This window comes from Stegostoma tigrinum, chromosome 6 (assembly GCF_030684315.1).
Source record: "Stegostoma tigrinum isolate sSteTig4 chromosome 6, sSteTig4.hap1, whole genome shotgun sequence".
Taxonomy (NCBI): Eukaryota; Metazoa; Chordata; class Chondrichthyes; order Orectolobiformes; family Stegostomatidae; genus Stegostoma; species Stegostoma tigrinum.
In genome coordinates this window covers 93,685,179-93,973,536 of record NC_081359.1, presented here as the reverse complement: position 1 = coordinate 93,973,536, position 288,358 = coordinate 93,685,179, and the positions used below count along the sequence as shown (strand labels likewise).

Here is a 288,358-nt window from a genome sequence, read left to right as displayed (position 1 = left end):
GGTAACAGCGCACCCAGGATTACTGTTTCTTTGTTTTTCTTTATCTTACTCTAACAGCATGTACTGAAGAATCTGTACCCGGGTACCCTCGCACCTAAGATGGTGCCGTAGGTGGTGACTTGTAAACTTGTCTCTGTACTCATTACAGCACATGTGACAATAACGTTAATTCAATTCAATTAGATGGGGGCAATTATCATCTTCATGAGATTTAAAGCTCAAACAAAAAACAGATGAATTAAGACGGGAGGTGTATTAAAGTTGGCAAATTCTGTGCTAAAGCAGGTCCAAAACAAAAAGAGGAAAGAAAGATTGAACTAAGGAAGACAAATAAAGAGACAGAATGGAGAAGTAAGACATATGTTTCATTTTAAAGGTGAAATTAATAACTCCAAACACAACTCACTGCATGAAGGAATGAAACTTTGCATTTCTAATTGATCCGTGTTTGAGATACAGAGGATTGATTGGCAGTGATAAACAATTGCCATGCTGTTTTAAGGTTAACGTATTAATTACTAGATTTAACTTTGTGTGGTGGTTTTATTGGCCCACCAGAATGCAAGTACAGCAACTTTATGAAATTCATGGGCAGATTAAACATAAAATTATATTCATATGAAGTTAACAAAAATATTTGATCAATTGGGGAACTAAAGGTAATGGGGAGAGCACAGAAAAAGTGGATAGAGGAATATTGCCGAATCAGCCATGATCCTATTGAATGGTAGAGCAAGCTCAAGGGGCCAAATGAACTACTTCTTCCTATATCTTATGGGCTTATTAGAAGAATATTGATTGTTCAGCAGATTCTGACAATTGACAATCGTGGCCAGCTCTTCCTCACCCAAAGGTGTAAACTATAAGCCATTCCTGATAACCTAGTTGTTGACTTCAGGATCATAACTATTATGTATAGCCTTGAGTGATAATGGGAACTGCAGATGCTGGAGAATCCAAGATAATAAAATATGAGGCTGGATGAACACAGCAGGCCCAGTAGCATCTCAGGAGCACAAAAGCTGACGTTTCGGGCCGAGACCCTTCATCAGATGATGAAGGGTCTTGGCCTGAAACATCAGCTTTTGTGCTCCTGAGATGCTGCTGGGCCTGCTGTGTTCATCCAGCCTCACATTTTATTATCTTGTATAGCCTTGAGTCTGTGTTGTGAATGAAAATAAAACTTGATGGTGTTCCAAATTTCGTGAAATCCATGAACCACTCAAAGATTAGTGAAGACTTAATTCTTCTTGATACTGGAGCCTACTTCATATCTACTGTTTCGGAGACAGAACAGTTGCATCCTTTGGCGACTATGTTTACCACAGCGACATGACACAGATTACAAAGTTTCCCTATGTCAGAGATCAGATGACAAAGCGTCACTGGTGGACTTTTCCAGCGCAGCAGGTGGCACTGTCATTCTTCTGGGAAGGAAACTTTGGCCCACCATCTGGAATTTTCTATGAAAAGTTTAATCTTTCATATGTATCTAAAACTGCAAACAAAATTCTTTCTCAAATGAAACCTGTAATGCACATGTGATTTTATTTTGCACTTTGGAATTGCTTATGCAGTATTTTCTACCTCATGTTTTGGTGTGGTATTTAGCATACGGATAAGTGAGCAGATTTCTGGGTCTCAGCCATTTTGGACTGTAACTGGGCTTTTATATGCCACATGAAATACCTATGAAAACACGTGGGGACAGTATGTTTTCCCTCAGCAGCTGTGTGTCACCAGGCTATTAATAAAGTTTTGGGAGAATCAGTCGCAGCCAATGAATAGTTATCATTTATTATTGTTAAGAAGTAGTAAATGAGCCTTTGACCTCAATAGTAAATGCGGCCTTCATAAGAGATGAACTCTTCACTTATCCAAATGTGAAGATTGGAAACTTCAAAAACATAGGTCAAAAAAGAAAGTCATGTTTAACCGACAGTGAATAGTTTTAAAAGAATTGGTGACCAGAAAGGGAGCAATCATGGAACTCTAAAGCAGTGATGAAGACCATGAGAAACACAAACAGCAGTTGCTGGAAAAGCTCAACCGGTCTGGCAGCATCTGTGGAGAAAAATCACTGTTAACATTTCGTGTCAAATGACCCTTCCTCAGAACAGACCTTTCTGAGTAAGGGTTACTTGACCCAAAACATTAATTCTGATTTTCTCCACAGATGCTGCCAGACCTGTTGAGCTTTTCCAGCAATTTCTGTTTTGTTTCTGACTTACAGCATCCACAGTTTTTGTTTACGTTTATGAATACTATTAGAATCATTGTGCTTATACTGGTGCTTGAAAGTGTTCTCTGATAAGTCAAACTTACCTTCTCTTTTCATGTATACATCCAATTTCCTCTTTTTAAAGAAATTAGTGAGAATTTGCTTCCATTGGTTTATCAAGCAGATTATAACCAGTGATTACCTCAGACACGAAGTTCCAGTATAGGCATGGAGAAGATAATAAGATGCTTTGATGTAATTACTACAATTAGAACATGCTAAAAAAATTAATCAGTGGCAATATTTAATGGAGACAATGGGGGCTCAATGTTGCCCCTTTTTAGGAATAACCTATGTATTAAGTCACAATCTAGTACCTAACTGGGCAGTATCAGGCTTCCCCTGGATAGAGGACTCCAGAGACAAAAGTCTCATCCTCCTGAGCACTGCTTGTCAGGAGCCTGCTGGATCAGTGGCTGCTGACAGCAATACATCCATCAGTTCCCTAGGATAGACAATTGATGGTAGGATGGGGCACTGGAACAGGGATTCACGGGGGTGGGAGGGAGGTATTCATCAACAAGCCCAAGAGTGTGGCTCTCAGCAGCCTTCCCCTTCCTGCTGTATCAGACATTGAGGACTTTTAACAAGGGACATTCCCAGAAGCTCACAAGCAGCACCAACAGGGCGTCTTTCTCAGTCTCCCCCCTTGGCTGATCATCAGCCCACCATTGGGTGAGTATCAGTGACAGCAGGATGAGGTCCCTCAGTGAGCAGCAGGGTGGGAACCCCTTCTGTTCCTGGACTTAATCATGGAGAGGCGAGACATGGCAACACCTCCACTTACCAACTTCACACATGATTCACTGCCATACTCCACTACCAAACCCACCTCGCAGTAGGCCGTGAGCAATAATACAACTCTTACACTTTACATTGATGAATAAGAATATTGCAAAGGTCATTGATGAAGTAGCTGGACATGATTAGGCATGGGACACAATCCTGAGGAACTCCTGAAGAGATGTCCTGGAGCTGAGATGATTGACATCCAACTTGACCTCCAACAATGCCAGCCATCTTCCTTTGTACTAGGTATTGGTCCAATCTGCAGAGTGATTTCCATTGATTTCAATTTTGCTAGATCCAGTTGACTCTTACCCAGTCAAATACAGTCTTGAATACAATGGTAGTTGATCTCACCTCACCTCAAGTGCTCAGCTCTTTTGTCTGCACAAGGACCAAGGCTGCAAGGAGGTCAGAAATTGAGTGGTCCTAGCAGAACACACACTATGCTTCACTCAGTAGGTGCTTCCTTTTCAAGTGCTGCAGGGCAGCACACTGGCCCTTTCAATCTCTTTGCTGATCATCAAAATAGAATGATGGGATAATAATTAGTCGCATTGAATTTGTCCTGCTTTTCAGGTACAAGACATACCTGGGCAATTTTCCACATTATCAGATAAATGTCAGTGTTGCACCTGTATCAGAAAATCTTCGTTAGAAGCACAGCTGGTTCTATAGCCCGAATCTTAAGTCCTGTTGCTAGAATGTTGTCATACCCCAAAGCCTTTGTACAATTCAATGTTTTCAGTTACTTCTTGGTATCAAGAGAATAAATTGAATTAGCAGAAGACTGGGGTATTTGTGATGCTGGGTCCACCAAAGGAAGATGAGATGTACCATCCGCTCAACATTTCTGAATGAAGATAAATTCAAATACCTCATCTTTTATCTTGATTTGCTGGAAACTGCACCATTAATGATCAGGGTATTTGTAGATCCTGCTGTTAGTTGTTTAATTGTGTGCCACCATTCACGACTGGATATAACAAATCTGCAGAGCTTAGATCTGATCTATTGATGGAGGGATTGCTTAGGTAACTTGAACTCTTCATTGAATGAGAAGTAATTTCTGGCTTGGTGGTGATGCTAGACCTAGAGATATGCCAGTCTTTGAAGTTACAGTCTGTGGTTGAATACAGTTCTTCTGCTGATGATGCAGTGGTGCCTTATGGATGCCCAGCATTGGGTTACTAGTTCTGTTTGTAGTTTGCCCCACTTAGCATGGTGGTACTGCCACACAACACAACGCAGGGTGTCCTGAGTGTGAAGATGAGACTTTGATTCCACAAGGGCTGTGTGGTGTTCTTTCCTGGCAATACTGTCATGGACACACACATTTGCAACAGGTAGATCGGTGAGAACGAGCTTAAGTAGATTTATGGCTTCCCTAATGGGCATTAATGAATCAGATGAATTTTGTAGCAATCAATAATCATCATCATTAAACTGTCTTTTTTATAATTCCAGATAGCTACTAAATTAATATTTCACATACCAGTTGATAGTCAAACTCGTGTCCCCAGAAAATCAGCCTGTGATTCAGGATTATTAGTCTAGTGGCATTATCATTGTGTCATTGCTTTTTCTTTCCTCTTGACATGATAAAACTGATGTTTACACCAATGTTACACATCAAATTACAGAATCATGCAGAAACCACAACTGAACAATATGTTTTTTATTTGACTATGTTACCAACAAGTGAGCATTGAGATGACATACAAGTGATACCCATTACTCGTGCCTTCCTTTTTAACTCATCAACACAAAGCAGTTCACCATATCTGGATTCCAAATTAGCCACGTGTCGCTACCATAGAGGCAAATATCCCCCTTCAGACTTTTGTCATAACTCTGTTCTTGGATATGAAGGGTCAATCACCGTATATTTTTCACGATGCTTTCTGTGCTGAATGAAACACTATGCAAGATACCAGTTGACCTGAGTATTATCCAACTTCTATATAACACGTCTGATTCGAATATGGCTGGGTTTGGTAACATACTCACAATTCTGTTTGCTTTGTTAACTGTTGTCCTGGATTGATTGTACTTGGTTAGCACCATGGTTACTATCACTCCTAGATTGTTTTTAGCATCTTCCTCCACTAATACATTGCTATTAATTCAGTAGAGAGTACTCCACACCCATTCCTCCTTTCCTCCAATGTACAAGAAGTTGCATTTATCTGTGTCACATTCCAACAGCTTTTGGTTTTTTGACTTGAAAATATTTTCAAGATTACTCTGTGATTCTTTGACTGATTCATCAGACTACTCTCCTTTCCTTCACAGTTCAGTGCTTACTGTGAGTTTGATGAAATGTAATGTTTGATTAAATCAGATCAATTATATGGATCTGAAACAACAGTTGACCCAGCATTCTACGTTATTGAAATCCCTAGGCCATTTGCAATTGGTACTTGTTTCTCCTTTCTTTCAGCTATTGTTTAACCTAGTCTTGGATTTTATCTAGAATACTTACTGTCTCACCTTCTTTAGATGTGGGAGAACCAGTGGATGTTGTTCATTTGGAACATTCAGGCAACAGAGGTTAGGAATAAATAGTTTTTTTTTCTGACTGGCAGGTAGTGACTTGTGGGATGCCATAGGGATCAGTGCTCGGACACTGGCCATTTACAATATATATGAAGGAACTAAATGTAATATCTCTAAACTTGCAGATAAAACAGAGCTGGTCAGGAGGGTAGGCTGTGAGGAGGATACAGAGATGCTTCCATCTGTTTTGGGTAAACTGAATGAGTGGGCAAATGCATGGCAGATGCAGTTTAATGTGGATAAATGTCAGGTTATGTAGCAATGTAGCAAAAAACAGGAAGATGGATTATTATCTGGGTGCCTATAAATTGAGAGAGGGGAAGAAACAACAAAACCTGGGTGTCCTCATGCTGCATCAGCCGCTGAAGATAAGCATGCAGGTACAGCAGGCAGTAATGAAAGCAAACTGTATATTGACCTTCATTGCAACAGGATTTGCTATGAACAGGATCAAGGATGTCTTGCAGCAATTACTCAGGGCCTTGGTGACACCACACCTATAGCATTATGTGCAGGTTTAGTCTCCTTATCTGAAAAAAGATGTTGTTGCTTTGGAAGAAGGTATACCAGACTGATTCCTAGATGATGGGACTGATGTACGAGGAGATATTGAGTCAGTTAGGGTATTTCTCACTGGAGTTCAGAAGAATGAAGGGGGTCTTATGGAAGCCTATAAAAATCTAACAGAACTGAATAGAGTAGCTGCAAGAAGGATGTTCCTGATGACAGAGAACTCCAGAACCAGGGGTCACAGTATAAAGACATGGCATGAACCATTTTGGACTTGATTTGTTTTTGTTTTGTCGATTTGCTTGAAATAATGATCAGACTGGCTTGTTTCCCAGTCCATTTGACATCCCCTTTATTCATTTCTCTCAAGATAATTGACACTCCTGAAAGACTGTAGGATTCACCAGGAAAATGGACTGGACTGCAAGGACCATAAGGTAAATAGAACATAGAACATAGAACAGTACAGCACAGTACAGGCCCTTTGGCCCACGTTGTTGTGTCGACCTATTATCCTATTAAGATCAATCTACCCTGCATACCCCACATTTCACTATCCTCCATGTGCCATACCAGAAGTTGCTTAACAGTCTCTAAAGTATCTGACTCCACTACCACTGCTGACAGCACATTCCACACGCCCACCACAAATGGCAGAACCCTTAGGAGAATTGATATACAGAAGGATATTGATTTGCAAATCTATATCTCCTTGAAAGCATCAACACAAGTGGATAAGGCAGTTAAGGAGGCACATGGCACATTTGCCTTTATGTATCAGGGCATTGAGTATAAAGTTGGCAAGACACGTTGCATCTATATAAAATGTTAGGTCGGCCACATCTGAAGTATTGTGTGCAGTTATGGTTGCCACACTATAAGAAGAAGGTGGAGGCTTTGGAGAGAATGCAAAACCAGCTTACCAGGAAATTGCCTGGACAGGAATGTATTAGCTATAAGGAGAGGTTGGACAAACCTGGATTGTTTTCAACCACAGCGTCAGGAACTGAGGGGCAACCTGTTAGAAGTGTATAAAATTATGACAGACATGGATAAAGTGGATAGTCAGAGTCTTTTTCCCAGGGTGGAAATGTCAGACATGAGCAGGCATAGGTTTAAAGTGTTTAAACAGGAAAGTTTAAAGAGATGTGCAAGCCAAGATTTTTTACCCAGTGGGTGGCAGGTGCCATAAGCAGAACAATAGCATTGTTTAAGAGGTATTTAGACAGACACATGAACAGTCAAAGGATAGAAAGCTACAGACCATATGCAGACAAATGGGAATAGTTTAAACAGCATCGTGGTTGGTGCAGATATTGTGGGCCAAAGGGCCTGTTCCTGTGCTGTACTGTTCCATGTTCTATGTAAAGGAAAGACTGATCAATATACGAACATAGGAGTACCACAGAATTCCCATTTCCCAGGGGTTACATTCCATCCCTGTTGCTGAGCTTGAGATCAAAAGGAGAAAGTATATATCAAGTTTCATGTCAAACAGAATACTTGCTACAATTTAAAAAATGCATATTCTTCCACATGGGTATTGCCGACTAGGTTGCTATTTGTCACCCATTCCTAATTGCCCTAGAGAAGGTGGCAGTGAGTTTTCTTTGTGGACCCCTGTAGTCCATGTCAATGCACTTCAGATATGTTCCATTTGCAATACTGAAGGAGGTTCTGAAAGAATGAATTGCCCAGAGCATTCCACTCTCCAGATAATATACAGAAATTCACATATGCTGTATCAAAGGAATTTAAAATAGCTGCCTGCACAACTTCCACTGGTAACAGTCAGTGTTTTCAGGGATTTTTTTTGTAATGCCTGGGTTACAGGTTAATTTGAAAGAACAGCGCTGACCTTGTAAATTTCCCACTGACATGACTTTTAAAATGTGCAGACGCGCAATGCAATGATGTAATTTGAATTGTAACAAGATCATTTGCCTTGAAAATTCATCACATTATCCTCCATTACATAATCAGCACAGAAAGTTCTTCTAGTTAAGATTTCCACACCAAGTACATTCTTTGAAATGTAGCGATGTTTTGGCCATATATTGCCTTAACTAACAGAATGGTCTTCATATTTCACCTTTCTTTCACCTCACTACATCCCCTACGTAACAGTCCCCATTTGACTGATCTATGGATTATTGAGCTAGTCTGATTTTCAGCTTCAGTCAGAGATATTCTTGAACCTGTTGTCAATAAAAGGTTTGCCAATCTGATATACCCCCTTCCTTGTACAGGGATCACCTTACCACCATTCTGCACCTTTACCTGGCACCACATTTCAGTGGGAATAATTTGAATGTATTTTCAGAATACGCAGTATTGCAGCTTTCAGATGATTTTGTACAGTCAATACGGGAGTCTTCACTACTGCTGTTACAAAGGTATAGCAGTAGCAGCAGCAAAACAGAGTAAACAAAAGGGAATCAGCAGACGAACACCACTTGTGATGTGTTCGACACTGTTTTACTGCATCGGGAGCTGAATAATTGCATGTGTGCCTGTTCAAAAACTATACAAAACTCTGGTGCAGCCGCACTTGGAGTATTGCGTACAGTTCTGGTCGCCGCATTATAGGAAGAATGTGGAAGCATTGGAAAGGGTGCAGAGGAGATTTACCAGGGTGTTGCCTGGTATGGAGGGAAGGTCTTATGAGGAAAGGCTGAGGGACTTGGGGCTGTTTTCGTTAGAGAGAAGAAGGTTAAGAGGTGGCTTAATAGAGACATACAAGATGATCAGAGGATTAGATAGGGTGGACAGTGAGAGCCTTTTTCCTCAGATGGTGATGGCTAGCACAAAGGGGCAAAGGTTTAAATTGAGGGGAGATAGATATAGGACAGATGTCAGAGGTAGGTTCTTTACTCAGAGAGTAGTAAGGGCGTGGAATGTCTTGCCTGCAAAAGTAGTAGACTCGACAACTTTAAGGGCATTTAAACGGTCATTGGATTAATATATGAATGATAACAGAATAGTGCAGGTTAGATGGGCTTCAGATTGGTTTCACAGGTCGGCGCAACATCAAGGGCCAAAGGGCCTGTACTGTGCTGTAATGGTCCATGTTCTATGTTCTATGCTGTATGCCTGGTTGGAAATAAAACGTAGTTCAGGTGTACAAAGCAGATTATCTGTCTCCTAAGCAATTTAAAATACCCTATTGTAAATTGTAAAAACTGAGTTCCAATGTGTATCTCAACATAGCACAATTAAACTTAAGTAATGCAATTAAGATTCAATCAGTCTGCAGACAGCTGATAACAAGAGGCAGCAGTTTTCATTGATCGGTGAGGCACTGTTAATGGACTAAGCAAGCTGGCCTTTCAATATGACGCATCATACAGCTTCTTTTTTGCTTCAGTGTTAAGCAAAACAACAGGTGGATATCCTTGTGGCAGGAGCATCTGAGACACAAAGGGAGACATTCAAGTGCAGGAAGAAGCGTAGATGTGGAACCGTAAAGCTAACTTTATAAGGTGAGTTTTCGCCTCAGGTTGGCTGGAAGAAGGTGAGATGTAACAATCTTTTACATCTCAAACCTGACCCAAAATCTTCACCAAGTTCAACGGAAGCAGAACAAAGAGCAGGCAGACCTTTCTGCATGCGTTTGACTGAAAGAGTGACGTGTTGCCAAAATGTTTTTTGTGCACGTATCAGGGAAATCACAAGACATCCAAATTTCAAACTATCGCAACAATTTATATTTCTGGAAAAATGGATGCTGATTGATTGGCAGGTTGATTCTGAATGGCTAGAGGGCTATCATATCTGCTAGAAGGAGTCGGCTTATGGATATATGTTACTTCTAGCCAGCGTAAGTGAGGCACATTGCAAGCTCAATTGATTCTCCTAACATGAATGTTCATATGGCAGTTAGCACAGTCATGATCATACACAGGGACTCTTTGTCTGCAAAAAAAAGGAATATGTTCAAGCCTTACATGTTTGTTGAATAATCCAGGCATTTGTGTAGCTTGGTATTCTTACATTTGTCTTTATGAGAGAAAATTTTAGCAACATGTCTCTCTTTTCAGTGATATTCAAGTTCAGTACCACCAAGCAACTGTTCGTATTTTAATTACTGAGGTTATGAATACACAAGTGAAAGAAATTGATTCCTGAAGTAGAGTCAAAGACTGTACAGCATGGAAACAGATCCTTTGGTCCAACTCTTCCATGCCAACCAGATATCCTAAATTAATCTAGTCCCATTTGCCAGCATTTGGCACATACCCCTCTAAACCCTTTCTATTCATATACCCATCCAGATGCCTTTTAAATGTTGTAATTGTACCAGCCTCCATGACTTCCGCTGACAGTTCATTCCATATATGCGCCACCCTCTGCATGAACAGGTCCTTTTTAAATCTTTTATCTCTCACGTAAAACGTATGCCCGCTATACACTCCCTTCCATTGGGAAAAGACCATGACTCTCCATGTCTCTCATGATTTTATAAATCTTGATAAGGTCATCCCTCAGCCTCCAACTTTCCTGGGAAAATAGCCCCAGGCTATTCAACCTCCCCCTATAGCTCAGACATTTCAATCACAGCAACAGCCTTGTTTATCTTCTCTGGACCCTTTCAAGTTTAACAGCATCATTCCAATAGTAGGGAGACCAGAACTGAATGCAGTATTCCAAAACTGGCCGAACCATTATCTTGTACAGCAATAACATGACCTCCCAACTCCTGTACTCAATGCACTGATCAGTAAAGGCAAAAGTACCAAATGCCTTCCTCCCCACCCTGTCTACCTGCAACTCCACTTTCAAGCAACTACGAACCTGCACCCAAGGTCTCTTTGTTTGGTAACACTCCTCAGGGCCCTACCATTGACAGTGTAAGTCCTGCTCTGATTTGCCTTACCAAGATGCAACATCTCACATTTACCTAAATTAAACTCCACCTGCCACTCCTCAGCCCATCAGCCCATCTGATTGAGGCACTTTGAGCTTCTGGTACACTAGGTGTTAGCAGGCTCCAGAACAGAAGGGTCATCAATGTCTAATAACCAGTGCCCAGGGCTCTAAGGGCCAGCAATGCTAAGACCACTGTGCCCAGATTAGGGGCTAAGGGTGGAGCTAGGCCCAAGACCAGGAGTGGCACCAGGGATGTTGTTTTCTGTTCCTGACCTGGGCATTGGTCAGGGAGGAGGTTGACATTTGCAATTAAATTGCTTTATTGTAAAAGGTAACTTTACAGTTTCCTACTGCAGCATTTGGCTTCACCGTGAATTATCCATTTCAATGTTATAAAAGGGATGGGTTTAATCCTGCTTAGTAGTGTTTCTCAGGTTCTGGGAAACCTGGCAGCTAAAGAGAGACATTGGTATCTTTGAAGAGAGCAAGTGCCTTTACAGCACCATATGTGAACTGGGAGTAGGATTATAATGGCCAGTTCTCCAAGCTCACCAGCTTCCTTGTGATTAGGTAAACACTGTATCTAAAAGTCTTCTCGTTTGTGGGTTCGGATCCATATTCCAGGCTCAAAAATCAGACTCTCTTCATAAACTAAGGTTGCTGTAGGCTCCTTACATGAAGCTGAAGTTTGTTTAAGAGGCCTTCCCCTCCAATTGGAGGCCATACTTGTCAAGCAGCCTAACTTCCAACTAGGAAATAGCAAGAACTTCAGATGCTGGAGTCAGAGTTGACTCATTGTGGAGCTGAAAGAACACAGCAGGCCAGGCAGCTTCAGAGGAGCAGGAGAGTTGATGCTTCGGGCCTAGATCCTTTATCAGGATACTTCCAGCTAGGAATCCTTTCAAAATAAAGCTCCATGACATATGAGAATACCAGGGTTTCTAGACAAAAATCTGCACTCTCCACTCCAATTCACCCTGCCCCACCATTCCTGCTTTCCACCGTCAATATCTGTCAAAATCAGGGCCCTCGTGCCAAAGATCAAATTATGAGACAAAACTGTAAGAGCTAGGCCATTAGAAGCTGGAAAGAAGTGGAGACATATGAACAATATGTTAACAATAATTAACTACCTTACATGCTGGAATGCTGGAGAAACTCAGCAGATTTGGCAGTAGCTGTGGAGAGTGAAACAAAGTTAATATTTCGAGTCCAGTATGTCTCTTCCTCAGAAAGTATATTTAGGGCTAATGGCATGGTGTTTTCTGAACATTGTCAGTAGGACGTTATTCACGAATTCCTCCTCAAAATGATGCTTTTTACAGCAATGCTGGCAGGAAACCAACAATAAACATCATTAAAGATGATTAAACTTGCACTCGACAGCTCTTGTGGAAAACCAAATTCACCTGAGAATCCAAACATACATCTCAGTGCTTCGTCAAACAAAACGTGCACATCCTGTTTTATAATTTTTTTCCAATTCGTCTATGTTTCAGTTTCATAGTCCTAAAGTGCTTATCTAACAGAGTACATAGCAACTGAAAGCTGTACTGAGTCCTATTGATCATCTTCCAAAAGGGGTTTGCTTATTTCAGTGGAAAGAAGGATTAAAGTCTTTTTTTTTCTGAAAGCACACCCACCATTAGGATACACAGCACCACCACAACATTCCACCCGCAGTTTGTGCCAATCATTGTTATTATATATATCACAATAATGAAAATTGTACTATTTCTGGGATTTAGAAATGGGATTGATATGCTGGGGAAGCTAAAGTGACTGAAAGATCAGCTGCACAATACCTGCACCTGCGTCTTCGTAGTTGTTTCTCAAACAAGAATTTAGGGTGAGGAAAGGAGAGACGAAAAGGAAAGCTTTCTCAGAAGGACTCAAGGAAACTCATAGCAACAAGTGACACCCAGGGCAGGGAGATAAATCATGTGTCATGGAGCTGCTCCTGGCCTGGGTACCAAGGCCTCAAGCCATCACTCACCTAACAACAACTCACCCTACCCCCCTCGCCCCTCCAGAGTCCCAGAGCCCACTGATTGGCCACTGGTTTAAACCTCTGTTCCACATCTTGGCAACATCTACAGGGAGAGAGAGTGGCAGGCATTTAGGGTATCATTTTGATCAGGTTCACTCAATGGATTCCTGATTAACTCAACTCCTATTTCACACCTTGTCCCCTTCGACTGTAGAGAAGAGAAATTGTGTGTGTGTGTGTGTGTGTGTGTGTGTGTGTGTGTGTGTGTGTGTGTGTGTGTGTGTGTTTGGGGGTGTGTGTGTGTGTGTGTGTGTGTGTGTGTGTGTGTGTGTTAATTCCTCAAAATGAGGATGACATGTTCTCATGGCAGAAAACTGTCCTTTCGGGGTCGGCTGTCTAGTGGCTACAACACAGTCCGGACTCGCCAGGAAACTTTCCTGCCTTCAGCTTATCAGAAGGATTTAAAGGTTGGTAGTTAAGCTGCTTGACCGTGTTATGGCTAACATTCCCTCCCAGGTGGTGGTGAAGCAAATGGCAGGTTCCGTGCAACTGATACATTGGCTTTTAATTCTGGACACTGCTGGCTCAGATGAATTGCAGGGGTTAAATATTAAAGAGAACATTGCTTAGACAATGGGCCACAAGGCTTTCTGAAGTGCAAGTGACCCAGGCTGAGTATAAAATAGGCCGCCAATCTCACCCCATTAGGTCCAGCCAGGCGTGTTCATTTCAAATTACTTCCCTGAGATTGTTGATGGCATCTCAAAAACAGGATAATATGATGTCTTGCCCAATTATATTAAGTCAGCTGAATGGGATAATTTTATCAAGGCCTGAGTATAATTTGGAACCTCTGACAGATATTCTTTGTATTTTTGTTAAACTTTGTTTGTCCTTGATACTTATGTGACAGGTACCCTTGGAACATGTACTGTGTATTATTACTCGTGTGGAGTTTTATTTCCTATTTATACAATGGGAACAGTGGCACGATTGCACTGTGGCACCAGCCAAATACAAAACAAGAGAAACATTCAACTCCAAGAAGCATTGAAGAGTGTCATGATGTAAATCCTCAGCATCAGATTAATGCCTGTCACCCACTTCCCAGCCTTTAGCTGGGTGTATCCCCAACTGTGACTGGTCGAAGCAGGCAACTGATATAGAACAAGTACCTGGACAGTGTGCAGATTGTACCTGTGACTGATGGTACCAGGACCCCTGACCAATAGATAGTGTCTTCCATGTGCCTGCACTGAAGACCGGTCCTCACTCACTTTCCAACAAGGTAATTGGTTGAACTACTGTGCAGTGTGTTTGCCATGCACGCTGTAGATGATGTCTCAGCGTGCTGTACAGCAAGGTGCTCACCCCACCTTTTTCTTTCTGACCTTTTGATGGAGGGAAGGTATTGATGAAGCGACTGAAGATGGTTGGACTGAGGACACTACACTGATGAACTCCTGCAGAGGTGTCCTGGAGCTGAGATGACTGACAACCACAACCATCTTCCTATGTATCAGGTGTGACTCCAACCACTGGAGAGTTTGCCCCCAATACCCATTGATGCCAGTTTTGTTAGGGCTCCTTGATGTCACACTCAGTTGGATGCAGCCTTGATATCAAGGGCTGTCACTCTCTCCTCACCTCTGGCATTCACCTCTTCTTTTGTCCATGGTTTGAGCCAAGGCTGTAATGAGGCCGAGAGCTGAGTGACCCAGGTGGAACCCAAACTGGGCATCACTGAGCAGGTTACTTCTGAGTAGGTGCTGCTTGCTAGCACTGTTGATGACATCTTTCATCATTTTACCGATGATCGAGACGAGGCTGATGGAGCAGTAATTGACCGGATTGGATATGCGCTGCTTTTTGTGAACAAGACATATTTGGGCAATTTTCCACATTGCTGGGTAGATACCTGCCGGTGGGACAGGACATATCCAGGGATGGTGATGGTCATGTCTGGGACATTGTCTGTAAGGTATGATTCTGTATGTATGACTATGTCAGGCTATTGCTGTTATGAGACAGCTCTCCCAATTTTGGCACTAACCCTCAGACTTTAGTCAGGAGGACTTTGCAGGGTCGACGGGGCTGTTTCTGCTGTTATCTTTTCTGGTGCAGGGGGCAATGCCAGGTGATCCAGCCGGTTTCATTTCTCTGAGATTTTGTAACGATTGGTACAACTGAATGGCTCGCTAGGCCATTTCAGAGGGCAATTGAGAGTCAACCACATTTCTGTGGGCCTGGAGTCACATACAGGCCAGACCAAGTGTTGTAACTGTAATGGAACAGCTTGGCTAGGGGAGCGGTGAGTTTTGGAGCACAGGTCTTCAGTATTATTACCAGAATGTTGTTAGAGCCTGCAGCCTTTGCAGTACACAGTGCCTCCAACCATTTCTTGATATCATGTGGAGTGAATCAAATTGTCTGAAGACTGGTATCTGTAATGTTGGAGCCCACTGGAGGAGGCCAAGATGATCATCCATGCAGCGCTTCTGGCTGCAGATTGCTACGAATGCTTCAGCCTTATCTTTTATACTGATGTGCTGGGCTCTTCCATCATTGAGGATGGGGATATTTGTGGAGCGTCCTCCTCCAGTGAGTTGTTTAATTGTCCACCATCATTCATGACTGGATGTAGCAGGGCTGCAGAGCTTAGATCTGATCCATTGGTTGTGGGATCACTTAGCTCTGCCCATCCCTTGCTGCTTTTGCTCTTTGGCATGCAAGTAGTCCTGTTTGGTGTCTTCACCAGGTTGATACCTCATCTTCAGGTATGCCTGGTGCTGTTCCTGGCATGCCTTCCTGCACTCTTCATTGAGCCAGGGTTGATCCCTTGGCTTGATGGTAATGGTTGAAGGGGGATATGTCAGGCCATGAGATTACAGATTGTGCTAAAGTACAATTCTGCTGCTGTTGATGGCCCACAGTACCTCATGAATGCCCAGTTTTGATTTGTTAGATCTGTGTGAAGTCTGTCCCATTTATCACAGTGATAGTGCCACATGACACGAAGGAAGTTATTCTCAACCTGAAGGCAAGACTTCATCTCCACAAGGACTGTGCGATGGTCATTCAGACCAAGTAAGGGTGACAGATTTCCTTCCCTGATTAGTGAACCAGATGGGCTTTTCTGGCAATCGGCAATGATTTCATGGTGGTCAGTAGATTCCAGACTTTTTTTTATTTATTGAATTCAAATTTGACCGTCTGCTGTGGTGGGATTTGAACCCGGGTCCCCAGAACATTGGCAGGGTTTCTGGATTGGTTTATTTCCCCCTAGCGATAATACCACCTGGTAATCACCCACTGCTAGGTAGGCCACTTCCTCTGACAGAACTCTAATGAAGCAGCCTGTTGCACTAAAAAGCATGTCATTATGGCATTAATGATAGTCTCTAAGCTTTGGATGAAATGCCATCACACTCACAGATATGACACTGCAAGTTATGGACACTGTGAGCTTGCCCTTAGGCACTACATAAATGAGTGTTAAGACACCAAGTGAGAAGCCCCAAGATGCAGCCTGGTGCAATGCATGAGCTGTGTGCCAGTCCATGTATTCAAAGTGTTCTTGCACCAGCCTTTCAATGCTCGTTGCTCGTGTGGACCATGTGCTGGACTTCTTAACATTCCTGTCGATGGATTATACAGGTGCAATGATGATCTTGAGGGAGATGGCAATTATTGGACGTTAATGTCCATGGACTGCTGGCTATGAATCATGTCCTGAGATGCTGTTGCAAGGTGTGAGGAGCTTGGAAGCTGGGTGCAGGCAGTCGTAAGCTGAAGTCACTAGGCACCTGCTCTAACTTCCATGTAGAAAATTCTCAGCAACTAATTTGCTTGTAGCAGGCAGTAGAATAGGAAGTTGCATATTAATGACGGTCGATGTGCAGTTGACAAGGTCATGAGATGAGTAAAAGGGCATTGAAGTATTTGATCACCAATAATCATTTTGAATAGTGGGACAGGTTAGAGCACCGGAAGGACTATTCTTGAGCCAATTTTTCAATGAAACCATGAGCAGAATCCAATGCTCTGCGAAAAATAACCTCAAGTATGGGGACCATCTCCGTGCCCAAATTCCACACCAAGCTAGAAATGTGGTGCCAGGTGGAATCTTCCAGAATGCTGCCCATAAAGAAGCTGCATCTCTGCTTGCAGTTCCAATTGAAGTGGGTGGATTCCTGAGGTTATGGTCCAACAACAGTGTCCTCCACCTGGAAACAGGTTGGCAAATGTGGAGGCATCCTGGGAAGCCTGCTGGAGGCTCACGGCTCTTCAGCGAGATATTAGTATGGTAGGAAAACCAAACTGTCCAGGGGAATGGCCCTTTAGAATCACTAGCAAAGGGCTGGTGAGATAAGACACCACTGCTTCTCTGAGCAGTGCTCAGGAGGCTGCTGTTGGCTTGGGGAACTCAGCAAGAGTGGGTGTGACGTGATATCTGTATTGCACCTGTTGATATTTTCCAAGCAGCCTACTTGAAGATGTTATTGCAACTTTGGAGCAGATAGTGACAGAGATCATGTGACAGTGTTGCTCTGACGCTTGGTGGATTCCCTGCAGGAGCCAAGAGCCATCCCCTCAGGGGATCCATCTGTCCTATTCCATTGCCAGGGTTGGCACCTGGGAGTGCCTAATGAGTCATGACGATTCCCATTGTATAGTCATGCGCTATCCTATGTGGGTGGCCACAAACTCAACCAGCATTGAAGAAGTGGAACACCTTGCAGGTTTTGATTAGGGCAGCACGGTGGCTTAGTGGTTAGCACTGCAGCCTCACAGCGCCAGGGACACGGGTTCGATTCCAGCCTCCGGCAACTGTCTGTGCGGAGTTTGCCCATTCTCCCCGTGTCTGCGTGTGTTTCCTCCAGGTGCTCCAGTTTCCTCCCACAGTCCAAAGATGTGCAGGCTAGGTGGATTGGCCATGCTGAATTGCCTGTAGTGTTCATGGGTGTGTGGGTTATAGGAGGATGGGTCTGGGTGGAATGCCCCAAGGGGCGGTGTGGACTTGTTGAGTTGAAGGGCCTGTTTCCACACTGTAGGGAATCTAATCTAGTAGGAGCTAGTTGGCCCCATAATTGCCTTAATTGCTATATGGATACAGTCTAGGATCCTTGGACCCTGAAAGAACACATGAGGGGACCAAAACTACTTCCTCCATCCATGAAAACTCAAAGAAGAGGCATTGAGTGGCCCAAAACACTGTCGAAACATATCTCCCCCTTTACAACAAATTACACAGAGCTGTCACTGTCTGCCAGGATAAACATAGTCTTCACAGACTCCGCCACTCTGCCAGCTACAGGCAGACAGCCATTGCCTTGACACTTGTCCGCGACATTTGGTTTGGAGATAATGTTGAACCTGTACATGACTCTTGGTAGACCTCAGCCAGCCTAGGAGTATATTTAAGAGGGAAGTCAGAGGGACAAAAAGGGGACATGAGATAGCCTTGGTAAGTAAGGCTAAGGATAATCAAAAGGAATTTTATAAACACATTAACAGCAATAGGGTAACTAGGGAGAGAATAGGGCCGCTTAATGATCAGCAAGGCTGCATATGTGTAAAACCACGCAAGATGGTGGAAATACTAAATGAGTAGATAGCAGCATTTTGAAAAATGTCCATATGACAGAGGAGGAGGTGCTAGACAGCTTAAAATACAAAGAACTTTGTGGGAAGATAGGGAAGTGATTGCTGGTCCCCTTGCTGAGATATTTGCATCATCAATAGCCAGAGGTGAGGTGCTGGAATACTGGAGGTTAGCTAATGTTGTGCCATTAAGAAACGTGGTGAGGAAAATCCAGAGAACTTTAGATTGGTGAGCCTGACATTGGTGGAGAGAACCCTGAGGGACAGAATGTACATGTATTTGGAAAGGCAAGGACTGATTAGGGATAGTCAGCATGACTTTGTGTGTGGGAAATCTTGACCGAGTTTTTTGAAGAAGCAACCAAGAGTATCGATGAGGGCAGTGCTGTGGACATGATTTATATGGACTTCCGTAAGGTGTTTGACGAGGTTCCTCATAGCAACTTGGTTAACAAGGTTAGATCAGACTGAATACAGGAAGAACTAGCCATTTGGATACAGAACTGGCTTGAATGTAGAATGTAGAAGACAGGCTAGCGGTGGAGGGTCGCTTTTCAGACTGGAGGCTAGTGACCAGTAGAATGCCACAAGAACTAGCAGTGGGTCCATTGCTGTTTGTCACTTACACTGAGGAGTGGTAGATGGAGTAAATTTAGATAAATGTGAGCTGCTGCATTTTCATAGGGCATATTAAGGCAGGACTTATGCACTAAATGTTAAGGGCCTGGGGAGTGTTGCTGAGCAACGGGACCTTGGAAATAGTTCTGGGGAAAGGTCAGCAGACCCGAAACATTAACTCTGATTTTTTTCTTCACAGATGCTACCAGACCTGCTGAGCTTCACCGGCAATTCAGTTTTTGTTCCTTGGAATGCAGATTCATGGTTCCTTGAATATGGAATTAAAGGTAGATGGAATAGTGGAGTATAGGAGCTGGGAGATCATACTGAGGCTGTACATTAGTTAGGCCACTTCTGGAGCACTGTGTGCAATTCTGGTTTGCCCCACTATAGGAAGGATGTTGCGTAAGTTGACAGGGTTTGGAAAAGATTTACAAGGATATTGCCAAGGTTGGAAGGTTTGAGCTATCTAGGATATCTGGTTGGCATAGATAAGTTGAACAGAAGAGTCTGTTTCTGTGTTGTACATCTCTGTGACCATATGACTCTTCAGCAATAATGTGAGTTCAACACTATTGGAAAGATGTATTTATTTTTGATTCACTTGTGAGACATGGGCATCACTGGCTGGCCAGCATTTATTGTCCAACCTCAGTTGCCCTTTAGAATGTGGCGTTGAGCTGCTTTCTTGAATCACTGCATTGGAGAGAGTGTAGAAGCAATTTATAAATGTGGATTCAGGAGTGAGAACATTCAGCTAGATAGATTGAAGAAGTGGGACTGATCTCCTTGGTGTTAAGAAAACTAAGAGGAGATTTCAAAGCCAATATCACACTGGTCAGAGTAGATGGAGAGAATCTGTTTCCACTCACTAAAGAAAAAGGAATGGGACAGCATAGATTTATAGAGAAGATGAAACAGTGATGATGATAAGAAAGGCTTTTTTCACATGAGTCGTTAGTGTATGGAAAGTATGACCACAACATGTGGTGGATGAAGGTTCAACTGAGGCATTCAAAAGGGCATTGGATGATTATTTGGAAAGAAATAGTGTGGAGGGATATGAGGTAAAAGCAGGAGATTGGCACTACTTGACAGAACTGCTGCTGGCACAATGGACTGAATGGCCTTCTTCTGTGCTGTTTTCCTTCTGTGATTCTGCGAAGTCTTCCCTGTCCTCACACCTGTGGCTTAGACATTTTCTGGACCCACACCATCATCTAATCTGTAAGTTACAGTAGTCCCTGGCCAGCTTCCCTCATTTCCCTACTTCTCCTCATGTCATCTTTATTGCAGTTGCCTCCTTCCGAGTAAACAATCCATTGGGCTCCTTCATCTCCGACTTATTAGATGAAACCTTGCTTGACAAGCCTCTGTTATGAATGGTGTCTGTTATGAAGGCATTTCCTTGCTGCAGTATGATGTAAGACACACAATGGTAAAGGTTAATGCTTATGTCCATCTCTGAATGTTTGTAAAGCCTAATTGAAAGTGAAACTTGGTGTTTGTTCTTCATGGACCTATCCTAGAAAAGAAGCAATGTCCAAAATGACGTTAATATTTGTGTATTCAGGGGAATAGGTTTGTATTTGAACCAGGACCCCACAACCTAGAGTCATGCATGTAGTCAGAAATTATCAGTAATGAAATCTTGTAATTTAAAGCAAAGAGATGGAGAAGGACGGATTGTGAAAATGTGATTTTTTCAATATTTCTCCTGCTGTGTGGGATATCAGAAAGTTCACTCTTCAAAGTTTAGTGTTGAATCAGTCTTTGCTAATTGGAAAAATTATGCGCTTTAGTTCACAGGCCAAAAAGCTTGGAGAAATTAAACCATTCATGACAAACAGGAGTACAATTTTCTGTCCTTTTTTTCCCCTCCAAAACTGTGGCTATATAATTGTAGCATTAATGTAAAGTCAAATATTTTAAACCAGAATTACAGCTTCAGTTTGTAATCGGACTCTAGGTTCACTTAAACACAAGTTACTTTCAATATTACACGATACAAGGAAAGATAGAATCTTTAATGTGGAAGCATTCCAAATTAAATTGTTTTTAAAATAGGTCTGCAAAGGATAAGTAAGGAATGCAATCATTTGTCAATTAATCAAGTTTATTCAAACATGCAAATATTGGGAAGTCCCTATTCAGATTCATTGGCAGAGACATCATAATGTTGAAATTGCTGCAAAACTAAACTGACAACTCTGCGGATGCTTTTCATCTGCCAGAATCATCCCTTCCTCTGTCTTTTATTTATGTTTGTTCATAGGATGTAGATATCACTTGGGCCAGCACTTATTATCCACCCTTAATATTCCTTGGGAGGTGGTAATGAGTTGCCTTCTTGAACTGCTACAGTCCATGTCATGTAGCAACTCCACAGTGCTGATAGGAACAGGTTCCAGGATTTTGACTCAGTGACAGTGCCTGTCTAGACCTTCCTCTACAGACGTCTCACATTATAATGCTTCCATCCTGTTGCATCATTTCCAGCAGACATCAATAGTATGAGGAACACTGTAAAGAAGGAGGATAAGAATGCTATGGGAGCAAATGTATAAACTAATAATAAACAATGATGAGAAAAAAGTAAATTTTCAGGAAATATTTAAAGAAATCTGTGTCAAAATGCCCTTGTCTCCAAATCAATAAATGTTGTTCTTGAAAGCTAAGCTAACATAAAATGATTGAATTTCTTCTCTGTTAAGATGTGCAAAACAATGCAGGGAAAGTTAGGGAAATTCCTGTAAGAACAAGTAACAGAATACCATGGCAACTGTGGGGAACAGCTCGATTTCAGGAATTAGGTTTCAGACAAAGGTGTACAACAATCGCAGAACTGATTTTGAAGAGGGATCGATCTGTGTTAAATGAAGATGTTCTTTATGAGCTGCTTATAGAGTTATGGTCATCGTGTCGTAAGCATGGAAACAGACTCTTCAGTCTAACTCATCCGCACCAACCAGATAGTTCAATCTGACCTAGCCCCTTTTCTCAGACTAAGTTAGGAAGTCATGTTGAGGTTGTACAGGACATTGGTGAGGCCTCTTCTGGAGTACTGTGTGCAGTTCTGGTTGCCTTGATATAGAAGGGATATTATTAAACTGGAGAGGATTCAGAAAAGATTTATCAGGTTGTTGCTTAGGAATGGAGGGTTTTAGATATAAAAATAGCCTGGAAAGGCTGGGACATTTTTTCACTAGAGCGTAGGAGTATGAGACATGACCTCATTGACATTTATAAAATCATGAGGGGCATAGGTAAGGTGAATGAAAAGGGTCATTCACTTCTTGTTTATTCTTTCCTGGGACCTAGGCATCACTAGTCAGACCAGCAAGGATACATTTCATGTCTCTAGCTGCCTTGAGAAGATGGTAGTAAGCTACCTCTTGAACCATAGCAGTCCTTATGTTGTTGTATGACTCACAATGGCCTTAGGGAGAGGATTCCAAGATGTTGATCCAGCAACAGTGAAGGAATAAGGATACTAACAGGTGGTGGTGTCCCCCTGTATCCTTGTCTTTCGAGATGGAAGTGTTCATTAGCCTGGAATGTGCTGTCTGAGGATATTGGGGTAATTTCTCCAGTGTATCTTGCAGATGCTACATACTGCTGCTACTGAGCATTGGTGGTAGAGTGAGTGGATGCTTGTGAATATGGGACCAATCAAGGGGCTGCAGTGTTCTGGATGGTGTCAAGCTTCTTGAGTGTTGTTGAGGTTGAACTCATCCAGGCAAGCGGGGAGTACTCTGTCATAGTCCTTGTACCTTGCAGATGGTAGACATGCTTTGGGGAGTCAGGAAGTGAGTTACTTGGTGCAGGATTCTTAGCCTTTGACATGATGTTGCAATCATTTTTAGTAACCCCCAAGATGTTGATAGTGGGGAACTCAATGATGGTAACATGATTGAATATGAAGAAGCGGTCATTAGATCGTCTCTTTTTGGAGATGGTCACAGTCTGGCATTTGTGAGGCCTCAATAAAACTTGTTACTTGTCAGTTCAACCTGGATATTGTCCGGATCTTGCTACTTTTAAACACAGGCTGCTTTAATATCTGTGTCATCATGAATGATGCTGAACATTGTGAAATCGCCAGTGAACATCCCCACTTTTGACATTATGATGTAAGGAAGGTCACAAATGAAGCAACTGAAGGTGGTTAGGCAAGGACACTACCCCGAGGAACTCCTGCAGAGATATCCTGGAGCTGAGATGCCTGGCATCCAAAAGCACTAACCATTATACTAAGCATGCAGTTGAGGTTTACTAGATTGGTTCATGCGATGCCAGGACTGGACTCCCCGAGGATGTCATGGTTATGGGTACAATTACAACATTTAAAAGACATTTGGCTAAGTACGAATATAAAATGTTTGGAGAGAAATGGGCCAGGAGCAGGCATTCTGCTCAGCATTGAATTGTTTAGACTGAAGGAACGGTTTCTGTGCATATGACTCTATGTATGAGAAGAGGTGGAATTGGTTAGGATTATATCTGCTGGACTTCAGAAGAATCGGGGAGATCTCATAGAAACCTGTAAAATTCTAAAAGGACGAGACAAGATAGATGCAGGAAGGATGTTCCTGCTGGCAGGGAGTCCAGTACCAAGCATCAGAGTCTAATGTTACAGAGTAAATGATATAGAACTGACATAAGAAATTCCTTCAGCTAGACGCCACTGAGCCTGTCAAATTTACAACTATAGAAAGTCCAAAGACCAAAACATTGTATGATTTAAATAAGGAGTTGGATATAGCAGTGATAATGGGAACTGCAGATGTTGGAGAATCCAAGGTAACAAAGTGTGGAGCTGGATGAACACAGCAGGCCAAGCAGCATCTCAGGAGCACAAAAGCTGACGTTTCGGGCCTAGACCCTTCATCAGAGAGGGGGATGGGGAGAGGGAACTGGAATAAATAGGGAGAGAGGGGGAGGCGGACCGAAGATGGAGAGAAAAGAAGATAAGTAGAGAGGAGAGTGTAGGTGAGGAGGTAGGGAGGGGATAGGTCAGTCCAGGGAAGACGGACAGGTCAAGGAGGCGGGATGAGGTCGTAGGTAGGAAATGGAGTTGCGGCTTGAGGTGGGAGGAAGGGATGGATGAGAGGAAGAACAGGTTAGGGAAGCGGAGACAGGCTGGGCTGGTTTTGGGATGCAGTGGAGGGGAGGGGACGAGCTAGGCTGGTTTTGTGATGCAGTGGGGGGAGAGGAAGAACTGGGCTGGTTTTGGGATGCAGTGGTGGAAGGGGAGATTTTGAAGCTTGTGAAGTCCACATTGATGCCATTGGGATGCAGGGTTCCCAAGCGGAATATGAGTTGCTGTTCCTGCAACCTTCGGGTGGCATCACTGTGGCACTGCAGGAGGCCCATGATGGACATGTCATCTGAGGAATGGGAGGGGGAGTTAAAATGGTTCACGACTGGGAGGTGCAGTTGTTTGTTGCGAACCGAGCGGAGGTGTTCTGCAAAGCGGTCCTCAAGCCTCCGCTTGGCTTCCCCAATTAGTTGGATATAGCACTTGTGTCTAAAGGACTGATGGACATGGGGAAAAAGCAGGAACAGGTTATTGAGTTGGATCAGCCATACCTCAAAGTGGAGTGGCCTATTCCTGCACCTATTTTCTATGTTTCTATGTATTTTCACCTAAAACAAACTAGACAATGGTGTTAACCAAGAATACAACTCAAGGGAAGTCTCCTTTGCTTCTCTGCCATTTGTACATCCTTTATATAAAAGGAGAAAATTAAATTTATCAACCACAAGAAACAACATGTACAAATACCATTTATCAATCAACTGAAATGTACTCAAAATGAGAGGAACTATGTAAAATTCCAGGGCCTTATGCAGATAACAACGTATCACACATTGTGTTTGGCCTTTGGAGTTTGACTTTACTACAATCTTTCATCTGTTTTTACTGTAACACAGGAGGCAGAGATGGCCCCTCCCCCTAAATCACTAGATCCATGTAAGAGCGCAAGATATAATTTAAGCACAACCATTCTAATAGCTTACATTGCAAGCTATAATAACCTGCCAGATTGAGTTTGTGGACATGTATTTTATCTTCAGACGATATTTATTATTTAGAAGAGTCAGGTTTCCATCAACCATGCACCACGGAATAAATAAGCTCCCAATTACCAATAAGTGAAAGATAAAATTCTGTTTCCCTCTCCACAAATGAAGTCAGACCTGCCAGGTTTCCCGGTGTTTGTTTCAGATTTCCAATGCCCACATTATTTTGCCTACATTTTCAAACTGTGGTGAGGATTAATCTTACAACAGACAAATAAGGCTTTGCTCCTCAAGTTGTGCTTGAGCCTTCACAAACTTGTTTCTTTAATGTAGCATGGAGATAATCAGCCAATCTACTTCCCCTGCACAATAGCAGTATGCCATTCCTTGGAACAATGATACCTCCAGCCTCAATTTGTTTTTTCTTTTGCTGGCCCTGATGTTACGCATCAGTTCTGGGAATTAGAGGCCGTCCTGTTATAATTAAGAAAGGAACCTCTGTTAAAATGGTGCTGACCTCAGCTGAGCTTCCTGTCAGAGGTGTCCCTGTAGCCCCTCTCCTCAATCCAACCCAATTAAAATTGCACTCTATAACTCACAAAGAGGCAAAATCCCTACAGTGTGGAAGTAGGCTATTTGGTCCATTGAGTCTCCAAAGTGCATCCCACCCAGACCAACCGTGCCCCTGTACTTCCCACGGCTAATCCCCAACTAACCTGCACACCTCTAGACATTAAGAGCAATTTACCATAGCTGATCCACCTAACCTTCATGTCTTTGGACACACAGACAAGTGCAAACTCGACACAGTTAGACTGCCAAGGGTGGAACTGGACCCAGGTTGTTGGTGCTGTGAGGCAGCTGTGCTATCCAATGAGTCAGCAGGCCAACCACTGAACAACATTGACAATTACTGAGTATGAAAATTGGGAGGAGAAATAGGAATGGATAAAATAACAAAAGGTGAGGTAACCACCACCAGAAATAACTTTATTGTGAATTTAAAATAGGCTTTTATTCACCTGCTGTAGATTGAATTCACAAAGCTTCCAAACTGAAATATCATATAAAAAAAACACTGAATGCAAGTTCAAAGAGATTCCTTTAGGAAGACAGTTAATATGAACAATTTAGAATGCCCACATGCAACATGAATTGTTTTCAAATAAAATAGGTTAGCAAGCAGGTGAAGAACTGATTCACAAAATAAACAAATATTAAAAGCAATTAAAGCAAAATTCACTAAAAGCAGATGGTAAGTTTTCTACAAGCATTGCTCGTGTCAATGAGAATATCTTGTGAACATCTTACCATGTTTATATAGACAAATACAACCAATAGTGCAGGATTTATACACTTAATGGTAAGGTTCTGGGGAGCTTTGCTGAACAAAGAAACTTTGGAATGCAGTTCATAGTTCCTTGAAAAGTGAAGTCCCGAGTGGACAGGGTAGTGAAGGTGTTTGGTATGCTTGCCTTTATTGGTCAGTGCATTGGCTATAGGATTTGGAAGGGCATGTTGTAATTGTACAGGAAATTGGTTAGACTATTTTTGAAATACTGCATGCAATTCTGGTGTCCCTGCTAATAGGAAGGATGTTGAGAAACCTGAAAGGGTTCAGAAAAGATGTACAAGGATGTTGCCAGGGTTGGAGGGTTTGAGCTATAGGGAGATGCTGAATAGGCTGGGGCTATTTTCCCAGGGGCGTCTGTGGTTGAAGGGTGAACTTAAAGGCTTGATAAAATTATGAGTGACATGGATAGGGTAAATAGACAAGGTCTTTTCCTAGGTTGGGGAGGGGGGTGGTGGGGAGTAAAAAGCCAGAGGGCATAGGTTTAAGGTGAGAGGGAAAAGAATTAAAAGGGACCTAAGGGGAAACTTTTTCACACAGAGGGTTGTGCATGTATGGAATGAGCTGCCAGAGGAAGGGATGGAGGCTGATACAATTACAACGTTTTAGAGGTATCTGGATGGGTATGTTAATAGGAAAGGTTTAGAGGGATATGGGCCAAATGCTGGTAAATGGGAGAAGATTAATTTAGGATATCTGGTCGGCTTGGATGACTTGGACTGAAGGATCTGTTTACATACTGCACATCTCTATGACTCTAAGTTCACCCTGATTTTCCTCAGTCTTTATCTTTTTCCATCTTAGACAGTCCCTCAGAGTGGAGCATGACTTGCTTCCATCTGGTTGGCTGGGTTTGGAGATGCCAGATACATCACTCCATTATTTGCAGACTCTGCTTGGTGCAGGATCAGGTGGGGCTTGAAGAGTCAGGTGGCTGGGTTGTATGGAGGTTCGTGCATTTCCTCTGAGACCTCAGCTTTACCCATACGAGAAGATTTTTCATGTGTCTTCCTGAATAAACCTTCTTATTTTGGTCAGGGAACCTTCCAAGTTGTGGGGATGTCCATCCTCTTGCGGTTACTTTGAAGACATCTTTGATACCTTACCAGTGTCCTTCTAGGAGTCTCTGGTTGCTACCAAATTTTGAGTTGAGCGGTTAGCTGAGCCTTATACTTTGGCTGTATCAACTTCAACAAGTTTCGTTAAGGGTTTTTCTCATTCTATAGCACGGAAACAGACCCTTCGGTTCAACTTGTCCATGCTGAAGAAATCTCCCAAATTAAACTAGTCCCATTTGCCTGCATTATGCCCACATCCCTCTGAACTTTTCATTGTCATATAACTTTTCAATTTTTTTAAATGTTGTGACTGTACCTGCATCTATCACTTCCTCTGGTAGGTCATTCCACACGCGAGCCATCCCATAGCAGGGAAGGTGATGGCCTAGTGGTATTATTGCTGGGCTGTTAATCCAGAGACCCAGCTAACATTCTGGGACCTGGGTTTGAATCCTGCCATGGCAGATGGTGAAATTTGAATTTAATAAAGGTATCTGGAATTAGGAATCTAATGATGACCTTGAATCCATTGTTGATTGTCAGGAAAGAAACCATCTGGTTTACTAGTGCCTTTTAGGGAAAGAAACTGCCATCTTTACATGGTCTGGCCTACATGTGACTCCAGACACACAGCAATGTGGTTGACTCTCAACTGCTGGGTAACCAGGGATGGACAGTAAATGCATGCCTAGCCAGCAGCATTCTCATCCCGTTAATGAAATAAAGGGGGAAAAAAACCCTCTGTATGAAAGAGTTGCCTCTCAGGGTCCTTTTTAAAACTTTCTCCTCTCACATTAAAAATATGCCCTCTTGTTTTAAACTCCCCTATTCCAGGGAAAAGACCTTTGCTGTTCATCTTATCTATGCATGATTTTATAAACTTCTGTAATATCTCCCCTCAACCTCGTATGCTTCAGGGAAAAAAGTCCCAGCGTATCCAGCCTCTCCTTATAGCTCAAACCTTCTGAACTTGAAACCTGCACCCTCTGCAATTTAATAATATCCTTCCCATAGCAAGGACCAGAATTATGTGCAGTAAGCTGAGAGACAAACACATAACAGTGTAGTGGGAGTGTTCTATGTGCCCTGAAGCCTTTCTTTCGCAGCCCCACATGAAAAATGAAAGTTATCATTGCGTATAATAATATGTATTATAATAATTACAGTGTGGGCAAAGGGGGATTCAATTCTGTACTCCACAGCAACTTTAGAAATGTCGGTTTTGGCCCATATCTGGCTTTTTTAAAGTTGATTATAAAAGCTTCTTCTATGAGAGGTCTATTTGCATTTTACAAATACCAGCATTTGCACACTAAAATCTCTGAAACTGTATGCATGTCACATGCTTTCTGAAATGATGGCAAATGATATGAAGGTTTCAGTTTTCAGGTCCATGATTATTGCAATGACTCCTTCAATAGCCTTCTGTTGAGCAGAAGTGAAGTCCAAACTGTATTGGGAGCTGTAGCTAGTCACTCCCAACATCAAGTTAGCCGTCACTCAGCTTCTCATGCAAAGTCTCTCAGATTTCTCACCCATGCCCAGATTGTTTAGGGCCTAGGATTCCGCCAGTTGTTTCTGGAGTCTGATATCAAGCATTCGAATAACATAACTCAGTTGGTTTTGACTGATTGGAGCTTCGATGGTAGGCAAGGTGGCTTGAGAGACAATCAAGGGTTTATAGGGAAAAGGCAGAAAAGTGGTATTGAGCATTATCAAATCGGTCATGATCCATTGAATGGCAGAACACTCTTGGCCTTGTTCTGTTCCTTCATCTTATGGTCTTGTTATGGCAAGAGAATTGTCTTTCTTTCGATGGTTGTTTGAAAAATTTAGAAGATATTGCAAAGGCACCTCAGAACACTGGAAAAGTATAACAAGTGGGTTTCATTCTGCTGACCCAGATGTAGATGAGTCTAAAATAATAAATTACATTTTAAACCATGTGAATTTGGGGAATGCAATTTCCCTTAGGCAATAGCACTAAATGGCTTAAGCTGAATGCTTAGACATGAATCTATTACTTCTTAGATTTTGACTCTATCAACATTGGTTAAATCTGCATTTGGAGCCAACCAAAAGCATGACATGGAATAGGTCTTGTGTAAATAAAATGCAAACAACTCATTGCAGTGTCCGTGTAAAACCAGTTTCGAACTATTCAAATGTAAAGTGCATAGAAATGTACAGTATTTATTACAATGACTGAAATGGCCTTTACAGACTATTTCAAAGCATTCATCACAAGTCTGATGCTATTATAAAAATTGTCTTTGACTGAGGAAGCCAATGTAACAAATTGCATTGCTTCCCAATTATGTTAAAAGAAAATTTTGATTTCTTCGCATTGCCAGTAATTTATGTAACATCTTGACGACACTGCTTTACCAGTTGATTTCTATTAAATTGAAAATTGCCTACCATGGAACAACCTTGAGATGAATTGAAGAGCACTGTTGCATATGCATAACGTAATTCATAAATAAAATAATATACTGAGCCAAGATGACTTCATCTATACTAAGGTCAGGTATCCATCAATACCAACCCTGTTTCTCCACCTCTGGAAAAGAATTCACACTAAACTGTGCAAAGCCATTAACTTAGTTGCAAGAAAACATTATGCTCACAGATACTGGAAGGAGATAAAGAATTAAATAATCAATATTTGGACATTGCTTTAAAGAGAGACAAGTTGCCAAAGCTTTTCACTTCATCAGAATAAACAAAAAATTCCCAAATTTCAAATGACCTTATTTTGTAATGCAGAGGACAGGCTAATTGGTAAATTGACCCTGACTGGTAATGCATTTTTGAACATGCTTTTTGACTTATTTCATTATGACGTAGAGGCCATGTTCTTGGCATCACATTGGCACTTACATGTTACTGCTCACTTGTAAGGTAGACAGAATGTCTTTATGAAATGACGACAACAACTTGTTGGTTAAAAAAAATACTATTCCCATAGCCACTGCCTAGTGAAAGCATTAAACAGCTTTCTTAACCTGCCATTCACCGGTTGAGAATTGGCTCAACTGCCAATTGGAAGACTGTACTGTCTTTAATAGACTCATTAAGAAGGTTAATTGGCTTTCTTCACCTGCTGGAAAGGGCTCATTCTTCCTATTTATCCTTCACCCAAGCACCTACCCTCCTTCCCAACTCCCCAAACAGGCTTTTCTAAACTGGCCTGCAGCAGGGATATGGTGGCAAACAAACATGCCAATTGGGTGCAGGAAGTTGTGTATTCCCCTGCTTCCAATTCTGCCTGAACAGCCATTGAAAAAATTTGGCCAACTTACTCTGGTTTTATTTCAGATTTCCCGCATCCATAGTATTTTGCTTTTGACACTGATAGCACTAATTTTCCATCACCTTTTCAAAGGAATAGTTTTCTATCAACTTTTTGAAGGCACAGTTTATCAACCACAGTATTCTGATGTGAGCAGAGATAATGGGAACTGCAGATGCTGGAGAATCCAAGATAACAAAGTGTGGGTCTGGATGAACACAGCAGGCCAAGCAGCATCTCAGGAGCACAAAAGCTGATGTTTCAGGCCTAGACCCTTCATCAGAAAATGTGATAGGTTTAGAGGTTTAGTGGAGAAGTAAGGAAAGGCTTTTTACACACAGTGTGGTGGGAATCTATAACTGCCAGCTTGTATTATGTGTGGTGTATTTAGATGTGCATTTGTGATGCCAAGGAATCTAAGGCTATGGGCCAAGGGCTGGAAAATGGAATTAGAACAGAGTCGTAGAGATGTAAAGCATAGAAACAGACACATCGGCCCAACTCGTCCACGCTGACCAGATATCCTAAATCAATCTAGTCCCATTTGCCAGCACTTGGCCCACATCCTTCAAACCCTTCCCATTCATATACTCCTCCAGATGCCTTTTAAATGTTGTAGTTGTACCAGCCTGCACCACTTCTTCTGGCAGGAGTTGTTATTTCTGACTAATGCAGATACAGTGGGTCAAAAGGCCTTTATCTATGCTGTAGGTGTCTATGACTCCATGGTAATATGAACCATATCTGTATGAGTTAAAACATATTGTGGAATTTAAAATTGCAAGAAGCTCTCACAAGGTGAACAGATGCATGTGAACGGGGGTGGTGACTAAAATGCTGAGGTCCATTAACTAAGATATGCTTATATTCCAGAGAGGCTGATGAACAAGTTATTTGGTATGCCTCAGTAGAGTCACCTTTAAGCAAGCACGCATTACCTTCAAAGAAAACTAAGCCGTTGTTGAAAGCCCAGAAAAGATTAAGCAGAACCTGTCTCCATCTTCCCCCAATCTAGACTTGCATATTTCATTTGGTCATTTAAATAAGTAAGTCACTAACATATTATATAACCTGACTATCCATTGTGCAATTTTCAAATTTGATTGTGGAATGTGGGTGTACTGGTTACACCATCATTTATTGCCTTTCCAATTAAAGCATTTATTTTACAGCTTAATAGAAGGCTGTCTTCAAGTGAAAGCACCTGGTGTCAAGAAAAAAGAATTTATCTGATGGAATCAATTTATTGTTTTGATAAGAGATTCCATAGTGATCACACCCAGCTGTCACCTTGAAAATATAGTCAGACTAACAGTAGGAAGCCAGACAGAAAGAAACTATTGTAAACACTAGAAATAGCCTGAAGCATCCAGGACATGCATCCAATACTCCCCAGAAACTGACTCTCAAGGATTATGAGATAATAAAGTGCGGAGCTGGATGAGCGCAGCAGGACAGGCAGCATCTTAGGAGCTGCTTGGCCTGCGGTGCTCATCCAGCTCCACACTTTGTTTTCTCGGATTCTCCAGCATCTGCAGTTCCCATTATCTCTTGAGGATTATTAGCATGTTTATTGGAAGCCGGATAAAATACATGTCCAATTGGAATGGAGACTTGTGTTTGACACAATGTCCTTTCAAAAAACCCAGTAGAAATTAGAGCATACTACTGTTCAAACGGTTAATAAAGCGTACTGGTATAACATCTCTAACACAGAACATTTCCCATGGCACTTGACCAGAGCATTAACAAACAAAAATTGACATCAAGTGATATAGGACAGATAACCAAAAGCTTGGCTGAAAATATAGACTTTAAAAAACAGTTGGAAGGAATAGTGAGGGAATTCTAGAACTGAGGCATATGCAGACATGGCCACTCATGGTTGAGTAATTAAAATTTGGGATACGCACTCGGACAGGATTCGAGGAGTACATGGATCTCAGAGGGATATGTGCTTGGGGGAGATTACAATGAGGAACAAGGCTATGGAAGAATTTGCAAACGCGGATGATAATTTTTAAATTTAGACATTGCCAGCTCCTGAGCCACTGTAGATTTTTGATTATTGGGATATGGGGCAGAACCAGGTGAAATTCAGGATATGAGCAGCACAGTTTCATGTGACCCTGAGCCTCCAGAGCATGGAAGCTGTGTTGCCTGACAAGAAGTGGAGGTGCTGGTGTTGGGCTGGAGTGGACAAGGTAAGAAATCACACGACACCAGGTTATAGTCCAACAGGTATATTTGAAAATGCAAGCTTTCGGAGTCTCACTCATTCTTCAGGTATTAGTGAGAGAGGGGACATCAGACACCGAATTTATAAGTTAAAGGTCAAAGGGTCACACAACTGATGAGGATTTACTAAACAAACCTAGGATGATGTTAAATCTTTAATCAGTTAGAAGATTTTAATTGATTAATATGTATATGTAAGCCCCTGAATTTCTTCCAAGTCACCACCCTGAGAGAACTAAATGTTTAATTGGTGTAAAGAGGAGGTGACATTTTAGGTCAGACAATGCATTCTAGGTGTGAGACCTTGTTTAAAATCTGTTTGCGTTTTAGTTTGGAGTCTTTATTTCTTTATTTCTAAAGTAAGGATTTTTTTTAATCACCACATTGACTGACTGTCAATGAATTGTGTGCTTTTGAACAAAATAGAATGTACCTGCAAATACAAATTCACCCCATGGATTTACATGTGGGTGTACATGCTCTCCCTCTCACATACACACACGTGCGCACACACACATGCATATACATCTTAATCAATGAAAGCCTTCTAACTGATTAAAGATTTAACAGCATCTTAGGTTTGTTTGGCACATCCTCATCAATAGTGTGACCTTTGATTTTTTAGTTATAAATTCTGTGTCTGATACTACCTCTCTCACTAATACCTGAAGAAGGACTGAGGCTCCAAAGTCTTGTGTTTTCAAATAAACCTGTTGGACTATAACCTGATGTTTGTGTGATTTCTGACTTAATTTGAAAGAGTCAACTTGTGGTGGTTTAACCTGAGGGTCACCATATGTCAGATGAGAGGCAAGGTTGAGAACGAGAGTCGTTCATGGTAACCTCAGCTGATGCTGGAATTGAACTAATAATGTTGGTGTCTCTGTGCATCACAAAGCAATTGTCCACTAATGAGATTAGATACATTTATATTGTCATACAACAAATGACCTTATTAGCCTGTTTGTTACATTTAACATGTCTCATGTATAGTAAGTTTAAAGTATTTGGTATTGGAAGAAGCCGGGAACAGGGAATGGTGACAGAGGCAGGGTAGGGCTCTGGTTGGCATGCAATATAATACTTTCCACTGAATCTCAGTACGTGTGACAATAATAATCAAATCAAATAAGGTAAAATGACTCCTAACGTGAGGAACAGGTAACCTCTTTATATCGCTCATATTCTCGCGTCAGATTACCATCCTACAAGTTGTTACTTGCAATTTGCCTGTAATGCATCTCTATAGACACAACCTTGACATGATTCAATAGTATCAACATTGTCTATGTGATCTGGAGAAATCAACAAAACTAAGACTTGGCCAAGAAATAATTAATTACTGTAGATTATTTACAGAAATGTATTTGTTGTCCTATCAGTTCATGGTTAGTTTCGGAATTCGAAACAACAAATTTTGTTCCATAATTGACTTTCAATGTTGTATCAAATGTGTGAAATAGGGTATTAGAGTTTGCAAGGAAACAGTTATACTTTCTTCCAACCAAACAAATGGTTATGTCTTGCCCTACATTACAACTGTTGCTGTTCCTATTATTGATTTACTTCATTTTCTGAACAGTGCAATCCTAAACAAAGTTTACAGAACCCAAAAAAATTGCCAAGTTACTGTAAGCATCCGTGAATTAAAAGCCCCCAGTAAAAATTGCACTTGTTGAAATACAGAATAAATTCAAAGATATTTGTTATGATCTCTGATGGGAACTGCCAATCTTACTTTGTAATGTGGTAGGGGCAAGTAATTATTTTGTTTAAAGTAGACAAAGTTTGAGGCCACAGTAAAAACCCAAAAGGATTGCAGATGCTATAAACCAGAAACAAAAACAAAGTTGCTGGAAAAGCTCAGCAGGGCTGGCAGCATCTGTGAAGGAGAAAACAGTGTTAACGTTTCCGGTCCAGTGACCCTTTCTCAGAACCTTCCCTTGTTGTTTGAGATCACGGTACTTAATATGAAAATAACACCACTACATTCCATAGTTTTGAACAAACAAATAAGAATTACAACACAACATTAGAAAAGTAAAACAATCTACGATATACACCAAAAGGTTACAGCAACAAGTGGGATAAGAAGAATGGTGAAATCAGAGGGAACGAGAGGGGCAAGAACTGAGAAGGGGCATCTGTACTTACCAGTAGTTGGAGCTTGCACTCCTAAACACCTGAAAGGAACTGAAAAACAAATTCTAAATATGATATGCCTCTTCTTTGGAATTCAGAATAAGGATCCTATCAGATTGAAACATTAACTTTGTTTTTCTCTCCAGAGTGCTACCTGCTGGGTTTCTCCAGCACTTCTTCTTTTCTTTCTCTTTCACGGACAGCTGAATATAATAAGCTGGGATAACAAAGTGTGGAGCTGGATGAACACAGCAGGCCAAGCAGCATCTTAGGAGCACAAAAGCTGACGTTTCGGGCCTAGACCCTTCATCAGAGAGGGGGATGGGGTAGGGTTCTGGAATAAATAGGGAGAGAGGGGGAGGTGGATCGAGGATGGATAGAGGAGAAGATAGGTAGAGAGGAGAGCCTCTACACCTATCTTGTTTTCTCTCCATCTTCAGTCCACCTCCCCCTCTCTCCCTATTTATTCCAGAACCCTCTCCCCATACCCCTCTCTGATGAAGGGTCTAGGCCCGAAACGTCAGCTTTTGTGGTCCTAAGATGCTGCTTGGCCTGCTGTGTTCATCCAGCTCCACACTTTGTTATCTTGGATTCTCCAGCATCTGCAGTTCCCATTATCACTGATATAATTAGCTGGTGCTGCCTTTGGGTAACTCTGAACTTAATCTTTCCCAGTGTACCCAGCAGATACTGTTTGTAGGTGTCCTGCCCCTCTATTTTCAACTACCACATGCTTCCTGGGACTTCAGTAAATCATCAGATTCAGCCACAGTACTTCAGGTGTGTGGAGACACCTTCTTTTGCTGTCTCTTCTCTCTCCCACACAGGCCCACCGACATAACACATTCTTTTCAGTTCTTCACAATTTCTCCTGAGCCATGATCTCCTGAAGAATGCTAACAACAGCACCTTTTCCATACTGTTAAGTGCTTCAATAATCAGCAGACTATACGTAGCTGTGATTATAATGAGGTCAGACATCTAGACATCCTAGAATATGAGACAGTAGGAACTGCAGATGCTGGAGAATCTGAGATACCAAGTTGTAGAGCTGGATGAACACAGCAGGCCAAGCAGCATCAGAAGAGCAGGAAGACTGACGTTTCAGGACTAGACCCTTTGATTTAGGGTCTAGGCCCGAAACGTCAGCCTTCCTGCTCCTCTAATGCTGCTTGGCCTGCTGTGTTCATCCAGCTCTACACCTTGTTTTCGTGGAATATGAATTCCCTGACTGGGGCTCTTAATCTGGTCCAATTAGAGAGACCTGGCTGACATAAAAGAATGAATGTCAGGGACATTTAGCTGCTACAACAAAAGCAGAAGTTGTTGGCAGCATCTGTGGAGAAAAATCAGAGCAAATGTTTCAGATCCGGTCTATTCTGAGGAAGGGTCACTGGATCGAAAATACTAACTCTGATTTTTCTTCACTGATGCTGCCAGACTTGCTGAGCTTTTCAAGCAACATCTGTTTTTGTTCCTGATTTACAGCATCGCAGTTATTTCTGTTTTTATTTGTATTCAGCTGCTGAATGCCTGACTCGATGAGTGGCAGTGCTATTGTCAAAGGCTATGCATTTGTAAATAAAGGGTGTTTGGTGATGGGATGTTGGCCTCTGAAGAGTTATTTCAGTAGCAACCTTCCACGTTGACCGCCTCCACTAACAGACTGCATACTTTATGTTCTCATTGCAAGAGCTTTCTGGCCCTGCGATCTCCTTCTTGCTCCAGCTTCCACAACACAGGTAGACAATTTCCTTTAAATGGTTAGGTCAAGTTTTTAGAAATGGCACAGAATAAGCACACTTTTGCATACTGTTGAGATGCACATGTGCTAGATGTGCAGTTCAAGAAGGTAGCTCAGCACCACCTTCTCCAGCTCATCTATGGATGAGCAATAAATGCTGGCTTAGTCAGCAATGCTGACATGCCACAAATTAATTTAAAATGTGAAGTTCTCACCAGAGCTTGGAACAAGGATTGCTTACATTTCATAACATAACATAACAAGCAAATTAACATACAACCATTCATGGCATTTGATTGATAACTCTGACAAGCTTCAGTCCTGCCATCCAACTTCAATCTTTGATCAGTAGAGACTGCACCAAAATTAATGGAAATTTTACTTACTAAACCTTTTAACGTGTTCTGGAGCAAACTGTGAACTCTTAAAAGCATTTAAAATGGTGTAGCAAATTATTCTAGAAACTGGAATTGGACCAATACAATCCACTCATTTGCACAGTTAATACGATCATTAAGACGTAACAGTAGGAAGAAGCCATTCACCCTTTTAAGTGTGACACACTATATAAGATCATGAGTAATCTTTTCTGCCCATCCCCTGTAACATTGAACTCCCTTATTGATCATAATCAAAAATATTCAATGATCCAGTCTCTACTGCTTTCTAAGAAATTAAGACTAATAAACCTCTTAAGCACAACAAAGCACATGGGATTATTATTACCCTGAGTTGCTAATATAGTTAACCATCAATCAATGTTATTGCAAAGGAACAAACTGTTAAAGTAAACAGACTTCAAGAATGGCAGATTTAGCGATGACTAAACTAAAACAAAGAACTGAGGATGCTGGAGATCTGAAACAAAAACAGAAATGGTTGGATTGCTGTCTTCCCACAGATGCTCCCAGACATTTTGAGTTTCTTCACCAATTTCTGTTTTTATGAGCAATGACTAAAGTGGGTAAAGGTCAAGTATATGCAATTAGGGGAAATTTGGACTGGCATCTCAATGGATGCATTTTTTCATATTTTGGAATATAGGAATTGGATTTGATCAGTGATAATGGGAACTGCAGATGCTGGAGAATCCAAGATAATAAAATGTGAGGCTGGATGAACACAGCAGGCCCAGCAGCATCTCAGGAGCTTTGACCGTTCACTTCAACCCATTCCACCATTCAATCATTTTGTGAATGATCTGTAACTCAACTGTATTAACCTACACTGATTCTCTGTTAACCTTACCATAACACAATCAATCTCAATCTTAAAGTTTTCAACTGAATCAGCCTCCTCAATCTTTAGGGGAAGAGATTTTAGGTTACATTTCTTTTATTTACAAAATTGCCACCAGAAGGAGAAAGATAAAACCTACAAAACTGAAGTACAGCTATTACTTTGCAGGCAACCTCAGAGACCAATTTCACCCACAAGAAGCAAAAACATACATGTCCAAATAACCTGTTTTGTTTTCAATTAGTTGAGGATAAATGTTGACTATGACACTGGGAAATATTCACTTCTCTTTTAAAAAGGCCCCCATAATCTTATAAATCAACTTGGGCGTTCAGATGGGGCCTTGTTTTCATGTTCTAGTGGGAAGAGAATATCTTTGATAGTGCTGGTGAAGTTCAAAATTAGCATGCCTTATAATGCTGTGCTAATATTTAATGCAATGACATTCCCCTTTTTGCTCTTTCGATAGAGGAATTAACATACAACTATTCATGACCTTTGATTAATAACTCTGACAAGCTTCAGTCCTGCCATCCAACTTAAATCTTTGATCAGTAGAGGCTGCACCAAAATTAATGGAAATTTTACTTTTCTTGTGTAACAATAGCAATGAGTAGTGGAGCAGGAATGCCTTGCTGTAATTGTACAAGACCTTGGCGAGACCATATTTGGAGTGTTGTGTGCAGTTTTTGTCTCCTTATCTGAGGAGGGATGCTCTGGCTATGGAGAGAATGCAACGAAGGTTTACCAGACTGATTCCTGGAATGGTAGGACTGATGTATGAAAAGAAACTGGATTGGTTAGGACTCGATATACTCGAGTCTGGAAGAATGAGGAGGGATCTCACAAAAACTCATAAAATTCTAACTGGACAGGCCAGGGTAAATGCAGGACAGATTTTCCTGATGACTGGGGAGGCTAAAACCAGGGTTCACAGTTTAAGGATATGGGGTAGGCCATTTAGGATTGAGGTGACGAGAAATTTTTTCATCCAGAGAGTGGTGAGCCTGTGAAAATCTCTGCTGCAGAAAATGGTTGAGGCCATTACATTGAATGTTTCCAAGTAGGAGTTAGATGTAGTTCCTAGGGCTATAGGGATCAAAGAGGATGAGGAGAGAGCAGGAACAGGGGATGAGTTGGATAACTAGCAGTGATCATATGGAAGCACGGAGCAGGCTCAAAGGGCTGAATGGCCTACTCCTGCTCCTATTTTCTATGCTTCTATAATGTGAACACAAAGGTTGAAAACAAAGCAACGAACTAGCAAGCATTAGTGATGACTAGATATAGCACTTGGGGTGAATGGGATCAAAGGTTAAGGGAGAAAGCAAGATTAGACATTGAGTTGGATGATCAGCCATGATTGTGAAGAATGGCAGAGCAGGCTTGAAGGGTCAAATGGCCTCCTCCTGCTCCTATCTTCTATGTTTCCATGTTTCTATCTTGTTGTATGTCCTGTTGAGTATGTTTTATTGGCATGCAGCTTCTGTTTCAGTCCTGATCCAAGATTCCTTACAAGACTACAAATAAGGCTTCCTTGTAATTGCTTAGAAAGTCTGTAACCAAAAGCATGGTTTCTGATGACTCTGCAGCCAAATAGCAATGGCAGTGAATTTCCTATTCCTGTAACTTAGCAAATTTGCTGAAGCAATATAATCATTGACCAGCCTTACAGTAAATGTATGACACGTTGTTGTTATTGAAAGATACAGGCATTGTATATATTCCATTTACCCAATATCTTAGAAAACTTGTTTAGAAACTTTTTATTGTTCTTCATTTTGCAAAATCTCATGGGTTTACCTATAAAACTTGCATATTTTCTGTATATTCCAAAGTGTAGTTTGAGAGCTTGTCTAAAATGCAAATGTTTATTTTCACCAATTTGCAAAAGGTGCTAAAAGATTGGAATTCTCTTTCACAAAAGGCAATTAATAATAAGTCAATTGTTAACATTTAAAACTGAGGTTCATGGATTTTTGTTCACATAAGATATTAAAGAATATGGGGCAAAGACTGAAACATCAAATAGATCACAAACTAGCCACAGGAACAGGTTGAAGGAACTAAATAATCATTATAGCCAGAGAATATTGATGAAGTGGCCGAGGTGAATATGTCTAGGTGAGCAGATGGAATGGATAGACCAAAAATGCAGAGGATATTGGAAGCCCATTCTAATGTCTATTGCAGTGCAGGTATTATTTCTGACGTCTTATTCAAGTGAGGTCTGACAATTACTGGTGCTGTGCTGATGTGGACATTTTTGGACTGTGTCTTGAGGATAATTAATTTTTCCTTACTTCTGTGAGTGGAATTGATAGCATGTTATTAGTAAATTACACCTTATTTGGACAATGCATTGCCATATACAATCCCTGTATGCAGTGAATGGTGTTGAAACAGCCAAAGAAGAAATTCAGTATTGGTGAATTCAACACTTGACATTACCAATCAAATCAGAGCAGCAATCAACAAAGGCATGGGAACACTGCAATACAAGACAAAATATTAACATAGATGTCGAGATCACTCTGGTCAGAACAAACTTGGGTTTTGTACTTAGTTTTAACATTTTAAATTCATTCATGGGATGTGGATATCATTGGCTGGGCCAGCATTTATTACCCATCCCCAGTTGCCCTTGAAAACGTGACAGTGATCAGCCTTCTTGAACTGTTGCAGTCCACTTGGTGCAAATAATTCCAAATGCCCTGAGGAAGAAGTTCCAGGATATTAATTAAGTGACATTGAAGGAAAGTTGATATATTTCAAAGTCAGCATGGTGTGTGGCTTGGAGGGGAACTTGCAGATGGTGGCATTCCCATTTTACCTTCTAGATGGTAGAGGTCGTAGATTTGGCGAGTGCTATCTAAGGAGTCTTGGTGAATTTCTGTAATGCATCTTACAGATGGTATGCATTGCTGCTACTAAACATCTGCAGTGGAAGGAGTGGATGGTTGTGGATGTGGTGCCAATCAAGCATGTTACTGTGTTCTGGATGTTGTCAAGCTTCTTGACTGCTATTGGAGCTGCTCTCATCCAGTCAAGTGGGGCCTATTCCGTCACACTCCTGACTTGTGCCTTGTAGATGGTAGACATTTGTTGAGGGTCAGGAAGTGAATTGCTCATTGCAGGACTCCAAACTTCTGATCTGCTCTTGTGGCCATTGTATTTATATGACTGGTCAGTTTCTGTTCAATGATAAAGCCCAGAACAGTGGGGGCTTCAGTGAAGATGTTTAAATGTCAAGGGACAAGAGTTAAATTCTCTCTTGTTGGCTATGGTCATTTCCTGGCACTTGTTATGTGTGAATATTACTTGCCAACCATCAGACTAAACTAGGATATTGTACAACTACCATACTTTTTATCATTCACCCATGGGTTGTGGGTGTCTCTGGCTAGTCCAGCATTTATTGTTCATCTCTATTGTCGAAGAGCAATTAAGAGCCAACTACATTGCTGTGGATCTGGAATCACATGTAGGTCAAACCAGGTAAGGATGCTCCTGAGAAGGATGATAGGTTTCCTTTCCTAAAGGATATTAGTGAACCATCAACACTTGACAATGGTTCCATGGGCATCATTAGAACCATAATTTCATACTCTTTACGAAATTCAAATTCCACCATCAGCCACGGAAGGATTTGAACCCAGGCTCCCAAAACATTAGCTGACTTTCTGGATTAATACTCAAGCAATAATACTACTTGGATATGGTACATAGGAAGCTGAGACACACCAGGCTCTAATCTTACTGTTAGAGCACACTCTAGATACGCTTTTCCCTACACACATAATTTCAATCAAATCTGCCCATTTGGGGATTATCCCTGACATCATTGCAAGGTTGCTCCAGGGATGGAAAGCCCTTACAAAACAGTAGAAAACTGATGGAGACAGCTGACATGATGAGTGGCGGTAAATTGGCATACTTCTTTTCAACATTCTAAGTTGGCCACAAGAACGATTTATGTTTTTTGTTTAACACCCCAATTAAAAGTGGTTCATCATTTTCATCAGAAATTATAAGAGCCAATTACAAGGTGTAAACTTATCAGGGTCTGAGCAACATGGGCTATGGTAAGATTTGTGGCAAAATTGGACAAGCCCAACTAGGCCCATTTCAAGGTCAGAAGCATCTCACATGGAGCAAGTGGTGAGCTGAAGTTACTAGTTACCATTTTGACTCCTATCTCTCGATTTCTATCATACTTGATAAGCTGGGAAGCTGAATATTAATGAAGTGAGTCTGGCATTAATAGGGCATTTAACAAGCTACAATGTCCCTTAATTGGTTAATCATCGCTGGATAGCAAGATACGCAATTCACTAGTCTTCAAAAACCTAAAGATGCAGGATTCATGGTATCAGCAGTTGTGGCCGATGATATCAAGTGAAAATGTTGCAGGCAGTAGTGGGAATGGTAGAGCTGAAGCCTTGGTGGGAAGTGGGTATAGTAGAAGAGATTGAGTGAGTGTAATTTATTGGAGCGAAGATGGTAGCACTTATGCTGGCAGAATGGAAAAAGACCTAATATCCTACATTACTGGGCATTCCACCAGGTGAGGTTGCTCTAACCCAGCTGTCAAACAAAGGGCTGGCATTGTCTGGTGTCATGGTCTCCACTGCTGATCGTGGGGAAGAGAACGTCCTGAATTCACACCACCAGCAGGACATCTAGATCACTGTTCACTAAATGGAGTGCTCACTTACCCATGGCTGCAACATCTGGGCCAAATGTCTGGAACAGTGCAGGCAGCTCCAGAGCTAGAGTGCTTGACTGGGTGCACAATGGACTTTTCAAGATGGCATGGTGGCAAGGAATGCCAGACTTTCAACAGGGTGGCAATTTGTTCTGGGTACAGTATGTACTAAGATAGGCCTAGGATTGGCCATGAGGTAGGGTAGGTAGTTAATGAGCTGTGTTTTGTAAGATTTGATGAGAAGTCTCATTGGGCCTTATGGTGAGAATTCCTCCAAAAATCTCAATGCAACGTGCACTTAGCCAAAAAAATGTAAGATTAAGCATAAGATTTAGTTGAATGAAAGAAAGAGCAAATTTATTAACTGATAACCCCAAACAATGAAAGTACAGATACCATGCATACCTTACAGTTACACTGCTGAAAAGAGATGTCCAGTTCAAATGGAAGATCAGAGGAATACACACGTTAAAGTCCTGAAGGTGTTGTTGAGGTGTAAGATTTTAACTGGAGACCATGGTTGTTTAATTGATGCTTTTGATCATCAGGAGTAGCAAATATACCTTTTGCATTCTTATCGTGGAAACCTTCTTGGATTGCCCTATAGGGAAAGGCTAGGCAGGCAGGCTTGTATTCTTTGGAGTTTCGATGAGTCAGAGTCAGCGACTTAATTGAAATATGTTAGACACTAAGGGGATTTGACTGGGTCAATGTTGAAAAGATATTTCCACTTCTGAGAGTGGATGAAAGCTTATTGGGGGTATGCAGGAATGTGGGATTGAAGTTAAAATCAGATCAACCGTGAACTTAATGAATCGGCATGCAATCTCAAACATTAAGTATATTCAAGGCAGAAATCAATAAACATGAAAGGTTATGGAAATAATGTGGGAAAGTAACATTGAGGTAGATGATCAATCATTGTCTGTTTGAACGGTGGTTCGTGCTCAACGGGCTGCAAGTTCGGAACCTGTTTCTATTTTCTCATGACTCTTTATAACTCAGCGTTTTTCTTTCTTAAGATGCAGAAAAAGCACTTTCTTCAGATAGACATGCTTGCTTTGTCTATTACATCCTAGGATAGGGGAGTCCAAAACTAGAAGGTATAGGTTTAAGATTGTGGGGGGGGAAAAATTTAAAAAGGACCTCAGGGGTAATATTTTCACTTAGAGATTTTTATGTGTACGGAACACACTGCTTGAGGAAGTGGTAGAGATAGGTACAGTTACAACATTTAAAAGGCACCTGGATGGGTTCATGAATAGGAGGAGTTTAGAAAGATATGGGTCAAATGCTGGCAAATGGGACGAGGTCAGATTGAGATGTCTGGTTAACGCAGATGAGGTCAGACCAAAGCGTGTGTTTCCATGCTATCTGGCTGTATGTCTCTATCTGCAGAAGTTACATGGCTGCTTAAAGGATTAAAGGACACCCTCAGCAAAGGACTTTAGGATTATTAAATGTTGATGCTTTGTGGTTACTTTTCATCCCTACTAACAAAAATTGACCTCATGAAAATTCTTAACAGCACATGTGCATAATAATAGTTTGTAATTTAAAAATCACTGAATTGTTGCAACATAGAAAACCATTTGGTGCATCTGATCAGCACCTGTTCTCTAAACTCACATGATCACAATTCAGTTATTCCCTGGCCCTTGTTCTTGTAATGTTGCACATTCTTATTTTTCAGACAAATCTATTTTCTTTTTGAATGCTTTAACTGAGCCTGCCTCTACCACATTCTCCATTTGTGCATTCTAGACCTTAACCACTCATTGTGTGAAGAGATTTTTCTTTGTCTCACTTTTGCTTCTTCTACAAATTATCTTTGTCTTCTTGTTATCCCATCTCCACTGCCCAGACACCTTGTGATTCTCACTGCATCTTTGCAATGTCCTGTAAGCCTTCCTTTCTCAAAGCAAAACAATTTTTACTTCTCCAATCCATCTTCATAATTGAAGTTCCTCATCTCTGAGACCAGGCTCTTGAATCTTTTCTACCCAGAACTACATATAACACTGTGGCTGGGGCTGAACTACTCACATAAACAATTTCAACGTAACCTTCTTGGTCTTATCAAATCCCCTATCAATAATTTGCAGGATATTGTGTGTTTTATTAACTGCTCTCTCATCAGTCCTGACAGTTTTAATTACTTATCCATATTACTTATCCCAGGTCCACCTGGTCTTGCACCACCTTTCGAACTGTACCCTTTATCTTATGTTGTGTCTCTCTGGTTTTCCAACCAAAACGGATCACTTCTCATTTCTCTACATTGAATCTCATTTGTCACCTATCTACCCATTCTGTCAAGTTATCCGTATCCTTTTGAAGTTCTTTATTATCCTCATTGCAGATCACAATGCTTCTAAAGTTTTATTCTGAACACTTTGAAATTAAATTAAAACTGTGAGCAAAATCTTATCAGGATCTGATTGTCTTGTGGTATGGCAGGATTGGGCCACAAGTACCAACATCTCAACATGAGGAGCAATTTGTGCCATCTTTTATGATGTTCATCAAATGGTAGTGAGATGCTAAGTGATATCATTTATGGTTGTTTAACTTCGTGTTAACAGCACAACTCCCCTCATTAATATTCAGGCTCCCACCTTGCCAAACTTGCTGAACAAGCTCAACATCGACAAAACTCCACATGATATCCAAACCCCGATGAAGGGTTTCGACTCGAAACATTGACTTACTTGCTCCTTGGATGCTGCCTAATCTGCTGTGCTTTTTCTGCCTCACACTTATAGACTAAAGCATTTACCTGATGGATTCAACTCATTACTTGTTCTGAGCAACATATATATTGCCTTGAGAGGTGGCTTCTCGGAAACTGGGTCTTTCTTCGAAGAGGCGGTCGGGAGGCTAGCAGTACATGCAGGACCCAAGAGAGTGAGGGTGTTGCAGGCAGTGGTTAAAAGTGGTGTGCAATAATTGAGATTGACAGCGTGGTGAATGGGAGCGTAGCAGTGAAAAGAAGAGTGACTCTTTTGGCATGACATGAATGTTTCTGCAGCCTTGCAGGAGTGGTTGCAGATTTTTTGTGCGATGTTAAGGATTCTCTCCTTGCAAGCATTTGAATGAGGAGCACCTCTCATCCATATGGTGTGGAGCCGGAGGAGCACTGCAGGCCAGGCAGCATCAGAGGCGCAGGAAAGCTAATGTTTCAGGTCAGGGCCCTTCTTCAGAAAATGTTCCTCTAATGCTCCCTGGCCTGCTGTGTTCCTCCAGCTCCACATTGTGTTCCTCAGACTTCAGCTTCTGCAGTTCTTAGTATCTCCAACCCATGCAGGTTCTCTTTGCCCTGGAATGCACTAGTTTCTCCTGCAATTAAAGAAATGAGAGGAATAAGTGGGATAACAGTGGCTTGTACAGCTATTAGTGCTGGTACACATGGAGGAAGGGTAGTGAAGTATTTCAAGGGTTTGTAGAGGCCTTGTGGAGGACGTGCAGAGTTATTTGTTTGGAAGGTTGGGGTGGAACGAGAGTGAGAGAAGGAAGTACGTGCAGTTGTTAAAGTGGTAGAGAGAGAAGAATATGGCATGTACCCCGGCAGTAATGGAGAAGCTTATTAGCATTCTTTTGCTGCTGGCCTTTCCTCCTCACCACTGAGACAGCACTGGCACAGCTGGTGATACAAAAAAAGCCTGCCAGGTTCTGGTGGCACAACATTGACTGGTGATCCTCCAGGGAGAGGATACCCCTTCACTGGATCGTTCTGACCATCGCCACAGTCGTCAGAGCATCAGAGTGCAATCTTCTCCTTCCCTGTCATTTTTTGACACTACTCGCCAATGAGTAGGGTAGCATTGGAATGCTCATCCAGTGGTCTTTCAAAGATGGTGCTAGCACAAGAGATTCGAGTCTTTTATTAGATTAGATTAGACCAGATTCCCTACAGTGTGGAAACAGGCCCTTCGGCCCAACAGGTCTGCACTGCCCCTTGAAGCATCCCACCCAGACCCATCCCCCTATAACCCACCCCTGAACACTACGGGCAATTTAGCATGGACAGTCCATCTAACCTGCACATCTTTGGACTGTGGGAGGAAACCAGAGCACCCGGAGGGAACCCACGCAGACACAGGGAGAGCGTGCAAACTCCACACAGACAGTCGCCCCAGACGGGAATCGAACCTGGGTCCTTGGTGCTGTGAGGCTGCAATGCTAACCACTGAGCCACCATGCCGCCCCAACAGCTTTTGGTTGATATCCACTAAGTATTGTGTTGCTGTAGGAATAGCTCAGGCTAAAGTGGGGCAGAAATTGGATGTGAGAGACACCATAGGGCAGGTAAGTAATTAACAAGGTGAGTTTGCCAAGATTTGCCTCAAGAACCTGGGAAATGCCGTACCAGAAAAATTCAATACAGTTCAGACTTGAACAAAAAAACTGTAAAAAATAATTGTATTTCTCTACCATCTATCAGATGTAAAATTATATATAAATGAGAGCAAATATGAAGTAGGAAAATTAAATATGATTTCAAAGCAGTACTTTTTATAAGTCTCCAAATAACTGTTATGGATTGCTTTGTTCTTATTGTGATGCAGTTATGACACAGTTCCAACTTTGGTCCCTGAGTCAGAAGATTCCAGGTTAAAACTGCAGCCCAGAGTTTTGATCATGTAATCTAGACTGACTGATCAAGAAATGCATGGTTAGATTAGATTCCCTACAGTGTGGAAACAGGCCCTTTGGCCCAACAAGTCCACACTGCCCCTTGAAGCTTCCCACCCAGGCTCATCCCCCTATAGCCCACTCACCCCTGAACACTATGGGCAATTTAGCATGGCCAATCCGCCTAGCCTGCGCATCTTTCGACTGTGGGAGGAAACTGGAGCACTTGGAGGAAACCCATGCAGACACAGGAAGAATGTGCAAACTCCACACAGACAGTTGCCTGAGGCTAGAATTGAACCAGGGTCCCTGGTGCTGTGAGGCTGCAGTGCTAACCGCTGAGCCACTGTGCTGCCCCTAAACTGCTGTTTCTCAAATGCGACATTAAATTGAGGGCCCCTCTGCCCTCTGCCATTGAAAACCAAAAATTCAGAGCAGAAATAGGCCATTCAGCCCATCAAGTCTGCTCCACCATTCAATAAGATCTTGGCTGCGTTCTGAATTCCACATTACAACACCCAATAACCTTTGATTCCCTGACCTAACACGAATCTATATACAATAAAACAAAGAGCTGTGGATGCTGGAAATTTGAAACAAATACAGAAAGTGCTGGAAAAATCTGACAGGTCTGGCAGCATCTGTAGAGAGACAAGCAAAGTTGACGTTTCGAGTCCACTGACACTTCAACAGAACTCTACACTAGTTACTGGACTCGAAACATCAACTGTGTTTGTCTCTCTACAGATGCTGCCAGACCTGTGTTTTTACAGCACTTCCTCTCCACAGATTTTGCCAGAGCTGCCGAATTTCTTCCTGAACTTTCTGTTTTTGTTTAAGAATCTGTCCACCTCGGCCTTAAAAGTGTTCAGTGAGCCATCTCCACTGCTTTCTGAGACAGTCACAAAGTCACACAGCCCTCTGAGAGAAAAAATGTAAAAGATCCCAGGAAGTGGAAAAGAAGAATTTTTCTAGATTCCTGGCCAACTTTAACCCTCAACTGACATCTCAAAACTGTTTATGGGATATTTCTTTGTTATTATTGACTGGCATATTTCCCTGTATTACAACAGCGACAGTTCTTCAAAGGACTGCAAAGCATTTTAGGTTATCCCAGGGTAATGTAAGATAGTGCACAACTGTCAGATTGCGTTATGATTAAAACATAGTATACACCCAAATAAGGGGTAGCTTATCTTATAGCTAACCCTTCCGGGACATATTTTGTTCTCTACATTCAAGTCATGTTTTGACGCTAGATTTAAATATTCCTCAAGCCCTTAAAAGGTTGAAGTATTGTTTCCTTTCTCGAATTCTTGGTGTACTTAGGTACTTTTTTCAGGGATTGGGGGAAACGAAGAAAGACAAGCAGTCAATTAGGGTGGCTGATATTTGTCACAGCTTCTCTGGGCGGAGCTTTATGTCCTTTCTTCTTTCCCAGCTCGCTAAGAGTGAGGTGACTTTATGAAGCAAGTGGCGTGGTGTGTTTCCCCTTTCTCAGAGCTTGCCTGATGCCATTTCTTTGTCCTGGTATTGTTTGCAAGGGAGGTGTGGAGAGTGAGGGAGGGAGGGAGAGATAGACAGAGGATCCTGGTAGCGTGGATTTTATTGTTTGGAAGGCAGGTGTGAGATAGACGAGAGAGTGTGGAAGGAAGCTATTACCTCTGTTGTTGTTGTGAGATTAATGTATTTCCTCTCATTATCAGTGTGGCTAGTTGTATTTTGTGAGTGGTGCAGTATGTGTGTGTAATGGGGACATGATTTGAGTTTGAGGCAGCCGGCCCACATTTCGCAAGTGAATGAGAGCGTGAGAGAGGACGGAGTGAGTCAGCCTGTGTATATAACACATTGACTGAGGGGTCGCTGTCTGTCTCTCCTCCAGCTCCAGCCTGTCAATCACAGGGGAAGCAGCAGCATGGCGAAGTGGAAAGGAGCAGGCTCCCTGAGCCCGGGACACCAACAATTGCCACGGTGGAGCCTCAGTACTTCAGCAGGGCGGCGAGGGCCAGTTGTGGGAGTCCTCCATCTATTTATTATGGTCTGTTCCCACGTAGCGGAGGGGACGACAGAAGGTTAGTGGGGGGAGAAAATAGCGGAGGGGTGTGGAGGGGGAGAGGCAAAGAAATGTAATAAATAATTTTCACTTCTCTCTGTGTATGTTGGTCCCACGCCGTTTTAGTTAATAAAAGAGCCCGTGAAAACTCTGTTTAAAATTTTGATTGAATTCGGTGTGTTTTTTTTCTAGAGGGGAATCTGAATTTTTATTTTATAAACGTGTCTGTTTTCCCCGCTGCCCTCCCTCTTTTTCTTGTTAGTCAGACTAACGTTTTTTTAAATATATGTAAAGGAAAACAAGCCTTGTCTTCTAAACTCTGATAATGGGGTTGTTTTGTTTTGGGAAGGGGCTGAAGGTCGAGGGGAGGGAGGCTCAGGTTTGCTGTGGCAGGCCGCCCGGTGAGAGCTCTAGGCCGCCCCTCTTCTCTACACCAGCTCCAGGCTTCACTCGGCCTAGAAGGGGAGAGAAGGACGAAATAAAATCTCCAAGGGTTTGACTCGTCGATTTTTCTTCCCACCCCCCAACCTTCACAAGGAATGCAGGTTTTTCCTTTGTTTTGTTTACAAAAATGCATAAAATAATATACCCATAAATAGCCTGGCTGGAACCAAGTTGCTTTAAATCGGAAGTATTTAATTTGCTCACTCTTGAAAGCGTGTCACGCTTTCTTAATGAAAAACCAGTAGGTAAGCGGTTATAAAGGAACACGCCAGCGCAAAAAGGGATAACACAGTGATACAAAAACTTTTTAAAATATTTTAATAAGTCTCTCTCTTCTCCGATTGAGACTTAACACCTGGGTATTTCCAGTGGCTTGTCACTCAGAACTTAACTATCCAAACCATGTATTTGTTGTAATTTGTCGTGCTTGTTCACTCATGCGAACAATTGAGCGCTTTCTCAGCAAGGTGACCACAATGTGAAGGGAGAAAGTACTAAATGTGAAGGGAGAAAGTACTAAATGTGAGGAAATGGGGATGGTGTAAATATTTTTGTCTTCAGACGCTTCTCGTTTTTGGTGCCATTTTACGCTCTGCTGCTTTGCAGATGTAGTTGGTGCTGGAGTTTGCTAAAATGTGATGGGAAGTAGGGTGGTAAGCATACTGAGTCCTGGTAAAGTTATTCATTTGCATCAACTGGTAAAGTAACTAATAACATGTATTTTTGGGATTGCTACTGATCAATAATTGTTAACCTTAGTTGAGGTTAAGGACTTTTTTAGAAGCCTTTTATTATTATGACTTGTGTGTTGCCTGTCTCCTTTCATTAGGAGCATTTTTTTTGTCCGACGCCGATGACTTCGTATTTCACACTGAACAAAACTAGTACATCTGTTTTGGGATGGACGAAACGAGTTTATGTGGACTTTTTTTAACTTGAATTTAAAATACCTGATAATGGAATCCTGTCAGCAGATACAGATCTGGGCAAGCGAAAACAGTTGTTCACGCTTCCATTTATGTGCATGTTTTGACAAATTTGGTTCTTGGTTTGGGAAAGTTAAACAGTGTTTATACTTCACTAGGATGTTGTCCGATTTAGGATGTTGTTGGATTTACTTGTCGTACGTCGGAAGGAACCTTGGTAGGCGGTTCACCCTATTGGGCTGACATAGTCACTTAAATCATGGTTGATCGCGTACCTTCAATGCTACTTTCTCATACCATATCTTGATGTCATTAGATTTCTGGAGGCATCATTTTCTTTTAACTTTTTTTAAACCCTGATCAATGATTGAAGTTCTGCAGCTCTCTAGAGCAGGGAATTAAAAACAAAACATGCACCACCTTGAGTGAGGAAATTCCTCTTTATCTGACCTCTTGAGTGTGATCACATCTTGTTCATTGAAATTCTCGATTACAAAGTGTCCACGAGAGAATTCTGCCATCCAAGGAATAAATCTTGCGAACACCTGTTGCACTGGCTTTGGTAGGTACGTTTTTGGCATAAGGTGGCTAGTACTGTCCACAGTACTCCAAATGTGCTCTCGACAAGGCTCTCGCAGCAAGTCATCTTTACTTCTGTACTTGAATGCATTTGTGATGACAGCAAAAGATATTGTCCATCTTACTGATTTGCTGCACCTGCATGCTAGCTTTTAGTAACTTAAGAGGACACCTGTATATCTCTTCGGACACAGATTTACCAAGCTGTCATTGTTGAAGAAATATTGTTTGACTTTTTCCCCCTAACAAATAGCTAAAGCATAATTTGAAGTAGCGAAGTTATCAGCCCAGCTCTTGCCTATTTGCATAGTCTGTCAATATTCTCTTCAAATCTTCCTCGTGTTAGAATTCCCACCCAGTTTAGTCATCAGCAGATTTGGGAAATATTACAACTGGTCCTTGCATACAAATCATTTATGTAGATTGTGAACAGCTGTGGCATTAGCATGATGCTTGCACTACCCCATTATAACCTGCCCCAGAGAATCAACCTGTTTATTCCTGTTCTCTGTTTGTTTTTATCTGTTTAACCAGTTATTAATCCTTACTAGTATATTACCCCAATTCCAGATCTTCTGACTTTCTGTACAAAAAAATGCTGAATATCTGTGGTTTGTCATTTTGGAATGTTTTCTCCTCCAATCCAGTGAACTCTGATTAGAGTGAAAGCTGCACCTGAGTTTTTGAGGAAGTTACTTAATGTTTCTGTGACATACTTTGGTACTTAGCTGTTTGTTTACAAACACAGACCAAGCATTAGCCAAAAAAAATTCTAAGATAGCTTTTTGTTTTAAATTTCACCTTGGGTCCAGCTCAGTCTTGAAAACCCAAACACTTTTTTTAAGTCCAGAAGTGAGCCATTTGCTACAATATTTTCTCAACTTGAATTTTTAAAAATATGACACCTTCTTAGTGTATGAAAAGTATAGAATCCGTACAGTGTGGAATGTGGCTGTTTGACCCATCAAGTTTGCACCAACCCTCCATACAGCATCTCCTTATCCCTACAGCCCCTCACTGACCATGACTAAACCACCTTGCCAGCACATCTAAAGGTTCGGGAGGAAATAGGAACTCCTGGTGGAAACCCATGCAGACGTGGGAGGTTTGCACGGACTCCACGTGGACAGTCGCTCAAGGCTGGAATTGAACCTGGGTCCCTGCTACTGTGAAGCAGCAGTGGTAACCACTGATCCACCATGCAGCAATCAATTAGTAGTACCAGCATTTCACATAGTAGGCAGACCAAGTAGTAGAGAATTTAAAGGTAGTCTTTTTGAAGAGGTTCTGGTGAGCAGAGAAGTTGCAATGTCAGAATGTTTCTGGGGTGGGGTGGGAGCTGTACTCTGGGCCACAAAGCAATATTTGGAATGGAAGAATGCATGCAACCTTAAACATAATCACCATGGCACATGGATGGGGAAATTTTGATACATTAAGATAGTGAGATGTGACTGGGCAAAGTATTTTATTTAGGAGTCTGTTAAAGTTTTTGAAAACCAGATCAATTGGGGGGGATTTAAAAAAAACTCTGGGGATTCTCTTTTTAAGTCACGTTTATTATGCTCTGCCTTTCTAAAATGATTTGACAAATTAATAAAGTGTTAGTCAGTTTCTAGTGCAATTGCTTAATGTGCACGGTGAGGTTCCACGAGCCATGTTAAGTAACTAATTAATGTCTAGTGTTGGTTTGCACATATGTCCAGGCATTGGAACAACTTCTCGTTTTAAATAGTTTTGTATCTTTTTTAATATTCACATGACCAGACATTGTTTTATTATTCTAGCTGAGAAGTGGCATCGTCACTTGGTAATATGTAAGAAAAAGGAGTAGGCCATTCAGCATTCTTCACCATTCTGTTAAGAAACATCTGCAATTCAAGAAATCCGCTCGGCCAGCCAACCAACTTCAAGTTTAGATTATATTTGATCATCTGTCACAGTTTTCCTGGACTATCCCTGCGTCCCTTGTATGACCAAGGCTCCCCAGCACTAAATTTGAACATACCCTAGATGCAAATTCAAGATCCTAGGCTGAGCATGTTGCCACTGGCAGGAAGCATAATGAAAATTTTGGCAAACTGAAGTTTGTATACAACAAAAACTTACTTACATATAAATGTCCTGGAATTGGAATTTGATTGACTTAGTCTCTGAACTACCGATACCAAAGGGTGTATTGATGTGGTATAAGGAAGCTTTAGTCCCTACTTGGGAGAACTGGAGAGAACTAAACTTTTAAGTACGTGTTGTTTCCTTAATATTATTTGAAGTAAATTGATTTGGGCTAATGAGAAAGAAATTTCTATGAACAGGATTCTGAACAATTGGCTGTCTTGGCTAATTGTTTTGTAACATGAGCCTGTTCTCGAATTATTGGCTTAGTTAAGTGGAATGGTGTTTTCTTACCATCCCAATTCATTCAAATTTTCAAGTCAGGTCGGGGTGGGAACGCGGTGGTCTGCTTCAAAATCATTTTCCATTACTCTCAACGTGGGTAAGTCCTACTTGGGTTGATATTCTTTGACTTTAAGTCAGAAGTAGTTGGGTCAGGTCCCATTTGAGGCTGGAGTGCATAACTCGAGTGCCACAAGAGAATGAGGGAGGGTTTGAATGAGGTGTTGAAGTGAGACTCTTTCTGTTCTCTTGCATGCAGAAAAGATTTTCTTTTGAAGAGTGGGAAAGTTAGCCCTGTGTCCTGGCCAGTCAGCTTCAAATTGCTGATTAATTTCCACTGTTTGTGGGAACTTGCTGTGCACATAATTTCTTACACCCATAATAGTATTTCTACTTCGTTTTTCTTTAGGACTTAGAAGGAAATGCACACTTATTTCCTGGTATTAGTATGACTTAAACCAGAATTGTTCTTGCTGCAATGATTTGAGTTACCACAATCTTGTATTAATAAGTAGACAGATTTGGAGGAATCAAACTGGAAATGAGACTCTCTCTCTTCTTTTGGGGAAACAAAAATCTGCTTGGTTAAAGTGGTTAAACAGTGAAAGCAAAAACCCAGCAAAGGGCAGTGATGAAGCTAATGTATTTGAGTTAGGAAGAACTGGAATCTAGAAAGTGGGAAAAATTTAGTTCCAGAAGTTCCTTTTATAAGACTGATATATCAAGCAAGTTTTATTAAAACTTGTATCCTACTCAATGTAATATCAAAATACTGCAGCTAAATGGTGATGTATACAAGGTAACCTTTTTTGTAATTTTATTTTTCTGAAAAATAGTCTGAATTTTACATAGTGAAGTTTGACCACTTAAAGCCTGGGAGCTTTGCCACAGAAGGAAGAATGATTGATTGAGCAGGCAAATTAGGGTTTTTTTAAGTTTGCATTTTATCTCTATATCGTATGGCATCTTATCCCAAGTTGTGACAGGCCGGGTTATATTCCAGTTAGATTCTGGAATACTTATTGGAGTGATTATTTCACAGTTACGGTAAAAGTAGTCTCTCTTGTAGGAGTGAGGGGTGACTTGATTGAAGTGTGTAAGATCCAGGATAGTCTTGATGAGATGGATGTGAAAAAGATGTTTCCTGTTGTGGGCATGTCAAACTTTTTTGAAATAAAATTATGTTGAAACTCTGGAAAAAGTGTAAGGGAAGGCTACAAAGTTAGAACACCTTTAATCCTGTTCTTGATATTTATCTGCATTTATACTTTTAAGAAAAAGATAGCTGTGGAATTTTTGATCATGTTTGAGACTGATGGAAGGCCTAGACTGTGTATTTTGCTCAGAAGCCTACCAACAGCATAGGTCTACGAGGCACAAAGCAAAATACTGCAGCTGCTGGAAATCTGAAATTAAAAATCTTGGAAAGATAGAACTGGCCAGGTGGCATCTGTGGAGAGACAGTTAACAACTTGGATTAACTTTTTATCAGAAAATCAAGGTTTTTGGGGGAAAATTGGATGCCCTGTGCAGCAATAGCAGAATTAGATTGAACATCAGCTGGTTAATACCCCAGAGAATAACGAACATGTGGCATGGTTGCTAGCTCATGAGGTCTGAGCGCTTGTGAAATTTTGTTTCTACCTGGTGCAAAGATGGCCTTGTAACAGAGATATCTTTTTAGAATGTAAATGGGGCCTAGAGGAGTTTTGATCACCAAAAGGAGTTGAAGAGAAATTGAGGTAAATGTGGAGCTGGAGGAACACAGCAGGCCAGGCAGCAGAGGAGTAGAAAAGTTGACATTTCGAAACAACAACTTTTCCTGCTTCTTTGCTGCCTGGCCTGCTGTTTGCTTCCAGCTCCACACTGTCATTTCTGACTCCAGCATCTGTAGCACTTACTATCTCAGAAATTTGATTTCTTGTCCCCAGTTGGTCTCAAACTTATTTTTTTTTTGTGTTTCCAGGAGATGGCATGGCTCTTGGTGGGTAAAAGTATCTGCGTGTGATACGTGAGGCATCAAAACTATGTTTGACTTGCTAAATGAAGCACGTTGTTGTTGTACCACTTTGAGGGCCAATTTCCTGAGGCTTGTCAGTCAAAACGAGACAGTACTTTGCATGGGACTCTGACCAAAGCACTATTTAAATTCTTTTTTCAACTTGAATTCCCCTGAACTGAAATCAAATGTTTCATTAGCTTTTCTTTTTAATTTGGCTTGTATCTGTGTACTAGCATTAGGATGTAGGGGAACGGTGTTCGAGAAAGTAAGCCTGGAACAGGCAAGTGCAGAGAAAACAAAAACTAGTTTGCTGGAAGCTCAGCAGGTCTGGCAGTATCCGTGAAGAAAAGAAAAAAATTGGAGTTAATGTTTTGGGTCTGGAAACCTTTCCTCAGAACTCCTCTTGTTTGTATTTGAGTGCTTTGGAGTAAGATCAGATTTGAAGTGTTGTAGATGTAACGATAAGTTGCCTTAAAATGGTACTGTTGAATTTCTTTACCATTAAGATTAAAACCACTGTCCTGTCAAATCCTTCCCTTTCACTCACCAGCTAAGCCACTACCATTGCTCCAATCTTGCATCTTTCTCATTCCCTGTCAAAGCTTATCTCGTCTGCTGTATCCTGAGGTGCTAGTGCCACAGTGATGATGTCACTGGATGAGTAGTTCAGAAATCCAGGCTAATGTTCTGTGATCAAGAGTCAGCATTGATGTGCAGGCTAGGTGGATTGGCCCTGCTAAATTGCCCACAGTTTTCAGGAATGTGTAGTTCAGAGGGTAATAGGGGGAATGGGTCTAGGTGGGATGCATTGAAGTTTGGTGTGGATTTGTTGGGCCAAAGGGCCTGTTCCCACACAATAGGGATTCCATGATCTAAAAATTGGCAGTGTATAGGATGAAAAGCTCCAAAGACCTGTGAATGTTGGAAATTCAAAACAAAAGCAGAAATTGCTAGAAAGGCTGATCAGGTCTGATGGCACCTGTAGAGAGAAATCAGAAACATTGACTGTGCTTTCTATCCTTGGATGCTGCCAGATTTGAGGATTCTTTTTCCCACCCCCCCCGCCTCCCCCAGCAATTTTTATCAGGGTTTATAGTAAAAATCCATAGCAAACAAATTGAGCATCTTTTTTTAATTTGTGGCCAGGGTGAAAGTGGAACCCTGCAAAAGCCATTAAAGCTGATGATGAGGACTGCATATGATGCTTTTGATCTTGACAGTTGTGGTTTGCAGAAAATAATTAAGAAAATGAGTGGATTGCTAGCCTTTATCTCCAGAGGACTGGAGTACAAGGATGGGGAATTTGTTACTGTCAAACAAAATTCTTCTGAGTAGATCTGGTCATCAAACCTTAGGATGTATATATTGATCTTTGGAGGAACATAGAACATTACAGCACAGTACAGGCCCTTGTGGCCCTCGATGTTGTGCTGACCTGTCATACCAATCTCAAGCCCATCTAACCTACACTATTCCATGTACGTCCATATGCTTATCCAATGACGACTTAAATGTACCTACAGTTGGCAAATCTACTACTGTTGCAGGCAAAGCATTCCATTCCCTTACTACTCCTGAGTAAAGAAACCACCTCTGACACCTGTCCTATATCTTTCACCCCACAATTTAAAGCTATGCCCCCTCGTGCTCGCCGTCACCATCCTACGAAAAAGGCTCTCCCTATCTAACCCTCTGATTACTTTATATGTTTCAATTAAGCCACCTCAACCTTCTTCTCTCTAATGAAAACAGCCTCAAGTCCCTCAGCCTTTCCTCGTAAGACCTTCCCTCCATACCATGCAACATCCTAGTAAACCTCTGCACCCTTTCCAAAGCTTCCACATTCTTCTTATAATGTGGTGACCAGAACTGTACACTGCACAACAAGTGCAGCTGCAGCATAACCTCTTGGTTCTGGAACTCGATCCCTCTATTAATAAAAGCTAAAACACTGTATGCCTTCTTAAGAGCCCTGTCAACCAGGGTGGCAACTTTCAAGGATCTGTGTACATGCACACCGAGATCTCTCTGCTCATCTACACTGCTAAGAATCTTACCATTAGCCCAGTACTTTGCCATCCGGTTACTCCTACCAAAGTGCATCACCTCACACTTGTCTGCATTAAACTCCATTTGCCACCTCTCAGCCCAGCTCTGCAGCTTATCTATGTCTCTCTGCAACCTACAGCATCCTTCGTTACTATCCATAACTCCACCGACCTTAGTGTCGTCTGCAAATTTACTAACCCATCCTTCTATGCCCTCATCCAGGTCACTTATAAAAATGACAAATAGCAGTGGACCCAATACCGACCCTTGCGGTACACCACTAGTAACTGGTCTCCCACAATCCCATTCCTCTGCATTTTGTCCAATACCCTATTGTGGGGAACCTTATCGAATGCCTTGCTGAAATCCATATACACCGCATCAACCGGTTTACTCTCCTCTACTTGTTTGGTCACCTTCTCAAAGAATTCAATAAGGTTTGTGAGGCACAACCTTCCCTTCACAAAACCGTGCTGATTATCCCTAATCAATTTATTTTTTTTCTAGATGATTATAAATCCTATCCCTTATAACCTTTTCCAACACTTTACCAACAACTGAGGGAAGGCTCACTGGTCTATAATTACCAGGGTTGTCTCTACTCCCCTTCTTGAACAGGGGAACCACATTTGCTATCCTCTAGTCGTCTGGCACTAGTCCTTTAGACAATGATGAGTTAAAGATCAATGCCAAAGGCTCGGCAATCTCCTCCCTGGCTTCCCAGAGGATCTGAGGATAAATCCCATCTGGCCCAGGGGACTTATCTATCTTCACCCTCTGAAGGATTTCTAATACCTCTTCCTTGTGAACCTCAATCCCACCTAGTCTAGTAGCCTGTATCTCAGTATTCTCCTCGACAACCTTGTCGTTTTCTAGAGTGAATACTGTTGAAAAATATTCATTTAGTGCTTCCCCTATCTCCTCTGACTCCACACACAACTTACCACTACTATCCCTGATTGACGAAAGTAAGTTTAGGTCCATTCTTTTATTCCTTAAATACCTATAGAAAGCCTTAGGGTTTACCCTGATCCTATCCGCCAACAACTTCTCGTGTCTCCTCCTGGCTCTTCTGAGCTCTCTCTCTTTAGGTCTTTCCTGGCTACCTCGTAGCCCTCAAGTGCCCTAACTGAGCCTTCACATCTCATCCTAACATAAGCCGCCTTCTTCCTCTTGACCAGAGATTCCACCTCCTTTGTAAACCACGGCTCCCGCGCTCTACAGCTTCCTCTCTGCCTGACAGGTACTTACTTATCTAGGACACAGGAGCTTTTCCTTGAAATAAGCTCCATATTTCTAATTTGCCCATCTCCTGCAGTTTCCTTCCCCATCCTATGCTCCCTAAATCTTGCCTAATCTCATTGTAATTGCCTTTCCCCCAGCTATAACTCTTGCCCAGTGGTATACACCTATCCCTTTCCATCACTAAAGTAAACATAACAGAATTGTGATCGTTATCACCAAAGTGCGCACTACCTCCAAATCTAACACCTGACCAGGCTCATTACCCAGTATTAAATCTAACGTGGCTTCGCCCCTTGTTGGCCTGTCTACATTCTGTGTCAGGAAGCCCTCTTGCACACACTGGACAAAAACTGACCCATCTATAGTACTCGAACTATAGTGTTCCCAGTCAATATTTGGCAAGTTGTTGTCCCCCATGACAACTACCTGTCTCTCTCACTCCTATCGAGAATCATCTTTGCTATCTTTTCCTCTACATCTCTGGAACTATTCGGAGGCCTATAGAAAAATCCCAACAGGGTGACCTCTCCTTTCCTGTTTCTAACCTCAGCCCATACTACCTCAGTTGACGAGTCCCCAAACATCCTTTCTGCAACTGTAATACTGTCCTTGACCAACAATGCCATACCTCCCCCTGCCTTTTACCATCTTCTCTGTTCTCACTGAAACATCTAAATCCTGGAACCTGCAACAACCATTCCTGCCCCTGTTCTAGCCATGTCTCTGAAATAGCCACAACATCGAAGTCCCAGGTACTAACCCATGCTGCAAGTTCACCCACCTTATTCCGGACACTCCTGGCATTGAAGTCGACACACTTCAAACCAACTTCTTGCTTGCCAGAGCCACGTTGTGTCTCCGAAACTTTTATTTCGGACCTCCCCTACTCCTCAACCTTTTCTGTACTCGTACTACAATTTTTGGTTCCCATCCCCCTGCTGAATTAGTTTAAACCCACCCGAATAGCCTTAGCAAATTCCCTCCCCTCCCCCTCCCCCCTTCTCCCCACCCCAGGGACATCAGTACCCCTCTGGTTCAGGTGAAGACCATCTTGCTTGTAGAGGTCCCAACTCCCCCAGAAAGAGCCCCAATTATCCAAGAATCCAAAACCCTCCCTCCTGCACCATCCCTGTAGCCACATGTTCAACTCCTCTCTCTCCCTATTCCTTGCCTCACTAGCACGTGGCATGAGCAACAAACCAGAGACGACATCTCTGTTCGTCCTAGCTCTCAGCTTCCATCCTAGCTCCCTGAATTTCTGCCTTAAATCCCCATCTCTCTTCCTACCTATGTTATTGGTGCCAGTGTGGACCACGACTTGGGGCTGATCACAAAAACACAATCAGAGACATCATGCACCCTGGCACCTGGGAGGCAACACACCAACCGTGAGTGTCTCTCGTCCCCACAGAACCTCCAATCTGTCCCCCTAACTATGGAGTCCCCAATGACTACTGCTCTGCTCCTCTTTTCCCACCCCCTTCCCTTCTGAGCAGCAGGGACAGACTCTGCCAGAGACCTGTGCCCCACTGCTTTCCAGGAAGTGCAGGGTAGGTTTGTAAGAATGATACCTGGACTTTGGGGATTAAATTTCGTAGAGAGATTATACAAACTAAGTTTATTTTGTCTAGAATTTAGAAGATTTAAGGGGCGATCTGATTTTCATTCTTCAAGATATTGAAAGGTAAGGCCGGAGAGATAGAGAGAAATTCTTTCCGCTGGTTTGAGATTCTGCAACTCAGAATTGTAGGCTGAGAATTAGGCTGGACTAATCGGGAGAGATGTGATGAGCCATGTTGGACAAGTAAGGCTGCTAATGTGAAGTTGAGACAACCTCATAGAGAAAGGAAGGTTGGAAATAAATCTTAGGCTGGTAGATATGTTCTGCATATAGTGGATGCTGAATCAGTTGTTAATTTCACCTTTTGTAAATTTGTTACACGGGTGTTGAGGGATAGAGACCGAGGGCAGCTATAAGTTGTCCTGCAGTCCAGCCACAAAATAATTTGAATGGTAGAATGACTTGAGAGGCTGATTGGCTTACTCCTGTCCCTGTGAAGGAAATTTTGACTGATCAAGTGGGTGTTTAATTGTATGTATTGTAAGAAGTAGTAGAACTGGGTATTATTGGCATAATCTGGAAGCTCTAACAAATTAGAAGCCTTTCCACATGAGGTGCCACAGAACAGGCTTTCTAAAAAGGTATGCACAAGCTTTTAGACAAGGAGAAAGATTAGCAAAACCCTGCTGATTTTTTGACAGTACAGAAGGGTTACACCATTGACCAATATTGTATGCTTGTGGAGAGGGCAGGGAGTAATGATATTCCACGCTCATGTTAGTTATGACTTTGACTGAGGAAACGCATTGTTAGTCAGTATGGAAAGCTGAGTGGTCAGGATAAATAGTGGAAGGGATTGAGAGGCTCAAAATAGAAGGAAATATGTGAATATGAATTTGAAATAGAATGGAGAGAGAAGTCAGAACCTGGAATGATAAAGAGAAGGGAAAAGATTCTAACAAATGATGTTGGAAAAAGTCTCCATCTATTGAAGATGAAGGCTACATTAATTGACTTATTGTATAGAAGATTCTCAAACTCTTAATGTTATCTTAATAAATATTTTTGCCAAAATTCTGCAGAAATCTGCATACTTATAAGTTACCTATTATGATTTTTGCATTTCACAAAAACAAGTTTGTGAAGCTTGTTTGCAATGGATCATATTTAATTATGTACATTGTACAAAAGTTGGAATTTTGGATGTGCCCATATTTTAACAATTATGATGCTACACTGGATGATAGTTTGCTCTAATTTTTTAAATGCTCTGATTTTATCTGAAGCTTATAGTTTTCTATTTTGAGAAATCTAAGCCTGTCCAGCGTGCTGTTTTATTTGAATAGTTTGGCCAGTATTTCTATTATTTTAGATCATACATTCATTCCTTTTTTGTATTGAGCTGATGTTTATTTTATCTGTGAAGAATTTGAAGGATCCCCTTGGTTTGGTTAGCTCCTCCAATTTAGTGAGCATTTGTTTAATAATAGTTTTACAAAAAGGTATGAAACACAGTGCGTATACATAGCACTAACTTGCATCTATTTTTTTTAAAAAAAGAAAATCCCAAAATGCCTCACAGGAAAATAATTTGGACTTTAGATTTTGGCCATGTTCTGTATGGAAATGTGGAGAGGCTAATGAAGAAGAAGAATAGGGTGAGCAAGTAGGAAGGAGTTACTGTTTTGGGGGGAGGGGAGGGGGTAAATATGGCTAGTAATCTAATAACAACCAAAACAGAATCTCTTTGCCGTCTGCTTTCCGGAGGGACCACACTCTCTGTAACACCCTTGTCTGCTCCACACTCCCCACCACCTTGCAGCAGGAGGAAGTGCCACACCTGCCCTTATGCCTCTTTTGTCTTTGACCCCCCCCACCCCAATCCCAGGAATACTGTCTCCGCTGTTCCCGATGTGGCCTTCTCTACATTGGGGAAACCAAGAGGAGGCTTGGACTGCTTTGCAGAACGCCTACGACTGGTTCATGACACACAACTGCACCTCCCAATTGCGAAACATTTCAACACCGCCACGCCCACCCCCCCCCATTTATTTCAGAATCCCCTTCCCCCTCCCCCACTTCTGAAGAAGGGTCTAGACCCGAAACATCAGCTTTCCCGCTGTAATACCTGGCCTGCTGTGTTCATCCAGCACTACACCTGGTGATCTAGTAATCTAATAGCATGGTTTGAGCCTGTTTTGGTTCTTTTTAATCTTTGAGTGCCAGATGCTGTACTGTGTGCTTGGTGGGAACTCCATGCTTGGAATGCTAACAGGAAAATAAAGTGGAATAATAAGAATTGGGTAAGAAATGCCAATGTTATTAACGCCAGGGGACAAGACACAGAAGGAATGGGTCCATGTTTGGAGTGACAGCTAAAATGGATACTGGAATTGATAGACTGTTCTGGGTTTTGCCAACAGGTGTTAAGATTTATGTTGGTTGAGATAAGACTTTCAATATGTCTTTGTGGTATTTTCATATTTGTTTTCTTATAAACTGGGTATGTTGGAAACTGTAAGCATCAGCCACTGCAGTATTTGAATTGTAGCTTGTCATTTTATATAGTGATAATGGGAACTGCAGATGCTGGAGAATCCAAGATAATAAAATGTGAGGCTGGATGAACACAGCAGGCCCAGCAGCATCTCAGGAGCACATGAGATGCTGCTGGGCCTGCTGTGTTCATCCAGCCTCTCATTTTATTATCTGTCATTTTCTACAGATGTGTAACCTTGAAGTGATAGAAATTTTGCTGATTCTTGCATTTTTTTGAACAAAGACTCTTCTCCAATCATGTGAATGAAACACCAGCTTACGGCAACTTCAGTAAAATGCCACAACAGTCATTTTCTTTGAAACAATTTTCAACACAATTAGTATTATTTCTGGGAAAAGTACAAGAACTGTTAAAAAGCTCATGAGTATTTGAAATAACTTCAAGCCTGTTAAACCACTGAAGGGTTCAGTGAAAATTGTATAAAAGGAGTAGATGGCTAACATGAGGCTGCAAGGCATACAAGGCACTTTATTTTTGTCGGTAACTTGAACAGGGCACAAGTCTGTTTGTTATGTCTTTACAATTGGTATTGATTCTGATCCACTGTCAGACTTATGGAACTTTTTAATCCAGTTTGTAGCACTGCTTGGATCGTTTGAAGGGAGGAAAATTGTTTTTTTTTTACTAATTATCATCATATTTGTACTTTTGTCCTGGGTGGTGAAATCTTGTTCAAGCTTTGAAGCACTTGTAAGTGTCATTTTTCCAATGGGATTTGTGACAGCTGTGCAACCAATTTTATTTGCAACAAGCTCATGGTGGCAGCAATCTGTAACTTTTTTTAATGCCAGAGATGAATATTGGCCAGGATGTCAGATTAACTTTTCTGCTGATTTGAAATTGCGCCATGCAATCTCCTTCATTTCCTGAAGGAAAGGCCTTTTTCTGCTCCTTAACATCTCCTCCCAAAGGCAGCAAGTTTCACAAAAAAAAGTGTTCGGCCTCTAACTTTGTGACAGAGTCCTCAGGTGTGCACTTTAAACCCATTCCATAACCTGGTCTGTTGGGGACAATGCTATCAACTGAAAATTTGACAAATTAATTGTTACCAGAAAGTTGTATTTTTTTTTGTTTGGTTTTTTGTCATGACATCCCTGGATCGTTAGTGGTGTTAAGAGTTTTACTACTCTTAGTAGGTACAGAAACCTGACTGGAAGGAGTTTAAACATGGGAGTTCTTGGGAAGGTGGGCATAGGTTTGAGAGCTGCCCTTAATGATGAGGTCATTGGAGGAAGTAGTTGAAGCTGGTGGTTTTGTAGGACTGTGAATGGGCCAGAAGTTGTTATTAACCTGTTGACTTGAGAAGTATAAGGAAGCAGAAAATGAGCCTCATGGGCAAACCAAGTTTGGATCATAATGGTAGAAAATTTTTGGAAGGGATGAATGTGCTAAGGTGGTCACCAGCAAGTCTAAGCTTCTCACACTTAGTCCTAGAGGTGTTGGAGAAATTAATTGATTCGCAGTTAAGAAATACTGGGAGATAAGTGCTTTCCTGAGTCCTAAATCAGAGATGGTAAGCTGTTATGAGTGTGCATTGCACTGATCAGTGTTCGGTTTGCAACCGCTCATACCCAAGCTAATTTGGGTGTGAGAATCAGTTAACACTGCCAAATGAGGCAAGAAAGGGAGTTGTCAGGGGTCATGCAGTTTTGCGCACCTTTCCTAATGAAAGGATAGATTTGCCATAGAAGGACTGTAATGAAGTTCACCAGATTAATGGATGACTGGAATATTTTATTGTGGAAACTGGGCTGTATTCGTCATAGTCTCGCAGAATAAGAGGAGATCTCATTGAAACTTTCAAAGTTCTTCCTATGAATGTGACAGTGGATGTAGATGAGATATTTTTGTTTTGCTATTCACTGTAGAACCAGGGGTATTATCTCAGAATAAGTGACAGTTCACTTTAAAATTGAGATATGGAGAAATTTCTTTGAGGTTGTTGTGTCTTTGGAATTCTGTACCCTAGAAGGCTATAGAAACTCCATTGAGTGGGTCTGAGTCAACAACTAATCTTAGGCTTCTGGAGACGTGATGTTAAGGGGTGTGCTTTGTGGTCCAGCCAGCCTTAGTGTCAAAACCATTCAAATGCCATTGACCTTTAAAATCTGTAACCCTTTTTAAGAGAGTGATATTGAGCAGTACTAGGGGAAACAGCCCATTGTGATGGTTTTGATACGATTAAAACTGATCCAGCCATCACATTGGCCCATGAAGCTAAACACAGTGAATGCCCAAAGAGTTGGGGGTGTGGGTGCATAAATCGTTACAATATCAAAACAGGTGCAGAACATAATCCAAGAAAGTTAATGGAACTCTGGTCTTTTTATATATGGAGGTTTGGAGTACAAGGATGCAGATGTTGTTGTGCTACAGTTAGACAAAACCTCAGTTCTCATTTGAAGTACTGTGAGCAAATCTAGGCACTGCACCTTTTTGGAGAAATGATGACCTAACTCCTGACGTTCAGGTATAAAGACTGATTATACAACTTTTAGAGGATAGGTTTAAGTGCAAGGGGAAAGACTTAAAGGGACCCAAGGGGCAACGTGCTCTCTGAGGGTGGTGCGCATATGGAATAAGCCGCCTGAGGAAGTAGCGTAGGCTAGTACAGTTAAACTCTTTTGGATGGGTACGTGATTAGGAAAGGTCCAGAGCAATTATGGGCCAAATGCTGGCAAATGGGACTAGATTAATTTGGGATACCTGGTCGACATGGGCAAGTTGGATCGAAGAGTCTGTTTCCATGCTGTCCGCCTAATTCTAAATTAGACTTGTTCTCTAAACTTAGATTTGTAGTGATCTGATTGACATCTTCAAGATATTGTCAGAGGAGAGATAAAGAAACTATTTCCACTAGTTTGGGATTCTAGAACTGAGCAGCATATTCAGAATTAGGGCCAGACTATCCAGGGGAGAAGTTTAGGATGCACTTCTATATGCACGGGCTGGTAGGTATTTGGAACTGCACAAACAGCAGTTGATGCCAGATCAGTTAATTACAAAACTAAGACAGATTAAATTTAAATAAAGCAAAGTTATGAAGGCATACAGGGCCAATGGCAGTTTGTGAAGTTAGGCCAGAGGTCATCCATGATCTGATTGGAACTGACCTGAGGATCTGAATGGCCTACTCCTGCACCTGTGAGTTTCCCACAAGCACACCAAATTTGAAATGACTCGAATATGCTTTTCTGATTCTTGGCCATAACCTGTTTTTCATCCTTTGTTTAAAAAACAGTTTGCTCCAAAAATGAAGTCCAACCAAAGCACTTCCTTTATAAGAAAGGACAGGATATTGAGGGGGGGGGGAGGGGGGAAGAGGAGGAGGAATGTGGACTCGAATAGCTAGTGAAGCTGATCCTATACTAGCTTGCATCCTCGAGCTGTTTAATTCTAAAGGTTATTATTTTGCCTTTACTTGGATAGTTGAAAGACTATCTTCAAAGTGATATTTCCACATTAGAAGAGGGATTAAGATGATTCCAGGTCTTAAAGTTGTGAGGACCTTTAAGTATTTTAACTTAAATTGAAGAGAAGCATAATCCAGTTGCTCAGAGTTGAGGCATATGATGATGAGGATGCACACCAGTCATTTTAACTTGTATGTGTGTGCACTTTTTAAGAGATTTAAAATCCCTTAGCATAGTGAAACCAGATAATAGACCACCTCAGAAAGGAACTGAATGTTTGTTTGGAGTGGGATGAGGTTTTCTTCTAATGAAGAATAAGCTTATGGTAGAATTGTTTTGTGAATAAAGTCAAGGTGGACAAAACTTCCTTAAACTTGGGATTAAGGAGGAAGAATTAGTCACGATCGTGAATGTTGTTCCAGTTTGAGGTATAATTTTTGACAACACTTGAGGAATTGGTAAATGCTGCTTGGCCTGCTGTGTTCATCCAGCTCCACACCTTGTTATCTCGGATTCGCCGGCATCTGCAGTTCCTATTATCTCTCTGGTAAATGGATTTGTAATGTTTTGCAGCTTGATTTTAAGCATTGAGTGACCCATCTTTTCAGCTTGGTACAGCCAGAATGTTTGCCCTTATGCCTTTTATTGTTCGAATAGCTCCCAGATGAAGGAAGATCAACCCTTTTATTTAACAAAGGCAGTTTTATTTCTTTGTTGGAAAGTTTTGGAGCAGATGTTCCCTATTTATTAGAAGTTGGTGTTGAGGAACCAAAAAAAAGTCATCTTGACATCCTCTTCAATTTACCTGTCACAGATTTTAGTCCATGTCTGAATTGGTGGGAGTGACTACCACGTTGTTCTTTTGAGTGTAATCTCATGTGACTCAATTTGTGTTACGTGACACTATCACTGCAAAAAATAGACAGACCTAAAACAGATCTAGCAACTTAACTGGGCATCTGAGATGCCGTGGGCCAGCATCTCACCCCACCCTAGCTTTTTTTTTGTTGAGCCACAGTTAATCTTGGTTTAATGAAGGGTGCAGGAGGGCATGCCAGGAGCAGCATCTGGCATCACTAAATGAAGTGTCAGTCTGGTGAATCTCTATCAAAGGACTTTCTGCGTGCCACATAGCAGAAGCAGCATGCAATAGTCCGGGCTAACTAATGGATCAGTTCTAAGCTCTGCACTCTTGCTGTATCCAGTCTTAATGGTGGCCTTTAGGAGGTGCAATCTCCAAATATCTCCATCTTTAACAATGGGAACACGCTGCTTGTCAATGCAGCAAATAAGGCCAAAGAATTTGCATTGTCAACCAGAGGTGTTGAGTGGATGATCCATTTCTGCTGCTTTCTGAGGTCTTCTGTATCACCAATGCCTGTCTTCAATTAGTTTGACCCTCTTCGGATCACTAGTAGAGGGCAGTGAGGTCATCCCAGTTGTTGAATGCACATCCAGCTGTTCAAAGTTTGACTTGTCACGTACTGAGATCGTGAAATGTAATGTTTTTGTGCTATCCAGGCAAATTGTACCATACGTATGCACACTAGTGTAATTATTTGGAGTGCAGAACATAGTATTACAGGTTCAAAGGAAGATCATCTCTAAAATGAGATCCATTCATAAATCTGATAAGTGAGGAGGAAGCTGTTCTTTAAATCTGTTAGCACATGTTTTCAAACTCTTGTATCCTCTGCCTGATGGAAGAGTGTATAGTGGTGGTGAAAGGGGTCTCTGTCGACTAATTTCTGAGGTAATGAGAAGTATAGACAGTTAATGTAAGAGGCTGCTTTTCATGATGGACTGAGCTGTGTTCCAAGACACTAATTTCTTGCAGTTTTGGACAGAGTAGTTGCCATTTCAAGCTGTGATCTATCTAGATGCACCATAGCATCCTATTCTTAAAACATTGGTCAGCCATTGTGGTCATACTGAGTTTCCTTCCTCAAAGTGCAAGTAGAGGTGTTGGTGAGCTTTCTTTGATTTTGTTATTTTTTTTTCTCACTGTACCTAAGCGACAATAATGTTGTGCCCATTGATTGAAGATGGGGGAATGTCCTCCACCTTGCTTCTCTTTTCTTCTGACTTTGAAGGAGAGATTGTTGTCTTTACATCATGCCACCAAGCGCACACTATCCCTTTTCGCGTATTCCATCTCATCATTATTTGAGATTTCGGTCCACAACAGTGGTGTCATTAACAAACTTTGTAGATAGAGTTGGGATGAAATTTCGCCCCACAGCCCTGACGACTGTACAGGCAGCGTAGTAAGGGATTGAGTATAAAGCCTTGCACAGAGCTGGTGTAGAGGAAGTGTTGTGCCTGCTGTCACTGGTCTGTGGGTCGGGAAGCTGAGGATGGAGTTGCAGAGGGTGCAACAGAGACTCGGGTATTTGAGTTTGGAGATGAGTTTGGTTGGAATTGGTGTTGTTGACTACAGATCTGCTTTCATTGAGTAGAACCCTGGCATAAGTATCCTTTTGTTAGCTAAGTGCTGAAGGGATGAGTGTATGGCCAGGAAGATTGCACCTGCCATACACCGATTTTGTGACCGTGTGCAAGTTGCAAGGGATCAAGGCAGGCTGGGAGGGGAGTGTTGATTATAAGCCACGATTAACCTCTCAGCACTCCATAATTATGGAGGTCAGTGCCCCTCGGCATTAGCCACTGAAGTATGCTGCATGAGCTTTCTTTGGCACCAGGAGAGTGATGGATGTCTTGAAGCAGGTGGGGACTTTAGCTTCTCCTTCTTACAATCTAAAAGATGTCAACCAATACTCTTCCTGCAAGATAATAAAATGTGAGGCTGGATGAACACAGCAGGCCAAGCAGCATCCCAGGAGCACAAAAGCCGATGTTTCGGGCCTGGACCCTTCATCAGAGAGGGGGATGGGGAGAGGGAACTGGAATAAATAGGGAGAGGTGGACCGAAGATGGAGAGTAAAGAAGATAGGTGGGGAGGTAGGGGATAGGTCAGTCCAGGGAAGACGGACAGGTCAAGGAGGTGGGATGAGGTTAGTAGGTAGATGGGGGTGCGGCTTGGGGTGGGAGGAAGGACCGGTTAGGGAGGCAGAGACAGGTTGGACTGGTTTTGGGATGTAGTGGGGGGGGGGGGGGGGGGGGGGGGGAGGGGGTAGGAGGAGGAGAAGAGCTGGGCTGTTTGTGTGGTGCGGGGGGGGGGGAGGGGGTAGGAGGAGGAGAAGAGCTGGGCTGTTTGTGTGGTGCAGTGGGGGGAGGGGACGAACTAGGCTGGTTTAGGGATGCAGTAGGGGAAGGGGAGATTTTGAAACTGGTGAAGTCCACATTGATACCATTAGGCTGCAGGGTTCCCAGGCGGAATATGAGTTGCTGTTCCTGCAACCTTCGGGTGGCATCATTGTGGCAGTGCAGGAGGCCCATGATGGACATGTCATCTAGAGAATGGGAGGGGGAGTGGAAATGGTTTGCGACTGGGAGGTGCAGTTGTTTGTTGCGAACTGAGCGGAGGTGTTCCGCAAAGCGGTCTCCAAGCCTCCGCTTGGTTTCCCCAATGTAGAGGAAGCCGCACTGGGTACAGTGGATGCAGTATACCACGTTGGCAGATGTGCCCCACTCACCTGCACATCTGCCAATGTGGTATACTGTACCCGGTGCGGCTTCCTCTACATTGGGGAAACCAAGCGGAGGCTTGGAGACTGCTTTGCAGAACACCTCCGCTCAGTTCGCAACAAACAACTGCACCTCCCAGTCGCAAACCATTTCCACTCCCCCTCCCATTCTCTAGATGACATGTCCATCATGGGCCTCCTGCACTGCCACAATGATGCCACCCGAAGGTTGCAGGAACAGCAACTCATATTCCGCCTGGGAACCCTGCAGCCATATGGTATCAATGTGGACTTCACCAGTTTCAAAATCTCCCCTTCCCCTACTGCATCCCTAAACCAGCCCAGCTCTTCCCCCACCCACAGCATGCCAAAACCAGTTCAGCCTGTCTCTGCCTCCCTAACCGGTTCCTCCTCTCACCCATCCCTTCCTCCCACCCCCAAGCCACACCCCCATCTACCTACTAACCTCATCCCACCTCCTTGACCTGCCCGTCTTCCCTGGACTGACCTATCCCCTCCCTACCTCCCCACCTACACTCTCTCCACCTATCTTCTTTACTCTCCATCTTTGGTCCGCCTCCCCCTCTCTCCCTATTTATTCCAGTTCCTTCTCCCCATCCCCCTCTCTGATGAAGGGTCTAGGCCCGAAACGTCGGCTTTTGTGCTCCTGGGATGCTGCTTAGCCTGCTGTGTTCGTCCAGCCTCACATTTTATTATCTTGGAGTTCTCCAGCATCTGCAGTTCCCATTATCTCTGATACTGTTCCTGCAAGTTAGTATGCACAGGCTGAGTGAATGGCCAGGTACTCCATCTGGGCCAGTCACTTGCAAAAAGGCTGATCTGACCTCTGCAGTAGTGACCTGAGGAGGAAACGGGTGCACCCGAGGCTGTTGGGGGCAGGTGATGCTGTTTTGCTGACTTGCTATTCAAAATGAGCATAAAAAAAAAACATTTGAGCACCGCCGGGGAGGGATGTATTCTTGTTTACCTGTCATGCTCTGCTTCAGTTCGAAGCCTGTAGGCCCCTCTAGATATGTGGGGTGTCTATGTAGGTAGTTTTAGGTCTCAACTTAGCCCACTGTTGCAAGGCCATCAAATGATGCCAAGAGGCAGAAGTCACTTCTGGATTTCTTGTTTTAAAAAGTCAGTGTAATCTGATGTGATCGCTGTATACTTGGGCTCTGGTAGGCAATTGATTTTCATCGATTGGTTTCAGATTAGATTTAGTTTCCCGAAGGTGTGGAAACAGCCCCTTGGGCCCAACAAGCCCACACCGCCCCTTGCAGCATCCCACCCAGACCCAGACCCATCCCCTATAATCCACACATCTTTGAACACTACGGGCCATTTAGCATGGCTAATCCACCTAGCCTGCACATCTTTGGACTGTGAGAGGAAACTGGAGCACCTGGAGGAAACCCACGCAGACACGGGGAGAACATGTAAACTCTACACAGTTGCCCGAGACTGGAATCGAACCCAGATCCCTGAGGCTGTAGTGCTAACCACTGAGCCACCGCGCTGTTCCAGTTGGGGAATGTTCAGATTGCCTTAATTGTAAAAGGCTGTGTGGCCACACTTGTTAATGAAGTTTGTAACAGTCGTGGCATACTTGTCTCAAGTGGCTGCTTGAATATGGACCAGCTTGGAGCTAGAGGAAGAAACGTGTGATAAGCCTTGTAGTGAAAATGAACACTAAGCTTGGAGGAGATAGTGATGGACAGGGAGTCTACTGGGAACTGTCAGTCCATATCAAAAATGAGGAGCGTGGATAGTGGAAATTGCCTGAGCACAAATGCAGTGAGGTCCAGGCCTAAACTAAAGTCTGCAGTTGAGATCTTACAATCCAGTTAGAGGTCAGCTTAGCTAACGGAAGCATCCCCATTCAAGATTTTAAAATTTAAACCTTTAAGCTGGAATACTGAGGAAAAGTAGGGATTTACAGAAGTCTGTGGTACAGTTGGCATGAATTTCAAAAATCCTAAATGAACAAATCCTCTTAAACTTTATCCTATGTGAAGGGGCATTTGAGTGATAGCAGAAAGTAATTCTAAAGAAAATTACAAGTAGTTTGTACTTCTCCCAACTAAAGTTTATGTAATTTTTTTTCTTCAAATACCAAACCTTGTGTAACTTGGTGTCTGAATTTCTCTTTTGATTTGTTAACTGTCTCTAGGGGATTTGTCTAGAATAACTGTAATTTAAGATGATGCATTAATGTAATTTTACCCCACAGTGTTTCCCCTGGCATTGTGTTACTGGTAAGTATGCTACCTCTGAGCAACATTGCCAAATATCATCATGTGAAATTTCACTTGTTCTGCCCCTAAATAACATGGTTTAGTTTGACTTTTTTAATCTTTGTAAGGCATATTTTTCAATAGTTTTTTCTGGAAGTGAGGAACAGTCTGTATGATAGCAGAAGAAAAATTCAAAGGCCGTCTTCTAGAGACACTTCTTTTTTCAGTGCTTGGGTATATCAGTTTTTTTGTCACTTCCTGTAATACCCTTCCACTTTTTTCTTGCTTTCTTTCTATTATGAAACTTTTATGTCTTCCGATTTTGTTGACTGCATGAGATTTCTAATTTTGTAAAAATTTTCAACTGTTTAGAATATGGAAAACTTATTTTAGTTAGACAAATGGCATGGAAACAGATCCTTTGGTCCAGCTTTGCCAAGCCCACCAGGTTTCCCCAAACAGAATGGATCCCATTTGCCTGCATTTGACTCTCATCCTTCTAAACCTTTCCTATTCATGTACTAATCATATGTCTTCTAACCATTTATAACTGTACCTGCATCTATCACTTCCTCTCGAGTGCCCCAGATTACATGTCAGGAATGGAAAGTGTGATAGATGAATATCATTTTTGTCTATCTGTGTCTCAGTTGCTGCTGCTTTTTTTTTTGCATTTGAATTAGAGTCAGAATTCAAGACCAATTCCAGAAACTATAAAGCAATGAGGATTGTTTGTTTTTTTTGCACCAGAGGAATACTGAGGGAATGTTAATGTATAAAATGTTACTTGGGGCACAAAGGGGGGGAGAAGAGAAAATGTGGAGCATGAATTTTGATAAACAAGGGAGTGATTGAGATGATAAACCACCAATTTTTGGGGCCTTGCTGTATGCAAAATGACAACTGCATTTCAAGAGTGCTATTGGCTGCGAAACTTCAGGTTGCCTTGAGGCCACGTGAGTTCCTACATAATTGCAATTCTTTCTATTCTAAATGCCTGTCCTCCCACCTCTTTACAAGACACCAATTAATGTGTTTGGAATATTCTTGGCCTGAATGGGTAAAGTTCAGAACACTTTGAAGCTGGCATCATCTGGGACAAAATGCTCTGTTTTAACTGGCAACCCACTTTCAATAATCAATCACTCCATTTTTGGCACACAGTGGGCATCAAGTACATCATCTACATGCAGACATTCATCAAGATGCTTTTGGCTTCACCTTTTTCAAACTTGATTGCTACCAAATAGAATGACAAGGACTGAAGATGTATGGAAACGCTGCTACCTTCAATTTCCTCTTCAGGTCGCACACAGTTTAGGACTTTATTGCCATTGTCACTGACTTGAAATCCTGGAACTTTCTTTCTCTATTCATTTTGCGGGATGCAGGCATTCCCGGGCTGGCCAACATTTCTCGTCTGTACCTGGTTACCCTGGAGATGGTGAGCTGCCTTTTTGAACTGCTGCAGTTCACCTGCGGTAGGTTGATTCACAATCCCATTAGGGAGGGAAATCCAGGATTTTGACCCAGTGGCAGTGAAGGAATGGCTGATGTATTTCCACGTCAGGATGGTGAGTGGCTTGGAGGGGAGCTTGGAGGTTGTGTCCCCATATATCTGCTGCCCCTGTCCTCCTAGGTGGGAGTGTCAGGGTTTGGAAGTTGCTGTTTGATCTTTGAATTTCTGCATTGCATCGCATACATAGTAAATGCTACTGAGCGTCAACAGTGGAGGGAGTGGATGCTTGTGAAAGTAATGCCAATCAAACAGGCTGCTTTGTCATGAATGTCAAACTTCTTGTGTTGAGGCTGCATGCATCTAGGCACATGGGGATTATTTCCACCACACTGCTGATTTGTGCCTTGTCAATGATGGGGAGGCTTTGGGGAGTCAGATGACTTACACTCATCTGTATTCTAAGCTTCTGGCCTGCCCTTGTAGCCACTGTTTGTGGACAGTCCAATTGAGTTCCTGGTCAATGATAACTCTCAATGTTGATAGTGGGAGATTCAGTGGATATAGCCAGGCATGTGTGTGATGCGAATGTCATTTGCCACTTGTCAGCCCAAGTCTAGACATTGTACAGATCTTGTTGCATTTGAACACAGACTGCTTTAATATCTGAAGTCATGAATGGTGCTGAATATCGTGCAATCATCCCACTTCTGACATTGTGATGGAGGGCAGGTTGTTGAAGCAGCTGAAGATGGTTGGCGTGAGAACACTACCATGAAGAACTCCTCCTGCTGAGATTATTGACCTCCGAGCAACTACAACCATCTTCCTATGTGTCAGGTATGACTCCCACTACTGGAGAATTTGCCCCCAATACCCATTGATTCCAGTTCTGCTAGGGCTCCTTAATGTAACACTCAGTTGGATGCAGCCTTGATGTCAAGGGGTGCCGCTCTCGCTTTCGCTCCTTCCTTTGCCCATGGTTTCAACTTGAGGCTGTAATGAGATCAGCCCTGGCAGAACCCAATCTGGGTGTCACTGAGCAGGTGCTGCTTGATAGCACTGTTGATGACATCTTCTGTCACTTTACCTATGATTTGAGAGTAGACTGGGATGGTAATTGGTCGGGTTGGCTTTGTCTTGCGTTTTGCATATAGGAAATACTTGGGCAATTTTCAACATTGTCAGGTAGGTAGGTGTTGTAACTGTACTGAAACAGCTTGGCTAGGGGAGTGGTGAGTTCTGGAGCACAAGTCTTCAGTACTATTGCTGGAATGTTGCCAGGGCCCGTAGCCTTTGCAGTATGTGGCGTCTCCAATGTTTAAATGTGGAGTCAGTGGAATTGGCTGAACGACTGGTATCTGTAATATTGGGGGTCACTGGAGGAGGCAGAGATGGATCATCCACTTCACACTTTGGGCTGAAGATTGGGGTGAATGCTTCAGCCTCGTCTTGTACGCTGATGTACAAACTCTAACAGTTGCACAGTGTGTAGCAGTTTGAGAAGGCAGCTTGCTGCCACCACCACCACCTCCCAGGTAATTAAGGGTGGGCAGTAATTGCTAGTCTAGCCCATAATGGTCACATCTTTGTAAATTTTTTACGAAAATTTATTCTCTTGACTTGAGACACAAATATTAGACAGGGTGCATAAAATCTCTTTTTTGTGGTTGGGTTTCTCAAACTTAGTGGAGTCAATGCTTCATGTAAGTATTGAGTTGAATGGGAGTTATTGGGCTTTGTTTAGCAAAAGGAGGGGAAGAAAAATTGTACCTGCACCTTTTTGAGTTCTCCACCAGGGTAGACTGCCTGCAGAGAGAGCAGTCTCCAGTTAGTGGGCAAAATAACACCCAATAATGCTAATTTAGTTGAATTACGGTGGCTCAGTAGTTAGCACTGCTGCCTTGCAGAACCAGGGGCCTGTGTTCATTTTCCATCTTCAGGGCAACTGTCTCTGTTTGGAGTTTGCAGACTCTGTCCCCTTGTCTGTGTGGGTTTCCTTCGAGTTTTCATCCCGCAGTCCAAACATATGCTGGTGAGGTGGTTTGGCTGTGATGCATTCCCCATAGTGTCTAGGGTGGGAAATACAGGGATAGGTCCAGGTGGAATGCTGTTCAGAAAGTTCATGTGGACTCGATGGGCCACATGGCCTGTTTTCCCACTGTAGGAATTCTAAGTACAGTAAGTTACATTAGAACTAATCTTTATGCTGTAAAAGATCTGTCCACAATAACTACTAATGGGGGAAATGTTTAAAAACGTTTTGTACTTGAGGAAAACCCACTGCTACTGTTCAAAATACTACTAGGGATTTTGAAATTTTTTTGTTTGAAACCATTTTATGGTGAGGGCAAATGTTGCCTCCATTTTTTTAATCTAAAAGATGACTCTTCCAACAGAGCAGCACTTCCACAGTTCTATATTTTTAAATGTCCAGCTATTATTTTTTTAAAGCTGTCACATCTGAGTGGGATATGGACACTTGGCCTTCTAACTCCAATATGGTTGCTATTCTGTGCTGTAACTGACATTACAGCATATTGAATAATGGCCAGTTTATGGAAGGTAGGATGCAAGAGACAGATCAGGACTGTGTTGGAATGGCTAAGTCTCGAGGTAACAAAAGACATGGATCAGGATTCCTGTAGAAGAAGGGCTGAGGAAGTTGCAGATTCTGTTGTTTTCATTTCCACAGCACTATTGCTGTGAGGTTAGAATTTGAGATCAGAGGTTGTGAACAGTCTCCGTTGAGTCTGAGAGTTACCAAGGAAGGGGATAGAATTGTGCTGAGGGGCCTTTTTTATTTTAAGACCAAAGATAATGGTTTCATTTTTCCATTATTGGAGAAAATGTTTTGCTACTACAATACTGAATGTCAGAAAAGCAACCTGACTGTTGAGGGATCATCTGGGTGATGTCATTTGTATACAGGCCATTGGGGTACAGTGTTAATATCACGATCCAAAGCTAATGAGTACTGATATGGCACAACAAAGTAGCCAACTGGTGACCATGAACAACTTTTAATTGTTTTTTGTGTAACAGATGGTGTTTCTCTTTTTTTGGTTTAGGGAAGAAAATCTGCCACCTCTGTCTGGCTAACATGGAACTCCAAACCAACAGTGATGTGACTATGAGAGCATAAGAACTAGGAGCAGGAGAAGGCCATCCGGCCCCTCAAGCCTGCCTCACCATATAAGAGGCTGATCTTTCAGACTCAGCTCCACTTACCTGCCCACTCACCATAACCCTTGACTCCTTTACTGTTCAAAAATTTATCAAGCCTTGCCTCAAAAACATGCAGTGAGATAGTTTCAACTGCTTCACTGGGCAGGGAATTGCACAGATTCACAACCCTTTGGGTGAAGAGGTTCCTCCTGACCTCAGACCTACATCTGCGTCCCTTTATTTTGAGGCGATGCCCTGGAGTCCTAGTTTCACCTGCTAGCAGAAACAACCTCCTTCCTCCACTTCATCTATTCTGTTCATAATCATTTTATCTTTCTGTAAGATTTCCCCCTCATTCTTCTGAATTCCAATATAATCCCAGTCTGCTCAGTCTCTCCTCATAGTCCAACCCCCTCAACTCTGGAATCAACTGAGTGAATCTTCTGTGCCCCCTCCAGTGCTAGTATCTCTTCTCCAGTAAGGAGACCAAAACTGCACACGGTACTCTAGGTTTGGCCTCACCAGGGCCCTATACAGCTGCAGCACAGCCTCCCTGATTTTTTAAACTCCATCCCTTGAGCAATGGCAGACAAAACTCCATTTGCCTGTTTAATCATCTGCTGCACCTGTAATCCCACCGTCAACATTTTAATGCACAAGGACACTAAAGTCCCTTTGCACAGCAGCGTGCTGCAATTTTTTTGACCGATTTAAAACATAGTCCATTTTGCTGTTATTCCTACCAAAATGGATGACCTCACACTTATCAACATTGTGCTCCATCTGCCAGACCTTTGCCCACTCACTTAGACTATCTGTATCCCTCTGCAGACTTTGTCTTCTGCACACCTCTTAACTGCACTTTGGCAATTGGGGATGGGCAATAAATGCTGGCCCAAACAGTGGTGCCCATTTTCTGCAAATTCATTTTAAGAGAATGAAATTGACTTAACTGCCTTTTGGTCATATCATCTGGGAACAGATGATAAATAAGAGTCTAAACTTACCCTCTTTGGACATGCCACTAACACTGTGGGAATCAGGAGAGCAGCCATGTCAGTAATCAATATAGAGATAGTAGGAACTGCTGATGCTGGATAATCTGACATAACACTGTGAAGCTGGATGAATGCAACAGGCCGAGCAGGAAAATTGACATTTTGGGTTGAGACCCTTTTAAGAAGGGTCTTGACCCAAAACATCAACTTTTCTGCTCCTCTGCTGCTTGGCTGGCTGTATTTGCCCAGCTTCACACCGTGTTATCTCCGTAATCTATATACCGTTTTGAGGTGAGTGGAGACAGGTCAGTGTATTTGTACTGAACTGGATGATTGGTTGACGATGATAGATTGAAGGGTGATGTGATTGACTGTCATTCAAGTCTGGGTGAGAGGTGCACCTTGCAACAGTTTGCCTTAAGAGTAATTTGATACTTTAGCAGGCATGAAAACCAGAATTTGGAGGAATTCCAACCAGCTAGCCAGAAATGGCAGGCACAAATTAGGGAGATCTTGGAAAGAGGTGGATGGGGTGAGAGCAAATCTGAAGGAGAGAAGCAGTGATCAGTTCATGGCAGCTAACACAGGAGTCAAGAAGGGATGTTGGGTGTTTAGTTTATTTGCAATAGGATAAAGAGAATAAAAGCAGAGACTTTTGGTCAGGTTGAAGAATGAGAATAAAGATAGAAATTGGAGAATGGAAAGAAAAGTGAAGGGCTAGGATTTTGGGGAGGGTGCAGAAGTGGAGGGAGACTTTGAGGAAGTTTTGACCTAATGGGCCAGGATAGGAGAAGATGGCAGAGATGCAGATGATAGCTGCATGGGGTTGGAGGGAAATCTCATGAGCTCCTTGTATTTCTTTTTGACTCAGCAGTTCATTGAATTAAAGTTCTCACTGAGTTTGGCTTTTGGCTTTGTTCCATTACGCTTGTTTGGATAAATCATTTGGCGCTTTGTTTTGGTGTCTCTCTTTGAGAACGAATGTACAATTAATCGTTCCATCTCTGATTCTGACTGCGATTCTGTTTCTAACACTCGACTCCTGAAGACAGTACGTTTAAGTGGTAACTTTAATGATAAAAGTCTGTGTGACTCCTGACTTGTACAAGATCTTGTGTAATCTTCTAAATTGAAGGATTCCTTCAGTTTTATGCAGGGAAAAACTCGCTTAGTCAACTGTTCGATCAATTCACATTCCAAGATGAAAGAGTGAAAAAGGCTTTTATGTCTCGACAATCAGTATATAGATGGGCATAGTGAACCATGACGTCAATCCTATCATCAACATAGCATACCATCAGGTGAACTTGTTCCTCTTGCTTGAGCCTAACACATGTTGGTGACTTTATTGAGGTTTATAAAAGCATGAGGGGTATAGATAAAGTGCCTATTCCCCTGGGGTGGGGAGCTCAAGACTAACGGGCTTATGTTTAAGGCAAGAGGTAAAAAGGTCGTCTTTTTAAAGGTAAAGAAAGACATGGGGCGGGGGGGGGCCAGTGTTTTAGTGGCTTGTGTGGAATGCACTTCCCGAGGGAGTGGTGGATGTGTGTGCAGTTACAGTATTTAAAATAAATACATCAATGTTTGGATGGATATGGGCCAAACGCAGACAGGTAGAAGGACATTAGTTTAGGATTATGCATGGACTGGTTGGACTGAAGGGTCTGTTTCTGTGCTGTGTGATTCTACTATTTGAACAGGCCCCTGTATTTCTGCTTAGTGCTGGATCCAGCGGATGAATTTGGACTGGTCCCTGATAACATGAATGCAGTTCCTTAATCATGTTTGTTGAAGGTAACCATTCCATTCTCCAACAAAAACAAATTTCTTTTGCGGTGAGAAAGCAGAGTCAATGTTTTGGATCCAGGGGCCTTTCAGAATGTCAGAATTCGAATCTCTCTCAGGCTTGCAGATATGTGTATCTGGGTAAGGTTTGAGGCCTTATGTTATCAGAAGTTCAAGCATTTCCTGTTGAGTGCAAGACAGTTTTTGACAGGTTTCTTCTTTTTTTTTCAGCATTACAAGATACTAATTTTAAGGTTATTCATTACTCTTTAATTTTTTATTTCTTCTGGGCAGTTGTAATTTGCACTGTGGAGCTACTTCAGTAGTAATGTTTGAAAAGAAAACTGGATAAATCTGAAAGAGGAGAATGTTTTGGACCACAGGGAGAGTTTGTGTGCAGACATGGGGGAATGGAGCTAATTGAATAAAGAGCTGTCATGGTCATGATGGGTTGAATATCTTGTGCTGAGTGAGTTGTATCTCCTGAATCAGTTCACAAGTGTCACAGCAGAGCTTAGGCTTGTGTGACACTTTTATAGCAAACTTTAGAGTTTTGAAGTTAACTGTCGTCACTTGCCAAATCCATATCTTTCTGGAACAGCCTTCTCGAATATATATTCATGAAGCTTTTTCCCCATCCCATGTTGAAGGGACTGAATAACTGAACAAATGGCCATTTCTATACAGTAGGAAACAGTACAGGGTGTTACCGCAAGTTTGCTTGCTGTACGAGTATTCAGTTGATATTCACGGTTAAGAATTTCCTAATTTGTAGTTTCAGCATTAGACAGCAACTCTTTTCTCTCTCTTGCACTCCTGTATCCCCACACCCTGCACCCTCACCGTATCCCACCAAACAAAAATAAGGCTAGATTGCCACCTTGTCTAACATTGCACACATGATGACAGTGGTGGTGTGCAGTGTAGCAGACTACATTTTTGGTTCTTTGAGAATGCGTTTCCAGAGCTTTGCCGAATGTAAGGAGGTACTGAAATAAGTCCCAAACATGAACAACTTGTAGCACTGAGTTGAATAGCACACATTTTAAAGCTGCTGACGGTACCATTCTGTATTGTAACATAATACACCATAAGCTTATTTGGAAACTTTTTTGTGCTGACATTACGTAATATGTGTGTGTGTTTTATAAGTTGCTCAGCCTGAGTGCCAGCTGGGTTTGCAGGTATGTGAATATGGTGGCACCCTGCAAAATAGGTTCCATCTTTTCTGGTTGTCTGGAACAAATAATGTGTGTTTATTTTCTTGATGCTCATTCAGTGTGACTGGAAAAATATGCTAGTTGAGCACACTCAGCTGATCATGTCTAGACCTCACCTAATCAGGTTTGAATATTTGAACAATGTGGCAACTTCCTTTGTTACTGATAGTATCAGTAAAAATTTTTTAACCTTTTAAAAATCTTGCAATTTAAAGACACATACATACACACCAATAATAACCATCTTTATAAGGTGAGTTTATGTTTGGAAGGAGTTGAGGGAGGAAGGATGGCAGAAAACCGAATTTGGAATGCTGACAGACTGTCAGGTACCTACATAAGCAGTTTGTTAAATCCTTTTTAGATTAAAGCCAAAGATTTGTGCCAAAATCGCTGTCAGTTTCTGCTGGAAAGCAAAGTATTGAATGTCCTAAACAGGCCAGGCAGCATCGGAGGAGCCGGAAAGCTGACGTTTCCGGTCTGTTATCTCAGATTCTCCAGCATCGGTAGTTCCTACTATCTCTATTGAATGTTCTAAATACCTTTTCTTTTAACAAAAAAAATGCAGGTGAATGCTGGAACCATCCTGGCAGGTGACGAAGCACATGCAGAGGGGGAAACAGTGTCGTTAACCTTATCTGTGTCCCTTCACAATCTGTTTCACTTCACTTTTTTGATTCTTGCTTGCTTCTGACTTTTTTTTTCCTGTCTTTGTTTCTCTCTGGGGCAATGTGCTCCACTGTGGTGGTGTTTTTAAATGCACTGAGATCATTAATCTTGGTTATTTTAATTCTCCTTCTGCTTGGGAAGTCCATTCATTTCTTTGTGTGTGTGTGTGTTCTGGCAATACCATATTCCAAACAAGAGCTGCTATGTTTGTTCCTGAGCTGATAATGATCTTTTTGATCATGTCCACTTCATATCCTAGTCTTCCTAGAAGTTGTCTGTTTAGCTGTCTAATTTCTCATTGTAGCCTTTATTTTGTTATCTTTGCAACTTTATTGTTTCTGCCATTTAACCATCTGTGCCAACATGTAAGTGCTAAGTGTGTGTGTGTTTGTTTACAAGCAGTTGACCTGCAACATGTTCCATCTCTGGCCTGGAGCAGTGATCTGGACCTTGCACCAGATTCACTATCCTGAAACTAATGGCAAGTATGGGACTCGCAGTTGTATGGAACAATGTTGGTATCCAGTGGCTACTACTGATAATGCAAGGCCATGCGTAAAAGTAATTATTTCCGAGACTACTTTTTGAGGTTTCCTTGAGGATGTGAGTTCTGTATTTCCAAGGCATGTTGCTGCATACTAGTTAATGTCTGTAAATGAATTGAAACCGATGTTACTGATGCAGGGCGTTGACTTTAGTGCAAACAGGTTTGTTGCTGGGCACCTAGCCAAGCAGTAATCAGGAATTCAGCATGTTGGAAATTGTGCAGCTGGATTGAACTTGGTTGGGAGTGGTGTGCTAATGTATGGTGTCTGTATAATGATGGCTACACCACTGAACACTTAAATTCACAGCATTACCTTTTTTTATTGGAGCAGTTCAGAAAAGAGAGGTTGTAGAAAATAAATCATTCATTTGCCTACCAAAGCAGATTGGATGCAACTATATATAATTAGCTTTATTTCTTCTTGAATAACTGTCATTGGATCTGTGCCACTATTGGAGCTTCTACATATTAATTCTAGAGTGCAGAACTGTTATTGCTTGAAAATTTAGGAGGCTTGAAGCAGAATTCCTTCTTTTGAATGCCAAGCCATATAATTGGGAGGAAGGAATAAAGCCAAATCAGTTTAATATGTACCCTGTTACCAACCAATCTGGTTGAAACAAGTAAGAGGTGGAGCCTTGACGTCTAGTGCAATCTTGAAATTTATATTTTGAACAGCATCACCACTTAAATCAGGATCTGAATACTTTGCAAAATGCCCCTAAAATCTATATAACTATTGTGCAGAAATATGGTTAAAGTTCTTGAGGCTTTGATTCTAGCTAATATCGTTGTGAGGCTTCTTTTAAATCCAATGTTCATTTTTGACTTGCGGGACTTAACCAGGACTAAAACACTTTCTTTTTAAGTAAAGGTGGATGACTTGTTTCAGAAATGTTCATCCTAAAACAAAAATACACTCCTTCCAATGAGGGATACTGCTGCTACAGTGAGGTTGTATATTAGTGCATTCTTACTGATGTCTGTGGTGTACCATGTCACTGAAAAGAGTTACCTTTTTCCCTAAGGACGAGAGGATTTTGAAATAGGGAGGTTATCTGTTGGTATGGGCATGGGTCTGTGTCCTAGAAAGTCACAACTCGAGTTGTGGGTAGTTCTTCAAACAAAAGATAAGTGGGTGATAAGTGAAAATACACTAGAAGAAATGAGGCAAAGGAATAAGGTACAGATTTGGGTGAAGGTAAGCAGAGAGGGATAGGGAAGGGTAGAATTTAACTGTGTAGTAATGCATCAGCAAATAAGGTCCAAGCAAATGACAAAGTTGAAAACCCAGGCTTCACACAGCATCTCCAATAAGACCAAATAGCTAGTAAACAGTGATACTTTATATTTATACTTGTAAAGATAACTCTGATGGTAACAAGATAAGTTTTAAAAGTTGGAGAATTAAATTCCAGGAAAAAGAGGAAGAATAGCCCTGGTAGTAAAAGATAACCTGAGAGTGGATTTTTGTCTCTGACTACACTGTTATTCCAAATCTCAGCAAACCAATGTCATAAGTCTGTCATAACTCTGTCTTGAAAGTAGTGTCTTGGCTTTCAAGTTGTAGTTAGACTATTGGACAATATAAAACAAGAAATTATTGAAGCTTGTAACAAATGCATTGTGATATTTGTGGATTTTTAAGCTCAACTGGATCAGTAAAAGGATAATTGTTTGGAAGATGAGTTTTTTTTTAGAACGTTTGGTTTTTTTGTAACTTTTTTTTCTGGACCAGCGGTGGCAAAGCTGTTTTGATCCAGTATTGTGCATTGAAGCAAAATCAGTAATCTCAGTTAAAGAGTCATGAGGGAAACAGGTAAATTTTAAAAGTTACATATTGTTGTGCTAATTAGTTGTGTATGAAGGAGAGCTGGCTAACACTTATTGTTTTGTTTTAAAATAGACAGAAGTGTGGTAATAAAGAAGCAATACAAAATGTTCAGCTATAACTCACACTCATACCATTTGAAAAACGCATCACTGTGCAAGAACAATCCACCTATGCCTTTCTATAAGGAAATTGAAGATAATGTTTTGATCAAAACTATAATAGGAAAACTACCTTTTTTAAGATTAAGCTACATAGACAGCATCTTCCCAGACCATTACCACCCAGAAGGATAAGGGTGGTATACACATGGGAATACCTTCTGCTCCAGGGTGTTCACCTTCCTGATTTTGGAAATACAGTATACTGTGTAGTTCTGAGATAATGGGAACTGCAGATGCTGGAGATTCCAAGATAATAAAATGTGAGGCTGGATGAACACAGCAGGCCAAGCAGCATCTCAGGAGCACAAAAGCTGACGTTTCGGGCCTAGACCCTTCACCCGAAACGTCAGCTTTTGTGCTCCTGAGATGCTGCTTGGCCTGCTGTGTTCATCCAGCCTCACATTTTATTATACTGTGTAGTTCTGTTCCTTTTAGCGTCACTGAATCAAAAGCCCGGAATTACCTTTCTGATGACATCATGGGTGTACCTACGACAATGGGGTTCAGTGGTTCAAGCAGGCAGCTCACCACCACTTTCTCAAGGCAACTATATTTGAGAAATAAATGGTGGTCCACACTCTCATGAATTGTAAAATGTCTACAGTGTTGCACAGAGTAGATATTAGGAATTGTTTGTTTAGGAAGCCACCAAATTGACTTTAAATATTTTACTTAAAGCTATTATATTCTTAGCTATTTAGTTTTCAGTTGGTACTTTTTTAAAAGGTAGATAGCTAAAAGAAACACTGCTTCCACTGTAGAGATTGGGCAAGTAATCATAGAACATAAAAAAGTACAGCACAGTACAGGCCCTGTAGTCCACAGTGTTGTGCTGTGGAGTAATCCTTATCCAAAAATAACCTAACCTACATTCCCTTCAGTTCACTGCTGTCCATGTGCATGTCCAGCAGTTGCTTAAATGTCACGGACTCCGGACTCCGCACTCCGCTTCCACGGCTACCACTGGTAAGCTATCCCATGCGCTCACAACTCTCTCTCTCTCTGGATGAAGAACCTCCCTCTGACATCTCCTCTATACCTTCCTCCTAACGCTTTAAAACTATGACCCCTCGTGGCAGTCAATCCTGCCCTGGGGAAAAGTCTCTGGCTATCTGGAAATCTTATCTATGCTTTCAGTACAAGATGCAAATTAATTCTTGGCAATGAGAGGACTGAAGGTGAGGAAATTGCTCTTAGTTTACTCCTAGTGGGAGAAAAAGATACTAGAGATTCTAGACTGTGTCCACAAATTCCCAGGATCTGATGGTCTACATCTGGGTTTCTGAAAATGAAGCTACAGAGATATTGGCTGTGATGATTTTCTAAATTCCATGTTTTCCTGAACAATCCCACCAGACTGCAAATGTCATCTTTTCAAGAAAGGTAGAGGGGGAAAAAAGGATCAACAGGTTAATTAGCCTCCTTTGCTTTCCTCAAGAGCACTAATACTTTAAAAGCTAAGTATGATCAGGTAGTGTATTACCACTGGAAGAAGGGATGATTTAACACACTTTCAGTTTGGCAGTCTGAGATTAAGTGAGTGCCACATGGAACAGTGCAGGTGTTTTGGCTGTCTACAATTAATGACTTGGATGAATCAACCCAAGTGTATTTGTTGACAATGCAGAGCTAGGTGGTAATGCAAACTGTGAACAACAAAGAACCTGCGAAATGATGAGTAAATGGCAAATACATACAATGACTGAACTTCTTTTGATAAATTCAGTTTGGCTTTTTTGATTTTTTAAATGGTGTGAAGCTTGGTTTGAAAATCAGTGACTTAAGCGTGCTTTTGACAAAATAAGTAACAGTGGAATGAGAAAGTGGTAAAGGCGTGGAATGGCCTGCAAGAGAATAGTGGAGGCAAATTTGTGGCTTTCAAGATAAATTAACTTCCTTGTTTGAAAAGGAAAAGGGTTCTAGGAGGAATTTGGGACAGGGTAGTGTACTGTATGAATTTATTGTATTGAAGTACAGACAAAGCAGGCTGAGTTGATGCCTTCTGTCCTTAAACCATTCTGATTGGACGGCTAATACCGTTTGCCATTTCTATTAGCTGAGATTCGTACCGGAGGACACCCATGAATTGCAGATGTAGGTATTGCAGGTAATAAGTCAAGTGGAATTTTGACATTTTATTGTTTAAAAGAATAGAGGTATGAATAGGTAAGTATTGTGGTGACTACTTGGATCAAAATTGCATACACAACTCTAACTTGAGTGAAGTAGTGGTATTGGGAGCACTTCAGAGGATGTTCACTGGATGGATTCTGGAGATGAGAGGCTGAGCAGTACTGGCCTATACATGCAGGGGTGGGAGAATGAGGAGATAGAATTGAAATAAATAAGATTTTTTTTTAAAAAGAAAAAGGGGATAGACAAAGTTCTTAATTGTAGAAATGATGTTGCTTCACAGGAAACTCTAGAATGAGAGGTCATGTTTTCTAAGGATAAAGGGTAGCAAATTTAAAACCAATGAGGAATTACTTAGGCTAGTGAATTTGTTGAAATCACCATCTGAGTGATAGATTATGAAATATGAGTAAATCTAAGGAGGTGATAAGTTTTTTTTTATTCAACTAGTATGGGTTGAAGGTTTATGGAGTGGGCAGGTAAGTAAAGTTGAAGGGCAGATAAGATTAACCATGATTTGTTTTGCTGTTTAATACAGTCTTGGGGCTGAATCCTGCTTCTTGCACACAAGAACACTGCTAGTATGCAGCTACAGCAAGCAGCTAGGGAAATTGAAATACAACATACAACCTATCAATTTACAATGAAAACCATGTTATAATTGTGCCGAGCTAGATGAGATCATATCTAGAGCACTGCGTATAGTTTTTTTTTGGTCTTCATATCCAAGCTTGTGGTGCAGAGAGCTTTCATTAGATTGTTATCTGAAATGAGAGGCCTTATACTCGTTATGGTTTAGCCTTAAACATATCCAAGTTTTACTTTTGCCCTTTTTAAGAAATGGAAGGATATAGAAAAGGGGCAGAAACAGGAGTTTTAAAAACAAAAATCAACCCCAGGATCTCTTGATGGCAGAGGGCTTGACAACAACTGTTTCTGCTTCAATTTTAGTGTTTTTAATGACCCAGATTTATTTTCTTCTTGTGTTTTGCTATCCATGGCAGATTTTATTTGGCGTTTAGTGTGGCTTTTGCTAGCTAAGCTGATATTGTTTTCAGTCAGCAATTTGATTAACTGCTGCCTAAATCATCAACTTTGATTACCATCATTTAAAGGAAACATAATGTATTTTGTTGACTTGTAAATAGCATTGTTTTACTTGGCAAACTTTGATTAGTAAGTTTGTTAATAAACTTATAGATCTAGTGCATTTATTGTGCAGAAATCTCTTTCGGTCCAATAAATCTGTGTTTAGATCCACACTTTAAGAATTTTTCTCACTTGGTTTCCCAAAGGCCTCAAACTCTCCTCCAAGTTTGTGATTGATTCCATGGTTGTCTGCCATTTCTGGGCACGTTTATTTCTTGAGCTTTGACAAGATACACTCAACTATTTTTAAAAGCCCTTGCAATTAGTGCTTTCCCATCCTAATCTAGGATGTCTGTGCACAAATATTCGTTGCACAGCTCTCAAACTACCTAATTTGGCCTTGTAGTAGAGAAAATAGAAGTTGACTAGGAATGCTTCAATCTTGATCAACTGAGCAGTGACAGGGTTCATTTGATCCAAATGCTAACTGTACAACCTAGGTGCTGTCATTTTGGTTTGGTATGTTTTAAGAACAGACAGAATGCTGTCAAGGAAAGGCAAGGAGGAAGTTGAGTCTGGATGTAGCATTTTTATTTTCCCCTCTATTCCTTCGTGGGATATGGATGTTCGTGGCTATGCCAGCATTTGTTGCCCATCCCGAGTTGATCTGGAATGGAGTACTTTGGTCAAACATTTCAGAGGGTAATTTATGCAACTGCGTTGCTGTGGACCTGAAGTTGCGTTACCTGGCCTTGGCTGAGAGGTAGCAGACTGCCTTCCCTAAAGGACATTAGTAAACTAGGTTTTGCCTCAATCAACAGTGATTACATTGTTGCCATAAGACTAATTTGATTAAAACTGCTCATGGTCATATATGGATTATTGTTGAATAGAATTGACGGATGATGTGAAATTAAGTTCAGTGTCATGCAGTATGGCACCTTCTGTGAAGATGTATACTTATCTCTGAACAGTATAGTACGACCCCCAACTGGAAGATCGGAGGGAAGAATTGGTGTGAACTGGTATGAGAATATGTGGTATAGCATGGAAACAGACCCTTCAGTCCATCATGTCCATGTTGACCAGATTCTAAACTAATCTATTTGCCAGCATTTGGTCCTTATTCCCTCTTAAACACTTCCTATTCATACATACATCCAGATATTTTTACAATGTTGTAATTGTACCAGCCTCCTCCACTTCCTCTGGCAGGTCATTCCATACATGCACACCCTGTGGAAAAAATTGCCTCTTGGGACCCTTTGAAATCTTTTCCTGTCACTTTCAATCTATGCCCTCTAGTTATGGATCCCATGCTGTTGTGTTGGGGAGGCAGGTGGTGAAAGACCTTGAATATTCACTCATCAACGCCCCTCATAACCTTTATAAAAGGTTTATAATATCAACTCCTATCCTCTGCTCCAAGTAAAAAGCCCCACCCTATTCAGCATCTCCTGATTGCTCAAAACTTCCAACCCCACTAATGCCCTTGTAAACCTTTTCTGCACCCTTTTAAGTTTTTAGCAACATTTTTTCTGATCAGAAACCAGAATTGAATGCAGTATTCCAAATATGGCCTAACCAATGTTCTGTACAGCTGCAACATGTCATCCCAACTCACATGTTCAATGCACTGATCAATGAGGGCAACTGTACCAAATGACTACTTTGTTAATTGAAGAACTAATGAACCTAAACCGCAAGGTCTCTTTGTTCAACAACACTGCCCACGACTCCACCTTCTGGTCCTGCTGTGGTTTTTTTTTTGTCATGCCAAAATGCAGCATCCCTCCTTTTACCTAATTAAACTCCATCTGCCACTCTTTGGCCCATCAGCCCATCTGACCAAGGTCCTGTTATACTCTGAAATAACCTTCTTCACTGTCCACGACTCCAGTTTTGGTGTCATCTGCAAACATAATAACCATTCATCCTATATTCACATCACCTCCCCTGTGGCCATTGATATAAGTATTTCTGTTTGGGGCTCAGCATTCATTTCCCTAGCTCCCCACAAAGTTCTGATATACACCTGATCAGGTCCTAAAGATTTATCCCTTCTAAGGAAGGGTCACCAGACCTGAAACGGGAACTTTTTTTTTCTTCACAGATGCAGCCAGACCCGCTGAACTCCTCCTGGAACTGTTTCTGTCCCTTATTTGCAGTGTCTACAGCTTTTTCCAGAGATTTATCTACCTTTTGTGTTTTAAGACATTCAGCACCACCACCCTACTGTAGTACAGACACTTTTTTTAAAAAAAAAACCACTACTTCTTTATTCTTCCAATTTTTGTAGGTTTGTTACCTTCTCCAGTAAATACTGATGTGAAATATTTGTTTAGTATCTTGTCCATCTCCTGCACTTCCACACATAGGTAGCCTTGTTAATCTTTTAAGGGGCTATATTCTTTCCCGAGCTACGTTTTTTTTTGTCCTCAATGTAAATGTGGAGCCTCTTAGATTTTCCTGAACCCTATTTGCCAAGGCTGGCTTATGACCCCTTTTCATGCTTGAATATACTCCTCCCGACTTTTATACTCAAGATTCACTTGATTCCTGCTGTCTATACCTGCCATATGGTTCCTCTTTCTCTTGACCAGAGCCTCAATTTCTCCAATCACGTAGCATTCCCTACATCTACCAGCCGTGCCCTTCTCACTCAGGAATATACTGCTGCTATCTCTTTATTTTGTGTGGTTTTTTTTGGAAAGCCTCCACTTTCCAACCATCCCTTTATCTGAGGAAAGCTGTTTTTTTTTGCTTGGAGAACTTTTTGAATGTTCTTGCCTAATGCTGTCAATTGCAGCAAGGCCAATTTAGAGCTGTTACTCTTAGATCCATATCCATTGTGAAGCTAATAGAATTGTGATCACTGGCTCCACAGTGCTGCCTTACTGACACCTCACCAACTCTCCCTGTCTTATTTCCCAAGAGGTGGTCAAGATTTGGTCCTTCTCAAATAGGTACTCTACAGATTGAATAAGAATTTTCTTGTATACACTTAATAAATTCCTCTCTATCCAAGCACTGAACACAATGGCAGTCTCAGTCTGTGCTGGGTAAGCTAAAATCCCCCCACCATTAAATCCATATTGTTTTTACAGATATCTGAGGTCTCCTTATACATTAGCTTCTCAATTTCCCGCTCATGCCTGCCTTGACAATTTGATTGTGCTGCTCTTCTCAACTCTACCAGCCCCAGACGTGTATCTATTTCTCACCCAAAAATGGAATGGCTTATTACAGGAGTCATCTTTTTTAAAAGATCCAAGAAATTAAACTGAGCTGTTTTGTCACATGCAGTACTCTTGGAGTTCACCTTTTGAAGGGATAGCCACTCTTGGTCTGCCATCTTGTTTTTGAGAGAATATTATACATACTTTTAAGCCGAAGAAATGTTACCTGAAGTACAGTCATTGATTCTTGCTGAGCACACTGTCTGGCTAGCGTTCATGAAAATGGCCTTGAACACTAACTGAGAAAACGTGCAGCTATTTTGATATGGCTTTGAGGGAAATCTTGGGTGGTGTACCTAGAGAACTTCCTGCTGTCTCCTTTTTAACGCCATAGGATCTCTCAGGTCCACTTGAACAGGTAAATGAGATCTTGATTTTAATGTGGCAATATCTCTGGTGTTAATCTGACTTGTGTGCTTAAGTTTTTAGCATTTGAACAAAAATTCCTCCATTGCTGCTTCGGTAATGCAAGTTGTTCTTGGTTTCAGAAGTAGATGATGTTAATCATCAGAGTAGGTGACTTTGGCCACTGCTTCCACAAGCTGCATAAATGAAGCATGTTTAGGGGCAGCCATCAGGCTGACAATTAGGGTACTCGTGATTACTTAAGTCATTGGTGTTTTTGGCTTTTTCACTGTCTTTTTGCAGTCATTGGGTTGGGGGAAAAAATGGCAGCTTCAACAGTCAATGATTTAACTTTAAACTACGCCAGATATCTATGTTGTTTTGAGCTGGTTGCTAACCAGTTCTGATGACTGTAAAAGTGAACAAAACTAAGAATAACCAACATTACCTATTACTTTGGTTAGACCCTTGGCATGCAACTCTTTGTACCTATCGTGTTATTCCAGTCATTAAGTTTGTCTTCAGGACTACTTTTTACTGCTAATTTTTTAATAGCTTATCTCTGCCTTCCTTAATTGGATTATGTCAACCCTTTGCTTATTAGTCAGGTGTTGACACTTCTGATCACCAGCAGAGATTTGTTATTCAACACTCCACTCTCTCCATTTTGTAACTTTTTAAAAAAAAATCTCTGAGACCCTCTCTCACTTCAACTGACGATGGGGCTGCGCTCCAAAAGCTTGTCATTTTCAGATAAATTTGTTGGACTATAACCTAGTGATGATTTTTCTGACTTGGTCCACCCCAGTCCAACACCAGCACCTCCACATCGTGAAAACCAAGCATGATGGTTAATGTTAGAAATTGTCTTCACGAAATGGTTCCCTAATTAGGCATTTTCTAATCCATCCTGTTGAGATGTTAGTACACGTCTCTAGAGTAGGTATGACCTCGTGTGGCCCTCCTAGCCTAGAGGTAGACATTGCTACGTCTCTCAACCCCTCCTTCTCTAGGTAAAATTTTGAGAATTAATATTACACTTGTATATGAAGGACAGTTGGTTTGATTTGCAAATTGATCGTTACCTGGCAACTCGGACGAATGAGACCATATTTTTAAGTAATGAATGACAAATTAGGCAGATAGGCAGGAGAGAAGATGGACAGGTTGTCGGGTGAAGGATGTAGGGATGAGAGGGAGGTTTGGTAATGGGATGGGGAGTTTTTTTTTCTGAATCTAGTAAAGTCCACACCTAAGACCATTTTGGGTGTAGGCTTCCAAGGTGTAATATGAGGTGCTGCTCCTTCAGTTTCCAGGTGGCGTTGCTGTGACACTGGAGGGGGTCCCGGATGGACTTGTTGTCCAGCAAGTGCGAAGGTAGCGTTGAAGTGGTTCACGACTAGAATGTGTTATCGTTTGTTGTGAACTGAGCGCAGGTGCTCTACAAAGCTGTCTCTGAGCCTCCGTTTGGCCTCACCAACGTAGAGGAGGCCACATCGGGAGCAGCAGACACATTAGACCACATTGGCAAATGTGCACATTAACGTCTGTCCGTGGAAGGTTTTTTGGGGCCTGTGATGGAGACGAAGGAAGAGGTATAGGGCCAAGTGTACCTTTTTGCTGTGGTTGCAGGGAAAGGTGGGGGGGCTAATGTGGAGTGGCCGAGGGAGTTGCGGAGTGTGCAGCCTCTCCGGAAGGCAAATAGGGACGGGGATGAAAAATATCCTTAGTTGTGGGGTCAGATTGCAGGTGGTGCAGAATGATGTGTTGAATCCAGAGGTTAGTGGGGTGGTATGAGGACAAGGGGGAATTCTGGCGTTTTTTTTTTGTTGCAGGGAGGGGGTGTGAGGACTGAAGTGTAGGAAACTCAAGCGATGCGGTCAAGAGCATTTTTGACTGCTGAAGCAGAGAGAAGTTGTGTTCCTGGAAATAAGAAGACATCTGGGATCTTCAAGAGAAGAATGCCTCTTGGGAGCAGATGCAGCGGAGGTGGAGGAATTGGGAGCAGAGGGGTTGCCATCTTGCAGGAAAGTGGGTGAGAGGAGGTGTAGTCTGGGTAGCTGTAGGAGTCAGGTGGGCTTGAGGTGGTCACCAGAAGTGGAGACATGGGGGTCTAGGAAGGAGAGAAGTGCCAGAGATGGTCCAGGTGAACTTGAGGTTGGGGTGGAAGGTGTTAGTAAAGATGAACTGTGTTCGAGCTTGTCGTGGAGCATGAGGTGGTGCTGAGTAAGAAGTGGGTGATAGTGCCAGTGTTGGTATGGAAAAGGGACTGTTCCACATATTCTGCGAAGCGGCAGGCATAGCTTGGGCTCATGTGGGTTCCTATGGCCACCCTGTTAGTCTGTAGGAAGTGGATTCATGTTCCATGTTCTTGTAGTAATGGGTATGGCTACAGATTTCTGTATGCTGCTTTTAAATACATAATACAAATGAAAGCTTGTGATTGACCTACTTCAAAAGAGCTTACTAACACTACTGTTTTCATCATTAGTTTTGAGCACTGTCGTAGGCTTCATGTCAGCAGAAAATCAAATGGAACTCTGCAGTGTATTACAAGCATATCGATAGTTAACATGAAGCGTAAAGCTGGCACTTTGCATTGTCCAAACTATTATTACTATTTATTATTTTATTCAAGAGTAGAGCTGGCAATTTTATTGAATTTGTAGTCAGGCTCTGTTGCTGACACTTGTGTTAATCAGTGTTGAGGCTTCTGTCCCATTCCAGAGACTTGAATGGAAGTTTTGGCTGCCACTCCTAGCATTCTCCCAGGTACTTGTTTTTGTCTCTGGTAGTATGACTCTTCTTTTGTTGTAAGAAAATCCCACATGACTAGTTTGGAGAGGAGTTGTCTTAGTCAAGAATTATCCCTTCTGGTTGACATCAATAAAATACACTATTTGCTTGCTTATGATACTGATTTTTGCAGGAGACTGCTGTACCCAAATTGTTCCTACAGTATTACCGAGATGAGCAAAAGATGCATTTTGCAGCCAGGGGAATACATTGGGATGCCATGAAAAGGCTATGTAAACTTTTTTTTCTTCACATCTTATTTGTGCCATTTGAATCTTTTGTCCCAGACCATGTCTTGAAATATGTCACCTCCTTGCATGCATTGACTTGTATGTGCACCTCTGCTCCTGGCTACATATGGGTATACGACACTTGTTGTGTAGTCTGACTTTGGTCTTTCATTTTCAAATGGAAAATCTCTAAGACATCAGGAGACAGGCAGGATTGTCTTTTTTCTAAAACCACCTCCGCTTTGTAAATATGTTTTGGTGTAAGAAACCCCCTTGATAAATTGAAAGACACATGTTAAGCTTGTTATTGACGCTTTCTGGGAAATTATTATTCCAGTATTTTTAGATCTTGCAAATGCTGTTTTTATTTTAAATTGCCCCAGTAATCACGGTTCTGTGGCCATTCAGCTCTTCGAGCCTCCTTTTGCCATGCATAGGAAATGTCTCCAATGAAATTATGTTTCCCTAACTTCTAGAAAAAACTTTTCAGTACCCTTTTTTTTTCAGGAAAATAATTTTGTACCTATAACCTGGTGTTTATGAAAATGAAACAACATAATGGATAAGAATGGAATCTTCAACCTTGCTGACTTTTTTTGTTTTCACCCCATGTTACTTGCAAGTCCCAACAGTGTGGATATGTTGTGGCATAGCTAATTGTTTTATTAAGATGTCACCTGCTCTCTTTTTATTTGCTTACTTTGAACTTAACTCATTAAGTATTTTCTAGCACTAATTATCCACTTTGTTACATTGGATTAAGCAGAGTGGTTTTTATTGTCTGTCTGTGTGTCTCAAATCTTTTTCAGTTCCTATCTGTGTTCTATTTTCAGAATCAGTTTTTGAGCACTTTCCTTTCCCCCTCTTGCTTTGATGTTGAAACTAATTAGTTTAACACTGCTGGCTGTAAACACAATTGAAACTTTGAGCATTAGTCTATTGGGAGTTGCCCAGGTATCCAGTTGCTTTCATTTAGGCATCATTTACAGGCAAATATTTCTGGTTTTAATAGCTCTTTCACTTTATGATCATGTTTAATAACCTAATAAAATGAACAATGTAAATCTAGTTCAAAGATACAGGTGTAAACCAATACAATCTCTTGAGGTTCAGCTAATGGATTCCAACAAAATGATTCTGCTTTGATTGTACTCTTTCCCCCCCGCCTTGGCTTTAGTCAGCTGTACAATACATCAGTTAGCTCCCATCTGAGTGTGTAAATGCCATTTGATTACTGAGTGCAATGTGATGCTTTCCTGTGAAGTCACCTAAATTCAAGTTACTAATTTTATCATTCTTTAACTTGTTACCTGAGCCCGTGTAGCTCATTTGGAAAAAATCAGGTAATTAAGCAATGACTTTTATCACCAAAATCTGATAATGCAGAAGTTTTAATTGTAGTCCTAAATCCTCCTGAGCTGATTCCTCTGCTAGTATGCTATCGTTTAGGAGAGTTTTCCAGTGTTCTACAATTACTGCTCAGTTTAGCCTTTTACGTAGTTAAGACTGATAAAAGATTTTACTTTTACAATTCACTTGTTTGGACTTGAAAGCTTTTGACACAGTTTCGTTGCACACAGGGACATTTTCTGTTTAGGTGTATTTGAGCATATTCCACTGTTTGTTTATCTGCAACTTGAGCAAATTTTTGGCTAGATCAGTTTCTTGCATTATAATTGTCAATGGATGCTAGATACATTTTGTTTGACCCAGGATAATTGGACACTTGGGAGCAATTTTCCAAAATTTTAGGGGCGATCCTGATGCCTCCCGACCATACTTTACTTTTTTTCTAATAAGTGGGAACCACAAATGAGGCTTGTTGGCAGGAACCAATACTAGGTGAAAACTGAGATGAATATATACACTTTTTTTAATATACCCCACTTGGTTTCATGATTCCTGTTTATCATTTTGTGTGTTTGTACCTTGGTATGGTAACTAGCAATAGATCTTCCTCTGGCTAGAATTTGTTTCAAGTGTTAGGAAAGCAGAACTTTACAATGCAGTGCAAGTTTTACAAGAAACCAGATTCGTGTTAAATTTAATTTGCTGAATATCTAAGTATCTGACAGCTAATAGATTATTCGTGGATTTTTTAAAGTGTATCTGTAACAACTTAAGTAACAAGTTTCTTTTTAATAGGAGTTCTAAATGTAGTTGCAAATTCAAAGAACTGTATTCTGAACTGAAGTTATTGCAACATGCAAATGACCTAAACGTACGTTAGAATTATTGAACTCTTTTTTTTTAATAGTGTAGGTTAGATGGGCTTGATCAGTATGACAGGTCGGCACAACATCGAGGGCCGAAGGGCCTCTACTGTGCTGTAATGATCTATGTTCTATACTCCACGTGGACTGATGAGATAATTCGAGGCAAAAAGACTGAGCCTACTGGATGTCCATTTGAAGACTTCGTACAATCTAAATCTAAATCTCTTGAACTCTTCTCCACCCATTTAATATCTTGCAATATCTGCATAGATATCCATCTCATGAGGTTTTTAAAATAATTCTAGATTTTTTAACTTGTCACCCCAGTTCTGTTGTGCAACTAGACTTCCTGTCTTTGTGGATGATATTCCTGTTTTTTTGTTTTTTGGCTTCTGTCTCCTGCCACGTGTGCATTTACATTGTCTCCCTTCATTTCAAATAACTAATTTAGTTCAGTTTTTCAACTGGTTTCTCAGTTACTAAGTTACTGACCTGCCCCTTTGTTTTGTCCTGAAATCTGTGAAAGATGTGCACCCTGTCTGCACTGCTAGTTTTATGCTAACCTGCATTTCCAAAAACTACAAGTATTTACATTTTAGATCAGGAGGTCCAACATGCATATCCACTTTTCCTTCCCACGCTTCACCACTATGTAAAAACTGTTTGGTTTCTTCAGTTCTATAGAGTATTTGATTACTTAGTGTAACACTTAAGTCTCCACACTTGACCATATATTCATGATGCTTATTTGAAAGAATTGAACCATTCATCAGGCCAAGCAGCATCAGAGGAGCAGGAAGGCTGACGTTTCAGGCCCAGACCCTTCAGCTCTCAGCCTGAAATATCAGCCTTCCTGTTCCTCTGCTGCTTGGCCTGCTGTGTTCATCCAGCACTACACCTGGTTATCTCAGATTCTAACTTGAAAATATTCCACTTGCCAAGACACTGTATGAGCAGCAATCGGTAAATTCGATAAAATAGCCATAATTTTATGCTGGTTGCTATTAATGCTGTTGCCTTGCATTAAGGGTCAATGTTTTACAAATTGCAAGAACTTCTGTTTTTGATTATGAATATTTGACCACAGAATGTGCATACAAAAGGGGAAAGTTGCCCATCAGCATTGGTAATTTCTAATGTATATTTAATTTAGTTAACAAAGAAAGTGACATTGCATAGTTTTTGAATTAACCTGCAGAAAGGACCCAAAAGTAATGCATTAATTGAAAATAACATTTTAGCATGTTCACACATGTGTGAACTTCTATGGAGGTAGTTTACTTTTGTAGTTAAGCTGTTCCTGAAAGTGGACAAATCTGACCAATAAATGTGCTGATAGCTCAGTAACTAATAGGAAGGGGTTAAAATCAAATAGTTGGCTTGAACTGGATTTTTTTTTTGTGGTGCAATGGCTCAAATGCTCTTTCCTCTGGCTTCAGTCCAGGTTAAACTCTGACCTCTGGACATGAATGCCCACTTTTTTTTATTAAATTAACTTCTGGATATCCTAATAGTGGTGTGATTTTTAAGCAAAACTTTGTTCAGATAACCTAGTCATAGGTTATTTTGATTTTTGTCAGAAGTGTGGTTTTTTTTTTTTGCACTGTTGGGTTGCTATTTGTGTAAGCCCTGTCTTAGAAGGTATAAATAAGCAACTTCTAACATGAGCGCATTGCTGATCACTGCATTGAGTCTGGCTTTTTGCTATGCAGTAATAACAGTAATTTTGTTTCATTGCTATTTGATCAGATTTTAGTGTATCTCCACTGAACGAGCTTACCAAACTTGAGATATCTCAAATGTGTTGTGGTTGTTGCAAGTTAGCAAGACTCAATTTAAAATGATATCTTGTGTATTGTGACATCATTCAATCTAACAGCCATTACCAGTTCAAAGAGCAGTTTTAAACAACCAGGCAAACTCCTGTACAATTTTTTTTAAAATATAGGTTTCTCCCTAAAATACTACTATGACATCTGCTTAGGAACTTGCATTGTCACCTTTTATTCCGGCATGAGTATCATGTTTTGCATTGAAAAGTACTGAGAATGAATAAAACAACTTTTTATTTCTTTTTCCAGCATTTATCCAGTCAGAAAACATAATTGAGATTCTCCACTTTGGTGAAGGAGGCTTGTTACAGGTATGTACTGTATATGAAAGTATGTAGATTTAATCTAAGTGACAGAGTTTACTTGCCATGGATTCTAATCAATGGATTTGAAGTTAAATTTAAATTTGTGCTACAGGGTTAAATGTGAGGCTGTGCCAAGTTTGGGGGGGGGGGGGGGGGGGGTTGCAGAGAGTCGCTATTTTCTCATTCCATAGTTGCCCCTCTTTTTTTTTATATAAACCAGCATTTTTTTAACTGCTTTCACTTCTTAAAATTCACAAGATGTAGCCGTCGGGGACCACATGATATCAAACCTCTTTTCAATGACAGGATAGTGAGTACAACTTTATATCCTTTTCCGGTATGTAACATTTTCTGTTTTTTGCCCCATTAGAATTATTGCTTGTGGGTATATATTGATTTTGATTTATTCAGTAACTATCTCAATTCATCACTAATGAGTAAAACAGAGAGCCAGGAGGTCTTGCTACAATTGTATGTCGGTAGGACTATACTAGAGTACTGTGTACTGGTTTTTGGTCATTCGGCACACTTGAATTAGAAGCCATTCCGAGAAGGCTTACTAGGCTGGCAAGGTGAGTTTTGTCTTGAGAGAAGGTTGAACAGGTTAACCTATATCTGGTGTTTAGAAGAATTGGATCTTATTGAAACAGAACGTTCTGAAGGAACATGACAAGGTAGATGCCTTGACACCAAATCCAGGGGACAACTTTTCAAAATAAGTGGGTTCCCCATTTGAAATAGAAATTGGTAGTGTGTTTTTTTAGAGAATCTCAAATCATTGAATATATTAAAGGCTGAGTTTAATTTTTTGATTATTGACAGTTGATAGCAACTGAGGGGAGATGACCTAACCTAAACAGCCGTGATCTTTGGTGAAAGTGGCTTGAGAACTTGAAGTGCAAACAGATTTCAGAAATGTATTTTCAACAATCTATCTATTGTATCATCTTGAGTAAGATTTTTGAGCTAAATACTCTTTTGACCCTGTTTGACTGGCTTGAAATTTCAATTGTGCCAAGATTAAGGAAAATAGCTAGAACATAATTGTTAACCTGGGATGGCAGGACTGACTTATGAAGAGAGATTGGATTGCTTAGGACTATATTCACTAGAATTTGGAAGAATGCAGACTATCTCAGAAATCTGTAAAATTCTAACACCACTAAATGGGGTGAAATGCAAGAATAATGTTTTCAATGACTAGAAGCCTGGAAGCAGAGGCACAGCTCAATGCATACAGGGTAGGCCATTTAAAGAATAAGATGAGAAATTTCTGCACCCAGAAATTGATAACCTGTGAAGTTCCCTGCCGTAGAACGTGATTCAGATGAACTCCTCCTTAAATATTTTCAATGTTTTGGATATTGTTCTAGGGACTAAAGGGATCAAAAGGTATGTGGTGGAAGCAAGACCAGATACTGGGTGCAACAATCATGATCCTGTTGAATAGGGGAGCAGGCTTAAAGGGCTGAATGACTGCCTTCCGTTTCTGACTAATTCTTTTAAAAGAAATGTATAAACTGTAGTTACTTCACACCGAGCATGTAATCGAGGAGCAGGCTGTTCACTCCATCTAGGCTGCTCTGCTGTTAAGTTCATGGCTGATCTGACTGTAACTCCTACTTCACATTCTGATTTCACGTGCCTAATCTTATTTTAAATCCCTTTTTGTTTCTGAAGAATCTATCCATCTGTCCCAAATATTCAAGGATTCTGCTTGCATTTTTTTTTCGTTTTGGAAGAGTGCAAAGACACTGAGCTCTAACAGTTTGCATGTCACTCATGTAATAATCCAGAGTGACTTTTTTGGGCAGGACAAACAAGGTTTTTTCAGCCAATGTCCTTGGTACCTAATGAGGTCCATTATTGTTGTATCCTCTTCCATCTTACTGCTTGTTTCTCTCTCTAGCCATGACCAAATGTCACAAACACTGGCACCAGGTGGGCAACGTAGCCATCTAAATTTGAGTTCGTTCTTGTTACAGCAATCGGCTCATTTCCACAGCTGCTTACTGCACATGTTTGCCCTGGTCTGTGGTGGATAGAGCTTTAACGTGCTGTAACTGGCATGTATTGAAATCTGAGCAATTCATTGTGCTTGTTAAAGCATCATTTAATTGCACTCTGCATATTTTGTGTATATTACTTGTTTTTACACATTGAGTATGAATACTGTGTTGGAAATCTGAGCTGCCCAGTCTAGTATATTTCAGGTATATGTTACCATGAGTCTTGGTGTACCTGGAGTAGTATGTACGTACTTTTCTCCTTCCATCCGTTCTGTTTTGATTTTTACTTGCAGTAATCAATATTTCCAGCCTATTTCATATAAACTCGCTGTCTTCCCTTTTTTTTAAAAATGGGTGACAACTAGGTTTCCAAACAAAAGAAATTACCTTAACCATTTAGCTGTACTATTTATTGGACTTCAAAACATAAATGAAAAGTATTTAAGAACTTTATTGCTGATGATTGTCTTTGGTTTTTTTGTATAAGTGATGCTCGCTAACACCATTATTATGCCATGATACCTCCAGAGCCTCTACAACTTGATTTATGCTGATGACTACACCATAAATGCCATTAATTGAGGCCACCAACTGGTTGCTTGTTTGTTGCATACTGTTGATCTTCTCTAAGTTGCATAATTTTAGTTGTCTTCAGGTGAAAAATTTGACTACTTGTAAATGTAGTAAAAATTAGCTATGGCATTGATTAGATTCCCTACAGTGTGGAAACAGGCCCTTCAGCCAAACAAGTCCACACTGCCCCCTTTTTTTAGCATCTCACCCAGACTCCTCCTATAACCCATGCCCCTGAACACTCTGGGCAATTTAGCATGGTCGATCCACCTAGCCTGCACATCTTTTGGACTGTGGGAGGAAGCCGGAGTACCGTGAGGAAACCCACGCAGACACTGGAAGAATGTGTGCACACTCCACACAGATAGTCGCCCAAGGCTGGAATCGATCCTGGGTCCCTGGTGCTGTGATGCTGCAGTGCTAACCACTGAGCAACTGTGCTGCCGCCAAGATCAAAAGCTGTAGCTAGTGGGATTTATTATATTTGGAATTACTTTGCACTGTTTTTGGACTGAACAATTGCGTAAAGTTGCTTTTGAGTCAATGCTTCATATTTATGCAACTGTGTTTCTATGCCAGTCTGGTCACATGGTTAGCATCTATTTCTAGAGTTTGTAGATTCAGTCAAATGCCACTACTGTCTTTTTCCACCTAACAGTAAATTCTTGTAAGACTTGTAATTTATATGCTTGGAAATTATTCTACATGAGAACCGACCAAAAGTGAAATTGATAAGGAGCAAATACCCCAAGGCTGCAGTAAAGTGATATTTTGATATTCTGGTTTTGGACTTTTGAGTTAAGCATTGGTACATCAATGTGCCTCTCTGCAGCTGATAATTGAGATGAATGAGGGTAGACAAGCTCAAAAATCACATGACACTAGGTTATAGTCCAACAGGTTTGAGAAAACGTAAGCTTTCGGACCTCCATTGGTAGATGAAATGCAGTTTCTCGTGTCACTAATGAGCATCAGTTTTATTTATTCCAAACTTTTGGCATTTGTAAATAAATCTATCCAAGTGCCCTTTTTTGTGGTTTTCCATAATTATATCTTGGCTCCAATTAACCAGCTTAAACTGTATGCTCTTTGAAAAGAAGCCAGACCAATGGACTTTGTCAAAAGTAAACAAAGGAATGATTTTAATTTTATTGTATGAAAATGAAGAAAACTGCTAGATAAAATCTTTAAATGTTGATTCACAGTAAGTAGTTGCAGCATTCAGTAATTTTAGGAATGTTGTAGGGTTAGTGGGAAATCAGCTTTGCTTTAATTCTACAGTAAACATGGTGAAGTTACTTTCTGGTAGAAATACTGTATACCTTTATATAATGAATAAGGAGTTCAGTCAAAGGAAGTTTATGCAACCAGGAAGTGTGTATAGAAGCAGATTTCTGTGCCCTTGACGATTGTTTCCTATTACAAAGGAAACTGAAATGATTGGCTTGTATAAAGGATATTGTGCAATAACTTTATCCTGTGCTTATGGAAGGTATGCAGGGGCAGTGTTGTTGAATGGAAAATTTGCTAGACTTTATGCTATCATGAAAATAAGATAAAAGAAAATTGGAACTTGTGATATTACGGCAAATGGTCCGATGCACTCACTTTTTGGTAATCTTAATTCAGCATCTTGGATAATAAAATGTGAGGTTGGATGAGCACAGCAGGCCCAGCAGCATCTCAGGAGCACCTGAGATGCTGCTGGGCCTGCTGTGTTCATCCAGCCTCACATTTTATTATCTTGGATTCTCCAGCATCTGCAGTTCCCATTATCACTCATTAATTCAGCATCTCATTGGTTTTAGTATCACCAATGCTATATGTAACCAACCAAAGTACTTCACTTTAGTTGGGTCTTACTTTGCAATACCTGACCAATAACTGCTCAAGTGCATAAGAACAGAATTTATATTTCTCCTGGAGTTTGTTTGCAGCTTTAGTGGGTTTTTATTAGAGTTTGTTTCACTGAACTGGTTCCCAATTGGTTTTGTTTAATGCTTGAATGTGGTTCTAGTGAGATAATAAAGTAGCCTATGTATGAACCTGATTTTTGTTATTCTCAAACAGGATCCTGATTGTTATAATGGTTGCAAGTTTGATCAAAATGCTATTTACTCAATTCTCACTACTTTTTAAATTTTGTTTTGATGTCTGTAGTTGAGTGGGAATGTTAATGAAAGCAGGGAGAAATGCTCTTGAGCAATACATTGGTTAGATGAAATAAAAGTGCTAGAAACTTTTAACAGGTTGGGCAAAAGCTACATTTAATGTTTGGGATTTGATCTTTTGGCAGTATTGACGAAAGACCGTAACCTGATTATGCTCTCGCGCACTCCCTCTCTCTCTTCTCTCTTTCTTTCCTCCCCTCCCCCCCCCCCCCCCCCCCCCCCCCCCCCCCCCCCCGCCATGTAGAGTGGCTAACTGTCTCCCTCCTTAGACTGACCTGCTAGACCACTTTTTTTTTAAGAGTCACCTGTGTATTGTAGAAATGAACTTGTGTGCAGGCCTGCCGTGAGGAGCAGATGGCATCTTTCCCAGAATTGTTGGTGTGAATCAGTTTTTTTTGAGGATTTTTTTCTTGACCAAACAGTAATTCTTATTAATGTTTTGTTTTGTTTTGTTTTTCCTGTTGCTACAAATTTCTGGATGTGTTCAATTTTGCAACCAGCCATAATGGGATAAATATGGCAGTCAGTCCAAGGAAGATGTAGTGTTATCATAGTCTCACCAGTGAGTGCCTTTGTGCCTTGTGAATGTTGTCTGTTTGGTTTTGAAATTTGATTTGGTTCTCTTTTAATTCTGATACTGTTAGGCAAGAATGTTTTTAGACCTAGGAATCCAGAATAGTCTGATATTTAATTTGTGGAAGGAGTCTTTAATTGAACAGCCTTCAGTGACTTGAACCAGCTGTCACATGTGCTTGCTTTTTCCACCTGTAATAGTCAGGAAAATATAAATGTAATTTGTTCAACTTTTCTAGAAATCTTGTCATTTGAGCCATGTCAAATGTGCTGATTTTTTTTCTGAATAGCTGTATGAGAAAGTTAGAGGTTTTTGTGCAGCTGTAATAATCTGTGGGTTGAGAATATATCCTTGAATTTTAATGACTAAATAATCAGAATTTTCAACTTTCCTGTGGTAACTCATCTTTTAAAGCTGTTTTTAATATTATTATGCTGTGGATGTTCACTCTAATTCTGCACCTTATTATACCATTAAAAATAACTAACTTGCTGAAAAACATTTAGAGTGAAAATGCAGTGCGTCTTTTTGTTTTTTTAAAAGCTTGGCTATTAAAGTGTTTGTTTTCAATATAACAATCTTGGGCAATTTTAATAGTTAAACTTAAGTGAGAATGTCTTTTGTCTTTTTCTAATTACACACTTGCATTGTTGAATTGATAGTTCTATCAAGTTCCAGTCAATAAAATGCCTCTTTCTTCTGGGTGATTAGCCATTTCTGCATGCTGAATCTCCTCAGACCATGCCTGTATGAATGTGCCACCTAGGAAGAATCAATTTACTATTGTCTGGCAGAGCGAGGACCCCCAATGAGCCATGTCATTAACCATGTTTAATTTTTAAAAAAATCAATTTTTTGTTGGCCAGTTTAAAACTTTTTTTTAACTTTGAGGAAAGTGAGGCTTTTCAATAATTATGCAGTTTTAGACTGGACTTAATGAATTTATTTTGTGTTTGCAGATGGACTCCGACTTGAGCCTCGGTTCATATCAACAGAAAGCGTAAGCATCTTCGGATTTTTTTCCTGAGAGACATTGACAAATCCCACGTTGAAGTTTTAAGTAAAAGAAATTTTTCTTTTTGAAATATAATTTCTATTTCTACACTGCTGTCATAGTGAACTTTTTTGGAGGTATTAGCCATATCAGAGATTTAACATTAGGAAAGCAACAGAAAAAGATGAAGGTACAGAAAGTCTGAGCTTTTTGACTTTGACATGCTGCCATGATGATATTGTCTATCTGTGTGAATCCTTTAGGTACTTTGGTCAAGTGTGTGTAAGGATAGCCAAATTTTCTCTTTAATGAGAGGAATGTTGTAGAGTATCTTTATTATAGTTTATTGTATCTTGGCAACTAGTTACAGCTAATAAGAATAGGCTCCATGTTACTGACCAAGCTTTAGGCCTGAGATTTCTTTCCTTCCCACCAAGATTTTGTCTTTACAGTGGATGGTGCTTATTGTACTCAATCAAGTACTAACTCTTCGAACAGCTCAAATGTGCAGTGTTACATTGGTATCTTGTGTATTGGTGATATTATTCATTTTTAAATTGAGTAACTAACTAACTAAAAATCTGGTCTGCATCTCTTCACTTCACTTCACTTCACTTCACTTTTTTGAATTTACAGCATCCTATTTGATATTGGATGGCCGTTTTCTCACCGATACCTCTTGCCTATCAAAGACCTACTTTTTGAGCCCTACTTCATCACCTTTGAATAGAAATGGCAGTCTTATCATTCACAGTATCTTTCCCATCTGATTTGCTGTCTAATCTCCCCGTACCTCATCTTTTTTCAATTGTGTGAATTCCTTTCTCTCACTCATGTTTTCATATTACTCGCTTTCCCCCACCTCCCCACGTTCCAGGCTGAAATAGTTCACTAAAGCCCTTTCCCATGACTGTTTGTTTGTTTGTTTTTTTTTCTGTTTTTTAAATTTTTTGGAGGAAGCTCCCCACTCCCCCGCTCTCTTCTCCCCCCCCCCCCCCCCCAATTTCTAACAGTCAGTCATTCACAACACTGAAATTTATTGTTGACTACCTTTTTTTGTATCTTCCTCTGTTAATGTTTGGCTCCACTTGCTAATTCTGTCCTTTTGCTGCGCTCATTAGACCACTGAAGCAGTATGTAGAGTTGTTAGAACTTTGTTTTAATAAAGCTTTAACAGCTTTGCATATATTTTTTAAAAAAGCTACAGGTCAGTCTCAAATTTTTTTTTCCCCCATTAGCTCTTAATCAAATGTCATTGCTATGTTTTTTTGAGACAAGCAAGAGAATATAACGTCATGGTGGCCTGATTTGCAACTATGTAAATACATAGTGACTGGATCCAGGAACATCAGTGTAGAATCATATTTTGATATGCATATGTTCCTAGTGAAAAAGCTAACTTCATAACATGTTTGAAACCAAAAAGTAACATTTTTGCAGACTGCCAAACAGTTCCATAAATTGGGATTTTTGCTATTGTAGTCATGCATTTTAGTTGAGTAAATCCATAAACAAGTTGTAAAATGAATAGATTACTCAAATGAGCAACTTGGTTGTGAAATTAACTTTGGCCAAAACTTGTTTTACCATTTCATTTCACTGTTTAATGAAAATGGACACAGGAACTTTGCTTTGGCAGTAGTACACTAGTAGTTCACCGTGGTCCCTATAAATCTATTAAGGTTTTAAACAGATGAACAGTGAACCTGTAGATAGATTTGAAAAGAATTTGACAGTAAGATTCATGAATGTCTTTTGAAGAGAAGATGAACAAGAGGCTGGATTTGGAAATGAAGAATTTACAGAAGTCCGGATGAAGTTGGGCAGCATGGTGGCTCAGTGGTTAGCACTGCAGCCTCACGGCGCTAGGGACCCAGGTTCGATTCCAGCCTCTGGCAACTGTCAGCGTGAAGTTTGTACATTCTGCCAGTGGCTGCTTGGGTTTCCTCCTGGGTGCTCCAGTTTCCTTCCACAGTCCAAAAATGTGCAGGCTAGGTGGATTTGCCACGCTAAATTACCCACAGTGCCCTGGGATGGTTAGGTGGGTTAGACATGGGAAATTCGGGGTATGGGTCTGGGTCTGGGTGGGATCCTCATCAGAGGGGCATTGTGCACTTGTTGGGTCGTGTGACCTGTTTCCACATTATAGGGATTCTGTGATTCTGTGGGCAGTATATGTATAAGCTCAAGCCAGGGTGTTGGATCTATTAAGATGAGAATCTTTTTAACTTGGATTTGGCTGCAAAAAGCCAGTGTATGTCAGTGTGGAGTTTGTTGAATAGAGAGGACAGTTTATGTCGGATAATATTGGGTCATTTGGAGTTTGAATGTGGAGGCTGGAAGGCCAGTTAACAACTGTTTCTGAAAGTAGCAAAAATAAACAAAGGCATTAATTGTAAGAAGAGATTCTTGAAGCAGAAAACAAGATCTGTAGGTTGAACAAGATGCTAAGGGTGTCAAGTCTTTTACATCTGAATGTCATCTCTCTTGGGGGCGGCACGGTGGCTGACTTGGTTAACATTGTAGCCTCAGTGCCAGGGACCCAGGTTCAATTCCAGCCTTGGGCACTTGTCTGTGCGGAGTTGACACGTTCTCTCAGTGTCTGTGTGGGTTTCCTCCGGGTGCTCTGGTTTCCTCCCTCAGTCCAAAGATGTGCAGGCTAGTTGGATTGGCCCTGCTAATTTGCTTGTAGTGTTCACAGGTTTGTGGGTTATAGGGGGATGGTTCTGGGTGGGATGCTCCAAGGGGCGGTGTGGACTTGTGCTGAAGGGCCTGTTTCCACATTCTAGGGAATTTAATCTAATCTCGTCAATCTGTTGCTCATCCATATCTGAGCCACAGTCCTAAAATAGCATGTATTTTACTGGGGTTTTTTTTTGTAATTTTTTTTCCTGTTTCTCTACCCTCTAAGTCTTGAGCTGTGTTCTTTTCACAATTTTGAACAATTACATAAACCTGTAATCAAATGAATGTAAGAGGTGCTAGTGTTGCTGATTTAACATCCTTGGCAGCAGTAAAAATTACACTCTTCATGCAGCAAGTTATGTACTATCTTGAAAATATTCCTCCCATTGGGACTTGTCCCAAGAAAGGTAGCACTACTTGGAAAATGCATCAATACAGCAATTTTCTCAATTCATTTAGATGAGCATTAGGAACAGATAAATGAGAGGTTGGGGGTGAAGAGAAGGCAGAATATAACAGACACTTGCTATATCTCTATTTTTCTGGTTTTGAAGTTGTTCAGTAAACTTTCTCACTTGGCCTAGTTTGTATGAAGAACATAAGCATTACAAGCTTGGTCATTTTGTGATGAGATGAACAAAGTAATGACAGTGGAAATAATGCAATGTAGTACTATTGTCTTGAGGGTAAATATTCTACTTCTGAAGACAAATCTAAATAAACTAGTCGTGTGATAGTTTCAACTTGTTCATCAACATATCTATTTGTTAGCTATACAAAAATCTTTTTTGAACAAATTCTGTAGATTGGATATTTTTAAAAATGTAGCTTTTGGTTTTATTGGACAATGACTACATCAGTATTGGGGCAACCATTTTATAACAACCTCAAATAACAACAGTTTTCTTTTATTAATCTACAGCTCTCTTTTCTCTGCTACTCTTTTCAACCTAGTCACTGATTTGCTGGACTGTTTGTTTATTTTTCTGGCAGAACATAGCAAGAGTAGCAGAATTGGCAGTCACTTTTGGTATTTAGATTGCTTCATTGCTTTGGAGGGTATGATGCTTGGAATTCTTGGCCATTTACCAAGATCTCCCTCTCTCAATTGCTTGCTGTCTCTAGTTTCCTTTTTAATGTGGTGTTCTGAAGCCTTATTTTGGAATTGTAATTTAAAATGCATTTTAAATTAAGATTTCTTTTTAGGAATGAACATTTCTTTTCAGAGTGCTGTGAAATGTTGACCTCATCACTAAATGGTTTAGGTAGTGCAACACTGCATTAGAAATTCTTATTATCAAACTCCAATCATACTTTCTCGTCTCTCTTTCTTTTTTAATATTTTCAATCCAAAACATACAAAGCTTTGGCCAGCTTGTGCCCATAAACACTACAGTATTTGGATCAGATCAGTGCCTTGATTTATGAGCCATGTGAATCTTTACAAGAAAGATTACTTTACTTTAAGACTTAGGATTGTTGCTGACCACAAGATTGCAAAACACAGTAAGCCATTCAGCCCATCGAGTCTACTCTGTTCAATGACCTCATGGCTGATCTGATGATCCTTAAGTCCTCCTTCTTTTAACACACTTTTTTGAAACCCTTTAATGATAAGTACATGCAAGGTTGAGAAACATTTAGTAAATGAGCATGCCCCTACAGTAAAGAATCTGCAGATTCATCAGTGTATTAGAGGGGGGGGGAAACATCTTTGCTTGTTTCTGTCTTAAATGGGTGACTCTGTGCTCTGAGGTTATGCTGTCTCAATGATTGCACTGAGGTTAAATTTGCAGAAGACACAGGTTGGTGGAGGAGCAGGTAGTGTTGAGTAAACAAAGAAGCAAGGATTTGGAAAGGCTGGGAGAGTGGGGTTAAAAATTGTCATAAATGGGAAGTGGGAGGTTACTCAGTTTGCTAAGAGGAAGAGAGTCATTAAAATAACCTCAATGCAGCTGTTGCAGCCCAGATTCTCTCCCAGGGTTCACAGAATTTACAAGGATGTTGTTGGGGTTGGAGTGTTTGAGCTATGGGGAGAAGCTGAATAGACTGCGTCTGCTTTCCCTGAAGTGTTGGAGGCTGAGGGGTGACCTTTTACAGAGGCTTATAAAATCATGAGGGTCAGGGGCTGGGTGAATAGCCAAGGTCATCTTTCCAGTTAGAGGAATCCAAAACTGAAGTTTAATGTGAGAAGGGGACGACTTAAGAGGGACTTGAGGGGTAACTTTCTCTCTCAGTCGTTTGTGTGTGGAATGAACTGACAGGAAGTGATAGATGCAGGTACAATTACAACATTTAAAAGACATCTGGGTGGGTACGTGAATAAGAAGGGTTTAAGAGGCATAAAGGCCAAATGCAGGGAAGACGGCCTAGTTCAGGTTAGGAAACGTTGGTGTGGATGAGTTGTCAATGAGTCATACAGCACAGAAACTGACTCCTCCATCAACATTGTAATGCAAGGTAATGTTTTTCATTTTACTTTGGTATGCTTGCCATTGTCCAGGTGATTTTGTCTTTGGTTGTTTTAAAGTAAATTTGGTCAATAATCAAGTGATTGATTTATCCCGTATTGTTGCTAAGCTAGTGTATAGCAGGCATGAGCGATTCCATTGAGTACAAGAGCAAAGAGGAATATGCTGAATGAGTGACCCCTATTAGGCCTTGGACAGAGTACTCTGCTCAATTCTGTGTGACACACTTTAGGACTTGTTGTCACCCAGTTAGCATGGGAGTGTTAGGGAATGGTACTGGGTCTTTCAAGCTGTTTCTCTTGGATCCAAGTTTGTGGACTACTGGATGCCAAACAGTGTTGGAATAGCCAAATCTAGACAAAGTGAAAAGGCATGAATTAGGGTTTCAGTAGCTGATTAACTTGGGCAGTGTTATGTTATGGAGGTGAAAAATATGTGGTCTTAGTCATGGTGTGTATGTTTGGCAGCTCAACACTGGGCTGTTTTTTTTTTCTTGGCGCGCAAGCACATGTACACATCTGTCTATGCAGTGAGTGGGCCGAAGGGGCATTTGCGGGTGATGTTGATATGGAGGCACTGAGTCACTGTTGCATCTGGCACCCTGATGCTTAATGTCACGCATCTGTTTAGTCTGCTGTGTTGGATCAGTTTATTCCACCATGTTTGTAAGTGCTATATTGTTTGCTCCAGTCTTCCTTTGAATTCTTTGTGGTTGTTCAGATGCATTGTGTCAAATGCTTGTCAGTACAACAAGCAGTGCACTTCAGATATTCTAAAACCTGTAAGTATGTGCCTGTGGCTTCTGGCAGCCATCAGATGAAACATTGATTTATTCAGTTCCAGATATTATGGAATCGTACAGCATGGGAACAGACCCTTCGGTCCAACCAGTCCGTGCACCCGCTCCCAAGCTAAACTAGCTCACCTGCCTGTGCTTGACTCCTATCCCTATAAATCTTTTCCTATTCCTGAACTTATCCAAATGTTGTCTTTTTTAAACATTGTAACATTTGAATATTTTCTATTTCATTTTTAACTTGTGCCTAAAATATTGAGCTGTCACATCTTTGTTTAAATGTGGTGAGCGTAATTGTCTGAGAAATGTGAAGTAGGTCGCAGTTCAGGCATGAATATTGCATAAAACAAAAGCTTTTTAATGACTAAAATGGATTTGATTTTTCTCCTGTGTAATGCCCAACTTTTAGTACATCTACATATCTGCCCAAACAATTAATGCCGTCATTTGTTAGCTAATGAAATTCTGTTCTTTTTGAATGCAACCCCTTGTGAGGAGCATTAGTATTTGAGCTAATTCACTTAGGATTGATACTAGGCAGAATAAGGAGCTTTACCTGCAGAAACCGATGATACAAAAACTATTTTAAATGAAACTAGGAATACTCATGAACAACTTTTTTTTAGCAGTTTCCCAATATTGGCCAACAAGGCAAGCCATACGTTCTAATTATCCTCCTGAGTTTCCACACTTTCAGCATCTGATTTTTAGTTTGTACGATGTGGAGAATGAAATCTCAACTGCACCAAAATGGTTAATGTGGATATGATGTTGAAGTGATACAGTGGCATGTAAAATTTTGGTAAAGTGGAGAAATGGTGGCTGATGTGAGTTTGAAGGGGACTGATTTTAGATTAAAGTTTTAAAATATCACCTGATGTTTCAATGTTTTGTATCATTGGGAGGTAAAACTGGCCTGAACTTCATTTTTGATGTTTTAACCAGCTAGGTCTTAGCTATTTGCTAAAGACTTGGCAAATCACAAAAGCTGGCAGGCTAGTCATCATGCTGCCTGACAGTAAAGTTGTTATTGTCGACAGTTGAGAAGTGGCAAGCAGGGATTGGTTGTTTCAAGTGGGATGTTTTCAGCGTGTGGAATGTAACAGCATTGCTTGGGTGCACCTTAATGCAAGTATGGAGATATTTGAATAATGTGCTTGAATTGTAGTGGAAGAAAACACAAATGAATAACCGTAAGGCACAAGGCACTATTTGATAAAGATGAGTGTGGAGCTGGAGAAACACAGCAGGCCAGGCAGCATCAGAGGTCAGACCTGAAACGTCAGCTTTCCTGCTCTGCTGCCTGGGATAGTGTAGGGGGATGGGTTTAGATTAGTTCACAGGTCAGCGCAACATCCAGGGCCAAAGGACCTGTTCTGCGCTGTATTGTTCTATGTTCTATGCTGTGTTCCTCCAGCTCCACACTGTTATTTCTGACTCCAGCATTGGCAGTTCTTAACATTTGAGACACTGAGGTGTTTTATTGGAATTTCAAATTTAGCTTGGTGTTTTTTTTGACTTTGTAATCTAAACTTTATTAAACTAGTTTGTGTATGTACACAAGGGCAACCCTGATTTGAAAAGGAAGCATGGTTATGATGTAGAGATTCTATGAACCTATGACATGGCTATATTACTTTTACTTTTTTAAAAGTGGTTTGGCTTGAGTCTCCTACAAGTTTAAAGTAATTAAGCTTTGTAGCCCAAAAAGGGAGGCTTGATCTCTTGTTAGCTGATCTTGTGTGTGGCGATGGTAACGGTAATGACGTCGGCCATAACATTTCAGGTTTATGTGCATGGTGGCCTGTTCGCTCGGTGCTGGAAGCATTCCCATGGATGTCTAATCTAATGGTGTTTGATTTTTAATTTGAGGGCTCATGTAGTTGCACAGACTATACAAGTGTTCAAACCTAAGTCATAGTCACTTTTTTTTAAAAGCACCAAATAGCCTTGCTTCTCAAACTTTGGGAAGGAAAGTGAACTTTAAAGATTTCTTGTGGAACTGTTGAGGGTCAAGGAAAAGAAAAATGAGATTATATTTTTATTGTATCATCAGCCTATTTTTCTTTCGAAGACTGCATAATGCAGTCTCTCCAAACTGATTTCGATTTTCAAATTGCACATTTCATTGGTCACGTGTTGACTGTTCACAATGTGGAAATTTACATAAAGCAGACTGTCAGCAAAACTGATGACTTAACACCTCCCAATGTATTTCTTTTCCTTCCCTTCGTTACCATTCTATTCATGCCTGTCCCTCTTCACATCTCTCAACTTCCAACTTTTAGCTCATCCACCCTACACTTACCACACCAACTTTGTGCTATGAGAGAACATTGTCAGTAAACCCGAATTATTAGAGGAGCATGATCAAGTCATTGAGTCTGCTCCACCATTCATGAACATCATGGCTACTTCAGTGCCCTCTCTTCTGCAGTGTCTCCATGTCATGAGTTTCCAAAATCTAATGATTTCTGCACTGGACACGCTCATGATTTGGCTTCCATGCCCTGGGTAAAGAATTCCTAAGATTCACCACTCTGAATGAAGAAACTTTTGGTTTTAAATGACCTAACCTTTCTCCTGCTACCTCCGTTGCAGTTACTTTTTTTTATGGCAAGTAAAGAGCTCCTGCCAGGCAAAAAGCTAGTAGGTATCCATGGCCACTGATTTAACATCCCTGCAGTGCTTCCATCCAAGTCCAGGATCAACAGGGGTCCCAATCCAGCTGAGAGGCCCCCCTCTTCCTTTCTTCCCCCACCCCTTCCTTTCTACTCCCTCTCTCTTCCTCCCCCCCCTCCCCGCCTTATTTATTTTTGCTGCTCTGAGAAACACCCCAAACAATGAAACTAACAGTGCATAATCTTTCTGTCAGCAAAGAACATATGCCACTTCCAGTACATACATCTTGCACCATGTTGTGAGCCCAACTCTCAACCCTAGATGTAGTTTTAATTCTTTGCGCACTCAATCTTCATTCTGCTTAATCAGACATGCTACCTTTTTTAAATCTGAATTTACTATTGTTTTTGAAGAGTGGAACCTGAAATATGCTTCACTTTGTAATTATTGATTGGTGCAAATAATTGCCTCATTGCAATTAGGTTCACAGTGAAATGCTTTGTGTGGTGTTCAGTAAGTGCTTGCTGAGGAAAACCTACAAATACAAGGTTAAATCACTATCTGGGAAAATACTTTCCCAACATATGTACTTTTTAATCTCTTGGGAAACTGTCCTATCCATAAAGCAGTAGGGCTTGCTATACTTCTGTTGTGCATCTTTAAATCTGCACGCAAAGTACTGGTCAGAGTATTTTTAAAAATAACGAAAACACAATTACACTTTAATTTGAGCTTTTTTAATATGCAAAACGTGTTGTTCCAGGCATTGTTCTTGCATATTTCTGACCCTATTCTGGATGACATTTCTTGGTCTGAGAGTTTCAATATTGTTACTTCTTTTCAACGCACAATTTTGATTCTTTAAGTGATCAAGTTCAAAATTGGAAATGCACACTCTAATGATTAAAGCCAAACTTGGTTTTTTTTTAAAAGGGGTGGGAAACAAAAGCTGTGGATGCTGTAAATCACGAACAGAAACAAAGTTGCCGGAAAAGCTCAGCTGGTCTGGCAGCACCTGTAAAGGAAAAAGTTAACGTTTCGGGCTCCGATGACCCTTCAACCCAGTTCTGAGGAAAGGGCACCGGACCTGAAACATTAACTGTTTTCTCCTTCACAAATGCTGCCAGACCTGCTGAAGGTCTAACTTGGCTGCCTTCATGAAATTTTTTTAAATTTAATATATTGCATAGTGTTTTGGTATGTTCTGGGTCTCGGAAATTAAGTTGCAAATTATCTTTAGTTATATAATATTTTACTGCATCAGTGAACAAGAATATGTAAGTTTACTAATTTGTACTTGCAGAGTGGCCTTGTAGAATAAATCCTATCACCAATGGAGTGAGCGCTACTATTCTTTTTTCAACAGTACACCGTTTGCAGCGTGTAGCATAACCAAAATAGTCAGTCAGTTATAATGAAGATGAGACTTTAATTTAGGAAGAGAAAATTGTGATAAAGGAATACTGTGTAGTTGTAGCTAAATGAGAAGAACAAATCTGAATTAAAATTTGTAAAAGATTATTTTGAATTGGAAGCTTGAGTTACTTTGACTCCTGAATTAATTGTGCCTTTTAAAGGGTGAAAGCATTACTTCAAAGTTTGCAGCTGCATAAGTTAGAAATAGTAAACAAAAGTGTAGTAACAGTTTTAGAGAGGACATAGACTGGTGAAATGATACATGGCAGATTATAGTTGGTGTTATATTTTAATATAATTTCGATAGCTTATACTTCAGGTTTTCCCTAACAGTTAGAATTCTAAAGGAGGCTGCAAGAGGAGACCACGGATGTATGTAAAAACCATCTTGAAGATAGCAGGACAGCGTGAAAGGCTATTTTTATCACAGAAAAAGTATCCCTGGTTATAAAAAAAAAAGTATAGCATTCCAAAGAATAGATGCTATTCTAAATCTCTGTAAAACACTTTAGGCCTAAACTGGAGTATTGTTGCCAATACAGAGGACTATATAGCTTTCCGAAATCTTTTAAAGGATGGATTTACTAAATGGCACCAGATGGCCATAAAGTAAAGAAGCTGGGATAGCTCTCCTTGGATAAGAAAAAGCAGAGATTTTGTAGGTGTTCGAAATCATGAATGTCCTTGTAATGGAATAAGCAAGCAACTGACTGCTTACAGGATTAGTAACCGGCGGATACAGATTTAAAATTGACAAAAGAAAAAAGTCCAACGTGGCCTGCAGGAAAAATGTTGCACACTTTTTTTGGTATGAATTGAGTTGAACTTTAAACGCAGTTTGATCTTAATGTGCTAGTTGCAAAAAGAACAGTTGTGTTGGACTGATTTGGTGGCACATTCGAAGAACCAGCAGGCCTCCTGTGCTGTGATTCTATTTGAACAAGCAAATTTGTTATTTAAAAATGTTAACCACGTAATCAAAAAGCTTGGTATTAATATGCTCACTGTATTTAGTCATTTACTGTCATGCTTTACAAAATTGTAGCTTCATTGATTTAACTTCTTATACAGGAGACTATCCCGATTTTGCTGGTATTTGGGTAGATATAGCAAAATTGTGATCTTGGCAGCAGTAATATGTAATTTCTTTCAAAGTGGCTTAGTCCTCCTACTTCCTTTACCCCTGCCAGTTTGAATCTGATGCGTAGGGGAAAATTAGTGATTGTTAGTCCTCTATTTACTAGCCAGCTGCAAAGCAAAATATGCAGGGGGCAGTGAATGCAATTTTTAAAATCTTCTTCTGTGTTTGCCATTTTGGGTGTCTTGTCAATCTAGAATTTGACATAAAATGTCATACCACCTTTTTAAGCTCTGAATTTCGTTTGCATCTGCAAAATAATCACTAACTCTCACAACAGATGATTTTTGTGGATTTGGATAATAGGTGTAAAAGTGTAGAAAAGTGAAATGCAACAGAATGCTTTAGAAACTGATTTCCCCATGTCTATTTTTGAGCGTAGTGAAGATATATTATGGTTGGTTTTAAATGTTTAAAAAAGGCGTTTTCTCACTAGCTTGCACTGCTCACGCAATGCAGATGTTTTACCCACTTTGAAAAATAGAAACTACTGAAAGTAACTTTCAAATTAGCTGCAATCTTGAGTAATCATTTCATACAAGCTGTTAGTAATTCAATTTGCAGATGTCCTTTTTGGGAAGTAGTGAATGTTTTTGAATGTATGACACCTGTTGCACAGAAAATAGTTCCAATCTTTCAGATCCAGTGAAGGCTTCGTGTGTGTGAATTGACATTGAAATTGCAAATGGATCAAAATTAGTCTTATACCAAAATATGACTTCAAGTAATTTCTTAGTCAAGTATTTTAAAAAAAGAGACTTGGTTTTAATCCAAAGTATTTGCCTGATGCAACTACTTGTGAGATTTGCATTGGCCGTAGAATGGTTACCATGTCTCTTAAATCCAACAATTATGCTTGTGAGATGCTGTATACTATGTAATATGTAAAAAGGAGGCGCGCTCGCGCGCGCGCTCTCTCTCTCTCTCTCTCTCTCCCTCTCTCTCTCTCTCTCTCTCTCACGCGCGCGCTCCCACACTTTCAATTTTAGATTTAAAAATAGCCTCCTTATCAGTATGCGTAAGTGTGTGTGTCCCCTTTTTGGGGTAAGGCATTACGTTATCTGCAAAAACATCTTATCAGAGCAGCGATAAGGGTTTTTTGTCCAACCTCATTTTGAATAAAAGGGCTTTTTTAAACTCGTGCATCTGAGTCAGCGTTTCCTCCAACTACCATCAAAAATGCAAAATAACTTGTCATTTTAGCGTTGCTGTTTTTTGATTTAGCAGGTGTAGACTGGCTGCCCTCTTTTTCTTTCAGTAACCACTATGTTCCAAAAGTACTACTTACTGTGAAACAGTTTTATCTTGGCCTTATGGTATTGAGCTGCTCTTATCATGAAGACGTAAGAACTGGAGTAGGCTGTGAGGCCTTTCAAGCCTGCTCCACGGCTCATTGCAATCATAGCTGATGCACCGTTCGCCATGTCTACATTCCTGCTTTTTCCCATAACCCTTATTTCCTCTTCTGATCATAAATCTGTCTATTTCAGCCTTAAATGTACATGAAGATTCCATCCCCTCAGCAATCTGGCAAGTAGTTCTGAAGGCACTCAAATCTCTGAGAAGGAATTCTTCCTCCTTTTTAGAGTCATACACACCCTCCGGTCCAACTTGTCCATGCTGAACATAATCTGACACTAAACTAGTCCCCCAAACAGAAGTTGCTAGTAAAGCTCAGCATTGGTGAAGGAAAAAAAATCAGTTAATGTTTTGGGTCTGGTGACCTTTCTTCCAAACTAGTGGTAGCTAGGAAAATGGCAGTTTATTTGCTGAAAATGGGGTCGGGCAGGGGTTAGGAGTAAATGTTAGGTGGGGATAGAGCCCACAGAAGAACAGTTCTACAAAGGAGTAGATGATAATATGATAAGGAGAGTGAATAACTCTGGGAGCCACCAACAGTCTCCATTTAAATGTGTAATGTGTAAAGGTAGACTGTGATTTAAAATTGTGGTGTGTAGTGTATGGGGCTAGGACATGGGAGAGTTCAGGCCCTGAAATTGTTGAACTTGAACTTGATATTGAGGCCAGAGGGCTGCAGGGTCCCCAAGTGGGAAAACGAGATGCCCTTCCAGCTTGTGCTGAACTTTTGAACATTGCAGCAGGCCTGAGACAGATGTTGGCCAGGGAACAAGTGGTGTGTTAAAGTGGCGGGCAGCTGGAAATTCAGTGGTGTTTTTTTTGTGAGCAGAACATAGGTGTTCTGCAAAATGGTCAGCAGTCTATGTTTTGCTTCACCAATGTAGAAGAGCCCATATTGTGAGCAGCAAATACAATAGACTTGATAGTGGGAATTGCAGGAAAGGTGCTGCTGTACTTGGAAGGTATGTCTGAGCCTTGGGATACTGAGGAGGGAGGAAGTAAATGGGCAGGAGCTACACCCCGATAATTGTGGGTGGTGTTGGGATGAAGGAAGTGTGGACCAGGATGTCCATGACTGACTGGTCCTTGTGGAAGGCAGACAAGAGAAGGGAGGTGAATATATCTAGTGGTATCTTACTGGAGGTGGCGGTAATGGCGCTGGATGCTGGTGATGTGGAGGGAAGAGGGGGTGAGGGTGGAACTAATCGCACCTGCCTGCTCCTGGCCCATATTCCTCTCAACCTTTTTCATATTCATGTACTTATCCAAACACCTTGCAAACATGTCATTGTACCCCCATTCGTCACTTACTCAGGAAGTACATTTCATACACGGATCACTGCTTTTAAAAAAAATGCTTTGTCTTTTTAAACTGATTTATCTTGGCTTTAAAAAGGTTTCACTAGTCTTGAAATCCCCATTGTAGCGTAAAGACAACTGCTATTAACCCTCTATATCCATCATGACCAAATAAACTTCTTGCTCCAGTTTTTTTTTCAAAAAACAAAGTCAGCCTGTCTTTTATACCTCAACTTCCATACCTGGCCACATCTTGGTAAATCTCATCTGAACCCTCTCCAGTTAACATCTTTCCTATGACAGTGTTAGCAGAACTGGACAAGTATTCCAGAACAGACATCACCGATGTCCTGTGCAGACAGTCTTAAATTGGCAACCTCTTTATTCTGGGACTGTCATAGAACATAGATCATAGAACATTACAGCACAGTACAGGCCCTTCGGCCCTGGATGTTGCGCCGACCTGTCATACCGATCTCCAGCCCATCTAACCTACACTATTCCATGTACGTCCATATGCATATCCAATGATGACTTGAATGTACCTAAAGTTGGCAAATCTACTACCGTTGCAGGCAAAGCGTTCCATTCCCTGACTACTCTGAGTAAAGAAACTACCTCTGACATCTGTCCTATATCTTTCACCCCTCAATTTTTAAACCTTTAGGATCTAAGCTCCTCTTCTTGAGGGGAACCATCCTGTAAATCTTGAGGACAGTCTTCAGCAAGATCACCCCTCATTCTTCTGAGCTCCGTATAGTCCCAACCTGTCTAGACTATAATATATAGTCATAACATTATTCCTTTTGTACCAGGGATCATCCTAGTGAACCTTCTCTGAATTGCCTCCAATGAAATGATACCTTTTTGTTAAGGGGATCAAAACTGCTTGCATCTGAAAGGTGGGATTTGTGCTCAAGAACCCCCCTCCCCCCCGACCTTATGTGGTAGCTTTGTGCAGCTTTTCTCTATGTAAGTACAAGTGTTTTCTTAAGAAAAATTCCAAAACTGCAGCTTACTCTTTGTCTGCACACGTAAGATTCCTTTTGCTCAATGACTTTTCTATCATCATCTGTGCTTATCTTGAACATTGAAGCTACAATCACTTAAATGCAGAAAGCGGAACAAAATTAATGAAGTAATAGCTGAGGGTGATATGTGTCGATGTGATAATTCCCTCAAGTCTTTGTTATTTTAGAATTATTTTTCTGATTTAAATGGAAACTTCTTTGAGCACAATTGCATCCCTCATTTTTCATCAGTATTTAATTTCAGCCAATTTAAACCTTTGGAAAAACTGAATTCAGAATGCAGGCAGTTGGAAGTGGGTGACTGAAATGAAAGTTGTTTGGCAAGCTGACTTTGTTCCAACTAAAAAGTGCTTAATCCTGGCTTTTGTTTGTAAGAAAATGATTAGGTTCTTGAATGTGCACTGCAAATCAGTGTCTTCCTTGTAATTTGTCTGAAGTTCTGATAGTGGATATTTGTAGTTATTCTCTTATTGATTTGTTGAAGGAAAGAATGTGTTTAAGTTTAATGGTGAAAAACTGAACAGCCTGTTCAAAATGACTGACCTTAGAATAGGTTAGTCCCCACTAAGCAAAGTTTTCATGAAATTATAGTACTATTTTATACTTCTTAAAATTTTATTAGACAACTTGGGTAATGCCGTCATGCCAGGTTTTTGACTAACTTTGTTAGTTCTTCCTTCATTTGTCAGCAAATGATGCCTCCTATCTACTACAGGCTTCTTTTTCTTAGATAATTCAAATACTCTTTTGTAATATGCAGAAATAATCCTATCTTTTTTCACGGTGGGAACATGCAAACTAATTTTAAAAATGCAATGTACTTCAAGTCTATAAAGAGAAACTGTTTTAAACTGAAAGAGCTCTGGGTGCTGTAAATTGAAGACAAAAACAGAAATTGCTGGAAAAGCTCAACTGGTCTGGCAGCATCTGTGGAGTGAAATCGAAGTTAATGTTCAGGTTGAGGTGTTCTGAGAATGGGTCACTCAACTCAAAACGTTAACTCTGATATCTCTCCTCAGCTGCTGCCAGACCAGTTGACCTTTTCCAGCAACTTCTATTTGTTGCCTAAGGAGAAACAGTTTGTAGCAGAAGGGTCAGTGGCTACCTTTTGGGTCTAAAAGCAGGAATTCCCTCCCTAACAGCTTTGCAGTTCTCTCTAGAGCATATGGACTGCAACCATTCAAGAAAGCAGCCCACTACCACCACCTCCAAGGGCAACTAGAGTCAGGCTATGATTGCCCCTGGCTAGGCCAACACTTATGTTCCGTGAATGAACTTTTAAAAACAAATGTTGGCAAAGGAAACAGAAACAACATCAGGAAACTGTTTCACAAGCAAGTTGATGTTCTCTGGAATGCATTGACTGGAAAGATGGTGGAGACAAATTTTAATTTGTCTCAATCAAAGAATATGATTAAGTAGTTGAGGGAAACATTTTGTTATTGGGAAAGAGTGGGCTGGTCCTTCCAAGGAGCCAACGCAGGCATGATGTAATGAGTAACTGCCTCCTCCGCTGTATCATTCATTGTATGATTTGCTACTTTGATTATTGAAGCTTCAAGCATTAGATAACTGAGGTAAGGAACAGTAGAAAAAGCGTGTTGTTTGGCTATGCAGTGATATTTTGCTGATTTTAATAGCTATTTAATTCCCACTTCTACAAGTTAAATACACATTTATCCATGCGAATCCTAATGGAGTTTCCCTTGTTTTTCATGAAATAAAATCTATCCATGTGAAGTTCATTATGCAGGACCATTGGAAACCTCACTTTTGCTGTGCTGCACCCAAAAATTGTCATGGTTCTTAGGCAACTTTGGCAAAAAAAGTGGACCAGCGATTGCAGAGATACCATAAGAGGAATCTCGTGCAAACTGTGGACACATGGGTCTGGAGTCACAAAAGCTTTCCTGGGCCATTTATCAACAGTCAGGATAAATGGTATCAGCAGTTGTAATAATTTTGACTTGCGTTCTCAACCTGATATTGCAGATCGGTTGTGCCATTTTGATTAAAAATAATCTTTATGGACTTCCTGTGAAATTTGTTAAGCTGTGAAGAGCGCAAGTGTGGCAAATGGCACTTTGTTCAGAGTTGGAGTAATACGCAGTTGTAATCTACTCTGCCTAAAGTTCTTTTCTTTTGAAATGGACATAAGTTTTATAACTTGATTTAATAACCAAAATTAAATTTATATGACACCTTGATTTTCTGCTGAATTAGCCAATTTGTTGGCATCTGCTCGGTAGAAGAGCACCCTGTGCAATGTTGAAAGAGTATCCGAGTGTCTCTAAAGGGCAGAAGTGCTCTCATCGAATGAACACAGCAGGCCAAGCAGCATCAGAGGAGTAGGAAGGCAGACATTTTTGGGCCTAGACCCCCCTCCAGAACATCTATGAACGGCGCAGGCCCAAAACATCAGCCTTCCTGCTCCTCTGCTACTTGGCCTGCTGTATTCATCCAGCCCTACACCTTGTTATCTCTGATTCTCCAGCATCTGCGGTTCTTGCCCCCATCAAATGTTCGTTAGCTTCACTGATTTATTTTATTTTGACTGATCAACTGAAAGCTTTGGAGGTGGATGTGGCAATCTGATCCATTAAATATGATGATTAGGCAGTCTGTAAAAGCCGCTTTCAAATGCTGTCACTTTATTTGAGGTTATCTTGAGATGGAGCTTTGATACAGTTTTTTATGTAATGATGGCCAGATCTATTGACATAGTGCACACTATTCTATTTACTGTAAGCAGGTGACAGTGCCAGTTACGATGATTCGAATGTTGCGAATCAGCACCTTCCTATTTAAGTACAGGACAGACCTTTAACAGATTTGTAGGCCTGTTTAACTCGTTGATTTTTAGTCTTTTGGTAATTTATACTGGGAAGTGTGGGATCACATACTTGATAGCAGCTGACATACTATGAAAGGTCTTAACAACTGAAAAACTTCAGAGATCAGATTGTAAATACTTTGTGTTAGTTTTCAGCATGTTGCTCGCTCTTGAATTCTTGTCTTTGACGAACTGTAGAGATTGACAAAACCATGAAATGAAGCACTTTGTGGCAATTTACATTGAAGGAAAAAGCATGTGTGAAATAATGCCACGCTAGTCATTGAAAACTAAGCAGCACAATTAAACAGAAACTTCAGAATATCAGATCTGTAGGTTTGATGGCTGAATTGTAGAGGTAGAAGGATGTATTAAATACAGTGAGATTTGAAGGCCCCTACATTTGAGAAGTCAAAGTTACACAAATTGCACTTCCCAGGGCTGGGGTGGTGTCCAAAAATTAAACCAGTGCTGTTTTTAAACAACTCTCACATATCATAAAGAGTAGAGGAACAGCGTTTGTTTATATCAACCCCTGCATAAAGGTTTTGTAGAATCCCTACAGTGTGGAAGCAGGCCATTTGGCCCATTCGGAGTCCCTGCCTACCCGCCAAAGAGCATCCCATCAAGATCCAATCCATTTCCCCTGCCCTCCATGCCACCTTTTGCCTTGTAACTCTGTATTTTCCATGGCTTATCCACCTAGCTTGTATACTGTGGGGAATTTAGCATTGCCAATTCATCTAATCTGCATATTGTTGAACGGTGGGACGAAACCAGAGCAAACAAAAGATGGAGGCTGGTACAGTTAGACCATTTGAAAGGCATCTTGGATGGGTATATGAATAGGAAGAGGTTTTGAGGGATATAAGTTAAATGTTGGCCAATTGGACTAGATTAGATTAGTTTATAATATATTGGCATGGACGAGTTGGACTGAAGAGTCTGTTTCTGTGCTGATTGTCTATGACTCTAACGGAATCATGGTTGATCTTTTTCTGAAGAAGGGGCTAGGCCCGAAACGTCAGCCTTCCTGCTCCAGCTCTATACCTTGTTATCTCTGATCTTTGACCCCTGATGTCTTTTTATCGAAATCCATTGCTCCTTCTTGAAAATACCTAATACTGAGCTAGAGAATTCCAAAGTGAAGCAATTCCTCCTCGTCAATCCTAAATGGCCTACCTGACATCCCTGATGCTGAGCTGTGTAGAAACTTTGTATGTTTTTGCTGAGAGCAACTTGTATACTGCAGTACAGGCCTAGCCACTTCAATCTCTTTTCAGTAGGAGGATTTATGACCATCAATTCAATTCCTGTACTGTCATTGGGTCAAATCCTGGAACTCTAACAGCATTTTGTGGGTATGCCTGTACCTTTTATGGAAAGCTGTGGTTCAGGAATAAAGTGCCATCACCGTCATTTCCAGAACAACTAGTGATACCCAATAAACGCTAGTCTAACCAGCAATGCCCACAATACATAAACTAACTATAAAACACTTGTGATGCTCTCCATGATGGCTGCAAAGTGTACCGTGCTCAACTTTTGTGGGATTCACTGCAGACTTTTTTGATTTTTTTTCCTTTGAAACTTCACTGTCACTTTTTTCCCCCCTGTAGCCTCTTGGCTCCATGTTCATGTTGGTGATAGATGAGCCTATATTCCATAGTAGTGGCTGTTCAATTAGCAAACATGTAAAAACATTTTTCACTTGGACAAAGACAAACAGTTGAAGTTCCTACTGGAGTGTTTGGACTTCCCACCAACTGGAGCACTTAATGATAGATCAAATACTTATAGTGCCGAATAGTTATCTAGTTAGATTGGTAAAGTTGGATATGCTATACTTCAAGAAGCAAGAGTTGGAGATTCACAAGAGATACTGAAAATCTTATCAGGGTGGATAGTAAGAATTTCTTTGCATTGTTGAATTGAGAAGCAGAGAACACTACTTCATGTTTGGGGGTGGGGGGGGAAAGACAAATTGCAACATAAAGGGGGAAATGTCTTTTTTAATTTTTGAAAACAAAGTGAGGCAGATTAAATTGTGGTTTTCAAATAGAATTGAGTAAATATCTGAGGGACAGTGGGAAGAGAGGGAGTGGTATAGCTCAGTTGCTTGATACAACAGGTTTAATGGCCTTTTTAACGTGCGCTGTTATGAAGCGCAAACACTGAAAAAGCAATCTGGTAGCAGCATTGGAATGGGAAACGTTAGATGTTTCGCCTCATTACTCTTCAGATGATTTTATAAACTCTTGTAAACTGAGAACTAGACTTCAGGATCAGTGTCTATATTTTAGTGCCTATACCTAAAAGAGAGACAAACTTATATTCTACTTTATAGAATTTGTCCCACCTTCTGTAGCATCAGGCCAGAAGACCTATTCTGAAGAAGGGTCACTGGACCCAAAATGTTCTGCTTTCTCTCCACAGATGCTGCCAGACCTGCTGAGTTTCTCCAGCAATCTTTGTTCTTGCATCCTATTGGTCTTGGTGTTTTTTTTTCCAATGTGCAAAACTAGCTCTAAATTTTACACCTTTTTTAAAATCCTGAAGCAATGGCAACTTTTTAAAAAGTTGTTGCTTTGGGGTGAGAATATTCCAAAGTGGATTATTCATACCTTGATTTGGAGGTGTTGTTTTAGAAGGGAGTATCACATACCTGCTGACCTGTCAACCTTGACTCCTTGCTCAGATATTGCAGATGAACTAATAGGGGGGAAATCCTAGCATTTTTTTGTTTGACTCCAGTTGCCAAGCTTATTTTCAGAATATACTTTTTGGTTGTGTAGTCTGTTCTTAGATCCCTGCAAGAAAGTTCCATATTCTTTGTCCTCTGCCTTCATAAGCCTTTTGAAGCCCATTTATGTCCTAGTCTGTCACTCCAACTGTCACTGACCAATGCAAGGTCCTTTGATTCTTGACAAACTGAGTTTAGGATTCTTGGCTTAACATAGGCTAGGAGTTAATTGCAAAAAAGCTATCTCTTATCTCTTCCATTCCCTTTGCTCCACCATTTTTCAGAAGTGGAGTCCAAGCACAGGAGTAGCCCAACTCCCTTTTTGTATTCTGCTTCTACCTTTTATGTTTGTTTTGAAACAACATTTCCTCAATGTTCCTTTCTTGACCAAGGTTTCAATCACCTGAGTTTTGATCAGGACATGGAGACGTTTTTGGCTATACTATTCTTCCTCCTAGCTGTAAAATACTTGCAGGGATGAAATACAAATGTGCGTGTTTTTTCCAAAGAAGAATCTTTAATTCTAGTAAACTTTTAATTCTGTTGCTAGCCATTTTTGACTTTATTTTAATCATGCTGCTTAAGAGTCTGTGTGTCTGTGTGTGTCCCTCTGTCTGTGTGTGTCCCTCTGTCTGTGTGTGTCCCTCTGTCTGTGTGTGTCCCTCTGTCTGTGTGTGTCCCTCTGTCTGTGTGTGTCCCTCTGTCTGTGTGTGTCCCTCTGTGTGTGTCTGTGTCCCTCTGTGTGTGTCTGTGTCCCTCTGTGTCTGTGTCCCTCTGTGTGTGTGTCCCTCTGTGTGTGTGTCCCTCTGTGTGTGTGTCCCTCTGTGTGTGTGTCCCTCTGTGTGTCCCTCTGTGTGTCCCTCTGTGTGTCCCTCTGTGTGTCCCTCTGTGTGTCCCTCTGTGTGTGTGTCTGTGTCCCTCTGTGTCTGTCTGTGTGTGTGTCTGTGTCCCTCTGTGTCTGTCTGTGTGTGTCATTGAGAAAGGGAGTGTCTAGTAAAATCAGTTTTAATTGGCTCGCAATGATTGGGCAGGATGGCATTGGGGACTGCAAGCAATATGACAAGCCAGACTGGTTGAACATGTTCTTCCACATCTATGAAACAATAACTGATGTTTGGCTTCCATGCTTTTTCACAGAACCAAGCTAATGAAAGGAAATGAATGCTGTATTCTTACTAGAACAGACATGTATGTTACTGCATTGCTACTGTTACAGAAGCTCTTTCTCTCTTTCAGTGCCTCCTACCATCGGGGTAATTGCAGACCTATTCGGTTTGAACCACCGATGTTGGATTTCCACGAACAGTAAGTTCACTTTTTAAATTTTTTTTGGTTTGGTTTTCACTGTTCAGATATGCACTTGAGGGTGTCTACTGATTATATTGCTTTGCTTGAGAAGCTAATGTTCTACTATGAGCTAGCAGTGCCGACAGTTGGGATTGCATAGAGTTTAGTTTCCTTATTGGAAAGTCTGTTGTGCAGGTTTTAGTTTGTTTTGACTGAGGAGGACTTTCAGACAAAGGTGTGTCGGTTTATGTGCCGTAGGCATTATGCTGCCTGTAACTCTGATAATGTAGTGCATCAAGGAAACTAGCTCAGTCAAACTTTTAACTCTCTTTTACAATAACTTTTGGGGACAGTTTGAAAGTAATGTAACTATTAACAATAGCTTCTGTTTTGTAAAACTCTACTAATATGGTGAAAATGCACGCAAATGTTTTCCTTTTGAAATGCGGTGCATGTGCTCATGGAACTATCTAACGAGATTAGAGTTTGTTAAACTGGTGACACATTCAGACCAGCTATTCTGCTTGTTCGAACGATATAAACATAACAATGTGGTTAAGAAAATGTGGATGAATAGGGAAATAGTATTTGCCACCAAACTTTTGACCCCAGACTTATTGTACCGTCTAGGTGCACAGCATTATTGTAAACTTGTCATCCAGTGTTTCAGCAGTGAGGTAGCTACATAAATAGGCAACCATGTGTTTTTTTGCATCAAAGGCGTATGTCGTGGAACTTGTTGCTAGACTTCATTTTTCATTAAACTATAACTGTGCGTTCAAGTTTCACTTAAGCTCAGAATCCAAACTGACAAGTGCTGTGATGTCAGATGCCATTGTTCACATTGGAGGGCATTTGTGTGCAACCATTAACTGTCTGTCTGAAAATCCCAAAACACTTCCAATCGGTGAAGTATTATTTCAAATGAATCACTTATCTTGTAAGTTGGGGAAATAGATGCTAAGTTAATCCACAGTGCCTACAAAAGAATGCATAACGTCATCTTTAAGAAATTTTTGAGAACTTTTTCATCTTGATGTCCTGGCTAACATTTATCTCTCAATGAATACCGCACCTGAAACAAAATCTAATCATTATGTAACAACCTTTTTGTGGAATCCTGTATGTAAATTATTTAGTTAATTTTCTACATTGCAGTCATGAATACACCATAAAATTTTCACTGATTATAAAGCACTTTGGGACTTGTGGACCCTATGATAATGCAAGCATTTTTTTTGGAAGATAGACATAACGCAGGTTGTGACATTTTGCTAATGAGCAGTTTGTTCCTGTTGGAGCACTTATTAAAGGTTGTATGTGGTCAAAGGTTTCTCTCTTGGAGAGAATAAGTGTATATTGTGATTGAGTACAACTTTTTTTATATATATTATTTTAACATGAATGCAAAAATATTTATTTTATCCTAGATTAATATATGCACAGCACCATTTTGATTCATGGGTCGGGGGGGGGGCAAGAGCTTTTCTGCGGAAGCTGTCATTATCATTGGATGCAAGAGCATATCTGGAGTCAGCTCAAATTGAAACACAGCCCATTTTCCATGTCTTCTGTATTGCTCCAGCTAATTCAGCACACAGCTAGATCAAATTTAACATTTTGTGGTCTGTTTGGCTCCTTTTACAGTCTCTCTAGAATTGGGAGTAGTGCACGCACTTTCTGGAAACTGTTTTCCATCTCAAATAGTTGGTATCTATGCACAGAACACAGAATGCAATGACCACTTCGAAATATATTTGGACAGTGGAAGTAATTGGTATGGTTCATTTGATTCAGTGGAGGAATCAACCTGTATATAATAACTGAATTGGTATATTGCTGCTTTCTGTTCTTGGTAGTTTACTACAATACTGCTCATAAACACAGGATTGAATAAATGAGTTGCAGCAAAAGGTTAAGTTGGGTGCCCACTTTCTACAAATCTTTGCCAATACTTTGCTCATATTGAGCCATAGTTGTATTTTGAAAAAACAAGATGTTGGGAAAGAACAGCTGAGAATATTAAGATGACATTCTTAGACCATGAATTAAATGTACCTTCTGGGTTTCGTTGAGTTCACTGCAGTTGACTCAGTGTTTCTGTTTGCATACCAAAGTTGCATCCTGAATATCCCCTCCAGCCACATGAATAGTACCCAGAGTATAAATAAATATTTGATGGCTGAGGCACTGAAGTTCAATTTTATGCTTTATTGTCAAGAAACGATTTGGAATTCATCAGCTAGTACAGTAAAATTGGGTTATATTTATTCTTGCTTAAACAAAACCTGCTTGAATATCTTAAACATGGAAAAGATTTTAGTGACAGATTAAAGTATAACGTTCTTCAGACTTAATCTGTTGCAGTGTACAGCTTTATAATGTTGAGGCAGCAAATCTTCAAGATGGTAGTGTGCTGGTCGCTCAGTTTCAATACTTCAGACTTCAAATTGGCTTGATACAACTCAAAACATCCATCAGCTTTGGAAGTCAGAAATGAATAATAAGTAAAACTGAAAGCAAAATATTTTCTTAAAATGCCAGTTTTAACATTTGTGGTAACTGAAGATATTCAGGATACTTACTTTTTTTATTGTTATTTATGTTGGAATAGTTGAGAGCTTACAAATCTAACCTTTTTTGATTTTAGAGGTGGGCTATACTCCTCTCATTGCACTTCAGATGTCCTGCATCCCTACAGTAGAGACCAGCTGTCAGCATTCTGTTTTCTTCTGTTCTTCCTCTGCAAAATTTGAGGAAAATATGTCAATATCTGAAAACTAGATAAATTTGGGGTTTTTTGAGGATGCATTTGTGACCAAGTTTGCATTGTGGGATTTGTATCACAAATGAATAATTTCAGCAAAGGTTCTCAACCTGGTTCTGCTTTTGAATAGTATAGAAATAAATTGGACTTCCTCTTCAGTCGGAAGTTACACATTTGAAGAATGAGAAAGCAGAAATAGGGTTGCACAAATTCTATTCTAGTTAACTTGGTGTGGGCTTATTCCCAAGAGACGAGAGGGGGGAAAAAAATCCTGCTTGAAGTAATTCTTGATTGTTAACATGTTTATAGTGCTTTGTTTTCTAACAACATTATTGTGCTGTTGTGACATTTATCTAGAACCGTATGTTTTGCCCTCTATTATAATTTTAAGTAACTTTTCTGTTTTCGACACAGTGCTGGGTTTTTATTTCTTTACCATAGAGGAAGATGAAATGTATTGTTTAAACCTGTGGTTTTCTACAGTTTTGCACTCTCTCAATTTCAGCCAATTCTGTTTTTGGTCAATTATACTGATATTGATGTGCTAAGGGTGGTTATTGTAGCATGCCAATGTAAAGTTGCCAAAGTCACAGAGAACCAGTGAGCCAGCTAGTGGTTAGTTTAACTATAGTCACCATGCCTCGGGAGAGGCAAGGTTGAGAAGATGGGACCTTCGTGTTATTCACTACCAGTGTGAGGATTGAACTTGCACTGTTTGTGCCACACTATTGCAAATAAACAGTCCAGCCAACTGATCTTATCACCCCTTTAATTCAGTACTTAATGGTGAAAACGTCATCTTTCCCTGGAGTTGTCTGCTGTCTGCTCTTTCCCAAATTATTTCTCTATTAATACTTCATCAGATGATTGCTTTGCATTTAATGGGAACAGCATAAAATAGCTTGTGTTTTCTATAGTACCTCATCATTGCAAAACTATACAAGAAAATGCAAAATTATAATTGTTAATCTGTCAGCAAATTTCTCCAAGCACATGGTACTTTTGGTTTCAGTTGCTGTTGAAGTAATGCATAGCCTTAATGAATGGAGATTGAGTATTTTAGATTGGATAAGTTATTTTAGAAAGAAAATTGTGAAAGGGCAAGGTTAGAGAATTGTAAATCTGCTTAGAAAGGTGTTTGGTTTTTTTAAGTGAGTGAAAACCACAAACATCAGGAAGGTATGTGAGGCACAAACAAGAAATAGATGTGAACCTTAGTTTGTCTGTATGTATGTTCTCAATGTACAGTCCATTCCACAGTATAATTAACACAGGCACCTAGTTGAAATGAAATCTAAGATGATGCGAAGCCCCTTGTTTGTTTGGTTCTGGATTATATCATTGAATCCAGGAGAACCATTGCAGTACTCAAATAATGGTGGGGGTGAATAAAGCAATAGTACAAACATATATATTTTTTCAATGATTGATTGGAATGCCTGCAAAAATATCATAATACCTCCAATGTTCAAAAGTAAAGGACTGACAAGCTTATTAGCCCCAACACCGTTTGGACAAATATCACCCCCATATGGGAGTGAGAAACAATGTGAGGAGATTCAATTTCTAATCCAGCTGCACTGGACCCACCAATCCAAGTACACACTCTTCCTTCTCCAGATATAGAATAGATATAGAAGTTACTGCAGCTGATTATGGAACCACCATACTCTAGAGGTGCAGGAGTCTGGAGCAGTGGAGTTTTCAATGGGTACCTGCATGTTGGGTAGGTAGGGAGTAGCACTTGTGTTGATGCAGCTGCGTCTTAGTGAGGGAGGGAATTGTGCAGAGTTGGGTGTTGGGAGCAGATGCCAGGCCCAGTGTTGATTTGATTCACTAATAATTTTGTAGGTATTGCAATCTTTCATGCATTTTATAACTTAGCCACCACTCTCACCAGATCTGTTGAATTTTGTAATCACATGATATTCTGCATGATGAAAGAGTTGGGGCTGAAGCAGGAGTTTGGAAGACACAGGAAAATGTTCTATGAATAGGGAGGCACTCGAGGTAGCCAAGCTTCAAACATTTTTTAAATGTGTGGAGGCATGAAATATACAACAGTAGATTCTGTAAGTTGTTTACCTCAATGGCAGTCAGCATCTTGCACCTAATTATTAGGAAGGTTTTAAGGAAGCTATTTGCATGTCACCTATCTAGTTAGCAGAAGTAATTCTTGGAAAATCCAATATTAATATTGCATGATATTTACATAATGTATGCATTTAACTATTTTGGTGCATGCATAAGAGTAACGGAGATTTATTTATAGAATCCAAGGTTTATTAATAATCTTCAAGAAGGCAGCTCAGCACCACAACCTCAAGGGCAGCTAGGGACAAGCAATAAATGCTGGCCTGCCAGTGACACCTACATCCCACAAGTAAATAAAACAATATAGGAAATCTTTGATATTTGTGCTATCTTTTCTATATAAAGAAAAACCCTTGAATCATAAGTACAGAAGGTAGTATTGCTATGTGACTACGTCATGTAGTAAGAGTTGGTGAGATTCAACTAATGAGCCTCTGTAAATGAAAGTGGTGCTGATTTTTTTTAAACTTGCCTTTTTTAAAAAAAAAATTAATTACTTTGATCCCTGGCACCAATGTTGTCCCAACTGATTTCATTTTTAGTGAGGTCTTTGAAAAGACGTGTAGCTTTTTAATGTAGAAAATGTTCTTATCCAAAAAATGGAGATTTTCTTGCTCCTTGTACTTTGCTAAGAAATACGCTGTTTAAGAAATGTGGAGGTGAGTACAGATGAGAAACATATAAGACTCTTTTTAAGTCATTTAGAACTATAGTTGTTTTCATTGCTCAGGTCAGTTCATTCTTTTTTTAAATAATTCTCAGTAAATTTTTGGACTATTTCAAACAGGTTCTGTGTAGGAAGTACTGAAATGCGTATTGCGTTTTACTTGTGCCCTTGAGGGTTAAGTGGCTACTTAGAATGTCATGCCTACTAAACAATGTATTCCAAAAGACAAATCTGAATGTTGTAATTGTAATGAAATTAGACAATAAGAATGAAGACTGATTCAAATAATAATAAGTTTCAGAATCTGTTTTGTTGGCAATGTAATGATTTTAAGTCAGGTCTTGGAATAAGTCAATAACAATTTGTTTGTGGTTTTTGAAAAACCCAAATTTTGGGTGGCTTATCCAAACATAATCTGACTTTCATTTTATTGTAATATCTTTTCATTTGGATAACATAGTGGACACTGATCAGCAACTATTTTGGTGGCTGTTTATTGATTGTTAAAGAAAAGTGTAATAGACTTGAATGCTGTGTGAAGCTAGTATTTGACAATTGATATGAGGCCATTGGTGACTAATGGGTAATTCATTTTGAAGGTCTCTAGTTTAAAATAAGAGCTGATTTTGGAATGTGGGCTCCTTTTGTGGTTAGAAGCACAAATCCAAAGACTGAAAATACAGTTGAGATAAACAAATTTTAGTCCTACTCTTGCTAAAATATGCTTTCAATCCTGCTAAATAGGTCACAAATGAATTCCTAACGTTTAAGCAAACTTGGACAGAAATACTAGTGTCCTCGACTGAGTGTTTGATCCGAAGGTATATTCTAAAATTAGCAAATAGTTTGAAAAAAGCTGAACACGAAAAAAAGCAGTTAGGGCATGTTTGTTCTTGAATTTTTCGTCATTGCATCCTTAAAATATTTCTTTTCCCCATGCTCCATATCAGACAGGATTTTGCTGTCAATTGCTGCAGGAACAGTTCTGGCCCTTTATTACATAAAAATTTCCCCATAAAAGCAGACAGGCTGTGTTGGGAATTTAATAAAGAACCAAAACTGCACAGCATCCTCTGCAGGGGGTCTGGGGCCTATATGGAGAGAACAAACAATGGCATGTAACCAATCACATTGAAGAATCCTTAGTAAAATGCAGTGCCTAAACCAGGAGATGGACATAGAATTAGCTATTCTAATTTTGAGAGAGCAACTGGAAAGGCAAAGGAAAGGAGTTTGAGAGAGGAGAGGGGGGGGAAAATGTTGATAAACAAATTCACTGCATCTCACTTGCCTTCTCTCCCCACCCCCCAAACAAGTCTTAAGGTATGGATAATTATCCTTCACGCCTGTTATGTGATCATACAAATCTTGACAGTCTGCATGTAACACACTTTCAGTTGGTGAATGTATGAATAGAGTTCCTGAAGTATCTTCTCCAAGCTCACCACTTAGGTAAAACTGCCTGGGGCGGTGCAGAAAATGTGCAACTTTTGGATTAAGAATTGAAGGGACAAATTGTATGACCTGTTAAAGATTGTAGGGAGACATAGGCTTGACGTATGGTCAAATGCAGTTGAATACAGATAATTACAAAGTAACTGATGACTGATAATTAAAGGAAGGACTGTACTTTTAAATGCAGAGATTTAAAATGGAACATCTATGTAGGTAGGTAATTACTCGAGTGGTTTAAAAGTGGCAGTACAAACAGATGAGACCATAAAAAGAATAGAATCTGGCGATTTGTATGTAGAGGTGCAGAATACGAAAACGAAAAGGTAATGTTGAATTCGTGTAAGACCATGACTGGGAGCACTGTAGAGTTTTAGGAAGATACTTTTTAAAGGGATGGGACAAAAACATTGAAGCATGAGGTTAACTTGGATATTACTAGATGTGTTGCAAGGCTCAGCCGTTGAGGGTTAATGTTTTGTTCATCAATAGAGCTGACAATGTTGAGGCATAACTTGGAGAAGCCATCAAACTATGGATTTTCATATGATGTATAAGGCAATAAGTAGTAGTATCCAGGAATAGGTCATTCAGCCGCTTGAGACTGCCCCACGGTTCAATAGGGTCATGGCTGATTGGACAGTCCTCATGTCCACTTTCCTGCCCTTACCCCATAACCCTTGATTTACTTGACTGATGATGACTCTATCTCAGCCTTAAGTACACATGAGTGCTGTGCCTCCAAGCTCTCTGGCAAGGAGTTCTGAAGCCAGTTGACCCTTTTGAGAGAAGGAATTCCTCCATCCCAAGGTTAAATTGGCTTCTGTTTATCCTGAGTTATGCCCCCTGGCCCCAGACACTCCCATGAGGGGAAATGACCTCAGCGTTTACCCTGTCAAACCCCTTAAGAATTCTGTATAATTCAATGAGATCACCTCTCATTCTCTTGCACTCCAGTAAATGAAGTTCCAAACTGTTTAGCCTTTGCTGATTAAAACAATTCCTCTGTACCAGGGATCATTTGGTAAACACTCTCTCCGGCTTCCAATGAAATGTTATTTCTCTGCAGTTAAGGAGGAAAAACACTGCTCACAGTACTCAAGATGTGGTCTTGCCAGCACCTTGTACAGTTGCAATAAGACTCCCCTACTCTTGTACTCCAACCACTTTGAAATAAGGGCTAACATTCCATTAGCCTTCCTGATTACCTGCTACACCTGTATGTTCGTTTTTAAGTTTGGTACACAATTATCCCTGCATTCCTTTTTGTGTTAGTTTTTCTCCGTTTAAATAATATTCTGTTCATAGGTTCGCTTTCAAAATGAAGAACTTCATGTTTTCCCCACATTATACAGTCATTCCTCCATATGAATTAGGGTTCGTGTGTGAGAACCCCTGTGACTGAAATTTGCGAGCATGGACCCTGTTTGCAAATACAGTTTTAAAAATCACTGATACATGACGTTGTCAACAGATGTTGAATTTTGCTGCTAATTTTTGGCGTTGATTGGTAAATGCAAGAGTAGTGGAACGAGGATTTACTGTACTCCATTTGTCAACACTTCGCCCTCTCAACCTATGTGTCTCTCTAAACTGTTTGCTTATTTCCCCTTTGTAAACTACCATTCCATCTATATCTTGTCATCTGCATATTTGGTTATAGTACATCCACTTTCCTTCCCTTTCTCCAAGTTATTAACATATCAAGCTAATGTTCTGGCCCCAGCACTGATTCCTGTGGAACTCCACTATCCACACATCGCCAACCTGAAAAAATAACCATTTATCCCTGTTCATTGTTCCCTGCCCATGAACCAGCACGCTCTCCATGGCAATATACTATAAATGCCATGTGCACCATCTTGCCTTGGATGAGGGAAGGCCTTTGGATGTCATATACATGGACTTCGGTAAAGCGTTTGATAAGGTTCCCCATGGTAGGCTGATGGAGAAAGTGAAGTTACATGGGGTCCAGGGTGTACGAGCTAGATGGATAGAGAACAGGCTGGATAACAGGAGACAGTTGAAGTGGAAGGGAGCTTCTCAAAATGGAGAACTGTGGCCACTGGTGTTCCACAGGGATCCATGTTGGGACCACTGTTTGAGATACACAAATGATCTGGAGGAAGCTAGAAATGGTCTGGTTAGCAAGTTTGCAGATGACACCAAGATTGTTGGAGTAGTAGATATTGAAGGGACTGTCGGGGAATGCAGCAGAATATAGATAGATTGGAGAGTTGGGCAGAGAAATGGCAGATGGAGTTCAATCCAGGCAAATGCAGGGTGATGCATTTTGGAAGATCCAACTCAAGTAAACTATACGGTAAATGGAAAAACCCTGGGGAAAATTGCAGAGATCTGGGTGTTCAGGTCCATTGCCACCTTCAGGGTACAATGTGGGTGGATAGAGTGGCCAAGAAGGTATTTGGTGTACTTTCATTCATTGGGCAGGGTATTGAGTGCAAGAGTTGGCAGGTCATGTTACAGTTGTATTGGACTTTGGTTCGACCACACTTGGAATACTGCGTACTGTTCTGGTTGCCACATTAACAAAAGAATGTGGATGCTTTGGAGAGAGTGCAGAGGGGGTTCACCAGGATGTTGCCTGGTATGGAGGGCACTAGCTATGAAGAGAGGTTGAGTAGGTTAGGATTATTTACATTAGAAAGACAGGTTGCGGGGTGGGGGGAACCTGATTTTGAGGTCTACAGAATCATGAGGTATAGATAGTGTGGATAGCAAGAAGCTTTTCCCCCCCAGAGTAGAGGACTCCATTACTAGGGGTCATGATTTCAAGGTGAGAGGGGAAAAAGTTTAAGGGAGATGCGTGAAAAGTTCTTTATGCAGAGTGTGGTGGGTGCCTGGAATGCATTACCAGTGGAGGTAATAGAAACAGGCATGATAGCATCATTCTAGATGTATCTAGACAGATACATGATTGGGCAGGGAGCAGAGGGACACAGATCCTTGGAAAATAGGCTACAGGTTTAGATAGAGGATCTGGATCGGCACAGGCTTGAAGGGCCTGTTCCTGTGCTGTAATTTTCTTTGTTCTTTATGGTTTAACCTTTTATGAGAGACCTTGTCAAAAGCGTTGTGGAAGGCCATCACATCTACTGGTTCCCCACTATCCATTCAGACTTCCTCAAAACTCTAAACTGTTATGAAACCGTGTGACTCTGATTAGATTTTGATTTGGAAAATGTTCTGCTATGATTTCCTTAACTGATTCCAATACATTTCCAACAATAGATGTTAGGCTAATTGGCTTATAATTACCTACTTTTTGCCTTCCTTTTTGAATAAAGCTGTAACATCAGCAGCTTTCCAATCCCCTTGTACTTCTCCAGAATACAATGATTGTAATTTTGAACATCAAATATAGAACAGTACAGCACAGTACAGGCCCTTCAGCTTACGATGTTGTGCTGAACTTTTACCCTAATCCTGAGGTCTATCTAACCTCCACCCCTACCTTTTATACTGTCCTCCATATGCCTATCTAATAGCCGCTTAAATGCCCCTAACGAGGCCGACTCCACTACCCTCTCTGGCAATGCATTCCATGCCCCTACTACTGAGTAGAGAACCTACCTCTGACATTTCCCTGTATCTACCTCCACTCACTTTAAAACTATGCCCGCTTATAATGGCTGCCTCTGCCCTAGCAAAAAGTCTCTGGTTGTCAAAATTTTCAGTTGCCTCTTTTAGCATATTAGCATGCAAGCCATCGGGCTAAGGGACTTTAACTGTCTTTAGGCCCATTAATCTATCTAACGTTACTACTTTTATGATGGTACTTGATTCCTCCCCCAGTTTCTTCTAATATTAATGTGATGTTTGGAGTAAAGACTGCAAAATATCTATTTCACTCCTGCACCGTTTTCTTGTTCCCATAACTATCTCCCCAGACTCACTTTCTAAGAAGTCTGTGTTCACTTTGTCTCCTCCTGTCTTCCTTTTTCATATATTTGAAAAAAACTTCCTTTGTCAGTTTTTAATGTTATTCACTAGTTTGTCCTTGAAGTTTATTTTAGGTCTCTTTTTTTTTAGTCCTCTGTGGATTCTGAATTTACCTGAGTTTTTGGGGCCATCACTGACTTTGGCTTCCTCATATAAGCTTTCAACTTAATAATCTCCTCTTTTTGCTCTTAGAATCTTTCTTCATTAGTGGAATGTATTTTTGCTGGGAGTCACAAATTACCTCCTTTTTAAATGACTGCCACTGCTTGTTCACTGGCATTTCTGGTCGTCTAGCCACCCAGTTCACTTCACCTAACGCTATCCTTATTGTAATTCCCTTTTGTAAGTAAAACCATTTCCTTTTTTATTCCTGAGAGCAATGGATTAAAACTATAGAAAGGCCATAGCAACTCAGTACATCTAAAAGCAACAGTAGCAGTGGAAAAAATTTAACCTGAGAAGGTGAAGTACAAGAAAATGAACGTAGTGCAAAGTGAAATAGCAGCAAAGCTGAGCAAGGATGAAGCCTTCAATCGTCAGTGTGGAGCTGGAGGAACACAGCAGGTCAGGCAGCAGGAGAACGGCAAAGTTGATGTTTTGGGTCTGACCCTTCATCAGAAACGTCAACTTTCCTGTTCCTCTGTCTGACCTGCTGCATTCCTTTACTCCACTTTGTGTTGACTCTGACTCCAGCATCTGCAATTCTTGCCATCTCTGGAGCCTTCTGTAGTTATCTGTTACTCTTTGTATAATTTAAAATTATTAGCTTGAGTTAAAATACCAGGAAGAACCTCCACCAAATTTTGACATGTTGACTTAATTATTGTCAATTCCAGTCTGGGATTGAATTTGTCTGAGTTAAATATAAAACTTGCCACTTTTCTGCTATTGGCATTCTAATTGAGTACCACCTGTAAGCTTTTGGGAGCTCTTGCTTCTGAATCTGCTGGCTCAAGGGTTTGAGCTGCACTCCAGTACTTGAGCATATAACTTGGCTGACATTTTGATGTTGAGGGTGTCACACTTGACAAGTGAATGTAAGTATAACTGAGTGCGATGCAATGCAGTAAACCAAATTAACACCAGGCCTAATGAGTTTCATGGTGTTGCATGACTCTTTAGTTTCACAAAGTGCCACATTCTGTCAGGGTTGTGTGTGAAAATGTCCAGTTTGCTATCTGTAGTCAGTATTGCCTCCACTATTTGTGAATTTTAAAATAGATTAGCAAAATATTATTGTGAGCATTTAAAAAATAATCCAAAGTTTGTAACTTCACGTAGCAGATGTGACACCTTTTTTAAACTGAGTTTATAGGCTTTTGTTTACTTATTTAATCTTATACTTGGTCTTGCTGGCATTAATTTGTCTTTATAACCTTAGTGAAAAGTTGATTGTGATACCATTCTGGGTAGGCATCTTCTAACCTTCAATTATTCGTTGATCAAAATATCATTTTTAAATTCTTTATACAAGATAATTTAGAAAAATAATCTCAATTCTGCTTTTGAGCAGATGAAATGGTTTAAGTAGGAATTGTAAACGCTTCCTGAAAAATTATTCGAGTATTGACTTTTGTTTTCTTTGTTTGCCATTGTGCTGCAACTATAATCAGCTTATGTCCCTCTGCAGTGTACATTTGCTGAGAGAAATGAAAAAAACAAATGAAACATAGCTAATTAGAACTTGGTAACTGGGATGCTGTTCTTATATTGAAGGCTGTGCCAACTAACTCTTCAATAGACCACCTGCCATGTGGGCTAACTCGCTGCTCTGCCAAGAATTTAAAACCATCTAAAAGCTGTAGGGCCAGCTGAACTAATACTGTCAGGTTTAGCAAGGTAGGAAAATTTGTCTGAGGAAGAGAACCAGAAGAGTGTTACTGCAGGAAAATGGATACTTTGTTCCAAGTATCAATTTTGTCCTTTATCTAATAGCTTTAATATTACTATGATTATTAATTTGCAGAAGCCTGATAATGCTCCAATCCCAAAATTCTCGTTACTTTACATCTTAATTTAATTTGCATGCTCTTCGGATCAGGTTAATGCCATTTTTGGCATTTCAGGCTTAATCGGTGTTCAGTGCTTTATTTCCCCTTTTCTTCTCACTTCACTTGAAAACATTTCTTTCCTAATTTTGAGTGTGGCTTTCTATAGGTTGAGGACATAGAGCTGTCTGGAGGATTCTCGTCATTATAGCTTTTTGAGTCAGTTGCTCCAAGTTGATAGGGCAAACTGCTCTTTAAAAAGCTGCAAACCTTTTTCTGAATATAAGGACAAAAATACTCCATGTACCAGGCATAATCCTTCACTTACCCAACTATGACTGAAATTAGGACGGATCGAATAAATTGCATTGTAAAACCTGACTTAATTGGTCTTCTATACAAGTGTAGTGTGCCATGGGATTTTTTAATGCAAGTTAAGGTGTCAGTGGGGTTCTTGCAAGCTTGAATTTCTTTCCTATTCAGGTGCTATGGGCCTTTTATCAGTTTAAAATGATGCAAGGTGTTTGGCTATGAATTTGCTTGCTGAATTTTTAGCTTTATTTAAAGTTAATGCTCCTCAAATGATGATATATGCTGCAATTCAATGGGTTTTAAGGTCACGTTTTGCATCTTGAAGAGATTTGAATGCACATACCAAAAATAGTACTTGTGTTTAACTACTTTAACAGAACATGTTAAAATGAAGTTTTTGCCATTTTGTCTAGCTAAATTTTCAGGTTAAAAACAATACGGTCAAAATACTCAGCAGTGAGATCACCTTTTGCAGGTGAGGGGTGGGGGGGAGGAGAGAGAGAGAGAGAGAGAGAGAGAGAGATGCTCAGATCTGGGGAAAAATTTAGAATGTGTTAAGCTTTGGCCAGGAGAAATGGGATCGCTTGGGAAAAGAACAAGTCTCTAGGGGACTGGGTGAAGTGGAATGCAGGAGAGATTAAAATGTCAAAAGGTTTCAGTGTAAAGCCTTAGGAGTGATAAAGGGACCCGATGTAAAGTGGGAAGGGAAAATGGAAATTAACCAAAGTAACCTGGGAAGGGGTTCATTTTGAGAGTAATATGGGGAGAGCAAATATGAAATAGTGTAATTTTAAAAAGAATGCAAGAACAGATGGATCCATAGATTATACGCATGCACCATGAAGATGGCAAAGCATGTTGAGTGTGCAGTAATTAAAATATTATCGTATCATAGGCTTTATACATAGGTGTGTCAAGTACACAAACTGAAGTTTTGACAACCTTTCTGCAGCAGCAGTTCAGCACTGACTGGAATATTACGTCCAGTTCTCGACACCCAACCTCTTGGAAGACATTATGGAATGTACTGAAAAATTCATGAAAACGAAGGTCCCAAGCTACAGCTGCCCGAATGACGGTCTCCTGTGCTATAACCATATTGTGTTTTCCATTTAGTTGTAGAATCACAATGAGCAGCTTTGGCGATAAGGGCAGAACTTTTTCCAGATGGGCACTTCTGAAAGTGTAGTGGCAGTGAATTAAATAATACAACAACAAAGCACTCTGGTTACTGGAAACGTGAAATGAAAATAGCCACTGAGCATTTCCAATGTTTTCAGTAGCCAGCTTACATTTTGTTAATGTTTTCATTTACATGAAACAATTATCCCCGCTGCACCAAATATTGTCCTGCAAAAATATTGCCTAAGCTTTAATTTCACTTACATTTGCCTAGTGACCTACTTGCTCAAGAAGGTTAGAGCAGACATTGTTAGCCCATTGCGCATCTCTGCAGAAACATACCTTGGGAATAAAGTGATCCCTTCTATTCAGAGATGGTAGGAATTGCAGATGCTAGAGAGCCTGAGATAACAAGGTGCAGAGCTGGATGAACACAGGCCAAGCAGCATCAGAGGAGCTGGAAGGCTGATGTTTTGGGCCTAGAACTTTGTGAAGAAGAACGTCTGCTTTCCTGCTCCTCTGCTGCTTGGCCTGCTGTGTTCATCTAGTTCTGCACCTTGTTGTTCCCTTCCATTCAGTCCTTTTTGTTCTGATGTCGAAGATTAGGGACTTGGAATTGTAAAACATGTACTCAAACCACACTCTTGAGCACTGAGGTTCACTTTTTGATATTGTGCAAAATATTTAAATAACAAAATTAGTACAAAAGGCAGGATTCATTATGTTGCTAAAATCATTGAATTAAATAAAAATAATTTTTTTTGTTTAATGGCTTAGCTTAAAAGGTCTGTGTCCATGTACATAATACCTAATCACACCCCAATGAGAACTGCCAAACCATGTTGAAACTTGATAGAAAATACGAAAAATCCAAAATTAAAAATGGAAATACGCTGCATCTGGCAGCATTTGTGGAGAGAGCCAACAGTGGTTATTTCAGGTTGAAGACCTTTTTAACTTTCCAAAAGGTCATCAACATAAAATGTTAGACACCAAAAAAAACAGCAGATGCTGGAATCCAAGGTAGACAAACAGGAGGGTGGAAGAACACAGCCTCGCTTGCTGCGTTCTTCAAATATAAAATGTTAATTCTGATCCTCAGCAGAGGTGTTTCAAGAACATCTGATGGCTTCCAACATTTTCTGCCTTTTTAAACTAGATGGCTGTAATTATTGAATGTTACAAGATTATGGCTGCATTCAGTATTGTATTTTATGACTGAACCATAGATGAGGCACAATCGGTGTCTGTGGCTGTACCCCTTGTACTACTGTACATTCATTGTTCATGCCCAGTGGGTTGTCAATATTATTTTGTCTAATTATGTTTCTGAAGTGCCTTTTTGGACCTGATTTGTATTTTAAAAAGCACTATTTAGATCCAAGCTGTTAACTCTTTGAACAATAAGCAATGTAGATGAATTAAAATTAGGTGTCCTCATTTGATTGGGCTTGAACAAAACCTTTAGCTTAATTTTTCTCTTGTTGAACTGCATTTGGTCCTTTTTTTTTTGGAAAAGTGAAACACTGCATGCAGGTATACTTGCCTTTTGGTTATACAGGTAGAGAGTACCTTAAAATCTGGGCGCATTTAAACAAAAAATTTCCATGCACAATCTAATTGAGTAAAGTAACTAATTATCCAAGCAAATTTGTTTTTCTTTATCTGTTGGTCTGGTTTGCTTAACCTAGTTACAAGCATTATAGATAGCTCTTGAATAGACCTTGCTTCGCCCAAGCTACTGCTGTCATGAGCCACCAACCTGAAATCTAGAAATGCCAAAAAAATCTGGCATAATTTTGTTTGCCTGGACTTGAGGCATGTACTTATGTTGAATTCATAGTACTACCATAGTCAACTTGCATGCAAAGCAAAATGACTGGGATCAAGGTTGGGGAGGGTTGAAATTGGAAAGTGATTGGTAGAGGAGAGAAATTTCTTTGAGCTTCTAGGGATTGCAGTTTGAGTGGGGAAGTGGGGGGGATTAGATTCACTTACAGATTGTTAAACAATTTAGTGGAAAGATGTAAATTTTGTTTTTTGGCTAAAGATTATTTAAACTTGGAGTTCTTTATTAGAAGGATATCAAATGGGAATAAACAGCTCTTCAAACCTACCAGATGATGTATGTTGACTGCTATTTGTGAAATTAAGTATTTTGTTTCAGTAAGTTGCTTAATTCCATTTCACCCCATATTTAAAATATGCTAAGATTTGAAGAGTTCAGTCACACTTGTATTAAATCGATCAAAGTTTTGATGTGAGTCTGCCCACAGCCAGCAGCTCCAGAGTATACAGTAGCAGCCAGCCCTGCCGCATCTTCGCCACTCCCCAGACCTCCCCCTTTACTGAGGATGAACAATCAGCCCTCAGTAAAGGACTCACCTTTTTATCCCCCACTGCCCTAAAAACAATGGACATTGAACAGTTTTTTTTTCCCCCTCTGCCTCCACGCTTACTACTTTAATTGCAAGCCTAACCCTCCCTCTACTGACCTCTTCTTTCACCTCCAACACACCCCTTCCTGGACACCACCCCAAGGCCACCTACTCATTCTCGACCTCTTCATCTGCAACTGCTGTTGAGACGTCAATTGCCTCAACCTCTTCACCCACTACCCCCGCACAGAACATGCAGCCCTCTGCTCCAACCCCAAACTCACTAAAACCTGTGGACAAGGGAAGCACAGTTGTAGTATGGCACACTGACATCACCTGAGGCCAGCTGCCAGCTCTCCAATACCACCACCTGCAATCCTCTTGTTCATGACCCCACCCCCAACCACATCACTTCAGGTAACCTCCCACCCACAGCCTTCAACCTCATCATTCCCAACCCCCACACCGCCTGCTTCTATCTCCTTCCAAAAATCCACAAACCTGAATGCCCTGGTCGACCCATTGCCTGTGCCTGCTTCTGCCCCACCAAACTTGTCGTCACTTGTCTTGAGTCTCTGTTTTCTCCATCTTGGCCCAGGAACTTCCCACCTACGTCTGTGACACCACCACTCCAAAACTTCCGATTCCCTGGTCCCCAACATCATCTCTTTACCATAGACGTCCAGTCCCTATACACTTTTTTGTGTTCCCAATGTAGATGGCCTAAAGGCCCCCCGCTTCTGCCTGTCCTGCAGGCCCAACGAGTCCCCCTCCACTGACACCCTTATCTGCTTAGCTGAACTCGTCCTCGTCCTTAACAACATCTTCACCAATTCCTCCCACTTCCTACAGGCAAAGTGGGTAGCCATGGGTACTTGTGTGGGCCCAGGCTATGCCTCCCTCTTTGTAGGATCTATGGAACAATCCCTATTTCAAAGCTACACTGGCCCTATCCCCCACCTCTCTCTCCGTTACATTGACAATCAGTGCCACCTTGTGCTCGAACAGTTCATCCACTTCACTAACACCTTCCACCCTAACCTTAAGTTCACCCGGACCATTTCCGCTGTTGTACTACTTCATCCTGGACCCCTCTGTTTCTATCTCTGGCAACCACCTGGAAACCGATATCCATTTTAGCCTACCAACTCCCACAGCTACCTAGAACACACCTCCTGCCACCACCTTCTTCCAAAAATGCCATCCCCCAATTCTTAATTCCTTTTGCTTCAGCCGTATCCGCTCCCGAGATGAGGGATGCTACTCCTGGATGTCCTTGTTTTTTTCAAGGACCACAACTTCCCCTCCAGTGGTCAAACTCCCTTGACAGCATCTCGTATTTCCTGCAAGCCATCCCTCACACCCCCTATCTGCAATTACAACCAAAAGAGTCCCCCCTCGTCCTCCCATACCACCCCACCAACCTCCAAATCCAACACATTATCCTCACACATTTCCACCATCTGCAATTCAATACCACCACCAAAGACATCTTTTTCCCCTCCCCACCCTTACGTGCTTTCCAGAGGGATCGCGCTCTCTCGCTCGCGCTCCACCACTTCCCCCTGCAACCGCGCCGATGTCTGCCCCCACACCTTCCCCCTCCCCCTCATCACATGCCCCAAGAAAACCTTCCACATCCAACAGACGTTTACCTGCACAACTGCTAATCTGGTGTATTGTATCCACTGTTCCTGCTCTGGCCTCCTCTACATCAGGGAAATCAAGCAGAGGCTTGGAGACCGCTTTGTAGAACGCCTAAGCTCGGTTCACAACAAACAACTGCACCTCCCAGTTGTGAACCACTTCACCTCCCACTCCTTGGATGAAATGTCCATCCTGGGTCTCCTGCAGTGCCGCAACAATGCCACAAAGGTTGCGGGAACAGCACCTTATATTTCACTTGGGAACCCTGCAGCCCGATAGTATAAATGTGGACTTGACAAGCTTCAAAATTTGCCCTGCCCTCAACTGCATCCCAAAACCAGCGTAGCTCATCTTCTCCACCCCCCCCCCCCCCCCGCCCGCCTCCTTTAAACTGTCCATTCTTTTTCCTCCCTATCCACTCCTCCTCCCACCTCAACCCCCACTTCCTACCAAGCAGGCTCATCCCCACCGCCTTAACCTGTCTGTCTTCCTTGGATTGACCAACCCCCCACCCAAACTCACCTTTTTTTACTGGTTTCATCCTTGCCTCCTCTTCACCTATCAGCTCCTTTTTATCCATCTGCCATCCACCCGCAAACCCCCCCCCCCCCCCAACTCTTTACTTCAGAATCCCCTTCCCCTCCCCATCTCTGAAGAAGGGTCCAGATGAGAAATGTCAGCCTTCCTGCTCCTCTGATGCTGCTTGGCCTGCTGTGTTCATCCAGTTCTAAACCTTGTTATCTCAAAGTTTTGATGTCATCTCTAGTGCACATTGATCTTTAGAATGTAAAGCAATAGCTTACTACTTGACCCCTGTGTATGTTTTGCAAGTCCATGATTTCAGAAATACCTGTAAGATTTGTTCCTCTTAGGTCTTCCCTGAATTATTTCAGTTCTAGATGGCATTCCTTGTTGAAAGTAGAATTCTGTATAATGGAACATGGAGGCAACAAAATGCAGCATTTTTACAAAAGCATGCACACTCCTGGTTTCCAGTTTTTTTTTCTTTCCATATTCTAATGATTAACATCCTTTTGTTCAATCTGATTTCTTTTGTTTTCCTAGTATTTACCCTAAACAATGGGGATGAGCAAAAGTGACCCAAGTTGTGTGTTTTCCTTTTTAATTGTTTAGACAAATTTATCTTGCCTTCTCTATCCAGAGTTTCACCAGATGACCTTGAGTGAGATAGAGGACGTTGTGAGCAATCTATGGCGAGCATACAGAATGCTTTTTTAAAAATTTTGAATAAATTTTTTGAAACTGCGTTGTATCAAATATATGTTCTTGAAATTACAAGGCACTAGAATATTTCAACCGTATGAACAGATTAACAGTATCATGTGAACTGATGTGTTAAACTTTGACATCCTTGGGTTCTTAGAAGCAGAAAGGCCCAAGTTATACTTCACCTTCAGGTTTAGTGATTTAAGGCAAGTGTACTGGTCTGTCATGTTCATTGTGAAACTGGTTAAGGATTTATTCTTTACCAGCAAGCACTTTTATGGGCTATTTCCATATCAAATTCTAGGAACAAGCTTCATATAAAATTCTATGAAACAGCTGTGATGCTTGTGCAGGAGTTTTAAATAACTGTAAACGTCACAACAGTCTCTGGGATTTAAAAAAAACCTGTCTCTAAAGTGCCTTGGCTGTTTTACTGTGTTAATGGCACTATATAAATGCCAGTTGATTGTGAAATGTGAACATTGACAACTTGTTGGTGGCTTGATAGTTAATACCTGTTTATTTTCACAGGCCAGTGGGAATGCCAAAAATGGAAAAAGTATACTTGCACAACCCCAGCACAGAAGATACAATCATTTTAGTATCAATATCAGCAACAACATCACACTTTCATGCATCATTTTTTCAAAATAGGGTAAGAATTTCATATTTGGATGCATTTCTTCAAATAGCTACAAGATTTTCCATTTTTTTTGATGGGAAAAGATCTGAAATTTCTATTTTTCACAGGATGTGAAATTATCCGTAGATATAATCAGGAAAACTACTTGTATCACTTGGAATGACTGACTGCAAATGAAAACCTTTTTTGCCTCATCAGGAAGAGAATGGGGTGTGTGGTTTGGCTGTATGTGTTTTAATTAAGTTTTTTTAAAGTTGTAATTAGGAAATTAATGGCATGAAGTGATTTCTGTTTCAAAATGCTGAATAGAAGCCAGATTTGTAATTGAACAACACAATAAATTTCTACCTTTTCCAGGTTGCAGTCATTGATTTGGTTTCACTGTTGCATTATGGAGGAATCATGACATCGTAGATCTGTTCAGGTAGTACCAGGACTGGGAAATAGTGGTGAAAACTCTGCATCTTCTCTGGTCAAATAGAAATAGTCCTAGTATCTTCAAAGGAGATTTCATGAAGGTTTTAAACAGTTGATCTATACAAGGACATGGTTGGGGAACAAAATATTTTGTCAGGAAGTCATCAAGACTGAGACCATTGCATTTGTATAGGAGAAGTTGACTGAATGTGAAAATGTCAAAGACAGCCACATCACTGGTTTTGAGTTGATTTAGTGAAGACCAGCCTCTCTCTGGGTAAAATGATCTCCTGAGCTGAGTGCATGATATTGTAATTAGTTTAGTTTGAAATGCTGTTAAAGCCTTTTTCAAAGAAAACACTCCTCATTTTAGCATATCTTTCAAAGTTCTGTAGATTGTGGATGATTCCTGTGAATCAGAAGGTAGCAGTTGTCACGGTACTAATTAAGAAGAGAATGAGTGAGAAGAAAACAAACCTATTTGCCTTGGATCATTAGCAGGGAAATGTTAGAATCTGTTCTAAAGAATGTGATCAGTGGACGCTTAGATGAGGATGATTTGATTGGGCATAGTAAGTGTGAGTTGGTGAATAGAAAATTGTGTTTAATGAACTTGGAGTTTTTTTTTGAAGTTGCTACTAACAAAGCTGGTGGAGCAGAACCAGCAGACCTGGTATACTTGGATTTTCAGAAGGCTTTTGATAAAGTTTCCCATAGGAGACGGGTTGGAGAGATTAAAACACATGATTGGTTAATCACTCCTATGGATTAATGGTTTGGTAACTGGCAATTAACAGCATAGAAATGAATGAATCATCATTGTGTTGTACGGAGGATCATAACTTAGGCCACAGCTGTTGACATCATATATATAAATGGCTTGTAGATTGGCAGCATTGGATAAACAATTTTGCAGATGTAACAGAGCCAAGTGGAAAGTGTTTTGTGGTGAGGCTGTGAAGTGGCTTCCAGAGGATTTGGACAGACATGGTGAATGATGTATAATATAGCAAAATGTAAAGTAATCCACTTTGATAGAAGGGACAGATACAGAGTATTTCTTCAATGGAGTTGAAAGATGTAGATGTGCAAAAGGATCTAGACATCTTTGTCAATAAGTCACTGAAGATTAACCTGAGGATGCAGCAAGCTATTTGGAAGGCTAATGGAATGTTTGCCTTTTTATTGCAAAGGACTTTAATCCTGTATTAAAGAAGTTTTGCTCCACTTGTATAAGAGCTTGGTTAGATTGCACTGGATGTACAACATGCAGTTTTGGTCTCCTTGTCTCAGGAAAGATATTGCCATAAGACAGTGTGCTGAAGGCTCACCAGCCTTGTTCTTGGAATGACAGGGCTATCCAAGGAGGATTAGGTGATCTGTGCCTGTATTCTCCAGAGTTTTGAAGAGGGACGAGCCTACTGAAACCTACAAAATACTTAAATGGATGGACAGGCAAGTCAGGTAAAATAGTTCCCCTGGTCAGGGAGGGTTGAAGCAAGGGGCATAACTTTGAAATAAGGGGATGCTGCTTGGGTCTGAGACAAGGAAAAATAATTTTGCTCAGGATTCTGAACCTTCTGTAATCCTGTAAACAGGGCTGAGGAATTTATCTTTTGAGCGTATTTAAGGTAGAAAATATTTCTGATTATTAACAATGTACATGATTTGAGGAGATGACATAGGTGAAAGGCTTTGAAGTGATTTGAGATATAGTCGTATTGAGTGGTAGAGCAGGCTTAATGGGCTGAATGACTAACTTGTTGGTATATTCCTAAAATTCTGAAATGTTATTGAAACTATTTGGATTGTGGAGGGCTGATGATTCCTCTTTCACTATTTTTGTCACTTAATCTTATCAATTTTGTACAGTCCAAAGGGTCATCTTTTTCTCTCCATAAGTCAGGTGTGATAACATTTTGAAGGAACAAATACTTAATGTACATGTTTTATTTAGCTATGCAAATTATGGAAAATATCTCCAATCATCATTATCAATTGTAGAAATTGTGGTTCATTTTCGTGATGACACTAAATTTAACTGTGGCAGTTCTGTCATCTTTTGAGAATTGAATATTGTTACGCAAGTGAAAAATGCTGACCTTGTTTATTTAGGGAAGTATTTTGTACCCTTGTGTCCAACCTACCAGGATGTGCATGATGCACTCGCTGCCATTGTGGCAGTACCAGCCAAATTGTACTAAATATAGTTAAACAAAAAAAAAACAGCAGATGCTGGAATCCAAAGTAGACAAATAGGAGGCTAGAAGAACACGACTAGCCAAGAAGCATCTGGAGGGAAGTCAGCATTTCAGGTATAACCCTTCCTGGAGCATAGGAGACTGAGAGATGACCTCGATAGAAGTTTATCAAATGATGAAGGGCATAAATATGGTGAATGGAGAAGGCCTTTCCTCCAGGATAGGGGAGTCCAAAACTTAGAATGCATAGGTTTAAGGTGACGGGGGGAAAAGATTTACAGGGACCTGAGCTGCCGGAGGAAGTAGTAGAATTGAGTACAATTAAGTATCTGAAATGCTTGGACAGGTACATGAATGGGAAATGTTTAGAGGGCTTGTTTGGCTTAGGAAGTCTGGTCATTGTGGACAACTTAGGCCAAAGCGTCTGTTTCTGTGCTGTGCAACTCAGCTCAGTTAAATATTCTAATCCTGATGCTCATTGCAAAGAGAAAGGAAGTTTACACTTCTTTGAGAATGCAGTAGGCCAAGTAGAGGTGTTGGTGGGAGAGCATTTAGGGGACAATCATGGACAATATTTAAGATGGCAGCATAGAGAAACTATGTAGTCCCTTTTTAAGTATTATTAACTGGGGGAGAGCTAATTTCAGCAAGGTAAAATCACCACAGAGAAGTTTACTTTTGTGTAGTGACCTCCTTCCATGCCTTGAGTTTTCTGTTGGTGTAACAGCTTGTACAGAAATTGTAATTTGGCTGGGAAGGCTGCGATGGCATTATTCGATGTCCCTTGCCTATCTTTGACAGGTTGCGCCTGACAAGTGTGTAAAATAGGCTTTTCTTACAGGCCTTCACCCAACCCAAAATTTCTCTCTTTTTCATTGTGATGAAATAAATGGAGTTAATACTTAGTGCTTACATAAAATCTTTAAAAGAATTGTAGAATCATACATGAAAAGGCAAATTCAAATTATGATGACTTCGGAAGCCAGATCACATCTACGTTTATGTAGCTACATGAAATAACATTGTGCAGCTCTTAACAATTCTGAAGCTAATTATTTTTTGATTTCCTTTTGCATAGATTATTCCACCTGGAGGAAACACTTCCTTTGATGTAGTTTTTCTTGCCAGAGTAGTGGGAAATGTAGAAAATACTTTATTTATTAATACATCACTTCATGGGGTATTTACATACCAGGTAAGTGCAACTTATTAATGTTTGTATGATGCTTAGTTTGATTCTGACTTGTTTATGGGGTGCATGCATGCGCAATACCCCTTTTCAAATCTGTCCCCGCAAAGTAATTTGACAATACAGGTTAATAAAATGTGAGGCTGGATGAACACAGCAGGCCAAGCAGCATCTCAGGAGCACAAAAGCTGACGTTTCGGGCCTAGACCCTTCATCAGAGAGGGGGATGGGGGGAGGGAACTGGAATAAATAGGGAGAGAGGGGGAGGCGGACCGAAGATGGAGAGTAAAGAAGATAGGTGGAGAGGGTGTAGGTGGGGAGGTAGGGAGGGGATAGGTCAGTCCAGGGAAGACGGACAGGTCTTCCTCCCTTCCTCCCACCCCAAGCCGCACCCCCAGCTACCTACTAACCTCATCCCACCTCCTTGACCTGTCCGTCTTCCCTGGACTGACCTATCCCCTCCCTACCTCCCCACCTACACCCTCTCCACCTATCTTCTTTACTCTCCATCTTCGGTCCGCCTCCCCCTCTCTCCCTATTTATTCCAGTTCCCTCCCCCCATCCCCCTCTCTGATGAAGGGTCTAGGCCCGAAACGTCAGCTTTTGTGCTCCTGAGATGCTGCTTGGCCTGCTGTGTTCATCCAGCCTCACATTTTATTATCTTGGAATCTCCAGCATCTGCAGTTCCCATTATCTCTGACAATACAGGTGTTTACTTTTTTTAGCCAACTGGACTTGACAAGTTAGACAAAACTTTCATGCTTTTGAGTCATCTATGTTTATATTTCTTGATCTTTGTTTAACACTTAAGATTAGATTTTTTCTTTTTGTTTCAGGTGTTTGGTGTTGGAATACCAAATCCGTATCGCTTGCGCCCATTTATAGGGGCAAGAGTTCCTGTAAATAGCAGTTTTTCACCTTTAATAAATATACACAATCCTCACAGTGAACCTTTACAGGTAGGTTACTCTTTGATCTTTTTCACCTTTTTCAGGCTTCTGCTGAAAGCAAGGGATTTAAGGAAATGGTTTCCAACACAGGAACACCGTTCTGGTGTTTTTACTTCGCAGTGTAACACTAACTAACTGTGTTTGTTGTTAACAAAAGCAATAGTGCCCAATAATGCCAATTTGACTTTTAGGTTTTAAGGATTTTGGACTGGGCCTTGAAACCACAACCTCTGATTCAAATAGGGCACGCTCCAAATGACAAGTTGAAGAGAAACACTAAACTGAGTGATTGAGTAATTTTGAGTGATTTAGTTTTGTTTAAAGTTAAATAATGACATTCTACTTGATGTTGAATATGGAAGTTATAGGATTTGAATCTTTTGCAAGTTATTTAAATGTACAGAAGTGATCATCAAATGGAACAGTTCCAAAGTTTTACTTCACACATTACATCTGTGCTAATCCTTCAATTCATGTCTTCCGCTTTTCCATTAGTCGGCATGTTTAGTATTGCATTTATTAGTCTGTTGCAAGACTGGGGCTTAGGTTATGGTGTTAAATAATGTTCATAATCTGCTAGAAGAGATCAGAAATAACAGGGTTCACTCCAATTATTCTTGACTATGAAGTGAAAGTTAAAGCACAGAGTCTAGTAGCTATGACACTTTGAGAATTTGAACTGATATGTTTAAAAGGTTTGGCTTGTGTAGCTGTGCTCATGGGTTAGGAAAAGACACGCAGTAACATATGACGTGCAAAACTGAAATTCAGAAGCCTGAGCTTCCATCTGAGAGTAAGTGATGTTTAGGCATATGCCCAGTGACTAGAGTTCAGGTTTCATGGGATGTGGCAGCACTGCCAAATGAATGAGTCAAATGTGTAGGACTGCCAACAATTTGGAAAAGCTGTAAAACTGGTCTTGTGGTGTTGCCAGGATTTTAGTCGCTTAAGGTGTAAGAGAACTCTTGAGGTCAGAAAGTGGTTTTTCCACAATGGAAGTAAGATTGCTTACTGAAAAGTTGCATGACTCATTTTAATTAAATATAGAGAGGAAAGAAGTAAATGATGAGTAATTTCAAAATTACTTTCTTCCAGGAGGAAGATTAGGAATGTTGGCAGTGATTTGGAAGCTGAACTTGTCTAAGTAGTGGCAATGTTAAAATAAATGATCTGGAGCTAATGATGCTCCATCCTGTGGTAGGAGTGTGTAGCTGCAAATGGCAATGCCAGGTAGCCTGTTCTCTTCGGCAAACTAAAATAAATGACCAAAGTAACTACCCCTCAGGCATTGTATCTAAAACAGAGCAGATGGGACAAGCTTCAAGAAACTGCTCAGTGTGACGGATTTTAAATAATGTCTAGAATAGCTTCTTTTGTAGCTGCCAATTGTTGATCTTGGAAAGAAATAGGTCTACTCAATTTTATTTCCCATTTTTCTTGCTGCAAATCCTAACTATATCATGGTTGCTTTTCTGTCTCTGAAACATGTGAGCAGTAGAGGCATTAATAGGGACTTGGGTGTAACAATAATATTACTGGATCAGTAATTCAGTAATCCAGAGGCTTCAATCCTCCAGAGACACTAAGTCAGATTCCCCCCACGGGGCTTGAGGAATTGAACTTTAATCAATAAATCTGCACTAAAACTCTAACTCTTACTGATAATAAAGAAACTCCAATTTTTCATTTAAAACCCATTTGCTGTATTCAGTCCTTTCCTTTAAGAAATGAAATCTGCTACTCTTACCCAAATTGGCCTCGGTTATTTCAGGCCAGGATAATGTGATTCTCATTCAGCTCTCCTGAGTTGGCAGAGCAGGCCACCCAGTTGTAACCAGATCCTGAGCACTCATGGCCGTGGGGATGAGCAATAAATACCAGCCTTTACAGTGATGCCCACGTTCTAAAGAACAGCTTGCTTAGGAGTGTGTCAAGTTCCAGAGCACTATTCTTCAGTACTGTCACCAGGATGTTGTCTGAACCCGTTCCCTTTGAATCTAGTGCCTCCGATCATTTCTTGATATCTCAGTGAATTGAATTGACTGAAGACTGGCATCTGTGATGCTGGGGACCTGTGTGTGTGTGTGTGTGTCGGGGGGGGTAGGTGGCGCGGTGGCCAAGATGAATCAGCCACTTGGTAATTGTTTGAAGATTATTGAGAGTACTTCTGCCTTTTTGGCATAAATCTCATAACATTCAAGGCTATGAAAGAAAGTGCTCGAAATTGGGATTAGTGTAGAAAGGTTGGCACAGACTCTGGCCAAAGGGCGGCTTCGGTGTTGTATGACTCTGAATCTCTCTGACAAGAAACATTAGAACATAGAACATTACAGCACAGTACAGACCCTTCGGCCCTCTATATTGTGCCAACCTGTCATACCGATCTCAAGCCCACCTAACCTACACTATTCCATGTACGTCCATATGCTTGCCCAATGACATCTTAAATGTACCTAAAGCTGGCGAATCTACTACTGTTGCAGGCAAAGCGTTCCATTCCCTTACTAAGTAAAGAAACCACCTCTGACATCTGTCCTATATCTTTCACCCCTCAATTTAAAGCTATGCCCCCTCGTGCTCGCCGTCACCATCCTAGGAAAAAGGCTCTCCCTATCCACCCTATTTAACCCTCTGATTATTTTATATGTTTCAATTAAGTCATCTCTCAACCTTCTTCTCTCTAATGAAAACAGCCTTAAGTCCCTCAGCCTTTCCTCGCAAGACCTTCCCTCCATACCAGGCAACATCCTAGTAAATCTCTTCTGCAACCTTTCCAAAGCTTCCACATCCTCCTTATTACGCGGTCACCAGAACTGTACGCAATACTCCAAGTGCGGCCGCACCAGAGTTTTGTACAGCTTCACCATAACCTCTTGGTTCCGGAACTCGATCCCTCTATTAATAAAAGCTAAAACACTGTATGTCTTCTTAACAGCCCTGTCAAACTGGGTGGCAACTTTTAAGGATCTGTGTACATGGACACCGAGATCTCTCTGCTCATCTACACTACTAAGAATTTTGCCATTAGCCCAGTACTTTGCCTTCTGGTTACTCCTACCAAAGTGCATCACCTCACACTTGTCTGCATTAAACTCCATTTGCCACCTCTCGGCCCAGCTCTACAGCTTATCTATGTCTCTGTGCAACCTACAGCATCCTTCATCACTATCCACAACTCCACCAACCTTAGTGTCATCTGCAAATTTACTAACCCATCCTTCTACGCCTTCATCCAGGTCATTTATAAAAATGACAAACAGCAGTGGACCCAACACCGACCCTTGCGGTACACCACTAGTAACTGGTCTCCAGGATGAACATTTCCTATCAACTACCACCCTCTGTCTTCTTTCAGCAAGCCAATTTCCAATCCAAACTGCTTTATCTCCCACAATTCCATTCCTCCCCATTTTGTACAATAGCCTATTGTGGGGAACCTTATCGAACGCCTTGCTGAAATCCATATACACCACATCATCCGGTTTACTCTCATCTACCTGTTTGGTCACCTTCTCAAAGAACTCTAAGGTTTGTGAGGCACGACCTTCTCTTCACAAAACCGTGCTGACTATCCCTAATCAATTTATTCTTTTCTAGAATTATAAATCCTATCCCTTATAACCTTTTCCAACACTTTACCAACAACTGAGGGAAGGCTCACTGGTCTATAATTACCAGGGTTGTCTCTACTCCCCTTCTTGAACAGGGAAACCACATTGCTATCCTCCAGTCATCTGGCACTATTCCTGTAGACAATGACGAGTTAAAGATCAATGCCAAAGGCTGGGCAATCTCCTCCCTGGCTTCCCAGAGGATCCGAGGATAAATCCCATCCGGCCCAGGGGACTTATCTATCCTTCACCCTCTGTAGGATTTCTAATACCTCTTCCTTGTGAACCTCAATCCCACCTAGTCTAGTAGCCTGTATCTCAGTATTCTCCTCGACAACATTGTCGTTTTCTAGAGTGAATACTGTTGAGAAAATTCATTTAGTGCTTCCCCTATCTCATTTGACTCCACACACAACTTACCACTATTGTCCTTGTTTGGGCCTAATCTTACTTTTGTCATTCTTTTATTCCTTAAATACCTATAGAAAGCCTTAGGGTTTACCCTGATCCTATCCGCCAACAACTTCTCATGCCTCCTCCTGGCTCTTCTGAGCTCTCTTTTTAGGTCTTTCCTGGCTACCTCGTAGCCCTCAAGTGCCCTAACTGAGCCTTCACATCTCATCCTAACATAAGCCACCTTCTTCCTCTTGACCAGAGATTCCACCTCCTTCGTAAACCATGGCTCCTGCGCTCTACAGCTTCCTCCCTGCCTGACAGGTACATACTTATCTAGGACACACAGGAGCTTTTCCTTGAAATAAGCTCCACATTTCTAATTTGCCCATCTCCTGCAGTTTCCTTCCCCATCCTATGCTCCCTAAATCTTGCCTAATCTCATTGTAATTGCCTTTCCCCCAGCTAAAACTCTTGCCCAGTGGTATACACCTATCACTTTCCATCACTAAAGTAAACATAACAGAATTGTGATCGTTATCACCAAAGTGCGCACTACCTCCAAATCTAACACCTGACCAGGCTCATTACCCAGTATTAAATCTAACGTGGCTTCGCCCCTTGTTGGCCTGTCTACATTCTGTGTCAGGAAGCCCTCTTGCACACACTGGACAAAAACTGACCCATCTATAGTACTCGAACTATAGTGTTCCCAGTCAATATTTGGCAAGTTGTTGTCCCCCATGACAACTACCTGTCTCTCTCACTCCTATCGAGAATCATCTTTGCTATCTTTTCCTCTACATCTCTGGAACTATTCGGAGGCCTATAGAAAAATCCCAACAGGGTGACCTCTCCTTTCCTGTTTCTAACCTCAACCCATTACTACCTCAGTTGACGAGTCCCCAAACATCCTTTCTGCAACTGTTATACTGTCCTTGACCAACACTGCCACACCTCCGCCCCTTTTACCACCTTCTCTGTTCTTACTGAAACATCTAAATCCCGGAACCTGCAACAACCATTCCTGTCCCTGCTCTATCCATGTTTTACTTGATCCACAAATTCACCAACAGCTGATAATTGGACATTGGACTGTAACTGTTGGAAAAAGAAATTTGATCTACTTAAATCTATTTTGTGTTACTTCATTTGAAATGCCTCAGCTTTGGATAACATTAAGCAAAATTATTTATGTTTTTCGCCTGTTCACTTTCTTATTACCAGCTTTAGTGAGGCTACATTTTGACTTGGTTGCAAGTTGTGTTTTATTTTGTATTGCACAAATTTGTAATGCCCTGAAATAGAACTGTTGAGAATAGTGGAACAGACATGCACTTGACATCCACAAATAGTGATCATGGATGGAATAAACTGGCACACAAGCAATATTGGAATATTGTGGAGGTCTTAATTGATTTGGCTGTCTTAAACAAATACAACATGCAAATTTTAAGTGCTGAGTCAGCTAAAGTTTCAGTTTATTGTTTCAAACTTTGATAATGAGCTGTAGTGAACGTGAGTTTCCATGTTTGCGGGTGCATTCTGTAGAGGTCAGTACTGATAACTAATCCTTAATGACCTAATTGCAAGAACTAAGTGGAAAGCCAATAATAACCAAACGCAAATACAATATGGTTTTCTGTTATAGAGATTACTTCATTCAGATTTTTTAAATCATTTGAGCCTATCTGATTTTCTTCCGTTTGCAAGTCTGCTATTTTTAAGATCAAATTCAGGAGTGATTACAATACAAATCAAATTTGTTTGTTTGGAAGCTGAATTTAAAGATGAATCATAATATTATTGGCTTTGCTAACCTTTTCAACTTTCCTGGAATTGATATCTCATAGTACAGCAAACTTTGTTTAAACCGGCATCATATCAGCTAGTACTCTTGATTAAACAGCAATAATCATATACCTCAGCTACTACAATCTCCTGCAATGTGAGTGTTTATGCTTTTAAATAAAGTGATATGTATACCCACAGCATTGTTTCTATTACTCAGCTGTGTAATTACATTTATTTTAGGTGCTGATGTTTTCAGATGTTGAGTACCACCCCTTCTGTAAGAGACTTTTTGTCAAGATATCACCATTTTCCCAAGTTCTGTAGCTTCCATGTTTTCCTCCTACATTAAATACTGACATGAAATACTCATTTTGTATCTCATGCATCTCCTGTGATTGCACATAGAGAAAGCCTTGTTAATCTTCAAGGGGCCCAATATGCTCTCCCTAGTTATTTTCATGGTTTGTCATTGCAGCTTGTGTAACTGTTTCAAGCTCATGCTATTGCAGAGTTCTGATTACAAATAACATCATGTGGATTAAACAAAACAAGCCTGAAATGAATAGATTGATGTATATGTTCTGAGAATTAGGCCAACTAATTTACGTTCTGCTTGACATGTATATTTCTGGAAAATGTTACTTGTCATCTCTTTGGATGAGTGCACTGTGCAACCGACTGTACTATCGGAGTGGGAGCCACGGAGTTCCCACTACTTCTGTGCTTTTAAAAGGTTGCGGTATGTATGTACTTGCTGTAGGCAATAGAAAACACTATCAAAATTATGAATCACTATTATCCCAGGGTTGAATATCCTTCTGCTTGTGTAGAGAATGAGAAATTGGATTGGCCTGTTATTGCTGACTCTTGGATGGAAGGCAGCTTTTTAATCTGTACTTTGGAAATAATGAGCGGCACTGGAATCTGTGTTGCTAAATTATTATATTGCTGCATCACTTTCCATATTCAGAACCTGAAGGAAGAGTTTAGATGCTGCTTTTCTAAAGTGAAAACAGCACTGACTCCAATTCAGTTTCAAATTTTGCAACATTCTCTAGCCTAAGATGGCCAGCATTTGTTTGGAGTTTAATTTCTCTTGTCAAGAAGAGAGCTCTAAATATTTGCTTTGCTCTGTGCAGCTAAAATCATAAACCCAAACATAAGGTTCACTGGAATGTACAGGAAAGAATAGGCCTTTTGGCGAAACCAGTCTATTTTGCTTCAATTGAGCCTCCCTGTTTTTTGCCCCACATCTAAATCTGCCACCATTATGTATCCTCTTCTCCCACCACTGCCCCACCCCACCAGTGTTTGTCAAGTTTCTGCTTAAATGCACCAGTCCCTTTTCTCTCTCCCCCCCCACCCCCCCATGAACTGTTTCCTGTAGTAGCAAGTTCTACATTCTTGCCCCCCTCTTTGTTTTAGTAAAGTTTCTGCACATAAATTTAAATGAAATCCTCAGGCCCTCCTGGACAAACAATTAAATTGTGTGAATCACAGCGTAGGATTAGAAGCCAGTGAGAGTGCTGTGCTTTGTTTACCTTTCTAGTCCATTCTATCATTCTATATCTCCACTTTGTCTGGAGTCAGGTCACACACCTGACATTTTCATCAGTTGTCAAAGGCCAACTTTTTCTTTTCTAGGGGCCTTGGGGGGAGGGGGAAAAAATGCTCCATGAAGATTTGGTTTTTATTTTGCCAGGTAGTCGAAATGTATTCAAGTGGAGGAGATCTGCACTTAGAACTTCCAACAGGTCAACCAGAAGGCCCTAGAAAATTATGGGTAAGTACCACAAGATCGTCACTGATCTGGAACTAAGCAGTAGATAAATGTGGGACACGTGATTATTTTACTTCCTATCTTATGCTATTATGATTTTACTTTTTAAGGCTGTTTGGAGGAATTGGGTTCTTATTAAATTTGGTTTGGTAGTTATTAATTTATTGCCCATGTAATACTGACTCAGAACCCAAATGTATGTATTGTTTGAGTTAAATCCCTTCATATGTGTGTCTTGTAGCAGAATCTTTCAACAGATGTCTCTCTAGAATTAAGAACCCTTTTACTTGCTTCTTTCTGCAATGCCTTGGGACTTTTTACTTTTATTAAGGATAGTACATGTAAGTTTTTTTCTGTTTTGTCGCTCAGGGTGGATGGTTCTTGATCTGCAGTTAGGCTATAGACTTAAGGTTTTGACCCACTTTACTTCAGTGAGATTGATTGATTTAGCAGTATCCAAAACAATGATGGAGAGAAATGGCCCAGAAATTAAAGATCTTAGATAAATTTGTGCTGTTTCTTTTTAAAATGAGTTTTAATAGAAATAAGTTTTAACGACATGTTTCCTAAGCAAACTAGGCATCAGTCAGTGATAAAAAGTCCATCAGTTGACATTGATGTGTAAAGGCTAGCTCATATCCGAGAACTTTAAGTAATTTCAATAACTGGAGAAAATGAGTTAGGATCGACACTATAAAATCAACATTTGGTTGTCCGCCTGGTGAGTTTGGCTGAATCATTTTTGAAGTGGTGTTTGGGAGGCCTGTGCTTCTCGAGCAGGTGTGTGGTGAAAATTACAAGTCCACCTTTTCAGAAGAAGATTTAAAACTTTTGTATGAAACAATTCTGGTACTACGTAATGGAATCAGTACTGAACTCCAAGATGTTATTTTGGGTGTTAAGTAAATTTTGACGCTGTCAGTGAAATTGTTGGATGGAAAATAACTCGTAGTTTTGTTATCATACATCCTGTAGTATTCTTTGAGTGCCACGAGAGAAATTGATTACTATTCAGAATGGTAAATGTCAATACTTATACAGGCTACAAAAAAGGGATATCTTTACTAGTGGTTTGTCAGTCATTTTACAGTGTTTAACTCCAGTCAGGAAATATGAGCATAAGCTGAGTTTATGCCATTGCGCTTATGCAAGACCTGGTTGAACTTGTTGCAGTTTGTGCGCTGTTATACTGTGCAAATTCAATATAATTTTAAGCAGGAATGCTTGTTTTACACTTAAATTTTATTAATGTATTTAAGTGGATTGAGATTACATCTGCATTGATCTGAACAGTGAGATTTGCTTTAAGATGCAGTATACCAGTTTACATCTCGCTGGTACCTGTCCACCATCTACAAGGCAACATTCAGGAGTGATTTGATGCTCCCCACTTATTTGGGTAGTTGAAACTCCAGCAACACACTCGGAGCTCAACAACATCCAGGACAAGGCAGCTGCTTAACTGGCACCCCATCTGCTACCTTCATTCACTCCCTTTACCAGTGTCACGGCAACAACAGATGCCATCTACAAAATGCAATGGAGCAACTCATCGCTGCTCCTTTTGACAGTATTTTCAAACCTGTATTTTCAAACCTGTCTTTTCTAACACTTAAAACAGATAAAAGACAGTAGATGCGTTAGAGTACAAGATGAAGCTAGCTAGAAATATAGCAAATTTTTACAGATCCTTAGAAAAGGAAAGGGTTGATAAAACAAAAAGCCGCCTTGTATAAAGTGAGTCTGGAGTATCAGTGCCAATTAAGAAGACAGCAGATGACTTGAACAGGCCTTTTTCCATCTGTCTTCCCCACAGAGGCTGCAAGTAACATTCTACAAGTGGTTTAAATCAGGATTTGAATCGGAAGGACAATTCAAGAAAATTAGTCATTCGAGAAATGGTACTAATTGTTGGAACGGTGTGCTTACCAGTTCCTATGTCCGAAAAGACTACTTACTAGGATCTTAAAAGAAGTTGCCTGTGATATTTAGTTTTAATTTTGGTAATTTCCTAGATCCAAAGAAGGTTCCAATAGATTGGAGAATAATGCCTATAACTCCTCCTCCTCAAAGAATGAGAGAGACAGAAAACAGGAGACTACAGGCCAGTAGTTAACACCTGTCAAAGGGAAAAATTTAGATCCTGTTGAGGACTTTTGTAGCAGGGCACTCCAAACGTTTAAGATAATTGAGCAGAACCAACATGGTTTGTGAAAGGGATGTCATGTTTAACTAATCTAGTGGAGTCCTTTGAAAAGGTAACCTGTGCTGAGAGTGAAGGGAACTTGATGGATACACTGTACTCTGATTTGAATACAAAAATGCTAAATTCTTTACTACAGATGGTAAAGTTTGCTGCTAACTCAGTATAGGAAAGGAAGCCTATCCAAGCTTGCCATTTGTGTGCCTCCCTGCTCCGTGTCACGCTCATTCACTATTTGTCTTTCGCTCCGCTGCCGCCTCTGTCTTGTGCCTTTACCCCTTCCTTTTAAATAAGGTGCACAATGCAGTATGCTTACCCAAAACAGTGTTAACAGTGCCCTACATAACTCGAGCATGACTTCTCTACTTTTGTATTCTGTTTCCCTTGTAAAAGTAACATTGTTATCTCTCCTAATTACTTGCTATACCTGCAAAAGGTTAATGTGCAATTCTTTCATGAGTCAGTTGTAAATCTCCTTTGTACCCTTTCTTTCACAGCTCAGCAATCTTTCACCATTTAAGTAAAGTCTCCTTTCTGTTTTCGCTAACAAAATAGGCAAGTTCATATTTTCCCACATTATAAGTACATGTACCACATCTTTCCCATTCACTTAGAAAAAGTTGTGCAGCTTTTTCATATCCTCCTCCTTTTTACCTGTCTATTTTTGTCACCACTAAATTTGACAGCTGTTCTTTCCATCACCATCTAAGTCATTAATACATTCGAGGGATTGCAAGTTTGCTCAGCCTGGTGAGGTGGTGGCTGTTTTAGGATAACATTTGCTTTGCTGCTGGGATTTTTTTATTTAATTGTGTTTAGACTGTCTAGTTTTGGTTTACTTTGGAACTGTGACAGTTGCAGTTGAGAACTTGATTTTGAACTGAAGGTTTTATTTTAAGAAAAAGAACAAAAGTCTCAGCTGTTGGAAACTGACCTGAGAAGACAGTTCAGCTCCAAGATGCCGTTTTACTCGGACTGGCACCTATTTAGATGTTGAGTTGGTCAATTGAGAGAGGACTAGTGCTGGCCAGTCAACCACAGAATGTTGAAGTGGGGGAACTGGCTTTGACTAGATTTTGGACAGAAGGCAGTTTAATTTAGAAGCTGCTAGAGTGGGAAACTTTGTTTTGGTTTTGAACACTCTCTGGTTATTCTCCAGTTATCAGCTTATTGAAAATTCTGAGAAAAGAATCACCAATGGTAAGAAATATGTAAAAACTTCCATAGGTCTAACATCAGAATTCAAGCAAATGTACAACCTTTGTCTGTAATTCAATCCATTGTCAAAGGATTTCATACACGCCTAGTATTCATTGATTTTGGTTATTAAACTGGCAAATCAATTTTCTTTTGTACATTAAGTGGCTGTCACGGTGTGAGTGGAGGTTTATATGCAAAGAAGACTGAGCTTAGATTGCAGATATTAGATTTTTGCTCATTTGTGTTATGCTAGAGTTACATTATTAGTAATAAATTGTAAATTTTTTAAAGCCTAAACTTAGTGTCTATAATCTCCTGTTTGCAAAGACTGGTTTGGAACAATTGCTCAATTTCAAAGGTCATTTGAATGTTTTAATTTCTCTTTGTTGCAAATCCAGTGATAGAGAGGCTGTTCTGGCTTACTAACCTTGTGTCATAACAATTGATTTAATGTGCCTAAGATTCTGTTTTCTGTAAATAGGAGATTCCACCCTATGAAACAAAAGCTGTGATGCGAGCCAGCTTCTCTTCAAGAGAAGCAGATAATCACACAGCATTCATCAGAATAAAAACAAATGCATCAGACAATACAGAATTTCTCATTTTACCTGTTGAGGTGGAAGTTACAACAGGTAGTTAGAAATTAATATTTTTTCTCACATTTTTCTCTTGTCTGGTTCTACTGATCTTAAAATAAAAAAAAATTACTCTTTTACAGCACCTGGAATTTATTCCTCAACAGAAATGCTAGATTTTGGCACATTACGGACTCAAGGTGAACTTTGAACTTGTTTGAAATTTAGTAGTAAAACATCAATCCTGGTTTATCCACTTCATATTCTTGCTTCAAATGCTCTGGCTCCATCTATCTTTGTACTGGCCACTTCTTTTTCATTCAGTTTCCTCTGTACTTCTTTTCTTTGTTCTGCCTGTCACACTTCTGCACTTAAACTTGTTGGGCTAGTCCTCAAAGTAAAGTAAAAGCAAAATGCTATAGATGCTAGTAATCTTAATATCAAGTTCTTGAGAAACTCAGCCGGTCTGGATGCATTGAGTTGCTCCACTTTTTAAATTCAGGTCATGGGCTAATCCCAACACTCAACGTTGCCAAGACAGTTGAGTTTAGAACTTATCAACTTTCACTAACTGTTTTGGTGTTTATTCTTTCAGCATAACTGTCAACTGGCTTAATCTTGTCTGAGAAGTTTGGTTATGATATTGTACCTTTTCTTTTAAACAATGTGGTACACTCACCTTGCTATATGTCTGTAATTTTAGTTAACTATCTTTAGCAAGTTCCTCCATCCAAATGAAATACATGTAAAAATGATCTGATTTCTAACATACCAGTTTTAGTTCTTGGAGCAGCATAACTAATTGCAGAGGTATGAATAGTTTACAAACCCTTGCTGTCTAGTAAACTTCTAATCCAGTGTGGCCTGTAATGGGAGGAAAAAACGATTTTTTTTTTTAAAACTGCAGTTTTAATTCTCGTCAATCAGCTGATGTGAGGAATAGCAAAATATTTAAACTTGTCATTTCTCTACAGATCTTCCAAAAGTTTTAAACCTTCATTTATTAAATTCAGGAGCAAAAGATGTACCAATAACAGTAAGCTCTTACTTTCCATGACTTCAGACTATCAAATTGTTACCTTTTCATATGTTTGCTTGATAACTAATGTACGTGCTCTCTTTCCAGAGTATTAAACCAACTCCTCCAAATGAAGCTGTTACAGTAGACTTTAGGCCAATTACACTGAAGGCATCAGAAACTAAATATACCAAAGTTGCAAGTATTATATTTGATGGTGAGTGTTTTGCCTAAGTAAGTGATAATTCATTTTGAACGGGATAAACTCATGGAAATCTGTTTTGTCATTTCCAGATGCGGTACCTTTCTCTGGAAGTCCACCATACTGTGTACTTCCATACCATTCAAATGGTTACATGCAATAGGTCAGAAAGCAAACTACAACAGATGATCTAAGATATATCTGAATATAGTGTGTATAAATAAATGCCTCTTATGTTTAATTATTTCATGGTTTCCCTGTTCTTTGCACATGCTCCGTATTGGTGTGTTTTTACTAAGAACAGTGGCCTGTTTTTATTTTTGTTTTGTTCCCAGCATTCCCTGTCTGTCATTTTGGCGACTGAAGACCGTCAGATGTAGGTGCAGGATCAATTTGGCCCATCTAGTCTCCTCTGCCATTCAGTTGTGGCTGATACGTTACTCAGTCCTTTCTCCTTGGAAACTTTGATCCCCTTTATTAATTAAGACCCTTATCTATCTATTAAACACACTCAACTTCCTGGAGACCATTCTTGTGTGTTTTATGTTGGACTTGCAGATGTTTCTCTCCTAATCTACTCCAGTTCCCCTTTTTTGTTACTGTCTATACCTATTCTATCTTTTGGTGCAATAACCAAAGAAGTTGTCTAATTTTCCAAAGTTGTTTGCCATTCATTTCAAGGAGCATTTGTAATGTTCATGTGTTGTTGAAGAGCCAACTGTATTACGTAGTAACTTACTTTGTTTTGTGATTTTTATATCTACCAGCTTGGCCAACCTTTGTGAATTCCCTGACATAAAATGGAGGTATAGAACTTTCAATGGTAAATCCAGAAAGAATATTCCTTAAGACTAGAACCAAGGGTCCCAGTTGAAAAAGGGGTCTTCCATTTCAAATGAAAATGGGGAGTTTGAGGATCATGCATTGGTAGAACTCTCTGGTCCCTGCAACAAAGTGGAGGCAGGCTTGTTGAATATTTGTAAGAAAAGTTTTTGGATTCTTCGCTATCTTGAGAGCCAAAAGGTATTAGGAGTAAGCAAGAGTGTGGCGTTGAGACCACAGTTAGATGAAACATAATCTTACCAAATGGCTGAGTGGCCTGTTCATTATTAATTGACTCATTGAATAGGAAAAATTAACATAGTATCCAATACAAGCATGTATGAGGTTATCCATTTTGTACCGAGAATGAATCGGATTTTACATGTGGGACTTTGGTCTTGTCACTTAATTCTCTGCTGGAATAATTTTTCTCTTAAATTTGCAATTATCTTGCTCAATGATCTTCATTATTTTCATTCAAGCTGTTCATTGTTTTTGCTCAAATCAGGTTTGAAGCCAAATGTTGGAAATAGCATCTCCCAAACTATGAACTGTTCTCCACTTCATGTAGTGTGTAGTAGGTCTTGACACGCATCCCATTGAGAAATGGTGTATGTGTGGCATCTCTAAATTACTGAAATGCCTTCTCTTCAAAAAAGGAAGAGTTACTTTGTTACTACAAAGTGTGGAGCTGGATGAACACAGCAGGCCAAGCAGCATCTTAGGAGCACAAAAGCTGACGTTTCAGGCCTAGACCCCTCATCGGAGAGGGGCATGGGAAGAGGGTTCTGAAATAAATAGGGAGAGAGGGGGAGGCAGGCCGAAAGATGGATAGAGGAGAAGATAGGTGGAGAGGAGAGTATAGGTAGGGAGGGGATAGGTCAGTCCAGGAAGGACTGACTCGTCAAGGAGGTGGGATGAGGTTAGTAGGTAGGAAACGCGTGTGTGGCTTAAGGTGGGAGGACAGGCTAGGTGAGAGGAAGAACAGGTTAGGGAGTTGGGGATGAGCTGGGCTGGTTTTGGGATGCAGTGGGGGAAGGGGAGATTTTGAAGCTTGTGAAGTCCACGTTGATACCACTGGGCTGCAGGGTTCCCAAGCAGAATGATTTGCTGTTCCTGCAGGAGGCCCAGGATGGACATGTCGTCCAAGAAATGGGAGGGGGGAGTTAAAATGCTGTGTGACTGGGAGGTGCAGTTGTTTATTGCGAACAGAGTGGAGGTGTTCTGCAAAGCGGTCCCCAAACCTCCGCTTGGTTTCCCCAATGTAGAGGAAGCCACAACAGGAACAGTGGATACAGTATACCACACTGGCAGATGTGCAGGTGAACATCTGCTTAATATGGAAAGTCATCTTGGGGCCTGGGATGGTGGTGAGGGCGGAGTTGTGGGGGCAAGTGTAGCACTTCCTGTGGTTGCAGGGGAAGGTGCCGGGTGTGGTGGGGTTGGAGGGGAGTGTGGATCGGACAAGGGAGTCACAGAGTCGTCTCTCCGGAAGGCAGACAAGGTTGGGGATGGAAAAATGTCTTGGATGGTGGGGTCGGATTGTAGATGGCGGAAGTGTCAGAGGCTGATGCGTTGTATCCAGAGGTTGGTGGAGTGGTGTGTGATGACTGGGGGGATTCTCTTAGGGTGGTTATTGCGGGGGCGGGGTGTGAGGAATGTGTTGCGGGAGACAAGGTCGAGGGTGTTCTCAACCACGGCGGGGGGAGGAGTTGAGGTCCTTGAAGAATGTGGACATCTGGGATGTGCGGGAGTGGAACGCCTCATCCTGGGAGCAGATGCGGTGGAAGCGAAGGAATTAGGAATAGGCGATGGAATTTTTGCAGGAGGGTGGGTGGGAGGAGGTGTATTCTAGGTAGCTGTGGGAGTCGGTGGGCTTGAAATGGACATCAGTTACAAGCTGGTTGCCTGACGTGGAGACAGAGGTCCAGGAAGGTGAGAGATGTGTTGGAGATGGCCCAGGTGAACTTGAGGTTGGGGTGGAAGGTGTTGAAGTGGATGAACTGTTCGAGCTCCTCTTGGGAGCAAGAGGCAGCGCCGATACAGTCATCAATGTAACGGAGGAAGAGGTGGGGTTTGGGGCCAGTGTAGGTACTGAAGAGGGACTGTCCCACGTAATCTGCAAAGAGGCAGGCATAGCTTGGGCCCATGCGGGTACCCATGGCCATCCCCTTTGTCGGAAGTGGGAGGAATCGAAAGAGAAGTTATTGAAGGTGAAGACGAGTTTGGCTAGGCGAATGAGGGTGTCAGTGGAGGGGGACTAGTAGGGCCTGCGGGACAGGAAGAAGTGGAGGGCCTTGAGGCCATCTGCATGAGGAATTCACGTGTATAGGGACTAGACGTCCATGGTGAAAATGAGGTTTTGGGGACCAGGGAATTGGAAGTTCTGGAGGAGGGGGAGGGGGAGGGTGTGGGTGGTGTCACGGACGTAGGTGGGGAGTTCCTGGACCAAGGGGGAGAACCCTACCTCCCCACCTATACTCTCCTCTCCACCTATCTTCTCTATCCATCTTCGTCCCACCTCCCCCTCTCTCCCTATTTCTTTCAGAACCCTCTCCCCATCCCTCTGAAGGGTCTAGGCCTGAAACGTCAGCTTTTGTGCTCCTGAGATGCTGCTTGGCCTGCTATGTTCATCCAGCTTCACACTTTGTTATCTTGGATTCTCCAGCATCTGCAGTTCCCATTATTTCTGAGTTACTTTGTAGTGATGTTTGCACCTGTTTTGCCATAACCAGATTTATCTTGTATACAAAAAGAATTGTAATACTCCCACAAAACAGTTGCATTTTGTGACGTCAGACATGCTCTAATTGATTATGATTTTTGCTTGCCATTTGAATGGTATTGAACTAGACTTGTCTCTATGCCTTTACTTTTAATCAATGAATCATTTATTGCATTTTACAGTGAATAATACAGTAAAATAGTGAAAAGCTTCAACAGTTGCCACTATCTGGTGCCATTTTGAATAGCTCGATTTAAAAAGGATTTTTTAAAAAAAAACTGTGAATAGATTAAGAATAAAAAGGATAAAGATATACCTGGAAAAGAATCCTAATCTCTGAGCTGGCTCACCAAAGACACCTGGGACTCCACACCTCCACTGCTCTACTTACCACATTGGAGTTGTCACTCTTCTTTAGGTGCTGTCTCTTTGCTGCTGGATACACCATGTCGACACTGATGCCGGGTCCTGTACTGAACCTACACTTGTCCCACAGTCAGGAGTTCCCAGCTGTACTGTCACCCCTGATACAAGGAGTCCTAGGCAAACCACGCTGCAGCTGCCACCTCACCCACTCTAGAAGTTTGCTGCGGGCCTACTGTAACCAGGAGTCCGTGGTTCCACTGGCTGATCAGGCCAGTGCCCTTGCTAGCACAGCCATGCAGAAAAGTCTGCTGCTGTTTCCAGTCACTTGGGAGCGTCGCTGCTAGCTCCAAACACCAGGACGGTGTCCCTGTTGCCGCTTCCTGTAATGGCAGTGAGGATCTGCATCGTCCACTAAATGCGAGGAGGAGCCATCGTTCCAGGTTTGGCCCATTGTGGTTGTCACACCAGTTTTCCCGAATAACCTTCAAACAGCTCCAAAGAAAAGAAAAATGCTGCTCTTTTTTAGGGGGGGAAGCATATTGGAGTGGATGAGTCTGCACGCACCCCGGTACTCTGTTGCCATCTTGGGTTGGATCTGCTGCCATCTTGGATTTAAAGCAGTTTTGCGATGTGTTTACCTTTCCAAATGCTCTTTGGGCTGTACAAGCCTCATTTGTTGACAATTAATGTGCATATTCTTTCATATCAATTATTTATAGCAATATATTGCTCTAAAATCCATATTCATTTAATACAAAGTTTTCAATGTGAAACTTGATTACATTATTTTGGGGTTTGGTGGATGTAATCTTGTCTCTTTTTTTTGGGCTGTAAACTGCATTGAAGCATAAGATTGGGGTATCCTAAACTAAAGAAATTAAGGACTTTTATCTCTTGTGGCAAGAAGGAAACTTTGCAGTTTCCAGATTAACAAGGGAGCAGATAAAATTTTATACAATAAACTTCATGTGCGAAGAGGTCATAAACCGACACACACAAGAACCTCAGCCCTCATTTTTTCGTCCATTTTCTTTGATAAACCACCACATTTAGTCCTCCTCCCTTGTTCCTTTTTACCCATTTGAGTTGTTCCTTTTTCGCGCTTGTACTCCATTTTCTTTTGAAAGCTCATATTGAAACTGTTCTGATCTTTATTCGTTGGTGCTTTCCAGATAGTGCTTTTTTTTCAAAAATTCTCATCCATACTTTCTACTTACTGACCCCTCAAACTAATGGAAATAGAGTTGATAGGTAGAAATGTTCATAACTTCATAGATCACACTTCCATATATATTTTTTCCAGCTTCTTGTGCTCCAAGGAGAGTAATTGCAACTTATGTCTTTATCCAAAAGATAATACAAGTAAGAAATATGTAACTTGAACAGATAAATGAAAAGTTGCATACATTTAAAAGAAATGTTTTAAGACGTGTAGTGTGGTGAAATTCATTCTCCCCTATTGAATGTCATGTTCTTATCAAGCCTGTGTATAAGTTGTTGCAAAGTAGATGTGCAATCTACAAAGGACTGCACCTGCTACTATTTAAAAAGTGTACTTCAAATAAAAAATCCTACATGTTATATCTCTGATTTGATGACCATAGTAGCCATTAGTATCCTTTTCAATTTCAGCTTCGAAAGCAAAAAGCGCATTGCAGTTTTCTGGGAAAATAGTGGTGAAGGCAAAGGAGAAAAATTATTCAAAACTTGAAATTCCATACCAAGCAGAAGTGTTAGAAGGGTAAGTATGGTGAATTTTAATTCAGAAGAATCTTCTTTTGTAAGTGAATGTTAACCTTATTTTAAAGTAACAAATCAAATTGATCAAAAGCAAAACACTGGATTCTGGTAGCTGAAACTAAAAGTGCTGGAAAAACTCTGGCTCTGCCAGCACCTCCCTTGAGGGGTGAAGCAATCAGCATTTCAAGTCCGAAATGATAACTCCTCAGGAGTCTGGGTGTCGGACTTGAAACGTTGTTTCTCTCTCCATGTATGCTGCCAGACTGCCTAAGTTTCTCCAGCAATCAAAATTGATGACTGCCTCTCTCCTGTAAACAAACCTGCCTACTTATTTGTTACCTCTATCTAATATTGCTGTTTGTCCTTGCCCAGCTGCTGAAATCTTCATCTGTGCCTTCACCTCCAAATTCTACGATTGAAATAGTGTGCTGACCAGCTTTTTGTTTCCACCCTACGTAAACTTGCGCTCCTACAAAATTTATTTACCTGTACCCTAACACACTTGTTAAATCTTGTTCACCCAACTGCAAGGCTGTAGGTTCAGCGTCACTTTGCTTGGGTTCCTCCGTGGTCTTGCGTGATTCCAAATCCTTACCATTTGTGGTTCTACAATTTTTCACGAAAGTTCAGCTCCTCCCTTCCTTTGGTATTCTATATATTCCACACACACTTTTTCGTCCTGTAATTGGTAACCCTGTATTTAGACCAGAAGCTCAAGGATTTCCTCCCAAAATCCCCTCAATCTCTTCCTGCTCTTCAGATGTATCCTAATACTCAACTGAAACCAAGCTTTCAAGTCACCCATTCGAACATCTCCTCCTTTATCTCTGTCAATTTCTGTCTTCTAAACTTCCTGTGAAGTGCTATGGGCATTTAACTGTATATTAAAACATTACATAACTACTACTGCTTGAACTTAATTTAGAATTAATTAGTGTTTTTTTTATTCATACAAAACAACTGACCCATCCTTTTAGATGAAGTGTGTGATAATTGATTAAAAATAAAAATTCCTTTTTTTTCCTTACCCTATTTACCAGTTTTTTAAAACCAGTTCTGTGGCTGAGAATCTAATTTGTAAAACTTCGTGTTGGAAATGGACAACTCATTCTGTATGAACTTTGAAACGTTTGAGGTGTTGATATATATTCTTAAACCAGTTATTTATTCTACTTTTCGTGTAGTAATAGAATCAGTTCTGACTTCTGCATGTTTACAATGCGCCTTTATCAAAAAAGTAAATCCTTGTAGATTTTATAGCAAGATTTATTAACTCAATCCCTTGCTGTAAATGTTGCTTGTCTATGCTGGTACAGACTGTGATCATGGAAAGACCAGGAAAGTCTTTCATTAGGGTGTTGCAATTTACGTTGCCACTCGTGGTACAAATCCAGAAGTTAGCCTCAGCACTTGGTAAGGGCTTCTGCTTCTGTGTGTTGGTTTTTTTTTGTAATATCCAATAACCCCAATTAGAAAAAGCCCTTACCTTGTCTTGAGTATAGTGTGATTCTCTTACCTGAGAATTGGGGTGAATGAGGAAGTTTTGACTTTTTCCTTGCAAAGTCTCAATCTGTGAATCCAGGATTGCAATCAGAATTGCAAGTTTTGTGTTTTTTTTTGTCAAATCTGTTGTTTTCTGAAGACTGGTACAATAAATAACTCAGCAGCACATTTATCTTTGTCATATATTGGTCACCTCCAAGATTTGGGCATGAAGTCCATGTTGACACTTCAGTGTATTAGTACTGCACTTTTTTTAGGAGGTATTGTATTTGCCAAAATGAACACTTTTTCTCCCTGATAAATCGGGAGTCGTCCCTGGACATCGTCTTAGTGCCAGTGTGAGTGTTTATTCTCTAGCCAGCCCACAGCTAAAAAGAAAATAAGCTTGTTTATCTTTTGAGAATTGAAACTAATTGTTTGCAAATTTCAGCTGCTGCAATCAAATATGAAACGCTTTTTGGGTGTTTGTACCATACTAATCCATTAAAGTCTTTAAACAACAATTTTCCTTACCTAAGAGCATTCTGTTTAAAGCCTGTCTAGTTGATTGGTGTCTGATGTCCTCATGATCACTTGTATTGTTAGTAACTATTATTTTGATGCATACTCAGATCCTAATCCTTTGTCCTCCTCTTGTTGATGCACCCTGATTCCTTGGTTTCCACCCCCCCCCCCAAAAAAAAATTACTCAGCATAAGACTGAAACAGATAAAATAATATGGACTGCTGATCACAGATAACAAGATGTAGAGCTGGATGAACACAGCAGGCCAAGCAGCATCATAGGAACAGGAAAGCTGATGTTTCGGGCCTGGACCCTCCCTCAGATGGGGGAGGGGGAGGAGGTTCTGAAATAAATAGCCGGGGGGAATAGAGGAGAAGATAGGTGGAGAGGAGACAGACAAGTCAGAGGTGGGGATGGAGCCAGGAAGAGGTGAGGGTAGGTGGGGAGGTGATAGGTCAGTCCAGGGGAGGACGGACAGGTCAAGGGGGTGAGATGAAGTTGGTTGGTAGGAGATGGGGGTGGGGCTTGTGGGAGGAGGGGAGAGGTGGAAGGACAGGTTAGGGCATCAATGTGGACTTCACAAGCTTCAATCTATCCCCCTAACGCATCCCAAATCCAGCCCAGGTCATCCCTGCCTCCCTAACCTGTCCTTCCATCTATCCCCTCCTCCCACCTCAAGCCCCACCCCATCACCTACCTATCAACCTCATCTCGCCCCTTTGTCCGTCCTCCCTCCCTCCCTCCCTCCCTCCCTCCCTCCCACTGATCTATCTCCTCCATCCCCATCTCTTTGACTGATCTTTCTCCTCTCCACCTAACTTCTCGTCCATCTCATCTTCTATCTGCCACCCCCCTCCCTACTTATTTTGATCCGTCTCTGCTGCCTTTCCCCCCCCTCCCCCCTCCGCCATGCTGCTTGGGCCTGCTGTGTTCATCCAGCTCTACACCTTGTGTCAGATTCTCCAGCATCTGCAGTTCCTGCTGTCTCCCTTGAATGCTGATCATTTCCTTTTGGCCTAATCTGTGACTAAGGTACAGGATAATATTCAAAGACGTGGTTAATTCTGACTGTGACTGCTATTATGCAACATTTGAGGGCAGTATTGCAATAAATTATAAATATTGTGGGGAGAAATAAAATAATGCATCTTTTGTGATTTTTTTGCAGGTACTTGGGTTATGATCATGCAGCAACACTTTTTCATATCAGGGACAGCCCTACAGACCCAGTGGAGAGGCCAATATATCTAACAAATACATTCAGTTTTCCAATCATTATACACAATGTTTCTTTGCCAGAAGATGCAAAGACCATGTTTAAGGTAAGTTATAATCCCTGTACTGCTTGTTGTAAAGTGGTTATTCTACTTTCTGAACAATGGACTGTTAAATTCAAGAATATTTATTTAACTGTAATTTTTCTTTCTTAGATTAAAAACTTCAGTATGCCAGTTTCTGTTCCTCCCCACAAAGCGCTCTACATATTTTCGCTCCATTTTGTGGCTACCACTTCTTCCATTCATATAGACAGCAACATTTTGCTTGTTACAAATGCATCAAAATTCCACCTCCCTGTGCGAGCCTATACAGGGTTTTTAGATGTAAGTACACTTTTAAAAAGTTTCTCGTACTTTCTATGTAAACTGAATCTCATTAGAAAACTTTAAGTTCTAGGATGAGTTCTGTTAGGCACAGACTATAATTTAAGAACAATGTTCTATCTATAACTTAACCCGAGGTTCCAAAGAACACATTGCTATATTGAGGAAGGGGTCCTGAATTAATGTGGAGTGTTTTCTGCTCTTGTAATCACCTGATATCTCTTTCTTTGTATTTTATGTCTCCTGTTTCTTTTTCAAACTTTTGGTATGCTTGATTGCTGTGAACATACTTTTAAATGAGAAAGACTTACTGCGTGCAGTGTTGTCAGGAAAATTTGGTATCTTTCATGTTGTATGGAGTCATGTCAGTTATATGTTCATTGACAATGCCTCTTGGAAGCTGCTGTCTTACAGTCCACAATTATGGATGAATATGTGGACAGATATCTTGAGTTATGTTTTACTATGCTGCAGTAGGGACATACCAATGATAACACTTTTTTTAGGATTTGTTTTATGGGGGTGAATATCATTTTTGTTTATTGCCCATCCCCTAAATGCCCTGGAGAATGTGATGTTGAACTGCTGCAGTCCTTGGCATGTGCTATTAGGGGCAAGAGTTCCAGGATTTTGACCCAGTGGCAGCAAAGACGTGACTGTATAGTTCCATTTCAGGATAGTGTGAGCCCTGAAGGAGAGCTTGCAGGTGCCGGTACTCCTATGCGCCATCTGCCGTTGTCCTTCAAGTTCTGTTGAAGCGGTCTTGATGAGTTGCCACAGTGCTTCCTGCAGATAGAGGAGCTGTGTGTTTTATGTCAACAGTGAAGGGAGTGAATATTGAAGGTAGGTGGATGTGGTGCCAAGCTGGCGGACTGTTTGTTTTTCTCCGGTTGCTCCAAGTATTAGTTGAGCTGTACCCATCCAGAGTATTCCATCTCACTCCTGATCAGTGCCTTGTAGATTGTAAGCAGGCATTAGAAAGTCAGGAGTGACATTCCATCTCAGCCTTGCAGCCACTCTGAGGTTCTGCACATGCTACCATTTTGACTTCTCCTTTCAGAAGTTGATGCTGCACACAGACCTCCTGAGGTCTGCACACTGAGGGGTGGAAAAACAAAAGAGATTATTGTGGCAACTAAAGCCCTCCTGACCAGAACTCCTAGCTTCCGTACTGTTGTAGCCACTTTATATGGCTGGTCAAGGTCAGTTTCTTGTCAGTTTCTTGTCAGAGATTTTGCAGAAATTGCGTAGGAGTTGAGTCTATCATTGTATAAACGGGGCTTTACCCAACTAAGGAATGAAGAAAGCTAAAGTACCTTCTGGAAACATTAAGTTTTGAAGTAGAGCATAATTTGGTTTTTTTTTGTTTCATTTGTGATAACATTCTTTACAAATAGCTATTTTTACATTAATTTTGCAGTACTATGTACTTCCACCAAGTTTAGAAGAACGCATCATAGACTTTGGCATGTTGAGTGCTGCAGAAGATGGCAGTATTATTTTTGTCATTATGAATAGCAACCCAATTGAGGTAAGGTGCCATTTTTAGATCAAAATTGATTGTTTAAGAATGTGTGCGCCATGTTTCATACTACTACTAACTTTGTCTTGATCTTCTCAGCTGGCAGTAAAGGGCTGGTATGTAGTGGGAGACGGCCTTAATATTGAATTGCTGATTGTCGAGAAAGGCAACAGGAGTGTAATTTCCAGCGTTTCTGATTTGGAAAAATTGTCGCCAACAGAACAATCTTCTGTGAGTCTATATTTCTGATAATGCAAACATATTCCATTTAAGTATTAAATTCATTTCAAAACTCTGCATGGCATGCTTCCAATCAGATTTTTGTAGTAATTGAATTCTAACAAATGGTAAGTTCTACCCAAACCCTTGACTGTTTTAATGCTTGCAAATGAATGCTTTTAGTTTATAACTGTTAGGTTAAAGTCCATTCCAAAACTAAGATTTTTACATATATTATAAAATCCACATGCTATTCCATGACCTATTGTTGCAGGTACTCCTGTTAAACCCTAAAGCATGTACTTCAATTCCAGCAAAGTCTACTTTTGGCAACTGGGACTACATCTAAGTTTAAAATTTATGTAATGCTAAAGTTTGTATCACATGACTTCCAAACACCATAATCTCTCATCTCCTTTAGAGCTAATGGTTTTTGTTCAAAGAAAATGTTATTCTTAATGTCCCAATGCTCTGTCTGGTGTTAGGATTAATTTGTTTTTGAATGGATTAGCATATAGGATTTGCAATACTGTTCTGAAGATTTACACCTAAATCATATAACCATTAGAAACTTTAAAGTTTGTGATGTTCTTATTTTGTTTTGTGAATTATCTGGCTTAAATGTTTTTGTCATAGTTTGGTCATATTATTGTTGTTTGTGATTAAGGTTAGTTAAATTGCTTTTTATACAAGCAAGCATATTTTTAGACAATGTTGCTGAGGTAAGTAAAGCTATTTGCAATTTGATATGTCACTTAAATTTGATGTAATTTCATTACTCTGCCTTTGGTTAGAAACTAATTACTCCAAGCTAGTTACATTACAGTTAATGTCGAAAGTAAGAAAGAAATGTTTGAAGTGCACGTGGCACAAGACTCAAACTAGAGATGTGTGGTGGAGCCAAGCTTTTATCAGCTGAGGTATTATCCCCTTAAACCGTTAGCGTTGTCTTCATGAACCCATCTTTAATCTAGTTTATCTAGTTCATTCAAGGTTAGAATTGAAAGAAGTGACAATTTTTTGATCACTGGCTTTGAGGTGGTATAAAGTCTATAAATATTTACTGATGGATAATGTATTTGTGCATTCTTCACAGGTGATATTAGCATCTGGTTATTATGCAGTGTTTAGGATGAAGTTGACTGCAAAAGAACTTGAAGGACCGTATGATGGAGCAGTGCAGATCACAACAGATTATGAGGTAGTGTTTGCTTTAAAAACGAAGTCTTTATTATTAGATTCACTGTTAACATGAGTCACAAAAATACCCTTTATGCCAGTTTACTTTTAAAGTGCAAATTTTGTGACCACAACCTCCATGAAGTTAATTCTTCCTTCTATCAGAATCACCCACTTAATCTGTTAAAATCAATTTCTCAGCTGCTAACAGCCAGTCCAAATATCTTCGTTTACTAGGTGAACAGTTGATCTGCACCATTTTGTCACCTGTTGGGATGCTACTTGAGTGACTGTCTTACACCAAACCACAGGTATAATGTGTAGAAACTTCAATTAGGTATGGTGAAAGTACATGTTTAAAGTTATACACACATAATTCAAGCATCTGGGGAATGTTTTAACAAAGATCTGTAGCTTGGGTTGCGGTTTCAGTTGTTGGCTGGTTCGCCAAGCTGGCTGCTTTTCATGCAAGCATTTCATCTCGCTTCTAGGTGACATTGTCAGTGCTTTGTAGCCTGTGATGATGCACAGTTGTTCTGTCCTGCTCTGAAGTTATACAGCCTTGTCTGTCATGGTAGGCAGTCTTCTTTCCAGTTTCATATTGTAGTGGTGTGTGGATGTATAGCGCTTCAGTGGAGGCTACTCAGTGCTAAGTGTCACCTAGAAGTGGAGATGAAATGTTTGCACAAAAACCCGTCAGCTTGATGAAAACTGCAAGTATCTGGGAAGCATATATCACAGCTGGCATGTGATACAGGGAGTACTTGGTATTGCCCTTTGTCAGTGCCAAAATGTTTCAAATTTACGGACAGCATAAGGGTTAGGCAGGAGAATAAATTGTGAAGATGACGCAGTCACAAAAAAAGGCAGGTTAAGTGAATAGACGAAGATCCGACAAATCAAGTATAGCGTGGGACTGTGTGAACGTGTATTTTTTTGGCAGAAAGAGTAATTAAGGTTAATATGTAAATGAAGAGCACTTGCAGGGATCTGGGTGTCCACATGCCAAGATTGCAAAAGGTTAAAATGCAGTACAGCAAGTAATTAAAGCTAGTAAAATATTTGAAATTTGAATACAAGAGTAAGAAGTTTAGATTCTGTTGACGCACTGGAGTCTTTCATCTGGAGTACTGCCCATTATTAGCCATGATATTTAAAACTCAAATGCATTGAAGGATATGAGACTGTTTGGACTAATTCCTGGAATGGGTAAGTTATCTAATGAGAAAAGTTGGACAAGCTATACTTTTAGCTGCTGGCGTTCAAAATACTAAGAGGTGACTTGATTGTATCTTATAAGATACAAAGGGGTCCACATATTGCTGATGTGGGGAAGATGCTTTTTCTTTTGGCAAAATCTAGTACTAGAGGTAATGATCTAAAATTCCAGAGGCTGCCCATTTAAAACTAGTGAAAATGTACGCATATGTCTTTGAACTCATTTCCTGAAAAAGTGACGGGAGCAGAGCCTTTGCAATTGTTTAAGGCACTGATACAAGCATTTCTGTTGATCAGGGGTTTGAAAAATAATGTGGATTTGACATTAAAATGAGATAACCCATCTTATTGAATGCTAGAGCAGATTTGAGGGGCTGAATGGCCTACTCCTGATTTTGTATGGTCTTCTATGTATGTTTATATTTGAACCAAAGCTGTAATAATGTCAGGAGCAGAATAGCATGGTGGAACCTCAACTAAGTACCAGTGAGCAACTTATTGCTGAACAAGTTCTGCTTGATGACCCTTTCCATCACTTTTATGGTTGAAGCAGTAAGTGACTGCGTTAATTTGTCCTACTTTCTCTGTACTGGACATAACTAGGCAATTTTAACACAACACTGACATTTAGTCAGCAGTACAAGAGCATCTTGGCCAAGGGAGCAGCAAGTTCTGGACGATGTGTTTTCAGTACTATGGCCAGAATGTTGTCAGGGTCCATTGCCTTTGCAGTGCCCAGTGCTTCCAGCTGTTTCCTGCTATCACCGGTGAATCAAATTTGGCTGAAAACTGACTTCTGGGACGCTGGGGACCTCGGGTGGCCAAGATCACTCACTCAGCACTTATGGCTGAAGATTATACAAATACTTCAGTCTTGTTTTGCACTAAAGTGCTGGTCACCCCATTGTTGGTGAGGACACTTGTGGAGCAGCTGCCTCCAGTGATTTGTTTTAATTGTCCATTACCTTGCATGACTGACTGTAACTGGACTGGACTGATCTCTTGATTGTGGAATAACTTAGTGCTGTCTATTACTTGCTGCGTATGTTGTTTGGCACCCAGGTAGTCCTCTGCAACTTCACAAAGTTCACACTTCATTTTTAGATTCTGCCTAATGACTTTCCTGGCATGTAGTCCTGCACTGTTTATTGAACTAGGGTTGATCCCTTGGCTTATGGTAATCATAGAATGGAAGATCTGCCAGGCCATGTGGTTGCAGATTTGAGTTGGAGTATAATTCAGCTGCTGCTGACAAACAGCTACATTCAATGGATTTCTGGTCTTGGCTTGCTATAGTGCCACATAACATGCTGGTGCGTATTATTGTTTGAAAAGTGGAATATTGTCTCCAAAAGAACTGAGATTCTTACTGGTACTGTCATGGATAGATACATCTGTGACTGGAGGATTGGTAAGAATGAGAGCAATTGCTCCCCCCCCCCCCCCCCCCCCCCGTTGTCGCACCCCTTCCCACAGACGCAATTTAACAGCCGTGTTCTTTACGACTCAACTAGCTCAGCTTATAGTGCTGCTGAGCTATCCTTGACGGACATTTTAAGGTCACCAGATCAGTGTAGTCTGTGCCCTTTACTTCCATTAGTGCTTCCTCCAAGTGATCAACTTGTGACATACTTATTCAACAATTTGGGAAGTGATACATAGGAGGCTTCCTTGTTGATTGATCTGAACCATGATACTATTTTCCTTTTAGTTTGTTGAAAAGCTGTTTTAGCATTTTGATACTGCCAGGTGACAGGCTTGCTGTGCTGTTTCAGAGAGCAGTCAAGAGCCAGCCTCGCTGTTGTGTGCCTGGAGTTACACCCAGATGATAACAGAATTCCTTTCCTCTGGGACATTGGTGAACAAGATGGGTTTTTGCAACAATTGACAGTGATTTCATGGTTATTGTTACAGACTTAATTGCAAATTTATTTTGAATTCAACTTTCAACATCTCCTTTTGAGAATAGAACCTGGGTCCCAGAGCATTACCAGATTATCTGGATTGTTTATCCAGTGTCAATGCCATGACATTTTTGCCAATTTATGAGTGAGATGACTGATCGATTTCCTATCAGTTCCCACCACCAGGTAGTATTTTACAGCAGCGATCTAATGAAGAACTGCCGTGAAGACAAGAATATTTATTGGCTTAAGTTTTTAATTGTAACAAACAGCTGTATTCAGTAATCACTTCTGTTTTGTTCTTGACTAACAGTTGTTTCATTTTTGATTTTTGCAGATTTTAACTATTCAAGTAAAGGCACTTATTGCTGTAGGCTCCTTGGTTTGTTCACCAAAGCATGTTGTTCTTCCAGGCTCATTTCCAGTAAGATACTCATTTTCTGCTCACTTTAATATTTTACTGTTCTTGTCTAAATGTTGAACAAAACAAGAATAGTTTGAGTGACCTTGCAACAAATGTTAATTCTTGTCTTTTGAATGATTCTTTGAGTGAGCAGTACCTGGACCTGACCTTCATTGTTTGTTTGTGTATCTGTGATGAGTTATTGTGAAGTGTGGTAACAAGTTTTTTTTTAAATTGTAAGTTTATGAATATTTTGTTTTACAGGGGAAAGTAGTTCATCATAGTTTAAATATAATGAGTTCCTTCTCACAGAAGGTGAAACTACAAAATATACGCCCTCTAACAGAGGATGTGCGATTCTACTACAAGAAAATGAAAAATAACAAGGATGATTTAGAATCAAAAAAGAAATCCAAGGTTTGTCATACTTCATCTTGTGTAGACTGTAGGATTTGTGTGGATACAGTTACTCAGCACACTAGCTTGCAAATTCAAACTGTAGACTTCTGATGCCACACAATAGTGAAAATAGGAAGAGAAGGATAGAGCAGATGAATACCTGACAGGAGAGAAATGTAAGAGAAGGCTTTAGATTCCTGAAGGGACAGGTGGGAATTGTACAGATTGAGTGAGTTACGTTGGAATAGGACTGGGACTGACATCATTCTTGGAAATTTTTTCTAATGCTATTTGGAGTAGATTGGGATTGGAATCCTGACAATTAGTCCAAAAAGAAGAAAAGCAGAGTTGAAGTTAGAAGTTGGGACACTTCTTTCTGAACGGTGAAAGAAACCTAGATAAGTTAAGAAAGAAGTGGAGGATAGCAAGCTAAATGAAATATATTTTAATGCAAAGAACCAGAAACTAAGGCACACAGTATGGGCCAAATGCTAGCAAATGGGACTAGATCTGGTTGGGATAACTGGTGAGCAAGGATACGTTGGACCAAAGGGCCTAATTCTGTGCTGTATGATATAGCTATGACCAAGACTGTTGAAAGATGGGCAGGATTGGCAGTTCAGCATTCCTGGTTGTAGGATTCTCAGTTGAGATAGAGGAATAGAAGAGGAGAGATGGTGCAGTGTTTGATCGAGGAATCATTTTATAGCAGTCAGGAGGAATGATATCTTGGAAGGATCATCAAATGAGGCTGAAACAAGAACAAACTGCTGGAAAAACTCCATGTCTTGCACCATCTGTGGGGCTGAAACAGTTACTATTTTAGGTCCAGTGACCGGTCTTCAGAAACAGCATCAGAAACCTTTCCTACAAGGATGTCAGGCCTATTCCTGTTCAGGTATAACCTGCTTAATCTGTACAAATCCCATCTTCCCAGAAACTGTACCAAATGCTTCAAGAATTTAAAGCTATCGGCACTGTCTCTGTCCATCCACACACTTATCTGCTTGATCCGTTGCTATTTGGAGATTAATCTGAGCAGGCGGAAGGTGCAAGGTTGCATTTTAGAGGTGATAGCCATAAATTCAGTTATCCTCCATATGAGGTTCATCAGGTTCAACCAGAGAGTTAGTGTATGGATCCAGAAATCTTGGGCACAGCCTCAGTGCAGACTTTGCATTGGCCTTCACCAATGGAAAAGGACAATGCAAGTGTAGAAGTTAGGGTGATAGATTTTGAATTAGAAGAAATAAATATAGAGAGAACTGGTGTAAAGGTCTAGCAGCATTGAAAGTGAATAAATCTGCAAGCACAGATGAGATGTATGTCAAGGTTATTAAGGGAAGTAAGGGATGTGATAATCGGAAACATGAGTGATAATTTTTAAATCCTGTCTGATCACAAGCAAGATGCCAGAGAACTGGAGACTGTTTAGTGTTAACTCCTGTTCCATTATTTAAAACAGGAGGAAGGAATAGACAAGGAAATTAGACTAATTGACCTGTGGTGATGGGAAAGTTGTGTTTTTAAAAGAAAAAATTGAGGGACAATATATTTGTACTTAGAGACACCAATTATTCAGGGGCAGCCAGCATGGGTTTATGTGAAGGTCATGTTTATGACAAATTTGATTGAATTTTTTTTAGGCAACCAGGAGTGTTGAGAAGGGTATTGTGTTTGTGGTTTATGTGGAATTTATAAAGGCTTTTGATGGGGGCCCTCATAGACTAATCAAGGATGTAAGAGCCCATGGGAATGCCAGACAAAGTGGCACTTTGGATCCAAATTGATTGAGAGGTAGGAAGCGGAGAATGATAGAAGATGTTTTTCTATGACTGGAAATCTGTTACCAGTGGAGTACTACAGGACTTGGTACTGGGACCTTGTTTGTGGTGCACATTTAATGTTATGGACTTGATTGTAGTGGATATGATCAGGATGTTTCCTGAAGATACTAACATTGGTAGATACTGATAGTAAATACTGCAGAAGATCACTGTAAACCACAGGAGGAGCACAAAAGACTGGACAACTGAGCAGAGCAGTGGGTAATGGAATTCAACCCAGAAAAGGGGAGCTATAGGTTTGGAGGACCATTAAGGCAAGGGACTACACTGTGTTAGGACCCTGGACAGTACTGAAGATCAGAGAGACCTTGATATGTATATATCCACAGATCTCTGTAGGAAGCAGTACAGGTAGATAGGATGGTTATGAAGGCACTTAAATTATTACAGGCAAATAACCTAAGATATCGAATAAATGAACAGGAAGCTTGTGCTGGAACTACACAAAATAATGGTTAGGCCACACCTGGAGTACATCGTGCAGCTCTGTTCACCACGTTTATAGAAGGATGTAATTGACTAGGAAGAGTACAGAGGAGATTTCCTAGGCTGTTGCTTGGGTTGGAGGACCTGAGCTATGAGGAAAGATATTGAATAGGCTAGAGTTTTCTTTGTAACCGTAAAGCTTGAGATGGGTCCTGGTAGAAGTAAACTTGAGGGGCCTGGATAAGGTGGATAGGAGGGTGGATGAATCAATGTTTCTAATGGTGTTGGGAGTCTGAAATGTACCTCCTGATAGTCTTTTTCTGGCTTAACTATTCTAATACTTGAGCAGTAACTATTCACTTCAGTTGATGTAGCCACCAAGGCTATAAACCAAGAGCTGGAAAATTGGATTAGTGTAATCAGACTTTTTACCGTTTTTTGGGTCGGTGCAGACATGGGCTGAATGGCCACTTTTTCTGTGCTATAAATTTCTGCATCTAAGAAGCATTTACCTAACTCTGTTTTTAAACTTTTGCAGTGCCAAGGCAAGTATTGGTTGCTTTGGTAAAATTTAAATATTGACCTGATTTGTTAATTGTTTTATCCTTTTTTGCAGATAGCAAATATTTATTTTGACGCTAGCTTACAGTGTGGGGATTATTGTTATGTGGGATTGCCTTTTTTATCGAAATGTAAGTAACTGTAATTAAACAACATAATTTCATCAAAAAAATGTACTTGCGGCAAATACAAGTGGTTTTATGCATTGAGTTTTTATTTGTCTCCCACCTTTTCCCAGCGGAGTTAAGATTGCAGCATAATCTCGCAATGCAAGATGATGCATGGGATGCAGACTGGGATCTGTATAAGAATTTGTACAAAAAATGGACAGAACTTAAAGAAAACTCAGGGCACAAGTGAGTTTGTTAACCATTTTAGTGCTGAAAGCATTGTTTTTAAAAAAGATGCCTATTATTGATGGGTCAGGTAGCACTGTTCCCACTGCCCTTTAATCAGTTGCTCTGGAAGCTTTTGATATCACATTTGGCCCATTAATTTCTTTTGTCAAGTATCCTGAAATTGGATTCTATTAGCCACTTTCTTGGATGGGGTATGAGTTTACTGTGTGCAACTATTTAATGTGTTTGGTCCCCAAGCACCTAATATAGGAATCATTAGAATTTTACAGTACAAGAAGCCATTCGCCCCATCTTGTCTGTGCTGGCTCCTGAAAGAGCTACCCAGCCATTCCCATTCTCCAGCCCTATCACTGTAGCCTTCTCAAGTCATGACTTTCAAGCCTCCAATTGCATTTGTGTTTGCCACTCTGCAGGCAGTACATTCCAAATTCCAACAACTGTGAATGAAGAGGCTTCTCCTCTCTCTCCTAGCACACTCACTGACAGTTTTGAAGTTGTGACTCCCTACTCACTGACATACCAACTAGTGAAAACAGGATATCCTTTATCCTGTCAAAATACCTCAAAATTTTGAACATATCAGTATGGTTACCTTTTAACCTTCTCTACTCCAAGGCAAATAAGGCCAACATCTGTTTTTCCTTGTATCTAAAATCCCTCCATCCTCCTATCATTCTTGTAGTTCTCCTTTTGCACTTGCTCCAAGGCTTTAACATCGTTCCTCAAATAAGCTGTCTCAAACTGAACATAATACTCCAAATGTTAACTGACTAGTGATTTGTAGCGATGTAGCATCACTTCCTTGCTTTTTACTCTCTGCCTCTATAAACCCATGGATCCTATAAGCTGCCTTAACAACTTATTCAACTTCTCTGGCCACCACGCAGAATCATGCGTGTGAACCCAAAGTCTGTCTGCTGTTGTACTCCCCTCAAAATTGTACTATTGAGTCTGTATTGTCTTTTCTTTTATTCCCCCTAGTGAAATATATTACCTCACATTTCTCTTCATTTGAAATTCATCTGCCTATTTGGCCATTCTTTCCAGTGTTCCTCTGAAGCTGTTCTGTGTCATTCTACAATTCTGTTCTCACTAGCCAAGTATTATATGCATGTTTAGAGATTTTGCCCTCAACACCCACTCCCCAAATTGTTTGTGTAAATCAGGAAAAGCCACAGCCCCAAACAACACTGATCCTCGGAGAACATCACTTGAAACTTATCTCTAGTGTGAGAAATGCCCATCTATACCTACCTAAAGAATGGTGCCTAGACTTTGGAACTAATTTATTTATGGATAAAATTGCAGAGAATTTAACACCATATCAAAGCTGCTGATTTAAGCTTTTAAAACTTCAAATCTGTAGCCAGCACCCTGATAAGCCTCTGACTGATTTAAGATTACCTACAGTGTGGAAACAGGCCCTTTGGCCCAACAAGTCCACACCGCCCCTTGAAGAATCCCACCCAGACCTATCCCCCTATAACCCACACACCCCTGAACGCTACGGGCAATTTAGCACTGCTAATCCACCTAGCCTGCGCATCTTTGGACTGTGGGAGGAAACCGGAGTGCCCGGAGGAAACCCACGCAGACACGGGGAGAATGTGCAAACTCCACACAGACAGTTGCCCGAGGCTGGGATTGAACCCGGGTCCCTGGCGCTGTGAGGCTGCAGTGCTAATCACTGAGCCACCGTGCCGTTTAAGGTCAAGTGTGAGGTGCTAAGAATAATGCCAAACCATTAGATAGAGGTGGTGAGCTGAAGGTGGTTTGGATTCAAAGCACTATGGAACTACAGTGATTTAAATCTGTATCAGCAGTACCTGCTGATATAAAGTTACAGAATTAATCTTTAAGCATTCAGATCTATAATATCTTATTCAAGGTTAGTATATTCCTGGTTGAAATTAAATGGAATTTAGACATAGCAATTAACAGCAATTGAGGGTTAGCTCAGTTGGCCAGATGGCTGTTGTGCAACAAAGAGTAACACCAACAGTGCAGGTGCAGCTCCTGTACTGGCTGAGCTTACCATTTAAGGTAATAACTTATCAACCTTGCCCCTTGCTTGATGTCAAGTGACCCTCCGGTTAAACCACCGCTAGTCATCTCGCTGATGAGAAAGCAACTCTATCTTCTAGGACTATGGTGACTTTTACATTTCATAACAAATGAGGTTTATTTTTAGAACCATATGGATATCTGTCCTCTGTCATGTCTCTTGTGTCTGGCTCACAGCCCTGTCAATAAGATTTGGCTCAGTTGCTAAACAAGGCAGTGTTGCTGCAGAGATAACAAAGTGTGGAGCTGGAGGAACAAAGGCCAGGCAGCATCAGAAGAGCTGGAATGTTGATGTTTTGGGTCGGGACCCTTCAGAAAATGTCAACTTTCCTGTTCCTCTGTGGCCTGGCCTGTTGTGTTCCTCCAGTTCCACACTTTGCAGATGCTGAGGTCAGCAATAACAGTTCATGCTATCTGTGCTGCAGATATTTGATTTGCCACAGCTGTACAAACACAATGTTATTGGAAAACATTAGATCAACTACTGCAGAGGGTAAAATTCTTGGAGTGGATTCACTTCATTTAAATTTTAGCTTGCACTGTCAAGGATGTAGCAAAGGTCACATTGTGTTGTACGGTGCTTTAACTACATGTTGCAATATTCTAAATGAAGCTGCATTGTTCTAGTTTTTTATGAAGGCATGCATTTGTGAATGGTTGTTTTTTTTTTGTTTTAAGGGTTGATGTTGTCTTTGAAGTAGATACAGACCTACAGAAAAATGTTCAAGCCGTAGTAACATCAGAGCTTATGTGGCCATCATTGATCAATACAACACGAGATTTAATTTTTCCACTCACAAACACAAATAGCACATCAGTAAGTATTAATTTGTAAATTTAAATTTAAAAAGTAAGTTTTAAAATTGAATCATTTTTGAATGGCTTTAAAAAGTTTCCATGCAGTAATTTGCCTTCCTAACTATTGTTTTCACACTTTCTTTTTCCACAGGAAAAAGAACTAATTTTAGAAAATCCAGCAGATGTACCTGTGTTTGTCCAATTACTTCCTTTAGCATTGTATCCCACTCCGTCACTTGTTGCAGATGTGTTAATGGAAAGGTGCGTATTTGCTTTTTAACTTTATTTTCCACTGTTTAACAATGGGAGTTGATATAATCAATCTCACCTCCTCCTTCGACTCCCAGCACCTTGTACTACATAGCCTTCAAGAGATGGAAATCTAGTCAAATGTTATCTTTCCCTCCCTCCCTCCCTCCCTCCCCCCCCCCCCCCTCTCCCTCCCTCCTCCCCCCCTCTCCCTCCCTCCTCCCCCCCTCTCCCTCTTTCCCTTACTCTTGAAGTAACTTTCTAAATTTAATTTACTTTACTTTCCCTAATCAACCTGCTCAGATGTTATTACACATTCTGGAGTTGGTGGGACTTGAATCCATGCCTCACGGTCCAAGGGTAGGGACAAGGGGTGTCTCAAGCAGGGAGAATATTGGCTAACATATCAGCTGTGCTCAATTTGCTGGAGTTTAAGCTGGTGAGAGGAAGCTTCCTTGATAATAGGATTTTTGGCTAGTGCCACAGTTGTACTGGGGCTAGTACAAATGTACTGTGCAAGATTTTCCATTCTATCTGACTGAAGTGTTCTATAGTGAAAAGACACACAAATCCAACTTATAATAAAAGTGGATTAATTCTGATTGCTATCAGATCTGGGACTAAATAGCTTGTAGTGTGAGAGCTATGAGTTTTTCACTAGCTATTTTATTGCTATTGGTTTTTTCAACTCTGAATTATTGAATCACTAGCAACAGTATTTAAGTAACAAACGCAGAAGTTGCTGGCAAATCTCAGCAGGTCTGGCAGCATCTGAAGAGAAATAAGTTTAATGTTTTGTGTCAGGTAACCCTTCGTATCTAAGAAAAGGTTGCTTATGGAAAAAGAGCATTCCAGAATAAAAAGTATTTTAATTGGAGGGTTAGTTTCAAGGAAATGGAAACAGATCTACCTTTGACAATTTGGAATCAAAGATCAACCAGCAGAACTGTAACAGCATTTAAAGTGTAGAGCTGGATGAACACAGCAGGCAAGATGCTGCTTGGAGAGGGGTCTGGTGTGGTCTATCCTATCTTCTTCCACGTGGGAAAATACCTTGACTCTACCTAACGCAGCTCGTCTCTAAAGCTAGCCCATGCTGTTTGAGTTCAGTGATGATGGGAAACTGCAAATGCTGGAGAATCCGAGATAACACAAAGTGTAGAGCTCGATGAACACAGCAGGCCAAGCAGCATCTTGCCTGCTGTGTTCATCGAGCTCTACACTTTTTGTTATCTCGGATTCTCCAGCATCTACAGTTTCCCATCACTGAACTCTAACAGCATATTGGGCTAGCTTTAGAGACGAGATGCGTTAGGTAGAGTCAAGGTACTTTCCCACGTGGAAGAAGATAGGATAGACCACACCAGAGGCCCCTCGGTGATGAGAAAACTGGACAGTGAAATGAAACAGAAAAAGGTTGAGCATGGCAGACGTCAGGGTTGATGTTAAAAGTGATGACCAGTCTAAATAATAAAGATTCAGAAGGAAATGAGGGGGTATCACCATGAAGAAACTGCACATATGTATAGACAGCTAAATAATAAAATTGTCATGAAGTGTACTGGTATTGGTAGTTCTGCTATAACTTGTTTCATTCATGCGAACTGGCTGTAACACAATTGAATAGTGGGCATTGTTTGGATAATGCAAGCTTTCTGCTGTACAAATAGCAATTTTTTGTAGCGATTTTCTATGTTACCTTTCTGCAGCATGATTTTCATGTAGCACAAGGTCACATGAGAATGCAACTGTCATGTTACAGGAGAACTGCCTGTACTGTAGAGGCCCTTCCATCCATCACATCTGCACTGAGTGAAACTAGTTCCCCTTTCTAGAAATTGATCCATAGCTTTGAATGTTATGACATCTCTCAAGTGCTTATCCAAATAATTTTTAAAAGCTGAGGTTTTCCACCTCAATACCATCCCAGACAGTGCATTTCAGACACTCAATGCTCTGGGTGACAAGTTTTCCTCATCACCTCTAAATTTCTTGACTTTCACTTTTTTTTTAAATTCATGCACCCTTGTTATTGACCCTTCAACAAGGGAGATAGCTGCTTCCTATTAATCCTGTCCATGCCCCTCATAATTTATATGTCTCAGTCAGGCCACCGTTCAGCATTCTCAACTGTAACGAAAACAATCTAAGTTTCTACAGCTTCTCTTCATAGCTAAACAGCTCCATCCCAGCAACAAGCTGGTTAGCCTCTTCTGCAGTGGAGGGGTATGAGTGACTTTGTTAAGTGACTAACTGAGAAGTTGGACTGTTCTCCTTGGAGAGAAGATTAGGAGGAATTATAACAGATAACTCAAACTAGTCTGCTAGAGGCATACCATTTCCATTGGCGGAATGATTTGAGGATGTATTTGGCTACATGACGAAAAACCTTGATGCAGTGAGTCACTTGGCTCTGAAATGCCCTGTGCCTACAAAAATAGATCTGGTTGTGGTGTTTGAAGAAATTTGGATAAGCACCTGAAGAGGGAAAATTACCTAATAATGAGAAGAGGAAGAGAATGGGATAGCTGAGTTGAACTTACAAAACATCATTATGGGCGTGACCGGTCACAGGACTGCCTTTTTTTTGTAATCAATCCATGAATCTCGATTGTGCTTTTAAAAACAATTGTAAATTATGCCACCTTGGTGGGTGTGTTGCTACCTTTTTAAGAATAGTTAGCTTTTTTTAAAGCTTTAGAAAAGGAAACACTTACTTAGTTTTCACATCAACATATTTATACAATCTGTGTAACTTTTATTGACCTGCAGTATTTTCAGTACCAAATAAGTTTGAGTTTGGCCTTAGTATGCTACGGATAATGCAAACCAATCATTTTGTAATGCGGTATGAGGGAGGAACCTCTTGAAAGGCTAGCTTTCACTGTCAGTTCATTGTTACTAGTTAGTTCTGACCAGCAACTGACTTGATAGTGTATAATAAATCAGCTACATTATTACAAATGAATGTGCAACCACTTCAAAACTGGATTTTTGAAGATCTTTTGACATCAGTTTCAAATTGTGATAGTGATCAGCTCAGTGATCCTAATTACCCGTGGGTATCTGATCTATTGTATATAATTCAGGTAAAGTATTTCAAAGAGGCTGTTTAGTGATATGGAAGGTTTAGTAAAAATAGCTTGTACATTTTTTCGTTACTTGCTTTGTTTAATTTCAGGCTTCACTTGGGCAAACATCCAAATCTGGACACACAAACCTTTGAATTTAAAATTATCAGCAACCGTGTAAGTAAAATGTTTTTCCTTTTGAGGAGAACAAATGGCTCCATTTTGTGGGTTCAGTATGAGCTTGAGAGTCCTATTATATTATGTTGCATTGTGGATTTTGTGACTTCAGTAGCTGATATAAGAACTTGAAATTTGATGGAAGAGAAAGAGTATTGCTCATCTATATGATTGTATGCATACGTACTCTTAATACAGAAGTCTTGGTCTTGATAGAAGAATCCCCAGCAGAAGATAATTTTCTACAACCAAAAACTTTGAATCAGTTGTCATGTCTTTAAACTTAAAAGTTTATTTCATCTATTTTACTTCTAAATTGTTTCTAGACATCATCCATCAAAACTACTTCAGGATTTGTGGAAGGTTATGCACGACAGTCTGTGCTAAATATAATTCTGAGATCTGGTGAAAAAAGATCTGTGACTGTGAAGTTTACTCCAATTCACAACAGAACTGTGATGTCCTTAATTATTGTAAGGTGTGTTTCTGGTCATGTATTGACTTCTGATGCACTGACTGAAGATTATTTCTCCATGTTTTCTTCATTTGTAGAAGATTATCAAATACATTTCTTAAAAATACCAAATTAGATGAGATTTAAATTACATGCATTGAGCTTAGACATACCTTTTCTAATCTGGTCAGCTCTTCAGGCTTGCTGACTGTTGAGTTAGGAAAATTTTAACTAATGAAGCTTATGTTACTGATTAATTCAGAACTTTGATCTGTGATTGTTTTGTCACCTAACTCTTTGTTTCTGCAGAAACAATCTGACAGTAGTGGATGCAGTTATGGTACAAGGGCAGGGAACGACTGAGAGCCTGAAGGTAGCAGGGAAGCATCCCGGTCCTGGAAGTTCATTACGTTTCAAAATTAATGAAGCTTTGCTTAAAGACTGTTCAGATAGTAAGTAATTCAGCACTGAAGAAAGTATATAAAAAGGAAATACTGAGTGTGTAGCGTATGCTGGTTAGCTCAATTGAATAGATGGCCAGTATTAATGGCAGATTAAGGGCAGTGCTTAAGGTTTGACCCTGAGTCTGGCTGAAGTAAACTCTTGGGTCTGCCTCCTTTCCATACCCATAGTGAAATAAAGCAATAGTGTTTTGCATTTTGGCAGATGATTGCTAAAGGCTTGCCTTCAGGCCTAGACTTTTAAAGAGGAGGGTGTAACAAAAACCAATAACAGCCAGTGAGACAAATGGTCAGTTTTATTGATGCTGCTAGAAATGATTAGAAAGTGGAGCAGCAGGATATTTTTCTGCTCTTACCGTCTAGCTAAGTAGACAGACGCCAAGGTTTAATGTCTCATTGAAATAGCACCTTGAACCTTGCTCACACCCTGGTATTTCTGTTTGGATTCAGTTGTAGTGAAAATAAATCCCTCTTGTGATTTTGGGGGGAACCAAAGTAAGGAGGATTATAGGTTATGAATTTTAACAGTTTGACATTATTTATTGTCACTCTACAATATTAGAAGCAATTTGGTTATTTCAAAGAGAAGAGGAGGCTGAGCATACACCTTGAAGTTTGTCACAATGGCATTGCACCACTCGATGCATTGTGAAACCTCTGAGAAAAATCGACAGCAATGAGGCAACAAGGCAGCCCCAGGCCACCTTTTGTCAAAGGCTGTTAAGGATGAGCAAAAATGCAGCCTAGCTAATTACGTCCCATGAAAATATTTTTGAAATGTGCATTGTTCATATTGAAACAATAGGTGCGGATCCGAAAATCCCAGGTTCAACTTTTTGACCTTGTGCTTAATTGCATTGTACTTAACTTCAGTAGATGCCATAATTAGTCCTGTACCAATGGCTTTGAAGGAGTTGAGAGTGATAGCCATTGACACCGAGGCTGCTCTTGACAGTATGGCATCTAAAAACTGTAGCAAAACTGGAGTTGGTGGGAATTGGGGCAAATTCCTCACTGCTTAGAGTAATACCTGGCACAATGGAAGATGTGTGGTTGTTAGAGATCAGTCATCTCAGCTATAAACATCTCTGCAGCTGCTCCTCAGGGTAGTGTATCAACCCTAACTATTTTCAGCTTGCACTAATGACTTTTTCTCACTTTTATGACTTTAAGTGGAGATGGTTACTGTGCAATGTTCCATACTGTATTTGTAACAACTCATACTGATGTAGTTCATGTCTAAATACAGTAAAATTTGAAAAATACCTGGGTTTGGGCTGGGAAATTACAGGTAACATTTGCAGCATACAAATGGCAGGCAATGATCATCTCAAAAAAAAGAATCTAACCATCTATTAATTAACTAACCTGTACCAGTTCAAGTGACTGTTGTTTTGTTCCAGATTATCATTGTTAAAAAGCACTCAACAAAGTCAAATAGAATAGCCTAAAGTTGCTCAATTACTTTACATTTCCTTTCTGAGAGACTAAAGCCAGAATCTCCGTTGCCCATATCCTGAGGGTTATCATTGACCAGAAACTGAACTGGATTAGCTGCATAAATGTAATGGTTTGGAAGCACAGGTCAGAAGCTAGGAATTCCACAGCAAGGAGCTCAATCTGACTCACCAAACCCTGTTCACTATCTACAAGGCTCAGGTCAAGCGGGCAATCCAACTTGCCTAGATGGGTGCAGCTCCAACAACATTCAAGAAGCTTGACGCTCTCCAGGACAAAGTAGCCTGCACGAATAGTACCATGTGCACGAATGTGCATGCTCACCAGTACTGGTGCTCAATGCCAGCAGTGCATGCCATCTGTAAGATACACTGCAGAAATTCATTCCAAATCCATGACCATTTCCATCTATAAGGACAAGGGCAGCAGTACTTGGGGAAACTATCAGCTGAAGTTTTCCCGCCAAGCCACTTGCCATCCTAATTTTGGAATGCATCATTATTCCTTTTAGCGTCAGTGGGTCAAAATCCTAAAACTCCCCCCTCCGTATTGTGGATTACCTACCCCAAATGAACTGTAGCGGTTCGAAAAGGCAGAACACCACCACCACCTTCTCCAGGGCATCTAGAGACTACCAATAAATGCTGGCCCGGCCAGCCGTGCTCTCTTCCTATGAATGATAAAAAGAACTTCAGGTCCAGATGCTGCAATATTCATGATATAAATTTGTTAAAGGTGGGATGTGGCACAAAGCCACCCTCAGTTTTTTGCATCATTGACCTGAACTTGTATCAAGCGATTCAATGAGCTATCCAATGGGTTGCAAGCAATGCCCGAGAAAGAATCACTGCTCCCAGTAATGAGTGGGGAGATAATGTAAACATGTATTTCATGTTTACATATTTCATTGAAGACTAATTCACTTGTTAAAATTACAGAAATGAAAATGAAAGAGCCAAACTTCACATTGAAGAGAGTTTTTAAAGTAGAAAATACAGGACAACTTCCGGTTCTTGTCAAGTCTATGGAAATTAGTGGATACATCTGTGAAGGATATGGCTTCAAAGTTGTGAACTGTCAAGAGTTTGCACTAAAACCGAATGCCTCTAAAGACATTATTATATTGTGAGTCTTTCTGTTTATTTTGGTTTGGTTTAGTTTTATTTTGGCTCCTTTGGAGGGCTGTTCAACCCACTCATCCTTGACAATACAATGGTATATTTAATTTGGAAATGCAATTTCTTTTCCTAAGGGAGCTCTAGGTCAATGGACTGAGTCAATGAGCTGCTTTCATTACTGGGGTTTAAGAACTTAATGTTGCCTACTTACTTACAATGCTGTTTTCAAACGCATGTCTGCAAACTTATAATAAAGCAGTTATGATTATAACCAGCAGCTAACTTTTTTTTGTAAAGACAGATCATAGAGGTGTTTTTAAAAAATAAAACATTTTGCTATCAGTCAGCATAACAAAATAACAGCCATAAATCAGTGAGCATCTTAACAGGTGATTAAAATCATTCTAGCATTTACATTATTTGAAGTGTACCTAGATCTGCATGACCAAAGGATGCATTTGTGATGCTTTAGTCTTTTTAATGTTAATTTTTGTGTTAAATAGCTTTATGGTCACGATCTATATTGTACCTCGTTTTTATTTTCAGGTTTACACCAGATTTCACTGCCTCTAGAGTTATCCGTGAACTAAGATTTATCACAGCAGGAGGCTCCCAATTTGTTTTCATATTAAATGCATCACTTCCTTATCATATGTTGGCAACATGTGCAGAGGCCCTACCTAGACCTAACTGGGAGCTGGGACTGTATGTGATCATCTCAGGAATAATGAGGTATCTTTGCTTATATACCTACCTTGATATTTTATTTGTTAACTGCTTAATTGGTGAAATGCCTCACCATATTTTCCGAACAATGTAAATGAGGAATCCGCATCTCCAGAAGTTCTGCTCCCTCAATAGAGGGGCACCCCATTACGTAAGGACAAAGAATTCTCTTACAATTTGGCAGAGCGTACACATTCTAAAAGTCTTCAATCAAATGGTTACTGAGTAAGATCTCTGCTTACCTATCAAAGTAGAGTTTAAAGAATATCATCTTTCAAGTGATAGTCTTGCCACGCAGATCAGCTAGCCTCCATTATAAATGGAGCTGTGACCTGATTGGACTGCCTGGTTCAATCGTCAATGTGAGATTGACTTTGACTTTGTCTGAATGGTCTTTATCTGTTTCACCATCTTGAAGACACCAAGATTCTAAGTGGAGTCTGTTTGTGCCTGCCCCACATTTGGAAGCTTTCTTGCTATTTGGTTAATAAATATTTAAAAAGCATGAATATGAACACTGAAAATATAATAGGTGCTAAAATGACTTCTTTCTGAGCAGTACAGAGCAGTCTTTAGTGAATCTGGTTTTTCAAACTAAAATTCAAAAATCTGCAGAAAGTGTATTGAAAAGGAGTTAGTTTGCAATGTGTTTCATTATTGGTTTGTAATAATTCATTCCTTTTCCAGTGTTTTGTTCCTTTTGGTGATTGGAACAGCTTATTTAGAAGCTCAAGGAATATGGGGGCCCTTCAGAAGGCGTCTGTCTTTGGAGGGGTCCAGTCCTCCCCTCGACATGGGTAGGACATTTGATCTCAGGAGAATAGTTGGTATTTCATCAGATGGAAAGTAAGTATAATACTCTTGACGAATTTGTGTTTCATTGGAGCATTTGGAATATATTATTTGCATTGATCTGACGTTGCATCTAATAAGGTGCAACACTGTACCCCTTCCCCCATCTATACTACTAGGCTTTATGTTGGTTGTTTTGAATAGCTGTGATATTAGGGGTGATATGCTATGCAACACCATGTGATCTTTGATTTTGGGGATTAATTTGACCTTTGTTCAGTCGGATGAGCAAAGTGTCATAATATATTTTCATTGGTGGCATGCATGTTAAAATAATCAGACTGCCAAAGTCGTCATTGTGAAACCTTTTTAGACTCCTTCATCCTACAAGAGTCAGATTATCCTAGAACGTAGAAACATAAGAATTGCTCGGCAAGAAAAGGCTACCACCTCGGTAGTCGCATAATACAACAATAATGAAGTTCTTGATTTAATTATGGTAATCTGTCAATTAGTCTACAACAGACCCAGAAATGACGTGGGAGTCACCAGAGATGGAAAGGTTTTGGAGCCATGAGTGCAAATTCATTGATTTCTCTCAAGTGAGCTATATTTTACCCTTTGTCTCCTATACTTACCCCAAAGTGTTCTGAGTAATGAATCTAATATGCATATGAAGTAAGCATACCATCTACTTTCACTTTTTTTCCTTCCTACAAAGCCCTGCATATAGGTTTGTTGATTGCTCTGAGTAACGTTTAGTCAATTAGTTTTGAATTTATCTTCCTTCAAGTGTAGGCTGTGGTCTCCAATTCTGACAGGAGCATGCTTGAACAAATAACAAGATTGGGGACCCGGGTCTTTTTGTTTTAAACCAGTACTTGATCCCATTGTACTTTTTAAAATTTTATCAAGTATTATTCCCTCCTCCTTTCTTGTACTACTTGTGCATCTTAAGTCTCTAACTTGTGGAGTATTTATTCTGCATCAGGTAGGAGTCTGGTGGGCAGATGAGAGAACATGCCCACGTTTATCTTGTCACTAGATAACCAAATGTTATTGCTTCTGAACATTTGCATCCACATTGTTAGCCATGCCATTTTCCAATAGGGTTGATTGGTTTTTTTGACTCAGTACTTCATGCTCCAATGTCCAACACTCTGAAAACTTTTCTTTTTGCATCCGTGATACAAGCCTATTTTGTAGTGTTAAAATCTGTTAATAAACACTTGCAAATTATTTTTGATCTTGTGTAGTTGATGGCTCCGTAGTAATAGTTGCGTGATCTTAACAGTAGTATCTTACAATAAGTTCTACTTGTACAATTAATTTTATAACTGCTTTGGTTTTTAATGCATCAATAACATACTGAGTAATCTTTTTGAGCTCAAATATAGATTTGGTTAAGTAAAACAACCTAAAGTCCTTAATATCTCTCTTTAATTGTTGTCTTCAGTTTAAATGCACTTGGATCAGATTCAAATCACCATTCTTCAAGAGGAGTATTTGGAGGAGGTGGTTCTTCAAGACCCAGTGCAGCCAACCACAAGCAGTTCTCTGCTACATCACAGTTGCACAGTAACAGAAACTCTTTAGAATTTGAAAATCCAAAACTAAAAAACAATTTTGCAAATAACTCAAATAGCACTGGTAGAACATCTACCCCAAACGTATCCAGTATATCTGCTACAAAAGTAAATGCCATTGTTTCTGAGGCAAATCCACCCCAGAGCCAAACAAACAGGCGAGCCAAGACATCGAGACAGCTTCACCAAACACACCAGCAACAGGCACAAATACAACCAGATCTACAGTCGTTATCACAATTACCAGCAGTGCCTCAGCAACAGGAGCAGCATAATGAGAACACTGTTTCACATTCATCACCTCCTGTTACTTCATGTACAGACAATGCAAATACAAGGCACAGCTCAGAGGACTCTGATATTACAAGCCTCGGAGATACAGTGGACAGAGATTGTGAATTACCTGAATCCCCAACATTAGATGTCTTTACAGAACAGCCTCCATCTCCAGCATCAAAAACTAAAGGTAATAACGTTTTGAGAGAACAAGTTGCATTTTTATAGTATCTTTTGATAAAGGAGAAATGTCCCAACATCTTTCACAAAAGCGCAAGAGAAACTGGTGTCGAATCAAAATAGGTTGTCATTTTTCAGTGGTGTTTAGAAAACAGTCGATCTTATTGAAACACAAAATTCTGAAGATGGGTAAATCATAGTCAACGCTGATAAGGGGTTTCTCTGGCTGAAGCCACTGAAACCTGGTACCAAACACTAGAACCAATGTGAGAAATTCCTTCACTGAGGGCAATGAATTTTTGTAGTTCTTTTATCTCTGGGCTATAGGTGGGTATGTTCAAGTATGAGATTGATTTTTGGGCACTGTGGCAATAGAGGAATAATGAGGATAGGTTGAAAAAGAGCGGATATAGAATTTTAACTGTCACCAGCCTTGGGGCATAAGGTTTATCACATGTCCTTATGTTAGCAAGTATGACCAAAATCTTTGCCAAGTTCTTAATTTTAGGAGAGAGAAGTTGATATGCTTGCCATAGAAGACTAGACAGCTGATTGCATGGCCGCTCATATAGAAGCAAAATACTGCAAATGTTGGAAATTTAAAATAGAAATAAAGTGCTGAAAAAAATCTAAGTGTACCTGGCAACAACTGTGGAAAACAAAATGGATAATGTTTCATCCCAGAACAGTAGGCCCCAACTTGAGGAGCCCTATCTCCTTAGGGCTGGAAAGGAACTTGGAGTGGAAGGAGAAGGATCAAAATATGGCCATAAATGTTTATATCAGCAGCATAGGACCAGAAGGGAGATTTTGCTGAAAGAATTTGATCAGTTAGGTAAATTAAAGGACAGAATCTCCAAGGTAGTGGTCTTTGGGATTACTACCTGAGCCACTGGCATGGGGTAAATAATGTCAAGGAGTTAAAAGCATGACTCAACGATTGATGTGGGTGGTATGAGTTTCTCTTCATCAGGTAATGGCACCAATGTTGGCGTTAAGAGGAAACATTTGGTGGGATAGGCTTCACTTGAACTATGCTGAGGTTAGTGTCCTGAAACTGAATAATGAGAGCTTTACACTGGTTGGGGTGGGGTGGTGCTGGAATTGGGTGGGGGAGCGGCGTTGTGGTTGGGGATTTGAGGGAGTTTTAGGCTTACAAAGTAGAAGGACATGGCAGCAGACAGCACTGCAGGGCAGCTATTTAGATAATGGCATGCAGTGTGGAATAAGTAGAGACAGTGTAGAAGCACCAAAGGCAAAATTTAATGTCTTTTAAATACATATGGTATTCTGAGCAAAATAACTAAATGGGAGTGATGTTGTGGCTGCTATGGGACGTCAAAGCTGGGGTCTAAATATTCATGAGTATCTGACTTGAGAGGGCAGGCTGAAGGTAAGCTTAGTAATTTTGCTAGTACAAGGTGGCATAAGTGCAATCTCAAGAAATGATCTTGAACTGAAGATGTAGGAGAAGGTAATAACCAAGGGACAACAACACTGGGAGTAGTTTATTGGTCTCCTGACAGGAGCCATTTGGTATGATGCAACAAGTCTGAACTAATGAGGGCATATAAAAGTGGCAACATGTTTAATCATGGGTGGATTTAATCATGTCGATTTTGGGGGAAAATCAAATTGGCAAAGATAGCCATGAGGAGGAATTGAGAGGATTTGTGATTGTTTCATAGGACTGTATTTTCAGCGCCTCATTAGAGATCACACTATTTTGGATCTGGAATGAAGCAGGTTTAATAAGTAAATCAATAAAAAATTTACTTAGGAAACCATGAAAGTAACATGACACAATTAATATTCAGTTTGAGAATGAAAAACTTAGGTTAGAAAAGCTTTTAAGCGGAAGGGTAGTTGTGAAGGATTGAGGTTAGAGTTGACTGAAGTAAGTTTACCAGAAAGGAGATTGAGGGACACTTGCAGTCAGTTAAGAAAATAGTTCATTACTCTCAAGGTGTACCTCCAGTGAGGAAGGAGGTAAACAAGGAGTTAATCAAGGAAAGCCTCAAATTATATGTATGTTTTTTTCTTTCAAATGTGTCAAAGATTAGTAATAAGCCAGAGATTTTGGAAAGTTTTTCTTAAAAAAAAACCAAAAGATGACCAGAAAAATAATGTTTTGACTAAACTAGCAAGAGCTTCAAGTAGATAGAGGGAGAGAAGGGGGTGGGGGTAAAGTGAACATAGGCCCCTTAGAGAATGAGGTTGAGGAGCTTACAGTGGGGAACCAGAGGAATTGAATAAATTCTTTGCATCAGTCTTCACAGCAGAAGAAACTGACTGCAATCCAAAAATACTAAATCTTCAGAATAAGAGGAGGCAATAAATGTAGTGACATTTCACCTAGAGGAAATGAACTCAGGAGTTGGAGGACTAAAGAGTAATACATTCCCTGGATGGATAATATCCAATGATGTATTAAAGAAAGTAACTAGAGGTAGCAAATGCATTGGTAGTGATTGGCCAGGAACCCTTAGATTCTGGAAAGAATCCCTAAGGAGTGGAAAACTACCATTGTAACACCCTGAGAATATACTATTGTTACATTTGTGAATGGTATGGAAATATGAGACAACAAGTAGTGAGGATGACCTGAGGAGTCCACAAAAGAATATAGGTTGATTTAAATGAGCATGCAAAAAATTCAGCAAATGGAATACAATCTGGGGAAAGTGTGAGGTTATTCATTGACAGGAAGAAAAGGGGAGCTGAATATTGTTTAAAGGGGCAAAGACTGCAGAAAGATGCAGCACAGAGGGAGTTTGGGTCTTTGTGCATAAATTAGAATGCTGGCATACAGAAGTTAGAATGCTAACATACAAGTTCAGCAGGTAAGTAGGGAAAGCTAATGAAATGAATGCTTCTTTGCTCCATTCCTTTTGAAAATTTTCTTTTAAAAAAGTAGTTTTCCTAAAACTGTGCACTAGTTGGATCACAAACAAAAACAGAAATTGCTGGAAAAGCTCAGCAGGTCTAGTAGCATCTGTAGAGAGAAAGCAGTTAACATTTTGGGTCCAGTGATTCTTCCTCCAAACTAGTTAGACCACAGCTGGAATACTGGCCAGCTATGGTCCCTTCATTGAAGGAAAGAGGTACCTGCATTGTTGGTAGTCCAGTGAAGGTTCACTAAGTTGATCCTGGCTACTGAGGGGCATTCCTATGATGTAAGTTTGAGTAGGGTTGGGCCTGTACTTATTATAGCTTATGAAAAATGAGAAGGCCTACTTGAAACATGCCCAATGCTTAAGAGGCTTGACAGGGTAGATGAGAAGTTATGCCTAGAGAATGTAATTTGAGTAAGTGGAGGGCTGTCCATTTAGGGCAGATGAGGAATTGTTCTCTGTCTGAATCTATGGAGTTCTGTCAAAGCTGGGTTATTAACAATAATGAAACCATCCTTTTTCCTAGCTACCATCGATTTTTGAAGAATGGTCATTGGACCTGAAATGTTAACTCTACTTTTTCAGCACAGATGCTGCCAAACCTGCTGTGACTTTCCAGTAACTTGTTTTTGTTTCAGATTTCCAGCATCTGCAGTTCTTCCACTTTTTTTTCATCATTGAGTATATCAAGGCTGAGAGACTACTTTAATCAGTAAAGTGGAGGGTTATGGGGAATTGGTAGGAAAGTAGAGTTGAAGATTATTGGTTCAGCCATGATCTTGTTGGTGGAGCAGGCCCGAAGAGTTTAAATGGCCTTTGGCTCCTGTGTCTATGGCCAGAAGTGTACACAATACTGAAGTGGGCTGATTTGTGTGAATGGTTGGTAACATTGAAGGCATTTATGCAAATAAGTGCAAAATACTGTGGATGCCAGAGATCTGAGGTAAAACAGATCTGGAGAAACTTGCCATGTCTAGTAGCATCTGTGAACAGAGAAACAGTTAATATTTTGAGTTCACTTTTATGGTTCAGGCAAGAAGATCATTTTAAGGCATTGGAATCAGTATAGATCAGCAAGGACAAGTGATTGGAATTTAATGGCATACTCCTGTTCCCAAGCCATACATTTCTTTGTGGTATAGGCACAGTAGCATTTGAGATATGAAGTAAAGAATGGTTGGCTGCCCAGGATAACCATTGAATATGCAATCCACGGGAGTGACATACATGATTTAAGTGAAAAATGAGCCAAGGCAACACAGTCGAGAGAGAAGTTAGAGGTAAAATTGTTCGCTCTGTGTTGGATAAGATTTTTTTGGTCTGAAACTGCTCTCAGCCCTGTAGTTCATTACAGGCTGTACCATATATTCATTTCAATATGGTTGGGGAGCCCAGTATTAATGAAAGGAAACAGTGCTATTTGAGTGTTTTTTAAGGTTATGCCTTTGGTCTTAACCTTTTGTCTTGAGCTCTGCTTATCTCCTGTGTAACAAGCAGATTAACACATACACCAAAGCAAGAAATAGAGAAATGGAATTTAGTACACTTTGCATGCAGCAGCTGACCCGAAGTCATTGCACAATGCATGTGGATGGGGAAGAGGAGGGAACACTGAATCCTCTAGAGACTATAAAAGTAACAGAGCAGGAAGAGGAGTAACTCATTGTAATGCTGCTCTTGCAGCCAGATATGTTGAGTGAACCAGATGAGAAAGGAACCTAACTAACAGACCCACTAAGCTGGACCATCAAGCAGAAATGGTCAAGTAACATGATCTTGCTCCAGAGAAGAAAGAATGACCGCTGTCTCAGTTACAATTCTGTTTGTGACTTTGGGGCCTACCTATATGCAAAGATGAAAGCCGTAATTGAAGAAATTTAAACAGAGCTCTAGTAGAGATGGTCACGTTTGGTAAGTAACAAGGCTTTGAAGAGGGAAGGGTAATTTGAGATAGCAATGTAACTTACATAGCTATGTAGCATCTTTTTGAGGAAAGAGTTATAGCCATTTAATGCGACAGACAGTAGCTGAGGAGAAGAAACTATTTACATTGTCAGCATGAAGGTCAGAAGTGTAATTAGAAGATCATGTTTTTTTGGCTATTGGAATCAAGGTGCAGATATCATGGGCAATTTTTTTTGGGAGGAGAACAAGAGAGGGTATTAATAGATGTTATCAACCCAATGACAATGTTCATGAGCGTCTTGCTTCGTTATTTTGAAGTAGTTGAAAGGATTTTAATGTGCTATTTGGCTGTGAAGGCAAGAGCCAGAAATTATATTGGCATTTCAGACTGCTCTGGTGTATAGAATTGCTTTGGGAGAAAAGTGAAGTGAAGCTACTTGGGCATGCTGGTTCATATCAAGTGATGTGATGAATATCCACGCGATACATTCAACTCTGTACCATTTGATTTTAAAGGAATATGAGGACATTGATTGGAAATAATTAGGACTGAAGTGTGTACAAGATGGACACGGATTCTAGAATGTCCAAACAAATTAGCTGCTGCAAAGTATTGTGGGAAATGGTATGCCAGAGGCTTGGCAATGTGGAGCTTGTAGGTGGTGTAAATGGCTAGTGGAACAAGCTTTTTGTTTTGGACAGATGCAAAATGAAGGGATTTGAAGGATGTGCATGTCGAGGTGATTATAAGTGGTTGAAAATTACCTTGTTAGTTGAGATGTTTAAAGTAAGGAGGCCCTGATAGAAAGCAAGGTCAATGGTTGGCCATAAGTAGTGCAGAAAGATTTATAAGGAGGGCATTAAATTTAGACGGTCCCAGGAACAAGGTGGAAAACAAAATTGGGAATGCTTGGGATTTCTTAAATTTGGGACAGTTTAAATTTTAAAGTCATTGCCCTTACACAAGACACTTTGATGTAGTGGCACCGAGAATTACATGATAAAATATAATTTACAATTGGCTTGTACACAGTGTTATTTTTCCATCACACTGACTTGTATTCATTATGAAATTTAGCACTGTATAATCTTGCATATTTATTATAATAACTAATATTATGTTCAATCGCTCTGCAAATTTTTTTGAAAAAAGTCCTAACCTGGTGCCTGCATGTTACTAAAGGGCTCTGCAATTATAGCAAGATCTCTTTGCTGTGAGCATTAAGGAGTAATAAAAGCCAGCATATGACTTGCGTCCTCAATTGCCTCTACCTATATGTTGACTTTTAAATGGCACGTGAACACAAGCATCCTGATCCCTTTGAAATTCAATGCTTCCCAGCTCCTTGCTTTCATTTTTCCCCCCCCTCCCCAATTTCAGAAACACTTTGCATTCTATTTTTCTTGCCGAAGTGCAAGATCCTTCTGATGTCTCCACGTGCTATTCCATATGCCACATTATTGGCCACTGATTTTAGCCTGTCCAAATCCCCTTGATGCATTTTTTTGCACCTTCTCCTCTTATTGCATTGCCATTAATAAATTTGGAAATGTTACACTTAATCCCTACATGCGAACCATAAATTTTAAATTTTAAATAACTGCTGCCTAAGCACTAGTCTCTGCAGTAATGCCTTTAATACAGCCTGCCAGCCTGAAAATGAACCACTTATTCTTACTTAGTCCATTTCAAGCCCACCGACTCCCACAGCTACCTAGAATACACCTCCTCCCACCCACCCTCCTGCAAAAATTCCATCCCCTATTCCCAATTCCTCCGCCTCCGCCGCATCTGCTCCCACGATAAGACATTCCACTCCCGCACATCCCAGATGTCCAAGCTCTTTAAGGACCGCAACTTCCCCCCCACGGTGATTGAGAACGCCCTTGACCGCGTCTCCCGCATTTCCCGCGACACATCCCTCACACCCCGCCCCCGCCACAACCGCCCCAAGAGGATCCCCCTCGTTCTCACACACCACCCTACCAACCTCCGGATACAACGCATTATCCTCCGACACTTCCGCCATTTACAATCCGACCCCACCACCCAAGACATTTTTCCATCCCCACCCCTGTCTGCTTTCCGGAGAGACCACTCTCTCCGTGACTCCCTTGTTCGCTCCACACTGCCCTCCAACCCCACCACACCCGGCACCTTCCCCTGCAACCGCAGGAAATGCTACACTTGTCCCCACACCTCCTCCCTCACCCCCATCCCAGGCCCCAAGATGACATTCCACATTAAGCAGAGGTTCACCTGCACATCTGCCAATGTGGTATACTGCATCCACTGTACCCGGTGCGGCTTTCTCTACATTGGGGAAACCAAGCGGAGGCTTGGGGACCGCTTTGCAGAACACCTCCGCTCAGTTCGCAACAAACAACTGCACCTCCCAGTCGCAAACCATTTCCACTCCCCCTCCCATTCTCTTGATGACATGTCCATCATGGGCCTCCTGCACTGCCACAATGATGCCACCCGAAGGTTGCAGGAACAGCAACTCATATTCCGCCTGGGAACCCTGCAGCCATATGGTATCAATGTGGACTTCACCAGTTTCAAAATCTCCCCTTCCCCCACTGCATCCCTAAACCAGCCCAGTTCATCCCCTCCCCCCACTGCACCACACAACCAGCCCAGCTCTTCCCCCCCACCCACTGCATCCCAAAACCAATCCAACCCGTCTCTGCCTCCCTAACCGGTTCTTCCTCTCACCCATCCCTTCCTCCCACCCCAAGCCGCACCCCCAGCTACCTACTAACCTCATCCCACCTCCTTGACCTGTCCGTCTTCCCTGGACTGACCTATCCCCTCCCTACCTCCCCACCCACACCTTCTCCACCTATCTTCTTTACTCTCCATCTTCGGTCCGCCTCTCCCTATTTATTCCAGTTCCCTCCCCCGATCCCCCTCTCTGATGAAGGGTCTAGGCCCGAAACGTCAGCTTTTGTGCTCCTGAGATGCTGCTTGGCCTGCTGTGTTCATCCAGCCTCACATTTTATTATCTTGGAATCTCCAGCATCTGCAGTTCCCATTATCTCTGACACTTATTCTTACTGTTTTCTTTCCAAAGATCAGTTCTCATTTGTTTCTTTGTCTGTTTTCCCTTTCTTAATCTTTCTCATAGCTCTCCTTTTTGTAGGATTCTGAAACTCGCCCAATTCTGAGGCTTATCATTTTGCAGCAAAATTGAGCCTCCTTCCTTTTGATCTAATAGAATTCTCTTTAAAGCCAAGGCTGGAACTTTTTTCTTTTCTGCCTTGCCTTTTTGCCGAATAAACAAATATTAAATTTCAAACCAAAGAGCCACCTGCTGTCACATTTTTAATACTGTAGCCTGTTTTGCTCCTTTATAGGTTCATAGCTCCTTTTTGTTTAAGTTTAAGACCCTCTAGTTTCTTATTGAACTCCATCATTTTCAAATTTAACATAATGTTCTATCATATTGTGGCCATTGTTTCCTAAAGATTCATTTGCATCAAGATTATTTAGCACTTTTTTCATTGCACATTAGTAGATTTAAAATAACCTGTTCTCCAGATGGCATTTCACCATACTGATCTCAAAGTGTGAAGCAATTCATTCTGGAAGGTTGAATTTGAGTGCAAAATATAGGGTTAATGGCAAGATTCTTGGCAGTGGGGAGGAACAGAAGGATCCTGGGGTCCACATCCTCAAAGTTGCTATCCAAGTTGATAGGATTGTTAAGGCATATGGTGTGTTGGCTTTCATTGGCAGGGGAATTGAGTTTAAGAGCTGCGAGGTTAGGCTACAGCTCTATAAAACCCTGGTCAGACCACACTTAGAATATTGTGTTCAGTCCTGGTCACCTCATCATAGGAAGGATGTGAAAGCTTTAGGGAGGGTGCAGAGGAGATTTACCAGGAGTGGAGGGCAGATCTTATGAGGGAATGTTGAGGGAGCTAGGGCATTTTGTTATTGGAACGAAGAAGGATGAGAGGTGATTTGGTAGAGGTGTACAAGATAAGAGGCATAGATAGAGTGGATAGAAGAAGTTGCTATTGATATTGGAGTTTACAAAGCCCTCACAAGAAATGATACAACTGGCATCTGAGGAAGAAACGAGGCTCAAGATTACAGGCACTACGTTCTAGAATGATTAGCTGGGGAACTGCCTCTCAACCAACGTGGGGAAATGTAATATATTTGTGCAGAATGTAACAGGATGATAATAGTAAAAGATGTTCACCTTTCTCAAATCAAGTAATAGTCCAGTTGATCATCCAGAATAAATCATACTGAAGCAGCTAGTTATTGATGTGGAATGAAAATGAAAAACAGGAAGGGAAGATAGCAATTTGACATGTAATTGTATGTGTGATTGGAGAGAAGAGAGATTCAAAGGGCTGCCCTTAACCTTGAACTTAGGGTGAGTAAATAGTCACTAAAATGTCAGCAATCAGAATTCAACCATATCCTCTCTGGCCAGAGATGTGAATGAAATACAGTTATCAACTGGAATTGTATCAGAGATAATGGGAACTGCAGATGCTGGAGAATCCAAGATAATAAAGTGTGAAGCTGGATGAACACAGCAGGCCAAACAGCATCTCAGGAGCACAAAAGCTGACGTTTCGGGCCTAGACCCTTCAGAGAGGCCTCTCAGGGTCTAGGCCCGAAACGTCAGCTTTTGTGCTCCTGAGATGCTGTTTGGCCTGCTGTGTTCATCCAGCTTCACACTTTTTATTTTCTAGCAACTAGAATTATTGGTTTCTGCTAATTAATGCAGAACGTATTCTCAGGAGGTTCTCCGGGCAACAGCAAGGTTGTCATAGAGATCATAGAATCCCTACAGTGTGGACCAATTTAACCATAGTATTAATAATCTGTTCTGGAAAGACTTCCATTCCATATGGGAATAATGTTGCTGGCACAGTCCACTCCTTGTAACATGAGACACACTTCAAAAAACAGCATATCAAACCTCAAAAACCAGCATGAATCCTGACCCCAGATGTTTGTTTAAGCTGCTTTTATTGTTGTAACAGCCTTGCTTAATCATACCTTTAACTCTGGCCCAAATTAGAAGCCTGAGTTCTTAAAAAGGTTTGTACACAAGACCCTCCAAGTGCTCTTCCTGCCACTGGCCAATGAATAGTTCTGCAGTGGGATTTGTCAGATTCCCTACTTGGATATTTCCTGCACAAACATTTGGTATTTATTGGTCAGCCTTCTGTCTCTTTGTACACTTGTCTGCTGATCTTTCAGCTGTAATCTGTTTTAAAGTTGATGTAAGTTAGCATTTTGGCACAGGTGCCTTTTTTGCTTTGGCAAGAATAGCTACTGATCAAGCCAAAAAAGCGTACAACTCCATTGACACGATTGTTTTACAGACCTAGATGTGGCCGAATGAAGTGGGTGATAGTGCGCTTATTTCATTTTGCACCAAATTGACTGTTGATCTTTGCAGGATATTTGGCTAAATTCCAACAGCTGTGAGAACTAGCTGCCATATGTACTTGAAAGAAAAGGGGCGAGTTTTTTGAGCAACCCAAGTTAGCTATCCCCCCGCCATGTAACATGCTTACAGTTGTCTATTCATTTGTAGACAAGACTAAGTTGCTGGTATTCAAAGCTACCATTAAAAGAATTCTGCATGATTTTTCAGTTTTGAGAAATCTTTCATCTCACCAGATGACATGGGTATTGCTAGGTCAAAACTCTTGTTATTGCTGGGATATGTCCTGAACCGGGGAAGATCAGGCGATTGTAATGAATGCTGTCCAAAGAGTTGCTGATAGATCAATAACTGAAAAGTAGCTTGACTCTTAAATGATGACTCATTATTGGAAAATAATGAAATAATTTAGGTTAAATGACCTTTTTCTATCAATTTGACTTTTATTTGTGACTGCTAACATGGGTTTTTCCAGGTTTGTAATTTGAGTACTGTGCTGCTTTTAAACAAGTTTAAATGCTAGCTGAGATACCTATTAGCACACCAACAAAAACATTTAAATCAACAATCCTTTAGGGTTGACTTTTTCATATTTTGGTTTTGGCAATTCTTTCAAATTCTCAAACCAATATGAAAATATATTTTTCCTCCTTTTGACCACTTTCCAAGGCCAAGAAGTTCCGTCTATTCTTCAGCGGCTCACTCCCATTTCTTCAATCTTGTTTTGCACTTGAGTACTTTTGTACTTATCTACAGGCAAACAGGAAAAGCAGTATTTGTGATAAATCTAATCCTATCACTGTATCAGTATGTTATGCCATGCAAGTCTGTGTAGTTAGCGAAAATGTATTGAGGATCCAAACACTCAGCCAACCAATATTTACTTGAATCTTGCTTGAATTTTCTTCTGACATTGAATTAATTTTCATCACAGGGAGAGTAAAATTACAGCGCAAAGCTAAAGCACAGAAAAAACGTGAAGAGAAGGATAGAGATAAACGGGTAAAAGGGAAACCACAGGAGGATGAGTTAAAAGATGCAGATAATGATGACAGCTCTTCCACCACCACTGAAACATCTAATCCAGATGTCGAATCACCCCTCAAGGAGGTTGGTTATTTGCAAATATGATTGTTCCTACCTAGACGTGGCAAAGTTTTAAGAGCTTAATATTTTCCAGGTCTTTACTGCAATTCTGTATCAAGTGATCTGCTCTGGGCACAGTGAGTTAATTCAACACTTTTCAAAATGAGTGCAAGTGACCAATTTATTTCCCTTTTCCAATTCATATGTTTTCTTCTATTGTAAGACATAGCATGTGCTTTTCCACAAAACTTTCACCATTGATACTTTGGCATCTCCATTTACTGCCTCTTGTCAAATTCCATTTTAATCTTAAAAAGATCCTCTTCAAGAGATTTGACTTCAATCTGTCACTTCCCAGACCTATGACCAACTTCTCTCCATAATTTGTTTGAATCATTCTGGTTAAGTTTCAATCTTAACAGCCCTTTCCAAAGTCTCCTTGATGCAATCATAGTGATTGTTACCTCATGCTGATTCATGACTTTCTGACTGAAGTTTATGCAACAATTAACCCTCTCCTGCTGCAGAAGGGTGCAAAATGCATGGCTTTATTCCTGTTTGTAGAAGTGCAACCAGTGCATCTGGTTTTGCAGCTGTCTTCTATATATGTGCCTGCAGGATATATCCCTTAGCTCACTGTCTTTTTTTGCTCTGCCCCTTGTTGATAGGCCAACTTCCGATCATGCGCAAAGTCTGCTTCTCTATTGCTTTTACTCCCTGTTAATTTGTTTGTCTTAACATCATGTCCTTGAAAATTCATGATTTGCTGAAGCCCAGCATTGTGAGGACTCAGGCCAACATCTTCAGACAACCGTGTACCAATCCATTGATGTTTTCATCCCTACTCCCAAAGTTGCACTGTTGAACTTATTCAGCCTTATTAATTGTATAAGAACCTGCAGCTTCCATATCAGAAGAAAAATCAGAAAATACAGCACTGCATCTGAAGATCTATAGCCTAATGATTGGATTTAATTCTCACACATGTGGCCGATATTTCAGGTGGACAATTCATAAGGGAAAAGAGCAGTTTTAAAAAGCAGATGCACAGCATGAAGGGAAAAATGAACAGGCAGTGGTTAGGTGACATGACGATAAAAATGCAGGACAAAAGCTTCCAAGTGACTGGAAGAAAATGGTGTTTCTGAAACATTAGATGAGCCCTATTGAAGCAGTGTAAAAGATAGAGATCAGTACACACGAAATGGGAAACTGAAGACCAGGTGGCTTGGGGCTCAGTGCCACATGTGATAAGTAGTCATCTAATCTGCTTTTAGTCTGTTCAGTGTAGAAATTCCACTGTGAATACTAAACACCTTTATACTCAATTGTAGGGGGAAAAAACCGTTTCACGTGGAAGGTGTTGTGATGATTTGGCAGTTACTGCATCTTTGTACTGTCAAAAGGAGATTTGGCTATTGGAGGAGAGGAATAAATTTATGGGAATGACATTAGGATAATTACTTTGCTGACCACCTTTTTATATATGGCATTGCTTCGTGTGCAGGTCTTCAGGTAGCCAATGTAGCAAGAGAAATGAAGGTAATGTTGAAGTTCAGAAAAGGCAGAAAAATTGATTACTGAGTGAAGGGTAATTTTGGTGTGTTTCAGCGGGTGGGGATGGAATAATTGTACTGAAGTCTTAACTTCAAACTTGTAAACTAAAGTTGACCAGCTTTTATTTTTAACCTTTAGTCTCCAGATTCAGATAAGAAAAAAGGGAAAACAGTATTGTCTATCAAAGAGAAAGATGATGCAGATATGTTCCATCTCTTAAAACCTAAAGGAAAGAAACTCCTAGGAAATGTCAAAAAGGAAACCCAAAATGACATTAAGTCAAGGTAAAGTATTCCTAGCATCAAATTTGGACGAAATGTAATTGGCTAACTTTTTTGAAGTGTTAATTGGCTGTTTTTCTTTTGAAGTTCGCTGGAATTGCCATATACTACACCATTAGAGAACAAACAACGCAAACCCTTTCCTGCCAAAATAGTATCGTCAACCTTGACAAATTGCCCAAAACTAAGGAACCTGCCAAAGAGAGGTAGGGGATTCACATGCATTGCTCTGTGCAAATGCATCCGACTGATATACTGTGTGTAATCTTTTTGTGGAAAGATGTTGTAGGCTAATATTAACATTTTATTTTTAGTGCCTGGTAAATTAGTAGATGGAAGACCCTCTCCACTGGTAAAATTCCTTTCAAGTGGCTCTGGTCAGGAAATGGGAAACAGTAGCAGCTCAGAGGGCGAGAAGGACTCTCCTCCACCTGAGTGGGATATTGCACCTATACCGAAATCTAGTAGCAGTAAGTGCAATTCAGTTGGCTTGATCATTTTTCAATGGGCATGAAATGAGAGATCAGACTTTCTTGTGTTGTTTTTTTTGTCAGAATGGTGTTTGGTGCCTCCTATATTCAGCCAGTTCTTAACAAATAAAGGCTTAATCAATCTCTGCCCATCCTGAAAAAACGTGAGACTGTGGTGAATCTGAGATTTTATAAGATAAAGTTGTACGCACATGGCCTGATCTATAATTTTCCAGCCCATAGCTCAAAACCTCCATTTTGTATTTGAATTCTAACTGGGGCAGAATTTTTATTTGTACATTTACTTGCTATCTGAGCCACGTGTAGGTTGAATTGGTATGTCATTCTGCGAAAACCCAAATTCCAAGCAGCAGAAAGGTACTTGTGGAAGGCGACATGGTGGCTCAGTGGTTACCTCACAGCAGCAGGGACCTGGGTTCAATTTCACTCTGACGACTGTCCATGGAGTTTGCATGTTCTTCCTGTGTCTGCATGAGTTTCCTGTGGGTGCTCTGGTTTCCTCCCACAGCACAAGGATGTGCCAGTTAGGTGTTTTGGCCATGCAAAATTGCCCATAGTGTCCAGGGGTGTGCAAGTTTGGGGGATTAGCCGTGGGAAATTGTGGGTCTCTTGGGTGGGATGCTGTTCAGAGGGTTGGTGTGGACTCAATAGGCCAAAAGGCCTGCTTCCACGTTGTGGGAGTTCTGATTCTAGAAACCTTACAGATTTTAAACTGTTAATTCCATTCTTCCTAGTGACGGTTCTGGATGCTTAAAGGTATGACCCATGCATCATGCTGTGCAATTATAAGTCAGTTTAAGGAATGCTGAAATCTTTAAATTATAGTCTAGTATTCACGCAAAGAAATAACTTCATTATGTATCTAGTTATCACTGAATAATTGAGTTTCTATTTTTCAAGATTTCTGTAGGTTTATCTGAGACAATTAGTTTTCACTATTTAATCAAGTGAACTTTAAAATCACTTAGGTTATTGAGCACTTATTGTTAACAATTTTCAGGTTCGGACAGCCTTCAGCAGCTTTCCATTCAGACTCTTCATGCCGATGTCTTCTTGAAGAGACAAAGCTCATCTATGCCCACGCCACCATCACCACCACCTGGAGCATCTCCCAACTTGATTTTTCGTGCTCCCAGTTACAGTAGCATTGTCAACAATAGGTACAGTCCATCGTTCACAAAGTAAACCTAATTTGTGGGGACAGAAGTGGTGCTGTGAACAAAAGAGAAATGTCCAATTGGACACTCAGCTAGAATAAGAATCAATCAATGCTTTTGCTGTTACTCTGAACCATGTGCTATCCATCTAACCAACTCAGCTGACAGGCCTTCTGTTAGGCATGTTTATCTCTGTTACCTGCGAGCCTCTCGTGTACAACATTTTATCTCTCAATTGCTTAAATCTTTTAAAACCTCAGTTGAGAATTGTCAGTCCTCACCTCAGCTTAGGTTGCTTTTGAAAATTCGCATATGTGAATGTGAAAACGTGGGAAGTTACATTTGTCTAATACTTTTTAATGAGTTTGAGGCACCTCTTAAAAAGTATTCTACAATCAGCTGTAGATAAAAGTATTCAGTTAAATGAAGCTATTTAGCCAATATTACAAAATACCCCGTGAACTAATTTTATAAATTCTGTCCCAAAGCGCACTTCATGGAATTTCATTTGAATTGCTATTGCACGCTTGGGAATTCAGGTGGTAGTTTTGTTTTGTGTCTTTAGTCATTTTTTGGAATGTGAACTTTGTCAAAACCAGCATTTCTTTTGCTGATCTCAACATTATTGAAGTGCTTATGAGCTACCTAGTTGAACTGTGGCAGTTGGCACACTCACCAAGCTGTTAAGGAGGTATTTTTCAGGCTTTTGGCTCAGTAACAATGAAGATGAAGTGATATAGTTCCAAGTCAGGATGGTGCATGTCTCAGAAGGAAGCTTGCAAGTCATGGCATTCCCCAGTATCTGCTGCTCTTGTCATTGAGGGTTTGGTTTTGGAAGCTGCTGCCAAGGGACAAATTGTAGTGCAACGTGCAGCTGGTACACTGCTACCATTATGTCCTGGTGATGAGGAAGTGAATATTTAAGGTGATTAATTGAGTATCAATCACCTTATCTTTTAAGATGTCCAGCCTTCTGCATGTTGTTTGATCTGCACTCCAAGGCAAGCAGAGAATTTCCATCACATTTCTGATTGTGAAACCTGGTAAATCTTCAGGCACAAGAGCCAGGATACAAGTTAGCTTTTGTCCACTTTTCTGTCTTGGCACTTCTCACCGTGTTATTTAAACACCTGGTCCAGTTCAGGCTGTGGTCAATGGTAACCCCAAGGATGTTGTTACTAGGGGATTCAGTGATAGTGATGCTGCTGAATACAAAGGGAGATGATATTACCTGGCACTTAATGCCAAGTAAATTATTTAAGCTTAAAATTTAATCTGTAGGTTTCACTCTTTTGTAGATAATGTGCTGACTGTAAGAATCAGATCTAGATGACAGTTAACCCTGACTCGGCTGGTTTAGCTGATTAAGTGAATAGTCTGGCCTGGGGAGTTGGAAAATTTCCTTGCTTTTTATTCGAACCATTATACCATCTATGCGTAGGAATGTTGGTTGGTGGTGATTTTGAATTAGGTTTGTTTGTAATAACTCTCCTGTCGAATATCATTTGTTTCTGTGCTGTGTGACCCTGACTGTATTCAAACTGCTTTTAAATAATGGCTTTTGCTGACCTGAGTATTAACATATTTTAAAGAAAGATTTACATCTTTAGCTTCAGAATGTTCCAAAGTACTTTACGATCAGCCAAGTCCTTTTTAAGTTGGTCATAATTGTAAGCTGTAGCTGTAAAGATTTTGAAAGTGTAGGAAACTGTACTTTCTCAAGACCTTTGACATTGTGACTGAAAATTGCAGAAAACAGTTTCACGATTAGGTGTGAAATATGTTGTACAAGACATGAGCAATTATCGGAATGGATGCAGAGAAATTAGAATGTTATTAGATATTATGTTTGCATGTTTTCCATGCATTCAAATGCATGTTTTGCATGTGGTTTAAAAATTGCAGAATAATTCTATAAAGCTGTGTAGTTTTTTGTTCTGAATCCTGTGTGCATTTTCTTGGAATTTTACAGAATTATCTTTGTTGTTGCAGTGATGCTGGTATTAAACCAATGAATGGCAGCAAATCAAAAATTGTAAAATCAACGTCTCTCCCTGGGAAAAATGGCAACCCTACCTTTGCTGCTGTGGCTGCAGGCTATGACAAGAGTCCAGGTACTAACTAGTTTATCAAGTTCCTGAACTAGTTAAAAGGTGGAACACTTCATCTTCAAATGAGCCTATTTGCACAAATTAAATATTTGCCCTATAAAAATTTTTAATTCGCTTGCAGGCAGCAGTGGTTCGATGAAAGCACCTTTAAACAAAGCGGAAGCCTGTGGCAGCATTCCTACTCCTTTGTGTAATAGTGTGGCTTCTTTTGACAGTGATGAGTCAGACACCAGGTGAGAATTTTTTTCTGCCTCATAACTTGGGTTCTGGGATCTTTTGGGTTTTAAGATAACTAAGAAAATCAATGGTATTTCATGACATTCTTTAGACTGTTCCCTTCCAGTTGTAGCATAATGTTTTTAATTTAAACTCAATTTGTTCACTTTAAAATATAAGCCTGTTAAAGATTTTATTTTCTGGTGGACTTGTATCTCAGGTGAGGCTATTCAAAGTGACTGAATTGCCAAAAGGCACAAACACCCAGGCTAACACTCCGTGTGCATGGATTCAGATCCCACCATGGCGAGTGGTGGAATTTTAAATTCTGATAGTAACAATTTGGAGCTAAAAGATAATCTTTATAACACCAACCATGAGATGAGGTTATTTTGCCCAAAAGGCTATTTAGACTACCAATAAATCAGCCATCCTTACTTGCTCTGGCCTACATATGACTCCACCTCAGTCATGTGGTTGACTTAAATGCCCTTGCACTCAGCACAAAGGCAGTTAGGGATGTGCAGCAAATGCTGACCTTTCTAGGGATGTCTGCACCCTGTGAAAGAATTTAAGAAGTGGAACCTAGCATTTCGTTACTTTGTGCAGATCATATTAATGGATGCAGTAGAGTGTAAACATTTGCAAGTTTTTTTTCCACCTGCGTTTTTAATCTGCTGCGTCTTTACTCACTGTAGCTCTCATTGATTTGTGATATAGTCTGTGATTTTTTTGGTTTTGATTTTTATTTTGTTTCAGCTCCAGTTTGTTGAGTCCATGCAATGTCAGCGCCACCAGCACTTCTGAGTTTGCTCCTCCAAACTCATTTTCAGCCTTTGGACCTAGTAACTCCTTCAATCTTACTGGAGGTAATGCATTCAAACTAATGAGTGATCGGTAGGTTGGGAATAGAGCGGAAAAGATGGGTCAATCATAAGAAGGCATCAGTGTGCTTCCTTTTCATGCATGCCAATTCCCCAATCTTAAAAGGTGAACAATGAATACGAACGCTTAAAAAATTCTGACACTAAAACTTAAACCTGGAAAGATGGTGTAAGCAAGTCCTAAACTTCAAAGCTAGCAATTTACCAGACTGGAATGACTGTATAATGTGCCAAAATAAGTAGAGATTAAAATCCACCTTAATTCACCTGTGATTAAGTGTTCATTCAGTGATTTAGTCAAGTCAAACAAAATAGAATTACTGGGTTCTGTTTATTAACCAACTGATCTCAGCTGCAGCACCGTAATTTAGGCATGTTAAGTGAACGAAGTACATAAGGGTTACTTTCTCTTTTTGCAAGTGCATGCAAATTGACATTACAGCAGAGTTCCACTCTGCATGCTATAGCTGACTTCTCCATATTATTGCTGTTGCATGGGTTACAGACACTTTCAAAGCAAGAGAGCAAACCATATGATGTTATTTGGTCAGTGATAGAACAGGAAGAGGACTGCGGAGACGTTGAGCCATCTTGGATTACAGTAAAATTCAGCATCTTAAAACTTAGCATTTTTTTGTGTAAAGATGTGACAGTAAGCCTAAAGTTAAATAAACGCTGCATTTGTTTGAGATCACTAAATAACACCTTGCTATACAGGTTCTAATGTAAGACAATTTTTTAACTTGCTGACCAGCTTATCCTTTCAGTTGTACTGTAAGGGTGATACTTAGGATATTTTGGAAGAAAGATGCCAAATGCATCTGTTCAAATGTTTCACTAAAAATGGTAGTTTTACATAATGCAAATAGTAGAGTGAAATCTTGGTTCACAGTTATCCTTTGACTTCCTGGGGATGATGAGACCAGAATTTGAGGTTGTTGCACTCTGTTTTTCTTGGACAAGATAATTGAATTTGATTTAAAGATGAAAGTCATTTATTCCTACAAATGTCTTCCCTCCCAAAATTTAAATCTGCAATGCATGTACACAATTAGATAGTCATTGTCTGTCTTTGAGATTTTTAAATTGAATTTTTGCTGCTGAAGCACCTCCTTGCCTTGAGCAATGGAGGTGACTGCAAAGGGCAAAAGTGTGCCCTCTCTCTTAATCTTGCAATTTCTGCACTCTTCTCTACATAGTATAATGGTTTTATTAAGGAGCTTTGCCTGTTCAAATTACATTTATGATTTAAGGGATTTATTGGAAGAGGGGCCAGCAATCAGCCTTGTCGTGAGGCAGTCTGGGAAGAGGGGGTCTGCAGTCAGTTCTTGTGGGGCGGGTTTGGTGGTGCATGGCATACAGTGACATCACAGCAAATTTAACTTCATTCCTATTGGAAAGAGTATTTGAAGACAGGAAGGCCAAACCAAACTTCAGGCCGGACGTTCATGCTAGTTCACCAGGAGTGAGTATGTATTAATTGATTTGAAGCCTGTTCTACACAAGTTTTACCATTGTATGTATATTAATAAGAAAGCAACAAAATTAGTGAATAACTAAATTAATTACAAACTCATTAAGATTGACAATACAGCAGCTGTGTACAAGCTGCAGTATGTGGGAGCTCAAATTGATCACTGTTGTGATCCAGGGCGCAAACATCTACAGTAAGTGTTTGAATTTTGAGCAGCTCCGGCTCAGAGTTTTAACTGGAGGCTGACCTAGACGCTGCAATGCATCAGGAAGGAGGAATGTTATCTTGGTTATTTGTACCAGGAAGCAGTCCTACCTCTTGGGATAGAATGCTCTGATGTAAAAGCCTTCTTACATCAGAGCATTCTTGACCCTGACCATAAATGAGGCAGATGAGGGGGCCCAGAGGACAGGAGTACAGGTGTGTCAGTCTCTGCACTTGTCCAACAGGTTTGAGGCTCCTCTATATGGATGAAAAATGGGACTGTGGGATGGGTAAATTACATGACCATGTTACCACTCAATCATGGGGAGCCAAAAGGAATGTAGTGGTAGTCAGGGACCGTAAGATCAGGGAATTTGACACTTTGCAGTGAAGCGTGCATGCCCAGACACCTGTGTTGTCTGCCCAGTGCCAGGGTTCAGGGCATCTGTTCTGGGCTGTGGAAAACTTGGTGGGGAGGATCCAGTTGTCATGATCCTTTCTCCACCCACCTGTTTGGCCCCAGCCCCCATGTTCAGAAATGCTTTTCTTTGCTAATTTTAGTTCTAATTTGTCTAGATGAGGGGGAAAAGAATGCTTTCAAGCACAATGTGGCCCCTATTGGTGGTCCAAAGAAATTGGAATAAATTATTCCACCACAGTGGTCGAGAACGCCCTTGACCGCGTTTCCCGCAACACATCCCTTACACCCCGTCCCCGCAACACATCCCTCACACCCCGTCCCCGCCACAACCGCCCAAAGAGGATCCCCCTCGTTCTCGCACACCACCCCACCAACCTCCGGATACAACGCATCATCCTCCGACACTTCCACCATCTACAATCCGACCCCACCACCCAAGACATTTTTTCCATCCCCACCCCTGTCTGCTTTCCGGAGAGACCACTCTCTTCGTGACTCCCTTGTTCGCTCCACACTGCCCTCCAACCCCACCACACCCGGCACCTTCCCCTGCAACCGCAGGAAATGCTTCACTTGCCCCCACACCACCTCCCTCACCCCTATCCCAGGCCGCAAGATGACTTTCCATATTAAGCAGAGGTTCACCTGCACATCTGCCAATGTGGTATACTGCATCCACTGTACCCGGTGTGACTACCTCTACATTGGGGAAACCAAGCGGAGGCTTGGGGACCACTTTGCAGAACACCTCCGCTCGATTCGCAACAAACAACTGCACCTCCCAGTCGCAAACCATTTCCACTCCCCCTCCCATTCTTTGGATGACATGGGCTTCCTGCAGTGCCACAATGATGCCACCCGAAGGTTGCAGGAACAGCAACTCATATTCCACTTGGGAACCCTGCAGGCCGATGGTATCAATGTGGACTTCACCAGCTTCAAAATCTCCTCTTCCCCCACTGCATCCCAAAACCAGTCCAACCTGTCTCTGCCTCCCTAACCTGTTCTTCCCCTCACCCATCCCTTCCTCCCACCCCAAGCCACACCTCCATCTCCTACCTACTAACCTCATCCCACCTCCTTGACCTGTCCATCTTCCCTGGACTGACCTATCCCCTCCCTACCTCCACCTATACTCTCCTCTCTACCTATCTTCTTTTCTCTCCATCTTCGGTCTGCCTCCCCCTGTCTCCGTATTTATTCCAGAACCCTCGCCCCATCCCCCTCTCTGAAGGGTCTAGGCCTAAAACGTCAGCTTTTGTGCTCCTGGGATGCTGCTTGGCCTGCTGTGTTCATCCAGCCTCACATTTTATTATCTTGGATTCTCCAGCATCTGCAGTTCCCATTATCACTGGAATAAATTATAACATTTTATCATTAAGATCAGTGTATTTTGCTGTAATTGGATTTCATTTTTTAAAAAGTTTTTCTTTCAGTACAGTTAATTGGAAACTTAGTTTCTAGATACTGGGTGAGGCATTTAAAGACACCTGACATGAATATTTTATATATGCATTTATAATTTTGCAACATTGCAGCCAGAATATTTACTGAAGCATGCAGCACCTACTGTATTCTAAATGAGGTTTTAATTAACTATTTTATAGCAATATGTTTGACTACTTAGCAATATGTGTACTAGTTCTGGCTATTTATCTTATTAGCACTTACAATCAGAAAATAAAAGTTTTTTTAAATAGTTTGTTTTTAGAAACTGGACATCTGAAATGAGAACAGAACTTACTGGATGTAGGCTGTTAACCAAAATCTGGAAGGAGCAGTTGGATTTTACATTAACATAGTAGAGAGAACAATTTTTAAGCAGTTAGTGTCTGGGAAATGTGAGACCACGGGATCAGTGGTTTAATGAAGAAAGAGCATTGGGAAGGGTCTACAGTTGACAGGAGGCGGGTGAATAATGAAGCAAACTGAACTGAAGGATGTACTGAAGCAAATCGTAGTAGATAATTGATGTTGGGGAAGTTGATGTTGAAGACTGACAAATCCCCTGGGCTTGATAATCTACATTCCGTAGTGGTTAAGGAAGTAAGCATAGAAATAGTGGATGCATTATTGATCATGTTCCAAGATTCTTTAGATTCCAGCATAGTTCTTGCAGAGTGGAAGATAGCTAATGTAACCCTACTGTTTAAAAAGGGAAACAGGAAAAAGAGTTATAGACCAGTGACTCTGATGCCAGTAGTAGGGAAGGTGCTAAAGTCCATTATCAAGGATATTATGGCAGAGCACTCAAAACAGTGATGGAATCCAGTACAGTCAGCAAGGATTTTGAAAAGGGAAGTAATGCTTAACAAGTCTACGTCCTCAAAGAATTCTAGTAATCAGTAGAGTTGATCTGGTAAGCCAGTGAATGTTTGTTTGGACTTCTCTGAAAGCTTTTGACGCAGTCTCTCAAAACATTGAGTAAAATTTAAAGCACTTGGGGGTGGGGGTAGTTATTGACCTGGACAGAGAATTGGACAGCAGACAGGAAACAAAGTAGGACTAAGTGGGCTTTTTTTCTCAATTGCAGGTTGTGACTGGTGGGATATTTACAGGGATCAGTTCTAGGATCCCAACTATTCACAATCTATGGTAATGATTTAGATGAGCGATCAGTTGTAATGTTTCAGCTTTTGCAGATGGAAGAATAAGCTGTGAGGAGGATGCAGAGATACTGCAGTGTGATTTGGACAGGTAGAGTGAGCAAGTGCATGGCAGATGCAATATAGTGTGGATAAATGAGAAGTTTTGCATTTGTGTAGCAAAAATACAGCTAGATTATTGTTTGAATGGCTGAACATGGAGAGAACAGAGTATTCAGCGAGACTGAAAACAAAAATGCTGTCTATCACAGTGAATCAGGCAGCATCTTTGGAGAAGGAGCAAGCTTGCTCACACTGGAAGCTGTCTGATTTGCTGTGATTCCCAATAATTTTTGTTTTTGGTAGATTCCAGCATCTGCAATAATTTGTTCCAACGTGATAGTCAATGAGACTTGGGTTTTGAATGACAAAATGTAATTATTCAAATCTAATCACTTTCTCAGTAATTAACCTTCAATCAATACAATAAAAGGAATGGCTTTGTTTTAAATACAGCGTGCTTTAGTCTTTGGGAGTGGAGCTTGCTTTCGCAAGTTTAGAACCAGGGCTCAGCTTAAAGATATACAATTGGCCATTTAGAACTGATGAGAAATTTCTTCACCCAGCCTGTCAGAAATCAGTTGAGCCAAAATATTGAATGCTTTCAAGGAGGAGTTGCATATTGTTCTTAAGACTACAAGACTAAAAGGGCATGGGGCAAAAGTGGGAGCAGAACACTAAGTTGGTTGATCAACCATGATTATATTGAATGGCGAAGCAGACTTGAGATGCCTACTCCTGCCATCTATATTTCTATGACTCCCAAGGGCAAGAGAGCTAACCTTTTTAATGCCCTTTTATAGAGGGTGGTGTGAGTGGAATACTTACCTATCTTAATGAAAGAGTAGACTTTTAAAAAGTGCCCCTGCTTCCTTGAATACATCCTCTCTTTTAGCAATTTCTATTTTTGTTATAAAGCTCAGCAGCCCTGGCAGCATCTGTAGAAGAAAGCAGAGTTAATGTTTAGGGTCGAGTGACCCTCCCTCCTTTTAGAAATTTCTGCCTCTACCACCCTTAAAGCCAATTTGTTCCAGATTCCCACCCCACTCTGAGTGGGGAGGAAACATTTTCCTCCTGTTCTCTCAACCTCCTGCCCCTTAGGTTAAATCTGTGGCCCCTTCCCCCCCACCACCCCCACCCCTTCTCTTCCCCCCCCCTCCACCCCCCCCCCTCCACCCCCCCCCCTCCACCCCCCCCCCTCCACCCCCCCCCCCTCCACCCCCCCCCCTCCACCCCCCCCCCCTCCACCCCCCCCCCCTCCACCCCCCCCCCCTCCACCCCCCCCCCCTCCACCCCCCCCCCCTCCACCCCCCCCCCCCTCCACCCCCCCCCCCTCCACCCCCCCCCCCTCCACCCCCCCCCCTCCACCCCCCCCCCTTCCTCCCCCCCCCCACCCCTTCCTCCCCCCACCCCCCTTTTACTTTGTCTACGTCTCTCAATCATGCCCTCCCTCGTTCTCCTGTGCTCCAAGGAAACGACCTCAGTCTATTCGGTCTCCTCATAATTCAAACTGTCCAGCCCAGGAAATATCCTGGTCAATGTCCTCTGCACCCTCTCCAGTGTAATCAGATTCTCCTCCATAACATGGATTGCAGACTTATATGCAATACTCTAGTTGTGGCCTAAATAAGGTTTTTATGGTTCCCTATATATTCTCTTACTTAGTTTGTCCCACCCAACTACATTACCTTCTGCTTATCTGCACTTAATTCCATATGCCGTCTGATGAGCCCTCTATATTGTCCTGTAATCTAAGGTTATCCTCCTTGCTATTTACAACCCCACCAGTTTTCTGTATCATCTGCAAACTTGCTGATCAATCACTTTTTTATATTTGACATACATCATTTTATGTATGCTACATGCAACAAATGTCTTGACACTGATCTGGGTAGAACCCACTGGACACAGGCTTCCAGTCACAGAAGCACCTCTCAGCCAGGCCCCTTTGCTTCCTTCTAATCAGCTAATTCTACATTCAATTTGCTAAATTTCCTGGGAGCCTAGGGCACGAGAAAGGCTTGGCAGAACGAATCAGGGAAAACACAAAGGCATTTTACACTTATGTGAGGAATAAAAGAATGGTCAAAGAAAGAGTAGGGCCGATCAGGGATAGCATAGGGAACTTGTGTGTGGAGTCTGAGGAGGTAGGGGAAGCCCGAAATGAGTTTTTTGCTTCTGTCTTTACGAAAGAAACGAACTTTGTAGTGAATGAAACCTTTGAAGAGCAGGTGTGCATGCTGGAATGGATAGAGATAGACGAAGCTGATGTGCTGAAAATTTTGTCAAACGTTAAGATTGACAAGTTGCCAGGCCCGGACCAGATTTGTCCTCGGCTGCTTTGGGAAGTGAGAAATGAAATTGCTTCGCCACTTGTGAAGATCTTTGCATCCTTGCTCTCCACTGGAGTCGTACCTGAGGACTAGAGAGAGGCAAATGTAATTCCTCTCTTCAAGAAAGGAAATAGGGAAATCCCCGGCAATTACAGACCAGTAAGTCTCACGTCTGTCGTCTGCAAGGTGTTAGAAAGGATTCTGAGGGGTAGGATTTATGACCATCTGGAGGAGCATGGCTTGATCAAATACAGTCAACACGGCTTTGTGAGGGGTAGGTCATGCCTCAAACCTTATCGAGTTTTTTGAGGATGTGACTAGAAAAGTTGATGAGGGTCGAGCTGTGGATGTGGTGTATATGGACTTCAGTAAGGCATTTGATAAGGTTCCCCATGTTAGGCTCGTTCAGAAGGTCAGGAGGAATGGGATACAGGGGAACTTAGCTGTCTGGATACAGAATTGGCTGGCCAACAGAAGACAGTGAGTGGTAGTAGAAGGAAAATATTCTGCCTGGAAGTCAGTGGTGAGTGGGGTTCCACAGGGCTCTGTCCTTGGGCCTCTACTGTTTGTAATTTTTATTAATGACTTGGATGAGGGGATTGAAGGATGGGTCAGCAAGTTTGCAGACGACACAAAGGTCGGAGGTGTTGTTGACAGTATAGAGGGCTGTTATAGGCTGCAGCGGGACATTGACAGGATGCAGAGATGGGCTGAGAGGTGGCAGATGGAGTTCAACCTGGATAAATGCGAGGTGATGCATTTTGGAAGGTTGAATTTGAAAGCTGAGTACAGGATTAAGGATAGGATTCTTGGCAGTGTGGAGGAACAGAGGGATCTTGGTGTGCAGATACATAGATCCCTTTAAAATGGCCACCCAAGTGGACAGGGTTGTTAAGAAAGCATATGGTGTTTTGGCTTTCATTAACAGGGGGATTGAGTTTAAGAGTCGTGAGATCTTGTTGCAGCTCTATAAAGCTTTGGTTAGACCGCACTTGGAATACTGCGTCCAGTTCTGGTCGCTGTATTATAGGAAAGATGTGGATGTTTTGGAGAGGGTTCAGAGGAGGTTAACCAGGATGCTGCCTGGACTGGAGGGCTTATCTTATGAAGAGAGGTTGACTGAGCTTGGTCTCCTTTTCATTGGAGAAAAGGAGGAGGAGAGGGGACCTAATTGAGGTGTACAAGATAATGAGAGGCATAGATGGAGTTGATAGCCAGAGACTATTTCCCAGGGCAGAAATGGCTAGCACGAGGGGTCATAGTTTTAAGCTGGTTGGTGGAAAGTCTAGAGGGGATGTCGGAGGCGGGTTCTTTACACAGAGTTGTGAGAGCATGGAATGCGTTGCCAGCAGCAGTTGTGGAAGCAAGGTCACTGGGGTCATTTAAGAGACTGCTGGACATGCATATGGTCACAGAAATTTGAGGGTGCATACATGAGGATCAATGGTCGGCACAACATTGTGGGCTGAAGGGCCTGTTCTGTGCTGTACTGTTCTATGTTCTATGTTCTTAACTTCAGTCTCTCATAAGGCACCTTAGCAATAGTCCTCTTGAAGTCTAAGTAGACCACGTTGAATATATTGATCTATCAACTCACCTCTTCAAAAGCTGGTCAGGCATGACCTCCCCTTATCAAAACCTTGCTGGCAATTTTTGATTAATCCTAGCTCTGCAAGTGCAGGTTAATTCTGTCCCTCAGAATTGCTTCCCCACAGGGAGGGTGGACTGACAAGTCTGTGGTTTCTTGATTTCTCTCTTCCCCATTTTCCCTTGCCTCACTGGCAAGCGTACAATCAGCATAAATACCAACCTTTGCTAGCTATTGCCAATTCCGATTGGTCGTGGAGTTGTAAGCTTAACTATATTTTCTTCTACAGATGATGCCAGGTCTGCTGTTTCTCCAGCGTACACTTTTTGTCTAATTATTCATTGAATTTAGGATGAGAGAAGGCTCAGTAGAGCATAAAAACTAGGATAGGCTGGATCTAAAAGTTAAAGTTCTTAGTTGGGGAAGGCCAATTTTGAAGGTATATTAGTCAAGTATTTTCAAAGTTGACTTGAGGATGGATGCTTACAGGTAAAGGGATAGCTGGAAAATGGGGGAGCTTTCAAAAATGAGAGAACCAGAGTCCAGGGACAGTACCTTCCTGTTAGGGTGAAGGGCGAGGCTGATGGGTGTAGGGAATGCTGGATGACAAGAGAAGTTGAGGTTTTGCTCAAGAAAAAGAAGGAAGCATGTGTTAGGTATAGACAGCGGAGACCAAGTGAATCCTTACCGTACAAAGGCAGTAGGAGCATTCTTGAGGGAAATCAGGAGGGCAGTAAGGGGACATCAGCCTTGGCAAATAGGGTCGAGGAGAATCCAAAGGGATTTCATAAACTCATTAAGAATCAAAGAATAACTAGGGAGTGAATAGGGCCCCTATAAATATCAGCAGGACTGCCTGTGTGGGGAGATGCTAAATGAGTATTCTGCATTAGTCTTTACTGTGGTGAAGGATCTGGAATGTGAGGAAATAGATAGCGGCATCTTGGAGAAAGAAAAGTCCAAAGTAGAGAGGAGAAGGAACTTGACAGCTTAAATGTGTAAAGATGGATCAATTGACGGGACCTTGTCAGGTGTACCCTAGAACTCTGGGAAGCTAGGGGTGCGATTGCTGGGCCCCATACTGAGATAATTATATCATTGATAGTAACAGGTGAGGTGCCTGAAAATTGGAGGTTGATTGAGCTGCCACTTTAAGTAAGGTGGTGAGGAAAATCCAGGGATTTTATAGACCGGTGAGCCTGACATCAGTGCTGGGCAAATTTTTGGAGGGAACCCTGATGGACAGGATTTGTTTATTTGGAAAGGCAAGAACTGATTAGGCTTAGTCAACATGGCTCTGTGCATGGGAAAATCATGACTGTCTAACTTGATTGTCGCTTCTTCAAAAAACTCTCAGGATGAGAGAAGAACATTGGACATGATCTGTATGGATGTCAGTGAGGTGTTTGACAAGTTTCCTCATGGTAGACTGGTTAGCAAGGTTGGATCGTGTAGAAAACTAGCCATTTGGATAGCGAGATAGTAGGAACTGCAGATGTTGGAGAATCTGAGATAACAAGGTTTAGATCTAGATGAACACAGGTCAAGCAGCATCAGGAGCAGGAAAGTTGGTGTTTCGGGCTTAGACTGTCCTTCAGAAATGGGAGAGGGAAAGGGGGTTCTTAAATAGGGGGCGGGGGGGGGGGGGGTGCGCAGGCTCCATCCCTGCCTCTTTGACCTGTCTGTCTCGTCTCCACCTATCTTCTCTTCTATCCGCCTCCCCCTCTCCCTGTTTATTTCAGAGGCCACTTTGCCTCCCCCATTTCTGAAGAAGGGTCTAGGCTTGAAACGTCAGCTTTCCTGCTCCTCTGCTGCTAGGTCTGTTGTGTTCATCCAGCTCTACACCTTGTTATGTCATTTGGATACAGAACAGGCTTGAAGGTAGAAGACAAGGTGGTGGTAGAGAGTTACTTTTCAGACTGGAGGCTTGTGACCAGTGGTGTGCCACAAGGATTAGTGCTGGATCCACTGCTTTTCTTCATTTTATATAAATGATTTGGATGTGAACATAGGTATGGTTGGTTGGTTTTGCAAATGACCCCAAAACGAGGGGTGTAGTGAACAGTGAAGAAGGTTACCTCTGAGTACAATGGGATTTGATCAGATAGGCCAGTGGGGCAAGGAGTGGCAGATGGTGTTTAATTTAGATTAATGAGAGGTGCTGCATTTATACGCTTAATGGTAAGACCCTGGGGAGTGTTGCTGAGAAAAGAGAACTTGAGTGCAGGTTCATTGTTCCTTGAAAGTAGAGTAGCAGTTAGATAGGGATAGGTATTCTTGCCTTAATTGGACAGTTCAAGGATTATAAGAATTGAGAGGTCATGTTGTGGCTAGGCAGGGTATTGCTTAGGCCACTTTTGGAATACTATGTCCAATTCTGGTTGCCCTGCTATAGGAAGGATACTGTGAAACTAGAGAGGGTTCAGAAAAGATTTGCAAGCACATTGCCGGAGTTGGGAGGGTTTATATAGGGAGAAGCTGAATAAGCTGGAGCTATTTTCCTTGGAGCGTTGAAGGCTGAGGGATGACCTTTATAGAGGTTTATAAAATCATGAGGGACATGGATAGGTTTATTCCCTGGGCTAGGAGAGTTCAAAATTAGAGGACATAAGTTTAAGGTGAGAGGGGAAAGATTTAAAGGGGATCTGGCAAATGGAACTAGCTTTATCTAGGATATCTGGTAGGCATGGACAAGTTGGACTGAGGGGTCTGTTTCTGTGCTGTACATCTGACTCCATGACTATGATCTGTGTCTCTGCTGTTCCTCCTACATAGGAACGCCTTGTAGTTAATGAAAAATGTGTTTCCGAAATAGCTTACATGTTCAGAACTTTGACTGAGCACAAGTGTGAAACTAAATTATGCTGTTCAAGTAGGTGAACCATGTGTTAATGTTGCTTATCTTTTGCTTGACACAACTGCATCATTTCCCTTGAAATAACAAGGTGTAGAGCTGGATGAACACAGCAAGCCAGCTGACGTTTCAGGCCTAGACCCTTCTTCAGAAATGGGGGAACGGAAGGGGGATCTGAAATAAGTAGGGAGAGAGGGGGACACGGATTGAAGATGGATAGAGAAGATAGGTGGAGAGGAGACAGACAAGTCAAAGAGGTGGGGATGAAGCCAGTAAAGGTGAGTGTAGGTAGGGAGGTGGCGGAAAACCTACGCTGAAGTTACCCCACTCCCTCTGGACAAACCTCAGGGGATCCCTCTCTCCCACTGCAACTCTCTCGTAATCTCTTCGGCCTTGAAACTGCTCGACCATGTCCTGAGGCAAACCAGGTACTACAGCCATATCACCTTTCACCTTTGTCCCCCTCCACCCACACATCATCAAATACCAGGCACGTTTGGACCTTGAGCAGTTTTTCTGCCGCCTCCACCTACCTATCTTCTCCCTACCTCCCCACCTACACTCACCTTTTACTGGCTCCCTCCCTGCCTCTTTGACCTGTCTGTCGTCTCTCCACCTATCTTCTCCTCTATCCATCTTTGATCCGCCTACCCCCCCCTCTCTGTTTCAGATCCCCCCCTCCCCCTTTTCTGATGAAGGGTCTAGGCCCAAAACGTCAGCTTTCCAGCTCCTAAGATGCTGCTTGGCCTGCTGTGTTCATCCCGCTCTACACCTTGTTATCTCGGACTCTGCAGCATCTACAGCTCCTGTTATCTCTGCATCATTTCTCCTCTTGGTCAATCGTATGAGAAGGGAAGATTTAACTACAGAATTACTGCACACTGTATTTATTGAGTCTTCATAATTACAATAAACCTTTTTAAAGTTGCTTCCCTGAATGAGAGGAAGCTGCAAGGAGTGAATTTTCTTACATTGACTTAACTGCCTGATGATAAACAATAAAATTTTTAGTTTGGATTGGTTTAACCTTGAATAGAAACAATTCAGTAATAAATGCTTTGATTTAAATTTAAAGACCAGTACCAAAACACTTCATAGCATGCATAAATGATGTCTGTGGGTTTCATATTACTGCCCATACACTTCTAATTGAGTGAATTCCATTCATTCCAACTTCTAATGCATTTTAATGCTTACTCTGCATTGATACTATGTTCTGTTCCAGAAGTCTTCAGCCCTCATGTACTGTCAAGAGCAACCTTTAACCATCAGGAAGTTGCCCAGAATTGGCCAGATTACGGTTCTGCTTCATCTACATCCCTTTGGGAAACCACCTCACCTGATGCTCGAAATACCTGGCCGTCCAACACTGTTTCTCCAACTCATTCAACTTCGGTAAGTAATGGTATGCAAAGATGTGGCAGTTAACAACAGTACAGAACAATGTACAATACATGAGTTCAAGTTTATCCCATACGTAAACAATCATAGTTACTGGACAGAGGGGAAAGGAAGATTTTTTTTGTTTTGGTCAAAAATAGGTATTCTCGTTCCATATGCTTTTGGGGGGGGAAAAAAATGCTATTACATTGAGGTGAATGACTTGTAGCAAAGATATTTCATGTCTCCCAACCTTTCCTATGCCCAATTGTTTCCAATAACATGGAAAGCATTGTGGGAAATGTGAAAACATTTAACAAACTAGTATCAATTAAGTGTCGATTATCTGAGGAAATTGTTTAATCACAGCAGGAGAGTGCAGAAAATAAATGCATTTATCAATTCATACGGAGTGTTGGAATGGTATTCCAGAAGGTAACAGGAAAGACTTCTCGGTTCTACGCACTGCTATATTATCTGATCTGGTGCTGCTGGCAATGCTGCAATGGTTGACGCTGTCAAATACTCCCTTTTGTAGTAGTATTTGGATCACCTGAAATCTCAAGAAAATGAAGTATGGTGCAGAAATGCTGGAAACGTCTCTTCCTCAGATGCTGAATAGTAAATCGCATGTCATTGTTTAGAGTACATCAGTCCAATTTTCATAATAGGCCTTGTTCCCCCATTTTGGACTCCAGGATTTCTAGTCTAGCAACATTACCTTGACACTGCCATTTCTCTCTCAATGTGCATGAAAGTTGCTTTTGGTTGCTTTACAATTGCTAAAGGACTTCCAGTTAGTGTGTTTTTTTTTAAATAAATTAATGTGAACCCTTGTCTGCTCTTGCTTTTAGTCAATCCTTTTGGGTAATTCCACCAGCAGCCTTTGGTCGACCACTCCTTTCAGCAATCCAATATGGTCCACTAGTCGCGATAGCAGCCTTCCTTTCTCCACTCCAGCAAGCAGCAATACAATGGCAAACGTTGACCTTATAGGAGGAGAAAACACAGCCTCTGGCCTAATTGAAGACCTTGGACGGATGTTTGATCCATGGAAGAATCTTGACAATATTTGGAGACCTACTCCAGGGCGACGAAGCTCTGATCCCTGGTCAAATAATTCAAATTTTCCTCACGAGAACTAATCTACAGGTGTCTACAGCTGTTGGTGATGCACAGAACCTGATTACAAATACAGTATGACACCACATAGAGTGAAATATTGATCAAGCTGAGCCTGTAGTCCAGAAATCTTTTTCACTCCTATTTCTTTGTGCAACTTCAGCTGTTTAGTTGGAGTTGCACAAGGAAATTTGGGAGCAAATGTTCCTGGTGAAGGGATCCAGTTCTCAGCCATATCTAATCACCATTTTTGCTTCTTGCCACACGATTATGATTCATATCTGCTATAAACAGTTCCTCAACCCTGACTGTAATTATGGTTTGTATGAAATTTCTGTTACAGTTGTAACAGAGGCTTTGTTCATTATCTATTCAAGTTTAAAAAAAATCACTGAAGTATTTGGTCATCTTCCTCTGTTCAGTGAAATGCATCTTAAATTTATTTTCAGTTTGGAAAATAAAAGGGAACAAGACATAAAAATTTTATGCGGATCCCTTTGTATAACATCCATATAAAAGCATTGTGATGTGTTTTTAAGAAAATGGAGAAAGGTTTTTCTCCCAGTATTAAGTTCAAGTTCCTCTGTTTTTGTGAGAAGAATTAATGGAACCCTTTGTTTTTAAAATGCAAAGTGGGTGTTTTAGACATGGGAATGAGTTGGTAAAACAATAGGTTATAATTATGTATCCATCATTTTGGCTTTCATTTGTATTTAAAAGGGCATCAAAAATCAAGATTATGGCAAAGTATAATGAGGAAGAACGCTGTAATCACAGTTCCTTTTGGTTTTCCTTTTCCATTGTCATAAGTGCTCCACACTGTGCGCTGATGGCTGGTAACTCCAGCTGAAGTGCGCAGACCTAAAGTTTATGGAGGCAAAAAATCCCCCTTTTGTGTTCTTTGATTGAAACACAATTCTCTTGGTTGTATTTTTTGAGATAAATAAAGTTTTTCAGAAACTGATCATTTTGGATTTGTATTAATTATATTTAGAAATGAGTTAGGATGTTCAAACACTTGTTTTTCTTTTGATCCGGTATATTGAGCAGATTGCAAACTTAGTGCTAGTTTATGGTGAAATGGTATACCTAACGTCTTTGCATAGCACTTTTCCTTAATCAGTTCATGTTCCACTTTAAGTTCATTCACAATATGTGGGCCAGGCCAGCATTCATTGCCCAGCCCTGATTGCCCTGAGGGCAGTTAAGAGTCATCCACATTTGGTCTGGAGTCATGCGTAGAGCAGAACTGGTAAGGATGGTAGTTGCTGCCTTTAAAGTGAATCAGATGTTCTTCCTGACAATCAGTGGCCATCATTTAGACTGTTTTCTGTTCCAGATTTCTTTTTTTCTTATTGAATTCACATTCCACCACCTGCTGTGGCAGGTTTCAAACCGAGGTCCCCGGGACAATGTCTGCTCTCTGGATTAATAGTCTAGCAATAATACCTGTAGGCCATTGCTGCTTCTACGTGCTTAATGGGTTGGAAATCACAAAACATGACTTTTTTTATTAATAAACATCTTTTTGTGTTTCATTCTGTAACAACATGTGGCCTCCAATCTGCTCTGGATTTGGTCTTCTGCTGACTCCAAAGATGTGTTTTTTTGTCCATTATCATTATGATGATTCATAACCAAAAACGATTACTGTCACGTTACCCGACTGAAATTTTTGATTTCCTTTGTGGATTTAGTTTTGAATGAAAGTGTACCAGTTTCCTAAATGTTCTCAAAATGCAAATTCACTGATGTTTTGTTCCAACTTGCCCTCAGTAGTTCATGCCAATAACTGTACTCTAACACTGCCAACGCTATTCCATTATCCGAAATTCCTGTGGTGCACAGTTCTTTTCAGGCTCACTTGCAAGGTTCGTTGTAAACAGGTGGAAATAATTTTTGAAGGAAGTCATTTATTTTATTAAGACTGTATGGACTGTGGAAGAAGCTCATTTTAGAGCATTGAAATGTTCCATGCTATCATGGTGCAACTTTTGCAATGCAGCCATTGCCACCGCCTCCCCCGTACAAACCCAGTTGTTACTGGGTCCCTTCATTATGGAGTAGCTATTAAACCATCTGGCAAAGTTAAAAGCAATATAGGATATTCCTATCTTTCAGTTTCGGTTTTGTAATAGATCTCTCTTGACTCTGGTTTTAAGTGGTCTGGATTTTATCACCATTAACATTCACTTTGGAGCATGTTGAGTGCATTGGATATAATTATTTTACTACAGTTTCTTGAGACAAGGCAGCTAGACATGTGGAGATTGTTGGCAATCTTTACTGATTTTTCTCTTTTTTTGGCTTGCATTCTCCCAACATGTACAATGTATTGTCAATTCACCCTTCAGCTTTTTACTATCAATTAGTTCAAATATCTGCCCACCTATTCTATATTTCTGGACAAACCCGTGTAGCACTGTTAAGAAATTCCACAAAACTGGACAGCACAGGACGCTACTATTCAGACGAGAGGAAGGGTTGCCAGACCTGAAACGTTAACTTTGTTTTTTTTCCTTCAGAGATGCTGCCAGACCTGCTGAGCTTTTCCAACAACTTCGTTTATGTTTTTGTTCCACTGTTCAACCCATCTTGTCCATTGCCCACTGTCAGCAAAAGTAACTCTGCTAACCCTACTGCTCTTCCCTTTTTCTATACCCATGCAATTATTTTCTTAGGTAAGCATCCAATCTCGTTAAAGCCTCAATTGAATGTATGTCAGCTACACTCCTGGGTAATTTGGTGCTTAGCAGTTGAATATGAATATGGTTTATGGGGCCAAAGCGCCTTTTCTGTGCTGTATGAATCTGAGGAGTAAATGGATCTCCTATACACTGAGCTCAGAGGTTAAGACACAACAGGAGCAGAAATAAACCATTTGGCTGCTTGAGCCTGCTCTGCCGTTCAATAGAATCGTCTTTTTTTTCCCTGAATTTCGCATTCCCATCTTTCCCCAAAATCCCTTGATTGCCCTGCTTAACTAGAAATTATCTCCTCCTATCTTTAAAAATTGTCAATGCCTCTGCTTCCACTGCTGTCTGAGGCAGTGTGTTCCAAAGTTTTAATTTTTGCATCAGGAGGGTGACCCTTGATTTCAAAATAACTCCCTTGATGATCTGACCCATTAGACAAAATATTCTTGCCACTTTCACATTCTCTAGACCATTTGCAAACTTCTACACTTGTGTTCAATCCAGTCACCCTGCACTCCTCAAATCAGTGCAACCTTTCCTAATTATTCTTAAAATAATGCACATTTCCATGTGTCAACCTGGATACAAATTTGTCTAATGTATTTATATGTTTAAGTAAGGGAACCAAAAGTACATACACTATTTGAGAAGGGCTCTCACTAATGCATCCTTATTTGTCATAACGGATACCATCCCATCAGCCTTCGAGTCTCACCTGCATGCTGACATTGACTCATTTACTAGAACACCTGAATCCCTCTGCACTTCTGAATCATGCAAAGTAAGCAAATTCAGATTTTCCAACATTATATACCATCTACCAGATTTTTTTTGCCTACTCACTCATCTCGACGAATCTGCAACTTCATTATGTCTTAATTTTATGCAGCAACAGAGATTGCAGAAGAAATTCAGCTTGTCTGGCAGCATCTGTGGAGAGAAAGCAGTGCTAATGTTTTGGGTCCCGTGACCCTTCTTCAGAGCAGTTTTCCACATGTCCTGCGAGTCAGTATGGCCATTATCCTGCAGCAGACAGCAACAGGTTCCCAGCCTCTCTAATATTTTGTTTTTCAATATCATGCCAGATAGCTTTCTTGAACCCAATTGCAGCATTAGGTTTGCAAAGTAAGCAAATAGTTTGAGGCCTTCTCTGTCCAATCTTAACCTGTGGAGTTACAAGAATCCCAATGTATTGACCAGTTAAACTGGAAGAGTTCCTCAATGAATTCATGTGGTGATACCACAACATGCTTCTTGCCTTGACCAGTCAGCACCTCCTTTTATCTTGTGAGATGAGTTCTTTTGAAATTTAATTATTTTTTGATCTGATGAGTGAAAAATGAAAAACTTTGCTGGTGTGCCTGTTCAGTTGAAAACCTGGGCCTTGCTGATAATCAGTTAAACTGATAGTGAACTTGAAGTTTGAGACTTTCGGGGGATACTTAAAACCATGGAAGAGAGGGTTGAGTTAAAACTGGCAATAGTTTGCATTATAAAATGTGAGGCTGGATGAACACAGCAGGCCAAGCAGCATCTCAGGAGCACAAAAGCTGACGTTTCTGGCCTAGACCCTTCATCAGAGAGGGGGATGGGGGGAGGGAACTGGAATAAATAGGGAGAGAGGGGGAGGCGGACCGAAGATGGAGAGTAAAGAAGATAGGTGGAGAGGGTGTAGGTGGGGAGGTAGGGAGGGGATAGGTCAGTCCAGGGAAGACGGACAGGTCAAGGAGGTGGGATGAGGTTAGTAGGTAGCTGGGGGTGCGGCTTGGGGTGGGAGGAAGGGATGGGTGAGAGGAAGAACCGGTTAGGGAGGCAGAGACAGGTTGGACTGGTTTTGGGATGCAGTGGGTGGGGGGGAAGAGCTGGGCTGGTTGTGTGGTGCAGTGGGGGGAGGGGATGAACTGGGCTGGTTTGGGGATGCAGTGGGGGAAGGGGAGATTTTGAAACTGGTGAAGTCCACATTGATACCATATGGCTGCAGGGTTCCCAGGCGGAATATGAGTTGCTGTTCCTGCAACCTTCGGGTGGCATCATTGTGGCAGTGCAGGAGGCCCATGATGGACATGTCATCTAGAGAATGGGAGGGGGAGTGGAAATGGTTTGCGACTGGGAGGTGCAGTTGTTTGTTGCGAACTGAGCGGAGGTGTTCTGCAAAGCAGTCCCCAAGCCTCCGCTAGATTTCAAAATCTCCCCTTCCCCCACTGCATCCCCAAACCAGCCCAGTTCATCCCCTCCCCCCACTGCACCACACAACCAGCCCAGCTCTTCCCCCCCCCCCCCCCCCCCCCCCACCCACTGCATCCCAAAACCAGTCCAACCTGTCTCTGCCTCCCTAACCGGTTCTTCCTCTCACCCATCCCTTCCTCCCACCCCAAGCCGCACCCCCAGCTACCTACTAACCTCATCCCACCTCCTTGACCTGTCCGTCTTCCCTGGACTGACCTATCCCCTCCCTACCTCCCCACCTACACCCTCTCCACCTATCTTCTTTACTCTCCATCTTCGGTCCGCCTCCCCCTCTCTCCCTATTTATTCCAGTTCCCTCCCCCCATCCCCCTCTCTGATGAAGGGTCTAGGCCCGAAACGTCAGCTTTTGTGCTCCTGAGATGCTGCTTGGCCTGCTGTGTTCATCCAGCCTCACATTTTATTATCTTGGAATCTCCAGCATCTGCAGTTCCCATTATCTCTAATAGTTTGCATTAAATGACTATGGATAGATATTCACCATGAGTTGCTACCTAAAATGCTTATTTTATTCATTTGGGAGATTAGGGCCTTCTGACTAAACCAGCATTAATTGCACATTCCCTCACTGCTGTGGAAAAGGTGCCCGAAATGCTTTGTCAGGGCATGTTGTACAAGCAGATACAATAGCAAGGTTTAAGAGGCATTTAGATAGATGTGAGCAGGCAGGGTACAGAGAGATAGGGACCATGTGCAGGCAGATGTGATTATTTATGCCTATATTAGTATTAATTACAGCCATGGTGAGTAAAAGGCCTGTTCCTGTGATGGAATATACATCTGTGTGGTGGTGATGGATGAACACTCTATTGTAATCTTCAAAAGTATACTAAATACTATCTCTTCCCCAACCCCCAAAATCTCTCTCTTTGCTGATTTCAGGCAGTCCAAAGGTTTCATAATTCTTATAACATATTCTCCTCAGACTTGGAAGATTGGTTGATCTTTGGCATGAGGACTATTGAGCTTGATCCTGATCTCAGCCTTGTAGTTTGAAATGGATTTCTCCACAGCTGGATCCTTTCACCTTTTGGATGTCCTTTGCAGAGGATTCATTCTGTTAAATCAGTCAGTTGCTGCATTACTTTATCTGGAGGACCGTTGATCTCATCAATTTCCATCATGGAAAAGGGTTCCACTGTGCTTTTCTTTACAGCATTGTGGATTTTTTGAGGGAACTAATTTCTTCCCCCTGCCTGTGCCCTGAATCTGCCAATATTTCCTTGGATTTGTTTGCAGCTCATCTTCATCTGTCGTGCAAGTATTTATTCCCAATGCACTAATACATATTGTCCCTTCCTCTGGCCCTCATAGAATCCCTACAGTGTGGAAACAGGCCCTTCAGCCCAACAAGCCCACACCAACCCTTGGAGCATCCCACCCAGACCCATCCTGTTTGGTTTTTTTTGGTCCTATTGGGTAGCTAATGATAGCATAAAAATGAGTAATATGAGTTCCCTTGAAATTGTTCCCCAGTGCAGTCTGATCATGGCTGATCTCTATCAGCTCACTTTTGCTGCACTATCTCCATATCTTTGATCCCCCTCAAATGCCCAATATGCCTGCGATTCCTATAGATCTGTCTTGAACATATTCAATTATCTAAAACTCTCTTGGGTAAAGAACTTCAAAGATTCACAATACTCGGAATGAAGAAATTTCTCAGGATCTCAGTCCTAAATGGCTGAACTATTATCCTAGGGATGTACCCAACCCCTCCCTTCAGCCCATTCAACATTCTCCAGCTTCTCCACAGCTACCCTGTCAAACCCTCTAGAAATATCATGTATTTCAATGTGATACCTTTCATTCTTCCAAATGTCACACTACGTATGTCATGTGAATATCTTGCTATGCTCTCGACCAATATTAAGAGGCTGGAATCTTTATTTATAGGTTTCAATCTTTTCATATATATAGAGACATTTGTTTTAATGATATAGGGTCCTCCTTCTGTACTGTATAATTCTTAACGGCAGCCACTGAAACATTTATGAAAATCAAGGCATGGTAGAATGTTTTTTAGGCAAAGAGATTTTTTTGAACAGTAAAGTAATCAAGGATTATGGTGAGCGGGTGGATAAGTGAAGCTAAGTCCATGAAAGGATTAGTCATGATTTTGTTGAATAGCAGATCAGGCTCAAGGAGGCCAAATGGCTTACTCCTGTTCCTTTTTCTTATGTTACTCACATTTTACTGGTTATTTGCTTCAGCAATGTGCATCAGTTCACTCACGTTGCCACAAGAGGAGCCAGAGATTTTGACACCATCAGACAATCCAAAAGCCCCTCTCCAGGTTATCCTAGATCACATGACTGAAAGGAACATAGTTCACTGGGTGTTTTTGAATCCAGATTGGTAACCAAGTACAAGAATATTTTCCAACAATTTGGATCTAGATCCACTCTTATAAAGGAGAAATTTAGCTGCTTGGATAAAATAGGGTAATTGGGGTGAACTAGTCTCTCGTTTTGGGAGCACGTAGAACAACTTCTTAACAAGGACCAAGAACTAGGTTTATGAGAAGCATTATTGTTTCTCCTGCTGGATTACTATGTCAGCAATTTTGATTGTGAATAATTAACTCCTATTATCTCTATTTACTGGCAGGTATTGTTTTTACTTTTAATAATTTCAATAATATTCAGCAGGTGGCTGCTCGTAAGCTTCAGCAGGAGCTCAGGTGAAAACACTAAAAGGCTGGAGTTGTATGGAGGAGTGTTCCACAGTGGGGGAGAGTGATAGGAGCGCTCAATGTTTCTGACCTTTCAATGTTTGAGGGCACCCAAATTTGTAAATTAAGCTTCAATTGTTCAAATTTTAACTTTTTTTTTAGGAATAGCACATGCATAAAGTTAGTGGTTCAGAAAATGTTCACCCAATCATTCCTAAGATGTCAGACTTATGAAGAAAGGTTGAACATTTTGGGCCTTTACTGGTTAGGGCCTAGAAGAATGAGTGTTGATGTTTATATTTCTTTCTTTAACCAGATGTGGGCATCATGGTCTAAGTCAGCATTTGTTTGTTGTTCTCTGAGCTGATTGGCTCACCAGACAGTAGTTGAGTGTTAATTCCATTGCTATGGTTCTGGAGTCAAAAGGCAGCAGCACAAGTAAGGATAGCATTAACTTCCCTAAGGCACGTTGTTGATCCAGATGAGATTTTTTTTAAAATAACAAATAATGATGGTTATATGGTCACTATTACATGAGATTTTAATTCCAGTTTTATTGAATTCAAGCTTCACCTGTTATGGTGGGGTTCCATGTCACCAGTACACTTCATCTGATGAAGGTGCAATGCTGCAAAAGCTTGTGCTTTCAAATAAACAATAACCTGGTGCCATGTGACTTATGGCTTTGTCCACCCCAGTCCAACACCGGTACCTCCCCATCAGAACATTAGACCCGGTCTCTGGTCACTAATCCCGTGTGCCATTGTTTCCCCAAAGAGGAAGATATGTCAGATCTCCGGGAAATTTGAGAGAGTGGATTATGGTAGCTCAGTGGTTAGCACTGTTGCCTCATAGCATCAGGGACCCAGTCTCAATTCCAGCCTTATCTGACTGTGTGGTGTTCGCACATTTTCCCTGTGTCTGTATGGGTTTCCTCCCACAATCCAAAGTTGCGCACTTTAGATGGATTAGTCATGCTAAATTGCCTGTAGAGTCAAAGGTTATGGATCAGATTGTCAAGTCGAGTTGAAACTACGGTATGATCATATTGAATGGCAGAGCAAGGTCAAAGGACTGAATGGCCTACTTCTTTATCCTAATTAAGTCGTATGTTCCCATATGGGCAAGATTTCATTACTGAGCTGGCACTGATTTTTTACCAGATTTATTTCTGAGATTTTTTAATGTCAGCAACATTTAAAACTGATATGTCTGTCGATCAGATGAATAGGTGTTGCAGATAAACATTGACTGTGAGATTTTCCTTAGTGCCGTGTTCACTCTGGAATTTCCAAAACATTTTTATACAGCTTCTAACCATACATATTTTAGTACAAGGAATTATTTTTAGCTTTAAAATATCACAATGTATCCAAATGTTGGAAAATGTGTTTTTAAAAAATATCAAAAATCTGTTTTGGACCCTGGAAAATCTACTTTGAGCAAAAACTTCCATCTTCTTGCAAGTTAGTTTTCCTCTCTGTATTACAATTGGATGATGTAGTGTTTTCTGGCCTTACTACAATCTTACTAGAAGTACAAATTGCAATACACCATTAATGAGACTCTCAAGTTTAAACATCTGCAGAAAATTAAACTGAACTAAAGAATGTGATGTGAAAGTATTTACAAAAGGGTCACGACAAAATAATGAGTGTGATAACCCTTGATATCATGGCTTCTTGTGGCTGAGTATGGCATCTTGCAGCCTAAGCAAATGTCAATCGGGGGGGAACTGATCAGAGCCATGCCTGGCACCTAGAAAGAGGGTTATTGTCATTGGAGGTCAGTCAACTCAGTTCCAGAACACCTCTGCGGGAGTTCCTAAGGGAACTGTGCTAGGCTCAACTGTCTTTAGCTGCCTCATCAATGACCTTACCTATAAGGTCAGAAGTGGGGATATTCACTGATGCTTGCACAATGATCAACACCATTTGCAACTCCTCAGCTACCCAAGCAGTCCATGTCCAAATGCAACAAGCTCTAGACAATACCAAGGCTTGGGTTGAAAGGTTAGTACCACGCAAATACCAGGCAATGACCATCTCCAACAACAGACAACTTAAACTATCATTCAGACATCATGACCATCACGGAATTTCCCCCACTATCAACATCTTGAATGTTGCCATTGCCCAGAAACTGGACTAGCCACACTGATACAGTGTCTACACGAGCAGTTCAGAGGTTAAGGATACTACGAGTCACTTCCTTACTCCCCAAAGCCTGTCCACCACCTAAAAGACAAGTCAGGAGTGTGATGAAATATTCCCTACTTGCCTGGATAAGTGCAGCTCCAACAACACTCAAGATGCTGGAGACGATTCAGGACAAAGCAGCCTCTTTGATTGGCACCATATCCATAAATATTCATTCCCTCCTCCATCACCAATGCTGAGTAACAGCGGTATGCACGGTCTACAAATTGCACTGCATAATTTCACCAAGGATCCTTAAACAGCACATTCAAAACCCATGATAACTTCCACCTAAAAGGACAAGAGCAGCAGATACATGGGAATACCACCATAAGCAAGTTCCCCTCCAAACCATTCCTTCAGTCGTAGGATCAAAATCCTGGAATTCTCTCCCCAGCAGTATTGTGGCTCTACCTGCAGCAGTTCAGGACTCAGATGTTCAAAAAGGCAGCTCACCACCACCTTCACAAGGGCAAGGGAAAGGCAAATGCTGGCCTAGCCAGTGGTACCCGACATAAGCTATCTATAGCAACTTGGTCCTCAAATTATGAGGTTACATTGCGGCATGTCAAATTTTTGCAATGGGTGGACTATTTTGCTTAACTTGACATGATCGACAGTGTTTGGAGCGGCACTCTGCTTCACTACAGGAAGGACACTCGGTGCTTTCTCATTCAGCACCTTTCTGACTTGTGCCACTTTGCTTTTGACTGCAGCAATTTCTTAAACAATAAACAGCTGACACAGCAGATTGGAGATATTAGTGCAATTTGGTCATATTTTATTTATTCATTCTAATGATCAAGTCAATTAATGTACACAAGATATTGTACAGAACTTGTATTAATTTATAGTTTTGATGTAAAAAGGTAGTTTGAAATGCAGATAAATATTTCCAGAACCACTACCTAGTTTGCATTATATTTAATACATGATTACAAAACATTACAATGACAGATATCAATCAACAAAGCAATAACTAGTACTAGGCACTTGCTTGATAATAACATCTGGTTTCTTTAGGAATGCCAACATTCTCCAGAATAGCCAGCATCGATCAAAAACGTTTGTCCTAAAACAAGATTATATTCTTAAGACCGACAACAATAATTTTGGTCACTGCTAATATTAGTATATGTATTTTACTCGAAGTTGAATAAGAAAGGGAAAGACAAATTTGCCTCAATGACTGATGGGTAGAATGTTCTTAGGAATTTATCAAATTTTCTTTATAAAGCGAACCTCTACATACAGAGATATACAGCTTCTGAAAGTACTGAATACTGCCCCTTTTATTCTGATGTCAGGACATGAATGCTTAACTAGGGGGTTTTAAATGATACTGAATACTAAAGCTGAGATATAGAAGGTGTAATAACATTCCTGGACAGACTTTAATCATAGAATATCTACAGTGCGGAAACAGGCCCTTCGGCCCAACTAGACCACAGTGACCCTCGGAGTATCCTACCCAGACTAGTTCTTGATTACTTTTGCATTAGTACAGTACTAATGTACTACGGTTGGTACAGCTTTAAAAATCTTATAATTGAGTACAAGAAACAAAATTAACTCAAACGTGGTTCAGTAACTTGCTTAATGATGACAGAAACACATGGCATGTAACAAAGATGAATTCAGTTGCTGCTTTATTAAAAGAGCAAAGAATCTCACCTACTTGATTTTATTTCTAACGTCCCAATGTAATGAATGTGGGATTTGGAGAACTCGTTACAAAGTAAGCATGCCTACATTATGCTTTCTCCTTGCAAAATATTAGCCAGTTTCAACATCCATGTAGATAATGGATTGGGTTTGGCTGACTGGGGTTACACGTCAGGATGAGGGAGGCCAAATTATGGATCCGAGCAAACATCACTCCACACCAGCCCAGCTGAACATGAGATAACAGTGTGGAGCTGGAGGAGGATAGCAGGTAAGGCAACATGACAGGAGCAGGAAAGCTGACATTTCGGGCCAGGACCCTCCTTCAGAAATAGGGGCAGGGGAAGGGAGCTTTGAAATAAATAGAGAGGAGGGGTGGGGCTGGGTAAGGTGGGTGGGATGGTGATACGTGAGCGCAGGTAGGCGTGGGGATTGGTAGGTGAGGTAGGAGGAGTGAATAGGTGGATCCTTATGCAGCACTTAAAGACTAAACATCAAACAAAATCAGTTTATTCTGGGATAAACATACAAACGGCCAAACAAAGGTGCTCTTACAGTTGGTAGTTGTATTGCTTTGGTGCTCATTATGCAAGTTATCTATTTTTCTTAATAAATGCAGGGCGTTGGAAGTGTTAATATGGAACATCATTAGCCGTCTCATTGAATAGTGGATGTTTTCACAAAAAAATTTAAAATACAAAGATTTCCCTCAAAACTGTACTTTATGAATAGATAGATTGAAATTTCTGAGTCCACATTTCACAGAAAAAAATGATGGAACAGCAAGAAAGCATAAACACTGTAAGATCTGAAAAGTTTTTTCCTATTTTGTTTTCCTTATCTTCTTAGATTCTATAAGATTGATTCAGGTGAATGTTTCATGTAGTTCTGCAAAATGTGAGATTTGTTTAACATCATTTTCAGTTTGAGTTTCCACCTTTTTGCATGAGAGATTAGCTAATGGTTTTGTCTGGATTTTAAATTGGTTGTAAAGATTTCCTGGCATCATATGCACAATGTAGAAATTCCCCTGTATTCTGGTCATGATTCCTCTCTCAAACATCGTCTTCAAATCTCTAAAATTAATTTGAGATAACTCGATAACATGTTTTCTTTTATAAAATAATATAGATTATTCCTCAGTCTTTTTTTTCCCTTTCTCCTCACCCAAATCATACAAGTAACTGAAACAAAGAGCAATGAAAGTGGTCCGCAGATCAGGCAGCATTTGCAGAGGGGAAACAGCATTTGCAGAGTTAACATTTTCAATTTAATATCCTTTCAACACAACTGGGAAATGCTCCAGCTCTAACGGGTTTTAAGCAACTACAGAGTGCAGGGGTAGAAACAACAAAAATTTTAAAAGGTTGGACAGGAGCATTGATTAGATAACAGAATCATCATTGAGGTCAGAGAAAATTCTTTAAAAAACTAAAATTAATTGGAGAGATGTGATTAGGGAAAACAAAATGAAAGAAGAGTCTGGAAGAATTAGAGGAAGGTTCTAGAAGGGGCAAAGACAGTTAACCAGAAGGTAAAAGGGAATAACAGCTTTTGATGGATTGAAAGATAAAATTAAGCTATGGTCCAGAATGAACATAAATGCTGGCCTAGCCAACATCCCATATACAAACATTAAAAAAAATGTTGAAATAACAAAAAATACCATATTCAATTTAACAAAACATCCCAAGATACTTCACAGGTTACTAAACTGACATGGAAATACACAAGGAGATCACAGAAGAGTCTTGCTGGACTCAAACCTTTAACACTGTTTCTCTCTCTGTAGATGCTGTCAGATCTGTTGTTTCTCCAGCACTGTTTTTATTTCAGATTTCTAACATCCACAGTATTTTGCTTTCAGTAATTATTGGAGGAGATGAACAAGAGCTTGGTCAGAGTGGTGGCTTTTAACAAGAGATTTAAAGGAGGGAAACCAGATTGAAAGGGTTACAGTGAGTGAACTTTATCATTTTGATAAAAAGGGACCAACTTGAAACAGGAATTCATTTCTCACCATAAATGCTGCTTGGCCTGATCAGAATAATTCCAGGATTTTCAGTTTATATTTCATATGTCAACCAGCTGCAGTATTTTGACTTCACGTATGCAACTAAATTTGGAATTCTGTTTCTCTTCTCCAGGAATATGGTTCTAATGAAGGGTCAATGATTACATATCTATATGTTCTACCATGAGGTAGATCAATAGTATAAAGCTGACAGAATTCTTACACAGTGGCTGAGTGAAGTCAATATTTGCACAGTCAGGACAAATTTAAAATGATTTTGATTTTGTTTTTAAACTTCTTAACAAGCTGTTCCTGTTAACCTTTAATGATTACATTTACAATCTATAAAATATATATGCTGGTCTTTAATTGTCTGAGACCACTATGAAAGCTTCCTGCTATCTACTTCAGAGCAGACATCAAGTATTGTTTGAATTTGTCAATATCACATTTCATCATAACAAAGGCTCGATTTTGTTTCTTCTGAAGACTGAGTCTATCCAGGACCATCATCCCTCTGGTCAGTACTCCCTGTAACTCCACATTTACATTGCATTGCATGTATTCAGTAACAACACTCTCATCAATAGCAGCAGCTACTGCAAAAGAATCACAGGACACAAATGCTGTTTGAGTATGCACTTCTTTATCACCTTGCTTGACTTTAGCGTATTTTCCAACATGTTCCGTTATCTTCTTCATGAAATGGGCCTTCTCTGTGCCTTGATTTATCCAGTCATCAAAAAACTCCTGATTTGAAGGACGACAGAATCATCAGCTAAACATTTCAAAGGAATCTCTCATCATCATTACTATACAGTCGAGTTACCACTGACTTGTCGACATGGGAAAGAACAAAAGCACCAGCAAAGCAAAACCTAGAGCCTCCTCATGGTGGACATTGTCACTGATGAAATTAAGTGACAACCTCAAACAACTCATACCATTTCAATAACTTTCAACTAGATTTCCTCATGTTTTGACAGTAAGATAATTAATTAAGACAATAATGGTAAATTGCTCAATGCCAACACTGACAAATCAACTGGTATAAAAAATCGTTTTTAAACTTTGAGTGGATTGAAATGCACATGTGGATATGAAAGAAATAGTCCTCAAAAAATACCGGTCATGTTTCTGCTTCAAAACACAATTGTAAAAATCCCATCAGGAACACAAACATTGACAATTAAATTTTACCTCACCATTACCAAATGGCAATACATAGAACACTAAAGGAGAGAGGCAAAAGATCCAGGTTACCAACCCTGATCCAGGATAAACATTAACATCCACAAGCTGTTTAGCCACGTCGGGGCCAATCATTTAGTTTCTGGCAGGCAGAAAGCCTTCGTCATCGACACAGACCATTCAGCTGCTGGCTGACTCTAATTTTGTACACACCCTGATGGCTCTAGCCCATCCGCAGTCCCTCCCCCAATGTTTAAACAAGCAGCAATGTAAACAGTGTCTACAATGAGTATTAGTAAGAAGTGCTTTTAAGTGCAATAATCTTTCCATCATCCCTGGTTTTTAAAACAGATAATTTAAAAACTACAGAATAAAGGTCACAACATCCTGACTTGAACATGTATCATCATTCCCACACTGCTGAAAGTTATGAAACATTAAACACGGTTGGGGGGGGCATCTTCAAAATAAGTTCAAGGAAGTCCACCCACAAGAATTCCCACGGGCCATCCAGATATGCAAAATAAATTAACCTTGTCACTGAAGCCCCCTTCGCACAAGAATTTTTCGTGAATTGAATTGTCAAAATTGAAAGTGTAAACTAGTGGAATCTTGACTTTGTAATTATTGTATATCTTAAATATCTTACCCAAGGTAGAGAGTGATGTAAACAGTATTCCCATGTGGCTATATAAATTGGACATACAAACTGATTCAGAACAATGGAAGCTGCTTCTGGATCTGATGCAAAGTTAAATTCTCCGCAAATTGTTGTGTTCCCTATTCCTGAAATGAAAGCAACATTTTCACAACTGAGTGTAATGCAGCTTTCTGAATTCTGAGCAGTCTACAAAAAAAACACAGCCTAAGTGGAAGTACTGTTATTCAGCAATGTGGGCAAACTGTTAGTTTCAAAAAATCTAATATCTTCTATTTAATTCCTACCTCCACCCACACCCCACCTTTTCAGTGTTTGGTGGTCATCTCTTGAAATTGCAAAGGCAAAAACAACAATATATGGGAGCTTCAAATATCAGCTGGGATACAAACAGTGTGAAAGGTTTAGGAGGGCATAAAATACTTGAACTGCATTCAAGAGACGACTGTAGCCTGCAGGTAAGAGGCCCACTAATGGAGGGCACAATTCTAGATGTAGTCTAGGAAATTAGACTGGGCAGGCAGATGAAGTGGATGTCAGTGATCATAGTACAGTTGTGTTTAGCATAATTATAGAAATGGTCAAAGATATAACAAAAAAAGTTCTAAATTGAGAGAAGGCAAAATCTTCTGAACTATAAAAACATGTAAAGATTGATGATATTGTATTCAATACAATAACAAGCCTTTGTAATATGCATTGTTGAATTAAAAGGCATGCTGAATAAAGAATCAGACTTTCTCTTGTACCTTCCATGTTTCCTCCCATGATATACAAATGTTTCAGCTTTGTAGAGAATGTAGGATCCATTTTAATTGCCAGAGCTACATTGGTCAGAGGACCAACTGCGATAAGTGAGACCTGCAAGATATTAGAAAAGTAATTTTATACAATCAAAATGAGATGTATTCATATGAAACATAGACGAGCAGTTTTGCTGATTATAATCATACAGCCAATTTATAAGTGTTCAATTTTGTACTCGGTCACAATTTTGTTACAAACTGAGAGTCCGGTCCTGAAATCTGAACTGTTCGCTGCCATTGAAAGAGTTCAACCAGCTCTTCTCCATTAACTTATGAATAATATTGAAGTCATTTCTCTTCAACAGTTCCAGGGAACTTAAGTCTCCTAGACGAAGCTTGGCATCATTATTTCCCATATAAAAATTTCTGGCAATGACACGTTCTTTATTAGGCACGAAATCCAAAGCTTAAACCAACCTGTACGTGCAAACAGGGAGAAGCATAGCTGTAGGCTCGCGTTAAAACCAGTCTATATAATACTCCCATGAAGCACTTTGGAATGCTGGTATGACTTTAAAAGGGTGCCATACAAATGCAAGTTTAATATCCATAAACAGACTTTTTTTGAATGTTCTGTTCAGACAAATGTTATAAAATGTTGAACTGAAACAAAACTGGGTAAATGTGAATTGTTTTTCTATTCTGCCGGGGACACAGTTATCCAAACACACATCGCCGGCCTCTATAAGAGAGGAATGAAATGTCAAAATGGTCATGCAAAATACATAATTGATGAGGAATTTGTTTAGGTTTAGAATCGATGCAAACTGTCTGTCATTGCAGCTGGTTATTAGCCTAATATCACAGACAGATTAAAAACTAACAGTATTCAAAGGCTCACATTTGATCAACAATTAAAATAAACTAACTAAAATATTGAATGCAAAGCGTGTTTTCTTTGTGTCTTTTATTCAGCAAACTGCCCAAGGAAGCCGCAATCATCCTAGTCATCTCTGTTTGCTCAAAATGACTGCAGCTAAATGGCCAGCATTTCAAAATAATGACAAAAAAGTTTGCCCTAATCTGGTTTCAATTAGATTTGTTTGGGAAGCAGATTTTACATAAAGTTTCCGCCAAGCCACTAGGATTTTAGTTTCCAAAATCCTGAGTTCCTCACCTGACCAGCATGTTCAGTGACCATCCGTATCATGGCATTCACCGCATGTTCTGTTTGCAGCTGATCCAAACCTGGAGCATTGGAATCTGGAACATCCCCCAGGCCATCCTTGCCATGGTAAGTTGAAGCATTCAACCTCTCTCCAAGAAGGGAGCTGCAGGCTCCCCGGAATACAGGGATCTGTGACACAGGGAACATCGATAAATAAATAGCTTATTGATCTGACTTTGCAAAGAAGATTTGAACAATTTGTCCAGATGACGCTCCAGGATGCCATAGAAGAGTAGTGACCTGAGAAAGCACTCTGCTTATCAACTTTCCTTCAACCAATATCAAATAAATGAAAGATTATTGTTCTTTCAGCGATATTTCTGTGTGTAAATGGAGGCTGCACTTGCTGACAAAACAATACCCTTATATTTCTTAGAGTTTTATTTTCTAAAGTACTTCCAGAATTTGAGAATTAAAGCTTGATGAAGCTTGAAGTGTTAATCCAGGAGTATTTTTAAGATAAAACATCATTTAAAACAAAACAAATTAAACAGCAATTAAGTTTAATTCATTCTAGGGATATAGCTTTGTGAACATTTTCCAACCATTAACCATCATTTCAAGTTGGCCATCATCACTCCCTTCCCAAAGGGAATCTCAATCCATGCAAACCTCTGAAGTTTATTAACATATTTGCTGCCTCCCAAATCCAACCCAACCTCTCAGCTAAACTCAGTGTTTCCATTTTTCCATCAGAATTCACCCCTGTTAACCAGCACTGAAATGGTCCAAACCAAAGTCTTATGTGGGCATCTGCATGATGTTGCTTACCAGGAGATGGTCAGAATAGCTGCATCAGATTTAGATTTAGATTTTACTGTCATGTAACAAGTGCGGAAGTAGAGGAGAACAGCGAAAGGCATCAAATGTCACCACACATGGCACCATCTTAGGTAGAAAGTGCCTAGGTACAAAATGATTAGGTACAAAGTGGTTAAAAAAAATTTAATAAGTTAAGCATTACAGACCTTCCTAGAATAAGCAGAAAAGTAAAGAAATAAGGTAATAATTTATATTAAAGTCCTTTTTTAATATTGACTAGAAAAATAAAGAAATAAAGTTAAAAGTAAATGATTGTGAGCAGAGGGCCTGGGAAATGGCAAGGGGTGACCATGCATACAGACGTGAGTTCATATGAAAGGAGGAACTTGAGAAAGACAGAAAGTAAGGTGAAATCAGAGGTATAAGGGAAGAAGAGGTAGCATGTCTTGGTGTGCTTTCTGCAGGGTTTCTGGAGTGATACACAATAACAATTCTAAAAGGGAATGTAACAATGTATGGTAGGTTAAGGAATGCAATGAATTAGAAGAGTTCTTGAAGAAATGAAGGGTTTTTTTATGAACAGTGCACAGCCAAATCAGGAGCTTGGTCAGGGCAAGTCAGAGGGTGAAGCTGCCATTTGGGGGAAAAAGTGAAACCACTGTTGTGCCAGGTTCCAGTCAAAGCCAAGTTGTCAATGCAATCACCCACATTACTACTAAGGATGGCATTGTCTCTGCATGGACAGAAGTGGAGAGAGCAGTGCTGGCTGATTAGCTGACAGAGTCCAAGATTTGGGGTAGCGGGAAGTGATGGACAGTACATGTGGTCTTGTCAACATTTCCCATATTTATTTAATAAAGTTTAAATACAAAGAGGACTATTTTATATTTACAAACCACCCCAAGAAGAGGACCATATAACTACAAGGGATTATTTCTTAAGCAAAAACTGTTACGCACACATCTACTGCAAAACCTTAAAACACTGTTCTTTTATTCATAAACTTTCATCACCCACCTCAGTCCTCTGGCATACCCTTAGCACTCGAAGCACGTTTCTACACACATTGTCAAGGGTTGTGTTTCCGTGACAACATGTTATACCCAGGAGCTGCACATTAGGGGCTGCAAGAGCCATCATTATTGCTTGAGCATCATCCAACCCACAGTCGACATCTAAAAGCAACAGCTTCTTTGTTGTCATTTTAGAATCTATGAGCAAAACATAATTAGTAAAATGAAACTTCAATAGTATATTTTGATGTGACATTCTGCCGTTAACATTTCTGACACCACTGCACTACAGTGAGTTGGTAACCAGTTTGCAGAAAAAAAAGGTTCAAGATTTCTGTGAAGCTAAGATTCAGTCAAAATCTGTGTCACAGACCAGTCAGGCAATCATGCCTTCAACTATTTACATGAACCAATCAGAAAATGTATGAATGGCTCAGTTATATTGACTATTTGCATTAATGCAAACAAAAAAATTAAAAATAATTTATGTACAATTATTAAATATAAAATTCACAACTTCAGGTCATCCCATAATAGAGTATTTACTGACAGAGGTGCCATCCTTGTGGGCCATATTAAGCCAGGTTGCCATTTTCCCCTCAAATGGATTTATAAGATTCTATGGCAGGATAATTCTCCTTGGTATCCCAGCTGCTTTGCATATCCTCAATCAGCAGCTAAACAATGATTGTCTTCATTGCATTGCTGTTTGTGGGTCCTTAAACCTACATGATCCATACAAGCTGCTGTGTGTACTACCTTATAAGGTTCTTATACAGCATCTATTTCATTGATTGAAAAATGTAGTAGGCTATCCTGAGTTCATGAAAGGTGCTATAGAGATGTGACTTCTTTCAAACCTGGTTGTAGTCTGAACTATGGGTCTCTGCATCCACACTTAAAAAGAAAATCAGTAGGAATTCTCCTTTTGAAAGGGCAAGATTATTCTCACATAAAAGACCCAGTGATCACTTTCATCCTATCAGATTGCTTTTAGATAGATATGTGCCAGCTCTCTGAAAAATCCAGTCAATCCCATTCTTCAGTTCTTTCTCCAGAGCCCTGCAAGTTTATTTCCTACAAGTGTCCATCCAATCTCTTTTGAAATTATTCAGCGACTATGGCTGCACTTCCTTGTAGATATTAAGTATAGGTCATTACATTTCACTATTTAGAGCAGTTCTGTCTCATAGGGCCCCTGTTTCTTACCCAAAAAAACAACGCTGTGATTCCAAGTCTTTGGACCATCAGTTAATGGAAATAGCTTTTCATTGTCTACCTTACCTAAACCGGTTATGAATTTCCATACCTCTGTCAAATCCTCCTTACTCTTTCACTTGTCATCAAGCACTTATCTAATCTAGAGACAGTAGGAACTACAGATGCTGGAGAATTTGAAATAATAGCACTCTGAGGCTGCTTGGCATGCTGTGTTAATCCAGCTCTGCACCTTGTTATCTCTTATCTAACCTAGTCTCATTTCCCAGCACTTAGCTCATGGCCTTGTATGCTATGATTGTCCAAGTGACTATCTAATACTTCTTAAATATTGTGATGGTTGCCACCTCCACCATCTTTTCAAGCAGTGAATTGCAGATAATCATCATCTTCTGGGTGATAAAGATTTCCTTAAGTCTCCTCCAAACCTCCTGCTCTTTGCCTTAAATCTACGTCCCATAGCTATTGATTCCTCTAAGGGGGCACTTCATTTTATCTACTCATCTATGCAGCTCAATTTTTTAAAAAAAACTTCTCAACCTTCTCTGCTCCAAGGAAAACAACTCCAACCTATGCAATCACAGTTCACAACTGAAACACTCCAGCCCTAGCAACATCCTGGGTGAATCCCCTCCAGACCCTCTCTAGTACTAGTTCCAATGGCATTGCAACTGGAGCTGCAAACAGCACTAGCTATGGCCTAACTGGCACCTCATATACCTCCATCATTACTGTGTATTCAATGCCTCAACTAAAGAAGACATCTTGCCTTCAAGGGCATACAGAGTTTTCAAAAACAAACAGAGAACAAAGATAATTACAGCACAGGACCAGGCCCTTCGGCCCTCCAAGCCTGCGCCGATCAAGATCCTCTGTCTAACCTGTCATCTATTTTCTAATGGTCTGCATCCATTTGCTCCCTGCCCATCCATGTACCTGTCCAAATATATCTTAAAAGATGCTAACGTGTCTGCGTCTACCACCTCTGCTGGCAACGCGTTCCAGGCACCCAACACTCTCTGTGTAAAGAACTTTCCACGCATATCCCCCCAAACTTTCCTCCTCTCACTTTGAACTCATGACCCCTAGTAATTGAGTCCCCGACTCTGGGAAAAAGCTTTTTGCTATCCACCCTGTCTATACCCCTCATGATTTTGTAGACCTCAATTAGGTCCCCCCTCAATCTCCGTCTTTCTAATGAAAATAATCCTAACCTACTCAACCTCTCTTCATAGCTAGCACCCTCCATACCAGGCAACATCCTGGTGAACCTCCTCTGCACCCTCTCCAAAGCATCCATATCCTTTTTGCAATGTGGCGAACAGAACTGTACACAGTATTCCAAACAGTATCTCAGGAGCACAAAAGCTGACGTTTCGGGCCTAGACTCTTCATCAGATGAAGGGTCTAGGCCCGAAACGTCAGCTTTTGTGCTCCTGAGATGCTGCTTGGCCTGCTGTGTTCATCCAGCCTCACATTTTGTTGTCTTGGATTCTCCAGCATCTGCAGTTCCCATTATCTCTCACAGTATTCCAAATGTGGCCGAACCAAAGTCCTATACAACTGCAACATGACCTGCCAACTCTTGTCTTCAATACCCCGTCCAATGAAGGAAAGCATGCCATATGCCTTCTTGACCACCCTATTGACCTGCATTGTCACCTTCAGGGAACAATGGACCTGAAAACCCAGATCTCTCTGTTCATCAATTTTCCCGAGGACTTTTCCATTTACTGTATAGTCTGCCCTTGAATTTGATCATCCAAAATGCATCACCTCGCATTTGCCCGGATTGAACTCCATCTGCCATTTATCTGCCCAACTCTCCAGTCTATCTATATTCTGCTGTAATCTCTGACAGGCCCCTTCACTATCTGCTACTCCACCAATCTTAGTGTCATCTGCAAACTTGCTGATCAGACCACCTACACCTTCCTCCAAATCATTTACATATATCACAAACAACAGTGGTCCCAGCACAGATTCCTGTGGAACACCACTGGTCACAGGTCTCCAATTTGAGAAACTCCCTTCTACTAGTACTCTCTGTCTCCTGTTGCCTAGCCAGTTTTTTATACATCTAGTTAGCACACCCTGGACCCCATGTGACTTCATCAGCCTGCCATGGGGAACCTTATCAAACGCCTTACTGAAGTCCATGTATATGACATCTACAGCCTTTCCCTCATCAACCAACTTTGTCATGTCCTCTAAGAATTCTATTAAGTTGGTAAGACATGACCTTCCCTGCACAAAACCATGTTGCCTATCACTGATAAGTCCATTTTCTTCCAAATGGGAATAGATCTTATCCCTCAGTATCTTCTCCCGTAGCTTCCCTACCACTGACGTCAGGCTCACCAGTTGATAATTACCTGGATTATCTTTGCTGCCCTTCTTAAACAAGGGGACAACATTAGCAAGTCTCCAGTCCTCTGGGACCTCACCCATGTCTAAGGATGCTGCAAAGATATCTGTTAAAGCTCTCTCTTTTCCTCTCTTGCTTCCCTCAGAACCCTGGGATTGATCCCATCCGGACCTGGGGACTTGTCCACCTTAATGTCTTTTAGGATACCCAACACTTCCTCCTTCCTTATGTCAACTTGACCTAGAGTAAGCAAACATCTATCTCTAACCTCAACATCTGTCATGTCCCTCTCCTTGGTGAATACCGATGCAAAGTACTCATTAAGAATGTCACCCATTTTCTCTGACTCAGTGCATAACTTTCCTTCTTTGTCCTTAAGTGGGCCAATCCTTTCTCTAGTTACCCTCTTGCTCTTTATATATGAATAAAAGGCTTTGGGATTTTCCTTAACCATGTTTGCCAGCAATATCTCATGTCCTCTCTTTGCCCTCTTAATCCCTTGTTTCCTTTTATCTTCTTAGGGTTCTAACATTTTTGTGCATTCCCTTGCCTTGTTAGTTTTCCCAAATGCATCACCTCATCATATGACTCTTCCCCGCCGCCCCTTGCCGGGAACCAGTCATGAAATCATAGAACCGCTGTTTGGCAAAGCAAGTCCGCACCACCCCTCCAAGAGCATCCCACCCAGATCCGTTCCCCCGATTCTGTAACCCTACATTTCCCAAGTCCAATCCACCTAATGTACACACCACAGGCAGCTTTTGTTTTAGCATGACCAGTCTACCTAACCCACACACATCTTTGGACTGTAAGAGGAAACCGGAGCCACCCGAAGAATGTGCAAACTCCACACATACTGTCGCCCGAGGGTGGGACTGAATGCAGGTCCTGGCGCTGTAAGATAGCATTTCTACCCAATCACCGTGCCACCCGAGGTGCTCCTATCACTCAACTAGCTTCATATGCGGCTCAGATTTAAAATAAGTGTGGAGCTGGATGAACACAGCAGGCCATGCAGCATTTTAGGAGCGGAAAAGCTGATGTTTCGGGCCTAGACCCTTCATCAGAAAGCCACTTTTTTAAAAAATCTCGGATTCTCCAGCATCTCCAGTTCCTATTAACTTTCATGTGCGGCTACAGTGCGAGTTCCTTTCCCTTACCTCCCTGAAGTTACCAACGAAGGTCCTTCTTTCTCAACCTCTCCTCTTGTCCGAGACCGGATGACCTTTAGGTTAAACTAACAGTTTGTCTCTTTGAGAACGATGACGGCTTTATTTACACTGGCTTTAACACATTGCTGACAAGTCTGTTAAGTAACACTTTCTCAATTGCCTTTTAGAAGTTCAGGCACACTATCATCAATCACAACACTCACCAAAAACTCAACAAAAAAAACTCAATTAAACTTGCATTATGTTTCATTTCAAATTTAGCCCAGTGCCTGAGGTTAAAGCGACTAAACGGCAACGAGTAAGAAGATTGCAACTATAAACACAGTGTACGGCTGTAGCCAAGGGCCTCTTGGACCAGAAGGACCGAGTTCCATAGCTTAAAACGTCAAAACAGGTTGATTAAAAATAAATTAGGCCGATTGCCACAGTCTAAAGTTCTCATGAAAAGTCATGTGTGTAGGCCTGTAATGTTAATGTGACCCTTGGACAGATGGTGCCAGTTTGTTCTATATTTATCTCTTGCACTGTCTGGGTTCAGTAGAAAGCAATGCACTTGCAATAAATGTGTGGGGTCGCGGCATCGAAACTGACTGGTGATTCGCCCGATAAAAAATCGGAAGCTGGGTTATAAGCGAGTCTCTTACAGCTTACCTTTGAAAACACTGGCAGTAAGACTTTACTTTACCAATTTCCCGTCAAGTTGTAGCAGAAAGCTTTTTTCGCAAACTTTTTTTTCAGTTAGGTTAGTTGACGACTCTCCGAACTTTGAGTCATTTGACTTGCTGTCTGCCCTCAAACACAAACTAATAATCTTGTTCAAAACACAGTTTGTAAACCGGAACTTGTTGCAATGTATCCCGGCGTGAAACGGGTCTTGCAATTTCACTCTGCAACAACCGAGAACATTAACCAAATCGAGAGTCTTCAAATTCTGAAAATATTAAAGAGCAAAACACCATACCACATAATAGACACAATCCTCTAACGTTCTCAGCACATCCCACCCACTACTCTCCCTGATAACCCCCATTTGGTCATCGCGCAGAAAACACGCTCCATAATTACGCATTTTGAACACACTCAAGTAACCCTCAGATTGAGAAAACTCTGTTAATACTCAGTAACAGCACACTCAAGTAACACATTGAGAGCACACTCTGAACACGCTTACTTCTAGAGTAAACTCCACTGATGGACTGTACACAAACAGAAATTGCTGGAAAGGCTCAGCAGGTCTGGCAGCATCTGTGGCCAGAAATCAGAGTTAATGTCTTGGAAACACTTCCTTTGTCATCCTGTTTTCTGAGTGCCTTCTATGTGCTGGGTAAAGAAGACTTGCTTTGGCATTTGGAACTCAGGCATCCTAAGCATATGCTGGGCCAGTAGCCAGCTGGTTTGTGGCCTTGATTATGATGCTATTGGCTCCTTCAAGATCGCAATGTTAGTATGGCTATTCTTCTAGCTGATGCTGAGAATCCACCTCACACAGCATTGGTGGTACTTCCCCAAGGCCTTGCCGTGGCTCCTAAATGTAGTCCAAGTTTCAGAGGCCTGTAGAAGAGTCAGAAGGGTAACTGCCTCATACACAAGCATCTTGGTATCAGGTTGTTGACTTGCTCACCAAGCTGGCTTGTTCTCATTCGGACCTTCATCAACATGCTAGCTGACATCATCAGTGGAGCCTCCAATGAAGTAATGTTATTCTAGTCCACTTGGAGTTTATACTGTTTGGTCTGTTATGGTGTGTATTGTCATTTCCAGTTTCGAACTGTATGGGTTTGTGTATGGGTTCCAATTCTATATGTTTGTTGATTGCATTATGGGTGAAGAACCATCCATCCAGGAATTCCCATGCATGTTTATTAAAACTGAAAGAACTGCCGATGCTGTAAATCAGGAGCAAAAACAAAGTTGCTGGGAAAGCTCAGCGGGTTTGGCAGCACCTGTGAAGAAAAAAGTCAGAGTTAATGTTTTGAATCCAGTGTTCCTTCCTCAGAACTAAGGGAGGCTCTGAGGAAGGGTCACCAGACTGAAACATTAACTCTGATTTTTTTCTTTGCAGATGTTGCCAGACCTGCTGAGCTTTTCCAGCAACTTCTGTTTGTGTAAGTACGTGTCTATATTTGGCTTGGGCTATTATGGTTACCTTGTCCCAGTTAAATTGACAGCCTTCATTGTCTGAGTGTGCCGATATTAAGGAGACTTCATCATGCTGTTTTTCTGGTGTTCATATATTCTGATGGCTAATTTCCTTCCTGCCTGTCTGACATAATGGGGTGATCCACCAACCAGGTGTTTCAATCTCTGTTGTAGGTCCTTTGCCAGTTCTGTGAAGGTGCGCCTGGTAGGGAGACAATGGGTCTGAGGGGGATCTCTGATTTGGATGTCTGGAAGTCCATTGAAATGGGGGTTGTTTGTGCCTTCTGGTTTCATTCCCGTGCAGTCCATCCTGGTTATCAGTCCTACATCCTTTAGTCTCTTTAGTGTTTGGGAGATCCTGTCACCGAGCTGTGGCGTTGGATCTATCACCATCTGTTGGTAAGTGGTTGTATCTGCGAGCAATGCCTATGCTTAACATAGTCTGGTTTGTTTATAATGACGGTTGTGCGCCCTTCGTCTGCTGATAGGATTATGATGTTCTTGTCTTTCTTGAGTTTACCTAGTACTTTTCTCTCTGATGTGTTCAGGTTGTCCCCTTTGTACCTTCTGTGTAGTGTAGGGATTATAGTTTGTCACCTTTACACAAACTGGCCCAAGGACCTGCAACAGAGATTGAAACACATAGTTGATGGATCGCCCATTCCATCCCACTCAACACAAGAATTCCTCAATACCCTCAAGAACATAAAAATCAGGGACATTGAGATTATGGTATCCTTTGACATCACAGCTTTCTTCACGTAAATCGACACACCGCTAGCCAAAGAAACAGTGGCCACAAAGACTTCCTTTTCCTCCCAGGATGATTAGCATATGGGGGTCACAAGGTGTCCAGGAAGAAATTACAGTTTTGTGAACAGCACATTGAATACCTGGGTAGACTGATTTCTAAAGGAACTAAGATGATAGCGCCAGATCAGATTGAGGCAATTGCTGAAGCCCCCAGACCTGAAACAGTAGGACAGATGATGACATTTTTGGGAATGGCAGGATTTAGCTCAGATTGGATCGGACAATATGCTGAAATTACAGCGCTTTAAAGGAAAATAATGAAGGAGGCTGGACATTCACACTTGAGAAATATCTTATAGTGGAATGAGGAAGCTGCAACAGCTTTTAACACCCTCAAACAAGCTCTGCAGTCAGCTCCAGCATTAGCTTTGCATGACTATGAGAAGCCTTTCCATTTTTATGTGTCCAATAGACAGGACGGATACGCTGCTGCAGTACTTATGCAGAAGTCAGGCGTAGGGGGACCTAAGCAACCCATTGCATACTATAGCACCTGACTAGACGAAGTGGTTCGGGGATATCTGCCCTGCTATCAAGGGTTGGCAGCTGCACATTTTGCGTATGAAAAAGCATCCTCTGTAACAGTGGGCTACTCTATTATCCTGCAGACACACCATAAAGTAGTGAAATTGTTAGAAAAGGGACAATTTGTACTGAAGCCAGCCAGAATAATGGCATATCGGATGCTACTGACTTTCCCCGACATAACTATACAGAGGTGAGCCACCAGAAACATAGCAGACTATGTTCCACTGGTACATTTAAGTCGTCATGTAGATTAGATGGGCTTCAGATTGGTATGGCAGGTCGGCACAACATCAAGGGCTGAAGGGCCTGTACTGTGCTGTAATGTTCTATGTTCTATGTTCTATTACTAGAGGAAGCAGCAACGCCGACCGGTAGCAATGACAACATACTTAAACTACTAGACCTGTGCCTCACCACACACTTCATCATTAATGGTCAAGTATACAAACAAATCAACGGTACACCAATGGGGTCACCCATCTCAGTACTCATTGCAGAAGCAGTAATGCAAAAGGTGGAACACACCATCCTCCCCCACATTCATCCTAATCTGTGGATCTGGTATATAGACCACATATTTGTTATTATTAAATGCAACAAATTAGTAGAGACCCACCACCTCATCAAAAGAGTGTTCACAGGGATTAAATTCACAAGGAAAGAAGAAAACAACCCTCAACTTCTGTTTCTGGATGTTAAAGTTGAGCGTATGACCAATGGGGAGTTCCAATCCTCAGATACAGAAAAGCAACCCACACTGATCAAATCTGCAACTTCCACAGCAACACCAAAACGTCCACAAACAAAACTGTATTAGGACACTATTTAAACAGGCCAGGACACAGTGCAACACTCCAGAAATACACAGGAAAGAAGAAGAGCATCTGTACAAAATCCTCACTATAAACGGATATCCCCACAACTTCATCCGCAGATGCCTATTAAACAGACAAAAATAGGAGGACACTGTACACCCTAACAAACTTGCCACACTGCCCTACATCAAGAACATATTGGAACTGACAACAAGACTCCTAACACCACTAGGAGTCATGATAACCCACAAACCCACAGCCACTTTACAACAAACACTCACAAGGATTAAAGATCTCATTCCCACAACATGCAGAACCAATGTGGTTTACAAAATACCATGCAATGACAGCCACAAACATTACATCAGACAGACAGGAATGAAATTAGCCATCGGAATAAATGAACGTCAGTTAGCAGCAAAACGGCACAACGAACTCTCCCTAATATCGATTCACTCAGACAATTGGGACAAGGTAACCGCGGTAACTCAAGCTAAGCATAGACACACATGGGAATTCCTAGAGGCATGGTTCTCCAACCATAATGCAATCAACAAACATATACAATTGTACCCCATATACAAAGGCACAAACATTAGCCCCCTCCCCTCCCCCCACTTCTATGGACTTCCTAATGTACACAAACCTGACATCTCCCTCAAACCCATTGCTTCTCTACAAGGCGCACAGATATTGTGTAAAATTGGCTCTTTTAGCCTCTTGTCTCATTTCAATTTATCCTTCCTTGGCTCAATATCAATTTACTTTGTTTATTATGTAACTATGGATTCCTATGTTTACTTGCATGAATGCATGTTTGTATTATTGTTTTGCTGCAATCTACCTTAACCAATAACAAAGTTGATTCTAGTCTGAGCTGAGCTTGTTGACCTTACAGTAGAATTACAACTGACTCTTGGGAAAGAAAGGATATTCAACCAACTTTACTGCACCTGTTGACTGTTCAGCACTCTTGTGTCTGCAGAAGTTGCCCAAGGGTAAAATCAGAAATGGCTGTAATACCAACATGAGCGATCACTCGCCAATATTCAACATCTGCACTTAGATATTAACAAGTGCAACTAAAAGTGATTCTAAAGGCCCACAGACCGCAGTCCTTCAGGAGAAAGATGAAAAGAGCCAACCCAAATCAAAATCAATAAAAGAAGAAGAAACTGAGAAGGAAGCCTTCTATCAAATGTAATGTGCGGTATGCTCCCTAGAAAGTCTACAAACATTCTTCAATTTTCTTTGTGCTGGCATTATTAAATCCATTGCTTCAGAGCAGACATCATGAATTGCTTAAACTCCTCCATGTCAGATTTTTTTCGTGATAAAAGCTTGATCTTTGTCCCCAGCTGTTTAACTGTATCCACAATCATCATCCTTCTGGTCACCAATTCTTGTAACTCCAGACAAGCTCCATAACATTTTTATTCTGTGATAACATGCTGACCAATAGCAGCCCCCATTGCAAAAGAATCACAGGATACATAGCCAGGTTCAAAATATTCATCTGTATTGACTTGTTTGCTTTTGACAAAATTTTCAGTGTATGCAGTTATTTTCTTCATGAGGTAAGCTTTCCCAGTGCCTTTGTCAGGTTTGTTTTCAGAAACCCTCACAGACTTGATGCATTAACAAGACACTGGCCTGTTTAGAAAAACACAAATCCTTTATTACCAAGCAAGTACAAGCTGTGGAGAATCACTGTACTTAACCTGCCAGAGTGCAGAGCCTTGTAAGCAATTCTCCCCAAGCAGAGGACAGTCCCCACTTTTTATACTTTACTAAGTGCATTATACATAAAACAATTTTACATCTCACAATGACATGATACATGAAACAGTTACTACAACAGACAAAGACAAGATACAAAACAATTATTACATCAAGAACATAAAAGACCAGGATATAGTATTGATCGTTCGTGAAGTGACTGCTAATGGCAGGAGGCGATTTCAAGTTGTTAATGTGACAGAATGTAATTTCAAGTTGCCGATGTATCTGGCTTGAACAAGGTCAGTGCCCTGGCGCCTTTGTCAGAGACAGAAGTTACATACTTCAGCAGTCTCACACCTTTACAAATGGTCCTCACTTAACCTTATTTGAGACAGTTTCCACGTACCTCTGTGCAGGAAGATAAAGACTTGCACAGTTTAACTCTAATTCTATTCAGACAGGAAGCTTAAGGCAGTGTCTGCATACCTATGTGTAGGCAGATAAAGGACATTAATTTATAGAAATATAGAAATAAATGGGATGTTATCCCAATAACATCTCACCTTGATTTACTCGCTCCTTACAAAACTCCTGCAGTGGACACAACTAACATAAAATAAACTTTGTGCATTTTTAAGTCATCTCATATCAGATTAATTTACATTTAAACCAAAAAATAAGACACTAAAGTTAAAATCCTTTCATACACGTGAAACTCCTCATTATATGGGCGAACATATTAATATGTTGACATCTTGTGGTTACAAAGTGGATTGTATTCAAATTTTAAACAGCTATGACAAAGCAAAAACACTGACTAATCAAAGCTGCTGATCTACAATACTATATTGACAATTATTTGGTTTACTTTACTCATTAAAAAACTCAATTAATTAATGTAAGTCATGTCAAAGCTAAAGTTGTTCTCCTTGAAGCAAAGAAGATTATGAAATTTGATTGAGTGTTCAAAATTAAAAATAGTTTTATATAATGAATAGGATGACTGTTCATTAAAGCAGGAGGATTGGTATTCAAGGGAGAAAAATGTGATGAGGTTGGCAAAACGACCACAGGTGATTTGAAGAACTATTTTTAGGGGACACAATCTGCTTTACTCTAACTGACAAGGTGGTGAAAGGTGATTCAGGGCAATAAAAGCTCTCTCAAAGGATGATACAAGCAAAATGAGTCATGGAGTCATACTGCACAGAGAGGCCCTTCAGTTCCTTGAGTCTGCACCAACCTAGCTACAATTATCCCACTTTCCAGCACTTGGCCCATAGGTTTGATTGTCATGACATTTCAAATACTCATCCATGTACCTTTTAAAGGCTGTGAAATTTCCTACATCTAATGTCCTCCCAGATAGTGTCATCTACACAGTGACATTTGTGATACAAACTTTAATCTGCCAAAAATAACCAAATCGTACTTATATAATGCCTTTAATGCAATCAGAAAATGCCCAAGGCAGTTTACAGATGCATAAGGAAAAACATAAACATTTAGACGAAGGAGTTATTAGAACAGTTAAAGAAGTAGAGTTTAAGGTGGACAAAAGGAGATGGAGGGAATGGGTTGGCAAAAGCAGAGGACTGACATGCACATTGCTCCCCAGAGAAGCCAACTGAATATATCTGAAATATACACCAAAATTGAGAACAAAATATGACAGGGTGCCTTCATGACAGAGATTAGAACCATGTCCTGGTTGTAACTAGGAATTTCTGTACCTTAATGAAAAATAGAAAGTGCTGGAGAAACTCAGCAGATCTAGCAGCATCTGTTGGAAGAAAAACAAAGTGTTTATTTAGACACAATTACCAGCCCTTCCTCACTATTTTTAGTTATGACAATAGGTCCCTGGGCTCAAAATGTAATATAGATCTAAAGGGTGGTATTTATGTCTAAGCAAATGTTCTCTTTTCCTCTCTACAGATGCTGCCAGACACAGAGTTTCTCCTGCACTTTCTGTTTTATTTTGTTTCAAATTTCTATCATCTGCAGGTGTTTGTTTTTATTCCACTTAAAGATCAGATTAAGCCACATAAGCAAACTCTCTCCAGACCAATAATAACTACTAACCGAGGACTACAATATAAATTGTCAATGTTTTAAAGTGCGTCCTGTAGGTTCATTAACATTCTGATTTTGTGATGATTTACTGTGTAAAGGTATGAATCCCTTAACTGCTTTAAATATGTCATGGTTTAATGATGAGTGGTTGTAATGCATTGAGACACCTGTATTCATCCTCAGATGCAAATATTACCCCCCACTTGAATTGTTGCATACTGCCTGACAGTATCAGTGTAAGGAGCAATTCAACTTTAAAATCCCAGTACCAGCCTTCCATTGTTTTTTTTTGTAATAAAGACGTTGTGACTTTACTTTGTTTATCATCTCTAATGAATAAAATTAATTTTAGTTCAATGAAAACCTGCAGGAGAAACCAATCTGCGGTAGTTTTAAGTCTCTATAGCTCAGCACAATCCTCCTTTTAGCATTCAAAATATATGGGGAGAGGAGAGTGGAGCAGAGCTCAAGTATTGGAATGGGCATGGAGCAGCGATCCAGTGTTGGATGTCTGGGGGAGTAGAGTACAAGTGTCAGATTGTAAAGGGGGAGCCGAGTCTGATTGTTGATTTATCCACTAATGATTGGGTTCTTCCTACAGCCTCGGATGCATAATGTAACTTACAGTGTTACTGACCAAGATTTTTTGGAATTTCTTTTTACAAATACTTGTGATATTCAACGTCCTGACAGAAGAGGGCAGAAAGCATTACACTTCTTATAGAGCTCACAAGAGAAATGTCTGTAAAGGGTAGGCATTAAAATTTAAATAGTATAGACGCAAAGAATATAAAGAGATGACAGTCAGCAATCGTAGGTTTAATTTTTACAATGGTTTTAAAATGTTTTTCTCTTTACAAGAATAATAATTCCTAGAAAATCAGTATTGATGTTGTTTTGTTCTTAAATAAAGTATCCATTTAAGGAATCGATTTTGGTGAATTCATAACAATATGAAGCATGGGTGTTTAAATTGCAGTAGGTTAACATAAAGCATTCAAGCTGAAAAATTTGCTAATATTCTTGAGATTTTGTTGAGTCTTTTTGTGTTGCACTTCTCAAGATAATTTTTTTGAGTCTTTTTGTGTTTCACTTCTCAAGATAATTCGCAAGAAATAACAAAGCAAAACAAAAACAACACCTATGCTGAATGAATGGAGAGTGTTGATTGGTTGACAAGTGGGGTCTGACAGGTTGAGGTGTTGCATGGAGAATGAAATTAGTGATGACTGAATATGACTACCAAGCTTTGTTCAGATTTTAGATTAGGCATGTTGACTCTGATTGGTGAAAGCATAACACTGGTGAATGAACCAGACAATAGCTGTCTTATATTTTGTTGGGTTAAAACAAATGCTGTGCTGGAAATGTTTTTTCTTTCTGCAAAGAACAATCAATGGATGCACATATATACGTACATACCTCAGCAGATGGTGGGATTTGAATTCAAATAATATCTGAAATTAAGGGTCAAAGTTGGTTCAATTACAAAATCAATTATTATTATTAACTATTCAACAATTCCACGATTCCTTGTTCAGGGCAATTTCTTGATTAATTATAATCAACCAGCTTTGTTTAAAATGTGAACAAAGATTGGCAGTTAACTGTCAGACTCAATAACTGGTGCATTTTCCATGGCAACCTAACAGAGTCTAATTGCTTATTCTTAGGGCTGCCCATATTTGAGAGACATAAAATGGCTGAGAGCTAAGTTGTTCCTCTAGCCTTGTAGAAAATGGCTGACAAGTGGTTAAACAGAATTAAAAACTTTCTCAGCATTAACGTGAGTCACAATGGTTTGAGAAGGGGTTATTCTGAAGCAAAAAGGAACCTTGCACAAACAACAGCTACAAAAAAAGTTGTTAGAGACAGTTTGATAAGAAGCATCCAAGGACAGCAGCTTGAAGATTTGTAACAAACGCCAAAGGGAAAAGTAAACTCCCCCTATGACAAATACAAATGAACTATTGGGATTAGGGATTGTAAAAAAAATCTAGAGAATCAAACAAATTCATTAAGCTACTACAAGTGATTGATTCCAGTCTCATTAATGAAAGGAGATTGTCCCATTAGGTGAAAAGAGTTAGTTAAGACAAAGGGTATAGGTCTCATCCCAGAAGACAGTATGCGGTCTGCCTAGGTCTTGGTATGGCTGTGAAAACAACAGATAATGGCATTTTGCAATAATTAGTTGTTTCTTTGAAATTATTTACAATATTATGAAATAGGTTCTTGTTAAAGATTCTACAGAATATCACAGAGATTGATTTCAATGTAATTATAAATACACGTATAAATAGCAAAAATATAGAGATCACTTAAAGGCATTAGGGAAAAAGATTCAAAAAAAATGTGAAAGTTAACTAGTCTCAAATAGCCTTATCATTAAAGGAATGCCTCATGCACCCTGTAACAAACAAATTGCTCACAACTCATTAGCTACAGAATGCTAAATGTAGGGGTAAATATAAAAGCTTTCTATACAACTAACTTTATAACAGAATTAACATTCCGATTCCTATAGCAGTTAGTAAGAACCAACTGTCTTTTGTATAATTAGGACAGTGGGAAATACAAGATAGGTAACAGAATTTGATAGAGATAACAAATGAATACAATGAACAACAGAATTCAAGCACGTCTTAGAGATAAGCAAGTTTGGGACATGCCCGAAGGAGTATAGCTGGTAACTTTGGAATGCCTAGCAAATAAAAATTGAAAGATTCCAACACCTGGTGGTTAAATTATCTGCTAAACATCATGAGATCGTGGGGAACCTAAAGCTGTCCTTAGGAGTATCTATCATTGATTTGGTGTTTCACAAGATTGGATGTATAGAATAAGGGAGGAGGGCACAGTAACCACATTGTATGTGATTATTGTAACACAAAATGTGTAAAAATACTGTATCCCGCTGTGAAAATGACAGCATCCTCACGTTGAGGCCAGATTTAGGGAGAGTTTTTGGCTTTTTGCCTGCACAATCCAGTGACTGCTTGAATAAAGGCTTTCACTTGCCTGAATTCTGCCTCTGTGTCCTTGTCTCTGATAAGGTTGGGGGATGGGGCGGTAATGCTCCTACACCAACCAATAAGCATTTCCCTCTTTTGTGGGATAAATGGTGAAAAATAACTGCACAGAGGTCGGTATCCTGTCACCATGTCACCGTCTGTTCACATGTGCACAGTGCACTATCTGTGACCTGCCAGCTCAGAGTCAGTCCCTGAATTCAGGAGAATCTTTGAATTCCTGCTTACCTCTGTCAGCCAGGGCTTCCTGATTGGCCCAGGTTAAAAACTTCACTCAAACGCCTCATAATCAATAAGATCCATTTGGTTCCAATCACCTCCCTCCGCCACTAAGTCCAGGAATGTAGGACTGCTCTTTCTCTGGTATCTTCTCCTGTGACACTTCTGCTCCAGGTTCAGTTCCTCTGACTCAGACTTGGACACGGATGACCTGTACGGAATGTAATCCATTTTTTGCATCTGGAGAGTCTCCGGAGAGCTTCCTCCTCTACTTCTCATGGTAATGGTATCAAGGCTACATCTATCTCAGACTCTGAAGTTTCCTAGATGTTAGACGAAGGTGGAGAGCTCCATGGCTTCTGACAGGCATTTTGGTTATTGTGAGCAGCCAGGTATATTTTGCTCCCGCTAATTGCAAGGTAGCAGCTTTCAGGTGGTCCACATGTTTGTTCAAGACTGCCTCACCTACCTGAACTTTGTAAGTCATGGGACATGATCTCTTGTTGACTTCGCCTTGTACCATTGCAGGGCTATTTCTGTTGTTTTGGCACAAAACTTCATCCCCTGAAGCAAAGTGTCTCTCTCACTTAGAGGGACCATATGGCTGGCATTGGCATTCCTGTTACCATTTCGTCCTTCCCTGCCACCAAGTCCACGAATATAAGGTTTAACCTGGTGCAGAGTCTTATCCCCATCAGCAACTCTGCTGGAACTATCCCTTTAGGTGCATGAGTAGTGGTCCTATAATCGAACAGGAACTGGGAAAGTTTGGTATTGAGTGAAGCTGTAGGCTGTTTCTTTAAGCTTGTGTTCAATATTTGGGCCATTCTTTCTGCCAGACCATTGGATGATGGCTGGTATGGAGCTGTCCTTACATGCTGAATGCCATTTGACTTTAGGAAATACTCGAATTCCCTGCTGGTAATTGATCTACTACTGTCCATGGCCAATAGGATTCTGTGTATCATGAGCAATGCTTGCAGATTTTCAATTGTCCCTGAGTTTGCTGAATGAACTCTACGAACATCCAATCATTTTGAATAGGCATCCACAATGACCAGAAACATTCCACCAATGAAAGGACTGGCATAATTGACATGTAACTGAGTCAGGGTTTACCTGGCCATTCCCATGAATGTCACCAACAACAATTTCTGTCCTTGTTGACACTTTCGGCACTACACCACCGACGCAGCTATGTCAGCATCCAATTGTGGCCATCAGACATAAGTTCTTGCCAATATCTTCATTTTGGATGACCCTGGTGGAATTCAGTCAGTATGTGGCAGTGACCTTTACTCAAGACAATCACTCCCCATAGAAATATACCATCCTCTACAGTGATCTGGTCTCACTGGGTTCAGAAATGTTTCGATCCTGGTTGTGGTGGACCTTCTGTTTCCCCCAATACCACCAACTGTTTTAGTTTTGCCAGGACAGGTTATTTTCAAATATTGACAGCCGTGACCATAAGGAAGTCCAGAAAGTTTAAAACTAGAATAGAGTCTTCCAGGGGAGCCAACACCTGTGGAGTATCTGCCAATGGGAGGCAGCTCAAGGTATCCATATTAACCACATGGCCTCCTGGACAGTGTTCCAACTTGTACTTGTATGCACTGAGAATAAAGGCCCACCACTGAATTCGACCATAAGCAATGGGCGACACAGTTTTGTCTTCTTTAATTAACCCTAGCAGGGATTTGTGGTCCACTACATTGACTATTTCAATGGTAACGCTACTGAATGTGTGTGTGACGCTGTGAGAATAATAAATGGTGTAATGAATGAACATTAATTTGTCATGAACCACAAAAATCCTGACTGGCATTTGAATGTAGAGCTGACACTGTAGTTTTAGTCTACTGGCTCCCACTTGTGCCAGATTAATTGAAAAGAACAAGGTGTGGGGGCATCGAATTATTAAGTCTCAAGCTCTTCATCAATTGTTGTGTGGACTTGTGCTTACTGTTTTTCAATCTCCACTGTTAGATATTATTTCAATGCAGAGATTTTCTAATGTACAATTTTCCTCTTTTTACATTCAAGATCCACTACAAGAAAGATCATTAATGAAACAAGTAAACAAGGATTTCATTATGTATCTCATTACTAATGTATTTGGTGATGTTGGTGAAAATGTCACTTCTCACTTTTAGCTGCTTCCTGATTTTTTGTATTTCTGGTAACAATAGCCTTGATGGTAACAATTTATATAAAGTGGTCTCGGGCAAAAGTAAAATGGGCAGTAGATTAGTGGTGGCCATTTAATGCTTTGCCCAATTTTCTGTTCAAAAGTCCCAAGAACAAATACGTGTTTCTGGAATTGGCAGACATGGGGATGATTCTGAAGAACACCGGAGCTATTCAAAATTAAATCTCTGATTTCCATATTTAAGGGAATTACCATTTATTTTAGGCATTTCAGGGAATGCACCTTGAATTTAGCAGGGGGACTGAAAAATACATAGATTCAACACAAGCTGAGTCACTGTTATAGTTTAAATTCCTCTAACTTCCAAACAAAAAGGTGTTGTAGGCTACTAATTGCTTCTTGAATCCTAAGCCTGAAGATAAGTCCTTGGCAATTACCTACCAAACCAGAAGTTGGTGCTGTGAATTTTTACTGTGGTTGGGTTGAAGAAGCACGCCTTGAGTTACCAGGATCAGAGCAGAGATCAAACCCGTGCTGTTAATGTTAATTGGATCCACATACTAACTGTGGGAGTCAGCTTAAAACAATTGTTTGCTTCCTTATAATATTTGCCGCTCCTGGAACTGGACATTCATATCAGATCAAGGAGACCATTAAGTCCAGCTTGGAGTCCGAGAAGGAAACCATTCAGTCCACTGTACATAGGAGAGTTCTCCTTAAGGCCTTTTTAGCTAATACCACCTTTTGCCCATTTGAGCCCCTGCAATTATCTTACTCCAGATAATTAACCAATATCCCATTGAAAGCTTTGCCCACACATTAAAGAAAATCCTTGACACTAACGTGAGGTGCAGAAAGTGTTAAAATCATTGGAAAACTCAGAGTTCCTACAGTGTGGAAACAGGTCCTTTGGCCCAACAAGTCCAAACTGAACCTCAGAGCACCCACCTAGACCCATCCCCCTAATCTACACCACCCTGCACACTATGGGTTATTTAGCATGATCAATCCACTTAACCTGCACATCTTTGGGGAGGAGGAAACCCACACAGACACAGGGAGAATGTGCAAACTCCACACAGACAGTCGCCCGAGGCTGGAATCGAACCTGGGTCCCTGGTGCTGCCAGGCAGCAGTGCTAACCACAGAGCCACTGTGCTGCCCCATTCATGACAGCTTCACCCTGACAACTATTGACCAAGGCGTTTAGTATACGCCTTGGCACAAAATAAAACAAAACACTCATCATGTTGGTGAAATGCCATCCTGGGTACAAAATCAGAATCACTGGTGGCGGCAGAGGTGCTGGAGATCTGAGCTATGATACAGAAATAGAGCTGCGGAAATCCTCAGTAGGTCAAGCAGCATCTCTGGAGAGACGAAGATCCAGGTCGGTGACCTTCCGTCAGAAACCCAAAAAGCGTTCAGGGTGAGTGAGACGTAGGTAACGCGGGCACCTTGGTCTCGAGGGACACCTGTGTGGCAGCGCGCGCACAGCCGTTAACGGCCGTTTGCAGCCGGCCGCTGGTGGCTCACCGCCAAACTACCTCAGCCCGGAGACCTTCCAGCCCAGGGCCGCCCCACAACCCCCGCCCCTGATTTTACTGCATCCTTCCATGTGTCCTGCGTGTTTGCTTGTTTACCTCCTGTTGGCGCAATGTCAACAGAGGCATGTTATAAATCCAAAGTCAAAGGTAATTATGAAGCGCTGACAAGTACTTTATTTGGCAGAGAAGATCAAACGTTCGGTTAACCTATAATGCGAGTTTCTGTTTAGAGCTCTTTGGTTTCCTTAGGGATCAAAAGCACAACATTCAACGTTGCTCACTCGTTGATCCTTAGCAAATATTTGTAGCAATTTTCCTCACAAAGGTAGGTGTGTCAGTGTCCCCGCCAACCCACCCGAACCCCCAACCAATAGATCAACTTGAAAACCACGTTTTCCTCACTTGGTTTTGGATTGTTTCACAAGTTACCTGAGGATTTTTTTTATATCGCTTTTCTTCCCACAAAGTATGAGTTATGGTAGATATCAGGACGTCACCAAGAACTCATACGCCAAGTTCATTGTAAATGATATTCCTTTTCTCTTTACTCGTTTCTGAGAATACTAATAAGACAAGCATCCAGTGTTAAAGGCATAGTGGCTTAAAGGCAGAAAGGCAGGCATGTTTTAGAATCAAAAACAGAAATTGCTGGAGAAGCTCAGCAGGTCTGACTTCATTTCCAGACAGTTGGCAAAAGTTGCCTGAAAATGTGTGAAGGATGAGGGAGCCTAAGATGCTGCTTGGCCTGCACTTTGTTATCAAGGATGAGGGAGCACATGTGTTAGAGGGTGCTGGAGGAAGGCTGTTTGTGTGACTGGACAAAAAGCCAAAGAACTGCGGATGCTGGAAATCAGAAGCAGAAATTGCTGGAAAAACTTAGCAGATCTGGCAACATGTGTGGAGAGAAAGCAGAGTTAAGGTTTTAGGTCTTCTTCAGAACTCATTTCAGCTACGGAAAGGTTGATATATGTTTTAGAAATTAGGAGGGACAGGGAGTAAAAAAAAGGTTGAGATGGAGCCCAGAAACCAAGAAAAATCTGTTGGGCAGACAAAGGAATAGGTAAAGGTCAGCCTGGGAGAATGAATAGCTAGTGGTGGGGACCATTAGTAATTGGCAGTGGATTGCTAATGGTAGCAACCCATGTTATAACAAGACCTGCTATGTGGGGGTTTGGGTAAGGACATGGGAGAAGGTGCTCAGGCCCAAACAATTATTTGAATTCACTATTGAGTCCTGATGGCTGCAGGGTCCCGAAATGGAAAATGAGGTGATGTTTTTCCAGCTTGTGCTGAGCTTCGCTGGAGCACTGCAGTAAAACTGAGACAGATGTTTGCCAGAGAACACAGTGGTATGTTGAAATAGCAGGCAACCAGATGCTCAGGGTTATTTTTGCCAACAGAATGTAGGTGTTCTGCAAAGCGGTCACCCAGTCTATGATCTATCTCCCCATTTTAGAGGAGACCACATTGTGAGCGGTGAACACAGTAGACTGAATTGAATGAAGTGCAGGCAACTCACTGCTTCACTTGGAAGGGATGTCTGGGGCTTTTGATAGTGAGGAGGGAATGGCCAACATCTGTTTTGGGCTTACTATTAATAATTATAGATTATTTATAGGAGTAATTATAAGAGTAATTTTGGCAGTACAGACTTGATGGGCCAAAGGGCCAATTCTGTATGAATGATTCTGTACTGAATCATTAACATATCTTCTTAGAAGATAGTTACAACTTGTGATCTATTGTGTCCTTTTTCTTTAAGACAGTTGGCTCTGCAACAGCTTATAATACATTAGTTTGGCATTCCAGTCTCTTCAGAAACTGTGTGAGATGTTGCTTATCTGGCTGGTGTTGACTTCAGAGAAACTTTCAGAAAGTTATTGCTAAATCCAGTCTCAAGATTATAGTAGCCTTCTTTGTTGAGCTGCTTAATGTGTTTTTAAAATAATCACTAAATATATGCATAATATGCATTAAATTGGCTTTTACTCCATTCAACACACAAAATATACTTCTAAAAGCAAAATTACTGGATAAATCCATCTAGTGTATAATATACAGAAAACAGTGCTCACATCCACCTTGTGAGAAAAACTTCAGCAAATATTTGCTCAAGATCAACGATTGAGCAGCACTGAAATGATCAGATCTCTAAGGAGACAAAAAAAAACAACCGAACACTTTTATTTATATCTGGTGCTGGGATTCAGAAACTTTACAACCTTCCCTACCAAGTAAGTAGTATATGGTGTTGATGTCTCATTCTTGAATGGTTCATAATTTTGATGTAATGACTTTGATTTGAGCATTTACAATTTGATGTAAAATGCAACTGGCAGCCAAAAAGAATATAATTATGGTGATGATTGAAGTAATCTGATTGCTGAACACCTCGTCACCCATAGGGAATATAATCAGAGGCAACTTTGAGTCTAATTCCACCTAAGATGGGCTGGGGCATGCTGGAGGAGCATGTGGAAGGAACCGATCGTTTGGTTTCATAGAGGTAAAAGGTAAAGGAATTTACCTATGGGACAGCATGTGAGCATTTGTGGTCGCAGTGCTCAATTCAGAGACCTTCCCAGCGTGTCAAGAACAGTTCACTTAAATTACATGTTTAATGTTTGGTTGGTTCCATCAAAAAATTAGTTTATATAGGGTAGTTCAGTGATCCCTGTGGCCGCCATTTCCATAATTCCAGATGTGCTTGTAAACAGTTTTAGTCACTTTTGGTTTAGAAGAGAAAATTTGACAGAACTTTAAACAGGCTGCAAAATAATATTTGCTGGTTTTCAAATTCCACCCTAGACAAATATAAATACTGCCTGTTATGTTTAAGATTATTGTTGGTCTATGAACTACATAAGGTTAGAAAAAGATGGAAATTGGATATTCCCAAACCTGACTCAACTGGTTTATATAAAAATGTTTAAGTTCTGGATTTCATGTCCACTTGCTTCATGTATGCTAAATTTTGCAATAAATGCTGATTTTAAAAAGAGGAGAAATGGAACTATCACCAAATCTCAGTACACAAATGGTGCCTAAGAGTGAGGGTTGGAACACTGGCGGTAGAGATTTACAAAATACTGGAATCAAGCAGCTGGGAGAGGCAATGTAATCTACCTCAGTGTTGTTCAGCTTACCAGGAGCAGTAGAGTAATGTAAGATAAAGCTTTGGCATTAACTTTGCCAACATACCACGGCTTGGATTTTGAAGTCAGCAGAAAATAAACAATGCTTGCCATTCGTTAAACTTACAACTGCCCACAGGCAAGGGTGGCACAGTGGCCGAGTGGTTAGCATTGCTGCCCCACAGCACCAAAGACCAGGTTCAATTTGACATTCAGGCAACTGTGTGTGTGAAGTTTGCACATTCTCCCCATGCCTGTATGGGTTTCCTCCAGGCGCTCTAGTTTCCTCTCACATCTGAAAATGTGCAAGTTAAATGGATTGGTGATGCTAAATTGCCCATAATGTCCAGGAATATGCAGGCTGTGTGGATTAGTCATGGTTGATGCAGGTTTACAAGGATTAGGTGAGATGTTCCGTGGAGGGTCACTGTAGACCCAATGGGCCTAATGGCCTGCTGCCTGGGCAGCAATGCTAACCACTCGGCCACTGTGCCACCCTTGCTTGTGGACAGTTGTAAGTTTAATGATTGGCAAGCATTGTTTATTTCCTGCTGACTTCAAAATCCGAGCCACGTATGTTGGCAAAGTTAATGCTAAAGCTTTCACACTGTACAAATTCTATGATTTACCAGCATTCAGTGCTACCAAAATATGATGATCAGAACAACAATCCTATTAAACTCAATCTTTTTTAACAGAATTTAGAATGGCAAAAAAGCTGTTGCTTTTAGATCTTGACTGTGGGGTGGACGATGCCCAAGCAATGATGATGGCTCTTGCAGCTTCAAATGTGCACATCCTGGGTATAACATGTACTCATGGAAACACAAGAATTGAAAATGTGTGCAAAAATGTACTTCGAGTCCTGCAGGTTTGCCAGAGAACAGAGGTATGTGATGATGATTTTGGATAAAGGCACAGTATTTTTAAGAAAGATTATTAGTATTTCTAGGGGAAATGGATACATCCTATTGGTCAACCTAACAGCTCAACTTGAATTTCACACATAGGGAATTTATCCACTATTTTAACTTCAAATATTCGGAAGCCATCTAGTTTATTTCAAATGTTTGACAACTTCATGAATTTCCCTTTAACAATGTTAAGACTATGCTGCAATATCGTACTTGTACAATGTGTGTCAACTGTATAATATTTTTGTCTGATCAGGTGCTTAAAAATAATTTTCAGTACAGAAGAGAAAGAATTGTTCTGCATGCTATGTGTGACAATATAAATTAAATCAAAGAAATATGGCATCAAAATACTTGGCTTTAGGAAGGCTAGCTCTGTATGGATATCAAGTGGAGGAGATGGGCAGGTCAGAATTTGATGTTGAGCCTGGTTTCAATGCTCAAAATTCTGATGCATAAGGCAATTGTTTATTTTTCTCACATCCTCCCACTCTGATCTTACTAAATTATGGGAAACTAGTGAACTGCATTCTTCTCTTAAAAGCCAGTAAATTTATTTGTTTTATGATTGCAGATTCCAGTGTTCCGAGGTGCAGGTGCCTCTCTCCTAGGACATCAGTTAAATGCGGATCATTATCATGGAAAGGATGGTCTGGGTGATGTTCCAGATCCTAATGCTCCAGGGTTGGAACACATACAAGCTGAACATGCAGTGAATGCCATGATAAGAATAGCCACTGAACATGTTGGTGAGGTGAGATGGATGTGCACCAGGAAATAAAGTTCTAGTAGTCAGATGAACGGAGAACAGGACCAGCTAAGTTAGCCCCTGATAGCCGTTTCACTGTTCCAGCAGATCATGGGCATATTAAATGCCATCTAATTAATGCCTTGGTTCTGTAACCCTGTAAACACTTACTAATTAAAAAAATTACTAACTCAGTTATGAAGCTTTCAACATAAGTATTTTCAACCCTTTAGGGCAAAATCTGTAGATTATCATTATAATTTATGTGAATATGTATTTTCCAACAACACCAATGATGACTTAGATCTAATTTTAATGTTTTACACTGTACTCCTTCATAAAAAGATCTGGTTGCTCTCCATACCTTGTCACTTCATTTAGGTGGAAACTTTAAAAGACATTTTCATTCTGCAGTAACAACCATCTCCCACAACCATCCAGGTGGAGTAGATATCCAACAACGCTTTTCACATCTAGCTGTTCAGAGATTGTCTTCCAATATGGCCAATAATTTTTGTGCGCAACAAAAACAGAAATTGCTAGAAAAATTCAGCAGCTTCAGCAGCATCTATAGAGACAAAGTAGAGTTAACATTTAGGGACCAGAGCTCCTTCTTCAGTTTCTAAAGAACATTAACTCTGCTTGCCCTCCACAAAAATGCTACCAAACCTGCCGAGTTTTTCCAACAATTTATGATTTTGCTTTTGTTTTCCAGCATCCATAGTTCCTTGGTCTTTTTATGGGGCATGACTGATGATGTCTGATTTTACACAAAGTTGATTCTAATGAAGTGACAGGACTGTCCAACAAGAATGTTTGAATGCCAGTTTGGAATTCAAGCTACTGATCAAACAAACCAGAATGTAACTCTAGTTCTTGGTGCAAGGACTATGCAAAACTGAAAAAGGAATGAACGGTGGCTCAGTGGTTAGCACTGCTGCCTCACAGTGCCAGGGACCCGGGTTTGATTCCACCCTTGGGCAACTGTCTGTGTGGAGTTTGTACATTCTCCCCTTGTTGCGTGGGTTTCCCCCCGGGTGCTCCGGTTTCCTCCCAAAGTCCAAAGATGTGCAGGTCAGGTGGATTAGCCATGCTAAGTTGCCTGTAGTGCTCAGCTATGTGTAAATTAGGTGAATTATGGAGGATGGGTGGGGGTGGGATGCTCTGAGGGTCGGCATGGACTTGTTGGGCCAAAGGGCCTGTTTCCACACTGTAGGGATTCTATGATCATCTATACTGCAGTATCTGTTGTATTTCCCAGTTGTACAAGCCAACTATAATGATACTGTCCGTCACTGTGCTAAGAATTTATTCTTTGCTCAACAGGTCTCTCTTGTGGCTATTGGCCCCCTCACCAATGTTGCCCTGGCATTTAAAATGGATCCCACTTTTCCAGCAAAGTTGAGACATCTATACATCATGGGAGGAAACATGGAAAGTATGTCATACGGCTTTTTCATCATATATCCAGGTCATGTGGCTTCTTACCTAAACATGACTTGATTATTATCTCATATTGAAATCCCCATACTTTCAATGTGAAGGTAGTGTGGGCTGTTTTTCTCTCCTACTTTCCCCAAGCTGACAGAAGCAAACATTAAGCAAGGGCAATTGCTTTCTGGTTTTTATGGATTACCAACTCATTGTCCATATAGTTATCCATTAAGTTATTAGAGAAACTCTGAAAATAATAGTCCCTAGAGAAGAAATTTAACTCACTGTGTACAACATATTCCATGAGTAAAATTTTAACTCCTAAAACTAGAGTGGGGAGGATAGAGATGGAGTGTGGCAAGGGGGCAGTAGGTGATGCCAATGGTGGTGGAAATGGTGTAAGTGGAGGTTAAAGTATTGAAAAGACTGTCAGTTTGGAAATTCATCATGATTCTGCCTACTTCTGGCTTTTTCTGGATTATGCTTGGATGAGTGTGGGAGCCACACAGATCTGGTGATCATGTACTTTAAATATTTAAATAGCCAATTTTTTGTTGATTGTATGAAGATTCTGACTTTAACAACCAGCACGCAGGTTTCTCAAGCACTGTAGAATTCACCTTGGTCAATGAGGTGACAATACAGTAGCAAGCCATTGATAAGTAGAACTAGCTGGCTTAAAGTCCTTTAATTAGAGAGAGTCAACCCACCTATGTGAAAGGTTTGTATCCACAAGAATCGTGGTGTGAAAAAAAAATGCTTGAGAAACTTAACAGGCCTGCCAACACCTGTGGACAGAAAAAACAATTAATGTTTGAGTCCAAAATAACTCTTCTTCAATCTCCAGCATGTGCAGTAGACCGCAAAATACAGGAGCAGAATTAGGCCATTCAGCCTATCAAGTCTGTTACACCATTCAGTGGCTCATATTGTTGTCAACCACATTCTCCAACCTTCTTCCCATAATCTTTGATCCCCTAATGAATTAAGAACCTATTTACCTCTGTCTTAAAAATACTCAGCGTTTTTGCCTCCACAGGCAATGACTTCTACAAATTCACCACCCTTTGGATGAAGAAATTCCTCCTCATCTCAGTTCAAAAGGATCATCCCTTCACTGTCAGTCTCTGCCCTTGGGTCATAGTCTCTCCTACTGCTGGAAACATCTCCATGCCTACTCTATCCAGACCTCTCAGTATTCTGTAAGTTTCAGTCAGACCTTTCATTATCCTTCTAAATTCTATCTAGTACAGATCCAGAGTCCTCAACTTCTCCTCCTGACAAGCCCTTCATTCCCAGGATCAGTCTTCTAAACCTCCTCTGGACCCCGTCCAAGGCCAATACATCTTTGTTTAGATATGTGGCCCAAACTGCCCATTTTACTCCAAGTGATGTCTGACCAGAACCTTATACAGCCTCAGAGGTACGTCCCTGCTCTTGTATTCTAGCCCTCTTGAAATGAATGCTGACGTTGCATTTGCCTCCCCACTGTCACATGAACTTGCATGTTAACCTTAAGAGAATCCTAAACGAGGACCCCTAAGTTTGTTTGTGCTTTAGAATTCTGAAGGCTTTCCCCATTTAGAAAATAGTTTATGCTTCTATTTTTCCTACCAAAGTCATCATCTTGTACAGATCCCACACTCTATTCCATCTGCCACATCTTTGCCTGTTCTCCTAACTAAGTCCTCCTGGCTTCCTCAACACTACCTGTTCCTCCATCTATAGTATGTGCTTTTATTTGCTGTGAGAGTCTGATTTTATTGTTTCTCAGGCAAATTCCAATCTTTTGGAAATCATCTTACCAACTTCATAATTCACTCCCCTTGATCTCAATTTCTGTGTGACAAGATAGCAGCATATTCAACTTAAACTTTGGTCTTTTGCATGGACAAGGAGCAGCAACAGTGCCCACCATGTCCACTTGCAGAGATCACTTCATTGTATAGAAAGAATGGTAACGGTGATTCAGTTGGAAAGATGTGACAGAGGATCAGATCTGTCAGCAAGTCAGAGAATTAATGCTTTCTAAGGTTTAGGCTATTGCAGCAGCTCAATGTTGACATCTATACTTTTCTGAATCAATGCCTCCTCCACAGTGGATCTGGGGGGTGTGTGCACCTTCCAAAAGCCATCAATATGTCCCTTGTCAGGGAACAACCTGCATTTCTCTGCCTCTCCATTTTCTCTCATAAAAATAGAGAAGAGCTGCTTGTGAAAGATGGATTGTATTAAGGCGAGGGCGTGGCAATGATTGCAGAAGCTGACTGTGAAGGATGGGTAAAGTATGTCAATAAGATGGTGATCAGAGATAATGGGAACTGCAGATGCTGGAGAATCCAAGATAACAAAGTGTGAAGCTGGATGAACACAGCAGGCCAAGCAGCATCTCAGGAGCACAAAAGTTGACGTTTCGGGCCTAGACCCTTCATGAGAGGGGGGGATGGGGAGAGGGCTCTGAAATAAATAGAGAGGGGGGGGAGGCAGACCGAAGATGGATAGAGGAGAAGATAGGTGGAGAGGAGAGTGTAGGTGGGGAGGTGGGGAGGGGTTAGATCAGTCAGGGAGGACGGACAGGTCAAGGAGGCGGGATGAGGTTAGTAGGTGGGAAATGGAGGTGTGGCTTGAGGTGGGAGGAGGGGATAGGTGAGAGGAAGAACAGGTTAATCTTCTCCATCACCCCAGACCTCCCACTGACGGAAGACAAACGGTCAGTCCTCAGCAAGGGGCTCACCTTTGTCCCCCTCCACCCACACATCAACGAGTACCAGTCACGTTTGGACATTGAGCAGTTTTTCTGCCACCTTCGCCTCCACGCTTACTTCTTTAACCGGGAGCCTAACCCTTCCTCCACTGACCCCTTCTCCCGCCTCCAACACAACTCCTCCTCCTGGACACCACTCCCAGGCCTCCTACCCTCCCTTGACCTCTTCATCTCCAACTGCCGTCGAGACATTAACCGCCTCAACCTGTCTACCCGTCTCACCCACTCCAACCTCTCCCCCGCAGAACGTGCAGTCCTCTGCTCCCTCTGCTCCAAACCAACCTCACCATCAAACCCGCAGACAAGGGAGGCGCAGTGGTAGTATGGCACACTTACCTCTACATCGCCGAGGCCAAACGCCAACTCTCCGACACCTCCTCCTACCGACCCCTTGATCATGACCCCACTCCCGAGCACCAAGCCATCATCTCCAATACCATCCATGATCTCATCAGCTCAGGTGACCTCCCACCCACAGCCTCCAAGCTTATTGTTCCCCAACCCCGCACTGCCCGTTTCTATCTCCTTCCCAAAATCCATAAACCCGCCTGCCCTGGTTGACCTATTGTCTCCGCTGCTCCTGCCCCACTGAACTCATGTCCACCCATCTGGACTCAATTTTCTCCCCCTTGGTCCAGGAGCTCCCCACCTACGTCCGTGACACCACCCACACCCTCCACCGCCTCCAGAACTTCCAATTCCCTGGTCCCCAACACCTCATTTTCACCATGGACGTCCAGTCCCAATACACCTGCATTCCTCATGCAGATGGCCTCAAGGCCCTCCGCTTCTTCCTGTCCTGCAAGCCCGACCAGTCCCCCTCCACTGACACCCTCATCCGCCTAGCCGAACTCATCCTCACCCTCAACAACTTCTATTTCAATTCCTCCCACTCCTACAGATAAAGGGGGGTGGCCATAGGCACCCGCATGGGCCCAAGCTATGCCTGCCTCTTTGTAAGTTATGTGGAACAGTCCCTCTTCCGCACCTACACAGGCCCCAAACCCCACCTCTTCCTCTGTTACATTGATGACTGTATTGGCGCCGTCTCTTGCTCCCAAGAGGAGCTCGAACAGTTCATCCATTTCACCAACACCTTCCACCCCAACCTCAGGTTCACCTGGGCCATCTCCAACATATCCCTCACCTTCTTGGACCTCTCTGTCTCTATCTCAGGTAACCAGCTAGAAACTGATGTCCATTTCAAGCCCACCGACTCCCACAGCTACCTAGAATACACCTCCTCCCACACACCCTCCTGCAAAGATTCCATCCCCTATTCCCAATTCCTTCGCCACCACCAAATCAGCTCCCAGGATGAGGCATTCCAATCCCGCACATCCCAGATGCCCACGTTCTTCAAGGACCGCAACATCCCCCCCGCAGTGGTCGAGAACGCCCTTGACTGTGTCTCCCGCATTTCCTGCAACACATCCCTCACAACCTGCCCCCACAATAACGCCCTTAGAGAATCCCCCCAGTCATCACATACCACCCCACCAACCTCCAGATTCAACGCAACATCCTCCGACACTTCTGCCATCTACTATCCGACCCCACCACCCAAGACATTTTTCCATCCCCACCCTTGTCTGCCTTCCGGAGAGAGAGACCACTCTCTCCATGACTCCCTTTTCCGTTCCACACTGCCCTCCAACCCCACCACACCCGGCACCTTCCCCTGCAACCGCAGGAAATGCTACACTTGCCCCCACGCCTCCTCCCTCACCCCCACCCCAGGCCCCTGTTCATCTGCACATCTGCCAATGTAGTATACTGTATCCACTGTACCCGGTGTGGTTTCCTCTACATTGGGGAAATCAAGCGGAGGCTTGAGGACCGCTTTGCAGAACACCTCCGCTCGGTTCGCAATAAACAACTGTACCGCCCAGTCGCGAACCATTTCAACTCCCCCTCCCATTTCTTAGACGACATGTCCATCATGGGCCTCCTGCAGTGCCACAATGATGCCACCCGAAGGTTGCAGGAACAGCAACTCATATTCCGCTTGGGAACCCTGCAGCCCAATGGTATCGATGTGGACTTCACAAGCTTCAAAATCTCCCCTTCCCCCACTGCATCCCAAAACCGGCCCAGCTCATCCCGCCTCCCTAACCTGTTCTTCCTCTCACCTATCCCCTCCTCCCACCTCAAGCCGCACCTCCATTTCCCACCGACTAACCTCATCCTGCCTCCTTGACCTGCCCGTCCTCCCCGGACTGACCTATCCCCTCCCCACCTCCCCACCTATACTCTCCTCTCCACCTATCTTGTCCTCTATCCATCTTCGGTCCGCCTCCCCCTCTCTCCCTGTTTATTTCAGAACCCTCTCCCCATCCCCCTTTCTGATGAAGGGTCTAGTCCCGAAACGTAAGCTTTTGTGCTCCTGAGATGCTGCTTGCCTGCTGTGTTCATCCAGCTTCACACTTTGTTATCAATAAGATGGTAAATTTTTTTTCTAAGGGGCATCAGTGGGCCAGCATTTATTGCATAACCTTAATTGCTCTTGAGCAGGTGGTGGCGAGGTGCCTTTTTGAACTGCTACAGTTCATGTGCTGTAGATACTCCCAGAGAACTGTTAGGAAGGGAGTTCCAGAATTTTGTCCCAGCTACAGTGTAAATGGCTTGAGTGAGTTGCTGCTTTGAATCATTGCACCAAATGTACCCCAACAAGATATTTATGTCTTTCGCTTGTACTTCAATCTTTGATCATTGCAGACACATTACTGTGGTGGTGGTAAAGGGACTAACTTTTGACACTGGTGGATGGGGTACAAATCATGCAGGTTGCTTTGTACTGGATTGTATCAAGCTTCTTGAATTTTGTTAGCACTGCATCCATCAGGCAAAAGTGGGGAGTATTCAGTTTCATTCCCGACCTGTGTCTGTTATGGTGGGATGTGACACATATGTTTTTGGTGGCCTGGATTACTGGCCTATCGTTATGCCACTACTTTCCCATGTGTTCCTGTTCAGATGAATTTATGAAGAAGTTTTTAGAGTGAGAGAAACAATGATAGGAGTTGAGAAGTATGATGGTCAAAAGAATGTAATTCAGGCCTATGCCAGGAAAGTAGTCTGGGGATTGCACCAAATGTACCCCAACAAGATATTTATGTCTTTCACTTGTACTTCAATCTTCAAAGGTGTAGTGACTACACAGTTAGTGAAAAGAAGTTTGTTACAAATCAATATCTGCTTTATTTGAGAGCCATTTGTTTCATTCACGAAAGCTTGTAAGCACGTAAGATAAGGAACACATTCCACCTCGTCACATCAGTGGATTGTTTTACACGCCTTAAACATAGTGGCTTCTCTAAACTCTGCCCTTTTGCCTTGAGCAGAACCTCTATGTGGCTCAGGCCTAATGATCTGTGAATTTAAGCTTTGAAAGTTAAGTTGAGTTTAATAATAACGTTTGACCAATATTGCATTAATATCTTCCATGGCAACATTTTCAAAATGCGTAAAATGGGCATTTGATTTCTTAAAGTGAACACATTTTATTGTAGTGGATAGTTGATAATTCCATGCAATATTTATGTTTTAATTTAAATGCTAAACATTTACTTTTACCACTGTTAAAATTGATAAGATTAAGAGCCTTTTAAGTGATGGAATTAATTTCATTTGAAGATTTTTATTATTTTCAGGCAGGGGCAATGTAACAATGTGTTCTGAGTTTAACTTTGCAACAGATCCTGAAGCAGCTTATATTGTCCTGAATCATTTTGCTTGCCCCATGTATATTGCAACTTGGGAATATTGTCTTCGTCAGGCACTTCCTTGGGTAAGTTGTTGAATTACATTGTAAACTTAAAATAAAAAACCAAAAATAGACATGCATTTCTTTGGCATATATATTGGTTATGTCAGTACATTAATTGGAGAAAAATATCAAATAATATGTATTTTAGAAACTGGAGACAATTGATTTTTTTAAATAAAAAGTTAGAATTTGACTTTGGTAGTTTAGCACTCATACATGAGGCATTCACAAGACTGCTTGAATAGAAGCATTAAATACAAGCAAAAATGTCTGGATGGAATTCGCATATGAAAGACAATTATAAGAATATAGTAATCACTTGTTCACTGATGTCAATGGCAGCAGTTTTGAGGCTATTTGTCACATTATTTATCTGCTGTCAGAGCACATGGACTGAAAAAGATATTAATCCTAAAAATTAAATTCAGGTCAGCTGAAATTAAGATGGTGCTATGCTGTGGCAGCTTAAAACTAGATTGGTATCCCCGACTGACTTTTTAACCTACCTGCTGTAAAGAGATAATCATTGTACATCTGCCACTCATTAATTATTACAGACAACTACAAAAGACTGATGCTGAGATCTTAAGAATAATTCTTACATTTCAAAGTGTGGCTAGGAAGTAAAGAAATATTCAAGAGATGATAAAATTTGCATCAGGAGGAAAATAAAAGGCCTCGAAATTCAGTTGTGTAATGCTTCTGAAGCTGATACTTAAACTAGGATAAAGGGATATCCTCAAAATGACAGGTAGAGTGATTCTAGTCACTTCTGACAGGTGGCACTTCATGCTGGGAAGGTCATTCTTGTAAGTATGCTGTGCGTATTCCAGAAAAATTTGTAGAGGGCAGATAATGAGGTCAAATAGCTTCTCAAGCAGATTTAACTGTGTCTTTTCAAAACCTGGACCATTTTAGTCAATGTAATACAGTGCATGATATTGACAGGCAACTAAAAATACAGGAGGGAGGCATCACTAGAACTATTTAAAGGGTCAGGTTTCCAACTATGTTCATTCCAACTGTGTTCGTCCAGCTCCACACTTTGTTATCTAGGTTTCCAACTAGCTGCTTTTCCATTAACTTTGCTCTGGTCATGGAGATGTTATGGTGACTTGTTGGTTTGGAAGGGAAAGTTGCTACATCCTGTCAGTAGCTTCATGACCTGTCACTGCCAATGGTAGCATTATTCACACCTTGCAATACCATTGCAGCTTTGGCTGCAGGCGGATCAATAATTACTTTGTTGATGAGACTCACTCACTTCAGACATTGCACTTAGCTGAGTGAAAGTTAGAAGAATATTTCTTCAGGAACTTTAGTGTCTATAAGACTCCTGTTCTGGTTCATGTTTTCCTCCCTCTGCAAATTGCCTTCCGCCTCTATTATTTATGTTCCTTTTCCAAATCATGCTGTAGCCCAAGAGATTCTGCCACTTTGCAAGTTTTGAGCAGACATTCATGCCAAGGTCTGGCAATCAGGCTGCACCATACAGGTTGCGTTGTCAGAGACCTAAACAAATCTATCTGATATATACTACGTTCAGGACTTAGGACTTCTGTAGTGCAAACAATAGTGGATCCATATAGTTGAATTCCACTGTCACTGTCTCTACTTCACTTCTTAGAATCAGAGGATGGTGCAGCATAGAACAATAGAATAGAATAGTCATTTATTGTCACTTGAATTTTCTACAAAATATAACAGTGAAAAGTGATTAAGTTGCCTTGCCACAGTGCCTGTATTAATAAAATAAGGCATAGAGAAGAAGAAATTAAAATGAAAATTGAGACCAAGTCCATTTTAGATCAATTCCCAGCTCCTGGGTTCGGAAAAAGACAATTCTGCTGCAAGCCAGCCATGCCAGGCCAGTGGAACACTGGAATGTAATCCACCTCTGCAGCAGGCCTTCCGCGTCAGGCCGCTGGAATACTGGGCTGCTAGACACCACAGAAGCCACCCCAAGGACGAATCTCATCACTGATCTTAGGAAAGAAGACATTGTAAAAGTCACCGAAAGGATGTTGGGCCAAAATCACCTCAATGCCTTGGCTGCCACCAGCCCCCATCGATGTAGCAGCCAGTGCCAGGTCCCCATGCTTACCCTTCTGCCAGCTCCTGCTTGATGCTAATTCTAGAGCCACACTCCGGACTCACCAACTGCCTCACTGCCATTCTCTAGGTCGTGCTCTGGGCTCAACAGCCTCACCGCCATTCTCTGGGTCTCATGGTGGGCTCATCGGCTGCCACCATTCTCTTAATCATGACAAAGCTGCCTTCATACAAAAAGAAGAGAAAAAGGAGAAATGAAAATGGAAAAGAAGAGAAAATGAAAGAGGAATAAAAAAGTGGGCAGAATGGATGGGCTCTGGACACAGGTGCTTGAATGCTGCCTACTCCATCGTCGCCTTCTAGAAACCCATTCACCTGTCACGTCTCCCTGACTGTTTGGTAGAGTAATCAAATTAATCTGGTTCCTTGCTCATTCCCCTTAATTCTATAGCTTATACTCTTCAAGTATTTGCCCACTATTACAGTTGTAGTCACAAGTTGTTGAATCATTTTACAAATGTAGAGGGCTATAAGTTTGGCTTATATTAATTATTTGGCTTATAATGAGAGAAATTAATACAATAATTGCCAATAGAATATTATAGACCTGTATTTTCCACATCATTGGACTTTTTGCTTTTCCACAGCTGGTCTCTTATAAAATTAGTGCATAATTTACCCAGTAACTATAAGGAAAGATGTCAACATACTTAGATGTTCACTGTCATAACTAATGAGGCAATTGATAGTAAAAACAATATTTTGAAAGCTATTTTTTTCATTTTGATAATGTAGAATGAAATGTAGAGGAGATGACTTGGAAGTTGTGAAATGTGAATAGCCTATCATTTTGTCCATTTGCAGGAGTTTTTTGAGGAGTGGGTAAACCAAGACACCGAGAAAGCTTGCTTCATGAAGAAGATAACTGCGCACACTGAAAAATTTTCTAAAGGCAAGCAAGGTGGTAGAGAGATGTACTTTGGACCTGGATTTCTGTCCTGTGATTCTTTTGCAATGGCAGCTGCAATTGATGAGAGTGTTGTCACAGAACACATACGATACGGAGTAAGCGTGGAGTTGCAAGGTTCAGTGACCAGAGGGATGATGATTGTGGATACACTTAACCTACTGCAAAAAGAAAATCAAGCTTTTATTATGACAAAATGTGATGTTGAAAAGGTTAAGCAGCTGATGATGTCTGCTCTGAAATAGTGGGCTCAACAGGGATAGCAAGAGGATAGTTGAACACAAATATCAGTAGACATTCTAGAAAGTATAAAATGTTGGTCTCTAGTTACCTTACTATTTGTTATTAATTTTCTAGCATGTTTATTTCACTTATTCACTTCCCCCGCCCCTTCCAATATTTTCTGAAGGAACACAGCAAGATTAAATGAGTCCTAGACATCTCTTACTTCAGCTGCAATTTTTTTTTTACTCAGCATGTATGAATGCAGATGTTGAGTATTGTATACTACTGCTCAGAGTGGCAACAAAAATAAACCTGATCGAGCGTACCCAATTTGTACACATATGCCCCACCAAGCATTGTGACTGGATTCTGACAAGGAACAGAAAATTGTATTAATTTTCTCTACCTTCTCAAAGAGAATTGTCATAAATTTACGAAAACATAAACTGTCTCAGCCTAGAGAAGAAATGTGGCATGCTACCTTTACTAACTGACTCAGTGAGTAGTGAAAAAAGGTGGCATAACAGCAACCATATGACTTGTACTTAAATATTTTTGGTATAGTAAAATGTCACTTGATCCTTCACAAAAGCAGAAAACAAAACAAAAACTGACATTTAGTGAAAGGAAAATGCATTAAAGCTTATTCAAAGAGGTAGGTTTAAGGAGCAAGGTATCTCAGATTCTCCAGCATCAGCAGTTCCTACTATCTCTGCAGAAGAAGGGTCTCGACCTGAAACATCAGCTATCCTGCTCCTCTGATGCTGCTTGGCCTCCTGTGTTCATCCAGCTCTCTACCGTGTTATCTCCTACTATCTCTGTAACAGCTTTAAGGAGCATCTTGCTTTCAAAATATACTAAATTTCCAGAATTAATGTATTGCATTTCAAATGAAAATTGCACTTTAAGAAGGTGCAAATTGTGATTATACTCAACAAAACATACTCTTCATCTGATAAAGAAACATCAGACTCAAAATGTTTATTCTGCTTTCTTCCCGAAGATGCTGCCTGATCTGCTGAGTTTCATGAGCAATTTCTGTTTTTGATTCAGATCTCCAGCACCCATATTCTTTGTTTTATTTTAGTGTGACGTTATATTTCTGCATTTACTGTCAATTAATGGCATTGTGATGTATTGCAAGCTGTATTTGATGATTTAACTACTCAAGAAGGCACAGAATTATAAATAATTATGGACCGTTTTAACTAATGCTAGGTAAGCTTAAAGTCTTGCAACCCCTCGTTTAAGGTAAAATCAGATAGCATTTGAAAATAGATTGTTTAATGGAAACCATCAATAAGAAATCATGAAAGCAACTTATGTTTAAAAGCTTTCTTTTGACAAATGTCCAATTCAGTAAAGAGAATGTGATTATATAATTGTTTTGCATATCTGATTTAAATTTTCCCTCAAGAGACATGTAAACTCAGGAAGATTGACAAATGGGAACTACAAGTCAGTTTCCACCAGGAAAAAATTGTTAAGCAAAACATTAGATGATTTACCTCAGTGTCCAAGTTTTGTTCTTGGATAAATAGAAGCAAATTACTGCAAATGCAGGAAATCTGAAACAAAGACAGAAAATGCTGGTCTAGCACTATCTGTTGAGAGAGAGATTACACCTTGAAGTGCGACCTTGCCTCAAAGTACCTTGCAATAACATCTTTGATAATAGTTTCAGTTATCTTCCCTACAACAGATGTTAAGGAACTGGTCTGTAGTTTCTGTGTTCCTCCCTTTTTGAGTAAATGAGTTAAAATTTTTGTTTTCTCGCTCTAATAGAACCTTCACTGAAAAGGGTTATTTTGGTCAACTAAAAACAACAATCTAGGACTATCTCACTAGCTTCTTTGAATGTATTATAATGAAGTTTATCACGACCCAGGGACTTGTCAGCAGGCAGCTCCGATAATTTTCTCAGTATTGCTACCCTAATGATAATAATTTTCCTGAGTTCCTCCCTGCCTTCCATTTCCTGATTTACAGTTATTTTTGAAATGTCATTTGCATCCCTTGTAGTGAAGACCAGTGCAAAATACCTGTTCAATTCATCTGCCATCTCCTTACTTTTCATTAATAATCCTGCAGATACTTCTCCAGGACCATTGCACACTGGGTTAACTCTTTGATTTTTAAAATATCGACACAAATTCTTATGTTTTTATTTTTCTAGTAGGCTTTCTATTGTACTCTAATTTTCCCTCATTTTTAAAATTCTTTGCTGTTTCATATATTCTGTCCAATCTTCTGACTTGCCACCAATCTTTGTGCAATTACATTCTTCTTAAGTTTTGAACTATCTTTAATTTTTTTTAATAACCATTAATTCTGTATCATCCCCTGTAACTTTTCTATCTTGTTGAAATGTATCTATTCTGTGTTTTCTGAAACATCCCCTTAAATATTTGCCATTAAATTTCTTTTGACTGCACCTGAATGGAATTTGCCAGTTCTCTTTCATTAGCCCTTCTTTCATTCCCTCATAATTGCGCTTAGCTAAGTTTAAAATTGCTCAGACCACTTTTCTTTCCCTCAAACTGAATGTAAAATTCAATTATATTATGACTGCTGCTATCTAGGGTAATTTTGTATTGACCACAAAGTCATTAATTAATCCAGTCCCATTGCACAATACCAGGTCTAGTGTAACCCATTTTCTGATTGGCTCCAAAACGTGCTGTTCTAAAAAACTAACCTGAAAATATTCTGCATATTTATTATCTTGGCTGCTTTTACCCATCTGATTTTTTCTAGTCCAAATGTAGGTGAAAAGCCTCCATGATTACTGTCATAACTTCTGACAAGCTCCCATTATTTCTGCCTTTATAATACATCTAATCATGTGTTTGCTGAGAGCTAATGCAGAGTCCTCTCACATGTGCAGTTTACCTCCAGATGTGACAATAACAATGATTCTTTAGCCAGCCTTCAATCTTCAACCCTATATAAATTTTAGTTTGTCCAATTCTCTGCAACCTGTTCATTATTACTGCTTTGCATACTAACCTATATGGTTCCAGGTCCATCAACACTTCAGTTTTCCAATAACTGCTTCAAATCCCACCATTGCTTCATTTCTTCCCTTTCTATATAGTCTCCTTCTGCTCAATTTTGGCTTGTTGCAAATAATCAGTTTAAACTTATACAGGAATTGGTGATTGTGCCCTCATCTTTCTAGGCCCAAGAGTTGAAATTCCTTCACTTAATCTTTCCAGCTCTCTCCTTACACTTCCAAAGCTCTTTAAAACATGCTGCTAAATTATCCAAGACCTCTTTCCTTGCAAGGTGAAATACTATGGTGTGTTTAAAACAAACTATATAAACTTATATAAACTTATATCATTGCTGTTGTAGAAATTTGCTGAAGACACCAGGGTAAAAACTAATCAGAGCTTGGATAGAGTAGCAAGGCTGTTGAATTCTTTAGGCTACATCAAACCACTGAAGGATTAAGAGAATACAACAAAAATGCAATGGGGTTAAGATGATGAATGGAAAGGATTTCTTTTTCACCCTTTCAGTAAAAATTAATGTTATGTCTACACATTAAACATTTAGGTTGAGAGCTATATTTGACCATTGCTTTATTTGATACAAATGTTAAAATTAATTACAAAGATATAGCTCAATGCTGGCACCTTGATAATGTGCTATGATTTGACACCCTTTTCTCAAAAGTCTAAAACATGTTAGAAATTTGCATCATGTATCTGCATTTTGATATTCCTTTCTGTTTATTGTTTATTATCTGTTGCCTTATTGTTGTCTCAATAAATCAGTGAGCTCTTTTGTGCAGAATTCTCCAGTTCACCAGTATTTGCACCTCAAACAATAGTGATTAGGAATCAGGAAGGAAATTCTCTGCTGGTTGACATCATACATAGCACAAGGCAGGTGGCTGTGGTAACTGGAGATCAGTCATTTCCAGTCCAGGGCATTACAGTGGACATTCCTCAGGGTTGTGTCTGAGGACCAGTCATCTTCAGCTGCTTTATCAATGATCCTCCTTCCATCAGAAGACCAGAGACGGGGATATTTACTGATGATTGTACAACGTTCAGCATTGTTTGTGACTCCTCAGATAGAGCAGGAGTCTATGTCCATGGGGAGCTACACCCAGACAATATTCAAGCTTAGTAATGCTTGTGCTGTGCAAGTGCCAGGCAATGACCATCTCCAACCAGAGAGAATCTAAT

At 40.8% G+C, this 288,358-nt stretch overlaps 3 protein-coding genes across 5 annotated transcripts; 2 read left to right on the top strand and 1 right to left on the bottom strand.

Annotated features, from left to right (window-relative positions):
* The first annotated feature begins 49,110 nt into the window (after positions 1-49,110).
* tmem131 (transmembrane protein 131) lies at positions 49,111-230,226 on the top strand. Its single transcript, XM_059646779.1, has 42 exons — positions 49,111-49,135; positions 49,537-49,726; positions 98,678-98,739; positions 105,020-105,060; positions 126,684-126,752; positions 146,883-147,006; positions 150,691-150,807; positions 151,638-151,764; positions 159,256-159,332; positions 163,214-163,364; positions 163,451-163,507; positions 164,282-164,343; positions 164,434-164,542; positions 170,073-170,181; positions 173,357-173,510; positions 173,619-173,789; positions 175,210-175,320; positions 175,411-175,542; positions 176,627-176,731; positions 180,169-180,255; positions 180,499-180,651; positions 183,523-183,598; positions 183,706-183,823; positions 186,569-186,707; positions 186,840-186,949; positions 190,119-190,185; positions 190,512-190,663; positions 190,949-191,091; positions 193,497-193,683; positions 194,223-194,408; positions 195,090-195,248; positions 196,651-197,246; positions 208,393-208,568; positions 210,240-210,385; positions 210,470-210,588; positions 210,697-210,852; positions 211,874-212,033; positions 214,023-214,144; positions 214,263-214,374; positions 215,117-215,226; positions 227,986-228,155; positions 228,995-230,226. The coding sequence occupies exons 2-42, from the start codon at positions 49,570-49,572 to the stop codon at positions 229,283-229,285; spliced, it is 5,670 nt and encodes a 1,889-aa protein (XP_059502762.1). The 5' UTR covers positions 49,111-49,135; positions 49,537-49,569; the 3' UTR covers positions 229,286-230,226.
* A 9,606-nt stretch (positions 230,227-239,832) lies between these two features.
* LOC125453065 (nucleoside hydrolase-like) lies at positions 239,833-253,962 on the bottom strand. 3 transcript variants are annotated; one of them, XM_048532127.2, is made up of 6 exons: positions 253,761-253,962; positions 248,356-248,549; positions 246,526-246,705; positions 245,352-245,463; positions 244,594-244,730; positions 239,833-243,503 (listed from the first exon to the last, which is right to left on the bottom strand). In XM_048532127.2, exons 2-6 carry the CDS (start codon positions 248,539-248,541, stop codon positions 243,156-243,158), a joined length of 963 nt encoding a protein of 320 aa, XP_048388084.1. In that variant the 5' UTR covers positions 248,542-248,549; positions 253,761-253,962; the 3' UTR covers positions 239,833-243,155. The 3 variants fall into 3 exon arrangements, with proteins under 3 accessions (XP_048388084.1, XP_048388083.1, XP_048388085.1); XM_048532126.2 differs by lacking the exon at positions 253,761-253,962 and adding an exon at positions 253,098-253,519; XM_048532128.2 differs by lacking the exon at positions 253,761-253,962 and adding an exon at positions 253,313-253,519.
* A 14,254-nt stretch (positions 253,963-268,216) lies between these two features.
* Positions 268,217-285,602, top strand: LOC125453537 (nucleoside hydrolase-like). The gene is made up of 6 exons (XM_048533273.2): positions 268,217-268,299; positions 271,985-272,175; positions 272,775-272,954; positions 274,275-274,386; positions 280,800-280,936; positions 283,832-285,602. Exons 1-6 carry the CDS (start codon positions 268,263-268,265, stop codon positions 284,177-284,179), a joined length of 1,005 nt encoding a protein of 334 aa, XP_048389230.1. The 5' UTR covers positions 268,217-268,262; the 3' UTR covers positions 284,180-285,602.
* The last annotated feature ends 2,756 nt before the right edge of the window (positions 285,603-288,358 follow it).

What these genes read in the sequence shown, in the direction of transcription:
- tmem131 (XM_059646779.1), top strand. Translation starts at nt 49,570, where the DNA reads ATGGCGAAGTGGAAAGGAGCAGGCTCCCTGAGCCCGGGACACCAACAA. An exon ending in ATGGGGTATTTACATACCAG is followed by an intron (nt 150,808 to 151,637) that starts GTAAGTGCAACT and finishes TTTTTGTTTCAG; the next exon opens with GTGTTTGGTGTTGGAATACC. An exon ending in AATCAAAAAAGAAATCCAAG is followed by an intron (nt 180,652 to 183,522) that starts GTTTGTCATACT and finishes CCTTTTTTGCAG; the next exon opens with ATAGCAAATATTTATTTTGA.
- LOC125453065 (XM_048532127.2), bottom strand. Translation starts at nt 248,541, where the DNA reads ATGACAACAAAGAAGCTGTTGCTTTTAGATGTCGACTGTGGGTTGGAT. An exon ending in GGGTATGCCAGAGGACTGAG is followed by an intron (nt 246,706 to 248,355) that starts GTGGGTGATGAA and finishes CCTGTGTCACAG; the next exon opens with ATCCCTGTATTCCGGGGAGC. An exon ending in TCACTGAACATGCTGGTCAG is followed by an intron (nt 245,464 to 246,525) that starts GTGAGGAACTCA and finishes AATATCTTGCAG; the next exon opens with GTCTCACTTATCGCAGTTGG.
- LOC125453537 (XM_048533273.2), top strand. Translation starts at nt 268,263, where the DNA reads ATGTCAACAGAGGCATGTTATAAATCCAAAGTCAAAG. An exon ending in AGGTTTGCCAGAGAACAGAG is followed by an intron (nt 272,176 to 272,774) that starts GTATGTGATGAT and finishes TTATGATTGCAG; the next exon opens with ATTCCAGTGTTCCGAGGTGC. An exon ending in CCACTGAACATGTTGGTGAG is followed by an intron (nt 272,955 to 274,274) that starts GTGAGATGGATG and finishes TTTGCTCAACAG; the next exon opens with GTCTCTCTTGTGGCTATTGG.